This window comes from Perissodus microlepis, chromosome 7 (genome assembly GCF_051167445.1).
Source record: "Perissodus microlepis isolate ML-2025 ecotype Zambia chromosome 7, ASM5116744v1, whole genome shotgun sequence".
Lineage (NCBI taxonomy): Eukaryota > Metazoa > Chordata > Actinopteri > Cichliformes > Cichlidae > Perissodus > Perissodus microlepis.
This window is the reverse complement of record NC_140467.1, coordinates 52635116-52907998: the sequence shown is the minus strand read 5'-3', so window position 1 is coordinate 52907998 and position 272883 is coordinate 52635116. Positions and strand designations below refer to the sequence as shown.

The window sequence follows — 272883 nt, the reverse complement described above, 5'->3', positions numbered from 1 at the left end:
TGCAGCAGATGATAGCTGAGAGGTGATGGTGAACGATTGTGTTGCTCTGTTGGCAGATGAGAATTTGCCATTATATAAGTAATCCACCACATTTCACCTAAATGCAATTTTTTGTATTTGGCTACACTTTGCAAAAAAGTTAAAATGTGGCTACCATTTTTGTGAAAACACTCAAATTTGGTTTTTTGAATCACACTGCATAAAAAAAAAATAATAATAAAAAAAAAATAATAAATAAAATAAAATAAAATAAAATAAAAAAATAATACACACAGTAAAATAAAAACCAAAACGTAACTGCTACATAAAAGTTGATGATGGGTCCATGAGTTTAACATATTTAGACCATATTTAGACCACTTGTCATAAAAACAAAGAAACTGTCATGGGACCGAACAGACTCAAGTGCAGACTCAGAGTTCTTAGAATGAAAGTCAAAAGTTTATTTACAATCACCAGGTGAAATATATACAAAGTGCGGGGGTCGGGGTTGAATTTCAAGAAAATAGGTCGGGGTTCCACGGGAAGGAGGGGGAAGGTCCATACACAAAGTCACTATCACACACGCCATGCTCCTCTCCAATGTATACTCCACAGTCATCTTCTGCGAAAACACACTCTCACTCCACACCACCCTGCCAAACTCAGGAATCAAGGGAAGGTAAACAGGAGCAGGTCCAGGGTACCTATGTACAGGGAAACACACAGTCAGAAACAAGCAAGTGATTCGTACAGAGCCTAGGATTTGCTGGGGCTGCACTGACTCAGGTTACTGAATGATCCAACGGGGAGAAGTACTGAGCCACTGCCTTAAACAGTGGCCAGAAAACCAGGTTAATGAGCGGCAGGTGGTTAATCACTCCAGGTGTGTGGGCCAAAGGCAGGAACCTGTGACGAGTTCCAGCCAGGCAGGAGGTAGGAGAGTGAGATAGAGAGAGCGGAGAAAAACAATAACAACATATGGGCTGACGCTGAGCCAGTCGAAGAGATGCAGGGGTCTTCCGGTTACCCACCAGGCTTGTCAGGATACTGGCGATGAGAGTCCCACAACATTGTCTTATCCAGGACAGCAGCCCGTGGGATCCAGGAGTGCTCTTCAGGGACGTAGCCCTCCCATTCCAACAAATGCTGGAACTCCCTAACCCCACCTAAAGTCCATGATGCAAGTAAAGGAGCAGGTTGGAAGCCTATCCACAACCTGGGTGGGTGGAGGGATCCTGGAATGAGGGCACAACGGACTGGAGAGAATAGACTTCACTTGTGAGACGTGCAAAACATTGTGTATTCCTCATTACCAGAACTGAGACTTCAAAAGATCCAATATAGTTTGAGGTGAGCTTCTTGGATTCTGAACGTACCGGGAAGAAACGTGTGGAGAGCCAAACCTGGCCGACGGAGTATTCCGGTGCGGGAGCTCGGTGCTGGTCTGCAATGCACTTGTTGCGCTCCTTGGTGCGCAGCAGCGCTGCCCGAGTGGCCCACCATACCTGCACAGATGAGACTGAAGAGGCGGAACAGAATACTCACCTTTGATTCTGGGAAAAGCAGTGGTTGAAAACCCAAAAGGCCTCAAATGTGGTTAGAGCGGTGTTATAAGCATACTCAATCCAAGGCAGCTGCTCACTCCAGATGACCTGATTGGATGAGGCGACGCAGGGCAGAGTGGCCTCCAGCTCTTGATTGGCGCGCTCCGTCTGCCTGCTACTTTGTGGATGAAACCTAGATGATAGACTGACCTTGGACTAAGGAGCAGAACTCCTGCCAGACCTGAGAAGTAAACTGCGGTTCCCGGCCCAAAACAATGTCCTTCCATGAAGGCAAAAAAAACATGGGTGGTGAGTAGCTGCGCAGTCTCTAAGGCAGTAGAAAGCTTGCATAGGGCCACAAAATGTGCTGCTTTGGAGAAATGATCAACAATAGTAAGAATTGTGTTGTTACCTGCTGAGAGGAGTAGGCCGGTGACAAAATCCAGGGCAACATGTGACCAGAGCCGGGGAGGTGTTGACAGAGGTTGCAATAATCCCGCGAGTGGCTGATTTGATGGCTTGTTCTGGGCACAGGTTGAACAGGCAGTCATATATTAGTGGGCATCCCGGGACAGTGTAGACCAAAAGAAGTAGCGCTGCAAGAAGGTAGTGGTGCGGTGTACCCCAGGGTGACAGGTGAGGTGGGCTGTGTGAGCACAGTGAGGTACCTGAGACCGGATGGAGACAGGACTGAAAAGCCGCCCCGATGGACCATTTCCAGGGTCCGAGTTGGTTTGCTGGGCTTCCCGATTCTATTTCCCAGGTGACGGCTCAGATTAAGCAAGAGACAGGAAGTACTGGTGCTGGGTTCTGTTTGTTGTCGGTGACGAAAAACTGGTGTGACAAGGCGTCTGGCTTGACTTTGTGAGATCCCGGCCTGTAGGTAATTGAAAAACAGAAACAGGTGAAAAACAGGGCACATCTGGCTTACCGGGCGTTCAGTCGCTTAGCTGACTGCAGGTATGCCAGGTTCTTATGGTCGGTACACACGATGAAAGGTTCAGCTGTGCCCTCCAACCAGTGCCTCCACTCCTCCAGAGCAAGCTTGATGGCAAGCAACTCCCAATCCCCAACGTCATAATTCCACTCTGCAGGGGTAAGATGACGAGAGAAAAGAGTGAAGCTTACCATTCTTTTGCTGAGAGAGTACAGCCCCCACCCCAGAATCAGAGGCGTCCACCTCCACCACAAACTGCAGACTCAGATCTGGCTGGGACAGGATGGGAGCTGAGGCGACAGTTCCTTAAGGTGAGTGAATGTAGTTTGGGCAGACTGATCCCACTGAAACGGAACCTTAGGAGATGTTAGAGGGGTTTGTGGTAAAGCTATCTTTCTGAAATCTCTAATGAAACAGTGGTAAAAGTTTGCAAAACCAAGGAAATGGTGGAGCTGCCGGCAGTCTGTGGGTTCGAGCCAGTCTTTGACATCCTTAACTTTTACTGGGCCTGGTCTCAGATTTCCCTGTTTAATGATGTAGCCAAGAAGCAACACAGTTTGTGCATGAAACCCTTCCCCCTTTTATAAAGAGTCTGTTCTCAAGTAATCGTTGGAGTACCTGTCTGACGTTCAGAGACTGACCTGGAGAAGATCAAGGCGTCGTCTAGGTAGACGAAAACAAAAGGGTTGATGAAATCCCACAGTTTACCAAGGGCTGGAACACGGCTGCCACATTGGTTAATCAAAACAGCATCAACAAAATACTCAAAGTAGCCCAGGTGAGTATTGAAGGCAGTTTTCCACTCATCTCCTTCACGGATGCCTACCAGATGATAGCCCAACTTGCTGAAAACAGTCGCCCCCTGGAGGAGCTCAAAGGCAGAGGAGAGAAGAGGCAGTGGATATTGCGACACAAGGATATCAGATCATCCGTGGATATTTGCTCTTTACAGTTATGTTATTCAATCCTCGGTAATCAATGCATGTCCTAAGAGATTTGTCTTTTTGCTCTACGAAGAAGAAACCAGCTCCTACCGGAGATGAGGAGGGCCGAATAATGCCTGCCACCAGTGAGTCCGTTATGTAGTCCGGTTGGGAGAGACTGTATAGCTGGCTCATGGATAGTGGGGTTTCGGGGAACAAATCAATCGCCCAGTCATATGGCTGCGGGGGTAATGACAATGCCCTATCCTTCTTGAATACCTCATCTAAATCATGATGGAGATGAGATTAGAGGTGAGATTAGATGATTCAGAAGGCAAGGATGGATTAGAGGCAGAATTTAGTGGCAGTGGTGGATCGGAGACAGTTCATATGACACTCCTCCCCCCACCCAGACATGCATGCGTTTCACCTTGGTTTAGCAGGCAACATCAGTCTTGGAGGAGAATTGTTGGTATCTATCTCGCCCACCGGTACTCCTACCATTAGTGATGGGTGCACCCTTTTGCTCATGATGGACAGATGGAAATAAAGTGTCCTTTCCAACCACAATATAGACACTCACCGGAAGCCAGGCGGCAGTGTCATTCAGCGGGCGTGAGTGTCCAACCTGCATAGGTTGCTCACCGTCATTTTTCCCCTCGTGTTCAAGAGAGTGCCGGGATTCAGCCACACCTCTGCCGGAGGCCGGCCATGAGGCTGGGAGCTGTAGTTTTGCATGCTCCGCCATGCTCGTAACCGATCGTTCACTCTTATGCACAGTGACATAAGGGAATCGAGGGAGGCAGGTAACTCCCTCGTGATTAGTTAATCTTTTAATTCATCACAGTCTTTTGGGCCAATCATGTCTGTCTGTCATGTGTTTGTTACTCTTCCCACATCAAGTTGTGTGTTTTGGTCTGCTTCTCACTTTGTTTCCTGCCTTATTTTGACAGTCCCTCATCTCATGTGCATTGTGTTCAGTTTCACTTCCTCTGTCTTGTTATGCCTGATTTGTTCCTCCTGTTATCCCAGCTGTTTCCACTTTCCTGATCACCCTGTTGTGTATATATTGTCCCAGTCTCCCCTTTTCATTTGCTGGAACATCAGTTCATTTCATCTCTAGGTTTGCATGACACTCACACTGAATATGGTGGAACTGTAATCAACACATGATTTGTTATTAGTAAATAAAAATGTTAAAATTGAGATTTTATCACTGATAAAATAACAGAAAAATAATTTCTAGCTTAGAACCACTCACCCACCCACACACACAGACAAGCATACCTTTTTTCCACTTTTCACCTTTTCCCCGTGTTGCTGTCATTGTCCTGGGTCGCTGACCCAGCGTTCTGAGTTTATTGTTATTACTTTCTAGTTTCTTCTGATTTTGTATTAGTTCTTAGGGTTTGGTTCTTCTGTTTAGTGCTTTATTACTCCTACCTGTGTTCTCCCCCTGTGCTCTGTTCGTGTCCCTGAGTTTGTGTTGTAAAACAGTCTGTGAGTTTCCTGTTTTACTTTGAAGGTCTGTGTCTCATTGTGTCTAATTATGTTCAGCTGTGTTCCCCTCTGGTGTGTCATTCCCTTGTTATCTTGTGTGTATTTATAGTGTGTGCCTGTCTGTGTTCGTTGTCGGCTCATCTGTGTAAACCTTGGTAAACCTTTGCGTCTCTCTGCTCTCCATTCTATGTGTCATCTCTGTGTATCTTCCCGTGTCCTCATGCTTTCAGGTTTGTTCATTAGTTTTTCCCAGTCTAGGTTTTAGTTGCTCCCTGTTCCTTATTTCCTGTTTTTGTACTTTGCCATCACTATAAATAAACACTCACTCACACCCCAGCAAGTATCTGCATTTTGGGTCCTTTTCTCACAACACCACACGACTGCTGCCCCAGCCGTAACAGTTGCTGCTCTTTTCTGTCTTTTGTAGAGTGGTGTGGTGGTCTGCTGACTTTATAGCTTGTGGAAATTCTGATAAAACAACAGGGATTTAAGATGACTATGATTTTATGTTGATGATTTATGTATAAAAATGTATGGTTAGCAGTAGAACCTCTACTTTCCCACACTGCCAAGTGGTGGGGAGAGCAACACTCGATCTCTTCTGAATCCTCTGAGCCTGAGCATTGACAGAGCTGCTGGGGAGAAAACATTTTTCACTATGAAATATGCATGGTGTATTCAGCACAAAATATGTCACCGCTATTCCCGTCCAAACTGCTTTCCATGATCTGTCTTTTATGAAAAATGCATGTGTTGTTGTGCCTCAGAACTTCAGTGCAGCCAAACTTGAGTTCGATTAGGGAGAAATCAAAGCACAGATTCTCAGCGAGGAATAATTCATCTTCATTGAGATGCGTTTGCTTTCCCAAAACTTGTGTGATAGTGAATAAAGGGGAGATTCTTCTTCTTTTGCACAAGAATCCTCCCATATCCTCAGGCTTAGCATGAAGATACACAAAAGAGAATAACAGCCTGCAATGAATTCCCTTCTGTGTAGAGTCCCCTCTGCAGCATCAGTCCTGAAAATACACTGGTTAATTATTACCACACATAACCAAGGGATAAAAAGTTTGTAGAAAAGCTTCCTATAAAACAAAACACACTTTAATAAAGGATAGAACTAAGTTTTGAAATGTGGATATTGTGTTTGTCTCTTTCCTTTAAAGGAGTAGATTTATGGACCTGCTGAATTTCTCGTCCTCCACCTCTGACAACTATTAATTACCTACACCTGGATTAGCAATACCTGATCTGCTATAATTAATAACCATAAACCTTTGGGACTTTTAAGTAGCCAGTCACATTTGTTTCTGTGGACACTGATGGACAACCACCTTTAAGGACCGGAACAAGTCAGGCATGTCTAACAAATGGTCAAACACTCCTGTTTTTCCTTGTTTCCTAGCTGCTTTTTTTTTTCTTCACAGAAAGCCATGTGATGTGTGCAGAACTGTAGTGCCTCTTTTTTCCACACACTTAAGGTCTAAGTCTTAATGACCACTTAAGCTAATGTTGTCCAGTAGGCTGCATTTATGGTTTTGAACCTGCAAGTGGTGCTGCAAGCCACTGAACATGTACAAACTATGTTTCTATTCTGCTTCTCCTTCAGCAATCATAGGACAGTGTCTGCAAAACAGAGTAGTACGACAATTAAGACAATGGACGGGACAGAATGAGGCCTTCTGTGTATTCAATTATACTCCCCTCCAGCACACCGACACCCATACACCCACACATGCCTTATTATTCCCTTCAACTGTTTAACCGCCATCCGCTTAAATTAAAGCCCTTCATCTCCTGTCATTTTATGTTTCCCCATCAAAGAAAAAAACAGCTGAAGAAACCTAAAAAAATAACAATTGTAACAAATGTTTTGTCTTTTTGTGAGCAGAAAAATCACTCCGTTACTACAACTGCAAGCTTTGTGAGTTTTTTTTCTTTGTTTTTGCACTCTTATTCTAAAATCTCCCATAAGTGTTCACCTAAGTTAAGCTCAGATGATTATGAAGGCCATAGCAATAGCAAATGAATCACATCCTTTTCACAGAGACCCGCCATGCTCAAATTCTTTTCATGGAAGCAACCATGCAGCAATCAGGGTAGAAATCTTTTATATTCAGATAAAGGCTATCATTCAGAAAAAGTTTGTATTGATTTGCAGTAATTGTTCCCTCTCAGGGGACAGCTGAACTCAAGCTAAGCTCCCTATACCACTGCAAAGCTGCCAGGTGCACTCACTATGGGTTTTAGATTTTTCCTTGAATTTGTCACAAGTCTGCATTGAATCATAGCATTAGTTGATGCAAGACATGAATATCAGCTAATCTAATTGCCAACCCACATCTGATACCCTTCTGTCCTTTCAGATTGTCAAATGTCATTTTAAATGAACTACATGCTCTATCTGACTTAATCAGCGCCGTATCCTACCCACAGAACAGACTGACGTGAGAAAAATGGAAAGATCAGTCTTCTTTTCAATGTTATGTTAAAGATAAAACTGATGTTTACAACTTGAGTGTGCTTGTCATGACAACTAAAGATGGAGGCTGTAGGTCTTCTCCTCCTTTCACTGCTCACACATTACTGGCTGCTCCAGTTGTCTTAATTAATACAGGTCAACTGATATTGACCCATCACAGATGTATTGCTGTTGGCATCTATGAACTCCAGTGTGTACTAATAGTAAAAAATGCATACATTAGGGTAGAAATGGTGTAATCCCATGACATTTGTTCAGCACAAGGGCTCAAATGCCATTACAAGTTTTCTGCACGACTTCTGCAGGTCAAAGTAGCGTCACAAATGAGCAAATGATGGTGATTAAATGGAGAAGTGTCTTCATGCTCTGCTGTTTAGTTGTTTGTAAAATCTGTTTCTGGAAAGTTGCAACATAACTTCAATACACTGCATTCATAAAAGCAAAGAATATCAGCCAACATAACAATCATCCCTCAAAATTTACACTGTCCTAAAGAATTCAGTGCAGGGCAGCTTTTTTTGTCATTTACATGTACAGACAAAATAAACTGGACACTGACATACATTTTTAACATAACAAGCAGGAAAAGTGTAATTTTAAATACTGCAGAGCGTCTTTTTTTTTCTTCTGTTTTTAAAAAAAATGTGAATAATAATTGGTCTTAAAGGTAGGTGTTTGTCTCTTTGTTTTAGAGCAGATCCACCTGAGCTTTCAGGAAAAAACAAGACTTTTGATGATAAAGTGGATGCTATTTACAGATGAACACCTGGAAAATATGGAAATTCAAAATTGACATGTAAGTAGCATTAAGTATTCTATCAGTTGAACACATATGCAGACAAAACACTGCTGAATGTGTGTGTTTGTGTCTGTCTGTCTGTCCGTCCCTGTTTTCTACACATTCATTTGCTGCCAGCAGCCTTAGTGGCAATTACGAATGACCTGGCTTAATGTAGTGAGGAGATCAGTACACCACGGTAAAAATCATCACACCCTCCCCCACACACGTTTATAAACATCTGTGACAGACTTAACAAAGGACCATAGAGCTGAGCATGAAAGCTTGATCATGAACACACTGAGCCAAATCCTACATGTCCATTTAAATCTTAATGTCCGCCATACTCTGTTCCTGTAGGTTTGTCTTTGTGCAGATGAGTCTGGTTCCTATTTTCACCCATTAGGAGCAGCTCTGACTTGATGGTAGGTGACTGATGCTGCTAAAAGAGCCTGGGGCCATGTTCTTGTAAGCATTATAATGTGTGTTTCGTCATGGCAGCACTCACATGAATACTGCAGGCAGAAGGTGGGAACGCAGCAGAATGTGCTGTTGAAAACTGTTGTCATTGCATAAAGCGGGAAGGCACTGGTGGCCCTGTGACCTCAATACAGTGCAAAAACAAACAACCAGATACTGAAATTTAGCTGTTTGCACAGAAAAGGGTGGAACTGCATTACTCAACTAATGGGATTTCCAGGGAACACTGAAATCTTGAGAACAAAATATAACAAATTAACCACTTTTAGCACTGTAAATTCCATCCACTATATTGTGAACTACAAAACCCTCATGTGACATACCAAAATCTAGTCTCTAGAACCTGTATGTCCCATACATATAATCCATAAAAGCTTAAAAGCTTCTCAATGCAGCTTGCAGTTGTTGTATTTGTAGCATAGTTTTTGTATATACTTGCTGCATGTTTGTAGCGCATATCTGTACTTAACTGTGTCTATAAGTTGCTGCTGTGTAGAAATACAAATAAATCCTGGCAATCTTCAAAAGATACTCGCAAGATATTGATATTCTACCGTACAGTGCAACCTTTTGTGAAGCTTTACGATATTGAATTAGGGGATCAAGAGTTCTTTACACAATTCATATCCATTGACATTTTGTGGGCTCACGGGTTGCACATTTGTGCCCCAGTGGAGAAAGCAATCGATGGCCTCAGCATTTCTCTGTGGACCAACGCTATTGTGCAGGACAGGACCGTGTTTGCCACACAAGGCAGCATCCTGTCCCCGTGCAGCCAATGGAAGAGCTGTTGTACAAAACTCTGTAGATGCACACAACGGGAAAAGGTGGTCAAGATGCTGCTTACTCATCTATTCTGCTCACGTTTGGACCAAGAAGGCAGACAGACAACACAGGGAGGGTGGGAGCCTCCTTCACAGCTAAAATCCCCAGATGTCATGGAGGGGGCAACGCATCATTGCCATGGAAACCAACCCTCAGTAATATTTGATTTTGATCAGCAGCAAGGCTTTGATGAGATCCCACTCGCCTGCTTTCTGCTCTCCAGGTGACAGGATTTTCAAAGTTGGGAAGCAACCTGGAACAGATTGTAGTCATTCAGCTCTTGTAGGGACTAGAATTAGATTTAGCTCTGGTGATAATTGAACTGGGGAAAAGATGACTCCATTGTGATGTTTTCTCCTTTCCTTTCCATATGGAGTGCTTCTCAATCAACAGTTGTGCGCATTAACTTGGACACCCCTGTACAAACTGCATATTTAGTTGATTTTTTTTTTTTAAGCAAAGTAAACCACAAAACCAGACAACAAAACTAAACATTGGGTAGGACAAGCTTTCTGGAACCAGTGAAAAAATACATGGTTTCTGCAGCACATTTTGTAATGAATGAATGTGAAAGAGGCAAGATGTTAGTTTGTTTATTTTTTCTGTATTAACTCCCTGTTTTGCAATCAATAAAAAGATTTTCTCACACCCCAAGGTATTTGAAGTGAGTGAACCATGGCCATAATTAAAAAGATTTTGTGTTCAGTGCTCTATATTAATCATCTGTGAAAGGCTTAAAGATATTCACCCATACTTCATCACTCTTCAGTGATAGCCCTCTTATAACGCTTCAGCTTGTTCTTTAAAATAGTTGGTGAATTTTGTGCTGTGCTTTAGGTCATTGTCCTGTTGAATGAGTTAACTTCTGATGAGTTTTATTTTCTTAAGGTGGGCAAATTTTGCTTATTTCCTGTTCCATATTTTTATTCATCAGCTCTGGTATTTGAGTAGCTTTCTATATGACAGCTACTGAAATATGATGAGTAAAATAAATTGCTGTTTATGTTTATGCTGTTTTCATTACGTGAGACTTTGTCCACATTTACTATGAGTAGCACCAGTGTAATAGTGTGTGATGACTAATTGATATTTGCATATATCTTTAGATAGAAATATATATTTCTTGAAATTAAGTGGAAGTGCAATGGATCTTTTATAGTGCCCTTCAAAGAACCCAAGGTACCTTAACACTAAAAATCAAAGGCCAAAAGACTCAGTGAATAAGTGACATTTCAACTGTTTTTGTAAATGCATGAGACAGGACATTGTAGATCTTAGATGGGAGCCTGTTTCAGTGAGTGCTGCCAGTCTGTCCCTAAAAGACTGCAGTCTGCTGTGGGGGATGAAAAGTCCTTGTGGATGGAACACAGAGTCTGGGAGGTATAGAGAAGGAAAAGGCCCAATAAGTACTAGGACCAAGCTCATGTGGAGATTTGTAAGTAAAGAAGAGGATTTCATAGGAGATACAGAATTTAACTGGGAGCGATTGAGCATATATAAGGTTGGGAAGTGAGAACTTTAGCAACTTAGTTTTCAACCTACTATAGCTTGTCTGGACCTCTGGAAAGCAGACCACACAGGACACCATTGTTGTAGTCAAGGCAGAAGATGTTAAAGACCTGAATGATGGTTTGAACTGCAGAATGTTAGAGAGTTATGGCTGAAAGTGGTAAAAGTCAGATTTATAGATGAGAATGATGTGTGACAAGGAGAAGGTAGAGGCCAAAATCATACCCAAGCTGCAGACCTCCGAAGATAGTGAGATAGAGCAGCCACTGACCATTGATATTGAATGTCTGACCTCTGCCTTGATATGTCAAGGCAGAGGTCAGACATTCTTTGGAGAAGCGAGAATGTCTGAGAAGCGAGAATGTGTAACAATGTGTTCTCATCAGAATCCCAGTATGAATGCTCTCTGTGCACAACATGAACCTGGTTTATCCAGGTGTTGTTTTGCAGGCTTCAGGACCTTTGTGATGAGCTTTCAGGTAGGTTTCCAACACTGAAGACTCTCTTAAAACCTGCTTTGTGGATCAGCTTTCACAGTTCCATTTAATTCTCTGATATTTCAGAGAGTGAAAACTGGAAACTGGAAGGTCACTTGGATAAATTTTTAGCCATTTCCTACTTTGTAGGCATGAACCTCACTTCAATATAAGTTCTTCTACCAGTTTCTTAGTAACTAAAAGGTCTGAACATTCAGAGAATTGATTTAAGTCTGAAGTGGTGTGAGCTTACAATGCCTGATAACAATTCTTGACGTACCTTAGGAGGACTAAACAGAAAGTTAAAGCTCATTGAATGTCTCATTAGCACAATGTTGCCCACATTTTGTCACATGGCACAATTAGGTGAGGCAGCTTTTGCATACAACTACGCAGATTTATCCCAGGCACCTCTCAATGCTAAAATACCAGCTCACAATATGTAACATGTACCCAGTACACAGTGAAATACTGTGCAATCACTGCTCAAATGTGGTGCCGAATTACATCATTACCAATAGGCAGAGCTGCAGAAAACAACACACCTGAGTCATGAACAACATAAAGATTACTGTATCTAATACTGTGCACAAGCCCTACTGCCTGCAATATGAACCTTTGTGTCTAGACGCCCATTACCCGCCTGCACCTAAAACAGTGGAATCAATACCATTGCAGGGAGTCATAATGGCCCAATTACTGTTTGTAGGTTTGTCAATGCCACGTCTCTGAGGACGCCTGCGAAAGGCCACACAAGCATGCAGTGTGCAGAGTAATGCCATAAATTTATAATGGTGCGAACATGTTTGTGTGTTGGATTTTAGTTTTTGAACTGCAGCACTGTGACATTTAGAAGAAAAACGTAAGCAAGCTGCTGTGTTAAGGCCTACGCTCATGTTGTGGCACTGGGCTTGAAAAGACAACAGAAACTACTCCTGGTGCACTTGAATGTAAGCTAAGATAATATGTCAAATATAGCTGGAGGATAACATTGCTGACCTCTTCTCCACTTGATTCTATATTAAAGGTTTTTCAGACTAATAAGGTATTTTATTTCAAATTAAAAAGGCAAAAGCAAAACCTTAAGATTTTAGAGTAAACACTTTTTGTTATTGGCTGAACAGACAGACTGTCTCGTAGCATTGCACTTTAAGATCTAGATGCAACTGTGCAAATATGTGCTCTTTAATGTTTGACAACATGTATCTTTTTATCCTGTCAGTAGCCCTTTCATGTGTTTTTACAGATGGTATCTTTAGGAATAGAAATGGACTTTTAGTTTACCGACAAATAGTTATAACTGCAAAAGAATAATAATTTGAATTCTTAGTTTGAGTGGCCGATATCATTTTCACCTTTCTGAGTTCACCTTGTGAGTGTCCTCATTGCAAAATGTGCTACTACACATCTACTGTACAGGTCTTCATATATGAGTATACCAAAGCCTAGTCTGAAGGTGAGTTTGTCACATCTTTATGTATTTGTGACTCTAATATGCCTCTGCCCCACTACTGAAGTTCTCTTTCCACATCTTTATCTTTATTTTATTTATTTATTTTTCCCCATGGTATGTGATCCAATTGTGTTTCTTCTTTATTTGATGAAAGTGTGCAATCAATTTCATCACAGCTCTCGTGGTCCATGATGAGATTTTTTTTAGCTTTATTTTTGTCTTCACCATTAAAAATAGCCCAGCTGTCCATTTTCTTTTTTTTTTTCTTCTTCTTTTTTTTTCAACAGTTTTCATTAAAAGAATTAATACTGTTTACTTACTTATCTGTATTTAAGGGACAGGAAGGTAAAAATCTAACATAAGCCTCCTATCCCCCTGTATGCTGGCCTCTCTCTGGAGGTCTGTGGTTGGGGAATTATAGGCAGGCTGTAAGAGGCATCTTTTTGGGACCATTAGTCAAAGACAGGGACACTATCAAGGCTTTGATTATAGTGGTATGGAATATTCCCCCAGGATCCACTCTTCTTTGTGCCATTCATCAATTACCACCACTGCAGCAGCAACATAGTCGCTATTGTTCATGTGCATTTAAACACAGCAATACAGACACACACACACACACGCACACACATGCATACGAGTGGATGTATACACATTATGCAGAGCATGCACAAGCACTCTCAGACATCCATGCCCATTATCACATACAGGCACTGAGGCATGTGCATGCACACACATGCAAATGGCAGGTGAAATGGTATGTGTGTACCCACCTGGTGTCTTCACACAAATACAAAACTGTTCCAGAGGGTAAGCGTGCTGGAGTTTTCTGTTTATGATTACCAGATCCTGGTACTGTTCAATACCGTGGGAACACTACTGAGCCAAAATAGTTAATCAATAACTAGGTGGCTAAGTAAACACTGAAAAGATATTCATGGATTGCAGAAGATGACTCCTAATGATGCTGGTAATTTTTAGCTAATCAGGTTGAGGCGCCATGGTGGCATGGGGAGGCTTGTATCAGTCAGCATGGGTCTGCTGCCAACAGTAATGACTGCGGCTTATTAAAAAAGCCTCACCTCTGCTAATTTCAGTCAATGAAACTTTGGACCATATGCCGGTATGTTATACTGCATCACTTTTAATAGAGTTGAATAAGTAATGATATACTGATAAAGGATGCAACAACTAACGAGATATGTGTTTGTGTGTTTCTGCCATATGGTTCATAAATGCAACATGCTAACCAAGATTAACTTTACAAGCTTAACTAACTTTACACTTGTGTCAAAAAACAGCAACATGTGCAGTCTGCAAAGCAATGACATAACAGCAAATGTGTCTTTTATATACAGTCTATGGTACAAAAAAGCATTTACTGACCATAGCAAACAGCTGTAAATGAAGATGTATGCAACTGTAACCATGCAAACTATTGTAAAACTGTGCCAAACAAACAAACTTGATTAAATTTCAGTTTTCCAAATTTGGACCAGCTTTTCTGACGGGAACTTTGTGATCAAACAGTAAGTAACCTAACCAGACCCTTTCCTTGTAAGTGCAGCATGCACATTTCAACCTCATGTCCAGCACTGTGTGAAACCTCTCATATTTGATGTGCATTATACCAATATTTAATAGATGGATTCATTTGCAACAGCAAATATAAACGAAGGAATGGTAAGAGACTTTTCTGCGGTAAAGAAAAAAACAGTCAAAGAATCAGAAACGCATTTACATTATTACCATATTTGTGTTTTTGTATAACCCAACAGTTTACAGCACAGCAGGCTAATCTCTCTCATTTGTGTTTGGTACACATGATATCACATGCTCATCCACCACTGGACACCTAAACAAGGATACTCACCTGTACAGTAAATGACTTGGTATAAACATAACAGATACAGTGTGTGATGCAGACCTAGACTTTTCAGAAAAATAAATCTGACCCCCAACCCCCAACCCATACCCCCAAGGCAGAAAAGGCAGCTTCACAGTTCATTTGTCAGTTTACAGATCACTAGCTGCTCTAAAAGACACAAAAGGCCTCAAACCCCACACAGCAGGACACAGCACATGACTGCCTGTAGGTAGTGGAAATGTGTATGCTGAAAGATACATTCCCTAATATCATTGTGTGTTAAGTGTGTGCTTGTGTTAAAGACGCAGGCTATTCAAATAATATGGTCGTATATCTATTGGACACTATACTCAGAAACATATTTTTCCTGGAAGTCACAATTGGTGCTACATTTAACATTTTAGGGTATTTCTTTCAAACATCAACTTCTATATCAGTGTAGCTGTTATAGTGTGTGTGTGTGTGTGTGTGTGTGTGAGTGTGTGTGTATTTTATTGGGAACTGTGCAAAAATAATGCTAATAAAGTCTGGGCAATTAACTGATGAACCAGTTCATGGCCAGGTGAGGCCAATTTCCCTGATAATCCATGACAAACTAATCTGATTAAAGATCTGGAGTGGATTATGTGTCCCTTGGTTTGGACCCAGTGTCTTCAGTTTTGTGGGGTTTTGATTTATTTATGGATTTATGTGATTATTTCTTTAGTTCATCTTTACCTTGTCAAAGTGTTTAGCATTTTTCCCATGTGCCTTCTAGTTTAGTTATATATAGTTCTTAGTTCCATCTTTAATTTAGTCAGTTCCCTTTTATGTACATGGGCCTGTATTTAGTTAGTCTTGTCTTTTTGTCTATTCCCTGTCAGTCTGTGTCCTGTTCCCATCTTTAGATTTCTGTTTTCCTGTGTCTGTCTGGTTACTGTGTCCTGTTCCTCCAGTTTGTCGTGTCTCAGTGTTTGTTTACCTTTTTTTTCCAGTGTCAATTTGTATGTCTTAGTCTGAGTCTTTGTGTCTGTGTATTAGTTCCTGTTTTATGTTGACAGTCCCTTGTCTCATGTGCATCATGTTCAGATTTTCTTCCCATGCCTCATTAGTCATATTCTGCTCAGCCATGTTGAGATGAACCTCTTTGGAGAACATTGTGAAGTTAAATCAGCTTTTACAGTACTATGCAAACATTAAAGGCAATACAATAAAATCGAGAAAATTAAATAAATACAATTTATCAACAAAAGTAATTTAAGGTGCAGTAATAATAAACATAAGTCAAATCAATATTTGCCCAGTACCCTTTCTCCTAGATATACTTGCACGCAGTTTTCAGAGTTTTTGGGAAATAGGCTATTTTTGCTCGGAGTTTAGAGGTTGGAATGCATCCACTACATCAACTGGCATTGTTACAAGTAACAGAACTTTCTCTGATTAAAACAACAAAGGGTGTTGTGAAAGCCTTACAGGTTGAGACTGAAGAAATCACTTGGATGATTGACGAAACGTTTCTCTCACTGAAAACACTACATCCAGATGAACAGAATCAACTTTTCGGGTCTTACAGGCTGACATTTGTATTTTTACCTATCTTTGTATTCTATGTTATGGTAATACTTTTTCAAATGCTGGAAAATAGTTTTCCTGTAATGGTCAGTAGGGGTCACCTACATAAAAGTTTCCATATCCCAAATGTTACAATAACATTTTTATTTTATTCTGACATCTAACTGCTATTCCAGCAATATGTGCCTTTCTTCTCTTGCTCCTACAAATATCAGCTTTGTACCACAGTTGGTGAACCCTGATTGGCTGATTGTGCAGAAAAAGACCTATCCCAGACGCAATATATTTAGCTTAACATGCTCAACAGTTAATTATTCTTATTTATATCACTCTAAAGGGCATATCCTGCTGTCTGCCCTGTTTTTCCATTTACCGTTTCTATTAGTACAACTACATCCAAGCACCCTGCCTGGATGTATAGTTCTCCTGATTGCATGTATTCAATAGAGCCTTTTTCAACCTCCAGTCCTCCATGTCCATCACAGCCTCCCCTCAACCTTTCATCCACTGACTCCTTCATCTTTTCCCGCTGGTGCCTTTTTTGGCCCTCTGCTCTTTGTTTGCTCTCAGAGACATTCAGGTGGGCTGGACCTTGGCAAGCCACAGCCTGCTCTTTGGAGGTTTGTCTGTGGAGCAGAGATAAGGTTTAGGGTCAGAACTAATTTAGAGTAATAACAGAGTCTATCTCTGGAAAAGAGTGACTGCGTGTATATGTGTTTTTAAAGCCAGCAGGTACATGTACATATACAGTATTGTATATCTGCTATATGTTCACTACATTTATGAGGTTTTTTAAATCACAAAAACATCAAGACCAGCCAATGTATTTATGCTACTATCAAGTGTTGTGTATGTACCAAACCCTGAGGTATCGTATTTATCTTTGCCACAGAGCTCTATTGTCCAGTGTTGTTTGTTTGAGTTTAAGCTGACATCACTGTGCCACATCACTAGAGCGGTGAAAATGAATTTATACACTGCTGAAAATAGTCCCCATTAAATTAACCTGCAGCTGCTTGAATAATGTGCTCGAATCCACATTGTTCATATGTTTCTGAAAATTACTGAACTAGAGATTCAAGGTTTTCAGACAGCATTGGTTCTCAGATTAGCATACTGTTTGTTTTTACTTCTTTTTGGTCTTTTCATTGATCGTTGTCTGTTCAAGATCTCACTGATGCTCCATTTCTGATACTATATATTTTATTTTATATCAGTTCCTACCTTATAATATTCCCAAAGTAAAAACGAGAAAACTTTACACTTGATACATTAAACAATTACAGTAGGCAACATCCACTTTTAAAAAAAGCATATTTTTACTTTAATAAACATTTTCAGGGATTTTCACTGCTAACCGACAGTTCAAATAAAATAACATTTTTAAATTTTGCTTTCCATACATAAAATGTAAAATATTTTCCAACTCTGAGCTATGATGGATCAACAACAAAAATAAAAATTAGTTTTTGATCCTGTGCACAATAGAACATGGCAAATATTATGTGCTCAAAGTGTAAACTTCACCATTTTAGGAAAAATATTGTAATATTTTAATAATACTAAGTTAACGGGCTATACCTCTGTTTGTTTTGCAGGATATTGCACAAAAAACAAACAAAAAAAACCCATAACGTTACATCATGTACAGATCCAATATCAGAATTTAAAAAATGAGGACTTCCATGTAAACTTTAAATTTCCAGCATTTCTCTCAACTTAACAAATATCAGCAAATATTTGTTAAGTTGAGAGAAATGCTAAATTTGATATTACCTGCCATTAAAAAAACTTTACTGTCTCCATCCTTGCTCCTCATCTGTAGCTAGCTAGATCCTGAAGTACAGCGACCACAACTTATGGACATCTGTACTTGTTTCAGTGTTCTGGCCAAAAAAAAAAACCCTCCCCCAAAAAACAACCAGCACTGACTATGGGGCAATAGTCAGAATCACAATAACCCATGGTGATTGTTGCACCAATTGTGATTGTTGTCTTTTATGTGTTAATGTTTAGTCTCAAATCAGTTTAATGTTTGAAGGTGTGGAGTGATGTAAATAACTTCCCTCAAATGTCTTAAACTGAAAGTAACAAGCCTGTTTTGAACATGTAAGGTGTACAGATATCTGTTTAAAAATGTTGGGAGTAAAACTAAAGTACAGATACTTGAAAATTCTACTTAAGTACAGTACACCTCTTGAACTAATGCACCCCATACCATGAGAGAGGGAGGTTTTTAAACTGAGCACTGATAATAAGCTGCATGGTCATAGATGTCTACTGTGAACAACAATCATTGAACAGATAACCAATTGTCAGCCATCTACAATGCAGTTTTGAGATCCCTTCCTGGCGCTTCAACCCCAACTCGTCATTTCAGCTGAAACCTCTGGTGGTCATGACCCATGCCTTTTTTCACAACTTGATTTATGTGATGAGGCATGATCATTAGTGGGTCAATGACCACTCCAGTCGCTTTCTTTCCAAGCTCCTTTGAATACAATGACATTGATGACTTTGAACCTACACAGAAACAAGCTGGGCAGTTTTTGCCTCTTCAGTCCTGAGAATGTGGCGTCTTTTCAGAATCTGAATACTTTATTTGGTCACTATGTGGTCATAGTTGCTCCAAGACAGTTAGAACTAAATCATCAGAAAATTTCTGAAGATGGCAGGTCTCTGTGCAGTGGCTGAAGTCTGTGGTGCAGAGGGTGAATAGGAAAGGGGAGTGGATCGTCCACAGAAAGACTTTTAAAAATTCTAACAGTTCTAACAATCTATTTAAATTGAGCTTTGGCTCAGAGAAGATGGATCATGTTCACATGAACATGATCCACGAAGCTTCAGATGAAGCTTCTACTTGACATGATATAGCTCTAACCTGTGTTTGTGAATCTGACAGCAAACTGTTTCGATAGAAAGTCATTTCTGGAACTGTTTCTGAGCACATGAAGTAATTTACATGACAGAATTATGCCTGTTTTTTATGCAGTGCTGCCCGAAGCCCTGAAGCTCATGAGTATCCAGTATTGAATTTCAGCCTTACCACATACATGGAGAGGTTTCTCCAGATTTTTGAACTCTTTTGATGATATTGTCTATACAATTTTATATGTCCAATACTTTTTGAAAATTTCCCCCAGCCTTCTTCAAGTCCATTTCCCAGTGGAGCTGAGGAGTCGCCATCATCATGTCCCACTCACTTGTCTCTTCAAGCTAGTTAATTCCTGGAAATTCCTCCACTCCACTACCTACAGGCCACAAAGAAACCTGTTAACCCCTCCTGGGCCAGATAACCTTCCATTCGCAAGTAAGCCTGACATACTCTTACTCACCATTTGGAACCATAACTTCTTTTCCCTCTGGATCTAACTCTCATCTCCTCTCTCTTAGTGGATCACCCTCCTGAGTCTCAGTTTCTGCCCCGACACCCAGCCACTTCCCTCCAGAGTCTCTCAGTCTGTCTTTTGTGAATCGAAAGTCTCAGCTCAGTTGTGTGTAAGAGTCCACTCATTTATCAGTCAGCACCATCATAAGGTTTTTGACGTGTTGCTGCCATCAAATTCAAAATGAAGTAATATTTTCCATGAAACAGTAAGATGTCACAGTTTAAACATTTGATATGTTTTCTATGTTCTATTATGAATAAAATATGGGTTCATTTACATTATTTACCTCAAGTTTTTTGAAAGTCGGTTGTTCATACTGTATGTACTGTATATGGAAATATTATCATTATTATCACACTGTTCTGGGATGGTGTAAGGTTAAGCAAAGACAGATTTATTGATTCAAAAATAAAAATACCTTACCTGATGTAGGGCATATTCATGCCCCCATCCACCATATTTCACTTTCATGTCACTGATCTAGCTCACAGCTTCACACCGAGTGTCCGATTTTAGGAGCACTGAGGAGGAAGCAATCTTGTCTTTTGTCTTCCTCCTGTCACCTTTGTCTTTGTCCCTGGGGACAAAGACAAGCTGACACCAAAGCCTTGTTTCATCCCTGCTCCTCAAGCTGCAGATGACACTTCACTCAAGTAGAGAATGTGAAGTGAGGGAGCAGGTATGATGTACATGTATTTCATCTGGAGGCAGAGAATGGGGCTCTGCAGAGACAGAAAGATGAAGGTTGGTCGTTGTGAGAACAAAAAACATTTCAAATCTCCACAAATTAGAACACTGTTCCTATGCTTAAATTTTCCCACTGGCTAGTTTATAAATTATTCATGAGCCTTGGGCCAAAATCTAATAAAATGCAAGAATAGCATGAACGCATTAGGTCCCTTTAAACATTCAAAGACATTAAAAAGACAGTAACTAAACATAGTGAAACTGCATGTTATACCTACAATAAACTAGTTTCATAATGTCAGAATTTATTCTGTTTTGAGAACTGAAGCTGTACCGCAAAAGCACATCTTTTACATTATTAGTATTAGTATTAGATGTATTAAAAAATATTAGGTTTTTTTAAATAATGTACTAAAGTATTGCAATATAATTTTAGTTAACAGTACATACTGTATATAAAAGACGGATGTAGCTACCATGATGTCACTTACTGGTGGCTCAAGTGCTTATCAGTCCTTACTACTACTATTTTGTCATATTGTTTTTGGAGGTAGACAGTATTTGGATGAGAATTAAGCTGTTGCTTAATGCTAACAAGGATGAAAGTAGCATCCCTAGACAGGGTAGACCTTACAGATGCTAAATGCTAATGCTGAAAGTTGTAGAACGCACTTTTATTTGACCTTTGCTATATCCCAGATTATTTTAGCACACTAATTTACTGTTACTTGTAGAAAGCCAATGTTAGCTGTTGGCTAGAAAGTTTGCCTTATCAGGGCTCTAGAGTGCGACCAATTTGGTCGCAAATACGACCAAATTTTTCAGTGGTGCGACTAAAAAAAAAAATTTGGTTGCACCTGTGCGACCAACTGTTCGGGTAGCAAAAAAAAAAAAAAAAATCTGCAACCTTCCCTGTGGTCAACAACAGACACACATTTTGCCCCTATCGTGGACTAAACCAATCAGAGATAGTAAGGGGCGGGACCTCTCTGATTGGCCGTGGTCCAGTTGAAAGTGCAGGTGGAAGTGGGAGGTGAGTAGCTTGAATAAAGCGATATCAATTCATTAAATCCTGAATCGACTTTTAAATATAACTGTGTTTTGCCAGAAACGCCAGATTCTCAGATCAAAGCTCACAAAACCATTTCAACAACAACCAAACAGTAAATGAGAGCAGGTACACGGATTCCACACAAAGACGTAAACACGGAGCGGAACCGACGCATCAGAATCAACTTTGTCTTTCTCGGCTTTCTCACCCGACGGCCCGTAGACGGACACGCTGTCGGAGCTTAGCGATTCTGATGCGCTGTGATTACGTCTTTTTGCGCTGATTCTGAGCTGCAGGTTTTGTCTCTCTCCAACCAAAATTCACCGAGCCAGCAGCAAAAGAAGCAGCAAACTGCGCTTCACATTTGATCAATGTCGTCATGAATTTTGCTGTTTTGCTTCCACGACTATTAAAATCACACTCCATGCACAGCTAGCTCTCTCTCTATCTCTCTCTGTACTTCAAGAACAGTTTCCCGTCTCCAATCTCTGTTTTCTGTATTATTCATTCGCTTATTACCCACCAGTCTACCGTTGTTTACAGCGCTGTCGGCTGCTGTCTTTTTCTTTTCTTTTTCTTTTTTTCACTTAAATGACCTCGGACAAGAAAGCCTATTTTTTCTGTTGTTCAATACTGAAGACATTTAAACTTTATATGCAGAACATTGTAGAATATTTTTAAGGTTATCTGCTATAAAAAGCCAGACCAGGAAAATCTCCTTCATGTTTTTCTGTGTTTTATTCTCAGTTACTTTCACACAAAGGCATCTGCTGTGATGTTCACAATTCTGATGGAAGTCAGTTCTGATAAATGATCAGAATTATAATATTTCTGACTGTCTGAGGCTAAGCTGAATCGAATCGGGATGTTGAAAACCGGAATCGAACGGATTATAGAAATCAGTGATGATACCCAGCCCTAGTGAGCAGCTTAGGCACGACAGAAGTGGATGTAGCTGTAATAGGAAAAGAACTATTGCTAACTTTTCTGTTAAGTTAAGGCCTGATCCTTCTCAAAATTCATAGCCAGTGCTCTGACACGGTGTCATCAATCTTTGAATGCTGAAAAAGCACAGTGTATCCAGAAAAACACATTATATTATATAAATTATTATAAAATTTGTGTGCGCCTAACTTTTGTGCCGGTACGCCTAACTTTAAAAAGTTAGGCGTACCGGTATGCCCATGGCAAAAAGTTAGTCTAGAGCCCTGCTTATATGTTAAGGGACTATAATATTTTGTGCAGGGATTTTTTAGAGCAATTGATTAATGAATTTTCACTAACTAATCAGTTTATGATGTCTAATTATATAGCATTAAATGTTTGTGTAAATTAAATGTTTTTCTTTCCTATTTCACCTTTCATTGATTTGCAGCTTCAATATTTGTGATCATTGTTTTTTAAAGAGAGCATCTAGTGGGCTACATAAATGAAATGTGGTTGGCAGCTATTTGTTATGTAAAGCATGCAAAATCCCCCCCCCCCCCCCCCCCCCCAAACTACAAATGAAAAAATTTATTTTCCTTTAATTTAGTTTTTAAAATTGAATATTTTACAGCATGCTACTAGCATATATTACAGCATGCTACTAGCATATTTTGCAGCATGCTACAGCATATTACAGCAATATTACAAATTGCCAAAGTGGCTTCTTGACTGGTTTAATACAAGGCCATACTGTCACAGTGGAAGAGTGATTCAAAGAGCATATGTAAAGGTCAGACTGTACCACTGCTGTAAATGGACATCTGCTAAAAAACATGCATAAAGGTGAATTTCGTTACTCAGAGCAACTCAAAAGGCTGCAGTTTGCATGAGAACTTGATGTGCACTCAAGAGGAAAATTACATTAACAGTTAATTACACAGTCAAACATGAGCACCAATCTTTAAACAGCCCACTAAGTTAGAGATAGCAGATACAGTGTGGTAATGTACATTAATTAACTGCCCCTCACACTTTAATGCAGTTTAAAGGTAATAGATGTCCTCAGGTGAAACGTCTCTGCTTTAACAAAGGCATATAAATGAACTTTAATATATTAATTCATTTTGATTTTTTTTCTTTATCGTAAAATTCACAAGAGGATTATATTACACTGATACATTGGGTGGTAAGGAATTAGAGCAGGAAGGTTGAACATTATCAAGAGGGGCAGTTTTTAAATTCATGCCTCTTCTTTTCATGATGTAATGGGTTTGAAGGAAATATCTCTCAATTCTATTTAACTCTAGGCTTGTTAAGGAGGCGAACAAATGGAAACTATTAATCTTCTGACAATGTGGAAAGAACCACTTAGACATACACTCTGGAGATATTAATTAGCGTTTATAATTAAATACTAATTAATATCGCCATAAATATCAATATAATCTCTCAGAAATTTTATATGCTAACCTCTGAGAACCTTTAAGGAAAGGGACAGACCAGTAATTCATTTCAGTTCAATTTTATTTCTTTAGTGCCAAATCACAACAACTGTTACTTTAAGACATTTTATATTGCAAGGTAAGACCCTGAAACGAGAGAAACAATCATACTCCATTTTGAAAGGAAGAAACTTTTGGCAGAACCAGGCTCAGGGAGGGGCAGCCTTCCACCACAGCTAAAGGGAACAGAGGGAGAGGGGTTATGGTAGTGAGGGAATAAGGAAAGCCAGGGGACTGTGCATATCAGGAAACGAACGCGGTCTAGAGGAAGGAAGAGAGGAAAAGTAGTCCAGGCAGCATTTTCCAGTAATCACTGCAAAGACGTTTTAAACTAGTGAGAGGGAACCTCAGAGTCTGAATGCTTACTTGGAAGTCCAGGGTTATTCAGTCACAGGGGGATGTTGAAACTGCCACGGTCTGGGTTTGTGAGGGAGAAGGAGCTGACAGAGGGTGAACAGGCAGCTGAGTAGCAGTGAAGGTTTGAGAAGGAAGTGCTGCAGAGGAAACTGTTGGGTGAGTATCCAATCCAGGTATGATGAGAGGTCACCAGTGTTCTACGGAGGAAGGCGAGCTTAGCGGGCTCGAACTATTCACATGACCAACAGTGGTATACACTGGAGACAAGGAACAAAGCTGTTGGTTCATGAAGGAAATTTTCACAAAAGGATAACCTAAGAGACTGACACGTTTACAGCACAGAGTTTGCTGATAATCTGGTAAGGTTTGAGCAGCCAAGCTGGTCCATTTGTACTGAAGCTGATTAGAATGACAAGACACAGATGGTCCAGCCAGGGAGAGGAAAAGGTTCAACTCAGTTAAACTTTGATTGTGACATGCGTGAGTACTTCTCACCAGCCCACTTGTGCTGTGCTTTGTTTTGTGCTAAGAGGAAAATAAGGTAAAATGAGATCTTTAAGGCAGCGGTCCCCAACCTTTTTTGCGCCACGGAGCGGTTTATGCCCGACAATATTTTCACTGACCGGCCTTTAAGGTGTCGCGGATAAATACAACAAAATAAAACTAGTACCGGTACTGAAAAAAAGAAGATTTATTCATAACACACGTGAAAAGACTCAGGAAAACCGAGTTAACGATAAAAACGATAACAAAATAACGCTGAAAACCGATAAAAACCCTGAAAACCATACATTTCACACCTGAGCCTCAACTCTCGCGGCCCGGTACCAAACGACTCACGGACCGGTACCAGTCCGAGGCCCGGGGGTTGGGGACCGCTGCTTTAAGGTATAATGAGGCTTGATTATATATTCAATTATGATTTTAACAAGGAGGCAATGAAAAGATGCTAATATGGAAGAAATATCATCTGTCTTTCAAGTTCCAGTTAATACTCTTGCTACAGTGTTCTAGATCAAGAGAAGTTTTTTTGGGGAAGTGTTAGAGTAAAAGTAACTTAAGTTTTGTCTGAATTTAGAAGTATGAAATTATATGCCATTTACGTCTTTATGTCTTTAAGACATCCATGTAGTTTAACACACATCTGGGTTCATAGATAAATAAAGCTGGGTATCATCTATGTAACACTGAAAATGTATGGAGTGTCTTCTGATAATATTATCTATTGGAAACATGTAATATTGGTCCAGGCACATAATCATGTGGAACTCTGTGACTAGCTTTTGGGTGATAAGAAAACCGATTTAAATGCACAAACTGGAATCTGATACACATGATTCAAACCACTGCAGCGGAATTCCTTTAATACCATTTACTACAGACAAACCATGTAATGCCTGTAGCAAAATATTGTGGACAGCAGTATCAAGTCTACACTGAGGTCAAGCATAGAGATGAGTCCACTGTCAGAGGCCTTAAAAAGATCATTCTTAACCTTCACTAGTGGTGTACAATGTACTCTAAATCCTGACTGAAAGTTTTTAAATAAACCTTTTCTCTGAAAATGATCAACACATGCTAACACCCAACAAGCTCATCAAATGTTTCTTACTTGCATAGCCCCAGTAAATTTAATGTTAGGTGGGTTTTACCGTACTGTTAAACATAATGGACATGATGATGATTAACGCTTTTAATAATTGTGTAATGGGTCAGTTTCTATCGATCTTGACTAAATTATTATTAACTGAAGCGTGAATCTATTACTTATAGCTGATTTTGTGTAATTTTAACTCCAGAATATATTTTAATGATTCACTTACTATTTCACTATTTGATCAAATTAGCCATTGTTTTTGGTGTTGGTCGTTGTTAACATAAATAGTATAAAACATGGAATTATGCTTTAAAAAAATGAAGCCAGATTTGATGCTAGGCCAAGAAAGCCTTAATATAAGCCACACGGACTGCCAATCAACAAGCAGTGAGGCATGCTCTGTTGCTAGGAGACTAGAGAGAATACTTGCCCAATGAGATTCTGATTGGTCAGTCATTACAGGCCACTTATATAACTGACACTGAGGTTTTTTGGTGAGAATGATACATTTTTGAATCAAACATGTTATTAATTATGCAAAATAGGTTAAACTTTAAATGCCTAACAGGAGTAATGCTACAAATAACACAAATATATGTATACTGAAAAACCTGAGTAATTGCATCAATTATGTCTGTGTAACACCAGCTTCTCTCTTACTGTGCGTCATTAAAAAGGATTTTTGTTGTGAAGAGCTGGCCTTTCAGGAAACACCTAATTGCTATTGGCTGTTACGTTTGCAGTGACATTTATGAAAACTTTATGGACAACAATCCCTCCAGCTTGTGACATTTTGGATTCCTTTTAAAGCAGTGAATATGGCAGTTTCTGCTTTACGGGCCACAGGACTCAAAATGAAAATGACTTCAGCTCCCAGTTTCACTGGCACAGATCAGAGAGTGATGAGAGAAAAGAGATTGACGGTGTTTTCATCCTGTAAAAAAAGGTCATCAATGTGAAGCATAGAGAGAGACAAAGGGTCTTGTTGGGTTTTTCACAAGTTGTTGAACTGCAGGTAATTGAATTGATTAAGTAGATGTTAAACTCAACATGTAACTGTTACATGTGATAGTGTGGTGCCTTTGGACTGGTGTTTGATTTGGATGTATGAAAAAAAAATCACTTCCAAGGGATTCCCACCTATTGCTCTTTGTGGATGTATGCAATGAATTATCTTGGCTGAATTTCATTTCTTACTCTAATAATATACTGTATACAGTTGGTATAAAGGCGGAACTCAGTAAATTGATCTAAGCATCATCATTTTAAATGCTAATTAGTTTATTACACTTGACACAACCCAGCACGGACCATAAGCACCACATCCACTGTGCACCAGTCCAACACAGTCCTTCGCCACAGTACTGCAAGCTAACCTGTTTATCCTGCACAAAACTGCAGAGTATTTTCATACAACATTTGAATAACACAGTTAGTTAATATACTTAGCTTGTTTTGCAGGATGTTTCACAATATAAAAACACATAATTTATCTAATTAATTTATTAAATAAATCTGCAGTTTGTCAATGAGCAGTCGTTACCTTTAAATGCATCTTCTCTTTTTCTTCTCCTGTCCTGTCTTTCTTACATCTTTCACACTCGTTTCTCTTCCTGGAAATACAGCAGCTGGACCTTTAGCTAACAAAACACTGTGTGACAAACTGTACACAAATAGTTTTTGTTTGCTGATATTTGTTTAGCTGATAAAATTGCATTTGAAATTACCTGACAGCTAAAAAAATGTCACTTCCTTTATCCTCACCCCTCTTCTGTAGCGCTAGCTAAATGCCAAAGTATCTTGGCCACAACTTACAGACACATGTACACATTCCTCCCCACTTTAGTCCCTGGGAATATTTGACACAGCTGAACCAAAGGTAACAAGCCAGTATTGAAAATTTAAGCCAGAAAGTGCAGATATTTGTGTAAAAATATAGGGAGTAAAAGTACAAAATTGTCAGAAAAAGAAATACTCAAGTATAGATACCTGAAAGTTCTACTTGAGTAGAAGGTCTATCTAATAGTCCACCTTGGACTGGGATAGTTACAGTTCAACGAGAGGAGAGCAGGGGATAAAAGTCATAAAATATGGTAAAAGTTCTAGATTTTGTGTTGTGTGATGTAGCAGAGTGCTAGAGGGCAAAGCTGTAAGCAGACAGTGAGGCAGTGTTTTATAGACACTCTTACAAACCAATCTGGGGATATTTAATTTATTTATTTAATATATTTAATTTTTAATTTAATTTTAAAATTAATATGGGTCCTGGCAGATACACATACACAAATCATATTGATAGAATTCATAAAAACAGTTTTATTACAATAGGTAATGAAAATGGGCATTAATTTGCTTTTTTTCCCCTTTTGAATTCTTAATAGCTGATGATATTTTGTGCTGAGGAAAAACATTGCAAACTTAGGACACAGAAGGCAGAGAAAGACTCCAAAATCACTGTCTTTCCACATTTTCATTTCTCAAGTTGATACTGTTCATGTGGACGTAGCATTTTCAGTGGGGGAAAAAGATATATCATCCATCCAGGTGACTTCTTCAGTCTCAGCTGACTGCAGGTGTATGTGGTTAAATGCCAAGAGGACTGCAGTGAATTACACATCTTGAAATTCAGTCAGCCTCTGGTTAGGCAGATGGCACAACACAGAAGAGCTACCTCGTCAGACCGCGACTCCGAAGCCTATTTACACCTATAATCCAGTGGTCACTCTTTCAATGATGAGGAATTTACACATCCTGAAAAGAAAGGAAAGCTGGTTTAAACCTTTATCATTTACGTGAAGAGGGAGTGATCATCTCTGAACAGAGGAAGGGAAGGATGGAGGAAGGAAGTACATATTTCACTATTGTAGCCATTCCCCAGCTCTCTGTGAAAGTTATTGTATTCATGGCCACTGATTAATGATCATAGCCATTGTTAGTCAGTGGTGCTAATTTCAATTATTATGCAAATGCACTGTTTATAACGTTGGAGAAATTCTCTAATCCTGTCAGTCAAAAGCAAAATACAGAAACCCTTCCAAAAAAAATCACAAATGAGGAGTGAATTAACAAAATAGAGAAGAGTAATTTGACACAAAAGAAAAGACAAAGAAATCGCAAAGACTACTAACTAACACACTGTCTTGAAAGCTTGACAGATGAGAAAGGCAAGTCAGCATGGCAACTAACAAGAGTAAATGGGATTGTATAAGGTGAGAAGACAGATGATAACTCAAAAGAGGTGAAACTGACGAGGACGGGACAGACAGTTACAAAGTAGGGATCTTGGCAATGGCACTCTTGACAGGAAGATTTTTAGTCTTGTCATTTTCCTGGGCAAATAATGATGATATGGATCTTTAAACTAGAGGTTTACGTTGAAATGTTGAATTTGTTCAAAATTTTCATCACTCATCCAAGTGACTTCTTCAGTCTCAGCTGACTGCAGGTTCACCAACCTTATAAACTGCAATAATAATTTACTGTTCAGTTGTTCTGACATCCTGCTTCAGTCATAATATTGTGAACAATAGAGATGACCTTTAATCTTTGCATCAAGGCAAGGAAAATGGGTGAAAATGAATGAATCATGAGAAGGTGTTGGACTTGTTGGCTTCATGCTTTCTACTATAGATGGACAACTTCATTCTCAACATTTAGAGCTACTGCAAGGTACCATACGCTGTTTAGTCTTTAGAATTTTGTGGCATGAATTTGTCTCATCATTTTATATAGAAAAACTTTGATATGTTTGTCAATGGGGACAACGGCTCACATAAAATGGAGCATGAGGATATGTCATCACTAAAACATCGTTGTTTGTGTATGTGTTCATGTACATTTAGAGATGTCTACTCTGGTGTCAGACATTACATCTAATTAAATTGGTGTGACAGCCATGGCGCATTAAGCCAGCGGGACTCTAGCTTAAGATATATGTTCCTGCAAAATAATGTAGTTAGTAAGCTAATTTATATACTGAAACAGTGTCACTTTCTGCCATTTTAGTCTATATTAGTGTTTGCTTTAAAGCCTCTAAGGACTGTAATCTGACATCAGATCTGCAGTCGGGTCTTCTTGCTTTGCTGGGCAGGTGGACTGTTTTCTCTGCAGTCACCCCACTGCCTTCATTAACATACTGGATCAGATTATCATTACATTATGTATTCCAAGGACAGGCCTGAGCATGATGGATGATTGGTGCAGTCTAGTAATCTTCACCAAGGTGCTTTGTCCAGCCTTGTATTGCTGCCTCGAAATCTAGCAGCAGTGATCTTAGCACTTCTCTGCTGCTCCAGGGTCAAAGGCTCAGAGATGTCTTCAGCTTACAGAGTCTTAAATATTAAGTAAAGGTATAGATTAAACGTTTTTATAGAGTCTGCACATTTTATACAAACGTGCATGTTTGTTGTTTTCCAAAATAACTGCAATAATTACTTGTACTAAGCTTAGGTGGAAGTATGTAAGTATGGATGCTTGTTTCTGCCACTGGAGATAAATCTTTTGTGGTCCATAAGTCAAAATTTCCGGTCAGTGTCTTGAAAACTTTATATTTCAGAACTGTGATTTGGGTATCTCAACATTTTTGATTTACTGTGTGGCTTGGAATTTCAATATATTCAGTTGAAATTTCAGTTTCTAACTTGAATTTTTTTAAGATGAACTCAGAATTTCTACTTAGCTCTGCCTGGCTTTTTTGTTTGTTTGCTTGTGTTGTTTTTAGTGTTGAAAACAAGTGCTCATTGAAAAATGTTTGTACTCATTTTTTAAAATTTTTTTTTTAAAGGGAAAGAAGATGTTCATGGATCAAATGACTTAAAGAAGCTATATGTAAGAATTTAAGCATATGATAATCAACATTAAGCAGAAATTACCAACAGACTGTTACAGTTTTGACAAGATGTCTATGTATTGTGTTGCAGAGATAGCTACTGAAGTTAACTCTTACCCGCTGGCATGTCTCATAATCCCTATTTACAGGAATTAAAGTGGGATAGAATGGTCCCGAAAGGCGTTCCAGCAACAGCAGCTAATAAATACTTCAAATATGTAAAACTCAAGCAAATTCATTTTTTATATGTTCCAGCCTGGTGGTCCTTACAACCAATACCATGCATGTCGTTAAGCAATCCCTATGTCTGCACACACTGCAGATTCTTATGAGATTTGTTTATGTGTGCAGATGAATATCAAGTAGCAGTCACACTACAAAAGAGTAGCTAGCATAAACAGAGTAACTAGTTGATAACAAACCATTTCTCTTCTGGTTCAATGTGTTTGCTAGCTAAAGTCAAACTGGCTGAATTGTCTGCACAACAAATAAAATGTTTATGTATGATAAGTTGATTCTCAGAGAGGGTAGATGTAACTGAAACTTGATAGACTGGAAATTTAAAGCAGCTTCCATGTAATTCAATTCAATTCAGTTTTATTTATATACCGCCAAATTACAACAACAGTTGCCTCAAGGCGCTTTATATTGTACAGTAGATCCTACAATAATAGATACAGAGAAAAACCCAAATCATATGGCCCCCTATGAGCAAGCAGTTTCGCGACAGTGGGAAGGAAAAACTCCCTTTTAACAGGAAGAAACCTCCGGCAGAACCAGGCTCAGGGAGGGGCGGGGCCATCTGCTGTGACCAGTTGGGGTGAGAGAAGGAAAACAGGATAAAAGACATGCTGTGGAAGAGAGACAGAGGTTAATAACAGATATGATTCAATGCAGAGAGGTCTATTAACACATAGTGAGTGAGAAAGGTGACTGGAAAGGGAAAACTCAATGCATCATGGGAATCCCCGGCAGCCTACGTCTATTGCAGCATAACTAAGGGAGGATTCAGGGTCACCTGGTCCAGCCCTAACTATATGCTTTAGCAAAAAGGAAAGTTTTAAGCCTAATCTTAAAAGTAAAGATAGTGTCTGTCTCGCGAATCCAAACTGGAAGCTGGTTCCACAGAAGAGGGGCCTGAAAACTGAAGGCTCTCCCTCCCATTCTACTTTTAAATACTCTAGAAACAACAAGTAGGCCTGCAGAGCGAGAGCGAAGTGCTCTAATAGGGTGATATGGTACTACAAGGTCATTAAGATAAGATTTATAAGATAAGATAAACAGAATTGGTCCTAGCACTGAACCCTGTGGAACACCATAGTTGACCTTAGTGTGTGAAGAGGACTCTCCATTTACATGCACAAATTGGAGTCTATTAGATAGATATGATACAAACCACTGCAGCACAGTACCTGTAATACCTACAGCATGTTCTAATCGCTCTAATAGGATATTATGGTCAACAGTATCAAACGCTGTACTGAGGTCTAGCAGGACAAGCACTGTCCGAGGCCATAAGAAGATCATTTGTAACCTTCACTAAATCTGTTTCTGTGCTGTGATGGGCTCTGAAACCTGACTGAAACTCTTCAAATAGTGTAATGTAATGTCCTTATTTATGTTGAATCTGTTTATGTGTTGCCTGAGTCGTCTGATTATTTCATATAGCGAAATAGCTTTAAAAAACAATAATTTCATGTTATTCCTAGTACTGCATGACAAGTGCAGGATAAAATGGATAGTTTTCAATGTTGTTGTACAGTGCTGTAATAGAATGTTGCACAATACAGGGCAGAGTGTGGTCTCAGTGGTCACTGCTTATCAGAGAGACATGCGACAGAAAGAATTCTAAGCTGAAATTTACGGGACAATTTTGCAGTTGCCACAATGGTATTAGAGGTATATCGTCCTTTTTGTGAGTTTTTAGGGGACTTTTAGGGGATTTTTTTAATATCAGATTTCACTGAGCGTGGTGTACATGCAGTTGTTATGTCCCATTAGCCATAATTAAAGTTATTTCAGATAACTTTAAGGTAAGATATTCATTATGGCTGCTATACAATAGGACTTCTGGGAGGAGATTTTAGTTTGAATTCAGATTTGGGCGGTTCTTTGGTAACACTTACTAAATTCCACCTTTATACTGGTTGACTGGTTGGAAAGCAGCTATAATGACTACTGTAATATGGGCTTATATGTTGCAGAATGTAGATGGGTAAATGCAGGAAGAGTAGTAAAACACAAAATCAAGAGCAGCATAGGTCAGCTGACCCGCAAAACAATTTTTGCAAAACTTGATTTCATAGAGATTTCAGACCTTGGCTTTTAGTCTTTTGATCCCAATTGCTGAAAAGAAAACCTTAAAATGTTTTCAGTTGTTATTTGTTGTGTATAGAATTTGGCATTAACTTAGCTTGTGATACCACTTGAAAATAATCAATAATAATAAAGATACCACATCTATAAAGCCATTTACAAAAGCAAAACAAAAAAAAAAGAAAAAAAGAGGGTCTCACTGATGATTCAATATTTTTAAATTCCAAGCTGTGATATCATGAGAACTTTTTTTTCTGTCCCCATCACAGATGGATAATACAGAGTCAATAGCTTCACCAGTGTTGCAGCAGGAGTGAAATAACAGGCTGGTTCACACGGGATATGTGTGATTACGTGTGATAAGGTTTATCTGTGGTGCCAGTGACACAGATGGTGTTACAGAAATATGCTGTTGGCTGGTTATAGGATATGTTCTGATTGACACAGGAACAATTTTCTTGTGTTGAGTGGCCGAAAACAAATTGCCTCAAGTTGCAATAAAAGCATCTAGGGCTAAATACACAGAGATACCTCATAAATATATGTGGCTATGCATTGATGCGTGCCTGATGGACAGTCTGTGACTGTGTGACTGATGGCTGTGAGATTTTGGAGATGTAAGTGATGATGTCACAGGAGACTGAGGACAGTTAAAGAAGATAAGCAAGTAATTTTTCAAACAGCCCAAAGTGCAATGAGGCTAATAACAGAAGTCCAAACAGTGAAATTAAACCAGGTGAAACCAGCAAACACAGGACAAACACCAACAGAATAGAGATACAGAGTAATCACACACGAAACTGAAGGTTAATGGTGTACAGGTGAACTCAGTCACACGCTATAAAGGAGGGGAAAATAATAAAGGAAGGAAAAATAGGGAAAGCCCCATGAGGAACTAACAGGAAAGGGAAAAAACATTTAATACACAACAAAGAGATTCAGAATTTACAACAAGGAACCATAAATTATAACAAAAACCACCAACAGGATCTCACTGAAAAAATTGGTAGTCTGTACTAATAGCCTGGTACTGAGTTTTCCTCTCTCTGAGCTTCAAAAGAAAAAACAAACAACCAAACTAAATTCAAGAAGAGGTCAAGTCATTTTTAGATAAGTGGTGGTGTTTTTAGGTGCAAAAAAACAAGCTGTGTGCCGTATTGCATGAATGGCTCTACCTGACTACAGTTTTCCTTGCTTTGCCTTGCTTTTCTGTGGTTACCACTGGAACACGCTCAACTTGGGAGTGACGCCACTCATACCTCTGACATCTGACTCCCGAGGCAAATGAAAAGTATCATTAGGGGTCCATTTGATGTTACACTTCTTTGACAGAGACGGAAAGTGTTCGTGTGACAATCTACCTGCTACTATAGAATCCGTCTTACATTATGGCATCACCACCTGGTTTGAAAACTAGCCAAGTATAAAGGTGACATTTTAAGTATGTGCTGTACTCTGAGTTTGTAGTAATATACTCAGGGCCCCATTCTGTTAGCATAACTGCTAAAGGCATTTCACTCATCCCTGTTTCAGTAAATCTGATAACTGTTTTATTTGTTTGTTTGTTTTTTACACATTTACACATTTCATGCTCCTTTTTTGTGATGTTTGCAATCGTCTTTTTTTTTTCTTTTTATATGCAGGAGTTGGCTGATTTAGGACGAAGTAATAAATTTATTCTTGGCTAATGGTGTAGCAGTCAGCAAGTTATAGTGACAATGACACAGATTATGCCGTTTAGCTTCCTTTTTTTAATACCACCTTCATTTCTAGTTCAGAAATAAAGATTTGTAAGGAGTTAGAAAGAACTCAATGGCTCGTGTATAATCTCCTGTGGACATCCACAAAGAGCAGTAGTGGGCAATCAGCTGATCACAGCATGTGACTTATTTTTAAATGATTCTTTTAAAAATAAGTCTTGGGGGTGGCTGTAGCTCAGGAGGTAGAGCAGGTCACCTACTGATCGGAAGTTTGGTGGTTTGATCCCTGGCTCTTCCAGTCTGCATGCCAAGTATCCTTGGGAAAGATACTAACCCCAAGTTGCTCTCCGATGCATCCATCGGAGTGTGAATGTTGTTAGAAAAGCATTCAGTTTAGAGTCAGTGCTTGGGAGAATGGGTGTGAATGTGGCATGTTGTACACAGCGCTTTGAGTACTCCAGGAGAGTAGAAAAGCGCTATATAAGAATCTGTCCATTTACCATTTATGCTACACCAGATCTGATTGTTGCTCCACCCACTTTAACGCCTGCTGACTATCAAGATTATAATGGGGGTTGGGTTTTTTGGGGTTTTTTTTTATCTTCCTGATGTTTCATGCCCATGCTTGCTGCTGAAAAGACGGAGGAAGTGGAATAACAAAATGAGCATTGCATGACGTTAAACACACAACACAAGTTTGTTTCTTTGTTTATGAGGGGCTTGATATTACTGCAGTGTTGATGAGTAGGTATCATCAGACTACTAAATGAGGATTTATTAAAAAATGATCAAGTTAAAATATTCAAAGTAATTCAGAAAACATTCTCGTTTTCTTTGAATAACAAATGAGAATGAATTCCAGTCCAAAACCACACCGGACCAGAATAAGTTGAAGTTTGTTGAGAAACTTTCACCACATAATCATTAAATTAACTGAAGTCTGAAATGAGCAGATTGGAGGAGCGTTGCTGCCCAGGGAGCTTAAGATCAACGATTAAAAACAAACTGCAATCCAAGTAATCCATTATCTTCTGTGAGTCTCTCTTCACACAAAGATAAATAAAAACTCCTGAAGTCATCTTCTCACACATGTCAATCTATTTTTCTTCTCTGACTTTTCTCAGTTCTATTTTGTCTTTTTTAAATATCTCAATCAATCTCAATAAACAGCTATGAAGATTTTTTAATCTAATAATACACATTATCTAAATGTGTATTTTTACTCTGATCATGCTGATGCCTTATTCTATATTATTTAATTCTTTAAAATTCTTTAAAAACTGTGATTATGTTAAAAGATGCTTTACTACAGCCGCCTGCCTTGGGTCAGGGGCCCAAATAGATGTAAATAATGGAGGGAAGTGCTTCCATGTTTCTTTGGGTTTTTTTGCACATTCAGAAGATAAATAACACTTGTACAAAGAAAGATTCATGGGAGACATACCCGAGATGGCTTGGTAAGCTTTAATATGATGCAAACTAACACTTTATCATCAGGGTATAACACAAAATCTGGTCAACTCAAGGCTTATCAGTCTGTCTAGCTATGAAGCTATGAGCCATTTCACCTGTTATGATCCAAAGGAAAGTGACAATAGGTGCACTGGAGAGACAATAACAAACTAACCGCCCAAAAAGGAAGATTTTTGCAGGTGATGGCCACAGCCCATTGTTCTCTGTTCTCCCCCCTGACTTATTTTTCTCTATTTTTGCCACTGCTAGTGTTCTTGTCACTATTGGTGGCAGAGATAGGTACGATGAGGGAGTTATTACAAGAGGAGATCTGGACAAGGCCATAGAAGGGCATCATCCCCACAGGATGTGTGAGGAGGACCAGGAATGAACAGGAAGAGTACTACTGCTTCACTACTGTTAAATTACTTTGGTCATTTTGTTTATTCTACTTGCACTGCTCTGTCAATACGTTGCTGTGCTAATATGACATAAAGCACTTTAACATTCCATTTGCACATGTACATTTTCAGGTTTTAATTTAAATTTACTTCTTGTTCATAATGTTTTGCACAGTCAATGAGCAGTTCAGGACACATTTCACAGTGTGTTGTATTGTATGGCTATGCATGTGACAAATAATGAATCTTGAATCTACCCTATAAAATGACCTCCATTCTACTCATGTGCGATTTTCTTACCAGACAGACATAGTAAAACAGTTTTTAAACTGCCAGGGGTTAAACTGCCAATGCCCAACACCTATCCATAGCTGAGAGCATGACTAGGCCCAATGGTAGAACCTAATTAACTTTGGTCACTCAAGTACAGGCTTCAAGGTACTTATACTATGTTATGCCACTTCCTACTTCAGCTCCACTGTATTTTGAATCTAAATATTTTACTTTATGCATCATAACTTTTTTTTTTTTTTAAAAAGCTGGGTACTCATTACTTTGTAGTCTTTACTGTATAAATGTAGTGATATATAATATTTTTATGAATTCAGACAAAATAATGTAATTAATATTATTCTACATAATTAGTGCTTTTACTTTAAAATGTTTAATTATTAAAACCTTTTATTATTACATAAATAAGATTAAGGGATCTTATATAATTAATAATAAAAGGGTTTTCTTTCACCACTTTGCAAAATAGTTGTTCAGTGATGCTTAAATGATTGCGTAGCACCGCTTTTCACAAAGTCTGCATCTGAGAGCTTAAATGTATTACATTTATTTTAATTCAATGTGGTATTGGCAGATGGAACAGGAAGTCTTGGTATCTACTGGCTCCACCAGAAGCCTCAAAAAATTGCCCATTGCCCCCAGAAACTATGTCAGCAGGTTGGCTTGGCAGGTGAATGGATAAACCATCTTTCTGTATCCATCCTGGCTGAGTTAAACTAATCAAATAAACAAACCATTTAATGCAATTGGTAAAAGAATACAAAGAATGCAGAATGCAGATTATTTTCTGAAATTTAATGATGAGCTCCTTCGTTTCAATTCAATTTCCTTTTCCTATTAGCTTCGGGATTCATTGTTGGATTAGCTTCATCATATAGCAGTTCTGTGATTTTTTGGTCCCTGGAGAAAAAGCTGTACTAACTACATGTTAGCGCTAACATGAATTACACTAGCATCACTGCATGTAGCGCCAGCTTTTTTTTAGGCTTATGTTTGCTTGTGAATATATAGCATCCCAGCAGTACCAGCTAGCTAGCTAGCATTTTTGGTAAGCTAATGTGCTTGTCACAAATAAAGCTTGAAGCAGTTCAAACTTTTAGAACCACTACCGAGCCCTGTTACATTTATACAGTAAGATCAGTGGCTGCCACCTACAGTGTTTAATATAATGATTAAAATGCTGCTGTACACACGGTCATCAGTCCACATTACCACATAACTTTCTGATTTGGTTCATCGCAGCAGATAGCTGCCCCTCCATGGGCCTGGTTCTGCTGGAGATCTTGTTGGTTTTTGCCCTATATTAAAGTGCCTCGAGGCAACTGTTGTTATGAATTGGTGTTGTTTAATTTAGCATTAAAAGAATTGAGAGGAGGATTATTAAAATGATAGCTGACAGTTCTGCTGTTCCTGTATTTTACGGTTTTCTGTTTTAGCAATCACCTTATGCAGAATTTAACTAAAGCTTTCAGCAGCACCTGTTTAAAAGTTGCAATATTATTTTTTAGCAATACCATGTCTTAGGATAGCTACAAACTAAAAATGGTTTCCAATCTACTTTCCTGATAACGTCAAAATGACACTGACATACTACGGCATCTTATGTTACAAATTGGTATTACACCAAAGTACAACCCAGCTCAACTTAAGTTGGTATCTCTTTAACACAATACATAGATCTTTTGGAAATAAACAGGAGTGTTTCTTTACATTCTGAAGATAGCGATAGTGGCGGATTATAAGCCATTTTTAAAAAAATCAATTTTTCTTTTAAAATACTTTTTTTTTTTTTTTTTTTTTAAATTACAATATGTACCTTAAAAGCAATAATAAACACAAAGACATTTTCCTCTCAAAAATCTAATTTAATTAAAGCAAAGTGTTGATTCATTAACAACTTTATAAAACAGTGATTTAGTTACATAAATAAATCGATCAGTGTATCAAATCTTAGTTTTAACTTCATGAGCATGTTGACATGGTTGTACAATCATTTACCTAATATAATAAATAAAAGGGCACATCATTCATTTCTAAACAAAAGAGCTACTAGTAGACCTCTAAGAGACGACACTGAAGAAGATGAGATGAGCTTTTCAAGCACAGAATACAGAGCCAGTTCAGCTACAAATCAAAGACACTAAAAGGCCATCATCATGGTCAGTTTGCGTATGAAAAGAGTTTGGTAGTTAGAACTCCCATTTGGTTATTTTAAAGCATTAAGACAAGGCAAGAAAGAAGGCTGTTCTTGTGTGAGGAATTCTAGAGACATGAAGTTAAAGAGGAAGAGACAATAACATTACAATTAAATAATTTTTTTAAAAATGAAGTGGAACAGTCAAGACCTGTTGTACAGAGCAACTTTCTGTCCTGCACAAAGTCAAGAAGTGAGAAAATGGACTTATAAAAAAAAAAAGCTTCATTTTGTGAGTGAATCACTGCAGAAGGTGGAATGAGGCAGACTTGACCACAATGAGAGAACAGCAGCAGTTGGCAGCTGTATGTTGCTGCTGCTCTGCCTCCTTCAATGACTTGTAAAACCCCTCGGTACACTTCTGTGCTCTGGATAATACCCACTCTGCACGTCCACTTCCTGCCGGCCACTTTCTGCAGTTCATTTCATGTCTGCAGAGCCCAAACAGGGCCCGTAATGCAATGCCAGGCCAACGTTTAGAAGTCCTTCTGATATGTTTTGTTTTTCGCTTGTTTCCAAAATTACTGCAGCTTCAAGTATTGTGTCTTACATAGAATATTCTGTCATAAATTAGTTAACATATACATTTTTTCAATATTCAGACATATACTTTCATATATACACAGGACAATAAAATGCTTTTGTTCTTTTTTCTGCCTTTTTTTTTTGTTTGTTTGTTTCGGGTTTTTTTTGTTTTGTTTTGTTTTGTGTTTTTGAGAAATCCCTGAGAATATACATAGTTTCCACGAGGATAAGAACTGCGATGGTTTGTCGTCGTGCTATCGTGGCAAATGTGTCCGTCAAATAAGCATACTGAACGTTTGCGACAACACTGCAAAGCCAAAACAACCAGCCTGGAAATGGCAGCGAAATGAATTTTGACGGTGGATTTAGAGCCTTTCTTGAGCAGATGGGTGAGGAGGCCTGGGGGGGGAAGAGTAAAGCTGGATCCTTTAAAAGAGGTACTCGTCACTTCAAATGGTCCATTTGGTTTAAAGCCATTTGTCTTCTCTTTGAGGCTGTGAGCATTAGCCGAGGAAAGCAGGAGCAGTGCAAGGCAGACATTTTGCCACTGGACAATACAGGAAATACTCGGCGTAAAACCCTCTCACGTTTGTATGTAATGGAAAACAAAATCTTCAAACAAAGTGACAGTTTTGCAAACTAAATACATAGTTTTTGGGGGTTTTTTTTTGACACATCAATACCAGGGGCCAGATGTATAAACAGTGTGTACAACACTCCCACAGATAAAGTGATGTTTAAAAAGTCTGGTCTATTAAAGGTACCCTGTGGAGTTTTCTTAGAAATGAAAGCAAGTGTTTCTTCCCCCATACAACATCGCAAAATCATTACACTTTATACATTTATGCTTGTTAGTAAGCAGTCTTATGATTTGCTGCCTTTGAAAGATAACTGCCAAGTTTGTTGGTGTGTTGACACAAAAAATTCTGTGAGCTACATTTAAAAACAAAAAAAAATCTGCTGCATAATGCTAACAGTGGTCAGCGGGGTACCTTCTAAACATCAGAAAGCAGCACAAAATAAATAAATAAAAATGTTTGGTATTGGTGAACAGTCCAAGATTTTCAGTGTCTATACTGTTAAGACACCAAAAAGCAACGGATTTACATTTCATTTGAGCTGCATACTTGGTTTTTATGCCATCATAAACCAGAATCATTTGAAAGAGCTTTAACCTCCTAGGACCTGCCGTCCACATATGTGGACATCACATTTTGGGTTATTTAGACTAAAATATTCAATTTTGCTCTACAAGGGCCTGATATCCACTTACGAGGACAATATACTGCTACTGTTCTATCAAAATTTTAAACGAATATCCTCATATGTGGCTCTTATTTTTCTTAAAAAAAAAAAATCAGGTAAAAAAAAAAAATCTGGTAATTCTTTGTTTTTACATTCATAGGGCCCCAATATGCACAAATATCAAAGACAAATGAAAAATGCATGTCGTGGAAGAGTTCGGGTCTTAGGAGGTTAAGGAAAAGACCATACAACGTTAGAGAAATAACTCTACCATTATCATACACTTGTTGTCAGCGGGAAGGAAGAACTCCCTGAACAGTCTGAACAGGAACTCTAAAATGTAATTCCTGCTTATCTTTTAAACATTTAATAAGAATTATGGTTCGGCGCTACAATATCACAAATTGGTGGAGCGGTACCTATAACTTTGTGATTATATTGCAGTTCAAAGTAATACATTTAATTAAAGATCCAATTACTTAATCTATCCATGGATCAACAGAAAATAATAGTTGGCAACTATTTAAATAATTAAAAAGATTTTCAAAAGAATACTGTCAAATAAGAAAAATTGTTGCTTTTCTGTGTCTCTAATATGGTGATGCCACACTGACTCCAGGATGTGGTGATGAGTGGCCATTAAAGGTAAATTCCTTCCTCTGGTTCTCGAAGGCTAAATATAATCACTAGCAGATAAAGCTTTTGGGCATTGCTCTTGCTGCAGTTATGACTATGGTTGTAGCTACTGCTACTGGGGTAAAGATGATTTACAAGTTACATAATGTATGATTAAAGCCCTGATGGGAACGTCTGTATTTACAGTACTGTCTTGGCCGACACCACAATTGTATGCGTTATAAGAGCAACTATCTTGGAATGAACATAGTCACAGTATAGCCATTAGCTATCCACCAGTAGCAACTAAGTCTACATTCAGAATTATTTATGTGACAAAAGACTCGGTGCATTTGTATATCTATTTATGGTGAAAAAAGCTGGATAAGGACAGAACTGGTATGAAAAGCCTCAAATCTCCCAAACAAAAAAGTGTGTACACTCTGTTTTAGTCTTGGCCCCGGGTGTTGCGCATATGGTTTACAGTCTTTTTTTTTCCCCTCCAAATTTTAAACTTTACTCTAAAACCTTTTGGGCCAGATTCTAGTGTTGGCTACCCAACACTAGAATCTGTGTGTGATCATGCTTGGTAACGTTTTAACGTCACAGTCTTAAATATTTGCCTTGAGGAAATCGTGTTCGTTATCCATCGACCCAGCAGTCCTAAAGCACAGAAATAAGATTCACATGTAAGTTGTTTTAGGTGGATTTTCACTTCAAGTTAGAAAGGATTTAAAAAAAAGGAGACAACAAACAAAACAACAACAAAAATACAATTTGGTCATATGATCGTCTTTTAACCAAATCTCTCTCGAACAAGCATCATGAGCTTCTTCTTGCCCTTGTATATCTGTTTTAGGTTGTCTATGAACTGTGTGAACTGGATGTGTCCGTCGTGTGCCATGAGAAATGTTTCTCTGGCTTTGCTGAGGAACTCGATGAACTCGCTGTAGTGGCGTGGGCTGATGTGCGTCAGCCGAGAGTGCGTTGTGTTGATGTAGGCCCCGATTGTGGCGTCCAGTAGCTGCCTGAGTGGAGTTTTGTCCAGAGACATCAGCTTTCCAGAGTTTCTGCGACTGTGTAGTGCCACCATGCCACCTGGTGTTGTTAGAGTGCACCGGCGTAAAATGTCCGACAAGACAGTGGCACACTTCACACTCTTCACCACTAGAGGGATGACGGCTGCCAGTTCGTTTTTACCCAGGGAGTGGCTGAGAGCACATGCCCAGAGCACATCATTAATGGCCGGGTGTGTGTCTTGGTTGTAGCTTAGGTTCAGGTGAGTCATGGCTAACGTTGCTAGTTTGTATGCCCTTGCTGGATAACCACGGTGCTCCATGTAGCGTGCTATTGTAAACAGCTGTGTGTAGTTCATTCCAGTGGCAGCTGCATCCAGTACAATCTTATAGGCTGTTTCAAAGGCATTGTGGTCCTTTTCACAGAGTGTCAAAGCTGAGAGGGCACAGTTTTGGGGGTCCTTCATGGCACACTGCAGGGCTAAGGTGCGGGCAGAGTTGGCCAGGTTCTCCTGCTGATGGCAGTCCAGATGCAGGCGGACAATAGTGCTGTTGGACATGACAGTGCTAGCAACAACGCTGGTTGCTTCAGTGGGGGTAAAGAGGGTGAACCAGTTCTGCATGATGCTGTCCAGAGCAAACACGCCTAGAAAGACAGAAAAAGAAATCTTAGCTTGATAGTTAAGAGGTTTTTAAAGTGAAGCTTTCAATCGCAAATGTCACTAAGTATGCTCTACATTTACCACATTTCCCAATGAAAGTCTAGTACAGAAAGCGTGTAAAGTGTAAATCATAAGACAGGAGATCTAGTGATGCTGAAAACTGAAACATCATTATTCTTCCATGCAAAAACCTTGAACGAATCCAAGCAGAAATAAAAAGGCAATCTAAAATGACTACAGCAGGGTTCCTCTAATGTGATCAGTGTTTGGAGCTGTTATATTTTGAACCTTTCAAAACCACCGTAAATATTTTATTTAACAAAACATGCAATACAGTTCTGATCTGGCCTTGTAAATGAAAATCATTAATTAAAACGGCTTTTTACATTGTAATTGGACAGTTTGTTGCTAATTCCTCTGACATTATATGATTTGGCCCCCACTCCACACCATGCTGGCATTTTCTCAATGAATCCATTCAAAGTCCGCTCACAGAAACAGGGTCCCCTTGTCACTCCCCTGCAATCACAAGAGATCATCTGGAAGGAGGGTTTTCCTCTGTAGAGCTCCCTCCCTCTGGACTTAGCTTCCTGTCCACTTCAGGGAAATCAGCCACTGGGTTTCAGTATTCAAGGCCAAACATAAGGCCCACTTAATCAGCCAACAGCCCACAATCTCCCATAATTACTGGCCTTCCAGTCATTCCATCTCCCTTGCAGAGAGCTTTCCAAAACCCACTTATGAAGTCTGACCTGCTGTTTTGCAAAAGTCCCTAAATCTCTAAGCATTCACAGGCACAAACATCTTTACAATCTATTTGTAGCTAACTGTTTGCTATTCCCTTCCCACAACAGGGCACAGCAGGCCTGTCGAGCTTTTTCTACACATGTATGAGTAGACTCTGTGGTGCAATAGAAAGACAAACTGAACTGCATTGTACTTTATACAAAATTCAACCACAAGCACAGCAGCAGTGTGAGAACTGAAATAAACAGTGTGTTAAAAAAGCAGTCCGTTTATTGCTGGTTACTCATGATAACAGCATAACATAAATGATACTCTTCTCCAACTTCATGTCTTGGACTCCTGTTTTAAGTCCACGCTTTAAGGCCAATCCTCCCTGAAGCCAACTCTCTTCTAATTGGCTGTTCCTTCCAAACATAATTTTAGTTTAATTATTAGACAGTGTTGACTGTGTTATTGTACGTTAAAGTATTCAGATACAACCTAACCTGTTACTTTTTAAGTTGCATAACCGATTAAATGTTATTGCATGACCAAGATTTGCGCTGATTCTGTCTCATAGATGGCAGGGGAACAAACAACATGGCCTTTACACTGTGCTTTTCGCATTTTTGGGGCTCAACTGATACATTTTTGTCAGCAGCTAAAGGCCATAATTTAAATAGCACCACAACTGCTCCAAAGCAGTTTAGGCAAAGAATGACGCCCATGTTACAACTCTAAACAACCAGCTTTCACAACCCCATTTCCTCTGACGGTATGGGGGTGAATGAGTGGAATTGGCATGTTGCATATATGGAAAAGCACCATCAATGCTGAAAGGTGTATAGAGTTTACAGACTTTTCACCAACTGAAAACATTTGGCCCATCATGAAACAAAAAACGAGACAAAAAAATAAATAAAGAAATAAAAACCAGACTGTTGAGAACCTACAATCTAATATCAGACAAGAAAAGGACAAGATTCCTCTCCTGGAAGTCCAGCAAAAGGGCTGTTAAAAATTGTTAAAAGATAAAGGGGTAAACATGAACCTACACTAATGTTTTTTGAGACATGCTGCCTCCACCAAATTGAAAAACGAAACAATATTTTTCTTAAAATGGTACATGTTACATTTTACGCATGTAATGTTCTCCATGTCATATTGTGTATAAAATACGGGTTTATGAGATTTGCAAATCATTGCATTCTGCCTTTGGGGCTCCATAGTGTCATGATTTATGCATTCACTTGACAAATGAAAATTTGCTGGTCAAATTCCAACTGAAAGAGTATCCAGTGTAAAACTCAACACACACACCAAAGTCAAACATGTGGTGTGTGTGTAGCATAATGTACATTAGGCAGTCAGTGACAAGCTAAATGCAAAGGAGTGTTAAGTTTGTTTACACAAAGGTACTCGATTACTTTTCTCAGTACTTCATACTGTAATGCTAAGGGGCCATTTTTATTGGCAGTAAACTACTTCATGTAAGGGTGAAATTAAGAATTATTTACCTACATTTACTTTCGCTGAAAAAAAAAAAAAAAAAAAGAAAAGAAATACTCTTTTAGTCTCTTATTTAGCACTAGAAGTGCTAATGTATTTTAGTAGTCCAGATGCCTACTGTGACACGGGACAGCCGTGTTTTTTTTTACCAGCTGAGGAACTAAACCAATATCATGCTCCATGCTAATGTTTATCTTATTTTATTTGTTTTATTTGTTAATCTTAACAAATAAAAAAAGTCACGCTAACACTCCCATATGGAAAAGATATATATAAATCTTATAAAGTTTGTATCTGTCTTGTGTGAAACTTGTATGAAAAGCATACAAAAGTGAAAACAGATATAAGATCCCTTGAAAAATTATACAAATGAAACTTGTATGTTTTGGATACTTACTAAAACAATATATGAAAGTAATGAGAAAGTGGCCACTTTCATGAGTAAATCATATAAGCCTTATATGATTCACTATATGAAGTGAGCCACATCTTATGCAAGTCTCTTGTAAGTTTTTACTATTTCTTTTCCATATGGGACTGCTGCAATGTTCTCACTCTTAAACCTGTGCATGGCACATATAAGAGGTTTTATCCCAAAATTTCACCATTAGATGATATTAATATGCAGGTTATAATATGCAGAAACACAATTTCTATAAAAAGACACCATTGACACCACTGACACGATTAGCACTGTAAAGAGGGTGTGTGTCACGATTTCCTCTGGTATGAAAAACTCACCGACTTCAGTAGCACAGGTGACAAGCCAGCGCACCATCTCTCTCCGGCGCCAGTTCAGTGTAGACAGGGTCATCCTCATCACCTTTACAAAACACAAAATTAAAGTCTGCACAGTAGTGTGTGTGTGGGTTCCTGTCTAGCTATCTTTGTGAGGACCGAAATCTGCATTCTACTATACTTGTGAGAACCAACAGTCACTTCTGAGGACACACAACCCAGTCCTCACAAATTTGAAGGCATTTTTGAGGCTCAAAATGTGGTTTTAGTGTCAGGGTTACAATTAGGTTATGGTTAGGTTTAGGGTAAGGGTTAGGGTTAGGCATTCATTTTTAATGGTTAGGGTTAGGATGAGGGGCTAGGAAAAGCAGTATGTCAATGAAGGTCCTCACTAAGATAGTTGAACGGGGGTGTGTGGGGGTGTGTGTGTGTGTGTGTGTTTCTTTACCTGAAGGCCCAGCTCCAGGGAAACCTTGAGCAGCGTGAGGTCAGGCAGGCTGTCCATGAGAGTGGCGATTTTGAAGGCATCCTGGGCCAGTTTAAAGATGTGGGAGGAGGAGTGGATGTTCTTCTGGATCGACTCTAACACAGTTTCTAGCTTGCGAGCATCACCTGGTAACACATCAAACAAAGCAAATGGAGACAATGAGGCAAAGTCACTATCATCTTCTCTATGGAATCTGGTTTATTGGATTCATTTTAAATTGTTACAAAATACGACTTGTTTATATCCACACAAACGTCTGATGTTATGTTACAGAAATAAGCGTATCACAAGAACTAGACAGACCAATTCTGAAAGTGTCTGGAAGTGTGACCCTAATATAAATGTACTTCAGAAAATTACTACTAAGGCAATCTTGTTGTTACCAAAACATAAACATTTTGTGATATATCCCTTTGTCTAGCTAGCCCACCGAATAAAACGTTATTTAAAGGGAATCTATTTTTATTTCCATCCACTCTTTTATATACTCGTTTTAAAAAATTCCATCTATCCCTGCACCCTACGCACTCCGAAACGAGAGGTTTTAGTCTCCGCCCCTTAAGCCAACTTGCTTACTTTCTTCTTTCTGATTGGCTGCCCCTCGTCAATCCCAGGTAGTACTGTTAAACCAAATCCATGTGCCTGATAAGATCATACATATATATATACACAAAATACAGAATGTCACCAGGCAGGCCCTCTAATAATACCTGGGTAGTTTCAATTACCTTCTTCTGCTAAGTACATCCAGTGCCACATCATTATAACTTTCTATATTTCTGGTAACGTTCCTGAACAAACATTTCAACATTCCCACTTCACACAGCAGCTGCTCCGGTGTGCAAAGTTCTTTACTGAATAAATGCCTTCAAGCAAGACTTGCAGTATTTGAACATTTATTGCCTGTTCAACACTATGTTTCTGTTTTTCATGTGCTTTGATCACACATTTCCAAAAGATATTTAAAGTAAAATCTTAATTAATGTAAATGGGTGAACACAGCAGAAAGTGTAACCTGAATTGTGTATTGTTTGCACGCAGCTCAGTTTGACACAATTATCCTCCTAACAACTATTTAGGGTGACAGACTTTTTGCACCTTCTTTCCATGTGGTGCTTTGAAACAGCTAAAAACACTTTCCCTTCAGATGTAATCAGAAACTAAGTTATTTTGAAGGTACTCTAGCTCTTACATGTCCTGGGTACCTGCAGGTTTTTTTCCAAGTTTTTTTTTTCCAAAATAGTTTCTCTCGCTTGCCATAGGTAGCAAATTTTACTTTAGTCTTGTATGTGGTCGCACACGTCAGAAAACATTAAATACCTCTAAACTAAAGGCGAGATTGCTCTGACAGGAGGCTGTTCAGTTTTTTTGAGAAGTCTAAGTTGACACCATCAGCCTGAGAAGATGCAGCATCTCCTCAGCTCACTGTGCCTTCCATCCAATTTCCTGTTTATCCTGGTTGAGGCTGTTCTAATTTAATTCATTTTATCATTGAAAATAATTCCCACATACTGTGGGGAAGTACTGAAATTGGTGATAAGCAGCATAAAGGATATTACCATCAGAGCGATATTAGGGCTGTCACGGTATCAGATTTTCAGTTCACAGTTTATTGTGGAAAAAAAAAGGTTGCCATCGTTTCCATGGTATCAGTTCTTAGATTTTAAACGTTTCATCTTTTTCTTCCCATTCCTTCTGTCTTCTACACAATCATCTTCTTTAGTCTTTATTGTTTCCTGCCTTTGTGTTTAGATGTTTGGTTTGGTTTTGGTTACTTCCTGTTTTACTTTGAAGGCTGGTTGGTCTTTTGTTGCTGTTTTACTTTTGCTTGTGTTCTTTTTCCCCTGTTCTGATTATTGGCCCTGCCCTCAGTGCTTTTCTATGTTTCAGTGTTTTCACCCATCTGATTACCATACCCTCCCTTTGCGCGCACACTTTCTCAAAATCAGACATTTCTTCTCCCTCATTCCATATGCGTCAAGTGGCCCCTTTTGTTTCACTTATTGGTTTGTGTTTAACCTGTATTTGTGTGTTGCATGATGAATAAACATCGCCCCAAAGCCTACAGGTGGATGCTGGGGTGGTGTAGGGGTGTGTTTGATGGAGTCATCTACCTGAACTCTACAATAAATAGTAGTAGTAATTTCCCCTATATTGCAGCACTGTGAAATAAAAGATAATATTTTTCATATGTGCATTACTGACAGTATTGATGTTTCATTTTTAAATTTGATGGTTATCATGAATATCAGGTATTTCTATCTTGCCATCTGATCTGTTTTCTGTATATATAATTCTGTATGATCATAAAACACCTCAAATGCACTTTTCCAATCTTGAGTCAATGTACGTTTGTGTACCTTTAGCAGCAGTGAGCATCGTGGAGGCCAGTTCACACTGTTGAGTCTCTATGTGGCTTAGAGTGAACCAGCGAGGGTATCGGTTGGGAACCACCGACACTATGTGGTGAGGCCGAGACAAGTCACTAGAGGGGTTTGTGGACTCCAGGACCGGCAACCTGAGCGCAGATGGAAAAAAATTGTATTAGTTCTTTATTAGACAGGAAGAGATGTGACCTCTCAGAAGAACACTTCATGGAGATAAACAAGTTATCAGAGTGTAATGTTTCCCTTACAGGATCAATCAATAGTTTTTCAGTGCGTGTCCGCACACCTGAGCTCAGGTGGATCTTTGCCTCAGGCTATGAACACTGAGAAAAGGATGGATTTAAAAATAACTGTTCCTTTTCAGCCAAACCACAGATATGTTCTACCCGGATATAGCTGATGTACTTTTATAATCATCTTTTGTTTTTAGGTCTGGGGGGGGGGAAAGTCTGATCGATTTACATAATATAAAAATCAGAGAAGTTTAATTTAAACAAGACGAAATAAAGGTTCCTGTGGTGGTCTAGAAGCAAACCAACAGTGTGTATTTATTATTCACACATTTTTCTAAAACTCCTCCTCAGCATTCTTGAATTATTCAGTGAATATTCCAGCAAAAGGAGGTTTTATCATTAAACAGTGTCCCAGATAACTCCTCAGTCTGCCTCTCTTCTTTTTCCATCTCTAAATCATGAACCAGTGGAGACTTAAAGCGGGCAGAGAGGCAGGTTATACTAGGAGGTGGTGTTAAAATTCCAGCCTTAATCGGTCTTTATGTAAATGCACATTTTCCTTCTCTCTTTCAGGCATGCAGACTAAAACTGATCCTCTGTAGTGAACGTCTAGAGGATGACTTGGATGATGGACTGTCATCATTAACCCCCCAACTTCCTTCCTTCCAACATGAAGGAAGTCTGAATGAAAATGATTGCCTGAAAATGTTAGCTTAGCTCCACTATTTGCATGTTTTTTTTAAGTTTCTCAGCCATTTCGTCTTGCCTAATCTAGACGTTTATTTTTTACTATGAGTTATAGATAAAAGATTTTTTGTTTAGTTTTTGCTAGCTTCATTTCCTCAAGAGATTTTGCCTTTTGTTGGCCCGTCATTTTAAATAATGTATGATTCAAGTTTCTGCAGTAATTCTGTAGGTAATAACCACAAACCTTTCTAAAGTTACACTTCAACCTGACGTACACTTTCTTATGTGCAGGCACATGCTGCACAAGTATAAATGGTGGCTACTAACGTAGGCTTAATATAGAAATATGAATCATGTATTGTAATTTCTATGACTTCCTCAGTTAAATAAAGGTGCCGTTGACTTACTGCATCAGCCTGTGGTACAAAAATACCATTTTGTACACAAGACAGCCCTTATAACACAACACGCCCTAGTTCAGCTTCAGTTGATATAGCTTCAATACAATACACAGATTTTTTTTTACATTTTTTAAATTTCTTTTAGGTCACTTTGGTGGTTTGTTCACATTCTGTTGACAGCTTCAGGAACTTACTATAAGTTATGATGTTATACAAGATGTTATACAAGTACAAAAGGTACTATATCAGTGGTGGATACTAGTATTCTGTCCTTTTTAAAAATCCTGTTTTCAATGGTTGTTGTACTGCCACTGAAATCACACATGAGTATTTTTCCATACAGGATATTTAGAATTAGGTCCTAAGACGATATAGTTTGGAGGTGGGGAAAAATAAAAGACAGGCGATAAAGGAAATTACCTTGAACTGTCACCTTGTCTATCCATTCAAAAACAAGCAACTGGAAAGTGAAACATCCTGTTTTCAGAATGTTGTTGGTTTTGTTTTTATGTAACTCACCTCATAGCCCTCAGTGCAATTCTATATGCCAGTTCAGCATCGTGAGGTAGCAGGGAGGTGAACAGAAACTTGGCAAAAGTGTGCATGGGGACACTCTCTCTGTAGAGTATTTCCCCCAGACCACTGTAAGGACCAGCTGGAAGAAACAAGAAACACATGGATCAGTTCAGTCTGTACAGAGTCGACGTGAATACAGATGAGTGCAGAGAAGAGCTTCATATATGACTGGGTGGTAACCCTATGTACCGGATTGTTTCCCAGCCTGACGTTAACAAGTTTGATAGTGCTGATTAAACCCACAAAGCAAAGCCGAAGTGTGTGAGTCAGCTCTGTATCAGAGGGTTGATCACTGTGTTGGTGAAACAGAAAGCAGAAACGTTTTGCTTTTAAACTGTGCAAGAGGACATCCTGAAACATGTCAATATGCATGTAGTTCTAAAGAAAATGAAACAGCTTCTAGGAAAAGCTTTCAAGTGCTGGTGTGGTGGCACAAAAAGGGCTTATTTAATATAATTGCTTCTATTAAATTCAATATTGGTTTTCTCTAAGACAATAATTCAGTTAAATTAAAGAAGTTATTGGATTTAATTGAAATGCTGGGGTCATTCTCAATTTTCTCATGCTTTATTTCTTTATGCTTTATAAATAAAAGAGCTAAAATGTGTTAAAAGAAATAAAGATTTACACACTTTGATAATATATATTAAAATGATTATTTCCTTCACTTTTTTAAGCCTTGCAGCTGTTAGTGGATAACTGCCCTGTTCTTTGTGGAATATACAATAAGCATTTTTTTCCACTCACACACTCCAAGCTCACTGGTTTTTACTTCGTATTCAAGTCTCTTTTTAAAAAAGAAAAAGAAAATCACAATTATGTAGTTTCATTTTTAAATTCTCAGATCACCTGGAACAGGTTTTCTACACTAAAATAAATAAACTATTTTTAACTGTAACCGAATATACATTTGGTACTTCAGGCAGATTATGGTTTTTAGTGAAAGTTCAGTTTTCCATTAGAAATTAATCTTTTTAACATCTTAACCTGGAATCTGCAAACAATTCGCATGAAAAGACTAAAAACAACAGTGAGTTAGGTTTGTTCTGCTGTACGTGAGAAGTAAACTAAAACAGACTACAATGTGTGTCCATAGCAAAGAAAGATCATGTCGCACAATACAACAGTGTTGACTCATGGATGTGCTTTTAATATGCTTTTGGAGAACAGCGGAGCTTTCTGGCACAGGAAATGTCAGCTTTTAGTACGCTTTTGCTGACAATAGAATAGAGTAGAATATCACAAGATTATTTTGTGTTAACATTTTTTTCATAATATCAGGACAGCGAATAATTTTACCCAATAAACACAACCATGGTGTGCAAAAGACATATTGGCAGGAAAACTAGAGCCCTAAAAAAACATACACACAGACAAATACACAGCGACAACAGACTGACAATGCAAACAAGTCCACAATTGTAAATACGGGACTCCAAACGAAGTGTAAACGTACATGTACAGCACAGAACCTGCAAAGTACACAGAGTTAACAACCCTGTACACACTGAGTCTGTTCTTTAAGCTGTCTGTGGGTCAGGGTGTGAAATGGAAATTTTCTTCTCACCACCTTTTCATGCACACCATTATGAACTCTTTATGAAATCTTGCCATTTCTTTATTAACATGAGTCCAGGGTCAAAGAATTTGATGCACAATTATTTGGGATTTTCTTCAGTAAAAACAAGGTCATATTTAGGACACTTAATATCCTGGACGAAACCCATTGACCACGAGATTTGAACGAGGAACCTTCTTCTTGAATTTTACACTTTTAAAGATCAATGTTTTGTAGTCATTCAGCCCAACATTGCCAAAACATTCACGAGGAGTGTATCTCAACTTTTAACCTAACGTGTAGGGTTAAAGATGCTAGAGGGTTGCAGGCTAGCTTAGCTTGGCATAGAGGCTGTTTTTGCTTTCCTGGTCCAGTACAAAGGCAACAAAATCTCACTAAGTAGCATTGTGCAATCTAGTAAAAAAATATATATATATCTGCACTCAAAAAAAAAAACCAACTTATTACAGCAATGGCTCACTGTTCGAAAAAGCAGCTTAATGTTGTTAAAGTTGGGTCCTACTCACCCTCTAGCAGTAAGACAGCTTGCTTCCGGAAGATCTTCACCAGCATGTCGTTTAAATCAATTTCTTGAAGCTTGCCCAATAGCTGCTCTTCGTTGCGACACACTTTCTCCTGAGCGTAAAGGCCGTCTGGCATCACTCTCTGCTGCCCCAGTCCAATGAGAGCTGTCTCCACGGCCAACGACAGGAAAGACTCTCCTTCTTCCAAGAAACGCTGCGCTGGGAAAACCGGATGCTCCGTCCATCTGCCTGAACCCAGCGAGCCTGAGGGTAAGAGAGAGAGGTGGGAGGAGGACAGGGTGAGAGATGATTTAGCAAGGACAATGTCCCCTTTGGGGTGCAGATTGAGCTGAGTATTGATAAATCTACTGATCTGTTTGTTCATTCTCGTGTTCCATTTTCCTCACTGTGTACCCTCCTGATGGTAATCATGTGTTTTAATGGTTTAATGATGTCTTGGCAGACCTTACAGTTCATCCCAGGAGAATTAACAGTCCCTAATGAGCGCGCGCACGCGCACACACACACACACACACACACACACACACACACACACACACACACACACACACACACACACACACACACACACACAAATAGCACAGGCTTAATTGAAAACCTTCCCACCAAAAAAAAAGTCCCTTATATTCACTATAAAAAGTTCCTTCACTTCTTGAACTCATGTTGACAATTTTTACCCATCAATCTACACTCAATAAACCTTTACGAAGTAAAGGTCCAAGAGTCTCAATGCAAACCACCACAGCTGAAGTGTGTATGAGCAGTGTATGTATGATACCAAACACTTTGGTATAAAAACAATTTCTCTTTATAGTTGGTGCTTTGATACCATCTAATCTTTTCATAGAGTTCATCATACATCTAAAAAGAGAAGCCCTCTGCAGAGAAAAAAAAACATGCAAACCAACTCAACAGCACTGCACTAGTTAGACCTTTACAGTAAAACAGCTGGATGAAAGTCAGTCTGAGCGAAATATTTATGACTGCTAAGAGCTTAAGAAATTGTATATAAAGGGCTGAGAGAACACGAGGAAAAAAGACAGCTAAGTGAAGGATGGTGGCAGTAGCTCCCTGCTGTGGTGGTGCTTCTAAGAAGGGGAAAGGGTAAGGGAGATCAGTTAGGACTAAGAATAAATGCAGCCAAACAGAATTTCTTGAAGAAAACCCCCTCCAGAGACCAAAGACTGGGACTACAGTTCAGCTTTCAGCGTAACAAGAATCTAAACTGGCAAAGATAATAATGGAATGGTCTCAGGACAAGTCTTTAGGGCTGAAGTTGAGTGTCTCAGCCAACACCCCACAGACTACCTGTGGAAAACTCTGAATACAGCGGTTCAGATGCTTGCCATGCCATCCTGCCAAGCCTGACAAGAGGTAGAAAACAAAATGGGATGAACTGCCCAAATCTAGGTGCTACATCTTGGAGACCTCCACCATCGACAGGAAAAGCCTGTGGAGGCTTTTCCAACATGACACAATTACATAACTGCAGCTAAGGGTACCTCTACAAAGTACTGAATTAAGACTCTGAAAACTTCTTTTAATAAGGAGATTTCAGTTTTCATTAAGAATTCATTGTAGATTGGTGGTGATTAAAATCAGGGTTATGTTTTTAAAATTAAATCTAGAACATAAAAATGAAGGGCCCTGAGCAGTTCCTGAAGAAACTGTTCTTTACAAGCAAAACCGAGTGCTAATGTGACGTCTGTTCTGGCTACAGTACGCTGAAATTCGTCTCGCTGAGCTCCCTGCATAATTAATGCATTTTAATTGGAGTGTTTTTCCTGCTGCATTTCTTATTCATGAGCTGTTATTGGAGGATGACTGGAGGCCAATCAGCATGTCTGTGTCATCTGTGCTGATTGCGACCTGAGGGCCTGCAGCTCTGACAGAGAAGATACAATCACTGCAGTGTAAATGTTGGAGGCACACTCTGGAAAATGTGTGTGTGTGTGTGTGTGTGTGTGTGTGTAACATCTGCAGCAAAGGAAAGCAACCATACATACATAATCACTTGAGTATTTTCATTTTCAGCTACAGTATATTTCTATATCATTGCATTCAGAGGACAATATTGTACTTTCTACTACCACTACATTTCTTTGATTTTGCATCCTATGGTAACACTACAAAATCCAATAAAATGTTAAAGCTCAGTGACTCACCATACTTTTGCCCTATTACCTCTTAAAAATCTGTGCCTTGGAGGGTTCTCTAGGTAATTTCAGCAAACACACATCTTCCATAAATATTATCAACTGTCCCAAAAAAAAAGGACATAGTATGAAAATATCTCACAGAAGAACTAGAGCAAACAAAGGCACCCGTCTTCAGAAAGAATTTTGGCACCAGAGGATGTGAGCGATCTGCACGCACCTGAGAAATCAAGTAGAGTTCCCTCCTCGCTTCCCCTCCCCGTCTCCATGAGGGTGCTGAAAAGAGTGCCGATGGGGTCCAGAGGGTGGCCCACCCATCCTTCCAGGTTGGTGACTGCTGTAATTCCTCTGTTTAGCAGCTCTGCAGTAACACAAAGACACTAAGTATTAGTTTAAAGCATTAGTTTAGGCAGGCTAGGAAGACCATGTCATGATGCTGAATAAGCCTAAAACATCCCTGTATCTCATATAGGGTATATTATTTAACTGACTTAAGCCTGCACACATTTCTGCAAGCCCCTTTGCAACCCAAATCCACCACACATCCTCTTTTCCTGTTGTTTCTATATTGTCTTTTTTTAATATTTCCTGTCACCAGAACAGAGTCGGATATAAATTCCTGCATATGAAATAATCTTTCATGGTCGTAAATGACTGTTGGTGAACTGTTGACACTCTGGTGTTAAACTGATAGAAAGTGTCACAGAAAACTAAATACAGCTTTGTATGCATATCTAAAAAGGGTCTCCAGCAACAGATGGTGTGACCCCCACAGAGCCATGATGTCAGTGTCATTGAAGGAATACATAGATAGGAATATATAGATACAGATACGCAGAGACACTTTAATCTACTCCATAAAGCACAAAAAACAAATAACCTATGGTAAAGGTCTCCAAGATGCAGTTCCACTTAATCCACACATGCAAATTTCTAGGTCTGTATTTTTATTCTACAGCTCTGTTGGCATAATTTTGCATGATTTACAGTTAATAAAAAGCCCCTATTTATGTTAGACCGGTCTTTCATAGAGAACTTTAAGTGAGCCACAGGGCTCCACAAACGCAGTAATTGAGTCCCCCCCATTCTTCACTCAGAATGACTATCTCCCAAATAAATGTTCCCCATGAATGTTCAAGCCCAAATTTGAATTATACAAGCAGATAGCACCAATAACCTTAACAAACAAACAAAAAAAACAAAAACAAGAGCAATCGAACAGATGGCTGTTTGTAAAGATGCGTGAACATTTACACTTTAGTTCAATGCAAAATAATGTTTTTGCATTTGTTGCATACGTGCTTGACTGGCCAAGTTCCTGTAAGAGGGAAACCTAAATAAGAGCAAGCGAGGATGTGTTCTTCACGTGTGAATAGACGTTGTGTATACAGATAACACAGCAGTAAAATGAAAACAGACTTTGGAGAGCACTGATTAAAAGTAGGAAAGCAAAACTAAAGAGCACATTAAAAGAGGGTACACTGACCTTTTTTGTGGGAGCGAAAGAGCTCCAGCTGTTTCTGCTGCTGCCGCCGCAGTGTGTTGACGATGGCGATGGCCAGCCTGAGCGCTTCTTTGGGGTATCCGTGTGATCTCAGGGCATCCACTCGGGCACACGCTGTAGGGACGTGCTCTGTGGGAAGGAGAAGTTATTTCATTTGTATTCCTTCTGCTTTTTTTTTCTACATTTATTTCTTGTTATCTCTAACCACAACTCTTCTCTCTCACCATGCCACAAAGGCCACCCTCGGGTGTCGAAGAGGGACGAGTCGAGGTTCTCATGGTAGCAGTAGTTGGTGTAGTGGTCCTCTGTGATGATGTTTTGCAGGTGGGGGTCCTGCCAGTGCAGGTCGCAGGCCTCGATGGCTCGTGTGAAGACCGTCCGGTGAGGCCGAGACAGCGAGTCTGTGAGAGACGTCAGATGTTTTTAAACGTCAAGCTGCGAGGTAGTGTTGTGGTTTATTTTGTGTGCCTAATTAGATTATTTAATCAACATAGTTTGATGATAAAGGCAAAGCAATTTATTAATTAAATTTCCATTTGAGAAATTTATTTGAAGCCTACATGATACCGGTTCCCTTTGGGTTCCTCCTATGGCACCTGAGGCTGACTCTGAGGTCAAGCGCAAACGTTTTTTTTGATTTGATAAATTTTGGAATGATCAGGGGTTAAAATGACCAGGAGTTAAAAGGCATGTTTACAGCCTAGTACAAAAGTTCTGATGGATGGTTTCATTTTTGTGACACAGTTATATTTCCAGTCTTCGATTTCCCAAAGTGCTAAAAAAGCTGAATACAAAAGTTTAAGATTGCTTGAAAAATGGCAAAGAAAATCATATTTTGTTTGGTTGGATCTTAAGAAGGTTCCAAGTAGAGCTTCAACATGCAACAAAAAGAAATGGCAGTGAGAGAAAACATTTTTTTGAGCATTCAATTTATTGATCGGGAGTGTATATGAAAAAGACAAAGAATAAGAGAGTGACAAGATGTATAATGAATAAGTTGAATAAGTTGAACTGAAAAAAGGTCAGTAACATAACAAGTGCAGCAGTGTTACAGGCAAAAATCTCAGCAGTAATAAAAGGTCCTTTCAACTCATTTGAAACATTTTTATTACTGCCTGAAAGAAACATTAATTTCGCTGGATTTTCTGATTTAGCTAAAGCTGAGGAGAGAATAGAGCCAGAAAAAGCTTCAGGACCTCAAATGTGTTATTAGGATCATTCTATTAGTGAAAAGGTAAAAAGGCTCACAGCCACTGAAATTGAAAGGAGACTTGATTTTTTTTTTTTTTGGGGGGTGGGGGGGTGGGGGGGGGGTGGCAGTGCTGCTATAATGTGATGCAGGAGAGCGTCTGGGAATAAAACAATAGGAAGACATATTTCTGCCTGGTGTCATCTCACCTGGGTTACCAGCAGGGCCCTGGGGCAGAACGTTGGTCAGATTGGTCAGTTCGCTACTATGGTTACCGTCCTCCAAGGGGCAGACGTCCACGCTGTTCCACCTGCGAAGCTGACGCAGCCAGAAAGCCTTCTGCTCAGGTTTGCAGTGGGGGTTCAGCACGATGCACATCCACAGGGCCCCTGCACACACATATCCAGATATATTACACTTACAAACTTTGCTCTCCTCTTCTGAGACTTACAGCAAGAATGAAGAAAAAAAAAAAAGGAATTTAATAACCCATAAAGTTTTGTAGCTTCAAGTTAACTTGTTAAATAATTGAGGGCTGCTGCTAGTCAATACTTTCATTATTGATTAAACTGTTGATTATGCTGGTAATATAGCTTGCTGTGTGATTGAGACCATCAAAGAAGTCTATGCTTCGACCGCTAAGCGCTAATCAGCAGCTATCCATGCCTGTGTGGATGTGTTTGCATATGTTTTAGTTTATCAATTCAGCTTGCTAGCACATGCTTGTCAGCATTAGTTAATAACTAAGTACATCATAGGCTTCTCTAAATATGGTTATTTCTTGCTCTGGAAAAACTAACACCAAAAGCCAAAAGAATAAAGGTGAATCCTACAGATGATTAGGCTCTGTCCATCTTCGATATACAGTCTATAGGCTTGTAACGTCACGTCAAGAATCAGTTTGCTGTCACATTAGATCAATAAAAGCTCAAAAACTGGAACCAAACAAAAAGCTTTTATTAAACAAACAAAAAAAATAACACAGTTGAAAGACAGTTTTGGACCAGTATTTTACATATTATTATCTTTGATGAAAGAACCAAACAGATGGATATATTTTTATGTTATCGACTAAGCAATCAAAGCTGAAACCTGAATTGATAAGACAGCAGGAAATATTCATATTGTTGTTGTAACCAAATTCGAGAAAGTGCCAATTTGTTCTGAACAGTCCAAGCATGTGCTGCTAATATATGATGTTCTGTTTTGTGTGACAAAATGACCACAAAAGGAAAAGACTAAAATCAGTAAGTGATTATGCCAATTCAATTCCTGATGCTGTATTACTGAACTAATTGTTGCAGCTCCATAAACAATTGGGAGATTAATTGCACTGTTGGCTAAAACCATGAAGACAGTAGTGAAAAAAATAACACACACACACACACACACACACACACACACACACACACACACACACACACACACACACACACACACACACACACACACACACACACACACACACACACACACACACACACACACACACACACACACACACACACACACACACACACACACACACACACACACTCTCAAAGAGGCTGAAGAAGGATGAAGGGAATAATGAATGTGTTAGGGCAAAACGAAACTGAAGGGAAAAAAAAGAAGATGTCCAAAAAAAAGAGAAGACAAGTGGTGAGGGGAGGGATGAAGTGAATACAGGAGGGAGGGAGGCTCACAATGAGGGGGAAGGGGAAGGAGGAGACAGGCTTTATCCTCTGTCTCTTTGTTAGGGGTGCACCAAGGACAACACGGAGGAGGGAAAACAGCAGGGCGACGTCACACGTGAGTGACGAAATGCAGAGAAAGAATCTTCAACAGTAACACACAGGGGAAGGAAAGAAAACAGAAGATGGGGAAATAAGTAAAACATTAATATTTACGATTTAAGATTTAATATTAGAATTTCTATAAAAAAAAAGGACTTAAATGTTCATGAAAACAGGATTTTGAGTTTGTTTTTAAGGGAAATCTGAGTTATCTTTGATCACAAGCAAATATGTCAGCTTTACACTTGGGGTCTGGCTGGGTTTTTTTTGTTTTTGGTCTGTTTCTGCAAAAGGAACAGTCACCATCTGGGACAAGCGATTAGAATCAGCCATAGACTGTATATAAAAGATGGGCGAATCCTGATGTCACCTATTAGCAAACTCCTGTTATGAGGCCTCAAATGGACCATCACATCAGTCTTGATTTGATTTTGTTTTTTGTATTTTTGTTTGTTTGGTTTTTTTAAACAGGATGTCACTTGTTTTATCCGGGAGCATAATTTACAAAATTCATATGACACTGTATTCAATAAGACGTAAAACTGTTTACTGAGGTCATAGAGTAGGGGAGACAAAGAGTTATTTTTCTATAGACTTCTACATAGCAATTAGAATTTCCTGTATGTTTGTTAATTTTCTTCAATTCATTAAGAATAAACCAGTAAATAAGCTTATTGCTCACATAAACGTATAAAAACTAGTGGTGGATGAATACAAAGGATTTCACATTCTTTATCTTGCAAGATTTTGAATCTCAGAATTTCAAAATGTATTTCTGTAATAAATGGTAATAACCAATAGGACATCTAAGGGTTAAGAGTATCATAAGAAAAAGACAGCTGGTTGAACTGCACTGTAGCCGCTCACACACTAAAGCTGCCACAAATTGGTTGAAATTCTGTTTGTGTGCCTGTTATCACTGTACCTAGTTCGTCCCACAGCTGCCTGTACTTGTCAGTCATGGCCGTCCCCTGTTGCCTCCACAGCGCCAATCTAGGGTCACCCATGAACTGCTCTGTGATCAGTGTTAACATGCGAGCTCCATTGGAGTCCCTCATCTTCAGCATCTCTCTCACCTGCAGAGACAACGTCACTGTGAGTAAACGGTATATATCACTTTTATTTAATCAGATAATAGGATCAAAATCAAGGTGACAGTTCTGGATTATTTTAATTTCACCAAAGAAATAAAACACTTTTAATGTAAATGATAAAAGACCAAGCATGGATCATTCTGGTACCCCTTAAGGTATTAAATTTGGAAGGTGTTTTGACCATCAGTGCAAATAACTTGTAGAGTATCAGAATAAATATACATAAAATCAACAAAATCACCGTACATATAAGACATGATGTGATTAGTGGGTCAGTACCTTGCTGAACAGTAAGTTGAGCTGCTTTCCTGAGCCATGGTACCCGCCCTGGGAGAGAAAGAGCTTGACCTGTTCCTGGACTTGCTCCTCATCCAGATGCCAACAGTTCTCGTCATCTACACTTGCCCCCGCTGTCGGATCAGGAGCTCCTGCAGTGAATGAAAATGAATAAGTCAGTAACTCTTAACAACAACTAGATGTCCTCATAAAAAAACTGATTTGATGCAGTGCAAAAGAGTATGTAATGTGAAAGCATCAAAAGCACAAGTACTTATATATTCGTATGTCCATTAATGCATATGGTCTTATTATTTTTAAACAATGATTAAACAACTTGCGCTGATTTCCAAACAAGTGTCTTTTCAGGGAAGAGCACAAAATGAATATGCCACCATCAGCATATCTACTAGTTTACCTTTTGCATTAAAGCATTAGTGCTGTGCAAGCTTAAATGCTGATCAATAGTGAAAATACTGCAAAATCTGAAACAATAAGCATTCTACATGAGCAAAGAGTGCATCCTTCATTTCTAACGCTTAACACCCAACTCCAGGGAATATATAATCCATAAGGTTTATGCTAAATATGTTCCACTATATGTACACACTTAGTCATCCTCATATTCTGATAACCACTTATTTAAATCATAATTTAAGCATTCATATACTGTATTGTAAAATACTTAAAAGATTTAATTTGTCAACCTGGGATTCAGAAAGTTAAAATAGACAATTTCACGATGTTCTGAGATTTTACGGGTAAAATGATTCATCAGTACGGGCAACAGTTTCAGCAGTAAAATTAAATCATAGTTAGCTGCAGCACTACTTTAAATTTGTTCTGCTTAGTACAACAATCTACATAAGACCATTAATACTAAAGTAATTCAGAAACACACAGGTACATTTTCAGGCAGCTAATTTGTTCAAGAAGGTAATTTTCAGTTTAATTTTAAGATACTAAAGCTACATATACAAGAGATTCTTTTTAGCATAAGATAATGTATTCAGGCAGACGTTTGCTCAAATACATATGAAATGGGGACTTATGTGTCACAATGTATCACAAATACACACAAAGAAAGTCTCCTTCTTGTATGCTGTAGTACAGGTGCACTTACATACACAGTACATATGGAGATGACAACTGGAAATCCACTGATGGAAGATGATGAAAATCTAATCTAATCCAGGTACCTGGATTTATTTGTGTCTGTTTCTGTGTTTATGCCTGCCTGACAGCCTGGTCTTTGTCTAAAATCACAAACCACCCTTAAAGCAGTGGCTCCACTCACCGTGGACCTGGTTGATCTCTGAGTTCTGTGACAGTATTTCATCTGCCAGCTTCTGTGCTGTCGGCAGCACATCTGTGTGATGCACTGTGATTAGGTACTGAACAAACTTCTGCAGTTGATCTCTGTTCATTTGGAATAGAGTCTCTGAGATGGGCAGGCGCAGTTTGACCTGCTCTGGCTTCCGTACTCGGTACAGTGAGAGTGCCACAACGTGGGCACAGTAAAAAATGTCCTTGTTGCCGCAGCTGCATGTCACTGCTGTGATTTTGCAGCGGTCGAAGCTGATGCTCACATTGCAGACTAGCTCTGGCTCAGAGGGTGTAGCGGGTTCCCTTACTGTGCCACTGAGGTGAAAACCTGCAAAGAGACAGAAATGACTATTAGAAATTAATCGCACCATGTATTTTCATGTACATAATTTCACCATGTACATAATCACAAACCACAGCTTAAAATTTAAATAAGATATACTTTGTTTATTTATAATTTCCAACAAACCTGCATCCAGCATGGAACTCAAACCCACAATTTCGAGATTAAAAGTCTCATGCAATATCTACTGAGCTACCCAGAGCACATTGGTACAATAGACACAAACTGGTATCTTAAACTTTAGGAAGTTAAACAAAATGACTGGCCAACATCTTAAAACAAACAAACAAACAAACAAACAAACAAACATGTTCCTTACAATATACAAAATAATGGAGCACCACACAGATCTGTGCTGGGTCCTTAACTGTTTACACTCTATAGGACTTAAAATATTCTTTTTTTTTTTTTTTACACAAAAGACCAGTTGCCCTTACAATAAAAGGTACCTTAAGACAAATATGTGTTCTAGGACTTTTTAAATAAAACTTAAAGTGAATTGAAGCTTATTGTTGTTATAATTGTATCCAATACAATAATATCATATAATATATGTTTGGTAACATATTATACTATATAATATAATGTAACTACTTTTTGGCATTAAGGAGCTAGTGAGAGTATTCCAAAACAGTCAGTTAAACAATGAGCTGCCAGATTATGGTAATAATTCACTACAAATGTATCCCTTCATACAACTATTTTTATCTTTGGATGTTGTTCAGAATGATCCTATTCTCGTTCTTTGGTTCTACCTTAATTTCACGTGATCGACAAAGTGCTGCCCAGGTGAAAAAAATGGACACAAAAAAGATAAAGGGCACGACTGAGTGCAAAGACCAAAATTTTCTCATTTCCTTTTCATTTCCTTTCCACAACACCTTCAGTGTTTACCTTACCCTAAACAGCACTTAAGCAATGACAGGATCATTCACAGGCACTGAGAACTGTTATTGTATTGTGAACCTATGGCCCTCTCATGGCCAAAATGTACAGACCTCTGTGTGTTTGGGAAAAAAAGAATTAAAAAAACGTATTTTAATGTGAATGTGACCTTGAACTTACTCTTCCCAGCTTAGGGGTTTTGACAGGGAAAAAACATAAATAAAAGCCAAATGTGACAAATACAGATTTAAAAGAACAGCAACACCACGTGGGAGTGAGGTTTAAATATGTGTTGAGTTTTGAGAGCCATAACAGATGGACATGTTTTGGCAGAATATGACAATGCAACAAGTACTTTATGGGTAAAATTCTTCTGTAATTAGAATAAATGGGCAATCTGACTGAGTTAGTGGGTTATCAGTTGATGACAGATGGTTTCATAAACTCAGCCAGAGCTAAACTGATATAAACAATTTCATTTAGTCTGTACTGTTTTAATCTTACTACAGGGAGCACATGCACAACTCATTTTACGATACACAGGCAGAACAGTGGCTTATTTAGACCTCGAATCGCAGGGGCATGATGTACGCCTTGCATCATGTTGTCATTCAAACTGAAAATCATGTAACGTGGCCAACAGGGAGGCTGATAAGCCTCCATGCCAGACAGTGACAGATGACAGACAGCATTATTAGATGGTCGCTTGAGCCAAAGGAAATGGGAAATGCATTAAAGAGCCAACATTCTGTCAGATGCTGTCTATGTTTAAGTAATCGTTTGAAAGCAGACAGAAAGAGATTTAAATCATATCTGTTTAGAAATGAGATGTCTTTAGAAAGTGATGTTAAGATATTCAACCAAGACTAACACACACACACACACACACACGCACTTATATTCCTTATTCTAACTGTATCTGTATGATATCCGGTCATCTCAGGCATATATCTCTGGCTGTGAGGACTGAAGCCCCACATACGAACTTTCTGTTTGTCAAAAGCAGTCAGTCAGTCAGAACAAAGTTGGCTTTAAAATAGAGGGAATGGAGCTAAAACAGCTTCTTTTTTTCCAGACAGAGGATGAACTAATGGGATACACGAGGGAGGAGATCAAGATTATTTCAATTGTGAGTCAGCAATAGAGTCCAAGAATGTTATTATTATCATTATAAGTCTGCTTTAAGCATATTAAAGAGATTCCGATACACTTTCTGTACAGTCAGCAATCATTTAGCTTGTGCAAAGGCTGCATGAGTTGAAAAAGAGCAAGACCAGATGCTAGCTAACTTTAGCTAACATTAGCTATCAGCTTCTGGTCTTTTCAGGCCAAGTAATGGCACACCAACAAAACCAGAGTACAGTAAGTGAGCACGAGTGTTCCACTCCCTGCAAGTTCACTTTTTCTCACCAAATCTCATAGTACAAATTTGTTTACTGTTAAATAAATGCAAAAATGTTTTCAAAGCCTTCCTATATCGAATAACATCATAAATGTAAAATCTGTGGCTCAACTTCTTTGAAACCAGAGATCAAACTAAAAAGAAGAGAGACCAAGAGAGGCGCAAGTGTTTTTATGGACAGCACTAAATCTGTGTCACAGCTATGAGTATTTGCAGCAATATCGCTATGACGCACGTGGTCACATATTTATAGCTATTAATGTTAGTGCTGAATGCAACTTCTGCAGTTGCAACATCAAAATCGGATGTTCCCTTGCTCGGTAAAAGAAGCGAACAAGAGTAGGTGTTTGTCTGCAGATGTGATGGTGCTTTGTGAGAAAAAACAAAAGAGGCGGAAGGACTACAAGACAATATCTGAGAGTGAAACTTGTATAGAAATAGAAAAGAGAAAAAAACTAAGGTGTTTCAGTTCTTTCTGCTTTTCCAGTTGAGCAGACACTCAGTCAACCACACAACCACCAGTCCACATCCTGTCTTTTTTTTTTTTTTTTTATACAGACACACACACACACACACACACACACACGAGATGAAATGTGTGGTGCTCTCCGTTACGCCGCCCTGCCCCAGTCACGCCTGGCCTACAGCTGAACCACTGACGTAACAGAAAGAGAGTGACTCGAGAGGAGGGAGGAGGCCACCACTGTGCTGCTGGAAAAATCGGTATGCCCTCAGCTGAGTGTGTCAGTGAGCACATGCAGGAGTTGCTTGGCGGCGAGCCAAAGCCCTGAGCTCAGCATTCTGTAATGCACTTCCTCGCTCTCTCTGTCTGCTCTTCACAGCTTGCATAATACAGCTCTGTACACCACATAGCAACCATACTTAACTCCTTCCCTCCCAACACATCAGGAAACTAGTCTGGAGCATTTTAAGAACTAAAGCTGTGATGCAGTAGAAATGCAAAGACGTTTTTTATATTTATGTTACCTATACTTCCATTTACTTTATTCCACTTTGACCACTAGAGAAGTGATTGTTACATTTACCCCTAATTCTGCGCTGCTAAATATAAGAGCTCTCCATGAATGAAATCTCAAGGACTGCTATTGGTCTTTGGGGCACTTTGGGAACCCTGGAACTAATGCATACTACCGGTTTGTTTTCTATGTAATGATACTGCAGTTCGCCAGTGTCGAGTTGTAATTTCAAGGTATGGAGGTCTTCTACTGTACAAGTACCTAACAAGCCCTGGACACCACCACTGGTTCATCTTGAGGTTGCTTGGTTGATGAAACTGGTTGCAACTCTTTGCAAGAGAGGTCACAGAGTCAACCACTATTCATTTCCTCACAGTTTTAAGTTGCACCAATGTCGGTGCGTAAGATGTCAATTTATTTCACCAACTACTTGCTAAGTGTTAGTGAAATAAACACTAACCAGAAAGAGAGCGTATTTGTCCTTAAAGTAAAAGCTGCTCCTTTTGAAACATGTTGGTTTCAACAATAAGACAAAACGTTTACTTTGAAGTTCTCCGATTCTGGTTTGCGACACACTTTTTCAAGTTTCACTATAACTCAGTGGTTAGTTAGTGACTGTTTACATACATGTAGACATCTTCTATGAAAACTACAGGCAAACATCACAATCTGCTGGTCCAGCACCCCCTGTGCAACTAATTTCACCCAGCGACAGCGAGGAATCTCAACCACTCGCCAACCAATCGGGAACAAATGTTATTTCTCTAGTGAAATTTGGTTTCTAGGGGGTCACTAACCAGCATCTAGCCTTATGTGAGTGAGGCCTCTGGGGCTTTGTTTCAGGAAGACGATCAAAAGAGCTTGACATTATATTAGAAAAAAAAAAAAAAAAAGGATGACCCAATTAATAAAAGTGTTGAGGTAGACCTTTCTGTCTGAAATCCAGCAAAGATTAAACAGCTTAATCTAACTAATTGTTTTAGAACAATTAGGGAAAAATAATATTTAATACTATATTTACATTTTATTTTGTAATATTTATGTGCAGAAAGAACCAAAAGCAGGACCAAATAATAAAATAGTGGGAGGCTGTTAGCATTATCTGCAATGTACATTCCGCACATAATGCTGGTTTAGTTTTCAATACCAAGCCAACCTCTTTTAGCAAGTACATACTGCGTACGTGCTTGTCATGTTAGTGAAGATGCTTTCTTTATTTGTTTTGGTGCATCTGAATACGCCTAAGTGCATTAAGGGCCATCGTACATGCTGTTTAAAAAGAAACTTGCTTTTAAAAGAAAATTGCTTCTTCAGATATAAAGAGAGCTGCAGATACCCTGAATATACTCGCTTGCAAAATTGAGGTTTAACACTTCACTCCCAGTTAAGCTGTCTCTATAGGATTCACTGAATCCTATAGAGACGGCTTATATAGAGGAGGAAGGGGGCTGTGGTTGAAAACAGGCATAGGATGTTAGCCCATGAAATAGCAGTAGCTCAGCTCTATGTAGAGTTCAGCCTCAGAAGGTATTTGTGCCAGCAACTGTGAGCTTTGTTGCACACTGAAATTGTGGCTGTAAGGGGTAAGTCACCGCAGTGTGGCCAAGCATTTCAGCCAAGGTGGTATCTTGACTTTATCAGTGTGTGCATTGTGTGTTGGTTCTGGTGACAATGGGGAACCTAATCCCTCACCCATAGATACCGAGGTGCCTCTGGGGCTGTAGGAAGGAACAGTAAACAACCAATCGATAGTCACAGTGGACTCATCACCATCTGTCTTTAATTACTGGTTTTAGATCAGCTTGCACTTTCAGGGCTTTATGGTATAGCCACTAATCCTAATCGATTTTTGTGATTAATTATTTCTAGCAGTTGATTGGATCAACAAATTTTTCTAACAAATTCATGATTTCATCTTTTTTTTTTCTTGCGACACAGAATAAAACTGTTAAGGCTAATGAATGGGATGTTGTGTTATTATGCAATTTCCTTGCATTATGAGTGAAAGCCAGTCTGATCTTTTTTCTTACACTTAAGAACTTGCACTGCAGCGCTTATTAACAAGCGCTATAGTGCAATACCATCACAATACCATTTCTTTTTGATGTTTTCCATAAGAATCATAAACAGGTGTGGGTGATGGCTTTTTACTGGTTAATGTAATCCTTATGCTCCACTGCTACAGAACTGGAGATTTAAAACTACTCATAGTTTGAGCATTGGCTTAATCGGCAAGCTACATAACTCAAGCTAAAACAGTTGTAGACAACAAAATTATTAATTGCAGAATTCAAATTAGAGGCATTTTTTACCTTCCTTTTTAAATTTTTTAATATACACTTCCCACCTGTCAATAGCAGTAGCTGTCAGCGATATGTTTATGGTTTATCCCCCTAGACTCATTCTAGTGATCTCAGGAGAAACTTGAAAAAAATGTATTTAAAGATGAACTTGTTTCAGATTGAATTATATGTTAAATACACCACAATATCACACTATAGGTGACAAGACCAAAGGTCAACAATGCTGAGACATATTGTGAAAAAACTATTTTCTGGACTGAAGGGAAAAGAAATACAATCTATGTTAATTCTAGTTCTTATTTTAAAGCAAAGTTAGTATTTAATATGTTACTGTACATGAAAGAGCCACTGTTAATAAGGTCTTCTTTTCTTTTAACAGCTTGATGGTGGTGGCAACCATTAAAGGGAACTCCATAATCAACATTCTTTGTCAAATTTTTTCAGTAAATTTCCTGTACACATGCCTGAAACCTGAGCTATCCCTCTTATAATACTCATACATACTCATACTACATACCCATTTCAACCCTTGCCTAGCCTAGCACTCCCAAATCCTTCTCTCCATCATAACAAACATCTCTTTCCCTTTACCACCACAGCCCTTAGATTTGAAATCCTTTTCCTTCTCGTTAACGGTCTTTGAACATGCCTTTCCCCCTTGTCCTCTTCATTAGTCTGTGGCCAATAGGAGCACAGTTTCCACTGGCACCCCATTGGCCAACAAAACTGGAGGCAGAGGTTGTAAGCCCAGGCCCAGACAATCCAGTATGGAAATCTCATTCTTGAGGATTCATGTTTTTAATTTGGCAAAATCTTTATGCCAGGTGGCCTTCCTAAAGCAATCCTCCCCACTAAGACTGCCGGTGTCACTAAGAGTACACTGCCCCCACCCCCTGTGACTGGGTTAGCCACTGTCAATAAGTTAACCTGCTAGAAAAAGGGGCTTGAAAGGAGCTGATGGAGGCAAACCTGAAATAAGGTCAATGAGGATTTGAGTTAACTAGGTCAATCTGTGTTCCTCTTAAGTGAACACCAAAAGCTCCTTCCTCACACCGTGAACCTCACACGCTAGCCGATAAATGTCATACCTGGTGCCAGTTCTCACAGCCCTACAGTGACTAAAAGTAATTAGGGAAAACAAGACTATAGCCAAAGACAGTGATCTCCTTCCTTGTATCCAATGTCCTGCTTTTGAAACAGAACTCTAGAAATAGCAAACTGCAATGAAATACTACACAGCTGAATGAGTCCTCCTCTGACTGAGCAGACAGAAATTCCTCAGCACTGTCAGAAAAACAAGAGGCCACCTTCACCATGCATGAGAAACTGCATACGGTCTCATCACTCTGAAAAAATAAAAATAAAAATTAGAAAACAACCCAAAAACAACAACTCCAGCAAACACCATGGAAGCCCATTTCACCATGCAATAAAAAGAGGCTGATATTTGAGTTTAACTGCTGTGATTCAGGCTCCAATGAGGCCTGTCTGGCCTGTAGCAAGGATGGGGAAAAAACTCTTATGGTTTTGAAAGAACCACTGCAGTTGGAATTACTTAATCTGGCAGTGAAAGGATAGAGAGACCGGCCTTTTAACACCGACATACCACTCTAATAGCAGCGGCAGCAGATGAATCGATTAAGAACATAACTATCAAAGCACTTAGAGATGCTGCACTCCTTACTGCCTTCATGTAATGCAATTTGAGGACTATGAGAGCAGGTGTCACACATAGCAGTCAAGCATTTTTCCAAGTCTTGAATTGCAAAAGACTATTATTATTATTTTGATTAGAGTGCAAATGATTTCTCTATTATTAAATTAATTGTTTGGACTTTAAAAGATCCAAATACTGAAAAAAAGATACATATTGATATCTAGAATAACTGCAGAATATTGTTTTTTTGTAGATTAAAATCTTTTCAAATCTGATAAATCAAGCACAGTGTTACTTCAGACCAGACTTAGACAAAGATCCAAGAAAATCCTGAGATCAGTAGATCCGATATCGGGTCACATCAGCTGATACTCTTCTGCTTAGCAAACTCACCATCTTAAGTAGAGCGTGCTACTTAAGCTGTTTCAGCCTGTCCATATTTGTTATGCTTCTACAAGCCACTTTGCAGCTGATATGTACAGGGTGGGCCATTTATATGGATACTCCGTAATAACATGGGAATGGTTGGTGATATTAAAGTCCTGTTTGTGGCACATTAGTATATGTGAGGGGGCAAACTCCTCAAGATGGGTGGTGACCATGGTGGCCATTTAGAAGTCGGCCATCTTCGATACAACTTTTGTTTTTTTCAATAGGAAGAGGGTCATGTGACACATCAAACTTATTGGTAATGTCACAAGAAAAACAATGGTGTGCTTAGTTTCAACGTAATTCTTTCATGAGTTATTTACAAGTTTCTCTGTGTTCACAGCCATTGACATGTTGAAGAGGTTAACACGTGAGGAGCGGATCGAAATTGTGTTGATATCTGGTGAACACAGTAACCGGGTCATTGCAGCAGATTTCAATGCAAGATACCCTACGAGACCACCCATCTCCCATGCTACAGTTAGCAAACTGCTTGCTAAGTTTTGTGAAACTGGTTCAGTGTTGGATTTGCCAAAATGTGGACGCAAGAAAACTGTCACTAATGAAGAAAAATCAGTGGCTGTCCTAGCTTCATTCAGCAAGAGCCCACAGCGTAGCACTCGCCGCATGTCACTGGAGAGTGGCATCAGTCGAACATCCCTTCGGCGGATATTAGCTACTCACAAATGGCACCCATACAAACTCCAGCTACTGCAGCATCGCAACGAGGATGACCCAGATCGGCGCACAGAATTTGCAGAATGGGCAAAACAAAAATTGGAACAGGACCCTCAGTTCACGCAGAAGATTTTGTTCAGAGATGAGGGAAACTTTAATGTGAATGGTGAAGTTAACAAACAAAACCACCGCTATTGGTCTGACACTAACCCACATTGGATGGATCCCTCCAAGACTGTTGGAACAACAAAAGTGATGGTTTGGTGTGGTATATGGGGTACAACGATAGTGGGTCCATTCTTCATCAATGGAAACCTCAAGGCCACTGGATATTTGAAATTGCTACATGATTATGTGTTTCCCTCTTTATGCACTGAAGCTGGCACGTTCTCTGAGTTTTTCCAGCAAGATGGTGCACCACCACATTATGGGTGCCAGGTCCGAGCATTCCTAGATGAACAGTTTCCTGGAAAGTGGATTGGTCATCGTGGGCCAGTTGAATGGCCCCCAAGGTCTCCCGATCTGACACCCTTAGACTTTTATCTTTGGGGTCATCTGAAGGCAATTGTCTATGGTGTGAAGATACGAGATGTGCAGCACCTGAAACTACGGATACTGGATGCCTGTGCTGGGATTTCTCCTGCGGTGTTGCTATCAGTGTGTGAAGAGTGGGAGAAGAGGGTTGCACTGACAATCCAACACAATGGGCAGCACATTGAACACATTTTATAAGTGGTCAGAAACTTGTAAATAACTCATGAAAGAATAAAGTTACGTTGAAACCAAGCACACCATTGTTTTTCTTGTGACATTACCAATAAGTTTGATGTGTCACATGGCCCTCTTCCTATTGAAAAAAACAAAAGTTCAATTCAATTCAATTTTATTTATATAGCGCCAAATCACAACAAAAGTTGCCTCAAGGCGCTTTTTGTTGTATCCAAGATGGCTGACTTCTAAATGAGTTTGCCCCCTCACATATACTAATGTGCCACAAACAGGACTTTAATATCACCAACCATTCCCATGTTATTACGGTGTATCCATATAAATGGCCCACCCTGTATTTACCACTTTGTCACATGTGAATTGACAGCACCCTTTCTTCTCAGTGAAACTTGCTTCTCTGCTGTCAAAGTAAAGAAAAGTTTAATTCAGGGCCAACCCATTTTGCGTAGCCAGCAGTTATTTCAGCTGTCGTCACCAAATGTCATTCATTGTCTGTGAACTCAAATCCTAATATTTTAATTAAACTATCTGTAATTGCAACTGACATCATCATTTGCGATCATTCTTTGAGCTAAGGGTAAAATTCGCTTCCCCAGATTGTCATAAATCTACATTTTAAAATGGAATCCCTTTTCAAGCCAGGGCCTCATCAGGTTCTGTCAAACGGCTGCTTGCTAAACTTGTATTGTTGGAGGCCCCTCTGGGGAAGTTACAGGTGCTCAGCCTTGGCTTTACTGAACTGCCGAAAAAAATATTTTTAAAAAAAAAATCAGATACAGAACATAGATTTATAGACACATGGTATTATATAGTACTTGTGTACTAGGAACACATGTTAAATTAAGCAGGACATTTCATATACACATATATACATATATATACATACACATATATACGTGTGTATATATATACACACACACACACACACACACACACACACACATACATATATATACATACATACATACACATACATATACATACACATATACATACACATATATATATATATATTTATTACACGACATCTCAACTTACCCGCAGTCATTAATCCTGAAGTCTAAGCCATCATAGTTGTAAGCCTAACACCATCACTACCCTTATCCTTTATTTTGAACAAAATGACCTTTGATAGATGTTACAAACTAAAAATATTACCATATAGTTACAGTTAATAATCCAAAGGTTCCTAGGTTTCCTTCAAATAGTAATTTTTCAAGGCCTACTTCTAGCCAATCAACTGTGTAATGAGTACCTCTACTTCTGATACTCAAGGCTGATTTTCCTGATAATGCTACAAGTTAAATCTTACACAGTGTTAAATCAATTCGATTAGTTCTGGTGTTTGTTTATTTTAGAGACTCTTCTTACACAGTATAAATGTCTAAAGTCACACAGAGTACAGGGCACATGGTGCTGTGAGTTGAAAATACTTCAGAAAACAACCTCCAGTGTTTCACTCCCTGATTAAACTAGCTCCTCCATGGAGGATCATGGACAGACAAACATGCAGTTTCTCCAGCATTTTAAAAGTAAGTGTGTCTCTGCTAAGATGAAAAATAATGGCCATGAGAGGTTTGAAAACAAGCTTCTAAAGGGACAGAAGAGGATCTTTGCCTCCCCATCTTTCCCCATTTAAAAGCATTTGTTTGAGTGGTGTCTGTTCCCGATGTGCTCTGCAAAAGTCATTTGTTTAGCCTCTGAGGACCATCAGCAAGGCAGCCAGAGCTTCTTCTCTCCAAATCCATTTGTTCCCACCCCTGAGATACTGCACGGTCTCCACAGAGATCCTTGCAGAGCAGCGTTGCTGCCACTAATGAGCTCAGGAATCCCATAAAGACATAAATAAAATCAAATGCAAGCTTTTAGTGTTTGCTTACATGTTGATCTGATTGTAGCTGATCAAATCTTGTTTTCCAAGATGTGATTAGTGAATATTCTGTGAACCGTGTACCTGAGAGGACTTGTTTGACACTTTGGGGCACTGAGAGCTGGGAGCTAGATAAGAAGATCAATACTTCTTTTATGTGTGTATGCTAAATATGAAGAAGAAACCAGGGCATGGGTAGCTGAAACTGGATGCAGTTTAACACAAAGTTGGATTTTTAACATGGCATAAGTACAGGATTATTTCCTGTTTGGACATTTCCTGGCTTATTTCTTTCCGACAAAGTTAACTCTTTCCTAAGTGTATAAGTCATCTATAAAATTAGCTATAAGATAAGGATTTTATGCATTTCTGTAACATATCTTATATAGCTGAGCTGGTATTGTTCAGCAACGCTAAATTTAAAAAGAAGAAGGTAAAACCTAATGTTGCAATAAACAGCACTGCTCCTACTGTAGGTTAAGTTAAAAACAAAAAGGTCTAAGAAATGTGTTTTCAGGCTATTTGTTATATTATTTTTAGCATGACAGCATCCAGTAAGGCTAGCCATTTCCCCCTTGTGTGTTTCATGAACTAGGATCACATTTTTCATCTCACTCTAAAAGTGACTTATATTACAGAATGTTACACTTTCCTTTTAAACATAATGGGGATATTATTATTATCATTATTATTATTAGCCTCCTTTTAGGTTGGCTTCACCGTCTTTGCAGTCTTAATGCCAAGTTAAACATAAAACTGGCAGAAGATCAAATATACATATAGAGATTCAGATGCCACCCCAATACATTAAATGGCTGCAACATATTCATACACATGTGCTGCACTCAAAGGGCTTTACACAACTTGCCTCATTCACCCGTTCATACAAGCACTTTTTGCAATGCTTTTTCTATGTAAGTGCTTTCTGTCTAACATTCACACACATTCATACGCTGATGGGTGCATCGGAGAGCAACTTGGGGTTAGTATCTTGCCCAAGGATATTTGGTATGGAGACAGAAGCAGCCAGGGCTCGAACAACCAGCCTTCCGATTAGCAGATGACCTGCTGTACAGTTACCGAGGAACACTCAGTCCTCTAAAATATTAACATTGTATCTTTGACCACATGCGCCACGGCAATGACCAAAAATAACCAAGAAAAAAAGTCAATGTGGAAAGAGGAGGCAGCTCAGACTGAGCGGATAAAGTTAACTTAGAGTTAAGTTGAATATTTTTTTTGCTCCGGTGGGACTGTGCTGGTGCAACTCCAGCTGTTTCTGCATTTTGATTTCTCTTTAATGTCACCATTTTCCTTAACTGAATCAGTACACACCATCTCCTGAGATTATTGTCTCCGTCACTGCAAAAGAAAATAAAGTGGAAAATAAAGGGGGGGGGAAAGACGACAATACATATACACTACATGTGTAAGCAATGCCTTAGTAATGAAAAAGTGTCTTGTAGAGAGGGGTAGAAGAATAGCAAGATGAAGCATGAAATTTTAGTGCTCTGTTAAAGTACGAGGCTCAGAAGTATATCTAAAAGTTAAAATACTTACATTATTCTTATTTTTCTTACACAGTTGTTAGGAAAATTGTTACATAGAGGACTCAAATTTGGTTGTGATTGGTTTATTTTGGGGGAAAAAATATAGCTCTTTTCCCACGACCTTCAACGGCACTCATGGCGTTCTTCAACCTCAGTTACACAAGCCTAGAGACCTGTCAGGGACCATCTGATAACCACCAGTCACTGAAAGTTGATGTGAAATCAACTTGCTGGTAACCACAGTTCACCAGTAAAATGTGTGTAATCTGGGACCAGCTGGGAAGTGATTGTTGGTGGTTGCTGGAGGTCGGGGGCTGTTACGAGCATGAAATTGTTCGCAAAGAGATATATGGCGCTGTACCAAAGACCTGCTTGTGACTGTTCTGGTCACTAGCAGGTTACCACAGTCCACAGCCAAATAGAAGACACCTACTTGTTTCCAAACAGTCACAAACTATTCACCAAGCAGTAGTGAAACTGTGACAAGTGTGAAAGTGTGATCCAAACTGGAAATGAAGAACATTAGCCTTCAAATTGAAAGTTGCACCTTTTGAAATGTGCTGGTTGCAGCGACTTTTCAAGTTCCACCACGGCCCGGAGAGAAATAACCTTTTGATATCAAAGATTAAACTATCATTTTAGTTCCGACCAAAACCTCTTTGCAACCAATTTCCCATGGCAATAGCCAGCAACCTCCATCAACCACCCACCAAGTGGTTGGGGAATACAAATTTGTCCTAGACCGTTTGATGCTGCCAAGTCGCCAAACGGTGTCCACGCCTGTGTGACTGAGACTGAGGCCTAAGTTGCTGCTTATAAGGTCTTTGGACTTCATGAGAGCTAAGAAAATTCATGAGGTGTTCTAGTTTTACGCTGAACAACTTGTCAACAGCCAGTTGTTTGTCAGTTTTGGAAAAATAATAATAATATGCCCCGTTCCACTTTCCTTTGCCCAAACACAAATAAAGAAAATACTTTTTTTTTTTTTAAAAACCCAAAACACTGGAAACATTGTGTTTTTTTTATATCCAGGAATTTCCCTGCTAGAATGTTGTTAGTACGCTATGATATTGAAACTATCATTACTTCTATTTATAAATAAAGTACTATCACCAGGTGCACCCTACAACCAGCTGAAACGTTTAAAACAAATACAGAATTATCCCTCACATTTCCCACTCAAATAAAGCCAAAAAAAAAAAATCATTTCAAAGCATCATTAGAACAGAAGAAACTGACTCATACAAAAATAATCCTTCTATAAGGAATGCTTGGAAATTAGCACTTTGTGTCACACTTCAGGCGTGCTTATAGAACAGAATGTTGTGGTTTGCGTCACAAGTTAGCGAGGGTGGTCTCTGCCCATGCAGCTACCCTCAGAAAATCCCGAAAACTATTCTAATGGCCATCAAACCACATCTTTATTGATATATGCTGAGGTGTTAAAAGTCATCATTGGGGGAGCAGGGGAGATTGTCGACTGTCATCTTTATATACACCACTACACCAATAATGACTCTTTCTACTCGCTACGGTGAAAATGAAATATGTGGGTGGTGCAAAGCTTTAAAGGGTGAACTAAACCAAAAGTCTAACATGTCCACAAAAAGCCCCAACAAAAAAACCTTAAAGTATATGTGCAAAGTCTAGTCTGCCAGATTCTGCAGCACCAGCAAACAAGGTTTTCTTTTCAGGAAGCACTGTGACCATTGACCTTTGCACTAACACCAGTTGATTCCTTGAGGTTACAAAAAGCCTGACGACAGCAATATAGGCTGTGTGTATGTATGGCAGTAAATTTAAAACAGATCTCGCCTTCTAAAAGAAATTGCATACATTTCTTTTAGAATGTACGCAACTAAGACTCCTTGAGTTTTACTAACATTTGCATCTTGCAAGTCAAAAGAGCATCACTGAAGCGGCATCACATGAACGATATAAGTGACTAAACCAAACCAAATGTGGCTGCGCCAACCCTTTCCAGTAAGCGTATTTTCATATCTCACTTTTCACACACTGTGTTTGCATACATTTCTACCAAAGTAAACCCGGAGACATCAAAAAGAGAGAACTAAAAGGGCACAGTTCCCTTATACTGTGTGTTCAAGTAAATGATGACTCAGAGTTTCTGAATCATTATGACAGTTGTGTTCTTTAAATGCTGTTCAGCTGATGCAGATGTCCTCTGAGTTTGCTTGAACTATTCTCAGTGGAAAAAAAAAAAAAGAAAACACACACACACACACACACACACTTTAGAAGTTTCAAAAAAAAAAAAAAAAAAAAAGGAAAGTCCACTTGAAACATTGCATTGAGACACTGGTATGTAAGCATGCTGTACATCATATATAAGCTCCATGTATACTGTTGAGTTCAATGTTTCAAGCTTTTAAATCTTTCCTTATTGGAGATTCTGATCTGTGTTTTAATATAAGTACACACTGGTGTATGTGTTGTTGTGCAATTTAAAGGCCCGTCAAAAGACAGAATGGCAAACCAGGCTGTGCTCTTAAAGCAGTGGTTCATGCTCTACTTGTTCATATATAAATAAATCAACACTCAATCAAAAACCGATCGAATGCAACATGCGTGTTGAACTGTTAGCCTGACGACATGCCCTGTGCTCGCCTTTGTCTCAGACCAACTGTTTAACTGTCACAGTGTAACGTCACAAACGGCATGCCTCCAGGAGGAAAAGAATGCTTTCCTACAGCGTCACGGCAGAGGAGGGGCCCCTCGCTGTCAAAACAGGATGCGGGTCACACCTTATCATGGCAGCGCATCAAACCAGAGTTACACACCCTCAGCCTCATTTCTGTTTGGGTTAAATACACAATACGGCTTGCTCAACATTTCTGGAGCGAGAATATGTGTGTTCTTAAAGAGCAGGTGTGACAGGACTGTAAAATAAACAACACTATAATCACAACGAGCTACGGTCCAACTGATCACTCTGCAGGTATTTTGGTTTTTGTTGTCTCGCCGTTCCTCTGCTATCTGTCTGAACACCTCTTTCTGCATCTCAGTCACCAGCTGGAGCAGCCTTGCTGCTCACTGGCTGCTTAAACCAGTACTAACTCACTCTCCTTTAACACAATGAAGTGTTTTACATGAGAATGTTTTCTTTTGCAATTCTACTCCACGTCATTTCCTTTTATTCCATTGCTACATCTTTGGTTAGTGGCTATGGTTAGTTAAACAGTTAATTGGAAACAGACTCAAATGGCAAGTGTTTTGGCAAGAACAGAATGGCAGAAATTTGTCATTTCCATGTTCTAAAATCAATCGTTGGGGTTTGGAACAACTGCTTAAAAGAACAAACAAAAAAACAAAAACAACAACAAAAAAACACACACAAATAAAAAACCCCAAGACTTTTAACCAAACTACTGTATCTAAAATTACTCTAATGACTCTAGAGCTAGTAATAAAGTTCTAGAGTGCAATCAAAGAGTGTGTCCAAACCTCACTAATTAATACATTACCTTCTGGTCAATTAAAAAAAAAAAAAAAAAAGACGGGGTTGAAAGAAAGAAGAAAGAAAGGAAAAGATAGATAAGTAAGGGGAAAACACAAGAGCGTGAATTTAGGTAAATAAGCAAATCTTGTAGCACCAAAGAAGTATAAAAGAAGAAGTTTGGTCATCTTCAAATATCAATAACTATCAGAATTAATGATGTAATTTTTCTTCAGGACTGTGAGTGTATTTTGTTGATAATACTTCTGTGCTTTTACTTTAGAGGGAGTTGGAACACTTCTCCGGCGTGCAGTTGCACACATTCATCTAATCAGCCCTCCCTCCCTGCTCTGCCGCCGCTCCCTGCTTTAAACTGCATTAAAGCCCAGTCGATGCGGTTTTCAAGTGCATCCCGTTTCCATCGCAAGTACTGACATTACTCATCTTTAACAGATGAAAACAATGACTCAACTTGTAGACGCATGCCAGGCATACCCAGTTTGTGCAGAAATAAACTGGTTGACTTAGCAGGGCTTGTGAGAACTTGTGTCATCCCTGAGGTGAAGTTGTATAAGCAATTAAAGCAACTGCTAGACAGGTTCATTCAAATTATTACAGTTTCATTATATTGCTATCACTTAAAGGCACGCTCAGGTGTTTCTACACATAAAAGAGCAGTCTCATGTAGAGAACCACTTTAACGGTTGTATGAACACCCAGTCACTCCTTTATAGTTGTCATGTTTGACAGAAAACATACAGTACAAACTGCTTTTCTACAATTTGATGGTCTAACAGAAAGAAAAATATACTATGTAATATTATGGCATGGGTGGACAAAAAGACTCAAGAGTTTCTTTCCTAAATTAAAAAAAAAAAAAAAAAAAAAGTCAAAAAACACAAAAAAGTGACAGTGAAAAATACTACAGACCACCTAAAGCTGGTTTTAGAATCTGCATCTTAAATCAATTCCCTTTTAGCTTCTTAGTCAGTGTTTTTAAATGGCTTTGACTGGCTTCATCTATCATCAGTAGAATATTACTTTGACGAGACAACATAAAAGAGAAAAATGTTATTTCTTTATATAAAATTTATTTTAATGTATTACTGTGAAAGATATAAATGAATGAATGAAGTCATACAAGCTGAAAATAATTGGGTTGTCTTTGATTTAACTGTAACCAATAGTTTAAAAGTCAGTTTATTAAACTATCATAACATACAAGAATATAAAAATGCCAGATACTGTATTAAATGATTTTAACTTAAAAAATTGAAGTAGAAATGGTTTAAAATGTAATGGTATAAAACAAGAAAGAGTTTAGGAAAATACATTTCCTAATTAAGAGAATATGATTTAGTTCTCCCATCCCTAATTCAAGTAACAATAAAAGAACATTTGAAAATGGCAATACAGAAAAATGACTCCCAGTATACAACTCTATGAAAGACACCTGAGAGCGTAAAGAATACGTAAGAGTCTGTATGTTTGAAACTGACATATGAGATATTTCAGCTTCTACTGGTTTCGTTTTTGTTGTATGCTGGTTTTAGAAAACAGCATACAACACATAACAATTTCCTTCAGCACAAAGTACAGAGTTCATATAGCTAGTCTGGTCCAGCGAACACTGCACCATCCAAACAATAGGCAGCCAATCTTCATAATGATTGGTATTTCTGGTTGAAAAGTAAACTGTTCGTTCAATGTTTTTTAATCAAGAAATATTTTCACATTAGATCAACAATAAGCTCAAGTCCTCAGACTAATAGTTTCAGGACGAGCCTTAAAACCTGGTTCTACTTGTCCAAGTTTCAACATGACGTACTTTTAAAGCTCCAAGGCACTCGCATATATGAGTCAGTGAAACTTGGGAGCTGTGATGAAGTTTGGGGAAAAGCCAGAGATGACAGTTGGACCAGGAGAACAAGATCATTTGCTTGTTATTACAGATGCAGACAAAAGTGCCAAGGTGGAGCATGCAAAGAGGCGGAATAATAAACTGAAAGTAGGCGGGAGATCCAGAGCAAAGACAGGAGACAGGAAGTAAATAGTCATGGGTACAGCAGTCATTGGTTTTACGTTATTTCACACACAGTCTGGGTACTTTGCGAATTTGACTAAGCAAACACTTCGACAACTTTTCTCCCGGAGTCAAACATGCACAGACATATAGATAATGAAAGCAGATGGTAGAATCGTTATCTAGCAGAGCAGGTTCAAACGCAGCAAAGACGCACACCGATACTTACATTTGAATCCACCCCGTCATTCCTACATACAGACTACAATGATAATCCAGCTAATCTGCATGCTTTTACATTACACACAGGGCATATTTTGAATATAATTTTGGAAACAAACTGAGCTGAGCGAAACTGAGCTTCAAGATTCCAGGTAGACATTTAACGGCTACTAATGAGAAGAGACCTGCTCTAAATTTCCATAACATTTGTGTATCAAGTGTTTCTAATCACCTTTTTTTGTAGGAGTCTTTCCTCTGAGTTTATTAAACACTGACAGGTATGACACATGTTAGCTGTGCACCAGTGGGATCTACATGTGTGCCACCACCAGTGAACTAGGGTGTTACTTTTATTAAGTCTATTCTGTTTGCTAAAGAGAAAAATACTCACTTAGTAATTTTGTTAATTTCAAGTCAAAGTATTTGCAGTAGTAATTACTCTCATCATTATTAGTTTTATTATTGCGAGGCCATCTCTCTAATCATCCATAATTTACAAAATAAAACGTCATTTTGATATCCTGCACTAAAGATGCTGTGCTTAAATAAAGTAGTGTAACACCTGGAGAGATTAAATGAACAATTACAGCAATTACATAGGAATTTGCTAACTAATTTGACAAATATACAATGAATCCCATCATTTCCCTTTTCAGTACAACTCCAATAGGTTTATACCTTATGCATTAAAAATGAAGCATTAGCAGTCTCTCTGACAGTTGTAGCACCTCCATACACCAACACAGATACTGGGTCAGTTACATTACCTCACCTCCATGTGAACCAGGACATTATTGCTGGGGAATCTTTTACTGCTTAAAAAAATCAAGTCAAATCAAATCAAATGCACATGTCTTTGTCCAGATAAGTACACAAAATAACTCCAAGGCTACAAAAGGATATATTGTATAGGTAGAGGAAAGGAGCATGAGTCTTCATTAAGCATGCTCTGGTTGTGAGCTAAGGTAACGGCCTCTGATTGATGATAGCTTTAAGTTACCATTAAAAGGTAAGCATTGCTCATAAGCAGTCTCTGATCAGCGCTGAGGCTGTGAGAGGTTAGTCGCCTGCTCTACAAAGACAAAAGCTTCTCTTTGGTCTGCAACAGTGATCACGAGCCCCTTGGCGTCCTCTTTATGAGAACAGGAAAGACTGTTTTGCTGTGATGACCTCAGAAAATCCTGAGTTTGAAATGCTCCAAGCACTTCACCTGTTAACTAAAGTGCTCTGTTTGCAGATATGCAGTGAGCCAAAGGGCCATCGTCTTCAGGGACCACTTCACGCTGGTGCCCCATGTTCCCATACAGCTGTAGCAATGGCAGGCTTTGACTTGCTGAGACAGTGTGAGGTTGAATAGCACTCCCCAGACATGCCAAGAAAAGACACCACTACAGACTGTGGAAGGCAGAGGCTGTTCTACAGCTCAAACAATTAGCTAATTGATAATGAAATCTATTTCCCAAGAAAAGAAAAAAGAAAAGAAAAGACAGATTAGCTACTTCTTAACAGTGTGCTGATTTTTTTTGTCTCACATGATAGAACTGCAAATAACAAAAGAATAATCCAGCTAATAATTTTCTTAATCGATTGATTCTTTTGTTTATTAAGAAGACAATTTTTTAATAACAAATAAAATAAAATATCGGAAACCCTTCAGACTCAGTTTAGCTTTGTTTGCTAGACAAAGATAACAAAGCTACACATTTGTGAAGTTTGGCCAAATAAATGTTAATTGAACCTTTTTTCTCTAAATAAATTGATTTGTTAAAAATACATGGTTATAAATATGAATGGGACTAAACATCAATCACTGACACTCTAAATTGGAATAAAATATAACTAAAACTACCGTAATTAAATTTTGAATTTCACAACTGTAGTCAGACAAAAAGGAGGAATATGAAGATGTCGCTTTGGACCCTAGGGGAAAATTGTGATGGGCATTTTTCACTATTTACTGACACTTTATGGAGCGAATGATAAATCACTACAATAATCAGCAGATGAATTCCTAATGAAACACTAGCAGCAGCAGCAGGGGCATGATATGGACAGGTGAACATGTTGGGCTACAAGAATGACAATGAGAACAAAACAGGATTTATTGAGCCAATCGAGTCAGGCGGAGGTAAACTAGTTACTCCCCTCCTCCATCCACTGCTCTTCTCTGCCGCCTCTCCTCTCTGACAAGCTGAAGGTTAATGACAAAGGGATGCGGCAAAGGAATACAGATCAGAAACACTAAACTAGCCATAATAAGAGATTTGCAGAATTACCTACATACCAACATATTTATATTACATACCTACGGACATGGAGTGGTTTTTTTTGTTGACATCAATATCTGTTTTGAAAAGTCCCCCGAAAATCTCTAAAAATTAGCATGTAATTACAGCTTGTTAAGATGCAATGTTGTTCAAAAATCTTAGCAACTATAGGCTGTATATAAAAGATGGTCTCCACCATAAGGTCAAACATTAGCTAAAAAGCTTCCACCGAGTGTCTTGATGTATGCTCAATCATCCAGGTAAGGAAATCCCAGAAAGCTGATTTTGTTCATCTGGATGCTGTGTTTTCAGTGGGAGAAAGGTTTTCGTCTCTCATCCAAGTGACTTCTTCGGTCTTTCTCTCGTCCATATAAACAGAATCGAATTTTCACCACCACCATCTTGTTCTGAATAATAGTTAAGTTTTTACTGACATCAAGGGACTAAATGGCTATTTTCCCTTAGTAAAACTGGGTGTTTTCCTTTTGGAACCAGATGAGTTCCCTCATCTGCTGAAATGCAAGTTTAAGATATTTCCTTGGCTTCATTTTTCAGACTTGGAAGCAAGTCCATCCTTTATATACAGTTTATGAGAGAAACCCAAAGCAAATTCAATCCCATCCAGCTATTCCAAATCTTACTGAAACACCAACTGTACATCTCCAAGAAATGCACTGTTTCCTCCTGTTTCGGTAATGTTAGCTTAAAACTTCCAACACTCCGCTGAGCTACAAATTTGTGATTATTTTCTTTTCTTTTTTTTAAAAGATATAGCTCTTCCGTAGGAAAAAAAAAGAGAAAAAAAAAAAAGATGTGCTTTCTCTTCACTGGCAGTTACTGATAAATGGGAAAAATACAGTACTAAAAGAACAAGCCAAACAAAACTCTGCATCAGCTGAGCCTCTGCCATCCATGTGGAAACAGAAATGACCTGAAAAATACCTGGGCACTACTCCAAGCCTTCAACCAGCAACAACAACCCCACTGAAACCAACTCTACTGTAGGACATCAACACCCACTGCTCGACGCTTTGTTTTTTAATCTCACGCAGGTAGGCTCACTATGCTGTAAAACCATTTTTCAAAATGGCAAGTTTTGCCAATGGCTGCTTTCACAGCATGCGCCCAATGTTGCTCCGATAAAAATTGATCTTGCAGAGAAGAAGCATATTGAGGTCCTATGCACAGACTATTAATGCTGATCAACAAGCTAAAAGGCTGAGTGTGGTCGTCCCTCGGCATACTTACAAGGCTTTGCATCATTCAGTAGGTGTGCCCCAATTCATTGATTCTTCATAAAATTGCAGATGAGATCCAGTAATGAGTGAACACGAGAAAGGCCCGAGGCTTCATGTAAGCATCTGCATATGTGTGTATGTGAAGAAAAAGCAGTGCTGTCATTTATGAGAGCACGTTGGATTTTTAACCTTAAAAATACAAAGGTTAGGAATAGGTTTGGAACCACTGGACTACAGAGGTTCAGGATCTGTACCTAGCTGTATCCACCTCTACCGCCTGATGCATCACTCCACTGATAATAGCTGTGTAATTTCACTTTCAAAAGGGTTCAGAATACAGAAGTGGCTGCAAGATTTCTGCACCTGCTTACAAATGCACAAAGCACAAAAAGAAGAAGCACTGAAATTACAAAAAGGAGGGGGGGAAAGGGGAGAAACAAGAGGCAAGTATATAAAAAGACTATTTCTTTGAACTACTGTGGCTTAGGGGGGTAGTGTGAGCTGCCTGTACTTCGTCTGAAGGACCTGGGCACTTCTATCACCACTGACCATCAGCAGGAAGCTGCACCTCCTCAGAAGACCGCTGAACTAGAACAGGCAAAATTTGGGCTGGACTTCAGCCGGCTCCAGTGATTACAGAAGTGCACCAGTGATAGTCGAGTGTTAATGCTGCCTGCAGACTCAAACCTTACCCAACATCTGAGCTCAGAAACAGAGCTGCCTGAATATCACATGATGAAATGTGAGGAAAACTACACGCGCTCACAAGCCTGGTGGACATGCTGGCAGTCATCACTGCCTATCAACCCTCATGACTATGAAGCAACAAGCCAGTGACAGACTTGAGGGCTGAGTCTCAAATTCTGCACTTCAGTGTACAAAATGATAGTAATGTTGACAGAAATGTCAGGAAATGGTGGAAAATGCCAGTTTTCCAGAAGCCAGGGTGACATCTTCAAAAGTCCAAAACCTAAACGACTTTTGCCATTTTTTGCTTGAAAGATTATTAATCAGTTGTGAGATAAGTTAACTAAGATCCTGTTCTTCTCAACATCAACACTTTTGTATCTCAGTAATAAGTGGAACGTGTCATTTATTATGCAGGAAAAAGTGGTTAACTAAAGATTATTTACAAGCTTCTGCATTATGAAAGTGTACATTAACACGCAGTTCCATCTGCTTGTAGAATGATATTAGCTAGCTCAAACACACAGTATCTAGTGGTTACATTTTATAGCAAGTATTGCATTTTTCTCTCATGTGCATCGTTTGACTTTTTAAATGAACAAAAAACAAAAAATAGCGTGGCACTGTGCAGGACATTTATTTGTTGTTTTCTGACCATGAGCAGCTTAAACATTAATCAGAATCATCTTTATTTATAAAGCTAACTCTCAATTTTCTTTCATTCCAGGCTGAGCAGACAAGCAAGAAGAACAAAGAGGGGGGAGGGATTTGCATTTTCCCATAAACAACAAGTATTGAATACCAACAGCATCGATATTTCAAAGACCTCTGACCCAGTGTAGTTGAAGCAGATGGAAGTAAATCAACAAAGGATGAGGGAAAGAGAGAAGTGCTTCTAAAGTCTAAGTTCAGTGTAAGTTATGAACCTGACCTGAAAAGTTCAAGCAGCTTAAATGCAAGCTAATAACTGGGAAACGCAGGTACCAAATACATTACAGCACATGTTTTCTCGCCATATGTAGAATTTCACATACACATATACATATAGATGTGTCTCCCTGCCCAGGTAAATGTGATGCTGTTCACAGCTGTGATATTTTTTCTACTCCCTAAAATAACCATGCTCAGTGCAGACGCACTGCAGCCTATACTTCAGCTCAAAGCTATACTTCAGCTCAGACTTGCACTCTGTGAACTGATGTCAATAAAATGCTCTACGTCATGTTTACAGCGAAAACCTCAGGGTGCAGGAGGCAGCAGCCATTATTATTATTTAGCAGCCATTATTATTTATACACTTTCATAAATAAGCAATTAGTCCCTTCAATACTGACCACGAGACTGAAATCTTGTCTCCATTTCAACATCAAGGAAGTGTTATTGAGAAATGCTAGCAAGGAGGTTCTACAGATATCAGCAGTTCACAGGTAGAGCCCCAGTGATTTGGTCCCCTGATCCCTCTGTCAGGGTACTCATATTATATTTTTCCCCTATAGGATGATCTATAAATAAATCTGCTGAGCCTTCAACTTGATCTAATACCATCACAAGGTAATCTATTAATTTGGACTTTTAAACCAAATTATTGACTACAAAACCCATGAAAAATACTTTCAGCATTCCTTTATGTTTAGTTCTAATTATAAAACGTTAGCATACAATATCCGCAAGCTCGCTTTACAATGTTGGCATGTAGACACTACTATTGGGGGCATTTTCAGGGCTCCACTTTACAGTGGGTACCTCCGAGCACGAAGAACAACTGGATGTGACAATGCTAACTGGTTAAACTTGAAGAAGACAACAAGTAGCAATAGAATAAGCAGTGTTACCTTCTCAAGCATTGCTATTAGCATCATAAACTTAATCAGCAAAGGCTAACGCAACAACAACAACAGCATTACAGCAGCTGTGGCAGTTCTCGGTTGTTTTGCTGCTTTGGCAACATTCAGTACTGACAATGCAGTTGAAGCTATCACAAAATTATTATATCAACTTGTGAGTCTGATTAATAATACATCAAAACCAATGAAAAGAGAATTGGTGGTCATTAGCAACATCACCCTCCCTCTGAACCCGCTTTGTGTTCCTGGAGAAGGTGCCTACAGCCTCTAACGATGAGAGATTTCACCAATCAAATCAAAGCTAGTACAACAGACCAATGACGGGGTGTAGACTACATATTGGCACAATTTTGGCTGGTTGTGTCGAACAACGGGTATTCACAACGTTTACCCAACAAAACTACTTCTAATGTCTTCTACTTTCTGTTCCCTTTCTGCGTCTATTTTCTTGTTCCGTAACGACTCAAGAAATCTTTGAACAAATTGTAGTTTCTTCACACAGGATGCATTTCTGACTTTTGACCGCAAACTGAATTAGACCCTGACCCTCATAGCCTACTTCTAACAACTAGCCTTCAAACCCTACCTAAACCTACTCAACACTCAAACCTAAACCGTAACCATAAATCTAATCCTAAACAGTAACCCTGAAACATTGACCCTAAACCTAACCCCAACATATCAGAATATCTGATACTTGGTTTTTGAAAAGCCAAATTAGGGGCATTTTTCATCGCTGATAACTTTCACAAAGATAATAATTTAAACTGTAATTTACAATTGGTAACAGAAGATAACTGCGTTGTAGCATAACAGGTCATCTGGAGCAGTTCAATAAAATGACCACAAACTACGATATAGACTACAAAAAGGTAATAAAGCAGTCATCAGGTCTACACCTGAGAAGCTACACTGTCAAGAAAAAGATTTCTAAGTTGATCTTTGCTCAGATTAACAGTGCAGGTCTGTTGTGGAGCGTGAGGCTCCGCAGCGCATGTGTGCCAATTCATTTCCTCAAGGTCTGCTGCAAGAAAACCTTCCTCCTCCGGTGCAGCCCACATGTGGGGAGATTACATCTTTTATTTATCACTTCTTGGCTCTATTTTTCCAGCAAATTCCAAGCTGGGGTGCAATCAGCCAAGAAAGCCTCCCTGTGTGTGTGAGCATTTGGGATGTGCGGACTACTGTTATTCCTCTTTGTAAGAATGCACATCGAGCCCAGATTCAGTTTCATTCCTGCAGAAACATTTCCCAATATCTGGGAACATAGGCCTCTTGTTTTGGCAGGGGAATGTGTTGTGAGTGCGTATTCACAAATACACAATGCCCACATGAACCGCATGCATTTGATGGTGGGGGGCGGGGGGGGGGGGGGGGGGGGGGGGGGGCGAGGGATGGATCATGCAAGCACTCAGATTCCATTACAATTCAAATTAAGCACATGGAGTAATGGGATTACAGCCCTCAGAGATTCGTGAACTCACAGGTAACAAACTGTAGCACGGTCACAGCTTCCCCGCTGACCAAACTGAGGGCTGTCTTCATTAAAGTGAGATCTTCAGATATGCACAAAGACACAACCCAAACTGGCTGCAGACTGGTGTGAATCATGGCCCATTTAAGAAGAATCTGTGCCAGTATACTTTCTCTTTCCAAACCTCTTCTACTTAACAAGGGAGTGAAAAGATGCTTTTGTTTGCTCTTCTTTTGCTGGCAACAGGACGCTTGAAAGACAAATGAACATGTAAATAGGAACAAAGTGCCAAACTCACAATGGAAATGCTGGGCATTTGATATGTGTGCTGGGTAATTAAAATCTCAAAGAACCTCTTCAGAGAGGGGAAAAATGACACTAAATCAAGCACTGATTCATGCTGCTGGTGGACTAAAGTTGTCAAGCACAAGCACACAGGTGTCTGTTCCTGTTTCACTTGCTCTCAGTGGGTTATAAACAAGATCACGTACCGTAATTTTCAGCTTCTTTTCATAAAAAAGAAAAAAATATATATATATACTTTTTTTCTTGCCTTTTAAAAAAACAGAAATCTAAAACCTTCCCGTCATTCCTCTAGATCTAAACATAAGACATCAATAGTGCATACTTGTCTCCTTTCCAGTGCAGCAGGTCGTGTTTATCAGCTTCTCACTGCTACACAATGCTGATCAAACTGTATGCAGGCTGTCAAAGCACAATGCATGCTCAACTATCATTATTATTCAACAGCATATCAATTGTGCCACAAAGAACAACTCATTCAAATGTAATGTGTGTCAGTTGGGACCCAACCCAGCTGAACACTTCCCTTATTACTCAACAGTTTTATGTAATCTTTTAAAACTGATTTTAAAGGTCAGACGGTATTTGAACAGGCTCCTTTCTCATGATATGTGATACAGAAAAAAATAAAGCTCTAACGCAACTAAATGCTTCTTCCCCGAGTCACGTCAACGCAGTCACTAAGTGATCCAAGCCAGCCGGAGGACAGTAAAATCGTTTTATTTGTCATTAATATGACAAAGTTTCGCAGTTCATTCTGGCGCTGCTGAGGTGTGATGTGGGGGGAAAATCCTCTTTTGTTTTATTTTCAGCGTAGTCTGTATTTTAAGGCTTTTTTTCACATTCAAACTAGCCCCGAGCTAAACAGGATTTAAATGCCTCAGTCACACATTCCCATTCATGCACCCAGCAGATTTAAAGCCCCATTGTAGCCTCTCCGCGAGTCTGTCGCCCTTTGTTGTCAAACCCTGTCACTTTACCTCCTCGTGTTAATCGACACATTCTCGCGCACCGACATTAAATCTCTCCTCTTGTTCTTTCTGTTCTCGACTGAAATTGTCCGGTTGTTTCATTTTTGTCCTTAGAGCCCAGTATCGCCACATCACTCACCGACTTGGAGTACGTTGTCCACGCAGCCGCTCTCCAGCAGAGCGATGCCCCGTCGGAAAGGCAGCCGCGTCTCGTCGCCGCTCTCCCCGCTACTTCCGATCTCCTCCCCGCCAGTGTTGAACGACGAATACATGCAGATCTCACGCTCGCTCCTCGGGAAAGACCAGTACACGATCCGTCTCTGGACGGGCTCCGGGATCCGCTCGAAACGCTCCTCTACCCTCTGAAACGGCCACTTCTCAGCGACTTTCCTCGCCGCGATGTCCAGGAGGGTCTCCGGACTCTGGGTTCTGCTCGATTCGCCCTGGGTGGCTCCCGAGCTGCCGCACGGCGCCCCCGCGGCCCGCTGGCCTTGTCTACATGTTGAGCCGTAGCCCGGTCTACAGCAGAGCCGCTTGGCTGGGGGCTGCTGTACGAGCTCCGCCATGATAGCTCCGCTTTAACGGCGACGGAGGAAGTCAACGCACCATATGAACGGAATGGGGAACGGAAAAGGTTACCCACGGTCTGATTGTTGGCCGTGTATGGCCAAATCATCCTTTTATGGCAACATGGGGCAGGGCTTCGGCGAGCTTGTCAAACCCCTTTGTTGACAAATTAAGAGAAGGCGGGGTCTGCGGGGCAAGCTCCGTGCTGAGGACTGCCAGGAGGGCGGAATTCCCGTCCGGCCCTAGTCCTTTGAGAGCCAGATTTCAGCCAGGAATGTTAACTTTGTACAATACAACTACAACGGTGTAGTTGTATTAAGGAGCTACGTCAGACGGTGGTTTTACCGGTTGGCGTTCACATTTACTAGGGACGGAGAGAGGGGGCTTTGTCTTTCGGTGAAGTGGATCAGGCGGATGAAAGCTAGGTGCCAATGGGCGGTTATTCGCCTGTCAACACTCGAGCCTCGTGGTTTGAGGGGGGAGGGGGCAGTGAACGCAGGACCGCCCCGTGTGAGGTTTACGATCCACCTGAATGTGGGGCGTTTAAAGGAAACGTAACTGCTTCGTGAGAGGTATGGAAGTCAATTTTTGACAAAAGAAACACGAAATCTAGTTATGAAAAAATAGTAAGGCTGAGTCACAAAGCCTGATGAAAGAAATCTTTGAGTTATTAACTACTATAATACGATTTTTAAGATGAAAACCTCATTCAATATGTACATTTTGACGTAAAATGTTTACTTTTTTAACACATAACCTCTCATTTTCCTGTTTTAGCATTTTCTTTCTTTCTTTCTTTCTTTCTGGAATTCACCAACTGTACCTTTAGGTGCCACAGACGCTTTACGATGAACTGCACAATGTGTTACGTCATGTTGCATTTGAAATTACCTGCTGATTAAAGAACCACTACTCTGTATATGTTTGCTTCTAATGCTAACTAGATGCTGAGAATTGTGATATCTGTAACATGAATGCATGAGAAGAAAAAGGGGTTGTGGTGATGGTGTAAGTAGGCAATGGGTTGTCATTTATTCATATTGAAAAAGACTGCACCAAAATAAAAAATAAACTAATTTAAAAGTAGTCTGCTTATTAGATGTAACTACTCGTTAATTGATGGTGCCAGAATACTATTTGAGATCATCCCAGCTAATTTTAATACCTGAATGGAATAGTATTATACATTGGCTTCACCAGAGCCTGGACCTCAACTTTACTGAAGCAGTGTGGGATCATCTTGATAGAGAATGGAACAAAGGGCAGCCAACATCTGAAGAAGAGCTTTGGAACAGCTTTTGTCCTTTTTAAAGACTGCAGAACTATTCTTGAAGACTGTTTAATGACATTTCAAGACAATTTGCTCAACACAGCCTAACTGTTTTGAAGAATAAAGATGTTTATATCAAAGATTGACCTTCAAGCTCATTAGAAAAAAAAAAATCAGTAGACTGCTGCATCTGTTTTAATTTTTTTTCAGTTTTGCCAACAAAATATAAAGAAATGAGGGGTGGCTTAAGACCTGTGCACAGTACAATACATAGATAAGATGTGCACTGTGAAAACACATATTTGAGCCCCAGTTATGTACGGGAGTACAAAGACCAGAACCAGCTTCAACAAGTTTTAAAGCTGCAAAAAGAGCAGTTTATGGGTTTTTTGCATTGTGTTTAAAGTATTTAAATAATCATTAAAGCTTGTGCAAATCTTTTAAAATGTAATATCTGTGTTTCTCTATTATTTGTTGCTGCCTTTCTAGGACAGTACAGCAGGTTATACTGAAATGAAAACTCCTGGCAGCCCCATCCAAAGATGTTTGATATCTCCTTTTGATCAGCAACTGGGGAACATTTAAGACACAAATTTAAACAGTTTTACTTGAGCATAAACACACTATTTGTCACTGTAATGGGCTTATCTGTCACTTTTCTCTTCCAGTTACAGTACCACCTGCTGCTCCTGCAGGACAGAGTTATCAGCAGCCTCATTTCAGCACACTTGCTCCATGCTGTGTAAATGATTTAGGCCCCCTGGTTGACAATCTTGAGTATTGTCTCATTTTACCCTGCAGACAGCACAGAAGAAGCACAGTAATGGCTGAGTCTATTCACTCAGCATGGTGGGAACACAGTGGGTGGGCTGGGAAAGAGAGACAGCAGCACAGACCATGGCACACTCTGTTGAATAAGACAGTACAGGCCTCTAGCATTTGACTCTGTGCTCATTTTTCAGGCATTTGATCAAATCTATCTTTCACTGTATTCACTAGATTTAAAGCAAGTACATATATTTCATTATATTTCATTAAATTGTCTTTTCAAGAATCTCTGTTTCTTGAACCATCTTTTTGATGGATACACTGAAATTTGGTTCCAACATTATTGTTCACCTATAGCAGGAGTCTCAAACTTGCAGCCACTTGCGGCCCACATCACCTTTGCTTGTATATCGAGTTGAAGAAATAAAATGCAATATGGCCCTTAAAGTTACTTTTTTTTTTATTAGAGAGGATTTATTTGTTGTTGAGTACAATGTTAAAATAAGTTCTTTAAAAAAGCAAAATATTATTTAATATGAAGGCAATATGAGAAGAGAGTACAAACACGTTGAGGGACTGGCTGTGTTAGTTCAGTGAGAGAGTTATTTGTAGAGAAAACAATTTTCACTAGAAGTCAAAAACTAATGTGTACACTTACAGTGGCTTGCAAAAGTATTCGGCCCCCTTGAACTTTCCCACATTTTGTCACATTACAGCCACAAACATGAATCAATTTTATTGGAATTCCACGTGAAAGACCAATACAAAGTGGTGTACACGTGAGAAGTGGAACAAAAATCAGACATGATTCCAAACATTTTTTACAAATAAATAACTGAAAAGTGGGGTGTGCGTAATTATTCAGCCCCCTTTGGTCTGAGTGCAGTCAGTTGCCCATAGACATTGCCTGATGAGTGCTAATGACTAAATAGAGTGCACCTGTGTGTAATCTAATGTCAGTACAAATATAGCTGCTCTGTGACGGCCTCAGAGGTTGTCTAAGAGAATATTGGGAGCAACAACACCATGAAGTCCAAAGAACACACCAGACAGGTCAGGGATAAAGTTATTGAGAAATTTAAAGCAGGCTTAGGCTACAAAATGATTTCCCAAGCCTTGAACATCCCACGGAGCACTGTTCAAGTGATCATTCAGAAATGGAAGGAGTATGGCACAACTGTAAACCTACCAAGACAAGGACGTCCACCTAAACTCACAGGCAGAACTATGAGAGCGCTGATCAGAAATGCAGCCAAGAGGCCCATGGTGACTCTGGACGAGCTGCAGAGATCTACAGCTCAGGTGGGGGAATCTGTCCATAGGACAACTATTAGTTGTGCACTGCACAAAGTTGGCCTTTATGGAAGAGTGGCAAGAAGAAAGCCATTGTTAACAGAAAACCATAAGAAGTCCCGTTTGCAGTTTGCCACAAGCCATGTGGGGGACACAGCAGACATGTGGAAGAAGGTTCTCTGGTCAGATGAGACCAAAATGGAACTTTTTGGCCAAAATGCAAAACGCTATGTGTGGCGGAAAACTAACACTGCACATCACTCTGAACACACCATCCCCACTGTCAAATATGGTGGTGGCAGCATCATGCTCTGGGGGTGCTTCTCTTCAGCAGGGACAGGGAAGCTGGTCAGATTTGATGGGAAGATGGATGGAGCCAAATACAGGGCAATCCTGGAAGAAAACCTCTTGGAGTCTGCAAAAGACTTGAGACTGGGGCGGAGGTTCACCTTCCAGCAGGACAACGACCCTAAAGATAAAGCCAGGGCAACAATGGAATGGTTTAAAACAAAACATATCCATGTGTTAGAATGGCCCAGTCAAAGTCCAGATCTAAATCCAATCGAGAATCTGTGGCAAGACCTGAAAACTGCTGTTCACAAACGCTGTCCATCTAATCTGACTGAGCTGGCGCTGTTTTGCAAAGAAGAATGGGCAAAGATTTCAGTCTCTAGATGTGGAAAGCTGGTAGAGACATACCCTAAAAGACTGGCAGCTGTAATTGCAGGAAAAGGTGGTTCTACAAAGTATTGACTCAGGGGGCTGAATAATTACGCACACCCCACTTTGCAGTTATTTATTTATAAAAAATGTTTGGAATCATGTCTGATTTTCGTTCCACTTCTCACGTGTACACCACTTTGTATTGGTCTTTCACGTGGAATTCCAATAAAATTGATTCATGTTTGTGGCTGTAATGTGACAAAATGTGGGAAAGTTCAAGGGGGCCGAATACTTTTGCAAGCCACTGTATGTTAGCATTTTTATTTTGTTAAATATGAACAAAATTATAGCAGAAGTGCTGCCACGTGTCAGGCCAGAAAGAGAGTACCAATTTGTTTATTTGCTAGTTCAAGAGTGAGGGAAAAAAAATTGCGTTCACGTTTGCAGTTTTGTCTTGTTATACAATATTGGAAATTTAAAAATACAACAACAAAACACTACATTTTTGGAAATATTTGTGGGTTTGTACTACAAGACCACTAAAGTGGCCCTCCAATGAGATGACAGTGCCAGCAGCGGCCCACAGCTCATTTAAGTTTGGGACCTCTGACCTATAGGATCATAGATACTGTATGTTAGGTGACCTCCATACAGCAACCCACTCGGCTTTGCTGCCTACTCATTATCACTGACACCATTATTCTACTGAAAAAAAAAAACATTTTAGCCCAGAAAACCTTTTTTGTCATAGACCACCATTATAAAAATGTCATCTGTAAAACTGTTGATACAGCATATCAAACTGCGGACATTGTCTACTTTTACACTTTCTAGTATAAAAGATTCATCCATGAAGTTTTCGCATCTGTGAAACATCCAAAAAAATATAGAAAACAGTTTATTTTTGCAATTACACTAATGGTCTGCACCTATTTGCTGATTTGTAACACTTGTGAGCATGTGCAGTGGGCTGCACACAAACCTTAAAACAAAACTAGAAGCTAGAACACTGTTTTGGTTTATGTGCAATTTGCAGCTATTATCAGTGAGATATGCGGCTGTGTGACAAAGTGGCTAGAACGGAATTAATTTGCCAATTGTCACTTGCATATATTGTTATTTTGTGTTCTGTTATTTTACAGTCAGCCATAATGCTTTAGACATTGCTGGTGTAACTTCTCTTAACACACCATATCCCGGGTTTTGTTTGTGGTAGCAGTAGTTACATTCTTTACATCCATGCATGTGTTTTAAAGCAAACACTACTAACCATCAGATCATCCGAATTTTCTTCTGTTTACAGGCACGTCTGGTAAATTATGTTTCTTTATGTTGCTTTGGTTATACTTACCATGGTGTCCATGTTGTGTATTCAGGTCCTATATGTGAGACAGGTGTATGGGAAGGGCCGCCCACTACTTCCTGTTTATATAGGGTCATGAGGTCAATGATTGCATCACTGGGTGTAACCAAATGGAGGGTTTTTCATTTTGTATAGTATTGTTTGTTTTCTTTAAAGTAGCCTTTTGAGTTATATTGTATGCAGTGTTTTACTTTACAAACCATTTAGTTGAGTAAATGAGTTTGTCAGTTTCATGCATGACTTTATTCCTGTTCTTTGTTTAGAATTGTATTATTTGGTTTGACCTATTTTGTTTCAATGGTAGGGACTAACGAGGTCAGGTGTGGGCAAAGTCTTGTATAAAGCCAGTGGGATTTTTGCATGCCTGATTGATTGTTTTATGGTAAAAGGGAGATGCCAGCAATAAAATATGCTTAAAAGAACTTCAATCGTCTGCTAATGCTATTTACTTATCACCTTCCTTGCTGCTTAAGTTTATGCTACATCACAGGCTGCCATTTGTTTCTGTATATCCATGCTCAGAACTCTGGAAACCTCAAAATTTCCAGATAGCTGACTGTATCGGGACAGTCACTTCAGTAAGCAGATTGTGGTCCAGTGTTCATGCCAGGGTTTACTAGGTTTGGGCTGTATGCCCTTGGCCCTATTTGGGCTGAGACTCAGTCACTACAAGTGAAATTAGGCCTCGTTTAGTTTTAATTTGGGCTGATTCAAGGGCATGATTCATTAGCCCAAAACTCATAAGGTAGTACAAAGAAAACATAATCAATTTCTATCAGCCCAAGCTATAGCTAATCTTTATCTGATGCTAAATATCAGAAGTTAGCACCTTAACATACTGAGGACGATCAACATGGTAACCATTATTTCTGGTAAACATGCATATTGCCATATGTGTGAGCATGCTAATTTTCTAAAATTAGTTTCATTTCATGAGGCTAGCTACAGAGTTACCAGGAACATTTTTCATAATCTTGTGCTCAAATCTGTTATGAACTCGGAAAACTACAAATCCAATAATTATATTATAATTGAATATAAAATTCAAGATGGCTGCTTTTATACATAAAAACATGCTGTTTGTGGGGGTTTTGTACAATGGTGTGCAGAAGTCTTGAGCCACAGCCTGAGTTCTTTTAGGCAAGCTTTCTTGTAATTTCTTCAAACATCCTTCAGGAATGCTTCTTGAAGGACAATTCAAAGATTTTCTTTGGATGCTGGCTGCCTTTTGTTCCATTCTCTGTCGAGATGATCCCACACTGCCTTGGGCTCTGGGGAGGCCATTCCATGACTAGTAATGTTCCATGTGTGCTTTTCTATCCAGGTATACTTGTATTACATTTGGCAGTGTATTTGGAATCATTGCTGTGTTCAGAAATGAAGCTGTTGCCAATCAGAAGCTTTCCAGATGGCAGTGCATGGTGGAGCTCACAGTAATTTATTATTCTGCATTCAGGAAAGAATCATTGACATCAGCTAAAAGAAAGTGTTGAAACTAGGCTAAGCTAAGATATGCAACCTAAGATAGAGTTTAAGCATTTTTAATTTAACTTTTTAATACATGTAATTTAAAAATATCATTTAAAAAAAACCTATGTGGAAAAACAATGTAGTTAGTAAATGTTACTGTTGTAATTATATCTTTAACATAATTTAAACTAACTGAAATAACAGAATTTTGTGATGATTACACAATGCAATATAACTCTTTTTAAATATCAGAATGTACAAATACTTTTCTCACAAGTTTTACTGCAGCATTGAATATTTTGGTATTAAATTTGACTGTAATTTTTTAAACAAGTATTGCTATATATGTCATATGTCATATATTTGGCAAAAAAAGCTAGTTGTTGGTACATTTACTGTTTTGATAAGTTACACTATGCCTATTTTATTAACTAAAGCTACTGCTGAAAAGCTGCTTTTTATGTTGTTACTCACGCGCACACACATCCACGGTAAACCTTTAATTTCAATTTTCAGTTTTATTTGTATCTACATGATGTGCATGCCTCCTTGAATTCATTGTACCTCAGTGAATATTTTCCATGCAGATCATTGGAAATATTTATATATTAAATACTATCCAGGTATTCAGCCACAAAGAATGCTTTAAGACTTCCATTAACATGATTTCTATGGGTGGACTCTCCCCGCTCAGCTAAAATGGCTAGTAAGGGTGACAATGACACTCTGGCTCACTCCTGGGGATAATCACACACACACACACACACATACACACACATGCACAATACAAACCATAGTATCTGTTCATGCTGGGCTCATTTGCATTCTCATCAGTATGCATGAAATTTCTCGCTGAACTTTAATACCCTAACTGCTGCATAATACACTTTAATGAGCATAAGAGTGAGCATGACAATTAAAACTCGCATTAATCACTAAATGCTGAGGGGTGGGGATGTGGGGATGAGATGAGAGAGAGTGGAGGCAGGGAGGGAGGATACTGACTGAGGACTGGGGGGACAAAGAGCACTCCAGAGAGGATGGGGTGAGGAAAAGAAAAGAAACTGAAGTGAAAAATGAAGAAAGCATGCAGCCAATGGATGCAAAGAGGATAAAAAAAAAAGTAGGAGGGGGCTGATGAAAAGAAGATGTAAAGGAATAGAGTTTACTGAGTTTCTCATATTAAGCACAGTTGATCTGGTGGGGGCATCTCCACATGAGCAGCAGATGAATGGTGAAGTTTGCAGACAATCGAAACACCCTCCCCTCCCTGTTAGCCGTCCTTATCCTTCACTCGCTCACATTTCCCCACTTTCTCCTTTTGTTCAACGTCCTCTTTAAAGGGTGACAGCGAGTATTGTTCATAAAGGGGATAGTGTTACCTGATAATGAAAACCTTTACCTCCCCCCTTTAAGGTGCTCCCTCCCTTACTTTGATGCTGATGATGAGATAATTTGAAGGTTATGAATATTCATCTAAAAGAAACAAATACAATCTCATTTGGTTGTCTTTTACACCTCTGATCCCCCCCACCCTCAACCCCCTCCAGTCAGAGCAGAGGCATAAATGTTCTTAATACCTCTGTTTGATGGTTTTGTGTTTTGTTTTGTGGGGGCTGCTTTATAGGGTAAGTAATACAAAAAAGATTGTTGCTGTTTACCCATTATCAGTGTGCTTTTCTTTTATTTAGGGGGAATCCACATTTCTACCTGATGATTAATGTTTAAATGTTTTAGGGCTGCACAGCTAATTCTGTCTTGCTGTGAAAACACAAGAAGAAAAATGACATATGCACTCATAAACCAGTAGTGGCTCCTCTTTCAGAGGAGGAAACTATACTTTCAGGCTAAAAGTGAGGCTACAAGTTACTTGCTAGATAAATATTTTATTGTAATATTATGTTTTATATTTAATTTAATATTAGATTTTATATCTATATTATGTTATATTTATATTATATTAAGAAAAATAGAAATGATAGACTAGCAACTGTCCAGGGTACTGCACCTCTCACCCATGTCAGCTTGGATAGACTCTAGTCCCCCTGCAACCCTGAATTCTATAGGCAAAAGAAAATCGATGGATGGATTAAAGCAATAACGTCTGGTCCAAAGATGGTAAATTATCAGACTTTATTAAATGTATTCTATGGGCAGAAATAGGAGGTAATGTATAAAGCTTAATAAAAAATAAAGCAAATGTCAAAGAAAAATAGAGGCCACTCTACTAAACGATCTATATGTATGTGTATAAAATAGTTCAAACTAGCTCTTTTGGAGGCAGCTAGGATGATTAAATGATGTTTACATGTTGATCCATGAGTATTAGCAAAGTAATGTTTTTTATAAATGAATTTATTGTGTTTGTTTCTTTAATAGGTAATGTATCAGGAGATATTTTTTTCTGCAGAAAAAATCAAAGAATGTCCAAACTGTAGAAAAGTCATGGATGGAAACATATACAGACAGGGAAACCTACAGACAACACACTGACCTGATTATGGATAATAGCTATAGGAAATACTTCATAATTTATGGTAAATGTGGGTTACAATTAATAAATACGAAGACGTCTTTATGCACAGACAGATGTGTTTTCATCACTTCAGAAGTGGCAGACACTGACACAACACACTAGAGTGAACATATTATTAATATTACGCATGTTACTTCCACAACATGCGTAATACAAATACACACAGAGGAGATGGGTTTTTTATGCGGAGAGTATTCACTTTTCTTACAGCATTTGACCCTCTTTTGTCCTTCTTTAAGCTGAACACAACGTGTGTGTGTGTGTGTGTGTGTGTGTGTGTGTGTGTGTATCTTGAAGAGGCGTAATAAAAATTCCATCTGCATTTCCATAAATCAGACAGGCAGGTTTGTTGTCACCCAGTTGAGGGGCCTTAGAGCGAGGCCCCAGGGTCTGCTGGGATTAAAGGTTGTGTGTGTGTGTGTGTGTACATACAGTAAAACACATTACACATTCGCAGTAACAGTACCCACAGCTCATCAATGGTTCATCACTGGTGCAGCAGTCCTAATGTTTAAAACATATTTCTGTACGTATTTCCTTCTGTCTGTGCTTCCTTTCCTGTTTCTGTCATCCCCTTTCTTTATGCAGCTCACTGTCCTTTCATCACTAATATATTTCTACAATACGTAGGGCAGACCTGCTCTGAAAAATGATATGAAAATGATTTTTTTAAGAATATAAATTCCTGTGGTAACAGCAAACAACAGGCATGTTTTTATTGAAGTTTAATGCAAACTACACCCAAATTTAAAGAAAATCTGCAAATGTAAATGCAAATTAATACCTACTTCTGTGTCCTATCTATGTGGGTTTTTAAGGTTGGTCTATTGAGATAAACAGCAGATAGTACTTATTCTCCCAGTTAGTGCCTTTAAATTATATGGTTTAAAGGGGACCTTTGATTCCCACTCTATTCTTGTACACTACTAGAGCAGATTTACATTTCTCACATGTCACTGCCTTTTCACTTGATTAAGTCAACTGAATAAGTGTTTTTTTTTCTAAATGTTGTTTCATTTTTATAAGTCAACTTTTCTTTAAATAAAGTTAGTGCCTAATAAACCCCACCCTGTTACAGAGAGTGTTGTAATCGTTGAGAATAGAGTTCAATCCCAGACTGTGGAGACATTGGATTGCTACTGATTCCAGAATCTCATCTCCATATCTCTCTGCGTTGAGATTACCTCCGATGATGACCGTGGTGAAAAAGCCTTGTTTTTACAGTGAGGGAGTTGTCACCACACACCATCACACAGCCTCCACAAAAAGCTGTTAGCCTGTCAGTGAAACAGTCAGCTTAGCATTCTCTGCATTTTCTCCATACTTTGACCCTATGATCTGACTTCCATAGACAGAATCTGGACTCATCGCTGGACATAACATTCCTCCGTATGTTCAGTGTAAAGGTATCTGATGGTGAATGGCACTGATGGCAGGCCTCTTGACAGCCCTATGAGACTGGAGACTGACATGGAACTTGGCCTTTAGTTTGGAGATGGTGCTAGGGCTCATTCAAATTTTTCTGCAACGTGGTTTTGCTAAACAGCTTGAAGTTCTCCAGTATCATAGACGCTATCCAAATCAGTCAAGTATTGCATGCTTGGAGCAGGCACCAACAGATTGTTGTAGCTGGGTCTATGCTCACAGGTGCTGCTAATCACCTGTTAATCAAGCACCAGATTATCAGCACCTGGGTTACCAGCAGCTCAAAACATGAGTAAATAACAGAATGAGTTGGTCGGCACTGACAGAGAACATTTGGCAAGTTTTTAGTGTGCACAACCCACAAGTGCATTTTCCTTACAAATGTGGCACCGTTTAAAGGGAAATAAAATGGCTTTCCAACAGTACGAGTTTTATGGTATGCGCCAACGAAATAATCATTCAAACACAAATTTACTTACTTTTGTTTACTCAAGTTTCTTTGCTACCTAGTTTAAGGTATGGTTAACAATGTGTTTATATATACTGTTTCGTTGTTCATTATTATTATAATTATTATTGTTGTTCTTGTTGTTGTTTGAAACAAACTATTAGTTACTCTTCTTTTAAGCCAACTTTTATCTGATTGGCTGCTCACTTCCAGAGTTGTATGGTTAACCATATTAGAGATCTGTATCTGGAAGTCGCACAGGATCTTACCATGGTCATTCTCGACCACCCTAGGGGGCATCTCCCATTTTGTCCTCGGGACTTCCAGGCCATACATGACACAGATCTTCCATTATACAATCCTGGCAATTTGGTTATAGCATTTCATACATGCCATGTACACTGACTTCATTTAATTTCCCATGTTTAATCACCGCTGTAACAGTATATCACAGAATACTGAAAAGCATAATAGGTCACCTTTAAAAAGAACTATACTCAAAATGCTGCAATCATAAAGGAACTGTTTTTTATTTTTTGTTTGTTTTTTTCTATTAATGTGATGAGAGTGTTTTTATTTACCCAAATACATATCTGATGTTTGGGTGTAATGTTTGATGTCTAGTTCTAGTTGAAAAACAGTTTGAAAATGAAACATCAAGGTGCAATGTACTCTATGAACATTATCTGAAAGTCATTGTTAAGCTTTCAATCAAGAGGAAGCTGTTCAAGAATTGTTGCATGGAAATTGTTGTGCTTTGTCACCCGTTTTATCTCTGCAGATCTCCCATGAAGGAATGGGAGATCTTTTTCTTACTATGTTATTGGTACAGCTACTGTTTTATATCAATATTTTAACAATATGGGCTGAGCTTCCAGAGAAATGTAATGTGTTATTAAGATTAGTTTCAATTCAATTCAGGTTTTTATTTATTGAAAGCTGGTATTTGTCTGATTGTGCTATTCAAGATGAGAATTTGCTAATTAGTGAGCCAACACCACACACCACAATACACATGTGCCAAAGTTATTTTGACAATATAATCTGATAAATGTAGCTATGTGATTGACTAGCATGATTGACATGAACCTAAACCAGAATTGTCAAATTAGTTTTATATCATGGGTCACGTATAGGATACTTTGATCTTAAGTGGGCCGGACTAGTGAAAATTAATAGTAGTGATGTACATACTTCATTAGAATATACTTTAATACACTTTAATATTTCATATATTTTATTAAAATAGCAGCCAATTACCATTATTGATACTATCAGGAATGTGCACATATTATTTAAGCAATACACTTTTAAACAGTCTTGTAATATTATTTGGTAACACCGTTATTTGTTGTTACATGGTTATTAATAATGCTAAAGAGTTGCAGCTTTACAGAAGATGATGCAGATGTTTGTAAGACGCGTAGAAGTACGCAGAATTACTGCTTTGATTGGTGCTGTTTCTCTTGGTTTTATTGGTTTTTAAAGCATTTGGATATGTTGGAAAAATGGTTTGTGTTAAAATACATCAGCTGAGATGTGGCAGGCAGCTGTTCATTTCAAACAGCAATTGTTCCATCATGTCCACGTGATACTGAAAGTTTTCTTTTTTTAAACAGAACGATTTTTCCTACATCTAATCCAAGAGAATGGATTGTATTCACAAAGATAAGACGTGTTGTGGACTTACTCATTCGAAAATGACAATTAGCACTTATTTTTATTGTTGATTGTCCTCATAGGTGGACAAAAGAATGCTAAAGTCCTAAAGATGATTACAGTAACCTCACATATCAGCTCTGAAGGTGTTATTTTGTGATCAGTGATGTATTTCAGTATTACTCCACCCCCACTGCCTTTTGATTTTTGTGAAAAAGCAATAAGTATTTAAGTCCACCAAATTCTTCCATAGCTGTTTTCACGTGCACCGTAGCCCTTAAGTTTTCTCAGTATTACCTTGCGGAGTTGTGTGTGAGAATGAAAAAATGCACATGCCCAACTTACTGGATTTTATTTTATTTATTTAAAGTTAACCTGATGGCCAATGTGAAAATAATGTAGGTAATAGTGTTATGTGTTCTGCCTGTTATGCAGTCTTATGGAAAAAGGCCAGAGAGGGATGAGGAGGAGTCTGTCTGAGGGATGATGCAGAGGCTGACAAAGCAGCATCTTTGCCCTGAGCAGACAAACTGTGTGCATGAGTTACACACATAACCCATGTTAAAATGGGTTATGTGTGTAAAATAAAAAAAAAAAAAAAAGAAATCATCCATCCATTGATCCATCCATCCATCTTCTCCCACTCAGGGTCCTGGTCACAGGGGCAGCAGTCTACACAGACACCAAGACTTCCTTCTCCCCAGCCATCTAATTTATCTTTTTCAGAGGGAACACCAAGCCAGTTGAGAAATGTAATCCCAACGTCCCAACTCTGCCCTGAGGCTTCCTCTTAGTAGGACATGGTCAAAACACTTCAGCTAGGAGGCGCCCGGGAGGCATCCAGGTCAGATGCTGTAACTACTTCAACTGGCTCCTTTTGATGAGGAGAAGCAACTCTACTCTGAAACCCCATTGAAGGACCAAGCTCCTCACCCTGTCCCCTGTCCCGGGCGAGTCAAGACATCTGTTGGATTTTTTTTTTTTTTAACTGTTGATTTATCAGTCAATCTTTGTTGTTATGTCCCTATGATCACAATCTCTGGGTAACTTAAGACTTTAACAATCTAATGGGTGCTGAAATTAAAACTAAAAACTAAAGCTGGAGTCTCTGTCATGACAGCCTAACCTCCAAAAACATCACACATTCACACATTTCTCTTGACTGACTAGTGTAATGGTTGGATATCTTATACAGTTTTATTTTAAACAGGAAAATTGTTGTTGTTGTTGTTGTTGTTGTTGTTGTTGTTGTTGTTGTAACAACTAATGAGCTCTAGATGAAGAATAAAAAGCACAGCTTGATGTTATCTTATTTGACCACAACCTAAAGCAAATATACTACTGTTAGTCTGAGGACATGAATCTGACTCAGCTACATCTTTGGGTTCACCAGCACTGGACTCAAGGCTGCAAAGAAACATCCTCCTGAGATGGTAAATCAACTGGTTCTTTTCTACTGGAACACTCAAAGCTTTTTATACTACGTCTCATTCAACAAGTGCTTTCTAACATTCACACCCATTCATCCTCCGATGGACAAATCAGAGAGCAACTTGGGGTTTAATATCATGCCCAAAGATATTTTGACAATCACAGCATGTGGCATTTGTAATTCAAAGCAGCTGAATGAAAATTAAAGGCTTTTCCCATGCATTAAATTTGAAGGTAAAAGAAGGTGCTGGGTGAAATTAGCCTTACCACTAGTTGCACTTGCAGTCCATTGACCTGTCTCTTTAAGAAAGAACTGAAACTAAAATCTGACAGAGAAATTGGAAAAGATGTCCACAGAAGAGACAGACGAGTCAATGAAAGGCATGGATGTTGCATTTAAATATAGTCCTATTGTATCATTTTACTGTTAAGATGTACTGACACAAATTTGATCCCGATCCTTTTCTCAGATTCTGTCCAACAATCCAAACACCAAAAGGTTTGCAAAAAACACACATAAAATAACATTTAATATAACTTCTTTTGACTTTTAATACCAATTATGTTCAATATTTCATTCTAAAGTTTTATCTTCAGATCTTTTCAGTCCTGTGTTCTTTAGTTAAATAGTACGTAAAACAGGGACAGAGAAGAAGACAGAGGGAGGGGAAAAAAAGAAAAAACTGACCCAGAACCTCTGGGCATGTCACGAAGCCATTAAAATTAATTTGAGACTCAAATACGTCTCCAAGCCCATCATTTAACTCTCATTGCCATTTATGTTCTTTTCAATTACATGAAGGAGTTTTAAACTGTTATTAATCTAGAACCTCTTCTCCTAAAAGTTTTTTTTTCTCTCTTTCAGTGAGAGGAAAGCTCCCCCAGAAGATTTCACCCTCAGAGGGCCGGTACCAAAGATAGCGAGGGCGTTTTTAAGCGTGTACCTCCCATCTGATCTGATCTAGCAGGTTTGCAGTGGTGAAATTGATCCCAGTGGTAGATGCGCTGACAGGCCTGAGGAGCCAGTGTTCAAATGAATTAAGAAAAGGAGAAGAAGATGGCGAAAGGCTTTCTGTTGTTCGTCCTCTAAATAATACAGCGCAATGATAGCCAGCAAACAAAAGCATTTGTGCTGTGAAGGAGCGATACTGGGGATAGGATAGAGGCAGAGGAATGCTTGAATTACAGACGAGAATGGAAACATCTTTTTTTATACGTTTTCTTGTCTGTTAAACATTAATGAGAGAGGATGGCGACAGCGTTCCAGTGTCTGACCATCCAAAAGAAAAGCTAGTGAAAAGACTGGAAGCCACTAGGGTGCGTTCCCAAATGGCCACTTTTTTAATATTTGCAGCATAAAATATATATATTTTTATACTTAATTTTATAGCTTGAGGGTGAACAAAATAAATGAAAGGCGACCGATTGTATCCAAATTCCCTAAAGGTGATTAAACTTAAATGTGTAAAGTCTCGGCAGGGAGATTTAGCCCTAAATAATTAACAATGCCGTATTATATTGCTATAAGAATAATTCTGCCTCGAAAATGCTGCATGTGTTTTTTAACATTCATGCATCTTAAAAATAATTGAAGGGCCTGTGCGCTACTTAATATTTCATCCCCCTCTGCCTTTTTCCAAATTTTCACAGGCTGAACGATGGCTTTTGCACCCCCAAAAAAGAAGGATATGAATTTTTCAGGCTTTTTAAATAATTAAGCTCAAAGTGTTTGGGGGGGCAGCAAAGCCCTGATAAACTAATCTGAGATGGAGGAGCAGGAATAAGGTCTGAGAGGGACATTAGAAATTTATTATTTTATCAGCAGCTATTTATTATTAACATAGAGAGATCCCATTAGCATTCATAGACAAAGGGACTCCTGGGAGGATGCCCTGTGGATTTCAAGGTGATACATTAAAAGAGAAAAGTTTAAGGAGGGGAAAGTGTCTGCTCCAGCCCCTGATCTGCATATTAGCCAACATCTTTCAGTCAGTGAAGTCAGCAGGATTTCTCTGGGTGGATTTTGTGAGTGGATGGCAGATTTAAGATGTGGAAATGAATCGTTCTGACTTCACAAAGTCAGCTACTGAATACTTGATGGTAGAAACTCAGAAGAAGTAAAGAAACAGGGCACAGAGCCCTTTCAGATCACTGCCATCACAGTGTGTACAGATGTTTTTGTTACTATGATGATAAACCTTAAAGACTGTAGTGAATTTACACCACCACTACCAACAGGCCTCCATTTTTCTTGTTAACATTTTAGCATGTATGTATGCTAATGTTCAGAGTAGATCTAGAAGACACATTTCACCTTCTCTTAATCCTATTACACCCAACATTGATTGCAGTTCAACTGGGGTTGCAATAGAGGCCCTCAAGGTATGAATGGAGTCAAATGACTAAAATTATTATTTACGCCTGCATCTAGATGAAAAACCCCTTTCTTTGTCTTTTGCACATATATTATTAATAATATATGCAAATTTCTGATAAAATAACAATTATGTCCTTCAGTTTTTTTCTTACAGGGAAACTGATTTTGCTCATTGCATTAAGCATTTAAGACAGAACACACTAACATGATGGTTCAGATACAATAACTAGATGTTGGAAGCCTGATTAGTTTAATTTAAATATACCTATTGTTTATAATGTTTTGTACAGTCACTGTGCATTGTACTTGTATGACTACGCATCTGACAAAAAAAGAACCTTGGATCTGATTAAATCAAAATACTCATTTTATTGAATACACCTGTTCAACTCCTGATTAACACAAATATCTGTCAGCCAATCAATCAGCCAGGAAAGGTGATTTAAGTGACTTTGAATATGACGTGGTTGTTGGTGCAAGATGAGCTGGTTTGAGTGTGAGCCACTGTGGCTCAAGAGTTGGCAGTTCGCCTTGTAACCAGAAAGTTCAAGCCCCGGCTCTGACAGTCTCGGTCGTTGTGTCCTTGGGCACTTCACCTATTGCCTACTGGTGGTGGTCAGAGGGCCCGGTGGCGCTGGTGTCCGGGAGCCTTTTGCTTCTGTCAGTGCGCCCCAGGGTAGCTGTGGCTGCAATGTAGCTTGCCATCACCAGTGTGTGTGAATGGGTGGATGACTGAATGTAAAATGCTTTGGGGCTATACAAATACAGGCCATTTACCATTGAAGAAACTACTACTACTGATCTAGGATCAAACCTTTAGGAAGGGCTCAGCCTTTAATCATAATATGCATACATTGTCTTGCTATTAATATTAATGGAATATGCTGCTTGCAAACATATTCAGTCCCTTTCACCTTTGCAAACCTAAATTCAACTGGGTACACATTAAAATGTTGCAAATATTCAAAAGCAATCTAATTAGTTGACCTACAGTAGTGTCTAAGAATGTTTCAGAATGAATAATGACAGTTTTCAATATAGCATTAATTTATTAATTTAATTAAAAAATACACACACATACATTGCCACTCCATCTGGACAAAATGCAAACTAGTAATAGAATTTCTTTCACATTAAAGTTTTCTAACACATATAAATCCTCCCTTTAATGTATAGAATTAACACGGCATATCAGATATGCAGATATGGGGTGAAGAATAGATTTGTAGTCTGTCACTTCAACATAATGGAAACTATCCTGTTCAAGTCAATGTATAATGAAATGGATCCTGTTAAATGGTACCGTTCATATCAATTCATATGTTTGGTTTAGAGTGTGAAAATATTACATCTTTATAATTTTGTTGACTTTTATTCCACTCGTACCTGTTTCTTTTTGCTCTCTCTCCTTTTGCTGTCACCCAGCTCTCTTCTAACCTTTTCGATCCTCCTCTTTCAAGCTTTGTGCTGACACCAAAAAGTAAATGTAACAGTGAAACAGAATTTACCACCCAATAAAAGGCTCATTTATAATCACTTCACTAAAAATATTCTTACTGAACTGGACTGCTGCTGGCCACTGACAGGTAACATCACTCTGACTTAATCTCTAGAGCTCTGCTGTAATATAAACAAAAACTGAAGCTCAATTCGAGCAGAACAGGAAGCTAACAAAGTACACCTGCTCCTTGGTTTGCAACTAGTGATATACCAACAGACTTATAACTCAGAAAGCTTAATTAGCTAATAATCTCTAACAATCTGGCCTACATTACATTTTTGGTGCTATTTATATAATAAATATATATAACCAAGACTGGACTTATTTTCATTGTAACCTGCACTGTTTCCAGTGGACAAGTTGGGAAAAGATAATATTAGAAGACAATGTTATTTTTCAGGATGCTATATATTTAATTTTGGGATGATTGAGCACTCACCAATGTCAATTGGGATTTTTCCATACAACCACCTCTATGGTTGACAGACAATGTTTGGTAAAAGAGGAAATATCCATAAGTTCTCTGGGATCTTGTTGATACCAATCATTACAACCAAAGTATCCAGAACAGTATCTGTGAATGCACTACACATCAAAGCTTGACGCAGCAGAAGACTAAATCATCCATTTTTAAACTTAGAATTTACAAAACGGATTCAGTATGACTTGAGATGAGTGGCAAAGCTCATAAACTCAACAGGAAAATCTTTACAGGAGATAGGTGAAGAAGAAAGTGCAGGAAGAGCGGAGTGGGTGGTGACGAGCGTCAGGGGTGACTTGTGAGATAAGGATAGCAGCAAGTGTGAAAGGGAAGGTTTACAAGACGGTAGTCAGACCTGCTATGATGTATGGTTCAGAGATGGTGGCAGTGACAAAAAGACAGGAGGTGGAGCTGAAGATGCTAAGATTTTTGTTTGTACTAATCAGAATGAACATGATTAGAGAGGAGTGTATTAGTGGTACCGCTCAGTTCAAGCTGAAGAAGAAGGTGATAATATTGGCAGGGATGGCAAAAAGTACATTCTTCACTTACACAGAAATATAAATACTGTGTGAAAAATACTCAAGTACTTATTCAGTGAATCAATTTCCTATTCCCGACATTTTAGATGAATGACTTTGCCTCCCTAAACATACAAATGAGCACAGCTAGGTGTTAAAATTGAATTTGTCAGGTGGAATCCAAAGTTTAGCTGCAGTGGGTCAGCCAGGTAAAAAAAATCAATTAGAAATAACTCACAATCATTTCTATTTTGAGCTCCAGCAGCGTTTCTTTGTATGCAGGTCGTCATCAGCTGACATGTGCTGCTACCATTCTGAGATTTACTGCTCTTTTGTGGATTTAGCCAACTGAATTTAACAATCTATAAGCTGGCAATACATGAGCTATATCATGACTGCTTTCCAAACCCTAGTATAAAGCTAGTGCAAAGGTGGAATTCAGTGAGTGACTCTAACCAACATCATCAGCTTACATTCAAATTATATGTCTGCTACTCCTAATGTAAGCTAACATTGATTATGAATACCACATCTTCTCTGTACTAGACCAGCATAATGCAACCAAAGTGCAAAGTACAATGCAGTGCAAACCAACCTGTTTGGCCTGCACTAAACTGCCTAGTATATTCATGCAACCTATGAATAACACAGAGTTCAAATACTTCGATTTGTTTTGCAAAACATTTCACAATATGAAAAAAACCCTTCAGCAACACATCATCACCTTTTAAATCAATTAGGACATGTAAGCTTTAAATTCCTAGTTTATCAAATGTTACTGAAGGGTGTTTACCTTTAAAAATAATTTCCTCTTTTCTTCTCCTCTTCTGTCTTTCTTTATATTTAGAAACCTCGGATTCTTTTTTCTCCCTGGGAAACAACAGCAGCCATAACTTTAGCTAGCAGACATGATGTGTGACAAACTGCACACATTGTGTTTGTGTAGTGTGTTTGCCGAAATTTGCTGATCAATTAGACATTTTGCATTTGAAATTACCTTTCAACTTTAAAAATGTTACTCCCTGTATGCTTGCACTTCTTCTGTAGTGCTATTTAAGTGCTTCTCTGACTATTAGACATAAACTAGTATATATAAAAATACAATTATTTGCTAAGACCTTTACCTTAATAAGGTAAAAAAAAGGTTTTTTGGGGGGGGGGGGGGGGGGGGGGATATTTGTTGCTTTCAAATTACTCATCACCTGGCTTTGCAATAAATTTGCCACAATGTAAACTTTTAAACTTGGAAATACATTTATAATTAAACTTATATTTTCATTTTGTGAGCTTCTGTGGTGGTATTTGGATACTGGAACTCATGGCTTCCTGGCTTCTATAGAATCCTACTAGAGCCCTGTGTGGTCAATTAAGTAAATTCACACTTGTGGAAAAGCCTCTGGCGACTTGTCACAATGTGCAAAGACCAAGTAAAGTCAAGTATAACCAGACAGAGGGGTCTTTTTTAAAAAAAGATACAAAATCTGTGTGTCTGCTTAATGTGTGTGAGAGAGATGGATGGAGAAGTCTTCCCATCCTTTTGAAAATCCTATAAGAGACCAGCTGAGAAAGAAATCCAAGTCCTCCACCTCCAGCTCAGCTTAAACCGGTCCACATATGCCAACACACACAAACACACACACACACACACACACACACACACACACACACGCACGCACACACACACCATACATATGGATGGCCTCTATGAAAATATCCTACAGTCAATCAGGATCTGCAAATTTCATGAGCTGTAGCGGTCCTTCTCCTGAATATCTTAGCAGGTTGTCAAAACAATCAAAGAGCTCTGAGCTCTGAATCAGAAAATCAGCTATTCCAGACTGAAACCGTCTCGTCTCTTCTATCACCAAGCCAATCTGTTCTTATCTCACACCCTCACAGCTGCTGTCCTTATACTGTAACCTTGCTGTGTGCCCAGTCCGAAAAATCTCATTACACTTGAAATTTGAGGGGAAAATGTAGCACCATAGGATTACCTCTTATCATCTGCTACTTGGAGGGAAATCGAAAAAGAGGGGAAGAGAGAGAGAGAGAGTCTACAGCCATGCTAAGTTTTCTGCAAAACTCAAACTCAATATACCTCTGTGCTGAATGCAAATGTTAGTATTAGTGGGGCTGGAATTAAAAATTAATACTATTATGAACTCAGTAACGCAAAACCAAATGCTGAAAAGCATTTAACTTTTGTTATAACCACATACTACTAGAAGGGTGTGCTAAGCGAGACTCAGCTTATTCAAGGGGAAACTGCAAAGCTGAAAGATTAAGCCAAGGCAGAAGTACTGTGAAAAGCTGCAGTTACTCTGGGTGCCACTTGAGGCTGCTTCAAAAGTCAGTCAAACCCAGTAGAGCATCATATTAAAATGCAGTCTATAGTTCAAAAACGGAAGCTCAAAATCCTGTGCGGGATGCTATAACGGCGGTCCAGAGGTCCAGCTCCTGGTCATTATTGACCAATTTAAAGAACACAAAGTGACTATCTGGAGAAACCACCCAGGCCTCAAACCACTGCCTATGCAACAGAGACACAGATTTTGTTATTTAAAAAAAAATAATAATAATAATAGCAGGCCATCTTGTAGATGCTGAGCAATCATTGAGCATGAGCTTAAAGGAAATGGTAACTATGGCAACATGTATGTTCTTCATTGGAGGAAAATATCCAGAAAATTTAATAAAAATAAATAAATAATCAATTCTAATTCTGAGAAGATATCGAGAAACACTGAATGATTTTCTTAAGCTCTTCTGGGCCTGTTCCCAGAAAGACTTACTTTTCTGAATAATTATTTTCAAGGAAAAACAATCTGCAGATAGTAGCAGTGTTGAGTGACCTGGACCTGAGGCCAAGGAGAACTTAGCCTTCGGGGTTTTAAAAAATATTTTATATTTCAGTTTAGTTAGGGTTAGAAAATGACAACAGCTCAGGTTAAAAAAACAACAACAACAACCTTTTAACATAATTAATCATGTCTTACAGAACCTGTCTGATAGAAAGAATTTAAGGCAAACTTCTCCCATGTGCTGCCTGGAGTGGTGTAGCTCCTCTGTGACCAAATACTCATCTCCTCTTTCACCCCGAAAGAACCCATTAATATTCCAAATTAATGCAAATAACCTTAAATGATGAATAATTGCCCCCATATCAAAATTCAATTACTGTTAAACACTGACGAACTGCTGATTGAAAACTATGAATAATTTCTTTGACAGAGTAAGTCTCACACAAATGTGTCTCTCTTGTTAAGAAGGACGGAGTGGTAAAATGTGATAACGAAGGTGAGATTTCATAATAAAAGCACAGTGTAGGTCTTTCTTTTTAAAATACAGTATCTTCAGCTGTTGCAAAACGAAATGCGTTTGTTCCATTTCATTTGTTCATGCGTTTGAGAAATGCCTGGAAAATATGTGAAGTGTGTGGAAGCTGATTTATACAGAAAGCAGTCTGAAATTAAAACTTAAAGGATGTTCATAGAATCAGTGGCGTTAATAAGTGTTAACATGATCTTGATTAGAAATGTAAACTCTTTGTATACTCACTATATAAGGTATACTTGTTCAGCTCCTTGTTAATGCAAATATTAATGAACCAATCATATGAAAGCAACACATTTAGGTATGCAACCATGGTCAAGTTCTAATCAAACAGCAGAATGAGGAAGAATGGTGATTTAAGTGACTCTGAACACAGCATGGCTGATCCACTGGCACAATCTGCAGCAAATGAGTGATGCTATCATGTCAACATGGACCAACATCAGTTGGCCAGCTCTAAAAATAAAAAGCGTATTAGAGTAAAAGAGTATTAGCAAAATGTGCCAAATAAAGTGTCAGTAATATTCAGGTGCTGTGGATACAAATTAGATGTTATAACTATGAAATTTAATGAAAAATGCTATAAGGTGTTATAGGTGCATAAAGGCTAAAGTCGGTCGTTTTAACACCTCTGAAATATATCAAAGGGAAATCACAAAAATTCTTTTGCACACGTGAGTGTAACCTTTACCAATATAGTACTTCCACTATTAAGGTTTAGACTAAAAACCATTTACAGTATAATACAAAATACAATAAATGTTTTTTATATACTGAATAGGATTTTTGTTAGTGATTTAACAGAAATAAAATTATTTAAGCATATACCACTGAACTAAACTCAATAGTAAAAAATCTTGTGACAAAATAATACCACAAAAGCTAAATACAGTCATATTACCAATACCTGTTAGTTTAATGTTTCAACACAGCTAAAAACTGAGTGCAAAAGATTAATTATAAATTTTTAGTATAAAAGAAAAGTTAAACACTGTATTTAGAGTGTGTTATGCAAAATTCTCATGTTGCAATGAGGTAGAATCAGCTGTTTACACAATGCATAAAACCTGGCTTACTGCAACTGTTAGTGTTTTTATGTCCTTCTGTCTAACAAAAAACGACTAAATAAATAAATCCAATATATGTAAATCTAGATTTCAGCAAATTAATTTAGCTCCTTGATTATAAATATTGTATAATTTTGTATTGAAGATATAAAGATAAAGACGTCCTTTTCAGATAAATTGTTTTACAAGAGGACATATTTCTGTGATTTTTAAGCTAATATTTACAGAATATTAAGATTTATGTTCCTTTAAATATGATAGTCTAATTGTTTTAAAAGGTTTAATATAACGAGTTACCCAGTATCCTCCTGTTCTCTCCATTAGCATGGATGACACATTAGATAAACAAGGCTGTACTTGAGGACAGAGTGGCTGCTTCATGCCTCTGCACACCTCGCTGGACTGATTTCCTTTCACATACTTTTTGGCACAGTGATCATAAAAATGAAGAAAAGAAAAAAAAAACATAAGTTTCAGCTTTTACACTTCCCAACCATTAAATTCATCCAGTTTGCTGCAAACTGGCTGTTCTTTAGCTGCATGGTAAAATGTAGGGAGTTTTGCATGAACTTAAAAGTCAGAATCACTAAATGAATGTTTTTCTCTTTTCCCCACATTTCCAACTCACTCCCCCTCTGGACTGAAATCTGACAACATGGTGGTATTATTCATCTCTCTGTTCGCTGCACTTTCATGGAAACACCCGATGTAAGTGTTCACTCTGTGGGTGTATGTCATGTTTTTGCATCAACAAGAAGGATGTCCTCTGGGGGACATTACTCACAAAGCAGAGTGGCTACAAGGCCAAAGGGTCAGTCCAGCCCACACATGATGCAACAGCGCCATCTCCAGGCATGGCATCTGCAGAACATCACTATCAGTCCATTCGTGGAGTCATTTGGAATTTAGCAACGGGTATAATAAACAAGGTATCCTTGCCAGTGTACTGTTTGTTCTCACCATGCATCTCAAAATGATTGTTTGACTGTTCATAACCAGGACAGCGCGGCAGTTGGTACTGTGGACTAAGTAAGAAGTAAGAAGGTCCTGGTTTGACTCCAGGAGCCAGCTGGGGCCTTCCTGTGTAGAGTTTGCATGTTCACCCTCTTCCCTGCATGTTTTTTCGAGCTTCCTCTTACAGTCCAAAGACGTGCACATAGGTGTTAATGGGACTGTGAATGGCTGTCTCCCTATGTCGGGGATAAGTTCACCCGGAGTTGGGTAAGTGGAAAAAGTAGATGGATGTTCATGTCCACTTGGTAGAGCCAAAGCAACATTTTTTTAGAGTGAATATGCAGACTGGTTAGTATCTGTATATATTTGTGGGTGGTTACATGATACAGATCATACTTTATTGGTCACTCCATCTTTAAGTGCATTGTGAAGAAGTATTTCAAATTAGTGTATTAGTGTTACATGATATTATAATAAAAGTCAGTTTTTATTGCAGCCTTTTAATCAATAAATGTATAGTACAGATATAGATTCAGAATTTTGACAGTGTGTATAAAAGTGACAGTTATCTTCAGATGTTTTACAGTAACCATCATACAACAATACATCAATATGTTTCTTTTTTTCTAATTAAAAAAATAGTAATTAATCTTTGTTATAAAAGGTGGTGGCCACTGCTTTTGCAGTTTGAAGCCAGAAATGAGGAGACACTTAAACAGAGAGAAGACATTTAAACAGGTGAATTTAGACATTATTGATTATGTGACACTAAGCGGACTTTACTAGGACACAACTAGAAAACACTCAACACTAAACTCAAAACACCAGAGTCTTCGGCTTTTCCCAAGGGAACTCCTTCCTGCCAAAATGACCGTAGCAGGCAGTGGCCTGGTAAATTGGCCTCTTCAATCCCAGCTCTCTGTAAAAGCGAAGTGCTACACTGTTAATAAAAGAATCTCTTATCTTTATCAGATGCAACTAGGACAAACTGCACATACTTCACAATCACTCCAGGCCTCAGATCAAAGTTCTTCTGTACGATCTGCAGCAGCTCGTCTTCGTCTCTGTTAGATGTGCCGTAGTGAAACACTGAGATGGAGAGTGGATGGCTCACACCAATAGCATAGGAGATCTTAAGAGCATGGCAGAGTGGACACCAATCATCACATGTTAGACACAAAAACAGTGACGCGAATAAACAGTGAAATACTTTCTTTACACGTTGATCCCCTTAATGCCATTCGATTGTCACCTGAACAAGAGCTCTCCTGCACAGTCCAGCCTTGACAAGTGACTTGGCTACCCAACGTGCTGCATAAGCTCCAGACCGATCTACTTTGGAATAGTCCTTTCCAGAGAAAGCCCCTCCTCCGTGCCCACCCCATCCTCCGTAGGTGTCCACTATGATTTTACGTCCTGTGAGTCCCGCATCTCCCTGTTGATGTATAAAAAATGTCAAAGGCATATCATTCATGCCCTCACATTGGATGAAAATCACAATTTCCTCCAAGCTTTAGTCATTCCTAACCTGTGGACCCCCAATAAGGAATTTCCCACTCGGCAGCAGATGGTAGATGGTGTTATCATCCAGGTACTTGGCAGGAATGACAGCCTTCACCACCTTCTCCATTAGGTTACATCTGATCTCCTCCAGGGTGATGTCAGGACTGTGCTGTACTGAGATCACCACAGTGTGGACACGCAGGGGCTCCATGGCTCCCATGTTGTCTCGATACTCCACGGTGACCTACAGAAGAGAAACCAAAAAGCGGAGAGGGTATAGTTTCATCCATAATATTACAGGAAAAACACAAAAAAGATGAAGTGTGCAAGATTTTCCTTGTGAAAAAGCTTACCTGTGATTTGGAGTCTGGCTGTATCCAAGGACACTCTCCATTCCGCGACAGCTCCTTCATCCTGTAGTTTAGCTTATGAGCCAGAAGCAGGGTCAACGGCATGCACTCCTCAGTCTCATCCGTGGCATAGCCAAACATCAAGCCCTTAAGGGTGAAAGGACAGTTACATAAAAGTTTGTATTCAAATCTTTAATTGCAAATATTTACAAATTATGTCTCTGAAAAATATGAAGTGTTTTGCAAATAAGTTGTTGCTTGGTTTGCCACTTGAATATCTCAACAAATAAGCTTACACAGTCATTCCAAGTAAATGAAACCCTGTAGTGAAGGTAATGCCTTGACCCCCTTTTTATTTAGTGCTAAAAATCAAGTTTTTCAAACAGTCCTTCGGTGAATACACCATTTAAAAATTCTAAAGGGAGGCGAGGGAGTAGCGCCAATCATCAGTTTATTCACGATTTCTGAAAAACTGGAAATTCCGTGTGGTTACATGATACACACACACACACACACACACACACACACACACACATTAATCTCTTATGAATATTATAGCAAAAAAATGTAAATAATAATTTACTTGGGAAGAAATAGTTCTACTTCATTAAAGAGATCAGAAACAGTAAGAGTTACACAAAAATATGTATGAAAGTTGTGACGTCATTTCTTATGGGTAGTTTTCAGTATTTGAATGTCAAAAGAGTTACAATCAGAATTATGACTTTTTTTCAATATTTTCATCTTTAAATTACAAAATTGTTGATTTATGAATTTCCTAGGCCTTTGCTGCTGAACCAAAAACATTAAAAAAGGATTAACGTGTTTATTATTCGCCTCCTAATCCTAGCCCCAACTCCAAAATACTTAATCAAACATGGTGGCTGAAAATCAAATACTGAACCTGGTCCCCTGCACCGATATCCTCCTGATCCCTGCCTTCGAACACACAGTCTGAGATCTCCGCACACTGCGGCTCCAGAGCCACTAGTACATTGCAGGTCTTGTAGTCAAAGCCTGCACATCACAGTTGAAAAAATATCAGCAACACTCTTTGACTCTGACTTTCTGTAAAACCACGTAATCAAAAGAATACCAATTTCATCCATAGTTTACCTTTTGAGGAGTCATCATAGCCAATCTTCTTAACGGTGTTTCGCACGACTGTCTGGAGGTCTACCGTGGCTTTGGATGTTACTTCTCCAACTAGTAAAATCATGCCAGTCTTTGCCACACATTCTGTAAAAATTGAAACGAATACTGTGAGCGAGTCTCAGGAAGAGAGGAAGAAGATGGTTTGTTATCTGAAACTGCATTTATTTCGTCATCCAAGAGGCACCCAGAAGAAAAATGCTGACCTGAACTTTGATCTAAAAGGCAAACACTGTTTAATTATTAGTTACCAAATTAGCCTACCTTTGCAGCTACATTCAAAACGAATTGAACTTTATTCACTCTAAAGATCTGTTAGTACTATTACACATCACGATCCATGCTCCAACTGCTTATCTCATCGTTCACATAACAATAGCAGATGATTTGGAATTTCTGTGTTGAATTCCTGACGGAAATCTTACTAAATCTAATAAAACTGGAAACTTACCACAGGCCACTTTAGAGTCAGGGTCTTGACTTAGGTACGCATCAAGCACAGCATCACTAATCTGATCACACATTTTATCTGTGAACACAAAATCAGTATGTAAAAAATTCTAATTGGGCAACAATAAAGTAAAGTGAAATAAAATAAATACATTCTGCAGATTTGTATTCAATTTGAATCCTGATATGTTGTAGAAGGATAATAATATGTAAAATATGATAACAATGTTTATTTTTACTAAGCGATGTATTAAAGAAGTGTGGGTCAAAATTCCTCCACAATGATGAAAAATTAAGTCATAGATTATTTCAAGTCACTGCTAATAAAGGCGATTCTACAAGCTACTTAGTTTGCATCATAATTGTATACTTAATCATACCAAGAAAACCACTTATCATATTTTCTAAAATGCTGAACTTTTCCAATAAATAATTTTTTTTCTCCTCCCACCTTTTGAGATTATCATGCTTTCTTTTCTTTTTTTTTCAAAGATGTTTAAAGTATGTTTAGTATTGAAGCTTCAATCTTGTTTAAATATTAAAACTATTTTAAATAAATTTTTATGTCACATTTTTGGCAATTTGCATATTTAATTTCAATTTTGGTTTAAATTATATTTCACGCTCTAGTGTTAGTTATAAAAAAACATCTTAATTATTTAAGGTTCTCATTTTATTTATATTTTTAAAAAAAATTGAATTTAGGATATAAAATTTAATTATTCTGCCGCAAAAATAAATTTTTGAATATTTTAACATTCATATTCTCATTTAACGGAAATAACCGAAGTGTTAATTGATCATCATTATTTGCCCCCAATATCAGTTTTGAGTAAAATGATCTTCCATACACTTGTGTAGTTTGCTAACATCACGGCTGTGGTAAGTGAGTTACAAGGACAGACAATGTATGTGTGCATGTCCAAACATGTCCAAGTGTCTCTGATACATCCATGTGTGAATGTCCAGCTGGACATTGTTCGTTACACTGTGAGACATGAGTACAGCACATTAGCCTACCGGAGTGTCCTTCTCCAACAGACTCGGACGTGAACAGGAAAGTCTTCCCGCTGCGGGTTCCGCTACCTTGGTTCATCTTCTGCTCGTCGACAGTCGCTGCAGAAAAGTTGAATTCAGCGGGTCAAAATGAAGCAAAGGGCAATCGTACCGATGTAGGTTTGCTTTATAAAGTGAAAGCTGCCTGTGATGTTCGCCGACGCCGATTATATAAAGCAATGATTAACTCTGAAGGTTGAAGATAATTGTGATTTAGAAACTCCAGAAAGCAACTGATAAAACCTTTCATCAGTAGTCGTGCAGGAAAACATGATACATCAGCACACCGTAGAAGTAATTTCCGTTTCAGGATCTGCAAACAGCTGTAATGGCTGAAGAAGGAATGTTTACAAGCTCGGGCAGCCTCAAGATGGCACTGTTGGGACGCATTTTCTTTTTTAGATTGAACTTGTCACTCCCACTCCATGTATCTCACAGCTTTGGGCTAACAAATGAAGACTTTTCTAGAAAACACATTCCCAGCTTCTAAAATTATTTGGAATATATTTAGACTGAGCCACTTAACAGGGCAGGGGCGGATCTACAGGTGCCCACCAGCTGAACCCCCCCCCCTTACACTTTTATGTCCTTAAAAGTTACTTTTAAAAACTAACTGTTTTAACTTACCTACCTAAAAATCGGGTTTGTTTTCTTAGAAGAGATTCTATTAGAATAAATCGTTTTAAAGTATTTTTGTGGATATTTTGTTGACTCCATTTGCATAAAGGGGATTTTTACTACTTCACTGAAGAGACATGTGCGACACTGCCCAGACCTCTTTGCCCCCAATGTAAAGTTTTCTAGAGCCACGTTTTCTAGATTAATTGTTCATTATGTAATAATAAAACTACAGACAAAACGCTGGTTCCATAAAAGCATGCGCTCCAAAGAGAAATACACGGAGGCAATTTACTCAAATCTCTTACTGTGTGTAACTCAACTAATTATGAATACTTGCTTGCATTGTGATTGTAGCTGGATAAGCCTATTAAGACCATGGATACAACGTTTTTAATGCTTCATATTAAAGAAAAGAAACATAATGTTTAGTGATGCAAAGACTTGTAATATTAGTTTCTTCTGTGATTTAGCTGTTCAGTATTCACTCCTTTAGCTCCTCTCCGGTGTTCTCCATCTGTCCACCAGATGCCATCAGACTTTGCTCCTCACCCAGTCACCTGATTCACTTATCTGCACTAACCCATGATCTGTAGCCACACCCATTCACACACCTGCTTCCCTTTACCCCTCAGTTTGCAGTCCTACGCATTACTTCATCTGGCAAGTAAGCAGCCTGTCCTCTCCCTTTCAGTCTAAGGCTACCTTTTTTTGTACCAGTGACTTCAAGCAAGCCAGTATTGATGCACACTTAAAGATTTGTCTTTATTATTTCCACTTCAGTAATCCACAGCTACTGTTAGTATTTGGCAAGCATTCTCCCTCTCAATGATCAGTTCCCACAACTCACACCCAGATCCTCTTTATTAGAGAAGTACATCCTGAGCTCAGTAAATAGAATTAATGGTTGAATGGCTTCAGTATTTATGTGTTATTAATGCTTTATTTTTCTTTGACTGCTACACAATCTTCAGTTATTCCTTGTCCTTTCAGCAGAAAAATGACACACAAATGAACACACATGCACACAAACACTACTGTGTTGCACTGTGGGGGAAGAAAGCTGAAACAGCAAAAAAAAAAAAAAAACTGTAAATGAAGCACAATTTGCTGTGAAAACAAGACATACAAAACCTACACACATAACATATCCAGGCCCCGCAGGCTAACCCACTGTGTTAATCTAACGGTTATATTGTTAAAATAATATTCAACTTGCATCCCATATTGCAGCTCTATTTCTGAATCACCGAAGACGATTTAAAAAGGCAAAGGCCATGCAAAAATGACCAGAAATAGATATGATACATTGATGAGACAGCTTACAGACACAGGTAAATAGTGTGTCTTGTGACCTGTTTTATATAACATATTTTCAAAAGTTTTCTAGTAATTACATAAAAAGGGGCTAACCTGCACTAAACCGACGCTTGAATATGTTAGAATGAAGCATAATTTCACAACAGAACTTTGAAACTGTCATGTGTGGGCTGCTTCACTGGTGAAATAACAAACTGCACAACACAGGATGAGGAAATGAAGTGGAGCAACCGAGTGAATACACCCCTTTATTGCCTTGCAAATATCCCTCTGCCGCAAACACAGAGTACTTTGCCCAGACATATCAGCTCAACACTGGCCTGCATTTACCACTCTGACAGCTGATGGTATGTAAACCACACAGAACTAAAACCAGTAGACACTTATTTACCAGCTTAACTTCAATCTTCTTTGTCTGTAATAACTAAACAGGGTGGCTCTTATGTAGTGATCATATAGCAGCCTAGTTCCTCAAAAGCAGGAAATGAAAGTACTGCATGTTCATGTTCGACTAAATTTAGTTCTCTCTGGTGATGGCGACTTGTTCTGGTAAAACAGTGAGACTTTGATTGAGGCAGCTGTTAGTTAATAAGTAACTGTGAAGAGGTGCAACCTTCAGGAAACGTTTGTCCAGCTTTTGCTGTATGACCCGAAACACAGATCTCTATGTTTGTTTATTAAATTAGTTGGACTGAACTCGTCTGAAGATTTCCTTTTTTTGTTCGAAGCTGGGTTTTGCTGTTTTGACCAGGAAACAGTGTTGCTATGGTAAGTCGATGCTATTTTTAGACTATAACTTCATTTTTGCCTAATATACTGCTCTTCTATTGATGACTGAGGGTGACTTGATGTCAATCTTGACATTATTGAACAATCCCGTATCAAAATTTTGTAAGTAAAATTTACTTTGTGACAATGGTGCTCATCTGGCAGTGACACAGGCCTTGGTAAACTTACCGACACTTGACAGCACTTTTTCCTGTTAGCACAGTTGCAGGAAGTAAGGTTTGGTTCTTAGAAATAACTTATACAGGGACTGTAACACCGCCATTTGCCCGGCAGACCTGTAGTGGCATACACATGGTAGTAAATGTTTGGATAAGGGACCAACAGCACTAAAAGTGAATCAATTTCCACCATTTTTCACAGGCTGACCAACATTCTCAGCCAACTCCCGCTGTTCCGGCCTCTAAGCTTGACCAAGTGCAAGGTCAGGTAAATGAGGTTAAAGTTATTCTGACAGACAACATCAACAAAGTGCTGGAGAGAGGCGACAGATTAGATGATCTGATTGGCAAGACGGATGACCTGCAGGCGTCTGTAAGTATCTAATCGTGGGCGGGGGGGGAAGCTTGAAGCCATTTAATCTTTTATCATATATGAAGAAATTATGTTTAGCTGTGCTACAAAGCATATTTATGCTTTTTGTACATAAAGTAAAGCTTTCAGATACTTTGAGTGATTTCATGATTTTTGGGGATAGTATGGTATGTTTGTAACTAGACGGGTTGAGATTTAAAAAGAAAATCCTGCTCCTGATACATATAGTGATAATAAAATGCCTTATTTGACACTAAAGCAGTTTCCCAACCTTTACAGTTTGTTGTCTGATTAGGGAAACGTCCCTAGCAGTTTCCAGTTCCCCTATAAACCTTTGTTTTCTTTTGCTTTCATTTACAGACCAAATTTGTAAAATAACCCACACATTGCTACCTGTTTCAGCTATTCATCTACATTTCTTTTTTACCGCTCACCCACTTTTAAATGTTTTATTGTTACTTTTAGCTAGGATGTTTAAACAGTTATACACTACTGCGGTCACCCCTTTAGTTTAGTATCTATTTCATCTCAATTATTTATATATGTATGGTAACTTGTTCTCACTAGATACTTAATATTTCAGTATTTCATGCACATTTACATCTTTGCAATACATGTAACCATCCTTGGGCAACAAAGATTCAGTTTGTTCTTCTAATATTTTAGGGTTCCTGTTTTAATTATCCATTCATCATTCTTCATCACTTTGTAATCACTCAATCAGAAACCCTCGTGTTCATCTCTAAAGCTTGCAAATGGTTGATGCTTTATAGGGCTTCTGGAGATTGCTCGTCTTTAAACGACGCATGTGCTTCCTCAAATATCAGGGTTTAATTTGGCAGTTTTTTTTCTTTTCAGGCTGACTCATTCCAGAGAACATCCACGAGGGTGGCCAGAAAATACTGGTGGAAAAATGTTAAAATGATGATCCTAATCGGTGTGATTGTGCTGATCATCATCATCCTCATCATCCTTGCTGCCACAAAAGTTATATAAATTCCACGTTTACCTACTCAAGGCTGAAAGCTACAAACATGGCGCTTACCGGCATTTGAATTACTCTTGCAAGTGATCACTTCAGCTTAAGCAAAGACATGTAAATTTAAAGGGCTAATGATTGTTGATTATGTTATTTTGTGACAACATAATGTGAAAAAGAAATTGAGGGCAGCAGAGATTGAAGTGATATCAAGTTAGCTGAAATACTTTAACACTCCAACAGTCTTACATGTGTGACATAAAACCACTCTATTAATGGAACAGAAATTCAAATGAGTCTTTATTTTTATTTGTCGCATTTCTTCATGTCCAATACACTGTATATATATTGTATGTTTATGACTGTCAAACTCTGTAATAACATATTTAATATATGATTGATGACTATGATAAAGATAATGAATTGTAATAACACATTTTGTATCTTTGCTACCACATTACTGAATATGTGAGTGATTTGTTCCAACCAATGTTACATTTCAGTCATGGAATATATGAAGCAGTTCACAAGTTAGCATTTGGACATAAGTACAAAAAACGAAGGGATGAGGAAAGCAAACTGATCAAACGTTGCAGCAATCCAAATAAATGCATAACAATGAAATACTCAGTAGGTATAGGAGAAAATGTACTGTAGGTCTCGGTGTTCTTCAATTACTGTCTTACAACTAGCTAAGTAATCTTTGCTGGATACCATCATCTCTCTGGCCAACGCTCCAACAGCGCACGGTAGACTTTCATCACTCTGAAACCTATGAAAAACAAACAACAATAAATCAGCTATAGACAAACAAAGAGAGTAAGATTGCAAAACAATAGGAATCCCCTGTGTTTATAATGTCCAATGTAATAAAAAAACTATAAGAAAAAAAACAAACTGATTATTTTAACATATTACATAAAAAGTTAGAAAGTTAAGCTAGAGATCTTGAAGTGCATTAAATTGAAGAAGTCAAAGCCAAAATACTAAATGGAAGAAATGTTCAGATTGGTCAAAAATACACATTAAAGAAAGCATTACATGCAAATTTTCTGGAGATGTAGTGACACTTTGATTCTTCTCATTTTACCAAAGGTTATAAGAGGAAAATTTGTTACAGGAAAATTAACAAAAGGAGGAGCCTTTTCCATCGCTGTGAGTAACACAAAACAGAACAATACATGTACACAAATTAAAGCACTTTATCCCCCAGCACAGTAGAGTCCAAATACGAACCAGGTTTTAGCTCATGGACTACTGGCTACAAGAGCTAAATAAAGAAACAAGCATTTTAATTAAGATTAGGGATGCATATATTAACATTAGGAACTGGAAAGTCCAGAGAAAGCTGTATGTATCCTTTAAAAAACAAAGTTATTTTTTCAGATTTATAATTATTACTTGTGGGGGAGTAAGGGCCTGTAAAAAATGACAATTACATATGTATATTTTACGTTTTACATTACAAACAATTGCAAAGAAATTAAAAAATGGAAAGAAAGATGACAAAGCTGGACGTGTCCCATATTGTTTAGTTTAGAAATGCTGATACAGGATGTTGGAAGACCATACCAAATGGCAGCATTCGAGAGCGTATGCTTCTCATACCCGGTCCGCATTGAGCGGGCCCTGAGAGTATCTGGGAGTCAGCTCATGGCCTGCAAGGAAGCTCCGCTGGCAGGTACAAACAAGGTATGTCAGAGTTAGGAGACAACATACTTCCTTCTGTTTCCTTGCACATCCTTAACTTTGGCATCCATTTACTGTAGTAGCAGTACATTACCTGTTAACTTTACAGTTTAAAAAAAAAAGAGAAGATGCAAAAGAGGCAGCAGAAGCCGGCTGTTAAAATAATCGCCACAAGAGTGTAGCCTCTATGTTACCACTACTGTAAAGCACTTCAGGGTGCTGAGAAAAAGAAATTTATGGAGGAAATTATGCATAATGTTACCAAACATCAAAGTAAATATAAAACTACTTTAAGTTTAAAAGCAAAAAAGTATATATGTACTATTACATACCTATTTCAAGAGGAGGGTTTCCCCTATTAATACGGCTTGTAACTGTTCGTGTGACCACCACGTCGTGGCGACTTGCCATAACCACCAGATTGATCTACACATGTGAACAAAGTGGGAATTTCACAGGTTTGTATTGTTTCAAAAGTAGAAAAAAACTGGCCGTAAAAATATACTCACTGTTGTAGTCACTATAGCCATAATAGTTGTTGTAACCAGAGTAATCATAGCCACCATATCCTCCATAGCCTTGATTACTGTAACCATAGTTGCCATAATTTCCATAGCCTTGATTCCAGTAGTTGCCATAACCCTGGTTCCAATTTTGATTTGGGCCTGAAACAAAAAACAGACACCAAGTTGACATAAACTGACCTGTGTTTCAAACTAAAAATGAAACAGTCAAACCTCATCTTCTATTATTAAATCAGACTGTTAGATTGAGAGCAGACTTAACTGCTAATTTTGTGATTTACATCCCAGAAATGTAAATCAGTTAAGAATTTTGTATGTGTGTGTTTTTAGTTTGTTTGTTTTTTAATTACTGTTTTATCATCACATTTACATAACAAGTCTAACAGAGGAGAAAGATTTGTTATCTTTAAGAACAGAAAACACTTTTTTGCACAGTTTGTACAAGTAAGCTTTATAAATATCTTTACCTGCAAGAAGTTATGCAAAACAGTCTACACTCACCACCTCTTCCCCGAGACCTAGATGAATATCCTCCTCTGCCGCCCCAATACTGCTGCTGTTGGTACTGCTCCTTAGACATCGCCACTTTTATTTCACACTATAAGAAATTACCAGATTAAGTCAAATTAAGGTCCCATAATTCACCACAAATACATACACATACACACATATATACATATACATATATAGATATAGATATATATAGATATAGATAGATATTAGGGGTGCAACGATACACAAAATTCACGGTTCGGTTCGGTTCGATACTTTGGTGTCACGGTTCGATATTTTTTCGATACAAAAAAAATTTTCAAACCTTTTTAATTTGTCATTTATTAAAATTATAAATATATATTTTAACTCAAAAGTACAGTTTTTAAATTTAATGTTGCTGAAACAACAAAGTAATAAAAAAAATAAATATACCTGATTGAGAAATCACTCATCTTTGGAAAAGAGAGTTTATTACAGAGAAATGGCTCTTTCCAAAATAAAAGCTATACTATACGCTTCTTCTGGGGTATACTCTCAGCAGCATATTAAACATATCAGGTCCCCATAAGGAGAATCATGTGCTAACGGCTGTCTAAATGACTCAGGTAAAGTTTGTAGCATGCGTGCTTGTTGTTTTTGTCTGCTTCCACTTGTCTTTGCACTAGGATGATGTCGGAGTAAATGTGCAGTCATATTCGTTGTGTTCCCACTAGTGCTGTCAGCTTTAATCTCATTGAAATGACGTTAAAGCCACAACACGGCAAATCTCCGTTAACGAGCTACCGCGGATCGCCCCGTGCGTGGGGCTGGACGGCGTCAACACGTTAACAAGCTAACTGCGCTAACGCAGTAGTTCCCACCCATGTAATTGAGCATTGCGTGGCACATCCAACATACTGTTTTACTTTTGTCCATGACGCGCTTACCTTCAGGGTCATACTTCACATGAAAACCAAAATAGTTCCAAAGGCCAGATCTGAATTAGGGTGGGGGAGGTTCAATTTGCCATGTTGCAAGGAGAGCTTAACTTCTGTCTCTCTAGCTTGCCCTGCGCTCAGTGAATCTGCGTTCGACTACTCCGCCTAGGCTGCACTGTCGAGCGCAGATCCACTGAGCGCTCAACACAGACAGCATCATCAGAAGGAAAGTTGATAAAATAAATTAAAAATTTTGGATTGTTCGATACATATGCGTACCGAACCGAAAGCACTGTATCGAACGGTTCAATATCGATACGAGTATCGTTGCACCCCTAATATATATATATCCATTTCAATTACGTTCCAATTTCAGTGTCTGTAGCTTTAAATTAAATTAGGATTGGTTGTGCATCCGCCCCTTTAAAGAAGGGTCTGTGAGTGACAGTTAGAAGCAGCCAATAGGAGCAGCCCAGCTCATTTAGACTATACTGCTGTCAAAACAGACCAGAATGAGACACACTGTAGCTTCCAACTTTCTCCCTGCACACCACTCTTACTTTAAAATACAGGCAAATTCTCTGCACGATCTTTGTTTTTTCACATAAATGCAAAGTTTGTCCATCAAAGTGCTGCAGTTACAAAAATCGAAATTTCATTAGTGGAGAGCAGCCTCTTGGTAAACAGCTCTCCGTTAGTAATGGACCACATTAAAGTCAATGTTTCAAAGTAGTTCTCTTGTCTGACAACAGAAACCAAAAAATATACCCATGAGTGCACAGTTATTGTAAATTTGAATGAGTACAGAGATTAGAAAAGAAGCAAACAGATGTAAATGCTAACAGAAAGCCAGATGAGTTTAAGTGCACTGAAGCATATAAAGTAACATCCACACAGTACTTTTTAAAAGGTTACTAATCTGTCTGTAAAAATTCCACAAAGTCACTGTCATTCCTCAGCATTTCTTTTTCCCCAGAGCTTTGACACGCAATCTGTGTATACAGTCAAAGCTAACAATTATGTTAGCCACATTATCTACATCTGAAAAGAACAGGGCTGCTTTAGTTGCTGTCACGTCGCTGCTGTGTGGCTCTGGTGTTTAACACCTTAGTTTGATTCATAATTATCATGTTAAAACACCAAAGTCACATAAACGAACCTTTTGATGCAGCAGTAAAGCAACAGGTTGCTCTGTGATAGAAAATTTATAAGTGGAGTCTGGCTGCTTTGATAAGACAATGAGAGTAGCCTCAGTTCAGGTAAACTAACAGGTTTTTTTTTTTTTTTAATTAATGTATTAATGTTTCATTTATTTATTTGTAGTAGAGACAGAACGGTAGGGAGAGACTAAGTGAGAGAAGACATACAGCTTTTCAACATATGCATCGCAGACTTTTTTCTACATATAAAAAGGGGCGAAATTCTGAAAAATAAAAACACATAATATAGGACCTAAAAGAAAAGGACTGTACCTTGCTTAATCCAATATTGTGGTACTTTTTCTCCATAATCTTCTTTACTGGCTCCTCCTCCTTGAATGTGATGAAACAGAAGCCTCTCCTTTTGTTTGTTTTGTTCTCCATGGGAAGCTCAACGGACTCCACCTGTTCACATTAAGACATAATTTAATGGGCAAATAGGAGCCCTGCAGAGCCACACAGAACAAGTGGGGAAAAAGATCAAACAAAATCTAATTTTCATAAGTCACTCACCTCTCCGAAGGCACCAAAATACTCTCTGACTTTCTCTTCAGGAGTGTCAGGAGAGAGGCCACCAACAAAGATCTTCTTTACTGGCTCCTTGCTCTTCATGGCCTTGGCTTTTTTGGGGTCAATCACCTTCCCATTAAGTTTATGTTCTTTCTGTGAGGCAACCTGTAAAGCAATATAGACAAAAATTGACAAAAATTTCATTGACAAAGTTTCATTGACAAAAATGTACATACGTGAATATTTCATCTTTCATTTTGATTTAGCGGAACGGATGTTTGATTGTTTGGGCATCATTGAGATCAAACTTTATAGGTTGTATTCATAAACCACGCAGTAGTATAGTTACATTCATTCTAATTTAAGTCTATATGACAAAAAAAGGCCAAAAATGAAAATTTTCTGCTAATCATTAAATAAAACTGAAAGAAAAAAAAAAACACCCACACAGACATGAAACTACACAATCACAGCAAGTTCATGTCTGTTAGAAAAGCAAATTCACTGGTAATTAAAAAAAACACACACATCCACTTATGTGAACAGGATAATACCTTATCAACACTTTCAGGTTCTTTGAAGAGCACAAACCCAAAACCCCTTGACCGTCCAGTCATGGGGTCCAGCTTTAACGTGCAGTCTACCACTTCCCCAAACTTTGAAAAGTAATCTTTCAGGTCCTTCTTAGTCGTGTCCCAGCTGAGGCCTCCAACAAACATCTTCCTGTTGACAAATCACACAAAAATAAGCAGGTGGTGTCTATGTGTTGAGACTACTTTATAAGATATCTATGCAAGCTTCTTTAAACAGCTGGGCTGCTCAAAGGTCCCCTCATTTGCTACAAGTAATCTATGTAACTTGCTTAGTAAGTAATTTATCATCAATTTACATCCAGACAATACAATATCAAACACAGCAGATCCTCCATTCATTAGGTGACTAATGAGGACCTGATTTCATCTTTTATGTGCAACCAAAATGTGAACACATACAAGGGTTTTTCCAAGCTCAAAATGGGCCTTCACATATAAACATGTTTTGTCCATATTAAAATAGGGCAAAGAATCTGTTCCCTTTCTTAACAGAAGCCTGTTAACATCTTTCTGTTGTTTGTGACCATTTGATAAAGAGAAATGTATTTATTCTTGAGTAAATTCAACTATAATCATAAAACGTGGGGTAATTGTTTTGTTATTTTAAAGTGATGGTGATTTTTAAATGGTCTAAGTCCGAAACCCCTTTCTATATCAGAATCAGTCAATCAATTTATTGTAAGGAAAACCATGCATATAAATCCACCAGTGAAGTACTGTAGACCTGCAACCAACCAGTGCAGTGTTATTATCAAGAAAGATGGTTTTGTTTACAACTGCAGTGATAAAATGTTAAGATATTCCCTAAATTGAACTTGTTCTAATTCTTTTTAATTAAGGGATTCAGTGACCAGGTTGATATAAAAGCACTGTGACTCACAGCTGATGGCGATATATATATATTTTAAGTCTTGTGACTTTATTTTGGGTTTTATTTCCCACCTTTTCTAAAAAGGGAAACAAAAATCCTGCACTGTAATGTATGCTCTTCATACAATTTTGGAACCATTAGCTCCACTTTTGATTGATATTGCCAACACTTAAACATTTGCTAATTATTAGCCAATATCAATGATTAGTAACCTAATGCAATCTTCTTCTTTTTGCTGCTCCCATTGGGTGGACGGATAATCTGCCTATACTTCACCCTATTCTTTGCATCATTTTCTGTCACACCACAGGACAATAACAAACCAATACTCTGTATATGCATCCGTACTTTGATTTTCTGAACAACAGGCAAAGCTGTTTTTCTAAACAGAAAACTGAAAATAATAACAAACATTCAAAAGTAAATGATATTTGAAAATATCACTTACTTTCGTCTAACATTTCCTTTTAAAACCCAAGCTTTTAAAATAGCAAACCGGTAACACTCAAACACCTCGGAAATCGTTCTAGTGTAATGTTTAGTTTATGAATGCTTGTTAAAATTATCACCCCTCCTAATGAATAAAGTAGTACCCAACAATAACAATGCCAGGTCCTGCAAAAATCCGGTCCTGCAGCTACAGCATCTTTTCGATTATCAACAGTGAACCTGAGTCTATCCACCCTTCATCATCACCATACCCTTCATCCTCCTCGTTTTTACTGGCGTCGATCCTTGATCCTTCGGCCTCGCCCCCCATAAGGCCACAGTCCCCCGCTGCTGACATCGGGTCGTCACTGTTCGCCTCTCCATCCTCCTCCATTCTCATCATGTTCGGGTCGTCGCTTAATTCATAATCATCCGACATGTTTCGGCTTTTTCTGGAACAAGACTTAAACTAAAGCTTCACCCCTAAAGGGCTCTGAAATCAAAGCTACGTCAGATATCTCTGCTGGAGCTAAGCTAACTGTCTGGCTTCTGTCAGCTAACTGATGACAGGCTAGTCGCTGGCTAATATTTTGATATCATATGCTGTTAAATAAAATGTCCGTCGCTAGTTAGAACAAGCTAACTGGTTGGGTTACGTGAATCCAATGTGGGGTTAGTATGAATTTGGAGAAAACAACGCTCGGTATGAAAAAAATTAGGTTGAAGTTACGATAATATTGAGAGGTGACTTATGAGCGTCGCTTTGTTTTCGTCGCCGTCATTTCTTCTTCGTCGGTTGAAAACGGCTGTCAAACCGACGTGAAAGCTAGTCCGCGCCCCCTTCTTTATGTAACAAATAGTACATTTTGGGCTTAATTTCCTCTTTTTTGTAGAGCCGTTTGCAAAAATACAGATGAAAAAAGGAAATAATTGAAGCAAAAAATAAGGAACAGAGCAAACCAAAAAGTAGAATTATGTAAAAGACATTTTTCAGTTAGTAATTTATACTCTGAACAAATCTTTGGTCAATAATACACCAAAGACAAAAAGTAGATTCATCATGATTGATGAATCAAATAACCAACCCACCCATCAGCATGTTAAAGAATATCATAAGATGCAGAATCTAACAGTCCTAAAATTGATTAATTAATTAATGTCATGATTACAGTACTGTGCAAAAGTCTCACCCCTCATTTATTTATATTTTTCTTCCAAGGAGCCAGACTTTTGTCATTTTTTAAGTAATCTTGAGCAAAACTTCAAGGTTTTCTGAAGACGCATGTTTCTGGCGCTTGTTAAAATCACTTACCTATTGTGACGAACCAGTGTTATGTTGACACAAGCTACTTATCAAAGCACCAATTTTAAATTGCACCTTTAAGGGTTTTTTTGTTTTCCTTTCTTTTTTGTGGTTTAGCCATTTGTGATCCTTACTGTTCAATTTGGAAGCACTTTTTAAAAACAGTTTGGACTGAAGAAGAAGAAGAAGAAGAAGAAGTCAGGCTTCTGGGGGAGACAAGGCATTTATTAGAAGTCCATTTCCTGAATAATACCAACAATGTTTCACACAAAGTCTGGCAATGTTTCAGTATTTTCACTTCCCAAGATCAACATTACAAATGAACAACAAGTATGGCACATTTAAATAGACACCATTCACCTGTGAGGGGATTAATTAAGACATTCAAACAAAGTTTCAAATGAAGACTCTCATTCTGCTGAGTGCATCTATACTGTAATTATACTTTCTAAAACGAGACAGTTCACTCACTGCACAGGACTTCATACGTCTGCGACACATTTGTTTGGGTAGAGAGGAAGGAAAATGGTACATGAACATTTACAAAATGGTTAAGAAATACAGTTCACGCATATACATTTGGAGAGTGGCAGTCAAATACAGTTCATCTAAAAGGTAAAAAGCTAGTCTCACATGTCATGTGCAGTTTCCTTCAGGCTTGTAAATGTAAAGCAACAGCTTCCCATTCAATCAAATGGTCCAATGACATTGACGTCCCATTTGTGTTCCTATAATGCTTGGTGCATCCGTTTCTATTGATGAGAAAAGCATCCTGAAAGAACTGGATAGTGAGCCGCCTTTAAAGACTGGAATTTCATGATCAGCCCCATTGATTGCCAGCAGTCCCAGCAGCATCGCCAGTCCCTCGTCACCCATCAATGTGGAAGAAAAAAAACCCCCAAAACAATAAAACACTAGAATTGCAAAAAAGGTGGGGGCAAAAAAAGAGGAGAGGTCATCACGAAGTCATCCGTCTACGCACTTTGTTAAGCATGTCCTGTAAGCTGAAGTTGGCTAAAGGAGGTAATGAGGTTATAATGGCCCCTCTCCTCATCTGTCAGCTCCATGTTTCCAGGTCTGACCACCACCACAACATTAATGCCGGCTTCTTCTGCAGCTTTGGCCTCTGCAATGACAAATGCAGTCACGTTAAAAAAGAAAGTACACAGATTTTTGCCCTTAACAGAATATTATTATCAAGACGTGACAATAAACAGAAGCGGCCAATAGGAGTCTCTTTGAAGACGGATGTCAGACGGATTCAAAACCTCAACACAAAACGACTACTTTGAACATTTCAGTGTTTCACAAAGCCTCACTTTGCCGATCACTGCCTTCGTCCCACCGATCTATTCATCCTGGTAGTCTTTATGTTATCTTACTAGCAGACAAACACCAGACCAAACGGAGAATATTATCATTGCTAACATACTTACCCCGGGTGACGTCTGTCAGGAATGTGATTTCCTCAGGCTGACAGCCAATCCTCTCTGCAATTCTCTCATAGCTCTTTGCGTCCACTTTAGCCCCTATACTGGTGTCAAAGTGACCGTCAAATAACTGAAAAGAAAAAAAAAAATCAAACCATCAGATTAGATAATATCAATAACAAAAACAACAAGAGCTTACAATTTGTTTTAGCCATTAACAGCCCCTCCAATACAAAAATGTTACCTTCTTATAAAAAAAAATAAAATAAAATAAAATAAAATAAAAATAGAAACTATGTGCAAGAAAAGGTTGTGTTTGCACTAAAGTAGGAAAGGGGAACAAACTTCTAGAAGATCTCCTTCAACAGAGTATCCAAATAGAAGTTTCTGTGCCTCCACGCTTCCAGAAGAGTAGATGTAGACTTTCAGGCCACGTGCTCTCCATGTTCTGATAGATGGAACTACATCCTGATAGACCCTGATTTTAAAAAGGGATGGGGGAAAAAAAAAGCAGCTTATTATTATGTTTTTGTGGGGTGGTGGTGGTGGGAGGTTATCTCTACTTCTGACAAACAAACCAAATTATGACCCAAACCTGAGTAAAGCGTATATGAATTTTAAAAGTCAGGAAAATGATCAGTGTACTTACTCGCCTTTGATTCTCCCAGATGCATAAGCTGACCTCCACATATGACCCTGAAACTGTTTGAGCGCTGTGGACTTCCTGTCTGCTGCCATCTGCCACAGAACATTTTCTACTACTTCCCTAATGGCCTTCTCCTCATCTGTGTGAACTGTCTGGTCCACAGTGTGCACAGGACACGCCCGGTTCTGTTTCATGTCCTCTTCAATCTGCCGTGACAGTCAGCCTTTTTGTTAAAAGAGCACTAAGGCATGTTCCCTGGTTTACTTGGTGGATTAAAACAGGTATGTCAATATTCATTAAAAAAAAAAAAGGCAAGCAATTCAGAAAATAAAGGATAGAAGCTGAATATGTAAGAATTCTTCAGTACCCAAATAAAGGTTTTCCCTCCTTTGTTCACTGGCTGCTGATAAATAACAAACTGCATTCCTGCCAGGCTGAGTAACAGCCTGGATTTCATTCTTCCAGTAGGGAATCACACTTAAAAACATGTTTGCTAGCTACCTGTTTCTTTAGTAGATGAACATCTTGTTTGCACTCGTCTTCTTCCCAGTGAGTGGACAGGTAATCCTCAAGATGCTCTTTGATGTACGGAAAAAGGATATCCTAGAAATGAAAATATGGACACGTGACAGCAAACATAAATAAATAAAACATAAAACCCACACTAGAGCCTGAGTGATTTGTCAGCAGACCGATATCACCTATCTGCCAATCTGTATTTATAGCAGCGAATAAATTTTAATTTTAATAACAGAAACTACAGAAGAGATGGGAGAAACATCCTTCAACCAGAGTTGATGTCCATAGTTTGTCCACCAGGGGGCCTTACAAAGACTTACAATGCAACAAACAACAACCAGCTGATCTGAGCAGTCAGGCAGCATACATGAGTAAATAAATAACAACATACAACAAACGTTAGAGAAATATGATTGTTTCCCATGTTGGAAAGCCGATGAACTTGAAAATGGGATTGTTAAATCACCATGTTGTTCTTAGACATCTTATATGGTTAGGCTCTAATTCAGTCTCTCTAGTTGGAAAATACCAACAGAACAATGTTTATTGATTCCTGTTTTAAAAGCCTTTTCCTTCATTTATGGTACAGCTGTTGTGTCTGTTTGCACAGACATTTGCCTACCCAGAGAGGAGTTTTTTTTAACCTACACAAATGTGGTTCAATGTAGTTCTTGAAAAACCCAACAGTGTGTAGCTCAATGTTGATGAGCATTGTGAATGGTGACTGGTAAACCAGTGGGTCAGAACATGGTCAGGAGCAACAGGAGACTTCACCAGGCATGGGAGATGTGTGAAAACACAAAGATTTAAGTGAAGAAGAAAAAAAAAGTCAAATACACTTTATACTGGTTTTAACATTTGGTCTCAACTTCATGCTGAAGGCCCAACAACAGCACAAGCAAGAGTAGCACACAGACTGGTACATACTTTGGACACTACCTCCATTTGACAACACACAGATAGTGTATGGACAGTGGACAGACGGTGTGGACCGTCTGCAGGTAGACGGACTGTCCATACCTGCCCCACTGACTGCCAACACACTGCCACCGCTGAACCATAATAAACTGTCATGTTTCTTCACGCCGTGTGGAATGATCTAGAGCGGGAATTGACCTCTACATCACTGACTTCCAACAGCTGCATACTTCGTGACGCTAAACAGTAATTAGAAAACTGGCCTGACTTCACATGTCCATGTCTATTTCTAACGCACTTCCGTATTCTCTAAGACACAAAGCAAAGAGGCTTCCATAAAAGTAAAAACATTACATGAAACTGCTAATTACAACACTTCTTGTGTGACATGAACGCAGCGTTAGGTGTGTTCGTTGTCAAACGGTATTTTTGGTTATATAAAGCAAATATGGACGAAACAATAAAAGGACAAAAGCAGACAGTTGTAGAAGCAAATCAATAAAATTGCATTATATTCAGGAGACCCTGTAAAGTTTTGTTGGTTTAGATGTGTGCTACCGGTGACAGGCAGCTGTTAGCATAGCCGAACAACCGTGCAGACTTCGTTTGCATTTCACGCTGCTTACCTTCACAAATGTAATCGGTGTGGTGGTGCCTTCAATGTCGAGCAGCAGGGCACTACTGCAGGCAGGAATAGAAACAGTGGCCATTTTTACTGGGTGAGTCTGCAACGGCTCTTGTTAGCTGACGTTAGCTTACTAATTAGCAGCACCGCGGTGGAAGAACCAGGCTGTACCCGGTCCTCGCTGTTTTTACAAGACTAACAGATTGAGCAGACTACAGATTATGCACGCGCTAACAAATTTATCTGGTGGTAAGCCACTAACTAGCAATCACTTCACAGCTAACACACAGGGCAGTAATATGCACACATGGCCAGCTCCGTCAGTTCAGACTCCACGCCAGTAGGCGGCGGTACCTTAATCATGAACAACAAGTAAAACAACAATAAGAATTTGTTTATTTGTTTAAAACGTTATTTAAAATCGATATTCCAACACTCACTTTACTTGTCTGTGCCATTTTATTAAATGAAAGCATGTTTTGTATTTGGTATTATTTATTGGTTAACATTTATGTCAGTATAAAGAAATGTGCGAAAGTGTATGAAAGTGTTTTATTTGTCCTACAACAGCAATACTGAAACTATGCCAGTGCAACACTGTAATGCAGAGGTAGTAGTATAAGGTACACCTGTTAACTGATCATTAACACAAATATCTAATTAGCCAAGTAAGTAAAGTAAAATTTTATTTGTATAGCCCCTTTCACGATAAAAATTACAGGGCTATAAAAGGGCTATCTTAAATAAACCAAACATGAGTGAACAAAGGTGAATAAGTCTGCACAGAGCTGATGAGCTGTTTTTAAGTCTCCATGAAACTTTTCAACTCATATACACTTTCACCAGTCTTATAAATAAATACTATGATGGTGGTCTTGAGTTAATATGTTATTACAGCACATCTCGTTTTTGAAAAGCATCTCCAAACTTAAAGGCTGGACAGGAACAATTCAATTTATTGGTGATACTTACAAGTGCAAGTAAAATTCCATCACCATTAAATGTTTAGAAGTATTCATCTTCAAGATCATGATGAAGGGTCAGAATGTATCTTTACACTTTCTGTGAGGATATTTTAAGTAATAAGTAATATATGATGTAGTGTCTTTTTGTTTCAATTTCACTAACATGAATGTGGAAGTGTAAAGAGTGTGCAGCACAAGAGACTACAAGCTCTCAGTTATTGAAGCACTGCAGGTTAAACCACGGCCACTTTGGCCGCAGACACCCTTATCCATGCACATGTTTAAATTTTCCATGCACCTTTAAAGCTTGGAATGCACTCCAAAGTTACCTATGTAGATCACATGTTGATCAGACATTGCAGAGATCAGTAGATTCCTGGCAGGGTGATTAAAGACAAGCTTTTCATTGCTGATTTCAAAAGAAGGTGGCCAGCTCTCTTTTCTGAGCGTGAGGTATTATTATCATTATATTGTCTTGATTACTCCATTAAAAAACAAACAAACAAAAAATTGTAAAGTGTTCAAATTTTTCATGAATATTCACCCAGAGCTGGAAATTGCAATTTTCAAATTGGATTTGCAGTTAAGAAAGAGCACCACTCCCACTTCTGATTATTTCACATTGTTTTAACTATATCCATCCATCCATCCATCCATTCGCTTCCGCTTATCCTTTTCAGGGTCGCGGGGGGCGCTGGAGCCTATCCCAGCTGTCATAGGGCGAGAGGCAGGGTACACCCTGGACAGGTCGCCAGTCTGTCGCAGGGCCAACACACAGGGACAGACAACCATTCGCACTCACATTCACTCGCACATTCACACCTAGTGGCAATTTGGATTAATCAATTAACCTATCCCCACAAGCTGCATGTCTTTGGACGGTGGGAGGAAGCCGGAGTACCCGGAGGGAACCCACACAAACACGGGGAGAACATGCAAACTCCACACAGAAAGACCCCGGCCTGATGGTGGAATTGAACTCAGGACCTTCTTGCTGTGCGGCAACAGTGCTAACCACCGTGCCACCGTGCACCGTGTTTTAACTATAATGAATCAGAAAATAAAAATGCATTTCATGGATTTCATTGTTGTTATTATTTTCCTACATCATATTGTTGTGGTCCACCAAATACTTTTTTCACATTTTACTGTAATTCTTAAATGTTTGCAGGTGGAAGCAGAGTTTGCCTGTATCACCACTGTCCTACATCCAAATTCATGCAGCAGCTAGAATTCTGTGTGGGCTATTTTTGGGTGCTATAACTTTTGGTGTTTCTTCCTGTTATTCTTTCTATAATAACCCTTTCTCACAAGATTTTTTTACAAAGTAAGTAGATTTGGAAAAATCTCCCTAAAACTAAGATTTAAACTGTTTAAAGTGATACTTTCAGCTGCAGAAACTATTAAAAGTTTTGGGTATTGTGGACTTTTCAGTGATTACTTTTTGTGTTTCTTACTGTAGTTTTTTTTTTTGCTAGTGTTGTTTACTGCACAATACAACAATAATCTTACACATCGCCCTCTTCTTTGCGGCAGTAAGATGCCATTTAAACTAAAAGAGCTTGTGTACTGAAGGTGCTAATTGTTTATCTCAGTGACGACCCAGAAACCCTCATAAAGGAGAACATGATAAGTTTAGTGGCCTCTGCTTTCCACAAATTTGCTTTGTGGAAGCAAAGAGAATGTTTTTGCAGGTTTGTGTTCTGGCTAAAGATTAATTTCTTTTTATTTTGAGAACAACCATTAGGGAATGCACCAGGTCCAGAACCCACAGACAAACTTGAAAATGTTGGGCTAATCATTGAAAGTGTTGAAGTGCTCCATGACCTTGGTAACATTGCAAATCCAGTTGCCATTTTGTTTGGCCTCATTTACTCACTGGTCTTGAGCTACAGTTGAGCTACTTGAGTTCAGACAAGAAATTGCAAGAAAACAGAGGAGCACTGAAAGACTGTTTAGTGTAACCTTGAAATGGAACTGCAGAACACTTGGAACAAGGGTTTTTGTCCGCAACCATCAACAGAACTGGAATGTTTTTGATCCAGACATTGAGCTACTAATGGTCTTTGGAAACTATGTCTGAATATGTTTTAGCAGACTTTCAAATTGTTCATATGAGGTTTTTGTTTTATGTCAGTCAGGGAAGGGGGAAAAATAAAAATGGCGTCATGTCTGGGTGAGTTGCAGTGTTTCTCCAGCAGCTCTAGGTATCCTCCCCCATGTGGAGCCATATTAGCCCAACTATTCTCCACACCTGTTGGCAATTCAGCTGGCGGTATTTAAGACCAGCGCTCTCAGTGAGTCTTCACCAGAATGTCTGCTAACATTAGTTAGTGCTGGGCCTTCAATTTGCGTACTTATCGTTATTTATTCTTGTTGCGTTAACTTATCGTTTCTTGTGTCAAAGTGCCTCTCAGACCATTCACTCATCTGTGCAGTTCCTCACCTACCTTTTCATTGCTGGTCACTCCGTCGTTCAGATAACCTGCTCCACCTGCCTGCCCCCCCCCCGCTGTCACCTCTGGTCTTGGAACACTGTGGAACTCTGGACTCTCTGGATCACAGCCAAACGGACACTCTCCCCGAACCCGCTGGCAGTTTTCCCCCCACGCTTCCTCCGACCTGCTCACAAGTAAGGCAGAAACTTGTTTCCACCTGTTTACTTGTCTTACCTCCTGAAGCCCACCTGATACCTGTCTCCTCTGTTACAGAGCCTCTGACCCCAGCACCTTGTATCCTGATCCCCTTCCTGCGCTGTACCATAATTGACATCACTGGAATCACATATAGCTATTTTTGTAGTTTTGATTTTTATTTTTTTTTTATGAATAAATATTCCGTTTTGGGGAAAATCACTCAGCCTCCACCTCTGTCTGCATTCCAGCCTGTTGTACTGGCTACCCTGCTGTGACAAATGGAGAATGTAACAAAGATTGGCATGAAAGAGGGGGAAATGAGAGATGTCATAAGGGTTGTGTACCATATGTAAGTATTTTCTGTTTCTCCAAAACCTGGTATGTGTAGTTATTTTCTGCTACAGAGTCCATTTGTTGTTGGTTTGCTCTTTAAATAAGATTTGATGATATTAACACAGCATAGAAAATCACCAGTTATAATCTTATTAATGTGAAAGTGAAATGGAGCCACTTTTCCTACTTATTTGCTCTTTAGTGAAAACTGTTAAACATTAAACCCAATAAAGAGGAAGGAAAACTATTACGGTTATACCAGTTAAAGCAAATTAAGTGAAATAAAATCAAGTGATTGCCACACTAATTTAAGTCAAGTTGGAGCTGCAAAGTTCTGTTTGGTTTTTCCTAAATACAGTTAAATGACTTAATAGAACTAAATTCAGTATAATGACATGTTTTTATGCATTAATTAACACATTTAAGCATTTTTAGGAGGGGGTACTTTAATTAGGTCATTGCAGAGTGTACAGCCTGTAAGGGTTTTATAAAGAATGAGTTCTGCTGTGGGCCTCTCATTGCCTGTTTGTGGAAATAGCGTATGATGAACTAAAGCCATGTCTTGACATTTAAATCCTTAATTTATCTGATTATGTCATGATTAACATGGATGACATTTTTATTTCTCATAGCTGAGCTGGTGAGTTCAGTCAGTCTACGTCAGATGGTCGTCACAAATTTGAGGAACCAGCCTTTAAGCAACAGCCATTTGGACTCTATAAACAATCAAATCCTCTCCCTTTACCATGACCTGGTTACGGGGTCCAAGGAGTTTCCTCTTATTGCAGTCAGGGGATTGTTTCACTCAGAGCAGATGACGACAACTTTTACCGCTTTGCTGAAAAGTTAGAGGGAGAACACCACTCCATCTCCTTCTACAAGCTCACCAGCTGGTATGATGGTGCTGCCTGCAGGGTGCCACTTACATTCTCAGATCCTGACTCCTGTACTTCCAGACAAGGTGGATATTTATGCACTGAATACAGACCGGAGGAACTGTGTCCACACCCTGGTGACGGCCTCATCGTCACCAGAGTCATCTCTGCTGTTGATCGCACAGAAGACAGTGAGATGACAAACCACTGGAGAGTCACGGACTACAGCTCAGAGGGCAGAGTTATCATGTCGGAGTTCTGCCAGTTTCTAAAGACGTTTGGACAGGGTGCGAAGAGAGAGGCTACAGAGGAAGAGAGCAGGAGCCCCACTCCACCAAGGAAACTGAAGCCTTCCCTGGAGAACTTATTTTCTCAAGACTCTTTAAGTTTTAAGACTTTGGCATTGATTCAATCAGCTGCATTGGACATATGGCAGGGCTGTGACTGGATGTTGAACCAGGCACATCTATTGTAGAGCCAACTGTAAATCGGTGCAAAATGAAGTAAGGATCCATAAAGACAGTGCCAAGTGTAAGTTGTCCTCTGCTGCATCTTAGACATCAGCAAGAATCAAGAAAGTGGTGAGGAATAAGTAATGTTTAAGGTTGTCTCTAAAATGTCCCAAAAATCTTTCAATTTTAACTTTTATTGTTGCTTTTTGCTTTTAAAAGTCAGAAGAAAAGGGGAAAAATGAGAAACCACACAAAATAATTTCTCTCATTAAATTACGCTGTTTTTGTTTAGTATGTTTTTTGTTTTATTAAAGATGCCGGCTTTTCATTTTTCATTTCCGGTTCTGGTCTCTTCACTGTGCTGTGCTCCACCACTCCTGCAACCTAGAACTGGTCTAGTAACTTGTGTGTCTTACAGTGACATAAGTGCTACATAAGGGCTTTAGCTGTCTAGCTCAAATTTCTCTCTACCATGTAGGGTTTTGATTTTCTCTCCTAAACTGTGATCGTCTGGCAGTCTCCGCCGGTCGATCTGCCTGAGTGTATGTTTTTCTGTTTTGTTTTGGCTCCCCTGCCAGTCCCCTGCCTTCTCCTGTATGTGTGTATTCCAGCGTGCCAGTTTATGGGTGTCATCAGGCCAGAAGGTCTTTCCCACGCTAAAGCCAGCCACACCTGTCTTCCATCTAGATTCCAGGTGCTGCTGATCACTTTCGCAAAGTGGTTACTAAACTGTTTGACTGAGCTTGAGTCAACGCTGGATTGTTGAGTTACCGAGTTAGTTATTTGGGTCCCGTTCTCACCACGCACCTTGACATAAATAATAAAGACTTTGGTTTAGAAACAGCATTTTGTGTTTACTTGTGTTATCATTGTCTAATATTTAAATTTGTTCAATGATCTGAAACACTTTTTTACACCACTGTATGTACGTAGAGGTTCTGTTCAAAAACTATGAAAAGAATCATTCCAACAATGTGAACCTGAAGCTGTCACTGCAACTCTACTAATGCCCAGTTTGTAACAACAGACATGATGCCTCATGCTACAAAACAACCCTAAGAGATGCAGTTAAATGCGGCCTCAAAGTCCAAAAAACCGCACACATATCATACAGTTGGGCAAACTTGTCGACACTGTTCTTCAGAGGATAAAGTGCTGGTGCCGTGTTCCACCACCAAACTTCCAAACAATGTTGCAGAGATGTGCAAACCAGGAAATCACAAGAGCCTTAAGGCCATTTTCAGAACTTTTTTTTAATTGTAATTCTAAGAATCGTTTGGCACATGGTGTTTTGGAAATGTAAATAATGATCAAATGATAACTACAACAGCGGCATTAATAATAATGTTACTAAGAGTTATAGACCTTCATCATTTCTTCTAAATCTGTGTGTAGAACACCAACAGATTCCTTCATTAAAATATAGATGAATCACTAACTTGTGAGACTGTTTCAGTTTCTTTAGTCATATCTCCTCCTGTTTTCTTGCTTTAATGATGCAGGCTTACACTATCATCACTTTCTCCACTTCACCTTGAGGTAAACTTGCTTCTTTGCAAAGAGTAGTAGAAGCATGGCACTATATGGATGATTCAGAGTCACTAACAAACACACAGTGGTATGAACAAAATTTGCACAGGTTTTCTGTAATTCTGTGTGCGCTTGTGTTTTTTGCTCAGGATAACAATGTTTCCATACACATACTGAATGAGGCCCAATGTTTTTCACAGAAAAACTGGATCTACGTAGTTCTGCCTGTATTTTCTTCACATGGCTGCACTGCTACAATTACACAATTTTAATGGTTTAACCAGCTATAGTGGGAATAGTGCCATCCACCTTGGAAGATGATGGCCAATTCAAAGTTTTTATATTTTGTGTTTATTGGTTGTTGGAACATTCAGAGAATCCCCTGACCACATTATTGAGGCTTACAGATACAGTGACATCTGTATGTACACAGCTGTGCTACAGTGCAGTTATGTGGAGCCTCAGCAAAGATGAATACTGTCAGAAACATCAGTTTTATTACTTCACTGTATTTTTTTATTTATGTATTTCATATAACTGAAAATGAATAGGAAACCTATAAAAGATGATAAAACACATTAACACACAGAGTACATAATAACACAAATAATCATACTGGCAATGATTGCTAGTACCAAGTCAATTAAAATCCACCAAGAATGCAGTGTTTAAGGTTTTGTTTCGTTCATTACACTCTCAGATGACATGTGCTTTTCAAACATTACCTTTAAACTGTTTAATGTAGTGGTCATTCCATCCACTCACCTTTTATCTTTAATATTTTTGAGATGTTGGTGTTTGAGACATTGCAGATTTCTGGCATTTTGTGTAAATTTAAGCATTTCACAATTTGATTACAGTATTTCTAATAAACAAAAAGAGTGTGAAACTGAAGTTAGACTTGTGTGTGGAAATAAACCACCCCATGTTGCGTAGCTCTCTGGATTTTACACTTACTGGACTACATACTTATTTAGTATATACAGTACAATAAATCAAAATTTGCATGTTTTTTACGTAACTGAAACGTTTAATTATGTAGGTTAACGAAAATATGTATATTTATATGAAACGTGTGTACTTACTGCATTTGATGTATTACACCCATATATAATGCGTATTACAGAATGTAACGTGTAATTTTGCCACCCCATTTGATTTCACCCTCATGCCACCCTAAGAAAATTTTTCTAGATCCGCCCCTGAAAGAGAGCTGTAACTGAGTAATAAGTATGTACTTGTAAATGCAACATCAGACCTTATACATTAGCCTGTGTACAGCTCACTGAGCAGCTACTTAGGCCCCTCAGAGGTTTCTGAGTGATGGAAGGGATACCCTGGTCTGTCTGTGCACAGAATACTGAAGCTGCTGTGACGAAACTCGATGGCAAAAGTGCTGATGAAGATGAGCAACATCATGACGAGTGCCCACTGGCATCGACTTGCATGCATATGAAGGCCTTGAGACATCAGGGAGAAGTCTGTGTCGATGGAGTTAAGGGTTCAGAGAGTGAAGGTGTGAGCACATGAAAAATGAACATCGCATTATATTGTTACAGTTCTCTACCAGAATTATGTGCTATTCATCTGCTGAGCTGGGTAGAAAATAAACTCCATCCAAACTAAGAGCAGAGAGACGGTCTGAAAGTATTTTTATAGCTCCTTATTAGGTAGAGAATCAGCATGAACCAATTACAGTTTCTACAGATGTTAGACAGTTTGATAAAAAAAACATAAAAGGTTTAAAGACCAAAGCCAAGAGAAAATACAAAATCTATCAAATTAAAACATTAAATTTTAGAATATATGTATATCAGGAAATTCTAAAGATGAAGCATTAACGATACAACCCAAATAAACTGTCATTTCAAATAAACAGAGTGCCCCCCCCCCCCCCTTCTTATTTTTTTGCATATGTGTCACACTTACATGTTTCCGGGCATCAAACAAATATCAGATAAAGTATGTATTATATATTATGATGATATCACTTCTCTTTAGTCTGGAGAGCGTAGTGTCCATGAGACTCAAATTTTGATTCCCCTGACCACAGAACAGTGGACAGTGCCTCGGTCCATTTTAAAGTCTGCAGGGTTTCCGGATCATTCTCACTTATGGCTTCTTCTTTGCACGACAGAGCTTTTACCTGCATTTATGGATGGCACGGCTTTGTCCACAGACAATAACAAACTTCCTGAAAGTGTTTCTGAGGCCATGCATGCGATTATCAATGCAGAATCATGGCTGTTTTTTATGCAGTGCTGCTTAAAGGCATAAAGAGCATGGGTATCCAGTACTGAATTTCAGCCTTTCCTCTTATGCACAGACATTTCTCTAGATTCTTGAAATCTTCTGATAATACATATGTAGATGATGAGATCTCTTGGTGGCGCTGTCACTTGGTGTTCGCTCGCTCTGCGGTAGAGTATCACTTCCTGTTCCTGCTCAAACACAGTGGTGTTTCTGAGTAGCTTATTTGCTTAGCAATTTAATTAACAACTTTTAAATACATTCTTCTTTCATAGTATAATCTTCACGTGCTTCATCCGAAGCACACTTTCTGTGTACTCACTACCTAATTTATAGCCAAAGTATTCACTCACTGTCTCTGTACTGTTTCGCTAGCTTAGCTTAGCTCATAGCCGACTCGTTAGCACCATGGCTACTTCACCTGTCCCTCCTGCACTTTCTTGCTCATTGTGTCAGATGTTTAGTTACTCCTCGGCCTCCTTTAGCAGTAATGATATCTGTAACAAATGTAGCATATTTGCAGCTCTGGAGGCCAGGATTACTGAATTGGAGACTCGGCTTCGCACCCTTCATTCACCCGTAGCTAGCCAGGCCCCTGTATCTGGTGCAGCCGAAGATAGCGTAGGCCCCGCTAGCTGTTCCCCGGCAGACCCCAAGCAGCTGGGGAAAGAGGGCGGCTGGGTCACGGTGAGGAGGAAGCATAGTCCTAAACAGAAGCCCCAGGTACACCACCAACCCGTTCATGTGTCTAACCGTTTTTCCCCACTCGGTGACACACCCGCCGGGGGTCAAACTCTGGTAATTGGTGATTCTGTTCTCAGACATGTGAAGCTAGAGACACCGGCAACCATAGTCAATTGTCTTCCAGGGGCCAGAGCAGGCGACATTGAAGGAAATTTAAAACTGCTGGCTAAGGGTAAACGTAAATTCAGTAAAATCATAATTCACGTCGGCAGTAATGACACCCGGTTACGCCAATCGGAGGTCACTAAAATCAATATTGAATCGATGTGCAACTTTGCTAAAACAATGTCGGACTCTGTAGTTTTCTCTGGTCCCCTCCCCAATCAGACCAGGAGTGACATGTTTAGCCGCATGTTCTCCTTAAATTGCTGGCTGTCTGAGTGGTGTCCCAGAAACGATGTGGGCTTCATAGATAATTGGCAAACCTTCTGGAGGAAACCTGGTCTTGTTAGGAGAGACGGCATCCATCCCACTTTGGATGGAGCAGCTCTCATTTCTAGAAATATGGACAAATTTATTAAACCCCCCCAAAATATGACTATCCAGAGTTGGGACCAGGAAGCAGAGTTGCAGTCTTACACGCCTCTCTGCAGCTTCTCTCCTCCTGCTACCCCCCCAAAAACCCATCTCCATAGAGACTGTGTCAGCTTCCAAAAAGACAAAAAACAAACTAAAAACCAGCAACAAACAACTTAAACATAAACAATCAAAAAGAAAGAACAATACAGTATCCACATCTGAACCAAAGAGTAAAACAGTGAAATGTGGATTATTAAATATTAGGTCTCTCTCCTCCAAGTCTCTGTTAGTACATGACTTAATAATTGATCAACAAATTGATTTACTCTGCCTTACAGAAACCTGGTTGCAGCAGGATGATTATGTTAGTTTAAATGAATCAACACCCCCGAGTCATTCTAACTACCAGAAACCTCGAAGCACAGGCCGAGGGGGCGGTGTGGCAGCAATTTTTCACACCAGCCTATTAATTAATGAAAGACCAAGACAGACTTTTAATTCATTTGAAAGCCTGATGCTTAACATTGTCCACCCCAGCTGTGAAACTCAGAAACCAGTCTTACTTGTTATCATCTATCGTCCACCTGGGCCTTACACAGAGTTTCTGTCTGATTTCTCAGACTTTATATCTAATTTAGTTCTGAGCTCAAATAAAATAATTATTGTGGGTGATTTTAACATCCATGTAGATGCTAAAAATGACAGCCTCAACATGGCATTTAGTCTGTTATTAGACTCAATTGGCTTCTCTCAAAATGTAAAAGAACCCACCCACCACTTTAATCACACTCTAGATCTTGTTTTAACATATGGCATAGAAACTGAACATTTAACAGTGTTTCCTGAAAACCCTCTCCTGTCTGATCATTTCCTGATAACATTTACATTTACAATAATTGATTACACAGCAGTGGAGAGTAGATTTTATCAAAGTAGATGTCTTTCTGAAAGCGCTGTAACTAAGTTTAAGAATATAATCCACCCACTGTTATCATCTTCAATGCCCTGTACCAACACAGAGCAGAGCAGCTATCTGAACGCTACCCCAACAGAGGTTGATTATCTTGTTAATAATTTCACCTCCTCACTACGTACGACTCTGGATACTGTAGCTCCAGTGAAAACTAAGGTCTCTAATCAGAAGTACCTGACTCCGTGGTATAATTCTCAAACACGTACCCTAAAGCAGATGACTCGTAATCTGGAGAGGAAATGGCGTGTCACAAATTTAGAGGATCATCATTTAGCCTGGAGAAATAGTTTGCTGCTTTATAAGAAAGCCCTCCGCAAAGCCAGAACATCTTACTATTCATCACTGATTGAAGAAAATAAGAACAACCCCAGGTTTCTCTTCAGCACTGTAGCCAGGCTGACAAAGAGTCAGAGCTCTGTTGAGCCAACCATCCCTTTAACGTTAACTAGTAATGACTTCATGAACTTCTTCACAAATAAAATTTTTATCATTAGAGAAAAAATTACCAGTAATCATCCCACAGATGTAATATTATCTACAGCTACTCTTAGTACCATTGATGTTAAGTTAGACTCTTTTTCTCCAATTGATCTTTCTGAGTTAACTTCAATAATTACTTCCTCCAAACCATCAACGTGTCTTTTAGACCCCATTCCTACAAAACTGCTCAAAGAAGTCCTGCCATTGATTAATTCTTCGATCTTAAATATGATCAACCTATCTCTAATGGTCGGCTATGTACCACAGGCCTTCAAGCTGGCTGTGGTTAAACCTTTACTCAAAAAGCCATCTCTAGACCCAGCAGTCTTAGCTAATTATAGGCCAATCTCCAACCTTCCTTTCATATCAAAAATCCTTGAAAGAGTAGTTGTCAAACAGCTAACAGATCATCTGCAGAGGAATGGTTTATTTGAAGAGTTTCAGTCAGGTTTCAGAGCTCATCACAGCACAGAAACAGCTTTAGTGAAGGTTACAAATGATCTTCTTATGGCCTCTGACAGTGGACTCATCTCTGTGCTTGTCCTGCTAGACCTCAGTGCAGCGTTCGATACTGTCGACCATAATATCCTATTAGAGCGATTAGAACATGCTGTAGGTATTACAGGTACTGCACTGCAGTGGTTTGTATCATATCTATCTAATAGACTCCAATTTGTGCATGTAAATGGAGAGTCCTCTTCACACGCTGAGGTCAATTATGGAGTTCCACAGGGTTCAGTGCTAGGACCAATTCTGTTTACATTATACATGCTTCCCTTAGGCAGCATCATTAGAAGACATAGCATACATTTTCACTGCTATGCAGATGACACCCAGCTCTATCTGTCCATGAAGCCAGATAACACACACCAATTAGTTAAACTGCAGGAATGTCTTAAAGACATAAAGACCTGGATGGCCGCTAACTTTCTGCTTCTTAATTCAGATAAAACTGAGCTTATTGTACTCGGCCCTGAAAATCTTAGAAATATGGTATCTAACCAGATTCATACTCTGGATGGCATTACCTTGGCCTCCAGTAACGCTGTGAGGAACCTTGGAGTCATTTTTGACCAGGACATGTCCTTCAACGCACATATTAAACAAATATGTAAGACTGCTTTCTTCCATTTGCGCAACATCTCTAAAATTAGAAATATCCTGTCTCAGAGTGACGCTGAAAAACTAGTTCATGCATTTATTACTTCCAGGCTGGACTACTGTAATTCATTATTATTAGGATGTCCAAAAAACTCACTGAAAAGCCTTCAGCTAATCCAAAATGCTGCAGCAAGAGTACTGACAGGGACTAGAAGAAGAGAGCATATTTCTCCTGTTTTGGCTTCCCTTCATTGGCTTCCTGTTAAATCCAGAATTGAATTCAAAATCCTGCTCCTCACATACAAGGTCTTAAATAATCAGGCCCCATCTTATCTTAATGACCTTGTAGTACCATATCACCCTATTAGAGCACTTCGCTCTCGCTCTGCAGGCCTACTTGTTGTTCCTAGAGTATTTAAAAGTAGAATGGGAGGCAGAGCCTTCAGTTTTCAGGCCCCTCTTCTGTGGAACCAGCTTCCAGTTTGGATTCGGGAGACAGAAACTATCTCTACTTTTAAGATTAGGCTTAAAACTTTCCTTTTTGCTAAAGCATATAGTTAGGGCTGGACCAGGTGACCCTGAATCCTCCCTTAGTTATGCTGCAATAGACGTAGGCTGCTGGGGGATTCCCAAGATGCATTGAGTTTTTCCTTTCCAGTCACCTTTCTCACTCACTATGTATTAATAGACCTCTCTGCATTGAATCATATCTGTTATTAACCTCTGTCTCTCTTCCACAGCATGTCTTTTATCCTGTCTTCCTTCTCTCACCTCAACCGGTCGCAGCAGATGGCCGCCCCTCCCTGAGCCTGGTTCTGCCGGAGGTTTCTTGCTGTTAAAAGGGAGTTTTTCCTTCCCACTGTCGCCAAAGTGCTTGCTCATAGGGGGTCATATGATTGTTGGGTTTTTCTCTGTATCTATGAAGCGCCTTGAGGCGACTTTTGTTGTGATTTGGCGCTATATAAATAAAATTGAATTGAATTGAATTGAATCAAAGTCTTTGCAACTTTGTGTTTAGAAATATTATTCTGAAAATACTCCACAACTTTAGACAGTTTTTTCCACAGACTGCTGAACCTCTGCCAGTTTTTACTTCCAAGAATCTCTGCCTCTTACAGTATACCCAGTCATGTTACTGACCTGTTGCCAGTTCACTGTATTAGTTGCAAAATGTTTTTGGAGCTGCTTCTTTTTAGTACCTCTTACTTTTCCAGCCTCTTGTTGCCCTTTTATGGGGACCTGTCGCTGCCATTAAACGTCAAAATGAGCTCATATTTTTCACGTAAAATGCCTCAGCTTAAACACTTGCTATGTTTCTGTGTTCTTCTGTAAATAGAATATGTGTTTCTGAGATTTGCAAATCATTGCATACTGTTTTCATTTACCTTTTACACAAAAGGTGCAAAACTCTGTGGGACCTGGAGTTGTAATTCGTTCTTGAATGCCAGTAAGGGAGCGTTTTTGCTCTTTTGCATTTCATGTGAAAAATGGGCATCTCACTCAAATGAGGGTATTCTTCTCTTTATACCAAGTAAAAGGATACAAAGTATCATGCAAAGAGTGATGGATCCAGACAACAGGAATCGAGCCATGGCAGCCATCTTCCCCTCATTCTTCAGGTTAACTCTCAGGGTGATACAGGACTGCAGCCAGCAGAACAAGGTTCCAAGTCCAAACACCATAAGGGCGCCGACGTTGTGAATGTTTTCCTCAGTGAATAACTAACACAAAAAGAAGTCAGCCAGTAAACCCAGACTTCAGTTATTAAGTCGGAAAATTAACCACCAGATGACGTGGTGTATGTATGAGCGTGTGTATGTTTGTGTGTAACTACCTGAAAATTCCCTACAATGGTCATTCCAAAGGAGCTAATAGAAAAAACCACCAAACTAGAAATGTTCAGCCAAGGTTTGTCAATTTTGCCCTTCAGCTGCAGGTATCTGAAAACGGCAATAAAAAACCCTGAAAACAGGAGAAGAAAAAACCTCTCAGCACACAGCGAGTAGTTTAAAAACAAGATTTCTTTTTCTTTCTTTTTTTAAAATGAGCTGAAAGATGTTCTGAATCAATGAAAACAGCAAACTAATGTACTGTCTATGTATCCAAAGCTTGATATACGTTTTTTCTTATGAGCTCCATCGCTGTCTTTTAATGAAAGCTCTAGAGCAATGTTTCCATTACCTACAAATGCTGCTAGGTTCATGACTTCACTGAAGACACAGCTGGCTGGAGGAAAGTTGCCTGCAATACTGAGACAGGAAGCAGGAGAAAAATCACATTTGCTATTCTTAAATTAAACGTTTTTTATTGTTAATATGATATGAAACGGAGAGCACAGCACACACCTGATGTAGGGGGGATAAAGGGAGCCATTTCTTCTCCTAAAGCAAATGAACAGCATGAATCCAGAGATACATCAAAAGAAATACCTGCAGTGTATAAAATATATGAATTCAAACCTGTATTCTGAACCCAGCGGCGTTATGTTCTTATTGTAAACAGCTATGAAGTACCTGTTTAAAGGCAGCAACACAGAAAGAAACATAATGAATAAAACATTCTGTAGCAAAAGTGGAAGCAATACTGAGGTGTGTGTGTTTGTTTGTTTTTTTAACTAGTCTGGTTTGAAATATTTCGATCATGAACTGCTCGTCTACATACATACTTTCATGTGACGCCAGCGTTCATAGTCTCTTATCATCTGGTTATCATCTTCATTTCCCATTTTTGTTCCCTTTCTTGTAGTCTTTCACTGGTAACCTACTGGTAAACATAACCCACCCTCCCAAGCAGGTTGGGTGTGCACACGCGTGTCATTCTGTCTGGGAACATGATCGCTCAAAACGTTTTGAATGAATCCTGATAAAACTTTGTAGGTGTAGGGTGGGGTGAAAAGTGACAAAAAGCCTTATAACTTCAAAACTATGACTCTTATACGTGTGGTGTCTATTGTCAACATATAGAAAATTTGCCTTTCCTTCAAGTTGAAACCAAAATGCATTTTTATTGCACTACAAACTTCTTCAAGTCCATTTAAAAAGAACAAAGAAAACTAAAATACAAAGCGGTTCTGTTAAAAGTAAATACTCCCCAGAGAGTGAGCTGCCTTGGTGCAGGTTTGGGCTGTCAGAGTGCTTCTTGTTAGTTTCTGATTTGTGTGTCACATGTTTTTCTTATCATTTTTAATCTCTCTTTGGTTAATCTTATTCGTCCCTAATATTTGACTTCCTGTTGCTCATTTTACACATTTCTTTCTAGTCGTTATGTCTCTGTGTTGATATTGTGTTTTTTTTAGTTGCTTATCAGACATAGCTATTTGTGTCAGTGCTGTTTTGTGTTGCAAGTGATCCTTTTTGGTGTCTTCATGGTTTTCTTTTATTGGGTATCTGTATAGTATAAGTGCCTTGAGGGGACTGTTGTTGTGATTTGGCGCTATATAAATAAAATTGAATTTCATTGAATTGAATTGAATTGAATAGTACAGAGTGTACACAGATAATAACCAGTTAATCTGGTTATCTTTGTTGCTTTTTTGGCTCTTTTTAACTGTTCATATACCTCTCTGAGTGTATATATGAGGTTAATGTGGTCCTAAAAAGAACAAAACTTACACCATCAACAGTCCAGCAGCAGTACAAACAGAGTAGATGGGAGGCAGAAGAGCCCACAGGCTGAAATTCACCATCTTGTCCTCTCTCAATCCACAGATGAAGATGCTGTGTTAGTCTGCATGATAACATGTATTTGTTTAATATACTTGAAGCGTAAAGGAGATGGAGATTAATAGACAAATCGTTCAGGTGGAGACAATAGCAGGGTCCAGAAGGGATACAGCAGGAAATACTTTCAAGAACTACTTCTGAGTTACCTCTTGCATTAAATTTTGCGTTTTCTTACTTTAGCTTGTATTACCTGAAAGCTGGAAGAAGCAGCAAAATTACAGATCCAGCCTGGCTAAACAATGCTTTTGTATTAGATTTCCTGAAATGACTTTTTTTGCTAACTCCATTAAGGATCTACAGCTGGACCTTGCCATGTGACCTATTGACCGGAGGTATGTTTATTATTATGTTATGATGGGGTGACACAGGAGGGACAAGGAAAACCGTTAACAGGACGCGTGGGAAATCATGATATGCTGTCATAAATAGCTCTTAAGCTTTTGTGCACTACAAATGCACCCTTTAAAGCGACATACTAGCAAATTTAGCTCCAAACAACATTTTAAAAAAATGCAGTGTTATATTTTTCAAAGCATTTACAAATGTTTAACATCAAAATTAATCTTAAATCTACATAGTAGATCTAAACTTTAAATGTGTGTGACATGTGAGCGAGCGCTGGAAGGAGCACAATTAGATTTCACGAATCCCTGACCCATCCACACACGACTGTTGGGGGGGTTAGGTCATCTTTTTTTGGAAAATCTTATGAGGACAATAACAAGTTATTTGGAATCAGACTTTCAGACACAGTGACTTAAATCCGTAGGATCTCATTTTAATTTCCTTGTAGCAAATGTGCAACTGGTTTGTGACCAGGGTTGTTTGAGACATGTAAAGTATACTTTTATATTCACGAGGAAGGCGATGAAGAAGTCATTTTAACTATTTCTAAATTCTTAAATCTCCATTTTCCTTGCGACGTGTCTCTCAGTGGGAAGACAGAAGAAGAAACACTGTATACGTATTTTAGGGCCATCAGGAAGCGAGTTGTGTAGTACTGTCAGATAGAGTCACAAACATTACAAGCAGATAGCAGGCTGTTCTGATCGGTTAGCGCATATCAAACTGTGGAGCATACCTGTCTCTGTGGCGGATAATCCCCGAAACAGCGCACCGAGGACCGGACTTGATGGTCCCGCAGGTATATCGTGTTCACAGTCCGCTGGCAGTCCCGGGACTGTCCGCCCGCGGTGCTGTCTGTGTGCCCGCAGAGCGCCCTGCTGTCGCATGGGGGCAGTGTGCAAAGTATGTGGTACAACCGGTCTGTGGGCGTCTGTGCTGTTGTTTGTTCGTCAGTGAGCCACAAGAGCCGCGAAGAAAGGAAGAAGGGCGTTACCTAGGCCAGCACAGACTGGTTGTACCACATCCACCGCCCTCTGGTGGATAGGAGTGGTGAAGGACTAAAATAAAAAAGTGCACATCAGCTGCATCTTTCTGCCATTATTAGTTTGTTTCATCATGTTGATTTTGGTCCAAGCGCTCACTCACTTTATTTTTTTTGATAAGTTTAAATTGAATTACTAACTTCATGCTGTTTGTCGTGGTCCTGCAGTCTCTGTGCTCTCAGTTATTGAAGCACTGCGGGTTAAACCACGGCCACTTTGGCCGCAGACACCCTTATCCATGCACATGTTTAAATTTTCCATGCACCTTTAAAGCTTGGAATGCACTCCAAAGTTACCTATGTAGATCACATGTTGATCAGACATTGCAGAGATCAGTAGATTCCTGGCAGGGTGATTAAAGACAAGCTTTTCATTGCTGATTTCAAATGAAGGTGGCCAGCTCTCTTTTCTGAGCGTGAGGTATTATTATCATTATATTGTCTTGATTACTCCATTAAAAAACAAACAAACAAAAAATTGTAAAGTGTTCAAATTTTTCATGAATATTCACCCAGAGCTGGAAATTGCAATTTTCAAATTGGATTTGCAGTTAAGAAAGAGCACCACTCCCACTTCTGATTATTTCACATTGTTTTAACTATATCCATCCATCCATCCATCCATTCGCTTCCGCTTATCCTTTTCAGGGCCGGGGGGGGTGCTGGAGCCTATCCCAGCTGTCATAGGGCGAGAGGCAGGGTACACCCTGGACAGGTCGCCAGTCTGTCGCAGGGCCAACACACAGGGACAGACAACCATTCGCACTCACATTCACTCGCACATTCACACCTAGTGGCAATTTGGATTAATCAATTAACCTATCCCCACAAGCTGCATGTCTTTGGACGGTGGGAGGAAGCCGGAGTACCCGGAGGGAACCCACACAAACACGGGGAGAACATGCAAACTCCACACAGAAAGACCCCGGCCTGATGGTGGAATTGAACTCAGGACCTTCTTGCTGTGCGGCAACAGTGCTAACCACCGTGCCACCGTGCACCGTGTTTTAACTATAATGAATCAGAAAATAAAAATGCATTTCATGGATTTCATTGTTGTTATTATTTTCCTACATCATATTGTTGTGGTCCACCAAATACTTTTTTCACATTTTACTGTAATTCTTAAATGTTTGCAGGTGGAAGCAGAGTTTGCCTGTATCACCACTGTCCTACATCCAAATTCATGCAGCAGCTAGAATTCTGTGTGGGCTATTTTTGGGTGCTATAACTTTTGGTGTTTCTTCCTGTTATTCTTTCTATAATAACCTTTTCTCACAAGATTTTTTTACAAAGTAAGTAGATTTGGAAAAATCTCCCTAAAACTAAGATTTAAACTGTTTAAAGTGATACTTTCAGCTGCAGAAACTATTAAAAGTTTTGGGTATTGTGGACTTTTCAGTGATTACTTTTTGTGTTTCTTACTGTAGTTTTTTTTTTTGCTAGTGTTGTTTACTGCACAATACAACAATAATCTTACACATCGCCCTCTTCTTTGCGGCAGTAAGATGCCATTTAAACTAAAAGAGCTTGTGTACTGAAGGTGCTAATTGTTTATCTCAGTGACGACCCAGAAACCCTCATAAAGGAGAACATGATAAGTTTAGTGGCCTCTGCTTTCCACAAATTTGCTTTGTGGAAGCAAAGAGAATGTTTTTGCAGGTTTGTGTTCTGGCTAAAGATTAATTTCTTTTTATTTTGAGAACAACCATTAGGGAATGCACCAGGTCCAGAACCCACAGACAAACTTGAAAATGTTGGGCTAATCATTGAAAGTGTTGAAGTGCTCCATGACCTTGGTAACATTGCAAATCCAGTTGCCATTTTGTTTGGCCTCATTTACTCACTGGTCTTGAGCTACAGTTGAGCTACTTGAGTTCAGACAAGAAATTGCAAGAAAACAGAGGAGCACTGAAAGACTGTTTAGTGTAACCTTGAAATGGAACTGCAGAACACTTGGAACAAGGGTTTTTGTCCGCAACCATCAACAGAACTGGAATGTTTTTGATCCAGACATTGAGCTACTAATGGTCTTTGGAAACTATGTCTGAATATGTTTTAGCAGACTTTCAAATTGTTCATATGAGGTTTTTGTTTTATGTCAGTCAGGGAAGGGGGAAAAATAAAAATGGCGTCATGTCTGGGTGAGTTGCAGTGTTTCTCCAGCAGCTCTAGGTATCCTCCCCCATGTGGAGCCATATTAGCCCAACTATTCTCCACACCTGTTGGCAATTCAGCTGGCGGTATTTAAGACCAGCGCTCTCAGTGAGTCTTCACCAGAATGTCTGCTAACATTAGTTAGTGCTGGGCCTTCAATTTGCGTACTTATCGTTATTTATTCTTGTTGCGTTAACTTATCGTTTCTTGTGTCAAAGTGCCTCTCAGACCATTCACTCATCTGTGCAGTTCCTCACCTACCTTTTCATTGCTGGTCACTCCGTCGTTCAGATAACCTGCTCCACCTGCCTGCCCCCCGCTGTCACCTCTGGTCTTGGAACACTGTGGAACTCTGGACTCTCTGGATCACAGCCAAACGGACACTCTCCCCGAACCCGCTGGCAGTTTTCCCCCCACGCTTCCTCCGACCTGCTCACAAGTAAGGCAGAAACTTGTTTCCACCTGTTTACTTGTCTTACCTCCTGAAGCCCACCTGATACCTGTCTCCTCTGTTACAGAGCCTCTGACCCCAGCACCTTGTATCCTGATCCCCTTCCTGCGCTGTACCATAATTGACATCACTGGAATCACATATAGCTATTTTTGTAGTTTTGATTTTTATTTTTTTTTATGAATAAATATTCAGTTTTGGGGGAAATCACTCAGCCTCCACCTCTGTCTGCATTCCAGCCTGTTGTACTGGCTACCCTGCTGTGACAAATGGAGAATGTAACAAAGATTGGCATGAAAGAGGGGGAAATGAGAGATGTCATAAGGGTTGTGTACCATATGTAAGTATTTTCTGTTTCTCCAAAACCTGGTATGTGTAGTTATTTTCTGCTACAGAGTCCATTTGTTGTTGGTTTGCTCTTTAAATAAGATTTGATGATATTAACACAGCATAGAAAATCACCAGTTATAATCTTATTAATGTGAAAGTGAAATGGAGCCACTTTTCCTACTTATTTGCTCTTTAGTGAAAACTGTTAAACATTAAACCCAATAAAGAGGAAGGAAAACTATTACGGTTATACCAGTTAAAGCAAATTAAGTGAAATAAAATCAAGTGATTGCCACACTAATTTAAGTCAAGTTGGAGCTGCAAAGTTCTGTTTGGTTTTTCCTAAATACAGTTAAATGACTTAATAGAACTAAATTCAGTATAATGACATGTTTTTATGCATTAATTAACACATTTAAGCATTTTTAGGAGGGGGTACTTTAATTAGGTCATTGCAGAGTGTACAGCCTGTAAGGGTTTTATAAAGAATGAGTTCTGCTGTGGGCCTCTCATTGCCTGTTTGTGGAAATAGCGTATGATGAACTAAAGCCATGTCTTGACATTTAAATCCTTAATTTATCTGATTATGTCATGATTAACATGGATGACATTTTTATTTCTCATAGCTGAGCTGGTGAGTTCAGTCAGTCTACGTCAGATGGTCGTCACAAATTTGAGGAACCAGCCTTTAAGCAACAGCCATTTGGACTCTATAAACAATCAAATCCTCTCCCTTTACCATGACCTGGTTACGGGGTCCAAGGAGTTTCCTCATATTGCAGTCAGGGGATTGTTTCACTCAGAGCAGATGACGACAACTTTTACCGCTTTGCTGAAAAGTTAGAGGGAGAACACCACTCCATCTCCTTCTACAAGCTCACCAGCTGGTATGATGGTGCTGCCTGCAGGGTGCCACTTACATTCTCAGATCCTGACTCCTGTACTTCCAGACAAGGTGGATATTTATGCACTGAATACAGACCGGAGGAACTGTGTCCACACCCTGGTGACGGCCTCATCGTCACCAGAGTCATCTCTGCTGTTGATCGCACAGAAGACAGTGAGATGACAAACCACTGGAGAGTCACGGACTACAGCTCAGAGGGCAGAGTTATCATGTCGGAGTTCTGCCAGTTTCTAAAGACGTTTGGACAGGGTGCGAAGAGAGAGGCTACAGAGGAAGAGAGCAGGAGCCCCACTCCACCAAGGAAACTGAAGCCTTCCCTGGAGAACTTATTTTCTCAAGACTCTTTAAGTTTTAAGACTTTGGCATTGATTCAATCAGCTGCATTGGACATATGGCAGGGCTGTGACTGGATGTTGAACCAGGCACATCTATTGTAGAGCCAACTGTAAATCGGTGCAAAATGAAGTAAGGATCCATAAAGACAGTGCCAAGTGTAAGTTGTCCTCTGCTGCATCTTAGACATCAGCAAGAATCAAGAAAGTGGTGAGGAATAAGTAATGTTTAAGGTTGTCTCTAAAATGTCCCAAAAATCTTTCAATTTTAACTTTTATTGTTGCTTTTTGCTTTTAAAAGTCAGAAGAAAAGGGGAAAAAAGAGAAACCACACAAAATAATTTCTCTCATTAAATTACGCTGTTTTTGTTTAGTATGTTTTTTGTTTTATTAAAGATGCCGGCTTTTCATTTTTCATTTCCGGTTCTGGTCTCTTCACTGTGCTGTGCTCCACCACTCCTGCAACCTAGAACTGGTCTAGTAACTTGTGTGTCTTACAGTGACATAAGTGCTACATAAGGGCTTTAGCTGTCTAGCTCAAATTTCTCTCTACCATGTAGGGTTTTGATTTTCTCTCCTAAACTGTGATCGTCTGGCAGTCTCCGCCGGTCGATCTGCCTGAGTGTATGTTTTTCTGTTTTGTTTTGGCTCCCCTGCCAGTCCCCTGCCTTCTCCTGTATGTGTGTATTCCAGCGTGCCAGTTTATGGGTGTCATCAGGCCAGAAGGTCTTTCCCACGCTAAAGCCAGCCACACCTGTCTTCCATCTAGATTCCAGGTGCTGCTGATCACTTTCGCAAAGTGGTTACTAAACTGTTTGACTGAGCTTGAGTCAACGCTGGATTGTTGAGTTACCGAGTTAGTTATTTGGGTCCCGTTCTCACCACGCACCTTGACATAAACAATAAACACTTTGGTTTAGAAACAGCATTTTGTGTTTACTTGTGTTATCATTGTCTAATATTTAAATTTGTTCAATGATCTGAAACACTTTTTTACACCACTGTATGTACGTAGAAGTTCTGTTCAAAAACTATGAAAAGAATCATTCCAACAATGTGAACCTGAAGCTGTCACTGCAACTCTACTAATGCCCAGTTTGTAACAACAGACATGATGCCTCATGCTACAAAACAACCCTAAGAGATGCAGTTAAATGCGGCCTCAAAGTCCAAAAAACCGCACACATATCATACAGTTGGGCAAACTTGTCGACACTGTTCTTCAGAGGATAAAGTGCTGGTGCCGTGTTCCACCACCAAACTTCCAAACAATGTTGCAGAGATGTGCAAACCAGGAAATCACAAGAGCCTTAAGGCCATTTTCAGAACTTTTTTTTAATTGTAATTCTAAGAATCGTTTGGCACATGGTGTTTTGGAAATGTAAATAATGATCAAATGATAACTACAACAGCGGCATTAATAATAATGTTACTAAGAGTTATAGACCTTCATCATTTCTTCTAAATCTGTGTGTAGAACACCAACAGATTCCTTCATTAAAATATAGATGAATCACTAACTTGTGAGACTGTTTCAGTTTCTTTAGTCATATCTCCTCCTGTTTTCTTGCTTTAATGATGCAGGCTTACACTATCATCACTTTCTCCACTTCACCTTGAGGTAAACTTGCTTCTTTGCAAAGAGTAGTAGAAGCATGGCACTATATGGATGATTCAGAGTCACTAACAAACACACAGTGGTATGAACAAAATTTGCACAGGTTTTCTGTAATTCTGTGTGCGCTTGTGTTTTTTGCTCAGGATAACAATGTTTCCATACACATACTGAATGAGGCCCAATGTTTTTCACAGAAAAACTGGATCTACGTAGTTCTGCCTGTATTTTCTTCACATGGCTGCACTGCTACAATTACACAATTTTAATGGTTTAACCAGCTATAGTGGGAATAGTGCCATCCACCTTGGAAGATGATGGCCAATTCAAAGTTTTTATATTTTGTGTTTATTGGTTGTTGGAACATTCAGAGAATCCCCTGACCACATTATTGAGGCTTACAGATACAGTGACATCTGTATGTACACAGCTGTGCTACAGTGCAGTTATGTGGAGCCTCAGCAAAGATGAATACTGTCAGAAACATCAGTTTTATTACTTCACTGTATTTTTTTATTTATGTATTTCATATAACTGAAAATGAATAGGAAACCTATAAAAGATGATAAAACACATTAACACACAGAGTACATAATAACACAAATAATCATACTGGCAATGATTGCTAGTACCAAGTCAATTAAAATCCACCAAGAATGCAGTGTTTAAGGTTTTGTTTCGTTCATTACACTCTCAGATGACATGTGCTTTTCAAACATTACCTTTAAACTGTTTAATGTAGTGGTCATTCCATCCACTCACCTTTTATCTTTAATATTTTTGAGATGTTGGTGTTTGAGACATTGCAGATTTCTGGCATTTTGTGTAAATTTAAGCATTTCACAATTTGATTACAGTATTTCTAATAAACAAAAAGAGTGTGAAACTGAAGTTAGACTTGTGTGTGGAAATAAACCACCCCATGTTGCGTAGCTCTCTGGATTTTACACTTACTGGACTACATACTTATTTAGTATATACAGTACAATAAATCAAAATTTGCATGTTTTTTACGTAACTGAAACGTTTAATTATGTAGGTTAACGAAAATATGTATATTTATATGAAACGTGTGTACTTACTGCATTTGATGTATTACACCCATATATAATGCGTATTACAGAATGTAACGTGTAATTTTGCCACCCCATTTGATTTCACCCTCATGCCACCCTAACAAAATTTTTCTAGATCCGCCCCTGAAAGAGAGCTGTAACTGAGTAATAAGTATGTACTTGTAAATGCAACATCAGACCTTATACATTAGCCTGTGTACAGCTCACTGAGCAGCTACTTAGGCCCCTCAGAGGTTTCTGAGTGATGGAAGGGATACCCTGGTCTGTCTGTGCACAGAATACTGAAGCTGCTGTGACGAAACTCGATGGCAAAAGTGCTGATGAAGATGAGCAACATCATGACGAGTGCCCACTGGCATTGACTTGCATGCATATGAAGGCCTTGAGACATCAGGGAGAAGTCTGTGTCGATGGAGTTAAGGGTTCAGAGAGTGAAGGTGTGAGCACATGAAAAATGAACATCGCATTATATTGTTACAGTTCTCTACCAGAATTATGTGCTATTCATCTGCTGAGCTGGGTAGAAAATAAACTCCATCCAAACTAAGAGCAGAGAGACGGTCTGAAAGTATTTTTATAGCTCCTTATTAGGTAGAGAATCAGCATGAACCAATTACAGTTTCTACAGATGTTAGACAGTTTGATAAAAAAAACATAAAAGGTTTAAAGACCAAAGCCAAGAGAAAATACAAAATCTATCAAATTAAAACATTAAATTTTAGAATATATGTATATCAGGAAATTCTAAAGATGAAGCATTAACGATACAACCCAAATAAACTGTCATTTCAAATAAACAGAGTGCCCCCCCCCCTTCTTATTTTTTTGCACATGTGTCACACTTACATGTTTCCGGGCATCAAACAAATATCAGATAAAGTATGTATTATATATTATGATGATATCACTTCTCTTTAGTCTGGAGAGCGTAGTGTCCATGAGACTCAAATTTCGATTCCCCTGACCACAGAACAGTGGACAGTGCCTCGGTCCATTTTAAAGTCTGCAGGGTTTCCGGATCATTCTCACTTATGGCTTCTTCTTTGCACGACAGAGCTTTTACCTGCATTTATGGATGGCACGGCTTTGTCCACAGACAATAACAAACTTCCTGAAAGTGTTTCTGAGGCCATGCATGCGATTATCAATGCAGAATCATGGCCGTTTTTTATGCAGTGCTGCTTAAAGGCATAAAGAGCATGGGTATCCAGTACTGAATTTCAGCCTTTCCTCTTATGCACAGACATTTCTCTAGATTCTTGAAATCTTCTGATAATACATATGTAGATGATGAGATCTCTTGGTGGCGTTGTCACTTGGTGTTCGCTCGCTCTGCGGTAGAGTATCACTTCCTGTTCCTGCTCAAACACAGTGGTGTTTCTGAGTAGCTTATTTGCTTAGCAATTTAATTAACAACTTTTAAATACATTCTTCTTTCATAGTATAATCTTCACGTGCTTCATCCGAAGCACACTTTCTGTGTACTCACTACCTAATTTATAGCCAAAGTATTCACTCACTGTCTCTGTACTGTTTCGCTAGCTTAGCTTAGCTCATAGCCGACTCGTTAGCACCATGGCTACTTCACCTGTCCCTCCTGCACTTTCTTGCTCATTGTGTCAGATGTTTAGTTACTCCTCGGCCTCCTTTAGCAGTAATGATATCTGTAACAAATGTAGCATATTTGCAGCTCTGGAGGCCAGGATTACTGAATTGGAGACTCGGCTTCGCACCCTTCATTCACCCGAAGCTAGCCAGGCCCCTGTAGCTGGTGCAGCCGAAGATAGCGTAGGCCCCGCTAGCTGTTCCCCGGCAGACCCCAAGCAGCTGGGGAAAGAGGGCGGCTGGGTCACGGTGAGGAGGAAGCATAGTCCTAAACAGAAGCCCCAGGTACACCACCAACCCGTTCATGTGTCTAACCGTTTTTCCCCACTCGGTGACACACCCGCCGGGGGTCAAACTCTGGTAATTGGTGATTCTGTTCTCAGACATGTGAAGCTAGAGACACCGGCAACCATAGTCAATTGTCTTCCAGGGGCCAGAGCAGGCGACATTGAAGGAAATTTAAAACTGCTGGCTAAGGGTAAACGTAAATTCAGTAAAATCATAATTCACGTCGGCAGTAATGACACCCGGTTACGCCAATCGGAGGTCACTAAAATCAATATTGAATCGATGTGCAACTTTGCTAAAACAATGTCGGACTCTGTAGTTTTCTCTGGTCCCCTCCCCAATCAGACCAGGAGTGACATGTTTAGCCGCATGTTCTCCTTAAATTGCTGGCTGTCTGAGTGGTGTCCCAGAAACGATGTGGGCTCCATAGATAATTGGCAAACCTTCTGGAGGAAACCTGGTCTTGTTAGGAGAGACGGCATCCATCCCACTTTGGATGGAGCAGCTCTCATTTCTAGAAATATGGACAAATTTATTAAACCCCCCAAAATATGACTATCCAGAGTTGGGACCAGGAAGCAGAGTTGCAGTCTTACACGCCTCTCTGCAGCTTCTCTCCTCCTGCTACCCCCCCCCAAAACCCATCTCCATAGAGACTGTGTCAGCTTCCAAAAAGACAAAAAACAAACTAAAAACCAGCAACAAACAACTTAAACATAAACAATCAAAAAGAAAGAACAATACAGTATCCACATCTGAACCAAAGAGTAAAACAGTGAAATGTGGATTATTAAATATTAGGTCTCTCTCCTCCAAGTCTCTGTTAGTACATGACTTAATAATTGATCAACAAATTGATTTACTCTGCCTTACAGAAACCTGGTTGCAGCAGGATGATTATGTTAGTTTAAATGAATCAACACCCCCGAGTCATTCTAACTACCAGAAACCTCGAAGCACAGGCCGAGGGGGCGGTGTGGCAGCAATTTTTCACACCAGCCTATTAATTAATGAAAGACCACGACAGACTTTTAATTCATTTGAAAGCCTGATGCTTAGCCTTGTCCACCCCAGCTGTGAAACTCAGAAACCAGTCTTACTTGTTATCATCTATCGTCCACCTGGGCCTTACACAGAGTTTCTGTCTGATTTCTCAGACTTTATATCGAATTTAGTTCTGAGCTCAAATAAAATATTTATTGTGGGTGATTTTAACATCCATGTAGATGCTAAAAATGACAGCCTCAACATGGCATTTAGTCTGTTATTAGACTCAATTGGCTTCTCTCAAAATGTAAAAGAACCCACCCACCACTTTAATCACACTCTAGATCTTGTTTTAACATATGGCATAGAAACTGAACATTTAACAGTGTTTCCTGAAAACCCTCTCCTGTCTGATCATTTCCTGATAACATTTACATTTACAATAATTGATTACACAGCAGTGGAGAGTAGATTTTATCAAAGTAGATGTCTTTCTGAAAGCGCTGTAACTAAGTTTAAGAATATAATCCACCCACTGTTATCATCTTCAATGCCCTGTACCAACACAGAGCAGAGCAGCTATCTGAACGCTACCCCAACAGAGGTTGATTATCTTGTTAATAATTTCACCTCCTCACTACGTACGACTCTGGATACTGTAGCTCCAGTGAAAACTAAGGTCTCTAATCAGAAGTACCTGACTCCGTGGTATAATTCTCAAACACGTACCCTAAAGCAGATGACTCGTAATCTGGAGAGGAAATGGCGTGTCACAAATTTAGAGGATCATCATTTAGCCTGGAGAAATAGTTTGCTGCTTTATAAGAAAGCCCTCCGCAAAGCCAGAACATCTTACTATTCATCACTGATTGAAGAAAATAAGAACAACCCCAGGTTTCTCTTCAGCACTGTAGCCAGGCTGACAAAGAGTCAGAGCTCTGTTGAGCCAACCATCCCTTTAACGTTAACTAGTAATGACTTCATGAACTTCTTCACAAATAAAATTTTTATCATTAGAGAAAAAATTACCAGTAATCATCCCACAGATGTAATATTATCTACAGCTACTCTTAGTACCATTGATGTTAAGTTAGACTCTTTTTCTCCAATTGATCTTTCTGAGTTAACTTCAATAATTACTTCCTCCAAACCATCAACGTGTCTTTTAGACCCCATTCCTACAAAACTGCTCAAAGAAGTCCTGCCATTGATTAATTCTTCGATCTTAAATATGATCAACCTATCTCTAATGGTCGGCTATGTACCACAGGCCTTCAAGCTGGCTGTGGTTAAACCTTTACTCAAAAAGCCATCTCTAGACCCAGCAGTCTTAGCTAATTATAGGCCAATCTCCAACCTTCCTTTCATATCAAAAATCCTTGAAAGAGTAGTTGTCAAACAGCTAACAGATCATCTGCAGAGGAATGGTTTATTTGAAGAGTTTCAGTCAGGTTTCAGAGCTCATCACAGCACAGAAACAGCTTTAGTGAAGGTTACAAATGATCTTCTTATGGCCTCTGACAGTGGACTCATCTCTGTGCTTGTCCTGCTAGACCTCAGTGCAGCGTTCGATACTGTCGACCATAATATCCTATTAGAGCGATTAGAACATGCTGTAGGTATTACAGGTACTGCACTGCAGTGGTTTGTATCATATCTATCTAATAGACTCCAATTTGTGCATGTAAATGGAGAGTCCTCTTCACACACTGAGGTCAATTATGGAGTTCCACAGGGTTCAGTGCTAGGACCAATTCTGTTTACATTATACATGCTTCCCTTAGGCAGCATCATTAGAAGACATAGCATACATTTTCACTGCTATGCAGATGACACCCAGCTCTATCTGTCCATGAAGCCAGATAACACACACCAATTAGTTAAACTGCAGGAATGTCTTAAAGACATAAAGACCTGGATGGCCGCTAACTTTCTGCTTCTTAATTCAGATAAAACTGAGGTTATTGTACTCGGCCCTGAAAATCTTAGAAATATGGTATCTAACCAGATTCATACTCTGGATGGCATTACCTTGGCCTCCAGTAACGCTGTGAGGAACCTTGGAGTCATTTTTGACCAGGACATGTCCTTCAACGCACATATTAAACAAATATGTAAGACTGCTTTCTTCCATTTGCGCAACATCTCTAAAATTAGAAATATCCTGTCTCAGAGTGACGCTGAAAAACTAGTTCATGCATTTATTACTTCCAGGCTGGACTACTGCAATTCATTATTATTAGGATGTCCAAAAAACTCACTGAAAAGCCTTCAGCTAATCCAAAATGCTGCAGCAAGAGTACTGACAGGGACTAGAAGGAGAGAGCATATTTCTCCTGTTTTGGCTTCCCTTCATTGGCTTCCTGTTAAATCCAGAATTGAATTCAAAATCCTGCTCCTCACATACAAGGTCTTAAATAATCAGGCCCCATCTTATCTTAATGACCTTGTAGTACCATATCACCCTATTAGAGCACTTCGCTCTCGCTCTGCAGGCCTACTTGTTGTTCCTAGAGTATTTAAAAGTAGAATGGGAGGCAGAGCCTTCAGTTTTCAGGCCCCTCTTCTGTGGAACCAGCTTCCAGTTTGGATTCGGGAGACAGAAACTATCTCTACTTTTAAGATTAGGCTTAAAACTTTCCTTTTTGCTAAAGCATATAGTTAGGGCTGGACCAGGTGACCCTGAATCCTCCCTTAGTTATGCTGCAATAGACGTAGGCTGCCGGGGGATTCCCAAGATGCATTGAGTTTTTCCTTTCCAGTCACCTTTCTCACTCACTATGTATTAATAGACCTCTCTGCATTGAATCATATCTGTTATTAACCTCTGTCTCTCTTCCACAGCATGTCTTTTATCCTGTCTTCCTTCTCTCACCCCAACCGGTCGCAGCAGATGGCCGCCCCTCCCTGAGCCTGGTTCTGCCGGAGGTTTCTTCCTGTTAAAAGGGAGTTTTTCCTTCCCACTGTCGCCAAAGTGCTTGCTCATAGGGGGTCATATGATTGTTGGGTTTTTCTCTGTATCTATGAAGCGCCTTGAGGCGACTTTTGTTGTGATTTGGCGCTATATAAATAAAATTGAATTGAATTGAATTGAATCAAAGTCTTTGCAACTTTGTGTTTAGAAATATTATTCTGAAAATACTCCACAACTTTAGACAGTTTTTTCCACAGACTGCTGAACCTCTGCCAGTTTTTACTTCCAAGAATCTCTGCCTCTTACAGTATACCCAGTCATGTTACTGACCTGTTGCCAGTTCACTGTATTAGTTGCAAAATGTTTTTGGAGCTGCTTCTTTTTAGTACCTCTTACTTTTCCAGCCTCTTGTTGCCCTTTTATGGGGACCTGTCGCTGCCATTAAACGTCAAAATGAGCTCATATTTTTCACGTAAAATGCCTCAGCTTAAACACTTGCTATGTTTCTGTGTTCTTCTGTAAATAGAATATGTGTTTCTGAGATTTGCAAATCATTGCATACTGTTTTCATTTACCTTTTACACAAAAGGTGCAAAACTCTGTGGGACCTGGAGTTGTAATTCGTTCTTGAATGCCAGTAAGGGAGCGTTTTTGCTCTTTTGCATTTCATGTGAAAAATGGGCATCTCACTCAAATGAGGGTATTCTTCTCTTTATACCAAGTAAAAGGATACAAAGTATCATGCAAAGAGTGATGGATCCAGACAACAGGAATCGAGCGATGGCAGCCATCTTCCCCTCATTCTTCAGGTTAACTCTCAGGGTGATACAGGACTGCAGCCAGCAGAACAAGGTTCCAAGTCCAAACACCATAAGGGCGCCGACGTTGTGAATGTTTTCCTCAGTGAATAACTAACACAAAAAGAAGTCAGCCAGTAAACCCAGACTTCAGTTATTAAGTCGGAAAATTAACCACCAGATGACGTGGTGTATGTATGAGCGTGTGTATGTTTGTGTGTAACTACCTGAAAATTCCCTACAATGGTCATTCCAAAGGAGCTAATAGAAAAAACCACCAAACTAGAAATGTTCAGCCAAGGTTTGTCAATTTTGCCCTTCAGCTGCAGGTATCTGAAAACGGCAATAAAAAACCCTGAAAACAGGAGAAGAAAAAACCTCTCAGCACACAGCGAGTAGTTTAAAAACAAGATTTCTTTTTCTTTCTTTTTTTAAAATGAGCTGAAAGATGTTCTGAATCAATGAAAACAGCAAACTAATGTACTGTCTATGTATCCAAAGCTTGATATACGTTTTTTCTTATGAGCTCCATCGCTGTCTTTTAATGAAAGCTCTAGAGCAATGTTTCCATTACCTACAAATGCTGCTAGGTTCATGACTTCACTGAAGACACAGCTGGCTGGAGGAAAGTTGCCTGCAATACTGAGACAGGAAGCAGGAGAAAAATCACATTTGCTATTCTTAAATTAAACGTTTTTTATTGTTAATATGATATGAAACGGAGAGCACAGCACACACCTGATGTAGGGGGGATAAAGGGGGCCATTTCTTCTCCTAAAGCAAATGAACAGCATGAATCCAGAGATACATCAAAAGAAATACCTGCAGTGTATAAAATATATGAATTCAAACCTGTATTCTGAACCCAGCGGCGTTATGTTCTTATTGTAAACAGCTATGAAGTACCTGTTTAAAGGCAGCAACACAGAAAGAAACATAATGAATAAAACATTCTGTAGCAAAAGTGGAAGCAATACTGAGGTGTGTGTGTTTGTTTGTTTTTTTAACTAGTCTGGTTTGAAATATTTCGATCATGAACTGCTCGTCTACATACATACTTTCATGTGACGCCAGCGTTCATAGTCTCTTATCATCTGGTTATCATCTTCATTTCCCATTTTTGTTCCCTTTCTTGTAGTCTTTCACTGGTAACCTACTGGTAAACATAACCCACCCTCCCAAGCAGGTTGGGTGTGCACACGCGTGTCATTCTGTCTGGGAACATGATCGCTCAAAACGTTTTGAATGAATCCTGATAAAACTTTGTAGGTGTAGGGTGGGGTGAAAAGTGACAAAAAGCCTTATAACTTCAAAACTATGACTCTTATACGTGTGGTGTCTATTGTCAACATATAGAAAATTTGCCTTTCCTTCAAGTTGAAACCAAAATGCATTTTTATTGCACTACAAACTTCTTCAAGTCCATTTAAAAAGAACAAAGAAAACTAAAATACAAAGCGGTTCTGTTAAAAGTAAATACTCCCCAGAGAGTGAGCTGCCTTGGTGCAGGTTTGGGCTGTCAGAGTGCTTCTTGTTAGTTTCTGATTTGTGTGTCACATGTTTTTCTTATCATTTTTAATCTCTCTTTGGTTAATCTTATTCGTCCCTAATATTTGACTTCCTGTTGCTCATTTTACACATTTCTTTCTAGTCGTTATGTCTCTGTGTTGATATTGTGTTTTTTTTAGTTGCTTATCAGACATAGATATTTGTGTCAGTGCTGTTTTGTGTTGCAAGTGATCCTTTTTGGTGTCTTCATGGTTTTCTTTTATTGGGTATCTGTATAGTATAAGTGCCTTGAGGGGACTGTTGTTGTGATTTGGCGCTATATAAATAAAATTGAATTTCATTGAATTGAATTGAATTGAATAGTACAGAGTGTACACAGATAATAACCAGTTAATCTGGTTATCTTTGTTGCTTTTTTGGCTCTTTTTAACTGTTCATATACCTCTCTGAGTGTATATATGAGGTTAATGTGTTCCTAAAAAGAACAAAACTTACACCATCAACAGTCCAGCAGCAGTACAAACAGAGTAGATGGGAGGCAGAAGAGCCCACAGGCTGAAATTCACCATCTTGTCCTCTCTCAATCCACAGATGAAGATGCTGTGTTAGTCTGCATGATAACATGTATTTGTTTAATATATTTGAAGCGTAAAGGAGATGGAGATTAATAGACAAATCGTTCAGGTGGAGACAATAGCAGGGTCCAGAAGGGATACAGCAGGAAATACTTTCAAGAACTACTTCTGAGTTACCTCTTGCATTAAATTTTGCGTTTTCTTACTTTAGCTTGTATTACCTGAAAGCTGGAAGAAGCAGCAAAATTACAGATCCAGCCTGGCTAAACAATGCTTTTGTATTAGATTTCCTGAAATGACTTTTTTTGCTAACTCCATTAAGGATCTACAGCTGGACCTTGCCATGTGACCTATTGACCGGAGGTATGTTTATTATTATGTTATGATGGGGTGACACAGGAGGGACAAGGAAAACCGTTAACAGGACGCGTGGGAAATCATGATATGCTGTCATAAATAGCTCTTAAGCTTTTGTGCACTACAAATGCACCCTTTAAAGCGACATACTAGCAAATTTAGCTCCAAACAACATTTTTAAAAAATGCAGTGTTATATTTTTCAAAGCATTTACAAATGTTTAACATCAAAATTAATCTTAAATCTACATAGTAGATCTAAACTTTAAATGTGTGTGACATGTGAGCGAGCGCTGGAAGGAGCACAATTAGATTTCACGAATCCCTGACCCATCCACACACGACTGTTGGGGGGGTTAGGTCATCTTTTTTTGGAAAATCTTATGAGGACAATAACAAGTTATTTGGAATCAGACTTTCAGACACAGTGACTTAAATCCGTAGGATCTCATTTTAATTTCCTTGTAGCAAATGTGCAACTGGTTTGTGACCAGGGTTGTTTGAGACATGTAAAGTATACTTTTATATTCACGAGGAAGGCGATGAAGAAGTCATTTTAACTATTTCTAAATTCTTAAATCTCCCTTTTCCTTGCGACGTGTCTCTCAGTGGGAAGACAGAAGAAGAAACACTGTATACGTATTTTAGGGCCATCAGGAAGCGAGTTGTGTAGTACTGTCAGATAGAGTCACAAACATTACAAGCAGATAGCAGGCTGTTCTGATCGGTTAGCGCATATCAAACTGTGGAGCATACCTGTCTCTGTGGCGGATAATCCCCGAAACAGCGCACCGAGGACCGGACTTGATGGTCCCGCAAGTATATCGTGTTCACAGTCCGCTGGCAGTCCCGGGACTGTCCGCCCGCGGTGCTGTCTGTGTGCCCGCAGAGCGCCCTGCTGTCGCATGGGGGCAGTGTGCAAAGTATGTGGTACAACCGGTCTGTGGGCGTCTGTGCTGTTGTTTGTTCGTCAGTGAGCCACAAGAGCCGCGAAGAAAGGAAGAAGGGCGTTACCTAGGCCAGCACAGACTGGTTGTACCACATCCACCGCCCTCTGGTGGATAGGAGTGGTGAAGGACTAAAATAAAAAAGTGCACATCAGCTGCATCTTTCTGCCATTATTAGTTTGTTTCATTATGTTGATTTTGGTCCAAGCGCTCACTCACTTTATTTTTTTTGATAAGTTTAAATTGAATTACTAACTTCATGCTGTTTGTCGTGGTCCTGCAGTCTCTGTGCTCTCAGTTATTGAAGCACTGCAGGTTAAACCACGGCCACTTTGGCCGCAGACACCCTTATCCATGCACATGTTTAAATTTTCCATGCACCTTTAAAGCTTGGAATGCACTCCAAAGTTACCTATGTAGATCACATGTTGATCAGACATTGCAGAGATCAGTAGATTCCTGGCAGGGTGATTAAAGACAAGCTTTTCATTGCTGATTTCAAAAGAAGGTGGCCAGCTCTCTTTTCTGAGCGTGAGGTATTATTATCATTATATTGTCTTGATTACTCCATTAAAAAACAAACAAACAAAAAATTGTAAAGTGTTCAAATTTTTCATGAATATTCACCCAGAGCTGGAAATTGCAATTTTCAAATTGGATTTGCAGTTAAGAAAGAGCACCACTCCCACTTCTGATTATTTCACATTGTTTTAACTATATCCATCCATTCGCTTCCGCTTATCCTTTTCAGGGTCGCAGGGGGCGCTGGAGCCTATCCCAGCTGTCATAGGGCGAGAGGCAGGGTACACCCTGGACAGGTCGCCAGTCTGTCGCAGGGCCAACACACAGGGACAGACAACCATTCGCACTCACATTCACTCGCACATTCACACCTAGTGGCAATTTGGATTAATCAATTAACCTATCCCCACAAGCTGCATGTCTTTGGACGGTGGGAGGAAGCCGGAGTACCCGGAGGGAACCCACACAAACACGGGGAGAACATGCAAACTCCACACAGAAAGACCCCGGCCTGATGGTGGAATTGAACTCAGGACCTTCTTGCTGTGCGGCAACAGTGCTAACCACCGTGCCACCGTGCACCGTGTTTTAACTATAATGAATCAGAAAATAAAAATGCATTTCATGGATTTCATTGTTGTTATTATTTTCCTACATCATATTGTTGTGGTCCACCAAATACTTTTTTCACATTTTACTGTAATTCTTAAATGTTTGCAGGTGGAAGCAGAGTTTGCCTGTATCACCACTGTCCTACATCCAAATTCATGCAGCAGCTAGAATTCTGTGTGGGCTATTTTTGGGTGCTATAACTTTTGGTGTTTCTTCCTGTTATTCTTTCTATAATAACCTTTTCTCACAAGATTTTTTTACAAAGTAAGTAGATTTGGAAAAATCTCCCTAAAACTAAGATTTAAACTGTTTAAAGTGATACTTTCAGCTGCAGAAACTATTAAAAGTTTTGGGTATTGTGGACTTTTCAGTGATTACTTTTTGTGTTTCTTACTGTAGTTTTTTTTTTTGCTAGTGTTGTTTACTGCACAATACAACAATAATCTTACACATCGCCCTCTTCTTTGCGGCAGTAAGATGCCATTTAAACTAAAAGAGCTTGTGTACTGAAGGTGCTAATTGTTTATCTCAGTGACGACCCAGAAACCCTCATAAAGGAGAACATGATAAGTTTAGTGGCCTCTGCTTTCCACAAATTTGCTTTGTGGAAGCAAAGAGAATGTTTTTGCAGGTTTGTGTTCTGGCTAAAGATTAATTTCTTTTTATTTTGAGAACAACCATTAGGGAATGCACCAGGTCCAGAACCCACAGACAAACTTGAAAATGTTGGGCTAATCATTGAAAGTGTTGAAGTGCTCCATGACCTTGGTAACATTGCAAATCCAGTTGCCATTTTGTTTGGCCTCATTTACTCACTGGTCTTGAGCTACAGTTGAGCTACTTGAGTTCAGACAAGAAATTGCAAGAAAACAGAGGAGCACTGAAAGACTGTTTAGTGTAACCTTGAAATGGAACTGCAGAACACTTGGAACAAGGGTTTTTGTCCGCAACCATCAACAGAACTGGAATGTTTTTGATCCAGACATTGAGCTACTAATGGTCTTTGGAAACTATGTCTGAATATGTTTTAGCAGACTTTCAAATTGTTCATATGAGGTTTTTGTTTTATGTCAGTCAGGGAAGGGGGAAAAATAAAAATGGCGTCATGTCTGGGTGAGTTGCAGTGTTTCTCCAGCAGCTCTAGGTATCCTCCCCCATGTGGAGCCATATTAGCCCAACTATTCTCCACACCTGTTGGCAATTCAGCTGGCGGTATTTAAGACCAGCGCTCTCAGTGAGTCTTCACCAGAATGTCTGCTAACATTAGTTAGTGCTGGGCCTTCAATTTGCGTACTTATCGTTATTTATTCTTGTTGCGTTAACTTATCGTTTCTTGTGTCAAAGTGCCTCTCAGACCATTCACTCATCTGTGCAGTTCCTCACCTACCTTTTCATTGCTGGTCACTCCGTCGTTCAGATAACCTGCTCCACCTGCCTGCCCCCCGCTGTCACCTCTGGTCTTGGAACACTGTGGAACTCTGGACTCTCTGGATCACAGCCAAACGGACACTCTCCCCGAACCCGCTGGCAGTTTTCCCCCCACGCTTCCTCCGACCTGCTCACAAGTAAGGCAGAAACTTGTTTCCACCTGTTTACTTGTCTTACCTCCTGAAGCCCACCTGATACCTGTCTCCTCTGTTACAGAGCCTCTGACCCCAGCACCTTGTATCCTGATCCCCTTCCTGCGCTGTACCATAATTGACATCACTGGAATCACATATAGCTATTTTTGTAGTTTTGATTTTTATTTTTTTTTTATGAATAAATATTCCGTTTTGGGGAAAATCACTCAGCCTCCACCTCTGTCTGCATTCCAGCCTGTTGTACTGGCTACCCTGCTGTGACAAATGGAGAATGTAACAAAGATTGGCATGAAAGAGGGGGAAATGAGAGATGTCATAAGGGTTGTGTACCATATGTAAGTATTTTCTGTTTCTCCAAAACCTGGTATGTGTAGTTATTTTCTGCTACAGAGTCCATTTGTTGTTGGTTTGCTCTTTAAATAAGATTTGATGATATTAACACAGCATAGAAAATCACCAGTTATAATCTTATTAATGTGAAAGTGAAATGGAGCCACTTTTCCTACTTATTTGCTCTTTAGTGAAAACTGTTAAACATTAAACCCAATAAAGAGGAAGGAAAACTATTACGGTTATACCAGTTAAAGCAAATTAAGTGAAATAAAATCAAGTGATTGCCACACTAATTTAAGTCAAGTTGGAGCTGCAAAGTTCTGTTTGGTTTTTCCTAAATACAGTTAAATGACTTAATAGAACTAAATTCAGTATAATGACATGTTTTTATGCATTAATTAACACATTTAAGCATTTTTAGGAGGGGGTACTTTAATTAGGTCATTGCAGAGTGTACAGCCTGTAAGGGTTTTATAAAGAATGAGTTCTGCTGTGGGCCTCTCATTGCCTGTTTGTGGAAATAGCGTATGATGAACTAAAGCCATGTCTTGACATTTAAATCCTTAATTTATCTGATTATGTCATGATTAACATGGATGACATTTTTATTTCTCATAGCTGAGCTGGTGAGTTCAGTCAGTCTACGTCAGATGGTCGTCACAAATTTGAGGAACCAGCCTTTAAGCAACAGCCATTTGGACTCTATAAACAATCAAATCCTCTCCCTTTACCATGACCTGGTTACGGGGTCCAAGGAGTTTCCTCATATTGCAGTCAGGGGATTGTTTCACTCAGAGCAGATGACGACAACTTTTACCGCTTTGCTGAAAAGTTAGAGGGAGAACACCACTCCATCTCCTTCTACAAGCTCACCAGCTGGTATGATGGTGCTGCCTGCAGGGTGCCACTTACATTCTCAGATCCTGACTCCTGTACTTCCAGACAAGGTGGATATTTATGCACTGAATACAGACCGGAGGAACTGTGTCCACACCCTGGTGACGGCCTCATCGTCACCAGAGTCATCTCTGCTGTTGATCGCACAGAAGACAGTGAGATGACAAACCACTGGAGAGTCACGGACTACAGCTCAGAGGGCAGAGTTATCATGTCGGAGTTCTGCCAGTTTCTAAAGACGTTTGGACAGGGTGCGAAGAGAGAGGCTACAGAGGAAGAGAGCAGGAGCCCCACTCCACCAAGGAAACTGAAGCCTTCCCTGGAGAACTTATTTTCTCAAGACTCTTTAAGTTTTAAGACTTTGGCATTGATTCAATCAGCTGCATTGGACATATGGCAGGGCTGTGACTGGATGTTGAACCAGGCACATCTATTGTAGAGCCAACTGTAAATCGGTGCAAAATGAAGTAAGGATCCATAAAGACAGTGCCAAGTGTAAGTTGTCCTCTGCTGCATCTTAGACATCAGCAAGAATCAAGAAAGTGGTGAGGAATAAGTAATCACCACGCACCTTGACATAAATAATAAACACTTTGGTTTAGAAACAGCATTTTGTGTTTACTTGTGTTATCATTGTCTAATATTTAAATTTGTTCAATGATCTGAAACACTTTTTTACACCACTGTATGTACGTAGAAGTTCTGTTCAAAAACTATGAAAAGAATCATTCCAACAATGTGAACCTGAAGCTGTCACTGCAACTCTACTAATGCCCAGTTTGTAACAACAGACATGATGCCTCATGCTACAAAACAACCCTAAGAGATGCAGTTAAATGCGGCCTCAAAGTCCAAAAAACCGCACACATATCATACAGTTGGGCAAACTTGTCGACACTGTTCTTCAGAGGATAAAGTGCTGGTGCCGTGTTCCACCACCAAACTTCCAAACAATGTTGCAGAGATGTGCAAACCAGGAAATCACAAGAGCCTTAAGGCCATTTTCAGAACTTTTTTTTAATTGTAATTCTAAGAATCGTTTGGCACATGGTGTTTTGGAAATGTAAATAATGATCAAATGATAACTACAACAGCGGCATTAATAATAATGTTACTAAGAGTTATAGACCTTCATCATTTCTTCTAAATCTGTGTGTAGAACACCAACAGATTCGTTCATTAAAATATAGATGAATCACTAACTTGTGAGACTGTTTCAGTTTCTTTAGTCATATCTCCTCCTGTTTTCTTGCTTTAATGATGCAGGCTTACACTATCATCACTTTCTCCACTTCACCTTGAGGTAAACTTGCTTCTTTGCAAAGAGTAGTAGAAGCATGGCACTATATGGATGATTCAGAGTCACTAACGAACACACAGTGGTATGAACAAAATTTGCACAGGTTTTCTGTAATTCTGTGTGCGCTTGTGTTTTTTGCTCAGGATAACAATGTTTCCATACACATACTGAATGAGGCCCAATGTTTTTCACAGAAAAACTGGATCTACGTAGTTCTGCCTGTATTTTCTTCACATGGCTGCACTGCTACAATTACACAATTTTAATGGTTTAACCAGCTATAGTGGGAATAGTGCCATCCACCTTGGAAGATGATGGCCAATTCAAAGTTTTTATATTTTGTGTTTATTGGTTGTTGGAACATTCAGAGAATCCCCTGACCACATTATTGAGGCTTACAGATACAGTGACATCTGTATGTACACAGCTGTGCTACAGTGCAGTTATGTGGAGCCTCAGCAAAGATGAATACTGTCAGAAACATCAGTTTTATTACTTCACTGTATTTTTTTATTTATGTATTTCATATAACTGAAAATGAATAGGAAACCTATAAAAGATGATAAAACACATTAACACACAGAGTACATAATAACACAAATAATCATACTGGCAATGATTGCTAGTACCAAGTCAATTAAAATCCACCAAGAATGCAGTGTTTAAGGTTTTGTTTCGTTCATTACACTCTCAGATGACATGTGCTTTTCAAACATTACCTTTAAACTGTTTAATGTAGTGGTCATTCCATCCACTCACCTTTTATCTTTAATATTTTTGAGATGTTGGTGTTTGAGACATTGCAGATTTCTGGCATTTTGTGTAAATTTAAGCATTTCACAATTTGATTACAGTATTTCTAATAAACAAAAAGAGTGTGAAACTGAAGTTAGACTTGTGTGTGGAAATAAACCACCCCATGTTGCGTAGCTCTCTGGATTTTACACTTACTGGACTACATACTTATTTAGTATATACAGTACAATAAATCAAAATTTGCATGTTTTTTACGTAACTGAAACGTTTAATTATGTAGGTTAACGAAAATATGTATATTTATATGAAACGTGTGTACTTACTGCATTTGATGTATTACACCCATATATAATGCGTATTACAGAATGTAACGTGTAATTTTGCCACCCCATTTGATTTCACCCTCATGCCACCCTAAGAAAATTTTTCTAGATCCGCCCCTGAAAGAGAGCTGTAACTGAGTAATAAGTATGTACTTGTAAATGCAACATCAGACCTTATACATTAGCCTGTGTACAGCTCACTGAGCAGCTACTTAGGCCCCTCAGAGGTTTCTGAGTGATGGAAGGGATACCCTGGTCTGTCTGTGCACAGAATACTGAAGCTGCTGTGACGAAACTCGATGGCAAAAGTGCTGATGAAGATGAGCAACATCATGACGAGTGCCCACTGGCATCGACTTGCATGCATATGAAGGCCTTGAGACATCAGGTAGAAGTCTGTGTCGATGGAGTTAAGGGTTCAGAGAGTGAAGGTGTGAGCACATGAAAAATGAACATCGCATTATATTGTTACAGTTCTCTACCAGAATTATGTGCTATTCATCTGCTGAGCTGGGTAGAAAATAAACTCCATCCAAACTAAGAGCAGAGAGACGGTCTGAAAGTATTTTTATAGCTCCTTATTAGGTAGAGAATCAGCATGAACCAATTACAGTTTCTACAGATGTTAGACAGTTTGATAAAAAAAACATAAAAGGTTTAAAGACCAAAGCCAAGAGAAAATACAAAATCTATCAAATTAAAACATTAAATTTTAGAATATATGTATATCAGGAAATTCTAAAGATGAAGCATTAACGATACAACCCAAATAAACTGTCATTTCAAATAAACAGAGTGCCCCCCCCCCCCCCCCCCCTTCTTATTTTTTTGCATATGTGTCACACTTACATGTTTCCGGGCATCAAACAAATATCAGATAAAGTATGTATTATATATTATGATGATATCACTTCTCTTTAGTCTGGAGAGCGTAGTGTCCATGAGACTCAAATTTCGATTCCCCTGACCACAGAACAGTGGACAGTGCCTCGGTCCATTTTAAAGTCTGCAGGGTTTCCGGATCATTCTCACTTATGGCTTCTTCTTTGCACGACAGAGCTTTTACCTGCATTTATGGATGGCACGGCTTTGTCCACAGACAATAACAAACTTCCTGAAAGTGTTTCTGAGGCCATGCATGCGATTATCAATGCAGAATCATGGCTGTTTTTTATGCAGTGCTGCTTAAAGGCATAAAGAGCATGGGTATCCAGTACTGAATTTCAGCCTTTCCTCTTATGCACAGACATTTCTCTAGATTCTTGAAATCTTCTGATAATACATATGTAGATGATGAGATCAAAGTCTTTGCAACTTTGTGTTTAGAAATATTATTCTGAAAATACTCCACAACTTTAGACAGTTTTTTCCACAGACTGCTGAACCTCTGCCAGTTTTTACTTCCAAGAATCTCTGCCTCTTACAGTATACCCAGTCATGTTACTGACCTGTTGCCAGTTCACTGTATTAGTTGCAAAATGTTTTTGGAGCTGCTTCTTTTTAGTACCTCTTACTTTTCCAGCCTCTTGTTGCCCTTTTATGGGGACCTGTCGCTGCCATTAAACGTCAAAATGAGCTCATATTTTTCACGTAAAATGCCTCAGCTTAAACACTTGCTATGTTTCTGTGTTCTTCTGTAAATAGAATATGTGTTTCTGAGATTTGCAAATCATTGCATACTGTTTTCATTTACCTTTTACACAAAAGGTGCAAAACTCTGTGGGACCTGGAGTTGTAATTCGTTCTTGAATGCTAGTAAGGGAGCGTTTTTGCTCTTTTGCATTTCATGTGAAAAATGGGCATCTCACTCAAATGAGTGTATTCTTCTCTTTATACCAAGTAAAAGGATACAAAGTATCATGCAAAGAGTGATGGATCCAGACAACAGGAATCGAGCGATGGCAGCCATCTTCCCCTCATTCTTCAGGTTAACTCTCAGGGTGATACAGGACTGCAGCCAGCAGAACAAGGTTCCAAGTCCAAACACCATATGGGCGCCGACGTTGTTAATGTTTTCCTCAGTGAATAACTAACACAAAAAGAAGTCAGCCAGTAAACCCAGACTTCAGTTATTAAGTCGGAAAATTAACCACCAGATGACGTGGTGTATGTATGAGCGTGTGTATGTTTGTGTGTAACTACCTGAAAATTCCCTACAATGGTCATTCCAAAGGAGCTAATAGAAAAAACCACCAAACTAGAAATGTTCAGCCAAGGTTTGTCAATTTTGCCCTTCAGCTGCAGGTATCTGAAAACGGCAATAAAAAACCCTGAAAACAGGAGAAGAAAAAACCTCTCAGCACACAGCGAGTAGTTTAAAAACAAGATTTCTTTTTCTTTCTTTTTTTAAAATGAGCTGAAAGATGTTCTGAATCAATGAAAACAGCAAACTAATGTACTGTCTATGTATCCAAAGCTTGATATACGTTTTTTCTTATGAGCTCCATCGCTGTCTTTTAATGAAAGCTCTAGAGCAATGTTTCCATTACCTACAAATGCTGCTAGGTTCATGACTTCACTGAAGACACAGCTGGCTGGAGGAAAGTTGCCTGCAATACTGAGACAGGAAGCAGGAGAAAAATCACATTTGCTATTCTTAAATTAAACGTTTTTTATTGTTAATATGATATGAAACGGAGAGCACAGCACACACCTGATGTAGGGGGGATAAGGGGGGCTGTTCATTCTAAAGCAAATGAACAGCATGAATCCAGAGATACATCAAAAGAAATACCTGCAGTGTATAAAATATATGAATTCAAACCTGTATTCTGAACCCAGCAGCGTTATGTTCTTATTGTAAACAGCTATGAAGTACCTGTTTAAAGGCAGCAACACAGAAAGAAACATAATGAATAAAACATTCTGTAGCAAAAGTGGAAGCAATACTGAGGTGTGTGTGTTTGTTTGTTTTTTTAACTAGTCTGGTTTGAAATATTTCGATCATGAACTGCTCGTCTACATACATACTTTCATGTGACGCCAGCGTTCATAGTCTCTTATCATCTGGTTATCATCTTCATTTCCCATTTTTGTTCCCTTTCTTGTAGTCTTTCACTGGTAACCTACTGGTAAACATAACCCACCCTCCCAAGCAGGTTGGGTGTGCACACGCGTGTCATTCTGTCTGGGAACATGATCGCTCAAAACGTTTTGAATGAATCCTGATAAAACTTTGTAGGTGTAGGGTGGGGTGAAAAGTGACAAAAAGCCTTATAACTTCAAAACTATGACTCTTATACGTGTGGTGTCTATTGTCAACATATAGAAAATTTGCCTTTCCTTCAAGTTGAAACCAAAATGCATTTTTATTGCACTACAAACTTCTTCAAGTCCATTTAAAAAGAACAAAGAAAACTAAAATACAAAGCGGTTCTGTTAAAAGTAAATACTCCCCAGAGAGTGAGCTGCCTTGGTGCAGGTTTGGGCTGTCAGAGTGCTTCTTGTTAGTTTCTGATTTGTGTGTCACATGTTTTTCTTATCATTTTTAATCTCTCTTTGGTTAATCTTATTCGTCCCTAATATTTGACTTCCTGTTGCTCATTTTACACATTTCTTTCTAGTCGTTATGTCTCTGTGTTGATATTGTGTTTTTTTTAGTTGCTTATCAGACATAGATATTTGTGTCAGTGCTGTTTTGTGTTGCAAGTGATCCTTTTTGGTGTCTTCATGGTTTTCTTTTATTGGGTATCTGTATAGTATAAGTGCCTTGAGGGGACTGTTGTTGTGATTTGGCGCTATATAAATAAAATTGAATTTCATTGAATTGAATTGAATTGAATAGTACAGAGTGTACACAGATAATAACCAGTTAATCTGGTTATCTTTGTTGCTTTTTTGGCTCTTTTTAACTGTTCATATACCTCTCTGAGTGTATATATGAGGTTAATGTGTTCCTAAAAAGAACAAAACTTACACCATCAACAGTCCAGCAGCAGTACAAACAGAGTAGATGGGAGGCAGAAGAGCCCACAGGCTGAAATTCACCATCTTGTCCTCTCTCAATCCACAGATGAAGATGCTGTGTTAGTCTGCATGATAACATGTATTTGTTTAATATATTTGAAGCGTAAAGGAGATGGAGATTAATAGACAAATCGTTCAGGTGGAGACAATAGCAGGGTCCAGAAGGGATACAGCAGGAAATACTTTCAAGAACTACTTCTGAGTTACCTCTTGCATTAAATTTTGCGTTTTCTTACTTTAGCTTGTATTACCTGAAAGCTGGAAGAAGCAGCAAAATTACAGATCCAGCCTGGCTAAACAATGCTTTTGTATTAGATTTCCTGAAATGACTTTTTTTGCTAACTCCATTAAGGATCTACAGCTGGACCTTGCCATGTGACCTATTGACCGGAGGTATGTTTATTATTATGTTATGATGGGGTGACACAGGAGGGACAAGGAAAACCGTTAACAGGACGCGTGGGAAATCATGATATGCTGTCATAAATAGCTCTTAAGCTTTTGTGCACTACAAATGCACCCTTTAAAGCGACATACTAGCAAATTTAGCTCCAAACAACATTTTTAAAAAATGCAGTGTTATATTTTTCAAAGCATTTACAAATGTTTAACATCAAAATTAATCTTAAATCTACATAGTAGATCTAAACTTTAAATGTGTGTGACATGTGAGCGAGCGCTGGAAGGAGCACAATTAGATTTCACGAATCCCTGACCCATCCACACACGACTGTTGGGGGGGTTAGGTCATCTTTTTTTGGAAAATCTTATGAGGACAATAACAAGTTATTTGGAATCAGACTTTCAGACACAGTGACTTAAATCCGTAGGATCTCATTTTAATTTCCTTGTAGCAAATGTGCAACTGGTTTGTGACCAGGGTTGTTTGAGACATGTAAAGTATACTTTTATATTCACGAGGAAGGCGATGAAGAAGTCATTTTAACTATTTCTAAATTCTTAAATCTCCATTTTCCTTGCGACGTGTCTCTCAGTGGGAAGACAGAAGAAGAAACACTGTATACGTATTTTAGGGCCATCAGGAAGCGAGTTGTGTAGTACTGTCAGATAGAGTCACAAACATTACAAGCAGATAGCAGGCTGTTCTGATCGGTTAGCGCATATCAAACTGTGGAGCATACCTGTCTCTGTGGCGGATAATCCCCGAAACAGCGCACCGAGGACCGGACTTGATGGTCCCGCAGGTATATCGTGTTCACAGTCCGCTGGCAGTCCCGCGACTGTCCGCCCGCGGTGCTGTCTGTGTGCCCGCAGAGCGCCCTGCTGTCGCATGGGGGCAGTGTGCAAAGTATGTGGTACAACCGGTCTGTGGGCGTCTGTGCTGTTGTTTGTTCGTCAGTGAGCCACAAGAGCCGCGAAGAAAGGAAGAAGGGCGTTACCTAGGCCAGCACAGACTGGTTGTACCACATCCACCGCCCTCTGGTGGATAGGAGTGGTGAAGGACTAAAATAAAAAAGTGCACATCAGCTGCATCTTTCTGCCATTATTAGTTTGTTTCATCATGTTGATTTTGGTCCAAGCGCTCACTCACTTTATTTTTTTTGATAAGTTTAAATTGAATTACTAACTTCATGCTGTTTGTCGTGGTCCTGCAGTCTCTGTGCTGCTCACTCTGTCCCTGCCTCCTCTTCATTTTCCTTCCAGCTTCCCCTGTGTGTGTGTGTGTGGGGGGGGTTAACCACACCTTCTGTTGCAGAGGTGGGTCCTTGCTCCGTTTCCTGCTTCTGCTGTCAGCACACCTGGCGATGACAAACTTACCTGTTGGAAATGATCTGAGCTACTTGCTATTTAAGCTGATGGAATTCCCTCATTTAACGCCTAATCGTTTATCATTTAAGTATTGCATGCTCTGGCTTTAAATGAATGTAAACAGTGTGTGAACAATAACGTGTTCTTTATTACCCTGTTGGAGAGACAAGAGAGTTTTCTTATTGATTGTAATTGTGTCAGTTTGTACAGCTAAAATTTCACTCAGCAGTGTTATTTTTTTTATTTGAGCTCTTATTGTTTTTTTTGGACTGGATAAGCCTTTTGTGAATAAATAAATAAAGTTTGGTGTATTATCATGAATGTCTTTTGTACATTGTATGGAGGACATTTAAGAATAACCTGTGTTCTGCAGCTTGTCTTAAACTGTTTGAGATGATTTGAGCTTTGTGACGTAGCGCTGGCAGTATAATGTAAAGATCAGTACACTGTGGGCTGTGATGTTTAAAAGATAGTCAGTTGGTAATAAGGGGCCCAAAGTGTGCCAAAAAACAACTGCATTAACAATAAGTTGCATGTGTAACAGTTGATTGTGTTATAAACACAAACACATATAAATGACCAAAATTTCTGCAACTGTTTCACCAATGATCTTTCATTTCACAAACAAAATAAAAAACAATGCAAACTGTAAATAAATACTATTTATTGAAAATATTGCATGTCGTCAATCAAAAACAAAGACTTGTTTTCGTTTTATCAACAACATAAACGTGAGCTTGACCACTCAGACTTCAGCCCTCATCAAAATTGGAATGAAAATCAAGTACAAGTCTCCTTCCAGTTTCGTTTGAGGTCTGATTAATTAGCAGATAATTAATTCCAATGTCAGGGAAGGCGATTGCTAGCATTTGTTTACGCATGCATACTTAAAAACTCAATAAAAGCACAGCCTGTTTTTGAAAGGTCCATTGCACTCTGCTGAGCTTTATTATTACACTGAAAAACAAACAAACAAAAGAAGTAAAACATCAATGTCCTCAACACTTGGGATTACACTGCTCTGCACTGAAATATCCCACACACTGACTGTATCTTGGTCCAATGTGTTGTATGTAGTAACACTAGTGGTGAAAGTAAGTCAGTGAAAGCAGAAAAAAGGGTTTAAAGTTTAAACAAAAGTCATAGTAGATGCATTAAAAATAACTGGCATTTGATACGCACTGATTTTACTCTAAATACATGTGACACGTAGTATTGCTTTAACCCTAACTGTCACTATAATGCCATGTTTTTAACAAATTCATGTTCTATCTGGTAAAATGAGTGATTATATCTGCAATCTTATTTGCAGGTCAACTGCAAAATGCATGCAAGTAATGATGCATTTGTATGTACAACTAAAGTGTTACTTTGTACTTTTGAGAAAAATTTAGATATATTTATGAATGAAAGGTATATATGCATTAGTGTAGTGCACAAAAGTTCAAAGACTTTAAAGATGAACAGGCCGATACAGCTGCATAAATTTTGAGCCAACAGCATGCATCAGGAGTCTGCCATTAATACACGATTCACTGATTATCAACAGACAGGAATGCCCTTAAAATTCATTATCTTTATTTTGCTTTATCCAGTTTTTATTCCTGATTCATATCTTTCACATTTGTGTATTAATTGTTGACTGATTTAAAAATAAATGCTTAGTGTCTGCTTGTCAGCCAGTCAATAGGTAGCCCCTTAACTGGCTCAGAATTTACTTTCACCACTGAGTGCAACTGACAGCATGGCTTCTGTTTGACAAACGTGAATGGCACAAAGAAGAATTTAACAGTATTTTCATACATAATTCTTCATTGCTTGCATTGAACAAGCTTCCCGTGAAACTATTTTTTAATACTCAGATCAACCCATGTCCGGCCTCTCTCCACCTGTGGTCCAGCACTCAAATGAGCTGCTGGCACTTTCAGCCTCATCAGATCCCGAGTTTGTTGGCTTGCGTCAGCACCACCTTGAGTACAGGCATGAACGCTGAAGTCTCGCTGAAGTTGCTGTTGCTCACTATGTGGGTGTGGATGTTGATGCCCTCTGTGTAGGATCGGGACTCTATGCTCCTGGCTATGTTGTGCAGTCCTCCTACAATGGCAGGGGAGAGCTGCACAGAGGAACAGCAGAGTTATGTCAGTAGAATGGCCAACTGTAGCAAATCAATGCAAAACACCAATTGGGAAACAGCCATTATAAGGCAGTTGATGGCATGAATTTTTGACTGAGACTACATTTGATAATATGTTTATTTCTTTAAACATGAAACACCTCTTTTTAGAAGGAGCTTCTCATGTGAAAATCTGCTGAGTTGTTTAAATTCCGGAGGTCAAATTTCTTCATGTTTTGACTATTGGTCAAAACATCAGAATTTACTTTCACCACTAAGTGGTTCTCATTATGTTTCTAGTCTGCTTAGAGACAATGTGCACATTGTAAATTCACAGCATATCAAGGCACTTGCAGATGTGTGCATGGAGTATCACACTAACCCTATGATGACTAAATTTAAATACAGAAAATGATTTTAGGCTGTGAGAAATTTTTCACTATTTTCTTTACATTTTACAGATCAAACAACCATTTCACACTCTTGTTAAAGGCAAGATTCACTGTTGACCTCTGCAGTGGTGTACTGGATACTCACTGTCTGCTCTCTGAGTTTGTCATAGAGTGCCTCCAAACGTTTGTTCGCGTCATCAAGCTTCCTCTTAGTTTGCTGTGAAAAGATCAAAGAACACTCAGTTACTCATCTAAGGGCTCACTTTGTTGAACTGCACTGTTAATTTCATTACATAGACTCACAGGGTCAGTAGCTACAGCCAAGCATTTCTGGATCAGCCCCTCGAATGTGGTCTTTAGGACGAGGTGCTCGTCAGGTATGGGTTTCTTCATGATCTTCTCAGCAGGGATGGACTGCAGAGGCTGAAGGATAAGGTAAGAGTCGTGTCAATTAGTATTTACCAAAAATATAAAACGTGAATCATTCATCATTAAAAGAATAAATTTCAAAAAATTATTCACAAAAATGATTTAATATGAAGGCAACAGGCAGAGTGTTACAGGAATCGCCCTAAAGAATGTAGCCTCATGGGCAGTGTAGTCCGTGCTGCAGGGAGAAAAGTAAGAGATGTCACCCACCAGAAACGGGAGATAGAAGCATGTAAATATATAATATATATATAGAAAGTTGACCCAGACAACAAAGTAAAGCTAGTTTTCGGCTACGAGCCCGACACGGAGCCCGACGTATTAACCAGAGGTCCCTTTACGGTTTTATGCCTTTACGGTTCGGAGCCGCGGACCTGTCTAATACATGCACGGAAGATCGCTGAAATAAGTGCAGCCTTACCTAATGTCCACCCTACTGTTACTCATTTTATATTAAGATTTAAAAATCTAGTTGCTATTGGTATGGCGAATAACCTTCAGTAAAAGTAATAAATCACACAACAATAGTACATTCATGTAGTTGTAAAAAGCATGATAATATATTAAGTAATCCAAAGTATTCAGAATACGTTACTCTCATTGAGTAACGTAACGGAATACGTTACAAATACATTTTTGTATACATGTATAATGTAATACAGTTGATTCTAAGGTATGTCTCTTGGTGCAATGAAAATCTGGTAAGAAGCAGCAGTGCTAGACAATTAAAAACAAACACACAGATATATCTTTTCCTCCAGACAGCCATCTGCAGCATATCATATACAATCTATGGTTTAACATTTAGTTAAACCTGAGAGGTATTTACCTGGATCACATCTCCAGTGGGTGCTCCTGGTGCACCCTCCATGCTGGTCTTTGGCATTGCAGGGTTCATAGGTGGAGGGGAGAGCTGCTGCTGCTGCATGCCTGAGTAGGGGACCTGGACACCGGGTTGGCCCTGCATCATGGCCAGAGGAGCCCCAGAGGACATTGGCTGTGCCTGAGGGTCAGTGCCCAGCGGGGTCATTATGGGAGCAGTGATGGGGATAGGAGGGGTGTAGCTCTGTGGAACCTGCTGAATAGAAGTAAGCACAGTTTGTTTAAACTCTGTCATGGCTGTCTGTCTGTAACTTAAACGCAGACATAGATGTAAACTTTACAGATGTGGAATTCCTTACTGTCCAGAAATCCATCTTCAATTCTCAAACTGTTCTAGTAGTTAGCTAGTCAAATGTTGTACCCACTCCATGTTTAAAGTATAATTATTTTGTAGTTGTTGCAGTTTTATAATTAGAACTGACAGCATCGGACATATTTCATACTTTCACTGTCCTACTTGTGTAAATGCAAATACAGATCAGCACGTGTGAGCTTGTTCATCAGCAGCTAATGCTGCCTAAATGATATAAAAACTCTGCCTGTCTTATTGTTGTTTTGGACAAAGCAAATTCAGCACACCAAAACATCAGCTTGTACTATTATCCATAATGAACTCTAAAGAAGCTTGGCATAAGCCAGAAAAGAGGGAGTTTGAAATGTGTTGGTTTCATTCAAATGATTTCTTTGATAAAGACTCATTTTCTGTTACTGACTTTACTTCAGTACTAGGTCTGTTGTCATAACAATAATTCTCCATACAAGGCCAGTCGTCATAGGTAAAATAAATAATGAATCTTATTATGCATTAACAGAAAATAAAGAGCCAAACAATACAATGATAGCACATACTTCAAAATAGCTAATTGTCAAAGATCTTTTATGTGTTAAAACACACACACACACACACACACACACACACACACACACACACACACACACACACACACACACACACACACACACACACACACACACACACACATATATATACATATATATAACTTGAGTTACCTCAAAATGTTTCATATTACCATAAAAACTAAAACTGTCTCAGTTTCCAGCTTGCATTGCGCTTTTTCATTTTTCATTCTATATTTGAGATAATGGTACCTTTGTCCAGAGGAACAACGACAGGCAAAATGTTCACATTATTTAGGCAGAATCAGGTGTAAACAGACCACAAAACGGCATTTCTCATCCAACAATTTCAATAACTACAAATAAATCAATTTACCTCCTCAAACTGCCTGTCGAACAGCAGCAGCAGAGTAATATAAATGTGTCTGAATTCTAAAATGTGTCACTCAAACTCTGATTAATGAAACCTACCTTCTTTTTAGGGGCTCGGGTCAGGGCCGGAGGATCATTCCAGCCGTTCTGAGGCCCTATAATGGAAAACAAATCTGTCTCATGTTTTGAATTTTTATTACAAGTCCCCCTATTAGCATTTATAAGAAGTTTAAAAAATATAACCACATTAATTGGTTATTGATAACAGACTATGATATATCTCTAAGGAGCTATAAAGATTTTTTAGTTCTTTATTAATGCGCAGCATTTGTCGTTAATTCTTTTTTTCAGCCATGAAAACAATCACTTATCACTGCTTTACGGTGCCGTTCCTTATATGTTTAAACAGCTGCCACCTATTATGACATTGTTCAATAAAATGTAACTTTTATCATTTAAAAGTGACATTATTTGGTGTTACATATCATGAATTAAACTGCTTATAAATGCTAAACAGGTGCAAAAATACATTGTTAACCAAACTTTGATTTGTATAATCATTAGATTCTGTTATGTTTAAAAGAGTAAGTATTCACTGTGGTTTTCATTAATTATTGTGAATGTTAAAGATGATTGCATCGTATCGACAAAAAAGTTGTGTAAATTTCTTCCAGAATAGATGGATTTTATTACACGTGTGATTGTAAGCAGGTCACAATTATACCCGTGATTTTCTCATACTCTGTGGAGCCATGCAAGTGTAAAAAGTATGATTACCTGGCTGTGTCCATAACAACTCTGTCATCTGAGCATTTAGCATTTCTCTCAGCTTCAGTTGGAAATGTTTTCAGCCATAGGACAACAGTGTGATTTTTACAGTTTAAACTGTATGATTACTATCATCTATGAAAAAAAAAGTAGTCTGGTTTGTTTACATGTTCATAGTTGGTGAATTCTCCCAACAAATCAGAAAAGGAAAGTCTCGATTATCACTGTCTTGCTGAAAACCTGTGACATTGTTGCTTTTTGCAGTCTTTTAGAGCAGGACACTATTGATTCACACTTGAACTGCTATCTGAATAAAATATCATCTGGTTGTGCTATGTCACTGGAATAAGTATAGGCGTAATATTAGCTTAATGCAGAAAACATATTCAATTTCAATTGTAGTATTATTTAATTGATTTTTGTGCATACCTTCCTGCCATATATACTAAGATGACACAGGTAAATAGAAGCAAATTGAAAATCATTGCTAAATATGAAACCTACCGATAATTGTATGGGACATGTAAGTATTGTAAGATTTACATTTACAACATAAACATCTGCCATTTAGGGTTTAAAGTTACTGTCTATGTGGATAATACATTCTGAGTGCTTTTATTGTGAGAAATGACCTTCAGACACCCAATATGTTCCCTTTTTGTAAACAGTAACAGAAAACATATTTACTATTGTATAACCAGCGCACCATTTAAATGCAAATTGCTTTGATAATTAAGATTTAATTTAATAGTGACCAGAAAAAGTCTGTTATTATTCACATTATAGCAGGTAAGATTTAATAACCTGCACTGCAGGTTAACACTAATGAAATGAATTCATTTAGTAACTAGATATGATATTAACTGTTAGTGCAGGTAAACAAAGGAAACTGGAATCCTACTAGTTTTAAAGGCTGAGAGAATTTGTAAGGAGCACAGTGACAGTGAGGGTGATTAGAGGCATGCAGACCTGTTCTCTGAGAGGCGGGGATCAGCTTGTTGTCTATCTTTGTACCTGAGACTCCGCTCGGTGGAGGAGGCATGTACGACACAGGAGATCCTGGCCCGCCATGCTGGAAAGAAACTCCAGAGGACGGAGGAGTGGAGTAGGAAGAAGAGCTAGGAAAGAAAAGAGGCTGGGAAGGAGGAGAGGAGGACAGGCACTGGTTGATGGGAGGCTGTCCAGGATAGACTGAAGATATTGGCTGAGACTGGACGGGCTGTGTGTACTCAGAGAGAAAGCCAGGGGGCTGAGGAGGGGAGGATGGCTCTACTGAAGGAGGTGGATGAGGAGGAACAGAGGAGTACTGAAGAGGCTGAAAGAGAGGCACGCCACCAGCTCCATGCTGGTACTGGTTGACCTGGGGGTAAGCTGGGAGTCACACAGAGGATGTTCTGTTAGTGAAAAAACTGTTGCATGTTAAACCAAGTGCACCATGCAACAGGATGGTTACAGTGCAGAGCATGCTGAAGTACTTAATGTTTTGCTGGTAGATTATAAAACACTCAACGGACAAAGAGATATACAAACTGAACATTCTCACTTCCTGTTAGTAACTAAGATTAAGTATGACAGCACAGAAGAGATCCGACATTAGTGTTAAACAGCAAAATACTTGTTAGTGTTTCAAAGAATACACAAATAGATTAATTGGTGGAATCCTGTCTCCTTTATACAACATTTAGATACTGTTGGTTCATTTTCCCATACATCACTGCAGCCTGAAGGAGGAGCGCATGCTCCACCTAACCTCGTTCACAAGTACAGCACTTCAACACCAGTTTTTTTTTTCTTGTAAGCGCAGCTTTAAAATATGCCAAAAATGATCAAACCTGCACAGCTCAAACTTGTGTGTTCATTATGTTGGTCTGATTTGGTTCAATGAAATTAGCTCAGTGTGCATCATCAATGAATAATAGCTTCTGTAGCCAGAAATCACAGACAAGACACAGACAATAAAAGCAACTTTTATATAATCATCACGTTTTGAAGTTTTCCTCATGGTTTCAGTAACCCAGAGATAACTGTCTGTACACTGATGATTACACTGCAGGCCGGAACTGCAGATAGATGACTCGGGGGCTTTTAAAGATAAATAGTAATTCGATTTCTAGTATCTGGAGTTGAAAACTGGTATTACATTGAGCCCATTTGATGAGCTTTTATCAACAAATATAATTTCGTAGCCCATGATCATCTAACTGGATCATATTGTAGGAATATTCCTGTTTGTTAGGTCAAAAAAAAAAAACTTGACTAAAACTGTATCAAATGTGTTTGAAATGTGCAAGCTGGTAAACTGTTTCTTACTGAAACCACCAAATGAAGCACAAACTGTGCATTGTATTGTCAAGGGTATTTGTGTGTATTAATGTAGTAATACAGAAAAAAAAAATATATATATATATATATATATATACATATTAATAAATTTGGGCCTAATGTGCAAGACAAGGTTGTTTTACTAAAATGAAATCTATTTTTTTCGTAAGCCAATGCCCCTCATGATAGACAGCTAAGTTCTGGAAGTGAAAACACTTACGCTGGTACTGATGAGAATACATGTAGGCAGGAGGGGAGGAGACCGGAGGAGCTGCAGCCGTGCCGGAGGCTGGAATCCCGTACATCGGGTTTGAAGGCTCCACCTGAAAAAGCAGGGACAACAAATCTGAACTCTTCCTCCTCTGACGACTGAGAATCAACACTGTGCTCTACAAAAGCAAGTTATGTAGTGATTATAATAAAGCTTAGTTTTGCTAGAGGGCAGAATAGTCTTATGTTAAAAGAGCTTTCACAGATAAAAGTGATGCAATAACCGCACTTCAGTGAAGCTTAATTTGTGCAGAAGGGCATGCATTTTGTTTTAAACCATAAAGAGTAAGCTATAAATCATGCAATGATTCACATTAATTATGAGGCGGCAGCAGAAACAGACTGAATGAAGCTTTTGAATGCACTGTAGCCACGGAAGTACTAACAGGAAGTTCAGTGATGGTAGCTAGCAATGAGGGTTGGAAGCCATGGGAAGGTTTGGGATGTGGACCTTTGGCCTGCTCAGTGAAGCTTTTTAATTTGCAAAAAGAAGTGTGTGTCAAGGTTGAATGGGCGGTAATGCTCAGTATACCTTCTGGTCAGAAGCGCTGCCTACTTGAAGAGGAGGAGGGACATTGGGGAGGGCTGTGGGAGTTTGGTTACTCCAGGAGGTGACAGTGGAGGCTGCCCTCATCTGAAGCACACAGAAACACACGGCACATACCAATGATGGCCGCAGCATGGGAGGGGAGCACACACCAAACAACGCCACAATGCACAAACATTGGACGGGTGGACATAAGAGAGGACTTTATACGAGCCAAGGTTCAAATTACAAGAACACAACATCCTGAAAGAAAGTTTAGACACAATAACAAAATTGCCCAGATGCTGATAAAAGTACCCACAGCTTGTCATTTAAACCCTGGCAAGAATGGACTGGCAAATGATGAAATGACTACAACACATCAGGAAATTAAAATGAGCACTTTGTCAGGTAGTTAGTAAGTGTGGAGATGTCAAATTTAGAGGAAGAACAGGAAATAGACCAGTCTGCCCTCAGGTCTGATATAAACTTAAATCAAGATTCAACATGAACACATCAAAGAACAGATTAATCCACACACATGAACTGGAATTGTAAATTAAGGCTAAGAGAGAGAGATCGTCTCATTTCCTAGATTTAAAGACAGATATTGTTGAATAAACAAAACTCCCAAGAAAAGAAACTATATTAACTATATTCTATGAAATTGTATTATATTGTATGAAAATGGTTATACACTTAGAGAAAATCTGTTTTCATTAATGTGGAAAAATGTGGCGATCACGTACTTGCAATATCTCTTTTTTAAATCCAATTTTTTATTACAGTGTAGTTAAGACGATGCATCTGTGTATGTTTATGCGGGATTTCAGAATCTTATTCTTGGGTTGTTTATACATTTGTATAAAAAATTTGTCAATAAAATCATAACAAATGCAAATCAGAGTAAATGATAGAGAGATAAGAACCAAGAAAATCAGATCTGTGTGTAAACACTGTTATGAGATGTAGTGGCAGCTCTGTGGAACATACTGGCTGGTAATACTGTGGCTGTGCTGGGGCGGAGGCGGATGTAGGCATGGGTACTGGTGCTGCTGGGGTGGGCTGAGGCACCATGGTGGGATGGACCTGGGTGTAAGGATGCCGAAGCTGAGCCCGAGGGGCAGGCAGCTGAGATGGAGCTCTCTGGGTTTGCACTGAAGCTCCAGGAGCCAACCCCTGCTGCCCAAGAGCCCGAGTGAGACGGTCACGAAGCTGCTGAATGGCAGCCTGGATGGAGCAAAAGACCTGGGTTAGATCCTGTCATTCTTGATCAGGATTACATTGCATATTAAATGATAATAAATGATTTCAAAAAACACCAGTAACAGCAATACTTCTCAACTGATCACTTCATTTTTTCAGAGAGCAGGTGCAACAAACAGCAGCTGTGTACATACCTGGTTGCTGTTGTCAGGCAGATAGGTGATGGCAGTGGCCAAACTGCCCTGGGAGGCCAGCAGGTTGGCATACTGGCTCATCTTCTCAGCTAGCAGGATGCCGATAGCAGCGGGGCCAGAGCGCTGGGTCTGCTCTACTGCACGCCGCAGCACCACCACTTTCTCCACCAGGTCCTGAGGCACAGAGGCACAATATATGAGCACGACGACGTCATTAATTAAATATGTCAATGGTCACTTCGAGAAATATTGGCTTATTACCAACTATAAACAGTTCATAATCTACAAGCTCCCTGTTTACTTAACCAGCAACTTTATCTACTTTAATTTGGCTTCATGTTTAGGACGTGCTTTCTATTTTTGTCTCCAGAAAACTGTCTCTTTAGCTGCTAAATACTTCACAGTCTTCACCAGCCAGTTGCTACTTGTGTCTGTGTGCTCTTTGGTGCTGGAGTGGTAGCATATAGTTTTGTCCTGGAATGGAAATGCAGGGACACTGCAGGGTTAGGTGAAGATTTTCTTCAGAATTTCTTTGCAATGACTTATCATTTGAGCCATTACTAATACAAAAAATATTGGTTAGCACAGATTTAAAGTAAAATGAATATTTTTTTTCATAATATAACGCAAAATGACGAAATGAAAGGTAGTGACTGTCCTAAGCTCAAAATAGGATTGTTTTGGTTCATTCCCACTGTAAAAGCTCTAATAAGCCACTGTTTAATTCCTGCTAATCAACAAAGAGCAGAAAGACACAGCTGGAGAGAGCTAGTGAACATAGAGGAGTGTTTAGCAGCTAAAAAGCCAGACATATTCCTGGAAGAAACAAAACTGAAAGATAAAAGACAAATTTGTTCAATCAAAGGAAAAGCATTAATAAGCTTGTTTCTGCCACCTACAAAGCAGCTAAACATATGCCACTACACATTTAAAAAACAAAACATGAGCAGCAGAGCTTCTATACCTGCAGTGAGAGAGGAAAGTGTCCGTTCTGCACTCTGGTCCAGCAAGAGACAAGTTTCTCCACATTGCCAGCACAGATGTAGCACAAACAGGCTTGGGATTGTAGGTTAGCGTCTTCTGATGCCTCCAGTCTGTCCCCGAGAAGGTCTTAAAAAAATTGAAAATCAGGATGGACTGAATGTAAGTAAAAAAAATAGATTTATTTATATAGAATTTACAAAATGCCTGGATAGAGAAGAAAATCTAAATACTAAATTCAAACAGTAGGCCTTCACCTTAAAAAAGGTGATCGACCCCCTGATATCCAGCAACAAAATACATGTGAACAAACCGCAGAGGGAAGAGAACTCCTCAGGCTGAGCGTAGGTCATGACGGCTGCCAGAGCCTCCTTCCAGTTCTGAAGGTCACACGTCTTCAGGATGTCGTGCCAGTCTTTCATTACCACTGCATTGATCAGCTGCAGGACAAATACACAGTTACAACACCAGTAACACGTTCTTAATCAAAAAACACTCAAGGAAGTTTCCCCCAGTTGTCACCTTGGTTATCTTGCTGTGTGATTTTGTAAAATACTTCTTCTGGGTTTTTTCTAAAAGTTCTGGCCCTCCAGCAATGGCCAATATGATGCTGTCCGCCAATCGGTTGTCATGGAGACAAAGCTCCACAGCTCCCTCAAAGTCTCCAGTCAGCAGAGCTTGTGTGATGAGCCCATCCACATCTGGCAAGAAATTAAAAAAAAACCATTATGTTTAGGAAAAAACCCAGTGGCAGGTGTGAGCTTCATAAATGTGACATCTTCATGTCCAACAAACAAAGCCCTCCTTGAATGGCTTCTGTTTTACTGGTGTGAGACCTTCAACCAATTTATAATCATATAACAGCTGTCTGCTTTGAATGTATGTCTGAGCTTTTCTTTTATAAAGAGCTGCTTTTTCTTTCGCCTACTGAAAGAAAAGTAAATCCTCAAAAGCAGCAGAATTAGCTGTTAAAAGTTCAGACATCTCTAACTAGATTACTTTAATACTGAAGAAAATACTAGTAATAATGAGTCAGAAGAGTATAAGTTTCCACTTAAATCCACCTCCTAGTGGATTTCTTTTTCAACTCTCTGGTGCCTTACTATACACATCTTTGGATTTATCCTGCCACATATCCATACCCATTACAATTTGATGATGGTTAAAATCCCAGGGCAAACAACAAATTACTGAGTTAATGTGTTGAAACACTGATAGTGCTGTTACCTTGACTAATGCTGAGATTGACCCCTCCTGCTGGTGTTGGAGCTGGAGCTCGGACCTCAATAGGGGCTAATGTCTCAGCAGGAATGGGCTCCTCATCAACTGATGCTGTCATCTCCTGTAACAACAGAAACATGTAATGATGCTTCAATCTTTTCTCCAGCCTTCAAGTGTTCCAGGATACTAAAGATTTTCTAACATAATGAAAGGCCCTGAGGCTAAACTTAGTAACAGTACAGTTTCATAATCATAATTTAGCAGGTTACCATGCCAACACTTGCTCACTAGCATTATAAAGTGCAGCTGAGACTCACTGAAATGTCCTTAGTTTTGTAAATTTCAGAAATGTAAGATTATGCAAAGTCATGGGATCAACAACTTCATGACAGGCCACCCCAAAGATGCTGAGATATTTCATTTAAAACAACAACTGCCAGTCTCATGATAACTTTAGTGAGCCCTCCACCTTCCTGGGGTAACAACTGCCTCTTGGCACAGTGGATACCTGTGCCAAATTTTTGCTATTTCAATCAAGTAAATGTATAAAGCTTGATGCCAAATGAAAAGTTGCCATAGCAACAAGGGTATACGTACCAAACTTTATAACAATTCATACAGTTTTTTCTGAGATATTTCAGTTTGGACTAACCCCTTGAGCATGCCTAAAACCAACCCAGAATCCATCTATTCCTGCATGAAGAGTCAAACAGTGTTAGTAATCAGATTACATGGTTCATTAATTATAAAAAAAATATGCACACCCAGACAGGTGTTTTCAGGTTTCCGTAGTGTTCAATCAGTTTCCAATAGGTTGTTTTAATATTTAAGGTGACAGCTCCACATTACAGCCAAAATGATTTTGGATTACTTTTTGTTTATTGAGTTTTCTCTATTATAAATTTAAACAATGTATTATCTTAATCACATTTTATTACTAATTCATGGACAGCTGTGGAAATAACGCTGAATTGATTCTCCTCAAATTATCTGAAGTTCATTACTGAAAACAGCTAAAAAGTTTGCACTCCTGTAACTTTGCTGCTCAGCTCTTTTTAATGGGGTTAACAAAGGTGTACCTGATCTAAGGGGATCTCTTCCTCCTCTTCCTCCTCATTCTCATCCACCTCCAACTCTGGGAGAACCTGATCCAAATTTGCATATGGCTCACTGCGAAGAGCATCTTCTGGATCTGCTGCTGGTGCTGCTGTATCCTCATCCTCTGCTTCAGGAGTGGAATTGAGATCAAGCATGGCTGCAGGCTGAAGGTTTACAGCAGCAATCATGTCAAATGCTGCCTCTGGAGTGTCAGCAGGCGGCATGAAGCTGAGGTCTGCTAATGGCTGCAGCGTGGCTGGAGCAGGCACATCCACCTGAACAGAAGAGGCGGAGATGGATTCAGAGTCAACTGCATAATATGATCTGCCACATCAGGCTGAGGCTGGGATGTGTGCATCACCAGAAACAGTATGGATTCAGCTTACTAGGGCAGCCAGGACAGGCATATATTATTTGATTGGTTTCAGCTAAAAAAAAAAAAAAAAAAAAAAAAGTGTATTTAAATCAACATTTAGGGAAATGTAAATTTCAAACTGGGATCAGAACCTAAGTCAGACCAATATTATTTTCCATATTTCAGAGAATGAAGACAAATGTAAAATCACTAGATTTAGCACTGGAGTAAAGCTCTTATTTGAGGTCACTGGTGGAAGCAGATGCATAAACACGGCAATACATTTATACAGAAAGTGAGCAGTGCATACAAGCGCGTGTGACAGAGTGCTTTCCTAAAGTGTGCGGCACTGCAGACTCAAGAATTTCCACTTTTTTGCTGTGATTGTGACTTTTAAACGTCGAGCTTCCTCTGAGTAATGTCAAAAAGCGAAGTTGAATTTATAGCATTGAAACACGACTTTGTTGCTTACAACACTTCCCATATTGCAAAACATAAGACAGAGACAAACACTTTACATCTTTTCCGCCGTGAACTGAGGCTTTGACAAGCTGTAATTACTGCCAGCAGCAATCAGTCAGACTTTTTTATTCTTCTGTCAGTGAACAAATGCGAACAGATCAGAACAGGCTGAGCTGAATGGAGACCAATGTGGGGTGAAATATGGACTGCATAGCATAGCAGTGTTGTGAAAATACACGTGAGGAGCAAATAAAAAGTTTACATCAATGTAAAACTTTGCTCATTTAAGAAATGGTCTTGGAATGGAAAGACAAACATTTCAAGACCATAGGAAGTTTTTTAGAAGGTAACAGCTACATCCATTTAAAGAGGCAGGCTGACCCTTGTAGCAGCTTTTCATTATGTTTAATGTTGCATGTAGTGTTGCATTTGTGTGCACCTGATAAATGTGAGCGTGATGGGACATGGTCTTTCAGTTCAGTTTTTGGAGTCCAACAAAACCTGAAGGAAATGTTACATTATTGAGCTGCTAAGTCTTCCTGCTATGAAACTGGTGACACTGTGTGTGTAGTCCTTGTCTGGAAACCTGAACAGCGGTTTAGTGATACATTTTCCAGTATAAAACTGCTACTATTCATCATTAGACTGCAAACATTATGTTTAATGGGTTATCTGTACAAATTGTTATTAACTTCACTGACTGAGATATAATTTTGCTGCTTTACCCACAGAATGAAATGTCAGATGAGCCAGAATCATGTCAATAATGTTTTGATATCCATATTTCTTTCTTGCTACTAGGAAAAGCCTGGAAAGGTAAGCCTGGCTGTATCCCAATATTAGTTTCATTCCAAAGTTGAAAAAGCAGGAGTTCTTGTTGGATTAGGGTTTGACTTTTTTGAGTTGCTTTTGTTTGTGAGGATTGAGGGGGAAAATATCTTTCAGTAACTTTTTGGTGATTTCCTGCCTCTTTGGAGCAAACAGATGAGATATAATTGGAAAGGCCAGGATGTCCTATTTCAAGCACACTGGGACTTAAGTCAAAAGATATAGACCAAAAACAATGTCCATTACAGAGGACATAAATGAATAAGCTGAGTCTCAGGAGAGACTTAAAAATTACAAATCTCCATGATGCTTGTTTAAATAAAAAAATTTGATGTGGCAAGCCAATAGTCCTTTTCCAGCAATTTTACACCAAAGGAAAACTTCAAACTTGGGGTGCTCAGAAAGCAGGGACATAAAAATATCTGAAGGAGGATGCTAGCTGGCTAGTTAGTGTGTTTCCCACTAGTTTCCTGTGCATGCAGTACTGTGCAAAAGTCTCTCATTGGCTTTCCAATGAGTGGTCTTGAGAAGTACTTCTCCGGGCTTCTCTATGTCTTTGGACATTGGCTGTTTTTTCACACATTATCAGTCCTTGTACCAGAAAAACGTTTTTCTTCCTTTTCATTCAGGGTGTTGTCTACATGCATATGCACTTTGTTACTAGCAGCCCATCGCAAAAAACATATAATTTGTTCCCATTTCATATTTAAGTTAAATCTATGAAAAATGTCAAAGATATTACAGTTTGACAAGAATAAAACAGTATTTTTTACACAGGTTGTGTGTAGTGTATCCTTTAAAAGACTGAGGAAACTGAAGAGTGGAGGACAAAAGAAGAAGATCTAAAAAAAACAAAAAAACTTCAGCAGATAAACAGTATTGGAAAGTCACATTATTAAGAATTAGAAATAAATCCAGCAAAGACCTGACATAGGTCCTGAGAGACACATCTGGCCCTTCAGTTAATCCGTCTACTGTTTGACAAAGCTTCATCAGAAATGTTCTCAAGAAGGCGGGGAAACAGGGAGAAAAGGCTGAGGTATGCCAAATTACACAAGAACTGAATTTAAAATCTTTGGCTCACATCATTATCAATTTGTACAGAGGAGGTTAGGAGAGAGTGTCTACAGCCCTTGTAAAACATGGAGGAGGATATGTTATGGTTTAGACCTGCATTTCACTGAGTGGTGCTGGGGATTTTGTCAAAACTGATGGAATTATGAACACAGAAAAGTACTGTCAGATTCTGATTCACCATGCAATACCACCTGGAAAGCATCTGATTTGCACCAGCTTTATTTTTCACCATAACAATGATCCCAAACACACTGCCAGTGCGGTAAAAGCAAACCTGGATAGAAAAACACTATCAGTATCAGTGTTGTTTGGCATTCCTAGAACCTAGATCTCAACATTATTGGCGGAGTGTGGGATCATCTTAACTAAGAACGGAAAAAAACTACTAAGAGCAGTTAAAGAAATGACAAGAAAGCTTGCTAACAAACTTCAGGCTATGTTAAAGGATAAAGGTGATCACACTAAGTATTGACTTTCACATTCATCTTTATTCATTTTTAAAGGACACACATCAGAGTGGCATCCTTTATCTCTGATACCCCATAAAGAGATTTAATGCTGAGATACTCCTTTAAAATTCACAATATAAGATTAGCTGCTTTGACAAGCTTACCTTCAGGGGATTGGCAGACTGCTCCTCTAGTGCTGCTGAAATCTGACAACAAATGGATAAATTAATCACAAGTTCAACTGAAAAACATGTGTAGCATCATATTTCACATAGAGATGAACAGATAACATGTCTCACCTTTAAAGCCAGCTCCTCTTTGTTGTACCCCAGAAGTTCCAGGTACTTGCTACGGATGTCACTTTCAAAATTAACCTTAAAACACATAACATCCACATTACCATTATCCACAAAAATTTCAGCAAAAACATTATTGATTAAACATTGTGTTTTTTAATGCTTCCTCATACCTTAAGGAAAGACCAAACAGTTTTTTCAAACTCATTTTCAGCCACGTCGATCTTTTCCTGGCAGAAGTCCACGAAGTTACCTGAACTCAGAGTGGCCTGCAGCTGGTCGGAGCGCTTCAGAAAAGCTGTTTCTGTAACAACCTGGCTCATGTGCACAACGTGAGAAGTGGGCTGCTGAGGCTGCTGGGGGTTTGGTTTTGTATTCTCCAAAGATATCAGCTTCCCACCAAACTAAAAGGAAACAAATCAAAAAAGATTTCAAGTGTGCTTAAAAAAATAAAAGCAGTCTCACCGTATTTTTGATCAGAGCTTAAAGAAACAGAACTCACTGCAAACGAGGCTCCCACAGGTCGGCGAATCCACTTGGGTGGCTTCTTCAGGGGGTTGACTGCAGCTGGAGTAGCTGGAGTCTGAGGCAGCTGCAGGGGAGGCAATGTTTGCCCTGTCCCAAATGGATCCATGTTCCCAAACGAGTTGCTAATCTGTAAGAAACACACAGAGCCGAGGTAGACAAATGAATATGAACAAAAATAAATAATTCACAGCTCTGAAAAAAGAGAGAAAGGATAAGTGTGGTTAATTTCAAGCTGACATTAGACTGAAAGTTTGCTCTGGACTATTTAAAATCCCCCTGGTGGTGTACAAAGGCAAAACTACTATAAAAAACTGTCATTTTCCAAATATTCAGGGACCCAACTGTAAGTCTAATATAAATGATGCTACTCTTATAGTTGGTTTAAATTTTTAAATGTTGTTTTTAAAACAATACTTTAACAGTCGTCGGTTTAGTTCAGTCTGGGAGCTTTTGAGTCTGACTTGCAGCCTTTTGCTGCGTGTCTTCCCCACTCTCCCGCCCTCTCCGCTTCCCTGTCTATCTTCACTATTCACTCCCAGCCCACTGTTCTTTCAGTGGGCTGGTTTCAGTCATTATGCAAATGTACTGTTTATAAGACTGGGGAAACCTGCAGTCAGCTAAGACTGAAGAAGTCACTTGGATGAGTGACGAAACGTTTCTCCCACTGAAAACGCTACCTCCAGATGAACACAATCAACTTTTGGAGATATCTTCACTACTGCTATCCAATAAAGGCGAAATGCCAAAAAAAACCCCAAACAATACTTTTATTTCAGGAAACTTAATCTTACCTGGTCAGCGTGCCTCTGGCTCTGTGCCTGGCTGCTCCCTCCCATGATGGAGTAGATGTCGATGTGTCCGTCGAAGCCCGCGGCTGACAACACAGCAGGGTTTCTGGGACACCACTGGATGTCAAAACACCACTGGCTGCTGGTGGGCAACTCGTACAAAACCTGAGGATTCAAGAAAATGACTTTCCAACCTCAGTGGCAATCATGAAATGATAACTGTCTGTTCACAAACATACACACACACACACACACACACACACACACACACACACACACACACACACACACACACAGAATTTTCACCTCTGCTGTGTTTGGATTCCAGCACAAAATCCTGCTATCCTTCCCACAGCTCAGAAGCAGCTCAGGATCTGCTAAGCTCCAGGCAATGGCCAGGATACCCCTGTCAAATGAACGGTCAGATGAAAAAGAGCACAGTTACAATCTTTTTTTTCACATTATCAACACTATTTAAAGGTCTAATGGTTCTTACTTAGGTACAGCTGAATTTTGAAAAAAGAAATCTAAAAAATTATTTGAACTGCACTGGGCACTGCAGGTTTTCGCAAACATAGCTCAGACAGGAGGAAACAGTGTATTTTATGGACTAGTCAGCAGCAGTTTAACAATGATGCTACATTGAGTATTCCAGCAGCAAGAAAGAGTAAGTGGGCTCAAGTGTTTGTTATATCTTAGAATTATATTAGCTTATGGATCAAAGGAATATGATATATCGGGCTCTGGATACGCAGATAAAGCTTGTTAGAAAGATACATTTAGTCTGCTTTGGTCTTTAGGGAGACTTGTTATCAGTAAGCAAAAGTATAAAACAGATTAGATTTAGACTGATTTATCAGTGCTTACCTTGAGTGATGCTCTAGAATCTTGAGAGGAGAGGTAGCAAATCGTAAGTCCCACATCTGGATGACGGGCATCCTGTCGTCCTCCGAAGCCAAGACCAACTGAGTGGCCACCTCTGGGTTCCAAGCCAAGCCAGAACAATGCATCTGGAAAGAAACACGCAACAGTGATCTTCGACTGTTTAAGTTGAGTAGACAGAGCCAAAGGACTGGGAGAAAATGCAGCATGTTGAGGGTTTCTCTGACAACGTACTCTGTTGCTGTGGTCGCTAACTTTGATAATGAGGTCATTTTTGCGGAGGTCCCACACTGAAGCTCGACCCCCCGGGCTGGCTGAGGCCAAGATGTGTTGGACCTGTTTGTTCCAAGCCACACAGCTGATGTCTTCCATTGGCTTTAAGAGAAAAACATAAAACATTCATATGGACTGTTCATTCATTAGTGTCATATACAAATGTTAATTAGAAACATGAATTGAGAAAAACTGTGCCCAACATAAAACTGACAACTAAAATATTTGAAAGATGATGATATAATAGCAGAGTAATACCAAAAAAGCACTAAATAATAATAATGGATTGGATTTATATAGCGCTTTTCAAGGCACCCAAAGCGCTTTACAATTCCACTATTCATTCACTCTCACATTCACACACTGGCAGAGGCAAGCTACAGTTGTAGCCACAGCTGCCCTGGGGCAGACTGACAGAAGCGAGGCTGCCATATCGCGCCATCGGCCCCTCTGGCCAACACCAGTAGGCGGTAGGGTAAAGTGTCTTGCCCAAGGACACAACGACCAGGACAGAGAGCCCAGGGATCGAACCGGAGACCTTCCGGTTACAGATACGCTTCCCAACCCCCTGAGCCACGGTCACCCATAAATGGTACTTTTAAGTATACGAAATGTACAAATGACAATGGAAAGGTACTGTGTAGTCCTTACAACAAAAAAGCATCCAAATTAATGCTGATTCTAGTTATGGATATATCACTAACTGTAGTAATTATCCCAAAATGTTCAGCCTCACATTTAGTATAGTGAAAATTAGCCATGGCATGTGGTAAACAAACTGACATTTAAAGAGTTAAAGTTCTGAAAAGGAAAAAATTTTAGTCATATTTGATCATTAGAAGACCGACATTGGTTAAAAATGCAACTGGGTGAAAATGGAAAATGCCATTAGTAGATATTTATTTTGTTGTTATGTAATGGCCCTTTTCCACTAATACCTACTCGGCTCAACTCAGTTTTGGTTGTTTTCTAAAACAACTGAGTACCACGGTGTTGGTTTTTGTGTAGCCATTTCCCTCATTAGAAGGTTTTAAAAAATGGCAGTTTTGATTGTTGTGAAGGAGTCATTCTTATGACTCATCGAGTGATGCCCCTGACTGGCCAATCAGTGGCGTGCAATCTGTTGACGTTACACTTTCGGACTGATTCAGATCGCTTCAGACCCCGGCCGAGTAGGTGCTAAAAAAGCACTTAGTAAGAGATACTACCACCTATCAAAAAACCCTAAAAACCAAGTTCAGCTGAGCCGAGTCAAGCTGAGTAAGTTCTAGACTAAAAGGGATAAAATTCTTCATACCTGTGTTTTAGGTCCTGGTGTCATTGGAGAGCCAAAGTTATTCATGTCCCAGATATAGATTTCAGACTCATTTCCACCTGATGCAACAAGGTTTGTCTGCAGGAAAAAAATACACAAAACACCAAATGAGTCACTGCCTGGGGTTTAAACCCAGCTTCAAGCTGAAATCCTTTGCACAAGGTGAAAAGCACCATACTTGGAAAGGGTTGACATCCAGAGCTCTCACTGGCCCTGTATGCTTGTCGCTCTCAGCGATGATGACATCGCTCTCTCCGCTCATTATCTTTGCAGTGTCGTACAGGATAACATTGCCATTCTCCCCACCTGCGATGAGAACACCAGAGGGATGACCCTGGGAGTCCATACCATATGGACCCCACACCAACTTGTGGTATCTGTGAGGAGGAAGAAGAAGAAGCCCTGATTAACAGCAGGACGGAAAATAGAAAATCAGTAATATTACTGTGGAGAGTTCTTTATTCTACCTGTGACTGGAGGAAAGGCTGCCACATGATTTCATATCCAGAGATGGCTCAGCCAAATCCAGCTCAAAAAACTCCAAGGAGGCGTTGGTACTGAAGGAGGCATCCAGCTGCTGAGCTGATGTTCCTGCAGGAACACAGGTATCAAACATCAACAATAAATAAAGCAACAGAAAATCTATATGCAGCTATGTTTATAGATTAAGCCATTTTTCCAACGCATAATCCAAACAATTTACAATCTTTCGTTTGCTGTAAAAATCTGCATTTTTTCTTGTCCTACATTGAAGTTAGAAGAATATCACATAAAAATAAAAACAATAAAGCCTTTAAGTCCCATTTTTTTATTAAAAATTGTTATGGATATTTGTCACTGCTTTCTGATCTTCAACAATAGCTGCACCACTGGATGAATATATCCACTATCACTCAATATTTGTGAAGGGGATTGTTATTGTGATCATTTAGCATTCTTCCTCTTTTTACTTCCCTAATAATGAACTCACAAAGCACAGAACTGAACAAGCCTGTTGGATGAGAGATGAAACATCTTCACAAAACTTTAAGTGCAGTTGTCTTGTTTTTTCAAACTCTTATACTATGTAGAAAGGTTTTTTGCAGTAGTGAGGAAATCTCCATTCCTGTGTCTCATAGCTTTCTGAGAACCCATGCTTAGGTAAGCAAGTTAGCTTTTCACTTGTTTTTTATTTTTTTGTTTTCTTGTTTATTTTTCGACCGTTCATTTTCATCTGTAGGGGAATATTATAACAAATGGATTCTAAAGTCAAAATGTATGTAAGAAATTAGATGTGAAAGGTAACAGAAACTATGCTTGTTCAGCATGTAGATAAAATTCAGCCTAACTGTAACACTAATACTAAGTGGTTTACCAGACGTGCTGGCTTTTACCAGATTTATTTGTAGGGATTGAGGCGTTCCTAATCTCACTGTGTACTTAAGGTCACTAAACAAGCCGATTCCTTGCCATCTGAATCAGACTTTCAGAAGTGGACTTTGTGGTATGTTTTAGATAATTGTCCTGCTGCATAACCCGGTTGATAAAGGCCAGGTAGGTTTGGATAACGTTTTTGTATCATTTAAAAACTGCATTTTGTATTTACTTGAGTTATCTTTATCTAATATTAAAACCTGTTTGATGATCTGAAACATCATCAAGTGTGAAAAATAATATGCAAACAAGGAAACAAAACAAGCTGTTAAGATAAATGCTCTATTTATATCATCAGTCCAGAGCATTTTATCCCTCATACAACTGATTCTTGGGGATGTGCAGCATCATTTATTTGGCAAATTTTGCCTTTCTAGTATCCATCCATTCTTAAACTGTGATATTACATATCTGCATGGTACTGCTCATTATTTGAGGAAAAAAATCCTTCCAGCTATTTCTGCAAAAATAAGTTCAATAAATTCTTTTAAAGTGTATTTTACTAGTAAGAACAGCTCATATGATCAATTACTATCTAATACATTTACTATATCATGTCAAATATGTAAAGCAGGGATTAAACAACAGTATGATGGCTAAAATGGAAACAGAAGAAAACCCAGCTGAAATGGGACAGAACATTTTCTGTTGGTGTACATTCAAAAAAACCTGAAGAGAGCTGCGGAGCATTTTAAAGACCATGGAGATGGATGGTGAGAGACTGCATTAGTTCATGTGCCTTACAGTCCTGACAATAGAAAACATGGTAGCATCACATTAAGTGTAAATTACAGATAAAATACTCTATTCATTAACCCCAACTACAGTTTGTACAGTCACACCATAACAACTCTGTCTCCAGAGGTGCAGAGTTGACTTATCATTCATTCTTATTTAGTGAATATGAGTTAAAAGTTCACTGATAGCACCCACTTTTACAAATATTTGCCCTGGCCTCCTGCTATTTTCATAATAAGGACAACTTCATAGAGAATTCTGAAGCTTGCATCGTCCTCACATGATTAAATGTCCCACATGCTTGCAGCCCTAAATATACAACATTAAACATGTCATTTTCCACTTAAAGAGGCTGTGAAAATGGCTGAAGTAACTGACATAAATTATGTAATTTCATGTCAAAGTGACAGACGGCAGCAGATGCACGCCTGTGCTGATGCTCTCTGCATGCTCATACCTGTTGCCAGGTAGATGGGGTGGTGCTGTGCAGGACTCCAGCTCTGGATGGCTGTGCGGTTGATCTCTTTAAGTTTCATCCTTGAGAAATAAGGGCATAGTTTGAACGACTGTGCAGTGATTATTACAATTTATTTATGACACTTTTCTCTCACTTTAGCGTTCAGAATAACCAGATATTGAATCCTTTCATGTAGTTTAGTTTCTATGACAATAAAAAAGAGCTTAAACGATCAGTTTCAAATTAAGTGGCTAAATACAATGCTTTTTAATGGTAGCTTTATAAAGGTTAACATGTGCAGTTTTTCTTAGCGTTTCCCCAAGGTGCTGGTTTGGTTGTATGATCACTTTAGAGGTTCCAGCTGAATCTTACTGAATTATTTATTTGAGTTATAGCATCGTTTATCACATTGTAAACACTGTTAAGTGTTCATTAGACACTTATGACAGGCTGGATATATAAGCAGAAATCTGCTGTGGAAACAAAAATCAATATTGATAACTTTTTATGGTGACTATTATGGCCGTTTTTATGTGTTGACTTTTCTATCAGTTCAACCACAACACAACACCTTCATGGAGTTGCATTTATTGCAGGACTGCTATGGATTATTTTCCGTTAAGTGTGCTAACAATATCATAGAATTTTAATACCATATTAATAACGACTTTCAAAAGTGTGAATCTGTCTCTTTTGCATCGAGGGGAGCGGACCGCTTAATAAACAAGTAGTTACAGTTTTACACACGCTTTCCCATTCATATTGCTGCTGTAATAAATACACTAGTTACAGAGTAACAAAGGCCTGCTCTGACTGGCACTAATTATCACACGCTTCATGTAGCTCGGGGCTGTGTCGGGAAAGGACATTAGAAATGCTACATTTAGCTTTAAAAGAAGCTCCGAGAAGTTTTGCAGTCGTTTGGTTAAAATTACAAAATAAAAGTCCTTGGTAGCAGCAAGCTAACAGCTGATGGACCAATTAAAAGCCACACAGCCGTGTCGTTTATGAGCCTCGAATAATACGAGGAATGCGCGTAAATTTATTGTCACTTCTTGTACATGTTTACTACGACATAGTTCAGCTTGGACTAATGCAGCTGCAATGAGATATTGCGTTTAGAAGCCTGCTAGCTACCTGCAGGAACATATGAGAGAAGAAACAGTTACACACTCACACAAACCCGCACACAGATCTTATTACTTCACTAAAGCAGCTTACCTTCTCTTCTTCTCTTCTTTTCACATGAACGCACACATTAAAAAAACAGTAGGCAAACACTAACTGTCTCCGCCCGTACAGGTTCCCCTTTCGATTCTGCTCAGGGATTTACAGCTGTAGAAACAGAAGAAGAGGCTACCGGGTCCCGGCTGCGGACTCGAGACAGATTTCCACGTCCCCACTGGTCTCCATCAACGTGGCACTAAGCAACAGCCTCCTCCTGCCACGAAGAAGAACGACTTCCGGGGGAGCTTCTCCCTGTTTGCTAACATATGCTAATGTTAAGATTTTTATAATAAACGCTAAAAATATTAGTAATAACTATTTTATGTGAGCATTTATCATTTTAAAGTGTTTCTTTATTAAGGAGTAGGAATCGTAACTAACCGGTCTTTATATAATTTAAAGTATTTCAGTATTTCATTTACAGTAATATGCAAAAATCTTTAGCCACCCCTCATTCATTTATATTTTGCTCCCAATGACTCGAGCTGTAGTTTTCTCGGCATTCTTGCTGTTCTTTTAGGGTTTTATTTTTTCAGTCACATTCAGTTCTTGTACGGCACCATTTTGAAAGGAGTGAGTCCTTTTTTGTTTGTTTAAGCCACTTGACACTCATAAAAAGGGCACCTAAGCGATAGGAATAAATAACAGGTGTATCTGTTGCGATTTTGGTGCTATATACATAAAAACTACATGGAATTTAATTTTTTGCACATAACATACAAAATAGAAAAGAACACATTTTAAATTCTATCTTTAGAAACTTGGTTACTAACAGAGTGACTATTAAGAAAAAGGTCCAAATTTGCTGAGTCTACAAAAGAAGTCTCACAGGCCAAAAATAACATTTTATAAAATATTTTTGCCTGTTTTGACTCAAATTGTCATTAAATCTTGTTCAGTTACCTACTTAACAACTGTTCAAATATCTTGGGGAGGGATTAATCCAATTTTTTTTTTAACAAATTAGCACCAAATAGCGATAAAGCAGTAGGACAAAATCATAACTATAGAACTAGAGTAACTATAGTTTATCTACGACATTAGCCGTCTGACTCTGTCAATGCTAACAGTAAAGAGAATCAGAGGCAATGTATTTTTCTGCATTGTTTTAATATATGTACTAAAAAAGTAGCAACAGCCAATGAATGTCACAAAACAAAACTTTCTTGACAAGTTGATTTTATTTGACAACAAATTTAAAGTAACATGAAGGCAAAGCAGTCAGGTCATTATGCATCTATATCAATACATCACCTGAACTCGGGGAAACATTTCAGCAGTTTAACCCTGTAAAAACAATCGGAGTAATAAAATAAACTGTTAAATTTAACAGCAGAGGTGCACTTTAGTTAAGAAAATATAAGATAACACCCTCATTTGAAAGCATGTGTATAATCTTCCCCAGACATATGAATGGGTCAGATGGGTAGTGATTGGTATAATCATTGGGAAGGATATTTATTTCACAATATGTTGTTGGGCATGAAGACATACATACATGCAAGTCACATCCACACGTGGCTCACTTCAAGGGAACTTCTTTTCTGCAGCTAACCTGTGAAAACAAAATCAATTAGTTTCTATATAAACCAGCACACGAATCAGAACAGAAGTTGCATGCAAAATACGATTATCGTACAGTTGTTTTGCAAAAAAAAAAAAAAAAAAAAAATTGAATTAGAATTATAGGATGTGCGCCGATTTTTTTAAGCGTTTACTCCAATTTCAGAAAATGTTGGCTTATTTTGCTGGCGGCGACTCTTGATCAACATTTTACTTTTTCACCAAACCAGCAAAGTTTGCAACCTAGTCTCTCTCCACACGTGCAGAGGGGTTAGTTGGGCTAACGTTCAATGCCACACCTCGTTTCAAATCACGTTCAGAAGTGAACTAGCTCCCTAAACCGTCTACACATTTAACCTAGAGGAATGGTGTAGATAATGCAATTTAAGGTACATATAACAATTCGCATTTCAGAAACTAATTTTCTCTGAGAGCCTTATTTTCCCAGCCATGATACTGACCGCCAACACCAACACTCATGGTTCTCCTTCTGCTTCTTTTTCTTCTTTGTGTGTCTTCTTCTTGCTGTTCTTCTTCTTCGACGGTCAAACAACGAAGTGGTGGATTGCCACCACCAATGACTGTCGCCACCAAGTGGTACAGAAAATCAACATAAAGAAATACAACTTGATAACCCACGTTGCTTTATATTTGTAATAGACCCAGTTAAAACCTTCTTTCTTTCTGCCTCACACATCCGACACGTTGCACTGTTTTATCTCAGTAATCGCACCTGCATGTACCATGTCTACCTAATAATAAGACTTTTAGCTTTAATTCAGTGACTTGTAAAACAATTTTCTGCTAACTTTTTAGGAATTACAAATATTTCTATGCAAGGTTACCTATTTTTATATGTTCAAAGGTTATTGGACAAATTGACATCATTTCAAATTTAAGGACTCTTTAGTTGCATGAAGATCTTTTGCAGTCAACAACTGCCTGAAGTCTAGAAGTAATTGACATTTCTTCTTTTCTTTTTCTTAAAAAACACAGCACACAGTAACAACTCTCTGCCTTCCCCTTTTTCTTCAGTAACCTGTATGATCAGACGACTGACCTATCCTTTGAAGGACAGCCCATTTCTTTGCAAAGAAATTATCCATTTACACTGTGAAACACCATCCGGTCAGTTTTGGCTGAGTCTGAGTAGAGAGTGAGGAATTCTTCTATCTGCAGTCACATAATCAATATACACCAGTGACTTAGTTCCAATGGCAGGTATACAGAGATGCCATAGCAATGCTTCCACCTCCAGCATGTTTGGCAGATGCTGTAGCATGCTTTGGTTAATGAGCCTTCTTCAGCAGACTGAAGCCTGAAGTGATTACTTGAATGTATGCTGACAGATATATCATGTCTGTATATGAGTGTGTACATGAGAGAAATAATGAAAAATAATAGAACTAGCAGGTCTGTAATGGTGCTCAAAGGCAGAACAAGAAAGAGAAAACAATATAAGAGAAATATGATCTCTTTTACTGTTAGCATACTTGATGTAGTGTTTTGGATCAGCTGAATGCTTTTTAAATGGGTTTTACAACACTTATGTTTCTCAGAGTGTCCTGTATTTTAATTGGTTTGTGTCATCTGGCTTCATTGACAGTACTGGGACAGTGTTCCCGTGGAACTCCGTGAATAACTTTTGTTTGAAGTTTATAACCTAAATACAAAAAAAACAAACAAACATAAAAACCATTTGGCCACATTTGTTTACTTAAAAGCACAACAAGCAGTTCTTCTAGCCCTTGTTCACAAGTCTCAGCTTTACAGCTTAGGCCAGACTAAAACTGAGACATTAGAGGGTCTAAAGGTACACAGGTGTGGACAGGGCTGGAAAACACTAACACTCAGGCTATCGTGTCCAGATATCTGAAAGAACACCAAAAAAGTCACGTGGGTGTAATTGGTCTTTAATGTACAGTAAGCATGTAACTAAGAAAACAAAACAGCACCAGGAAAAATGTGAACCTCTGTCAGTGTAACCAAGTTACAACTATTCTGTACTGTGTGTGTATGCATTCATCTCACATTTGGATTTAGGATAAAACCAAAGATTGCATCTACTCATTTCTCATTAAAACAATTTAGCCTAGCCTTGGTTAATAATTAACATGTTGTAGCATTTGAAGCCACACAATATTAGCGCTGACAATGATTACAAATACCTGTGAAAATAAATATCAAAAGATACATATTCTTTTTTTGTCTACTGAAAGCACAAATATACGGATTACATAAAATTACAGGCATTTTTTTTTAAACCTCAAAACAAACCTAAAAAAAAAAAAAACAGAGTGAAATGGAAGAGCAAATGTGAAGGAAACATTTGATAGAGGTTTGGAAGGGAAATTTGGGGAAAAAAGAAAATCAAGTGAAAGAACATTTGTATTCCTGTTCAGTCATTTGTGTGCATCACACTCAGGTGGACAAGTATGGTAACGTCTTCAAAGCCAGTCCATTTCTCCTTCTGTTAGCATAGGTGAACAGTGCAAACAACTGCTCCATGTTTTTTATTATTCCAGCTGGCCTCAGCTTGGCTAAGGCAGGGGGGTGGGGGTGGGATCTGCCTGCCTTCAGTTCATTGTTCTGCCTTTTGATGAAGGAGACAACCTGTTTCCCTGCAGGCCAGAAACCCTGGGGTCTAGGACAGAGTGCAAAAAGTAATCCATGCTCTTAGCCTCCACAGCTGGTAGGAGGGTTAGAGGGTGGAGAGCCTTTACAGGCCTCGGCCTAGCAGTTGATGGAGGCACAGTCTGATTTGGCTTTCCCTGCCGAGCTGATTATCCTCATGAGGCAGTGTCCAAACTCCTCCAGAATCATCCTCTCTGCCTCAACTTGAGGCTGGTGAGTCTGTTCTGCTTTTTTGGCCTGCTCCAGCAGACACTCGCATGTTGCTTCAAGCACTTCCTTTGTTACAAACGTATACGGGAGCCTGGGGGGAAAGCAAAATAAAAGTCTGAGTATTGACAACAAAGCCATCATTATCTGGTCTCAGCAGTAGTAAGCAGATGGATCGTGGAGACTCCATGTCAATCAGACACAAGTGAGTTTTAATGACCCCCTCCATAGCTTCATATAGATGTGCTGACACTCCTGCAGCTTGTACAGGAAACACACACATTTTGCACCGTTTCTGAAAGCGCGTACGTCTCTACTTAAAGTTTTAAAGTTTAGGTAGTTTAGGTCAAATTTGATGTTGCATTGCAGATAACAGAGATTCTGAGTGTCTTCTTCTATACAGCTTATTAATTTAACACTGGTATTGGTTTGGTGCCCAGGGTGCATGCCTAGACATAAGTTGGTCCTTGCAAGAAAAGAAGACTTCCTTACAATGTATCTGGGATGTAGCCATAATTGTTGAAATAAAATAAAAGATAAGTGCTTTATTCACTCATCTCTCCTGAGTATCAGGATCCAGATTCACCCAAACCTCCCTCTTCCTGGACACCTCTTGCAGGGTGACATAAAGGCCTTCATAAGCCATCAAAAGATGAGACTCCAGTCCCTCCCAAATGACTGAGCTCCTCACCCTCTCTCTAAAGGAGTGTCCAGCCACCCTTCACTGGAAGATCATTTCTAATTCTTGCGGTACTGTGTCCGCATCACTGCAGATCCTGTATCAATCTGTCAGTCAATCTCCTGCAGTATGGGCTCAAAATGTGGTCATAAATATTTTGTACTTGTAAAAAAGATTTGTGTGCGTAAAAAAGATTTGTGTGTGCGTAAAAAAGATTTGTGTGTGCGTAAAAAAGATTTGTGTGTGCGTAAAAAAGATTTGTGTGTGGACTTAGAAAAAAAACCCTGCAAGTTACAAGTATGAATTTTGACCCTATTTTTCTTCCTTTCATCTGATTGGTCAATGTCATGTCAATCACAAATGTAACAATCCAATCAGAGAACAGATGGGTTTGGCTGTCGGAGGGGCGCTTTTTTTGAACTGCAGGTCTTTGAAGGGAATAAATGCCCTTTTACATGCCAACCCAGCGTTTTCCTTCATCACCACGAAGGAAAACAGTCTGTGGTCGTCCGAGTTTGGTGATTTTTGTGTCACAGGTCTACGTGTTTAATATAGGGACTTCCACAGCCTTTTCAACAGCGCTGCGGACCGCGGGGTGGGGGCGGGCAGTGTTTTGGAAATGACAGTCTTCATTACAAAGCTTTCTTCGTTATGAATTAGCATACATGTTTTTATTGAACATTTGAAGAACCAGCAAAAAAAACAGAAACTCTTGTAGAGGACATAAAGTCAGAGATAGAAAAGACAAGGAGCAGGTGCATCTAGTACAGGTAGAGCTGCTGCAAAAACCCACAGAGCCCAGCAGCCAGCACAACAAATTCTGGATCCTTTGCTTTTAGTTAGCAGTTAGCATTAGCAGCACATCCTGCGTCTGATGTGAAAGAACTTTTATGCTGCGCACTGTGACTCACAGCAATGGTCCTGGGTCAGCCCTGACTTTGTGTTAAACTAATCCTAAAGTAATAATGGTATTTCTAACCACTGATATACCACAACTTTTTCCTTTCAACAGCTACTGAAAGTTAGGGGACCTAGCTGCTATCGGATATTTATATAGAGATCCTCCAGCTTCAAACTGTATCACCCTTCAAGGACCTGCAGTTCAAAAAAGCGCCCCTCCGACAGCCAAACCCATCTGTTCTCTGATTGGATTGTTACATTTGTGATTGACATGACATTGACCAATCAGATGAAAGGAAGAAAAATAGGGTCAAAATTCGTACTTGTAACTTGCAGGGGTTTTTTTTCTAAGTCCACACACAAATCTTTTTTACGCACACACAAATCTTTTTTACACATACAAATCTTTTTTACAAGTACAAATCTTTTTTACAAGTACAAAATATTTATGACCACATTTTGAGCCCATACTGCAGCCCTTACTTGTGCAACACTTTAGCTAAAGCTAAAGATTCTACAAAAAGTACATATCAGATGCTTACTGTAAAAGAAGCTCTTTGCAGATTTGATTTTATGTTGAAAAATGTGTGAACTGTGTTTCAGGTACCTGCCACTTCCACTTGAAATCACAGGCGTCGTCCGCATGAGCAAATCTGAGATCTGTGAGGATAGTTTGGTCTTGGCTGCCGTTTGCTGCTGAACTCTCACTTCTGCTGCATCTGCCAAATGCATTAGCGTCTTCCTCTCCGGGCTCTCCTCAAAGTTTTTGCAGCCGATGCATTTACAAATGGACGAACACATGATCTTCGCCTGTGAAGAGAAACAAAAATGAAGGAAATAAATGCCAATAAGAGAAGAATGAATGGAGGTGACGCCATCTGTAAAAAAAGAAAACTGGAGAGCTTACCTCGTAGCACTCGCAGTAGTTCTTCAGGCAGCCTGAGCGTTTGCAGTTGCAGCCCTTGCTGTGTCGACGGTCCGACTCTCCCTCCTTGCCTTTACCAATTTTAGGTTTAAAGGCCTCTGGATTTCGGTCCAGACAAGTCTGTGAAAACATGTTTGTGCAGCAATTTATGAGTCAAACAGGATGCAGTTCAGCCCAAAATTCTCAGAATTCAGAAAGTGGACTTCTGCCTCACCTTTATAGCTTTGAGACGTTCAGTTTCATGTTCCAGGTTATTGAAGCAGTTATTGCAGTTACAGTTATTGCAGAACTCTCCATTTGCAAAACAGTCACAGTAGCTATAGGAAGGCAAACAAAAAACCCACCATTTAATAAAACCATGTCAACTGTAATTTGATTCAGCAACATTAAGTCTCTCAGTGCTTCCTAAACTCTGATAAAAAAGGAAAAATGGTTTCCACCGCAAAATAATACTGTATTAGGATTTTTTTAAACTAGCCATTACCAGCTAAGCAGGTCAGCTAATTGGAAGTTCGTTTGTTAAATCTCTTGCTGCTCCAGTCTGCATGCCAAAGTATCCTTAGGCAAGATACTGAACCCCAAGTTATGCTCCAGGTGTTAATAAGAAACACATCAGAGAGCACTTAGGTGTAGAAAGAAGTGCTTGTGTGAAAGGGTGAATTAGGCATGTTGTATAAAGCACTTAAAAAAAACCATAAATACCAGTCCATTTATCATTTACCATGGCGATTTCATAGCAAAGTTGCTCTTTGACCTCCTGGAAATAAAGGTCATGAATTTAGAGTTTTACCCAGGCATTTGTGTATGAGATTAATATGACTGAAAGCTGCTAGATTAGTGCAAACATAATAATACTGATTACTGTTATCTATATTATTAACAATGATTATTCCTTAAAGTAAACATAATAAAGTCACTGAACTGAGATCTTATTTAACTTTAAATACAATGAGGGTTAAAAACACCATGGGATGTTTATGACCATAAATCTCATTTTGCAAAGGCACACGTGATTCCCTGCCAGCCTTTGGCCTCCACTGTAAGACGGCTGTTGGTGCAGGTAGGGACACAGCTAGCCACAAGTGGCAGTGGGCTTGTGAGCCTCAGGAGACCTACACAACAGCTGGAAGCAGACAACAGAGAGCCAACGCAGAAAGCCAACTGTCACAAATACTGAAAGCATACCAGGTTAGAGAACCTGAGCAATCTGGAGACAAAGGCAGCTGCAGGCAACTGATAATCCTTCTACAGGTTCATGAATAAAAACCCAGCCCTACTTTGACCAACAAATCAAATTAAGCTCAAATCCACTGAACTTTTGTCTTAATGTTTTTTAAAAAAGAGACTTGTCCCTCTGCCAGATGAGCAAAAAAATATTTACAATATTAAAAATATGCATCAATATTTAAGGAGCGTAAACAGGAACTTGAATGGTTTCTTCTTTCTGACTCACAGACCAAAAGCTAAAATATAATGTCACAGATGACTTTACAAAATATTCAGCTGAAATTACAAACATATAGTTTGTATACAAACATGTATTCATTATTGAGCTACACCTGGACAGATTTATCCAATGGATAAACATTATTATCAGTGACAGTTACACTTACAGTTTGAGGCACTGTGACTTGGTACAGTTACATGGTTTTCTTGGTCTTGAGGTTGTTTCTGCTGCTGACAAACTGAACCAATGAACATTAATTAGATTAAACTATAGACAGTCACGAGAACAAATGAAGAAAATCACTTTAATATTTTGGTAAACATCTTTTTAAATAGAACAGATATCATTTAGTTGGTCTTTCAATGCAATATATATAAAAACAAAAGTCATAGTAAGATGGCTTCTACCATTTCTTACCCATTAAGAGGCAATCTGGCCTGAGTCTGGATACCAGTGGATGCAGAAAAACTAGAGCTGCTGGCAAGCGTCACAAATGGTGGCTGCTGGATCTATGAGAAAAGCAGAAACACGATATTGAAACTCACTCAGGAAAAGGAAATCCATCTTTTAAAAACAAAGAAACAAAAAAAAAAACAACAACCCCAAAACAAAAAAAACAATTCAAACCAAAAAGCACACAAAGATAATTCGCTAACCTGTGTGACATATTGTGCTGGCACAACCGCGTAACCCACATTCCCTCCTCCTGGAGCTGGTGTCAGGACGGTGCCTGGAGGGAGGTTGGTGAAGTTGGGCTGGATTTGGGGTAGTGGAGTTGCAGGCATGATCAAACGTTGCTGAGTCTGAGTGGTGGTTACTACTTGTGGTCCTGATGTTAAGGGCTTAGGTGCCACCTACGGGGAATAAAAACCACGAATGCAGCTCAAGGGACATTTCAGAGAAAGTTCTCTTTGAATGAACTTGGATACCCAGGTTACCTGTTTCATGGTCTGTGCTGGGACAACTGGGACAGACATCCTGACCGCTGCTGTACTGACCACCATAGGTTTAGCTGTGGGATAAGCACCATCACGAGTTGGTACAGCGCAATTACTAAGTGCTGCCTGTATTTGTTAGCAGAGGAAACAAAACAAGTTTATAGGTCACCTGTCTGTATAGAGCTGGTACTGGGACCACTGGGCTGTCCTGTGCTGCTCGCTGTCGTTGCTGTGACGAGGCGAACGTAGTGGAACCTGCTGCCAGGCACCTGGATCTGCTGCACGTTGGGCTGGGTGGCCAGGGGTATGATTGTTTTAAACTGGGAACCTCCCACTCCTCCAACAGCCACAGGTTTAATGTTCTGAAAACATTCACATCAAACGGAGAAACAGACTGAAGCCAGTAATAGAAGAGAAAATTAAAAAAAAAAACCCAAAAACAACAACAACAAAACCTAAAGAACCTCATCCTGACAGCAGTTTGTTAAGAGCTGCCCGTTTTACTGGCAATACAATCTTCAAAGTGTACTTCAGTTTCTTTTTTGCAGGCCAGGATTAAGCTCCCCAAATGCTGATCCATTGTTATACATGTAAAATGCATAAAAACAATCTTATATCATAGTTGGGGCATGTGGTCACATGAAAACATTTAATTGTTTTGAGTATTAATTATCTTTCTATCTGCTTGGAAACAATCTTACACAACCATTTTATTTCTGGCAAAAATGTATATTGCTATGGAGGTAAAATTTACATGCGAAGTAAGTCATCATCATTGGTGCCCCCATAGTGCACTGAGATAAACATGACATGTCTGTCCTGCCTTTTCTGCATCAGATGGCCATGGCTTTAGCAATGCAGTCAGTTGAACAAAAACAACTGCACAACTTATTGTTTTATATACAAAGAAGAAAATTCAGTTTCTCTAGAAATTGCAGTGGGAAAAACCGGGATCGTCCACCAGGAAAAACTCCAATGTACAGGCGCTCGCCCTCGGGCACCCTCCTCGGTTTCACTCATAGGGGTTTTTGAATTGCCCGTTGTCTGGTCCCTCACCCAGGACCAATTTGCCTTGGGAGATCCTGCCAGGGGGCGAAAGACCACCCAATAACATAGCTGCTGGGATCCCTGGGCCACGCGAATCCTCTACCGTGATAAGGTGGTGATTCACAGATGGAACTTTATTACCAGAAAAAGTGAAATATTTCCAGAATGGTACAAATTTGAGAGAAAATAAATAAATCAAAGCATGCAGTGCACAACTGAGCCAGTCATTTTGAGTAATGAACAGTCTGTTTACTACAAACTGTGTCAGACTATAAACAACAATCCCACCAACTGCAGATGTATCAATCTGATATTTGGAACGGATTTCCTCCATTTTGACCCAAAAAGGTTGGATCGGATATAAGTGATTAAATCTATTCACTTCCTTTCTGTGTTCACTACACAGCAGCAATTATTATTTCAAGAGCTAACATAGCACAGAAGAAGCCATTTCACTCTATTTTTATCTTTCCACAGCTTTTAACTGCATGTTTGCTCCATGTTTGTTTTCATTCATCAGTGTAATGCTTATTTGGAAGTTTGGGGTTTTTTTGTTCTGTTTTTTTAAAACTGCACTTGCAGTAACAGTGAGTTGTCTCCCACTTCACCTGCTTCCTGTCAGCTCAATTCTAAATGCGGCCTGTTTGTGTGTAGCAGTAAAATGAGGTGCACTCAAGAGCAAGAAAGAAGAGAGGAGGAAAATAGCATGACTGCACATCACAGCAGTATGCTGCAACTCCTTGACTCTCATACGGAGCTGAAATGACACTTATGCACAAACAAGGTGAATACTTTTTTTTTTTTTTAAATTCCTTTTTCCCCCTCAGATCAGATGGCATCAACTACAACTGACTGTTCTGTGCTTTCATGTTACCTGTGTTGTTGACTGGCTAGTGGCCACCTTGACTGGAGATACAGATGTTGACTGCTGGACTGTCAGGATCTGCTGGCCAAGTGCTACATTCACAGGCAGTGCTACAGACTTCTGAGAAGCACCGGAGGTCGGGGAAGCCACAGACACCACAGTCACCTGGCAGGAACAGACAAGCGGCATGAGCTGTGAAAATTTCACCTGATTAAACAAAGACCCTAGTTGGATGGCAATATAGCTGCCATTACGTATGGTAACAGGAATGTCACATAAACCAACATTCTATAACAAGGCAATTGCAAACACTATGTATACATATTCATTAATTAGTAGGAGTGAAAGAAATATCTAATATAATTAGTGCTGTCAGTGTTAATCTCATGAATCGCTCTGTGCGTGGTGCTACACAGCATCAACGCGTTAGCACAGTTAGCTCATTAACGCCGTCCAGCCCCACGCGATTCGCGATAACTCGTCATTTTAACGAGATTAACGCTGACAGCACTAAACATAATACAATATAATATAATATAATATAATATAATATAAACTCCTGTCTGCAAATACGATGATGATTACTAGTGCCAGAGGCTGATGTTTATGTACTGTGACACATCAATCCGTTGTGGGCTGTCTAAATATTCAAAGAGTGTGAATACATCTACTGCATTTTTAATAACTACATTTCCAAAAAACAAAGACAATCAAATTGTTATTTTAAACAACAGTATCGGCCCAACCACCAACGCTACCGCTCAGCTTCCTAGCAGACACACCTATGGGATCAATTTCAAAATTCTACGTAATTTTATTCTCCAGTTTACGCAGTCACAAGATTTTCATAAAACTTCACCTTTGACCTTAAGGTCAAAGTCACTGAGATTCAAACTCTTCTGAGATTTTTAGTACATACACCTATAGTATTAACTTGAAGCGTCTACGTTATCCCATTCACAAATGTAGGTGTCCATGCCACCCCCCTGCCCAGTAGGGTGCCGATAATACCCCAGGGCTCTAGACTAACTTTTCGCCATGGTTGCATTGGTGCGCCTGTGCATCAACACAAAAGTTAGGTTCACAAAAACTGGGCGCACGTGACATCATTACTGTATGTGGAGTTTACGTTCAAGCCATTTTTCTTGTGAAGAATTATTTCGGACTTCAACTTAGAGAATGGAAATTCTTCTTTGCAATATTGTAGGCACTGTTAAACTTAATCATCATTTGGCCTCCTCTGATGACCTGTTTGCTGCTGCCTGCCGCTGAAAGGCAGTGGAGAGAGGGGACACTTGGGCAGTGCATTTATATTGTGTCATATAATGTGTTTTCTAGATACACTGTGCTTTTTCAGTGTTTCAATTCGAAATGTATTTGCACCAGTCACAAATGCAGTATTGCCGGGCATGGTCTTTCTACACGCACGACAGTAAATGCAGTGCATAATGTTGGCAGCTTTACTGTATCTTAGCCAGGGAAACTGGTCAAGCCACTCTCTTCGAAATGTATGCACTTTCCACCTTTTACTTTCAGTGTGCTCTGGCTCAGAGGTCGATGCAGTCTCTGGACCAGTGTTAGACGTAACCTGAGAGGTTGTCAGAGCACTGGCTATGAATTTCAACAGATCAGGCCTTAACTTAACGAAAAAGTTATCTTTTCTCATTACCCACAGCTACATCCACTATCAGGCCTAGGCTACGCACCTCTCTCTATCTGCCTGCACTTTCAAACGTAGGCCTACAGGAATATCTGGACCACGGCCAATCAGAGAGGTCCCGCCTCTAACTGAGTATCTCTCTCTCTAATTGGTTTAGACCACGATATGGGCATAACATGTCTGTTGTTGACCACACGAAGGCTTTCAGAGTTGCAAAGACTTTCTTTCTCTCTTCCCCCTTCTCTGATCAAAGTACCATTATTATGTCATTGTGATTCCAAACATTTTTGAGTAAACATTGCAGGGGGTTTCGAGGTGATTTATTACACTCGTGCTTTACCTGCAGTAACAGGTTGTAATTATGTGACAATTAAACTATAGACTTATTAGTTTTAGTCTCTAGCCACTTGACCATATTCAGTTAAAGTAAATACAGAAAAATATAATATCACCTTGCTGGGAGTCTTGAGAGGGGAAATGGCAATCTTTTTGCCAGGGATACTTTGTAAATTAGTGTTGTGGGGCTCAGAGAGAGTAATGGTCCTCGGGGGCATCACTGGTGAACTCTGGGTCAGAACCCGTCCTATGAACAGACAGTGCAAGGTTTAATGACAAAGCTAATTACAACATAACTAGAAAACAAACAGCAATAAACTATGTGGTTTGATAATTATTTAAAAACTGAAACAACAAAATAGCCTCAAAAAGTTATTACTTAGACTCACCTGTGATCACAGGAGGCATTGATGCCTGGGCACTTATACCTTTGCTGTTAACAGTTTTTGTGATGATAAACTTGATCGGTGCAGCTGAGGATGCTGGTGTCTTCTTGGCAATCTGAAAAGACAATTAGCCAGAAATGTTTAAACGTATTCATTCAATATCCAAACATTGCCTCTGTCTGCAGATGACGACTACTGGCGTGTCCTACCTTGGTCAGTTCTGCTGCATTTTCATTTACTGATACTGATGTTGATACCTGAGCTCTAGTTGTACAACTTAATTGATACTGGATTTATGAGGGTGATAACTGAATTTATATTCGTAGGGGAAAAGGTCATCAGTGATATTGTAAGATTACATACTGAGCTGGTCAATGTGCTGTATTAAGACAATTCTTTGTCAGTGCTCTGATATAGCAACTGTGAAATTATGACACTTTTTTTTTTTCTTCAATGTACACACAATATCAGCACTTCTGCAACATGACTTTATGCAGCCAGACAGGCCAGCTGAGGTATTCATTTCACAGCAACACTGGTGGCTTTTAAAAAAAACAAAACATATTTAAATCTGAATATCTTACCGGGGGTAAATTATTGCAATCATTCTCCTACATGTAGGATAAAAAGAGGATATACCTTTCCTTCTCTTCTGAACTATGATTTTAGACAAAAATATTATTTTTATGCTTGTTAAGATGATCTGACTTCAGTTCTTAAATAAATAGCGCACTAATAATGTTCATCTAAACCCTGAGAGTGAGTGTGCTTGTTTCCCTACAAATTTTTTAATTATTTAAGATGATAAAAACTCCCAAACAAACATGCCCGAGTGTATATGCTTGCTCTACCCCTTATACACAGAGTGAAGCAGTCACTGGTAACAATTTTTAATCCAAATATGAGAACTGCTCATTTAAACAACGTCCAGACAGGCGAAGAACAGTTGAATGGGGAGATTTACCAATTTGTTTGTAACCTGTAATGTAAACCTGTTACGTCTGTACTTTATGAGTCAGACAAATCCCACCCCCTCCCAAGAGGTTTTAACCAGATCCTAACAAAAAATTCCCTGGAATTACAAATCTAAACACCAAGGAATCTTTACATTCCACATTCAAACTACATGGATGAACCTCTTAATCTTCACCAAAGTGGTTCTCTCTCTATGCTCCTTTTTTTTTTTTTAACCTTCTCTTCCCTTCATCTCCCAACCAGTCAAAGCCCATGTTAGGCTTTCCATGAGCCTGGTTCTACCAGCAGGTTCTTTCTATTCAGAAAAAGACTTTCTACTTTACCATCGTCATGTGCTAAGTGATCATCATGTCATCAGGATTCTCTCACTAATGCTGTAGAAGCCTTTAACTTGCAATAGAAAGTCCCTTGAGGTGACTGGAATTGTATAAATAACATTTAATTGAGCTCTGCGCGTTATAGTTCCACACTAGATTACTAGTGGTTCTAGTGGTTACTGAGACACAGTCCCACTCCATCTTCTCTGAAACACCAAACTGTACTTAGTCAGTACACTGTTGTTAGCTTACATTTACTGGCAGCCTAGATCAAGGTCAAAGCAGATCTTATCTAATAACTTGAAAAACTTTGTACACAGTATGTTCAATTGATATTGAAGCAATCATTTACAGTAGTAATTATGTTTAATTTAACAGTAACATGTGGAACATGACAAGCAATATTTTTGTAAAAATGTATTAATAATACAAAAGGTTATTGTTACCTGGACAGTCTTCAGCTGCTGGGTCTGTAATGTGGTCACCTGGTTGCCCACCACTGGCTTCAGGTCTGACCTCCCACCTATAGTCACCACTTTAAACTGCGGAGCTTGAGACTTGGTGTCTCCGGCAGTCTGTGAAATGCCAGGCTTGCTGCCTGTGTGGGGTAACTGAAGCACTATAGGCTGCCCCGATTTTCCTATAGCTGTAACCAAAAGTTTCTGTCCATCCTGCTTGATGACCTGGGGTGGATTACCTGCAGACTTTGCTGCTTCTGAGGCTTGAGAAGCCACCTTATTGAGAATAATCTGGCGATTTGCAGGAGAGATTGTAAATGGAGTTGTGAGCTTCTGTAATCCACTTGTAGTCACACTAGTTCCAGTAACACTGTCTGTGGTTTTGGTTGTGGCTGTCGAAGTAGCCAAGGCTGGTTTGATGGTAAGAAGAGGAGACGATGTGCTGGAATTGGAGACAGGAGGCGGACTTCTGGAGCTGGCACTAAGCATGGAGTCTGTGGCCGTGGAGGTGGTCATAGCCTTAGTGGGTTCGGTTAAAGCGGCATCTGAACAGAGGCTCACGTTCTCTGAAGCCACGGGTGTATCAGTTTCCATTGGGACCGATGCATCATCACTGGGCTCTGAGTGGACTGCAGTGGTGCCAGGTTGAGAGTGAGGAACATCCTCTATATCCTCAGTATCCATTATCTCATCTGGGAGGAGGCTGTTGAGCTCTGGTGACACTACATCCATGCTTGCAAACTCTCAGCTTTCTGTTAATCCTGAAAAACCAATACAGTTTAATTGTCATTGCAAAATACATCACGAACACTAGTAAGCCACAACATTAACACCACTGTCAGTTTAACTTATAATACAGGCACACATGTTCAAACTCCAGCAGGTCAAATCTGTTTTTCTGGCTATTATATTAGGCAGGAGGGTTTTCTGTTGTATTTGATCACTTTTATATTATTTGAAAGACCTAGAAGCTTACATTTACTGCACTAGATGCACCATGAACAGGGAGAGACAGACAAAGATAATACAATTTTAAAATTCTGAGGATATACATTCATCATTTTAGAGAGCTGTTGCATTTAATTGCAGTCAGTGTTTGCAATTCATTAAAAAAATGTATTCCTCTACTCATTTATACAATATACATAACTGGATTATAATACAGACAGACAGCTAAAAGCTGTGCTGAGAATATAGAGCAAGATAGTTCAAGCTAGCGAGCTAGCCATGAAGGTGCAGTAGAAGTGCCAGATTGTCATAACTTTACCTGTAAATGACTTCAGTAATTACGTGAGATGTAATAAATAAAGAGGTGGGAATGAGTAACGTTTGACTTGTGCTGATTTTGACTGAAGCAGACAGCTGATGCTAGGCCGCAACGATCATCTCTGCCGTATCTTTGTCCTGCTGCACTCTACTCAACATTAATCCACCGAAACGCACATATGAACCCTACCCACTCCATACCACATTCACACGCAGAGCTGACTGAGCTGAATCTCTTCACGTCCCCAGGTGAAAGCCATCAAAAGAAAACTGTGCTGAGTTGCACTCGTTTATTTTAAAAATGCCCAGAAGTGGTCCTGACTGGGGCAAAGAGCGAGAAAAAAAAAGCGACAAGCTGTTTTGCTGGCTGCGTTACTATTTCAGGCCGGGGTTGGATTTCGAAAGATCCGCCATTTTTACCTCGTCATCAGCTTAGTTAGCTGCCCGGCTAACGCTAAGCTATGCTGAGGGGAAGCGTTTATAAATATTGGTAACAAGCAGAGACACTTACACTGACAGTTCACTGCAAAACAAGCATAACTAAACAATCGCTGGAGATAAGACTTTATGTTAACAGGGTGCTGCTAGCGAGTAAAAGAAAAAAACAACCCCACAAATAACAACAACAAAACTCTGCAGACTCTGACAACGTAAACAATGCTTGCTTTCAATAATTTCTCCTGTCACTTGACATAGGAGGAAATACAACATTTTAATTCCACAATGCAATTATTGCGCTTGCTATTATAGATCTCCTTAACAGCATTTACAGTCTGTGTTTTAGGGCTGGAGTTAGCGTGGCCTAACCACTTCAAAATGATGTTTTAGTTTAACCTCAAGAAAGTCATATTTTGACTGAGTTATAGTCTGAGAATGAACCAGAAAAGCGTAAATTCCAAGAATGTTACAGGATCAACAGCTAAAGTAATATGAAACCAACTAACAGCAAATGCAACTGCTGACTTGTGCCTTCTAATATTTTACATACACATAAAAATATCTATGATCCTTTAGACGTTTCGCCAGTATGTCAAAACAACTCGATGTGCAGCTAACTTAGCTTTTACTTTTTATTTGCCGTTGCAGTAAGTAAACTTAGCGGCCGGCTCACATGATATTTACACCATGTTATTAAAGTCCCTGTTTTGTGCACGAGAAACTTTCCTTCAGCGCTGAAAATACTCTGCCAATCCAAATCCTGGGAATATTATGCTGCTTTTTCACCAGAGTGTATCCTTAAATATCGTTATCATCAAAGACAGCAAAGACAGCAACATCAGTCTCATCTAGACAGCCCAGCGGGCAGAACAACTGTACTAGCAAACTTGCTGAGCTTGCTAACCCGAGCTAGCTAGCACAACATTATATCTCAACATTGAATACATTCTTTAATGTGAGTCTTTATGTTGAATATAGTGTGTTAAATCCTAGAAAGGGCCATTGCATAGTCATGCTTACCCCAATTTTTTAAGCTAAGCAGCGTTTCCAGATAAAAGGGAGGAAAGGAAAAGACGATTGTTCAAAATACCGCGCCGAGCGCCATTCCTCCCTGACATTTCACAGGCCGGCCACGCCCTCCATGCGATACGAAACACTGACGTAACACTTAAAGCTACAGCACAATTGCATTATCAAAGTTATGACTGTTTCTACAAAACTATTTAATGCTTTTTTTTCTTCTTCTTCTTCTTTTTTTTTTTACAAAATATTTTTTTGAAAATAAAAACTATTATTATTAAAACAAACAACACAGTCAGCCTTGGAGCTCGTGTGCTGGATATTTACCGAAATCTGACAGAGCACTACCCAGTAGCCTCACTAAGTGCCCAGTCTCACGTACCACTGTCAGGTAGTCAGTAAATAATAAGATAGTGGACATGTTTACTTACATGTCCTGTAGTTTCTCTTACTATAAGAGTGGTAAAACACATGAAATGCACTTCAGAAAAACAGACAAGATAAACTTCAACCTGCAGTTTTTACTGCCAAGATGGGAGTAAAATGTCTTCACCAGGGAGAGTACTGCATGATTCACTCCCAGATTTGAGCTGCTTGCATACTACAGAGTGTCAAGAGATGTTTTTGCCTAAGGTCTTAGGTAGGCCAGCGTAGTCTCTCCAGTACATTCATCATAAGTGACATGAGGTCCAATTGATAGTCATTGAGCTCTTATGGTGCTGACTTTTTCTTGTACAAAAGTCGATACATCAGACATTTCTTTATGTATTTTGCATATACTTATATACTTTTTGACTGATGTTGAATATAGATATTTAGTTTTTAACTGATACCACTTGTATATAACTTGACCTCTGGTGTTGTATCTATTTTATTACTATTACTATTATTCAACATTATTTAGTTAGGCTATATATTTTAGTTATATTTTACTTAAACTTTACACATACTTTTGACTGGTTTGATAAAAATGTCAGCTCAATTCAATTTTATTTACATAGCATTTAAAAAGTAATAAAAAGAAAACCCAGACAGTCAAATTAATCCCTAAGAACAAACACTTGGAAACAGTGGAAAGGAAAAACTCCTTTTTAACAGGAAGAACGTGCCAGAGGGTACAGGGGCAGCCATCCACTACAACTGGTTTGGAGTGTGTTGAAAGAGAAGAGAGCAGAGAGAGAGACAAGGCAAAAGGCATGCTGTGGAAGTCCACCAGAGATTGGCTGTAACTAATGATTATATGTAAAGTGGTGTATAAATGCACAGAAAGTAAGAAGAAGTAAGTGATGAAGAAATGCTATTCATAAAAGTAGAGATGGTGTCTGTCTCCTGAATGCAATCTGGTAGCTGGTTTCTCAGAAGAGGGGCCTGAAAGCTGAAGGCTCTGCTTTCCATTTTACTTATAAATGCTCTAGGAAACACAAGTAAGCCAGCAACTCGTGCGCGAAATTCTTTGTTAGGGTGATATGGTATTATGAGGTCTTTAAGATAAGATAGGGCCTGATTATTCAAGACCTTGTATGTGAGGTGTAGAATTTAAATGGGATTCTGGATTTAACAGGGAGCCAGTGAAGGAGAAAAGGCCTTTCTAGTCCCCGTCAGTACTGTTACTGTAGCATTCTGGATCAATTGAAGGCTTTTCGGGGAGCTTTTAGAACAACCTGATAATAATGCTTTACAACAGCCCAGCCTAGATGCATTAAATACAGAATCTAGTTGTTCAGCATGTCTGTGAGACAGGATATTTTATTGCGCAAAAACAAGAAAGCCCTTCATATTTCAGATGATACTAGTGTTAACAATAGATTGACCCTTTTTTAGGTTAATTACAAAATTAGTAGAAAAAATGCAACCAAATATAGCTATGATTGTTTTCAGGAAAGGGATGGATAGTTTATAATACTCACCAAGTTTTGTTTAAAAACATATATTAATACATAAAATGAAAACAATAAACAAGCAATACAATAGTTCAACATTTAAGCCTGGCCTAAAATAATTATAATCATTCTTTTCCCTCTTCCGCTCCCATTGCTGGCTGCGTCACTTCCTGGCCGAGCTCTGCGCTCTGACTGCAGACGGAAGGCTCTCCCCTGTCTCGGCAGAGGAAACCGGTGTTGACACTTCGACGCAGGCTACAATGGCGACCGAAGTGAGGCAGGAGCTTACACAACTGATGAACTCAAGTGGATCTCATAAAGATCTTGCTGCCAAGTATGTAACGTTAGTTACGGAGAACATCACTCGTTAAAAACTGCAACAGAAACTGCTAGCTAGCAGCTGGTCTGCACAAAGCTAAGCTAATGTTAGCTGCATTAGCCATACATTCAGATAGAAATGCAATCAGTCTGTCAATGTTTGCTTTTAGGTTTTATCCAAAGTGCAAGGAACATAAAAGGAGTGACTACCCACATTAATTGTTGGTAAAATAATTATGAGAACTGTATATTTTATCACCCAAGCTAACTAGCTAACTTGCTGCTCTTTAGCTACATATTTGGTGCAGAGCACAACATAGCTTTAATACAGTTTGAACAAAGTGATACTTGACTAGAAAACTGCCAGGACACCCTTTGCGTACGTTCTTACCATCCTATAAACAACCATTTTATTAGGAACACCTGTGCATTTTATTAAGTACAACTGTACTGTAAAGTCTACTTTTGCAATTTCAGTTTTCGTCAGCATTGTCCAAAAGGTGATAAATCTATTTAAAAATCTTTTAGGTCCTGTTATATACGTGTTTGTATAAGAAGAAATTGTTTACTGTATCCACAGTATATGCTGATGGTTAATTAAAGTGAAAATATTTAAATAGCTGTTTAATAAAGGGAGGTTTAATTCACTCAAGCTTAAATACACTTGTTTTTCACAGAAGTCACAATCAAATGCATCAACTTCTCTTAAGTAAGGGACCACAGACTGATTGCTGTAATTATATGTGAACTGGTGTGTGCATAGTTCTGTTATGTTCACAGCACTTTAGTGACATGTTGATTACAGATTTATTTATGAAATGATATTTACTGAATGGATTGGGTACTTTTCCCTCAATTTTGGTACTTTTTTGGTACTCATTTCAAAATAATAAATTCAAAATTTCCTCTCACAGAATAAGTCCATACTTCTCAGTTTGTACATTTTGTTATTTATTTACAACATTTTAGTTGTGTCACAGTGTCATCATAGTGTCTGTGATGTTCTGTCATAGTGTTCTACAATATTAAATATTAATTGTAGACTATTATAGGTTGTGACACAACATCTGTTACATGGTGCAGTTGACAAATGACTGTTCAGTCTTTTACAACCAAGCAGTCAGGGTTTTTTTTATTATTATTTTTTAAATTCATAATTATATATGATGTTTGTTATATCATAAGGGAATACAGTATACATGGGATTATGCAATTTCTCCCACAGATTTACAATCTGTTTTTGGTGAGGGAGGGTTTTAGATGTGCTTTAACAATAAATAATTGATGAATATAAATATTATTGGCTGCTTCATCAGTGAGTCTCTTATACTGCAAATGACATTTAGTTACGTCATCCTGGAGATTATTTGGGTGTCAGCAGGCCTTGTTCTGCTCTGTAGCCTTAGTGAGCTCATTGTAGCATCACATGGGCAGCCATTAATATACCTTGCCCAAGTAAAGTTAATCTGTGGGAAAAACACTGGGTTTCATCCAATAAGTTAAAATGTATTTGTGTTTCATATTTAAGTTTTAATTCTTCGATTTTCTATGTAAACATTTTAAACTTACCAGCAAAATTGGAAGGTTTCTGACCGGTGAAATCTTTTGCAGATATCGACAAATTCTGGAAAAGGCCATTCAGTTTACAGATGCTGATCAACTGGAATCCTTGAAGGCCTTTGTAGAAGCAAGTATGGTGTGCCTGTATTCTTCTGTAATATCTGCTTATTCTAAGTCCTTGGTTCATTTTTCAGGAGCATGTCTTACTATTATATTTTACATTCTTGCAGTGGTCAATGAAAATGTCAGTCTCGTCATTTCAAGACAGCTGCTCACTGATTTCTGCACACATCTGCCCAACCTGCCTGACGCCACAGCAAAAGCAGTGTATCACTTCACCTTGGAAAAGATCCAGCCGAGGGTCATTTCCTTCGAGGAACAGGTAAATTTGCTCCAGTTCTCTGACGCAGTGTAAATGGAGGTAACCATTCAGGCAGTTAAGCTTGAGTATTGTCACTGCAGCGCTTAACTGAGTAATGTTCCTCCATCGCCTTAGGTAGCCTCAATCAGACAGCACTTAGCGACCATTTATGAAAAGGAGGGAGACTGGAGAAATGCTGCCCAAGTTTTAGTTGGCATTCCCCTCGAAACAGGACAGAAGTAAGTAAACCATTGTCACACGCAAGTCTTGATGGTAATTGTGTCTTTAAATCCCTGTTTCTTTTGTTTGTTTTTTAAAATATCCCCTTCAGGCAATATAATGTTGACTATAAGTTGGATACATATCTGAAAATTGCCCGACTTTACTTAGAAGATGATGATCCGGTTCAGGCAGAGGCCTACATCAACAGAGCCTCATTGCTTCAGAATGAGTCCTCTAATGAACAGCTACAGATACACTATAAGGTACATGATCTCTTAGTGATTTCATAGTTACATAGTCTTATCTGTTGTTTCAGTGAAGCTGTGTGGATAAGTGCTTATGCTGCTCTCATTAGGTGTGCTATGCCAGAGTACTAGACTTCAGAAGGAAGTTTATTGAAGCTGCACAAAGATACAACGAGCTGTCTTATAAGTCAATTGTTCATGAAAGTGAACGCCTGGAGGCACTGAAGCATGCTCTGAACTGCACCATATTGGCCTCTGCAGGTATAAGCAGGTGTTACATTTTCAGAAATAATGTAATGAGAACTAATGGAAAACATATAAAGGCATACTACTGATTTGCGGTTTTCACACTCTTAACCAAAAATGGTGCAATTTTTTTTAGGACAGCAACGTTCCCGTATGTTGGCTACTCTCTTTAAGGATGAGCGCTGTCAGCAGCTGGCTGCTTATGGTATCCTGGAGAAGATGTACCTGGACCGCATCATTAGAGGTAACCAACTGCAGGAGTTTGCTGCCATGCTGATGCCTCACCAGAAAGCCACCACAGCAGATGGTAAGCTGAGATACTGGGTTTTACACACTGAGAGAAATCCTTATTTTCTCCACCCTCATTAAATAAGTTGGTGAATCAGCTGATATTCTTTCTGGTTTTGTGCTCCCTTCATACTGTGAAACATATTTCTAGACACACTCTTAACTGCAGCTATAATGTCAAAGGTGTAGTTGACTTGGTCATTGCTCATGATAACTGAGGTCAGCACAGGGCTGTAACCATTTATGCTGGTGCTTGAGGGGCACTCTACACTTGAACGATAGGTATAGTGACACAACACCTATCCTTTCTTAACTTTGATCTGTTTTAGGCTCCAGCATCCTTGACAGAGCTGTGATTGAACACAACCTCCTATCTGCCAGTAAACTCTACAACAACATCACTTTTGAAGAGCTAGGAGCATTGCTGGAAATCCCCCCTGCAAAGGTGAGATATGAATTGGATTAATGCTAAACTTGTATAAGAGCCACATTAGTTTTATGCTTCATTGGGAAGTTATTGAACTACTGTTGATAATAAGTGCCTGTTTTCCATAGTGGTACACACAAACTCTAGTTTCTGCTTTGTGTCTGTAGGCTGAAAAGATTGCTTCTCAGATGATCACTGAGGGACGTATGAATGGTTTCATTGACCAGATTGATGGCATTGTACATTTTGAAAGTAAGTGATGAAATTGTTTATTTGCATGTTTTACAAATTTTATACAGGTTTAGATAGGTATAAGGATTTGGCCGTGAGATTTTTAGGAACCAAAACAATTGATAAAAGTAATTTAAAGTTGAAATGTATAATTATTTATATATTAACTCATTCTTTAGTCATTGTAAATCAAAATTACAGATTAACAGATTTTATAAACAGAAGATATGGATAAAATTGCTGTAAAATTATTCCAGAACAATTTGTGTCAGTCTGTGTGTTTTTTACAATTGAAAGCTAATCCTTAGCCACAGCAGGGCAGGCTTTCATGTAATACCAATATCTACCTCAGGATGGTATGGTGAGTCAATGTACTGCCCAACATCAGAGGAAGAAGTGGAAGCAATCAGTTTGTTGTTTGTTTGTTTTTTTTTTGCTATGTGCCAACTGTCTAACATTGCTTATTGTGGAGAGCTGTGGCCGGAAAAGGTGTTGCTGTGGCAGGAAGATGGTGCACTTAATTAATGTAGCACTAGCTACATTAATCCCTGTGACATTATTTTGCAGCATTTACAGAATAAGGACACTGGTTTAGGTAGCTGCCCCACAGCTCTGTGCAGACACAATGGGTTAGAGAGAAAGAGATTCTAACTCTAGCCAAAATGAACTGAATCACTGTTATCTGTATTCACAAACAATAAATGACTTGGATATAATAAATTGCGTACATAAGTGGACAGAAATTAGTGTAAGTTTTAAGTAAAGGTAAGTAAAACACTTTTAAGTATGTTTCTGGTGAATTAATTACTACTTATTTAAACAGGAGGAATAAAACACAGACTAGTTGGCTAGTCTAAACCTAAGGGCACACAGTGGGAGTGGTTAAAATTGAGCTCACTAACATTAAATACACAGACACATTTTAAGAACAAGGATAATGTGCAGAGGTGTAGCAACCATAGAGACATAAAGTTAAAGAGCCATGTCATGAAGCTATGGGAAAGAGTTTCTGAAGCAAGGTTAAGGAGCGGGGTGACGATCAGTGAGCAGCAGTATTGCTTCATGTTCAGAAATGGCATTATAGAAGCTTTGACAGTGTGATTGAGAAGTATAGAGAACGAGTTGCACTGTATTTGTGTGGATCTAGAAAAGTCTGTGACGGGATTCAAGGGAGGAACAGTGGTATAAGGAACTCAGGAGTGGCAGAGCAGTACATGAGGGTGATGCTAGACATGTGTGGGGACAGCGAGACAGTGGTGAGGTAGTAGGAGTGGGAGTTACAGATGGGTTCAGATAGTGAAGATGGATGAGTTTAAATACCATGGGTCAATTATTCAGAGCAATGGACAGTGCCGAAGAGAGTGTAGGCTGATGGGTGTGAGGAATGAATGTTTACAAGATGGTAGTGAGACACTGCCATGATATGTTGTATGTTGGAATAGCAGTTTAACGGCAGCTGAGAGGAAGAGGTTGGATGAGGTTGGTGGGAGACAGAAGGACTCTGGCCAAAATAACATCTCTGATGGAGTCTCCCACCCCATGCATGTAAGTGTTGCTGAACTGCAGAGCTCCTTCAGTGGCAGACTGCTGCATCCTAGATGCATGAAGGAGCGTTTCCGCAGGTCCTTCCTCCCTGCAGCTGTCAGACTGTACAATCAAAACTGCTCCCAACAAACATAGATGTTTACATCAGCACTGTAATTTGCACTAATTGACCAAACAACTGTTATAACTTGCACATTACTTTTCTCAGTTTATATATAAAAAAACCTATACTTTAATCTTAATAACTTTACAGTACTCTGTTTTTGTAACTATTGTTGATGTAAATATTTTTTTCTGTAAAAATTGTGTGTGTTTCTGTTCTGTGTCCTGTTCGGTTTGAATATGTGCTTTTATTCTGCTGCTTTTACAACCAAATTTCCCCTTTTTGGACAATTAAAGGATTATTCTATTCTATGCTATTCTATTATATTCTCTGTAGGGGTTTGTGACAGTGGCACTAACAAAAAGATAGTTGGCCTGTGGCCAAAGGGGAACACGCATTGTGGTTTTCACCATGGTTCACATGCAAATAGTTTTTGTTTTGAAAGGAAAATGCACCTTCTAATTTTTTTCCTGTGTCTCTGGCAGCCCGTGAACCCCTTCCTACCTGGGATAAACAGATCCAGTCTTTATGTTTCCAAGTCAACAACCTGCTAGAGAAGATCCGTCAGGCTGCTCCAGAGTGGGCCGCACAGGCTATGGAAACCCAGATGACCCAGTAGTATTCCTAATAGGATCCGTCAGCCCACCCTGAAAGTTTTGTCTTGCTTCTCCCCAAAAAGACATTAAAAAAACACCTGCAGTTTAAGTAGTAAAAGCACTGTGGAGATCCTTCTGGTACCAGCATGACTTGTTTGAGATGTGGCATCCATGTATTTATAGGGCTGTACTGTACATTCAGGTGTAATTTCATGTTGTTTACATGTTAAAAATTTGGATATTATATTCAGATTGTTGACATGTTATAGAGTCAAAAATAAGATGCGCACAACAAACGCATTCTGTTTTTATCTTGATAATACAGCTATATCTGTCAAGTACTTCTTGATTTATCACTTGGCCCACACTGAATGAATTTCAGCAGAGTATTAAACTTGGAGCTGAAAGAAACTGCTCAGGATCATCGTTTGATTCAAGGTCGCTGTCTGACTCAGCAGATTTTCTTTTTTAACATTGACAGTTTAAATATGAAGAACAAATTGATGAAATGCTCTTTGAGTTCACTTTTCAGCATCTGTACCAATTTTCTACTCAGGATACATGTTCTGGAAGCATTTTAACAAAAGTTTAGGAGTAGATATCACTGTACTGAATGATACAGACAGTTTATGAGTCAAAAATGTTTTATGGTGGTTCAATGGTATAGTGGTTACCACATTTGAAAGATCCCTGGTTCAACAGGAGGAGATATAAATCCAGCTTGTGGGAGAAATGAGCTAGTGTACTCATGCTGGCCCCAAGCAGCATGGGGCCACCGCCTCTGTTCAAAGATGGTTATTCACAGTGGACATAGATGGCTTCTTTCACTCCTCTTTGAAGCCATCTGTCCTCTCTTTCTAAAATGTGAACATTGGCATTCTGGAACGAATGACAAAGGTGGTGAACAGAGGCTGTGGCTTACGACACCAACCGTCTGCCATCTATAATCCAGTTTTGAGATCCATTAACGCCCACTCACATTTGACCTCAGTAAATTACATGATAGGGTGGGGCTAGATTTCACAATGGGTTCACCCGAAACCCTGGGTGATCGTGACCTACACCCGTTTTCAAACCTTGGCTCGTGTGATTAGGTAGGGATCAATAGGGGGTCCCTGACCCTCTTGGGGTTTAAAATCTGGGACTCCTAACCTATTGCTCTTAGAACTGAAGAAGCTTTTCAGATGAGAAGTGAAACATCTTCAAGAAACCTAAAGAAGTCCAGACACTTTTCTTTCCAAGCTCCTTAGACTACGTTGACCTGGACGACTGAGAACCTTAAGACATATTTTCAAGATGCTACTGATGATAAATCGACTTTGGGAAGTCGTATTTTTAAAGCACAAGTCTTGGTTTTTAAATCTAGCCGTTACAAAGAGTCAGATGATACTGCACACCCACATGGTAGGCCTGTCCTAAAGCTTACTCTGCTTTATTGTTTTTTTTTCCCCCGACACGGTGCCGTTAAAAAAAATCTCACCTTGCAGATTACTGACATCATAGACAAAATAAGTCATTTTCTATGGGGATTTTCCCCCCTAGAAAATTGCTAGTTTCACCTTTTATAAACTCGATAAAGCAGATCAAATATTGTACACATTGTTGTGTGAGTATAATTTTTTAATTTTTCTGTGGAAACTGTCCTACATCTGAGCCACATGAAACAAAATTTACAACAGGTTTGAAAATACTGTAAAGAAAGGTCTTATTTCATTATTCATTATGATTGGGGATATTCATTATGATTTCCTTTGGTATGGGATGATGTCAAAGAGTCTGATCTCAGTCTTGATAAAACAGAATCCATCCAGTTATTTTCTTCTGGTTATCCGTGGCTGGGCAGCCTAAGCAGAAAAGCTCAGACCACCCTCACTCTAGCCATCTCCTCTAGGTTATCTGGGGGAGCACCAAGGCGTTCCCAGGCCAGACGAGATATAATCTTTCCAGCGTGTCTTGGTGTGGCCTCAGATGAACTACAAAATGGCTTATTGTACCGTGTCATTGTTAATTTAACAAAAATTAAGCTAAAATGCAGAAGCAGTGTGTGGTGAAAACCTTCGTGCACTCTCACTGTTTTCTTAGGGTAAGTAGCAGCCAGGTTCTGCTTAACAAATGTATCTGATAAACTGATCATCACTCAGTTTGACCACCTGTATAAAAGCAGAAGCTTGCTGGTTTGGTACGTTAAGGTGTGTATTCTATATCTCAGTCTCCATAGGCACATTGAATGCTAAAGTTCATGACAGTACTATTAAACAAAAAGACTGAATACATATGACGTGTTTGGGAGTGTTGTCAGGAGAAAGACTCTTCTATCTAAAAAGAACATGACTGCAAAATTACTTGCTGACTTCTTGAACAATGTTTTTTGGACAGAGGAGAAAAAAGTAGAAATGTTTGACCATAACGCATAGCACCATGTTTGCTAAAAACCAAACACAGCATATCAGCACAAACACTTCAAACCAACTGTCAAGCACAGTGGTGGAGAGATGATGATGATTTGGGCTTGTTTTACAGCCAAAGGACCGGGGAACCTTGCAATCAGTACTCCGATCATGAACTCTTAAATGCAAACATATTCTAGAATCAAATGTGAGGCCATCTGTCCAACAGCTAAAGCTTGGATGAAGTTAGGTCATGTAACACGTAACACTACAATGATTCCAAGCACAGCAGTGAATCTACAACACAGTGCCTAAAACAAAAAAATGCAATGTGTTGCAATGTGCCAATGAAAGTTCACATCTCAACCTAATTAAAATAGCAGCTGTGGTAGAGCCTTAAGAGAGCAACGCTCAATGAAGTGAAGCAACACTGAACACACTGAACACAGAATTCAAGTTACTGCTGTTAAAAGTGTTTCTATTAGCTACTGAATTATGGGGTGTACTTGAATACATATACTTCTGCTTTACTATGAATGTATGTAAATATTTGAGTGAATATATGACTGAAATTACTTGAAACAGCAACATTTTGTTTGACATCTTTCTAAATGATCAAGATCTGCTTAACCAGATACAGCTAGTATAACAAGTCTTAACTGTTTGATTCGTGATTCATTGTCTTTCTGCTTTTTTGAACTTGTTGTCTGGAACAGGCTCCACTAACAGCAGACTTAATCGAATAGAAATGAAACTGGATATGAAGTGTACAAATACATTCATAAAAATAGATGGAAAAAAGAAAAAGAAAACCAAACAGCACCGTTCAAAATGTAAACAATTTTATTAAAACAGTACAAATTCTGAAGGAACAGTAGTGATAAAAGAAATGCTGTGCTGCAGCTGACTAATGATTAACTGACTAGAAGAGGTTAATGTGATTTTCCCTGTGACTAGGGCAGCTGATACACAGGAGGGTAATCATTTTACAACAAACAGCACTGAGGTGTGCACCATACTTTTCAAAGTATTCAACATTTTTATTGAAAAGGGATGGGTTAATGCTTCACCAGCACTTTATCTGGAGTATATAGAGATAACAGTAGCTTTTCCATCAGAACATCAATGTCATTAATATTTTGTAAAATATATTTTAGAGCTTTTAGAAGACTGTTACTCTTTCAGAAAATGCCCTGCTCCTTGCGCCGGTTGATATCTCTCTTCAGCTGGCAGGTGGTGCAGAGGGGGCAGCACATGGCCATCATATAATCGTTACACATGGAGCCCTGGAAACACACGCAGTAACTCTTAGAAGGTGCAGCCTCAACATCAGTGAAGGGAAGGGAGTTAGGCTAATGACACGACCAGAATTTCTTTATATGAAAAACCGGGGTTGGATTACAGACTTAATCAAAATGTAAGTGTACACATGCTATCATGCTGTGTTTGCATCAAGCAGAAAGTTGAATAAGTATACAAGCAATGGAAAATTTATCAATGTGCTAAATTATATGACATTCCTGCTTCAGAGCCTATATCAGAAGCATCAAACTCAAGACCCAGGGGCCAAAATTGAAACAGCAAAGACTCCAATCTGGCAAAAATGTTGGACTTTTAACTGTGTTTTCACAACTTTTCCTGCTAATAAAGATCTCCCACATGACAATTTATACAACACCAAAGGGTTAGAGTTAACCCTAAACATCCTATTTTCACTGCTATGCACTACTAGAAATTTCTGTGCTTATTCCAGTGTGTGTGTTTTTTTTTAATTAGGACATTTTCTATTACAGTCTTAAGATAAATGTGAGATGTCTGTGGCCCACAATGTACAGTGAGTTTGACATCCATGACCTAAATGAATCTACATTGCAATACTATGGCTTAAACAGGGAAGGAAAAAAAAACATAATTGGACAGAACCACATTATTGTTTTTAACCTTTGTTTCTCTTAATCTTCGAATATATTTTGATTAATCTTGGGTAACATGTTAAAAGTACTTATACTTTTTACATGATCATTTTCAGACATTTAGTAATTTGACTCTGACAGCATTTTCAGTTTTTCTCTTTTTATAATATAGGAGGAACATATTTGACTTACAACATGATGGTAACAACTTAATTATTAGTTACATACAGCAGGAAATAGGCTGTTTTCACTGACAGTGAAACAGGTAACTAAAAGACCACTTCTTTGGTTCTAAAAAGGCCTCAAATAGACTTAAATTGGCGAATCCTGCAGAAAGCTTGGCTACTGTTCCTGTTGTCCACTGAAAACTTACCTTGATGTTGTATTTGGTCCTGTAGACGCTACGGATGGGCATGCCCAGACCACACAGGCAACACTCGCCCATGTCACTGGCAATGGAACTGCCGAGGCAGCAGTAGCACCAATAGCCAAAGCAGCCTAAGGCAGGGAGAAAGTGTGTTAAAGGAAGCACTTACAACTTAAATCCATTATTATTATTATTATTATTATTATTATTATTATAAGTATAGCTCCTCTTCATACATTCCATTAAAATATCCATTCCCAGTTAATTTTTAATATAACTGATAAGGGAAACAGATCCACAGTCCTTATTTTACATGAGAAAATGCATTCAAGTTTAACCAAGTTTCAGTAGTTTGTTATCCATTTCTTGTCAGTTCCTTGACAGCCCTGAAACCTACATTCATACATTCAGATAGACATTTGAACATAATATATTTACTTAAAATAAGGACTGAGGGTTTGTTTCCACCACATGTAGATGGAGCATTACAAAGGCCAGTATGAACAGAAAGAAAACCTGCTTTAACTGTTCTTTTCTTAGGTTTGAAAAAATGGGTATCCAATTATATCTTGCTGCAAATGCTGTCTCAACTTTGTGCATATTTTGAGCTAGAGAACCAGTAAAGAAGGTTACTCACAAATTCCAATGTCATCACAGCAATCTAACACGCCTGTCTGGAATTCAGAAGTTTCATATTTGCCTGGTTGGTTGACCACAGCCATGATCACGTTAAAATCTTCTTTCTGTGGGATGAAAAGGGGTTATAGTTATTGTTTGAATACTGTATGTGAGGAAGAGGAACACTACACAGTAGTGTTCCTACTGGTTCATATTTCTCTTTATTATTCTCGGTGCTTCCATATATGTTTTGGCTTTACTACTTCCACATACTTCACATACAAATACTTCAAACAACATTCAAACTCTAAAATGCTCTCAAATTATTGGGATATTACTATAATTTAGCTTTTTCATCTTGACCATTTTCATAAAATCCCTGTTTAACTTTTATCGCATTATGATGATTCTTTTAGAAAATACATGTGGTGCTATGTACAGTGTACCACTCTAGCTTTTTGAATCTGTTCCTCATGTAAATGGCCTGTATTTGTATAGCGCTTTACTTAGTCCCTAAGGACCCCAAAGCGCTACATTCAGTCATCCACCCATTCACACACTGGTGATGGCAAGCTACATTGTAGCTACATTGTAAATGGTAAATGGCCTGTATTTGTACAGCGCTTTTACTAGTCCCTCCTAGGGACCCCAAAGCGCTTTACACACCCAGTCATCCACCCATTCACACACACATTCACACACTGGTGGAGGCAAGCTACAGTTGTAGCCACAGCTGCCCAATGTAGCTACTACAATTGTAGCTACATTGTAGCTACAAGACACTGGCGCCACTGGGCCCTCTGACCACCACCAGTAGGCAACGGGTGAAGTGTCTTGCCCAAGGACACAACGACCGAGACTGTCCAAGCCAGGGCTCGAACTAGCAACCTTCCGATTACAAGACGAACTGCCAACTCTTGAGCCACGATCGCCCACCTGGTCTGAACAGATTCTTCTTACTGGCTCGATTTTCAGTCTTCCCACACATATTATATATCAAAACAATGGATTTTGTATTTGGATTCAGAAAATGTGACAGAAGCCTACAGACAGAAGCATGTAGTCGATAGCCTACATGGCTTCTGAGTTACAAAATGTTTGAGAGCAAGTCAAGGCAGTTTTCCTTTCTCAGCTATTTAGTTGCCGTACTTCACAAGTCATATATCTTTAATAATTCATTTTTTAACTATACACTGTCAACACTCAGAGTCCCTTCTCTGTTCTGATCAAAATTAAATAGCCTGAGAAAGCATACACAGGCTGCCTCTGATGGTAGATTAAAACTGAACAGATTTAGCCCAATGACTGTATAGAAGGCACAGACTGTGACTGCCGCAGAAACACAGAGGCCACGCTCTCACAATCGCTGTTCACTCCATGCTGTGTGAGTGTGTGTCCAAATTTGTAAAAATTGTTAGGTATGCACTTTTTATCTTAGTTTTGTGCTGCTTTAGTTTGTCTACAGGCTGTTCTTTCTTGCTTTTCTAAATTTTCTGCCAATTTTTCACACTTGGACAACAAGTAGTTTTGAGATAACTTCAGCTTGTTCAGCTGTTTTCAGCTGACAGTTTTGCTTTTTCAATATTTTTGCTAAATTAGTTTCTGCTAAGTTATTACAATTCAGCAAATTTTCTAATATTGACTTTAGCTTCTCCAGCTGAATATTTTAGCTACACAGCATTCACACTGCATTTTTGCAGGAAATGCAAATTTTTCTAGTTACTTTTTTCATTCCTCATGGATTTGTTTTAAGGAGATTAATCTTACCAGCTGGTTGGACAGTTGAAGGATTCTGACCAAGAAGGTTTGTCCAGACCATGAAGCAGCTTGAGCCTTTATAACATATAAGAGCAGGTGACTCAATCACCTTTGCTGCTGTGACGAGATAACAACAGCCACAAATCAGCCCTATATCTTTATGTCCGGTTATGGTAATAAAACTTAACTGCACTGCGTGGTTAAGTCAAAGTCATAGACAAGTGGGATGTCCCACGTGGATCATATAATAAATTTAAAATGTAATCTTTTTTATAGTTTGCTTTTTTTAAATTTCAGGATGAACATTTAGAAAATTTCATTTAATAAAAAATCATTCAGAACAATATATTTACAGGCTCTGAAACTGTATTAATATTATCTTTTGAATAATTTGTGAATGAAAATATGTTTTAAGGGCTTTATTTTTATCATCTTTTCTCCAGTAGCCTTTTAACGAGTAGCCATATCTTTGGCCGGATAACAGTTAAGCATGAAGATATTTAGTGCACGGAATAAAGACTTATCTCACCTGACCTTGTTTCTGTGTTAACAATACATCATATCAGTGTTGTTAAGCTCAATTATATCGTTACCACCAACTAAAGAGTAAACAACATATAGTAGTGCCTATTTCCTGTACTTTGCTTTGGTTCAATTCTGTAGAATTATATTTGTACTCTTCCAGAGTATTAAAACCATATGCTACTTTATACTTTCATTTTTTCTTTTGTTTAGCAGCCGTATTTTTTACTTTTCAGATTTCAAAAGCCAATAATGAAAACGTCTGTGATTTTCTTGCGTGTAAAAAATATGTTGGCTCCCACCAAAGAGGTTTTCGGCTTTCAGTCAAGAGACTGTGATATATATATATTTTTTAAAGGGAGGTTTGTTGTATTCATAACATACACTTTTGTTTCTCAAATAGACAGAAGGAAAAAGGAAAATCTCCAGAGCTACTCTTAAATTAGGCTACACAGTTGCCACGTATTTGTTTTCAATTTATTAAGTATAAGTCTGTGTAAAGGATTTAAAGGAATATTGTTGTATTTTCTTTTACAGTACTTATATTGTATATGCAGTCAGTAATATTACTGTTTAGTCTGTTTATTATCGTTGTTACGGCTGTTAATGGTGGGAAAAAATCTAATGAAACAAAACAGAACTCTTCTATGCATTATTTTTAATACTCATACTAGCTGAACAAATAGGGAGATCTATGCAATGTATGCTGCCATCTCCCAACCTCACAAAGCACTGCATACATATAAGCAAAGAAAATCCTGTGTGTGCTTCCAACACACATCATTGCAGATACATGCATGTCAGTGTCAGAAAAGTTCACCAAGAATTAAGTAGATTCATAAGCATCTATGAGCCTAAATGTTTTTAGTTGTCTTTTAAAATCATGTTAATATATTTACTAGGCAAATTTTCTGCCCACTGCAAAACAGAAATGGTGTCAGCAGAAACCTCTAAGAAGTTCACTTCTCCCTAGTGAGTAATTTTTTTAGGAGGCAGAGGAATATCTTATACTTGTCCATTTAACTGTTTAATTTGGCTAACTTGGTTGAGGTTAACTTACTGTTTGACCAACTCAAAAAAGGAGCCAAACTCACACCAAAAGTTTAAAACTTAAAAGAGAGACAGATTATTTATTTATTTATTTATTTAAAAAAAAAAAAGCTTTTTAAAAATAAAAGTAATTAAATACTAGTAAAGAAGACCTTTTACACACCGCCCATGCAAATGCTAATTTCCTCCCTCTTTAAATTCGCCAAGATCTCTTGGGGTACTTATGAATTTTTCATTGTTTCATATAACGCTACAATTATATTTTATTGATATTTAACAAAAATTTGTTATACATAAACAATATTAAGGAAATCATATTGCTAAGTGTTCAGTATTAGCTAACCATTACTAGCTAACCACTGTTAGCTAACAGCCTACTAGCACCGATAGCTAATACTGTAACTAATGTATAACAAAATACAACGTTTTTACAAGCAAATCAACTTATATAGAAGTAAAAATGATTTATACAGGCCTTTTGTTGAGCTAAAGTAAGATCTTTTCTGGAAAAATGATCTTCTGCCCCTTGCTGCTTCCAGCAAATGTTTGAGAAAAAAAAAAAACCAGTAAAAAGTTCCAAGAAGCTCTTTTCCTATTTGTCAGTTTTTTTGTGGTTGGGATCAGAGGCGCTGTATGTAATGGTTTCCTCAAGGTCTCTGGTTGGGATGAATGCTCTAAATGACCATAAAGTCCATTGCTTTTTACTTTAACCTAATGCAAACAGATCTTTCTATAAAATGCTGTACAGACTTAAATCAGTCAAACACTACCATATCATTTTTTCTCCCTCCTTCTTTCCCCATATTCTTGTTATTATTATTATTTAAGTTTTGTTGATTGTAGCTGTTTTTATTAGCTGATTTTTCTATCTTTATGGAAGTTGCTTTTCTGTCTCTTGGTGAACAAACCTTAGTAATGGTGTACTCACATTTGGACTGTGTCAACAGGCTTTGGATACAACTTGTTTGTGGATACAATTTAAATTTTGTCCAAGAAATAAATGTTTAAATGTTCTTGTTCAATGTTACTACATTCAAAAATAAGTGATTATTTGGAAAAAAAAAATATAGGGTGGAGAAAATTATTTTAGATGTGGTCTCTCAGGTGTTTAGCCATATTTTAATTTCCATCCATTTCCGGTAATGCTTTTCAAGTTCGAGGTAATGAGGGATTGGTGGTGTGACTAAAGCCTATCTCATTTGTCATGGGGGGGAAAGGTAGGGTGCAACCTGGGCAGGGTAGTAGTTTATGGTGGGCAGGAACTGATTATTAATGCAGAAAAAGAATGTTTTTCATTACTTAACAACACTGAGCAAAGGTCAGTAGTGGTCACGACATTTTTATTGGGCACTAGGTAACATTCATGAAACACCCAAATAACTAGAAAAAGGGCTGAAATCAATTAACATTTGAAGCTAATTAATCTCCTAGGACAGGAACAGCTGTAAGTAAAGATACAAGATACATTTTCTTTTTATTTCTATGAAGATAAAAATATTTTGCCAGACTCCAAGTGAACAAAAAGCCAGCACTTGAGCATGTCTGATAAGATCCAGTGACACGAAGACATGTACATGGGTTAAAAAGTTGCCTTATAAAATAAAAAAAAAATAAAAAAAATTGAAAGTGTTTACCTCACCTTTCAGAAAGAAAGAGCTGCCTAACCTTAACAGACTGCTGGAAATGATGAGTTTTATAATAAGTGTAATAAATCTTTGGACAGAGTGACAAATAGTATTCAGTAGCTTGAGTGCCACAGCCAGTGTATGTATATATAAAACAAAGAAGATCTTGAACTATTGGACTATCAAGCTGGTGGCAAAGGCTTTTTGTTTTTTTGTTTTTTTATAATGCATTATATATATTAAAAATTAACCTACTTGATTTAGTTGTATGAGCTTTAGTGTGCCACAAAAACACTGGTCTCAAATAAGAGTAGAGGCCTTGCAACAGATTTAGCTACTAGCTCATTTTCACTTGCAGTCCCTGGGCAGGTATGCACACAATATTAAATAAACTGTAAACTGGAAATAAACTACAAGATACAGATGAAGTAGCAGAATCAAATATATATGCAAAGCCAAAGAAAAGCCCTTCAGCCCTACCCACAAAACACATTGCAAACCCTTTCTGAGTATATGCTTTTGCCATTCAATAACCAGTCATTTCAAATGTGTAACCATACAAATATGACTAATAAAGCATAAAAAAAATATGCTGGATTAGGTCAAGTTGATGTTATTGTTTCCTGTTTTTTTCCTCCCAATGATGAGAAAAGAAATTCAAAGCAAGTGTCAGAATCAGAAAGAAAAGTGATTTAAAGGTGACTTTGCATGTGGCATGTAATTCTAGACAGACTGGCTGGTCTAGCTCAGAAACTGCTGATCTAGTAAGGTTTTCTTCATAGCCATATCTTGGGTTTACGGAGCATGTTACGGAAATGTGCAAATATCCAGTGAGCTGCAGTTCTGTGAGTGAAAATGTCGTTCTGATGTCAGCAATCAGAGGAGGAGTGGCCAGACTGCTTCAAGCTGATAGGAAGGCAACAGTAATTCAAATAAACATTTGTTACAACCAAGGTATGCAGAAGGGCATCTCTGAACACACAACATGTTGAACATGTTGGGCTACTGCAGCAGATGACCACACCAGGTCCTGTCAGCTATAAGATAAGGCTGAGGCTGCAATTTGCATGGTCTGAGACAATGCAAGATTAGAAAAAGATTACCTGGTATGATAAGTCTTTATTTGCACATTAGGATGGTTGGGCCAGAATTTGGTGTAAACAATGTAAAAACATGGATCCATCCAAACTTGTACTAGATCACACTTGTGGTGAAGTGGAGTTGTGAGGGAAATTTTCTTAGTAGACTTGTTGATACCAAGGATGGTTTTAACCCCACAGCCTACCTGAGTAGTGTTGCTGACCATGCCCATCCTTTTATGACCACAGTGTACCCATCTTTCAACAGCTGCTTTCCAACACTGTAATATCTTCTTTCTCAGGAGACTGAAAAGATTTGGCATGAGCCCCCGCATCCTCAGGACCTTTTATCACTGTGCCATTGAGAGCATCCTCACTGGATGCATCACCACCTGGTATGGCAACAGCACCGCTTACAACCGCAAAGCTCTCCAGAGAGTAGTGCGGTGCTCTGAACGGATAATTGGAGGTGAGCTTCCCTCCCTCCAGGACATGTACAGGAAGCGGTGCCTGAGGAAAGCAGGAAGGATCATCAAGGACTCCAGTCACCCCAGCCATAAACTGTTCAGACTGCTTCCATCAGGAAGGAGGTTCTGCAGCATCCGGTCCCGAACCAGCAGACTGAGAGACAGCTTTTTCCACCAGGCCATCAGACTGCTGAACACGTCATAGACACCTCACCTTCACTACTGGAACTTTAACATTATGCACTACATACTGTACAGTATTGCCACTGTTTTGCACATGTCTCAACCAACTCTGTATATTTTATATATTTTATTTTATTGTTTACTCTATTTAATTTGTAAAATATGTATACACACACACACACACACACACACACACACACACACACACGTAGAAAAAACATATTTAGTATACACATCCAGTAATGTATTATACTATTATATATTGTACATATATTTATTAGTCTCAAATTTAGCCATTCTTATATTTTGCTTGTTTTACTTTATTGTATTTTTGCACAACTCTGTTGCTTGTGAAGCTTGCACACAAGAATTTCACTCGCATGTACTGTACCAATGTACCTGCACACGTGATGTGACAATAAAAGTGATTTGATTTGATTTGATTTGATATGCCATATCACAAAGCTCAGATCATCTCAAAATGGTTTCTTGACCGTGACAATGACTGTGGTTGAATGTCCTCCACAATCATCAGACCTCAGTCCAATGAAGCACCTTTTGGATGTGGTGAAACCAAAGATTTGAATCATGGATGGACAAACCTACAGCAACTGTGTGATGATATTACGTCAGTGTGGAGCAAAATGTCTGAGGAATGTTTCCATTGCTCACAAGCTTGTTGAATCGGTGCCTTGAAGAATTAAGGCAATTCTGAATATTAAAAAAGAGTTCAATTGAAGTGTACCTAACTAAGTATCCAGTGCATCTAAGTGGCAGCTGGCAATACAATAAAGTGTAGTAGAAAAGGGAAACTTACTGTCAAGGTGAACTGATTTTATAATTTCCATCTTTTCTCTTGAAAAATATAGGCGCAAGCTTTAAAACTTCAGGGAGAAAAATCCCTGTGAAGACTGCCAAGTCAAAGAAAATTATAACATTTTAAGTGGACTCATATAGTTTTTAACCAGATTCCTAAAAGAAAAAGAAAAACATAAAAACAGCCGACTCTATAACAAGTGTAGTGTAAGTGTAAAACAACAATGGCAGGGCCATGTCTCACTGCATTCTCTGCAAATGTGTAATACTTTAATAAATACATATATTTAAAACGGTGATGGTACACTCCACAAATAATTTTGGTCAACTGGCAACAAATCTGTAGCATAATCAGGGGGTTCAGACTGTTAAACAGTGTGTGCATAAACAGTTAAATAAAAAATAAATTATTTGCAATTAAATTCCACGAAGTAATCTACCTGACAGGTCCACGCCGGCATGAATGCCTTTCACTTTACACTTTCCAACCTGCCTTGGTCTTTTCAACACACGATGGCGCTACTCCCCAAAAAACAGAATAACACCGACTCCATCTGCGAATGAGGGCATGTAATGACGACCTGACTGTAATGATACATGCTCGTACATAATGAGCAGCTGCAACTGAAACTCTGGAAGAGGCATGATTTCCAATTTCCGACAGGCTAAAGATAGACGCGGTCGTAATTACAACAAAGCTCACAGGATACTATTAACCTGCACAGAAGACCCTAAAAAAATACCAAACAGACCACATCCTCTGATTCAGACATTAAATTCTATGATGTCTTACAAACTGCTGAGTGTAATCTGAGGAGGAATACACAGCAAACTACAGGGTTAACACAGGCAAAGCCAGAGAATCGTGTTTATTTGATTAATTCTTTGTTCAAAGTTAATGCGAAATGTTAAAGTGTGCATATTCATTGTTTTTGAATTATGGGCTATCAATGAATCGACTTTTAATAGTTTCCTTGTTTTTTACTTAAAGAAAGTAATTGAATACTTTGGCTTCTTGCCCCAAAGAGCCCCACTGGTCCTCTAAAAATATGCTGTCTGTAATGTATCATATTATCATGAGTGTTTGATGTAATATCATAATCTGACAGGGGTGTCAAACTAAATCTACTGGAGTAAAAAGTATTTCAAAGAGGCTTTGGTGTACAATAACATGGAAATATATATGCATGTGCTTGTTTTTTCTACGACAATTGCAGGGACGACATTTCCTGTTTGAAAGTTTGATTCATAATTCTGTATCCTCTTACCTGAAGTTCATAATGAAAACATTAAGTATTCAGTTAATAATGAACAGAATACTTTAAAATGGGTTGTCCTCCACACGTTTGATCTTTAATGATAATTTTGTGTGCTTTGTGTGACAGCTAGTTATAGCTGTGAAGTAATGCAGTGGAACAGAGTTGGTTAATAAAACAGGTGACTTTAACGTGTGGAAATTGAAGGCGGCTCTGTAAATTCGCTGTTTCAGTGATGGACATGCGCACACTGATGGGATGGAAGAGAGGCACCTCTGCACTGACGTCACCCCCCCCCCCCCCCCCCCCTTCAAAAAAAAAAAAAAAAAAAAAAAAGCTAATTTCAAGCTGTCCGGAGCTGGGACATACCCGGTTTCTCTGCAGTGTAGTAGTGAGGAGGAGCAGCTCCAGAATTGTAAGCCAACTTTTTCTGGTGTTTGCATGGATGCACAGCTTCTCTAAACTTTTTTTTAAAAACATATTTAAGGTTTTAAGAGCGACCACAATGAACACAAACTTTATTTTATAAAGATAGACTGAACATATAAAACCTTCTGCGGAAGGAAATCCAAAACTTGGAAAAGCTGCTTTTTTGTGTGTGCAGACAGAGTCTTGGGCTGGGATACCACCGCTGCTGCTGCTGCTCGGGTGTCTGGGCTGAAGGGGAGAATCTCAGTGAGGCTTCACAGGATGGCAGAGTTCAAAAGGAGATGAAAAGAGGAGAGCAAAGGAGGTCTGTGTGCGGAACTTGAGAGCTGCAGAAGTGATTTGGTCCTGGGCTCTGTCTGCACACTCGGACTGGAGCTGACAATGAAGATGAACATGGTAAATGGGCTCAAATCTACTCTGTCAAGAGAATAAGACTATATGTTTTTCTACTTTTTCTCTTTAAAATAATCGGAGATGATTCGTGTGAACATTTCAAATGTTAAAATAGCTATTTTACCACTAAGAGCTGAGAGAGAGTTTAAGGGGGGGGGGGGTCGTTGCGTGGAAAAGGCGTACTTTAGGCAGCATTTACGCACGGTAAGTTCGCAGCGTTACAGGTCCACATCTGCAAAAGTTTGCCTATCCGGCTGCTGAAAACAAACCAACCAAACTTCCCCTGAGCAACAAAAGCTGCGGTCTATTTTGACTTGCAGACGCTCCTTGAGGGTTGCGTTTGCGGTACCGGTGTAATGCATGCGGGCTGGCTGCCAACTGTCTGGGTCAGAGTGGCCAAGTAGGTAGCGTTGTCTGTCTGTCTGGACCGCAGGAGCGCTACAGCTAAAGAAACATTTGCGAAAAGCCCTCCTTTCCAAAAAGGCTACCACCCGTGTTTGGAGTCCGGTCTCTTCCTCGGATCGTCACCTGGATCCGCTTGTGTGCTGCAGTTTGTAGTTTGCACATGCTGCTTTCAAGCGCGTCAGTGAGTAAAACTAATCTGCAGAAATATCAGCTTGCACAGCTGACATGTATGCGTCCGTTCCAGCGCGGGTTTTACACGTCATTTGTATTGTATTGCCACGTTTTTGTCACGGCGTATCAGCCATTAAACGGCCATCCGTGTATTTAAAGAGGTACTGGCACAAATGGAACCGACACCAGTGCTCCTCGTGGAAATCTGTAATATGGGGTGTTCAGCGTTGCCTTACGTTTTCATTCATTGATTACAAACCACAGATGGAGTCAAAGCTTGCCATCAAGCCTGCTATAGTTAGTTGCTCAGTATAAGCAAAGGAAAAGAATGAGAGCCAACCTTTCCTCTGTTCCTACAACAGAAATGTGAGATTATAGTTCTAATGCTTGGTGTTGGTCTACAGTATGTCACTGTAAGCTTAACATCTTTGTGGTTTTGTTAGTCAGATATAGCTTTGGGTAAGCAAAATGATTAGCTTGGACCAATCAGATTGGTCACTATGAAAGTATTCACTTTTTTTTAAAAAAAATATATCATCGTTTTGACTGAAAAATATAACAAAGAATACTCAGATTATATTAGATGAAAATCTCCAGTGGTCTTAAAAATGGCTCCAACTAGCTGTCAAAAATGCAGATATTAAATAAGTACAAAGTTTTAGAATAGTCAGTAGCCAACTGATCTAGCACTTGACGACCAATAAATCAGCTAACAGAGTGGGCTATCGTTGGGTAATCGCTGCTTAATTTTCTCCACAGCAGTGCAGATGGATTGGTCAAGACAAAGATACAGAGCTTCCTGTTTGCGTCTGATGGATTACAGTGTTTTGTATGAGCTGCTGACATGAATTCAGAGGCTGGTGAGATGTGGGAGTGCTCATCTTCAGGAGAAATCTGAGACCTGAATGAGCCGTCAAGCACGGTGAGAGCATTTTAATTGAAGGAGGCGCACCATGGACTTGTTGTGGTCTGCCATCAGACCCATTATGTCCTTTTAACCCATTTGTAGCACCCTCTACCCCTACCCCATGTCACATCTTTCCCTGAATTATGGAAATTTTGTGGAAGACGCTGACTTGGACACTGAGCCTGGTGGTGATGACTGCTTCTGAATTTCAAAGTATCAACAAACTCTCACACAACTCCCAAGGTATGCTGGTGACACATGGACAAAAAAAATTCTGCTGTACTCAACAGCTTATTTTCATAACATCTTCTCATTTCTGTTCCATTCTCTTCTTTTCCTGGTAAAAGAGGAGTTCCTGTCCTACCTGCAGCACTACCAGTTGACTGTCCCGGTGCGGGTGGATGAGAATGGAGAATTCCTGAGCTACACTGTGAAGCACCACCGGCCAGGCCGACGGAGACGGGGGGCGGTGGATCCGATGATGGGAGCCCAGCCCGCGTTAGACCCACTGGAGCCCCGAATGTTCTACAGACTGTCAGCCTATGGAAAGCACTTTCACTTAAACCTGACTCTCAACCCCCACTTGGTGTCAAAACATTTTACAGTGGAGTACTGGGGTAAAGAAGGGCTGGAGTGGCGGCATAATATGGTAGATAACTGTCACTATATTGGATTCTTGCAAAATCAGCACAGTACAACTAGAGTGGCACTCAGCAACTGCAAAGGCCTGGTGAGTACAAAGTGCTACAAGGTTCACAGCTCTTACGAACACATTGAGATCACATTTCTTAAGCAGATCCTTGTGTGATCTTTAAATGATATGCCTATAAATGTGCAGGTTTCAGTTCAAAAACAAAACTGAGCAGCTCTAATAAGGCATCTAATTATCCTGTCTAAGCACAGACTGTGTGACTGTTCAGTACCTCTTAACTAATCACGGAATTGTGCCAAATTTTAAAAGCTGTTATCCCTCCATGCTCGAGAGTAACTCTAAAGAAGTTAAAAAAAAAAAGAAAAAGGCCCTGCTTCTTATTGGCAAATGTAATCATGTGGGGGAAATGCTTAGCCAAATGTGTTGGCAAGACATAGCACTGAGTATCATAAACTGAATTAGTGTTTGCCCTTTTTTTCTTACATCACCAAAAATGGACAAAACTGTGTCTGTACTTTAATGTAATCAGCTGTCTGGACATTTTGAGATCTTGACATCACACACTATTAAAACCCTACATCAAAAATGTTTCTGTAGGCTAGTGTGATATGTGGTTAATTGCTTTTATTGTGGGTTTTACAGAGCCAAGCCAGTGTTTCCTATAAACCCACTCTGAAGGACTTCTCCTAGTTTATGCTCCAGAGGGGGCATTGACAGGGGGAGAAGAATGTTTTAATGCTGGTCTGGATGTAACTGATTGTTTGGGGTTCTTAAATTTTACTGCAGATTAGTGACTAATGCATTGTATATGTGAAAACATGTCCCTAATGAGAAGCAAGAGGTCACATAAGGGGATGTATTAGTTGTTTAAAGGGACACTCCAAAATGACTATCTTGTTGGTTTTTTTTTTTTTTTTTTTTAAATTAGCTGCCCAAATTCTGGATTGTACTTTTTTACAACTTGCTACAAAGCAAAATCTTTTTTCACATGTTCCCCACCTGACAAGTGCCCAGTATTTTCAGACTTTAAAAATTAGGGTTTGGAACACCTGCTATCCAGATTCAAACTGACGTGACTTTGTTATGATGTCAGCATGACAATCCGTCAGTCAGAAGTGGAAAACAATAGGGCTGTTGGAGGTGTGTAGGCTTTAGTTGCGATATGGCTTCCAATAATCATTGTGTTCAAACTGTCCACTGTAAATAAAAGATGGAATCAGGCACTATGACATCAGTGTCAAGCTTGAGTGTTGGCGTTTTAGCTGCTGTGTTCGTTCTTTGTAGTCAGAAACGGCCAAATTTGGATGACTGGGTGGAGGTCCAAGTTATGAGCTAATGCTAGCTAGCTTGATTATCTATCTCCATTCATAACTGAAGCCCAAACATCTTGGACAGTGTGCACCTCACAGCAAGCTTTATTGTTTATCAGATAATTACAATATAATTTCATCATTAAAATTTCCCAAAAGCCACCAACACAGAACCTCCAAAGGTCCAATTCAGTGACTTCTCTTAAAAGAAGTAAGGCCTACAAAAGAGTGACGGGATATAGCAACCTAGACACTTGTCAATTAAGGTGGCCATGCCCATAATTCCATTACCAAGAGTGATTAATTTATATTACAAAATGTCCCACCATAGACTTATTATGGTGGGAAACTATTCACAAAACCAAACCATTTTATGCATGTCACTTTTTGAGCCAGCCTCAAGTGGTCATTAGATGAAAAGCAGTTTTTGGCATTTAGTTGAGTTTTCCCTTGAGACATGGCTGCTTGGTTCAAACTATCTCCCTTGGATTTCAGAACTCACCAATAACTCTAATATAGCTTGAATGTTTGTTCTTTTTTTCATATATATTCATAAAAGCAGATTTTGAAAATGTTCACCTGTTGAAACAAAGGATGCCCGAGTTTCCTTCATGTCCACCTGTCTGAGCACAGACAAGAGTAACAAGTGTCTAAACTAGGATTGCTCCTTTAATAAAATGATTATGAAATACAGTGCTTTTTCTTAAGACTGTACTTTTAGTACCAATGTTTCCTGTTTTTTAACCTGCTTTTTTTCATTGATTTTCTTCCCCAACAAGCACGGTGTTATTACAACAGAGGAAGAACAGTATTTAATAGAGCCTTTAAAGAACATATCCTCAACCACCTCTGGTGAATGGAACCTGGAAGAAGCACAGCAGCATGTTATTTATAAAATGTCTGCCATTCCCTCACCACAAGAGCATAGCCAGGAGTTCAGCTGTGGCATTTCAGGTTGGTGAACCTCCATCTGGGTTGGACTCTGTGTGGGTGGAACTGACGTAAAGGAATAACTATACATAGCAAGTTAGAGGAAGTGCTGGTTTGGTTCTAGGCCCAGGTTCTGTTAGACATGACCGGGCCTCTTGTGTGCTATAGTTGCTCCTGGCCTGGACACCTTTCAACCTGTGACAGAAAGTCTTGCTCCAGCTTTCATATAACGCCCTTCAGTGCATAAAGAAGACTTTACAGAAGAACAAATTCTATTTATAGGACCAATTATCATCTTGAGAATTAAAAATTCTCAGTTTCACCAATGCTCTGTTTGCTGAGATACGTTGAGTTAGAACCAAAAATAACCAGGTGGATATTTAGGTATTCGGCCAGGGTCTTATGAGAAAGAGCAAAGACTGTCATCACCAGGAAGCCAGCATGCCCTAACATGCAGCATCTTATAGCTTTTTCCCAGAGCATCTGCTGGGCCATAAAACAAAGACTTTAGCTGCTAGGTTCAAAGTGGCAGATTCCATATCTGCACCTATCACACACAAACCAGCTCTCTCTCAAACAGATAATGTGTCACGCTTCTGATTGTTACCTCACTCTTACCTGTCTTTGTCTCCCTGTCATTCACAGACCTCATTAAAACCAGTGCACCTTGCCAGCTTAGCACGCCTTCGCCCCAAAACTACAGCAAGCTGTCAAACAGCACCCACAGACAGAAGCGATCCATCAGCACTGAGCGCTTTGTGGAGACGCTTGTGGTCGCTGATAAAATGATGGTCGGTTACCACGGACGCAAAGACATTGAGCACTACATCCTGTCCGTAATGAATATTGTAAGTTTGAGCCTACTTTTTCGGTCAAGTCTACACTCATGATTTCTCCATTGTTGCTCATGTTATTCGTGGACAGGCAGAGTAGTGTGGCACAGTTGTCTGACTTTGTGTCTTTTCTTCTTTTCTGGAGGTCAGGTTGCCAAACTTTACCGTGATGCCAGCCTAGGAAATGTTGTGAACATTATTGTGACCCGTCTGATTGTTCTGACTGAAGATCAGGTAAGAGAAAGTCTCTTTTTTTCTGTTTTAAGCCACTTCTTCTAGTATCTATATCCTCACCTGTATTGAGTGTATAACTGTATAACGCAACTTCTGTGTAGAAAGGGTAGAGAGTAGAAAGACTCTTCACCATATGGACACCACTTCACATGAAAGCTGTGCTCAGGTATCTTCCCTCAGGGAGCTTCTATTGAGCATTTGTACATGTACTATACATGTGCATGTATGTGTGATGAGAGAAACAGAGGGTCTTCCTACCATCTGTTTTTCTGAAAGGGTCTAGCAACTCTTTTTGTAGCATCAGTTCCAAAAATGATGTCAAGTGGAATCAAACTTTAAATTATATGAAGCAGCACTAGTATATCAGTCATTATGAAAATTCACATTGTATTCAGAATGTTTTCTAATTATTTGGTGGGTAAGCTGATATCAGCACAGTTTAATTACCCTTTGCATGGAAGTAGAAGCATTTACCAAACTCCACTATAACGTCCCCAGTTGTCCTTCTACATTAGCTACTTTTCCTCCCTGTTTTCCAATAGTGCGAGTCCTCTGCTCCTTCTATGACTCATCTTTTTCTTCCTGCTGTAAATGGTTTTACCTTTACTACAACTGCATCGTCTCCTAAATCAAAGACAAAACCCATGTCTTCTGCAAAATCTGGTCCTCTAACATCCCTCTGATCCCCTAACAGTACTCCTCCAATAATTCATTCAGATAATCATTCTACTTTGGCTCAGTGTTTAGAGCTGTCAATGCATGACAATAAATTCAGTGCCCTTTTTTTGTTTTGAGCTTTTTTTTTTACATTTTTGTTTTGCATCAATGCTATTTTTTGGACAGCAGGCAATAGGCCTCCAGGTTTCTGGGTATAAAGTCATGTGAAAAGAAAGTTTTTCACTGTCAAATCTCCATTGTGTTTGACACCCAGTGATGGATTGTGCATTATGGTCAAATGTCTCAGATTTGGGCTCATCTGTCCAAAGGACTGAGACCTGTAGAGTCTGAAATGTAGCTCTTGGGTTTTTTACAATTTCTCTGAGCATTGCACAATCTGATCTTAGGGTGAATTAGCTGGGATATCCACTGGGCCCATTGTGGTGTTATGTTAACATACAACAAAATACTCCAGGCCAGTAAACTGCCAATTGCCTCTATAGAGGTGCTCACACTTGCCGATGATCAATTAACCTGCATTTAAACAGCAGGATGTAGGTGCTAATCAATCGTAAATCAAATGGAGAAGTGCCTTAAACCTCCGTTCTTTTAAGCAACTAAAAGGGGGCAATAACTGTGGTTTCAAAAAAACTTGCATTCCTATAAAATTCTAAGTTAAACCTGCCCTTGGACCTGACCTTGTTAAAAACCTTGTTGATGTATATATGGGCTCAGTCACTCATTTTGAGTCATGCTGAGTAAAACATTGAGTTGTAAATTTAGCTTATTCTTTGTTTCAGAAAGGAGGATTATCCAAAGTATGCTCATTGGCTAACGACTTGTGATTAAAAAGTCATTGGCCAACGAGGAAGCAATTTTACTTCTGCTGATCACATTACTCATTTTAAAACAGGAAGTCGATGAAGGCAAAATTGCTCATCTTGACATAATAAACCAATGGATGAGTTCATGGTAGCTGCATCCATCCTTTATAATGTCTATGGCCACAACACGACATGGGAAAAACATCATGATACATTAAAGGTATCTCTTGTAAAGTCCTTTATTTAAAAGTAGTATAAAACCTTCCAAAGTGGAATATGAAGAAAGATGCTTGACATCTGTGTTTGTGATGAAGAGATGTCAACTTAAGTTAAAAGTAGGAGCTGGCTGTACTTTTGTAAGGTACCAGTTTGTGCCATGAGATGGTGCAGTGAGTGAACCTCAGCTTTAAGTCGTTAATAACACATTCTTACCTGCAAAAAAAGCAAAGCCTGTTGAGAAAATGAATGTAGGGCTTAAATGAAATATCAAAATTTGAAAGAACTTTTTGAACATGCCTGCTGGTAAAATACTGCCCACTATGGTAAATATTTTAGTTCAAATTTGCAGAGGATAATTACGAACCGCACGTATCTAGCATCACCCAATATTTTTTGGTGCTGATGGAAATTGCGTTTTCTTCTATCACTTTGTTTTTCATGTCTGTTTTTTGCAGCCAAATCTGGAAATTAATCATCATGCTGACAAGTCTCTGGACAGTTTCTGTAAGTGGCAGAAGTCCATCCTGTCTCATCACAGCGATGGAAACAGTATTCCAGAGAATGGGATGGCTCATCATGACAATGCTGTCCTAATCACCCGGTAAGAGTTGGCTAACAGTTACAGAACAGGACAACATGTTGCTCACACACCATTATAATAGTCCAGTGTTGAAATACAATTTTTCAGTTCTTACTTTATTTGTAATTTTCTCATCTTGAGCAAATACAGGTTATTTTCTGTGGTGTGCCTTCAGCAAATGCCGACAGCTACAGCACTGGAAAATCCAAAAGTCCAGGTCTTGTGTGCACACTTTACCTGTAATAGCTCACGGGAATAAATGCCATTGTTTTGAAGTAAAATGTACTGTTACGGACGTAATGTACCTGTCATCCCGCAATTTATGTCATAAAATAATAAAACTCTGTCATTACCTGGAATAGACTTTATTGTTGCCAGAACTGTTTTGGCTACTTTACCTGGCAACTGATGTGTATACTCCTCCAGCTGCTTCTATCTAGAAGCAGGATGGGGTTCTGTGATTGACATTGCCAAAGGCAAAGTTTTTGATTCTCTAGTTTGCATAAAACAGCCTTTTTATCATTAGTGCTAGCGTGTTGTCTGCCAGTTGATATCCTCCAGCTTCTTTGGTTGTTGGTTTTATTATTGGTTTTACCTTCACTTTGCACAAACAGCAAAGGCTGCTTAATAGAGCCTGCCTGCAGTGGTCATGGAGTTTGCCTTTTTGGCCTTCCCTTTTTAACATTGGTCTACAAATCTATCATCTGTCACAGTTTGTTCACAGCAAAATCCAAGTAATAAATACGATATCCACATTGTTTTTCTTGGGGATTAGAATATTATATCCATCCATCCATCGATTCATCCATTCTCTATATTATAATATAGAGAATAGATGAATCGATATATTTACAATACCACTATTCATTCACTCTCACATTCATACACTGGTGAAGGCAAGCTACAGTTGTAGCCACAGCTGCCCTGGGGCAGACTGACAGAGGCGAGGCTGCCATATCGCACCATCGGCCCCTCTGGCCATCACCAGTAGGCGGTAGGTGAAGTGTCTTGCCCAAGGACACAACGACCGAGACTCTCCGAGCCGGGGCTTGAACCGGCAACCTTCCAATTACAAGACGAACACCCAACTCTTGAGCCACGATCGCCCATTGAGCGTGTTGCGCGCTTAACCTATTGACAACCAGGTTCTCGTGCCCACCTGAAATCACTTGCTGAATGGGAAAAAAATTTAGTGCAATCAGTGGATATGCATTGACTTGACAACCCAAGCTAGTATATGATATTGTTAGGAGTAACACTTGAAGCTCTTTTCTGGACTGAGCAGTTTCAGTCATATTTAGGGCTGCTTATAAAACAAAATCACTGGGTGTATAACAGAAGTTAGTGAGGGTCTCTGCTTATGCAGCTATGTTTGGAAAAACCCAGAAGCTATTCTAATAGTCAACAAACATATACTGAGGGTCAAAACTAGCCATTAGGGTACAGGGGAGGTCTTTACAGGGGAAAGATTTAAAGGTGACATTATACCTGACCAGACTGTGATTAAACATAAACAGTTTGAGTATTCTGACCTCCTTCTTCTTCTTCTTCTTCTTCTTCTTCTTCTTGCCTGTTCTTAGGTATGACATCTGCACCTACAAGAACAAACCTTGTGGTACCTTAGGTGAGTGAAAAAGGCTGATTAAATTTCATATATGTTAAATTAGGTTTCCTTTGTAATCTTATGTGATGCTGACTACATTAAATGTCTAGTTTTGGAGTTTATCCTTTCTTGCTCTTTGGAGAGGTTTTTATTTTCCCATTCAACGTGTCCTCAAAAAAACCTTATTTAGCAGCCTTCGCAATCTTGTGTAGAAGAACACAAATCCGACAAATCCGGTGAGACATAATGAGAAGGATATTTTCCATTGTGTTATTATAGCTCCTCAGTGGCTTCTCCTCTGTTTGTTGAGGCCAGGAGCCCTGAACCTGGACAGCTGTGGTCACCTCTAGTTTATAAATCTCCTCTGTCTCTGTCCTCTGCCTCCAACCTCAGTTTGTTTAAAGTGTTTACACTTCCACTGGGGGTTGAAAGGGGGAAAGGAAGTGCAGGAAAGTTAAGAAGAGCAAAGACTTAAAAGGGGGGAGGAGAAATGTGGGATGAAGAAGAGACGAGATTAGTGGCAGATGGGGGAGATGGAGAACAAGAAGAGGAGGGGTTGAAAGGAAAATGGAAATGGAAAAGGACAATTATAGGGGGTGTTAGAGTATGCAGGAGGGAGATGGAGTGGGTGATATGCACGCTCTGGTGTTACTGGGGGTGGAAAAAGGACAGCAAGTGGTGGCAGATCACCCCCCCCTCCCCCCCCCCCCCCCAAAAAAAAAAAAAAAAAATAAATTCTGTCTCAAGTCGTTTAGTTCCACCTCAAACCTTCCTACCCACCCAGCTCATTCTTTCCCCACCTTATCTTTTTTGGAGCCTGCAGGCACCACAGTATATCTTGGAGGTAATATCGTGACTTCAGGGGTGGTTTGACAGATTGACCGCATTCGTCACATTCCCTGGTCTTTTTAATTGCCCTGGCATCTGCTTGGCTTCCTCGTTGTCTCACCCCCACCTCCCTCTCTGCTCCTTCTACTTTTCCTCCCAGGGATCATGCTCTCGGGTCAGACTGCTGGCATTTAGGGTCGCAGAGTAATCATGGGCGTGGAGATAATGCACAGTCCACCCTGGAGTTAAGAAAACAGCTTACACTCCATGTTTACCCCCCACCCGAACACACACACACACACACACACACACACACACACACACACACACACACACACACACACACACACACACACACACACACACACACACACACACACCCTTCTTCTTTTCCCTCCCTCTTCTCCTTTTCTCTTCACCTTCAGGCTCCCTCTTTTCCTGCAGTAATGGTTTCAGTGGCCTCCTGATTTGCGAGTCTATTCTTGTTTAGCCTCTTAGTAAAGAGGACACAAAGGCCATGCCACTTTTAGCAGGCAAGCGAGGAGTCCATGCATGCGCTACAGGAAGATGTGAAGCTGCATTGGTTGCCAAACGACATGTTATGTAGCTAATGAACAGTGTAAAAAGAGGTGTGCAAAGTTTATCATTAGAACATTTTGCAAAAATTTCTACTGCAAGTTGGAAAACCGACCTGGTGCATGCGAGCTGAATAAAAAGAAACATATTTTCTTGCTCACGTTCGTTGCATGAAGCCATTCAGACATTTAGTTTTGGTTTGATTTGTCTAAGTTCAGAGGTAACTGCTTATTCGCAAGAGAAAGAAAATTGAAAGCTGTTGACAGTAACTGTGCTCCTATCTACATGATTTATGCACATGTTAAGCGCTTGAAAAATTCTTGAATGAAAGTCCAAACAAATCCCCACAACTATATTGCAAGATGTTTTTGTATCAATTGCTAAAAAAATATACAGGGAATGTACAGTACAGTAAACAGTAATGTACTGTCTTTTGTAAATACAGTTTGGTACTTTAAATGCTAATACCGTTCAGGAAAAAATATTGATTCATATCAATATATAAATATTAATACCCTATTTTCTCATTTGTAGTTAAGTCAGACTTGAGTCTCACTGTGATGCTTTAGTACGCCCACAACTTAACTCTTAAACACACATAGTCAAAATAAAGAAATTAAAAAGAGAGTAGCGACGTGAGTTGAAATTGTAGCAACCCAAGGTGGTGGTAGCTTGGGTTATTTACACAGTGGCAAGTTCAAAGACTCATGGGAATGTACATGCTTAGGCTCAAATCATTAATTATGTAGTGCTGTGATGTTTATTTTAGCTATTTTGCATTTAGACTTTAATTATTGTGGGTGTGTGATGTGGTTTCCAGCTTGTGTGTGGCTAAGTGTAATGTTAAGGTTTAACTAGCAGTGGACCACCATGATGACCAAGATTGCTGACTAAATCAAAGATGGACTCAGCCACTGTGATGTCACCCATTGATTTGGGGTTATTTGAACCCTCACTGTTAGTGTTTTGGCCGTCACATTGTTATTGAGAGGAAAGGGTGGCCTGCTAAATTATCAGCTAATGCTTACAAGCTACATTTATAAACTGTAAGGCACAGACAAACACAGTATCGGTTAATTAGTGTTGCATAACAGACTAATAAAGTAGAATGTCACTCCTCAAAGCTAAGGCACAACTTCCTTGGACATATAACTTGATCCAAAATGCACCAACAGCACGAACATGGCAGAAAGATCCAGTGAAGGGACAATATTTAGCAGAGGTAAGACTCAGAAGACACCAGTGGGTACAGCTCCAGCTGCCATCTATGTGGATGACTGGATGGCACACCCCTTCACCACCCTTCATAGCAACCCCAAGTTGCTATTAAGATATGAACTATCAATAAGGCCAAAACTGCTATGTATTCGGCTATAAAAAAATGTGCTTTGTGTTGTAAAGTTGGGTATTTTCATTTTTGGGACTCTGTGGAGCCTGACTTGCTTTTGGAGCCAGGCCCAAGTTGCCAATACACAACTGCAGTTTTTGGCACTTACACACCAGCCTCACTTTTCAGCCTTTGACGTTCTTCCTTGGAAGTGATGAGTCATGTCCATTCAGCGTGTATCTTCAGGGTGTTAAATACAGGAGCTTTTGGATAACCGTGTGGTGAATAAAGAGAGTGAAAATTTAAAGAAACTGATTTCAGGGTACATTGGTGAGGGTACAGAGACATTTTCCATTTTTATGGTGATTACAGAATGTACATTAAACATTATAATGGCAACCAAACAAGTGACTTTGTTTGTAAAATCTATATTATGCAGCACAGTAGTGTCATATTTTTTACTATATGAAAGTGTTGTTTTACATTTCAGTAGGTACACTGTAAAATAATGTAAAATATCAACAGCTTGCACACTGTGGAGCGTCAATATAGTGTATTTATTACTCTATGCAAACTGTAATGCTGCTCTCCATCAGTATGGGGTGATGTGTATTTGCTTTTCTGTATTTTATTGTCATTTATCATCCTAAAGCGGAATCCAACTAGCTTTACTGTCATTTAAAAAGTGTCCTTTTTAAATGACAGTAATGATAAGTGGAAAAGATGTGATGGTAAAAAAAGTAATTTCTCTAAATTGCAATGGAAATACCTGAGCTGTTGTAAACTAATGAGGAAGCTTAAAGCATATCATATTTCTATAACTGGTGCACTTTTAATTTTTCATCTTGTTGCACCCTCTCCTGCCATTGTTGAACAGCATTTAATTGGAGAATACTTCCAATCAACTGTTTGTCTTTTTTTTTTTTTTTCTTTTTTTTCAAATTTACTTAAAATGTCAAGTAAAACTTAACAGAAATGACTGAGATTATCCAGAGTGACAGGATTCCCCTTAATTTATTCTCAGATATATGAAAACCTGGGAAAAACTCCTCAACCCAACATGAAATGAATAGAAAGTACTTCTCTCTCTCTCTCTCACACACACGCACGCACACACAGGCGCACACACACCTGCTTTGCAGTGTCATATGATCCGCTCTCCAGTCACCTGTAGATGTAATCTGTGAAGGATCGCCAGCAGTCTCCCTATCTGACCTGTCAGGCTTTAGGAGAAAAAGAACCTGCGACACCTGGATTGTGGAGCGTTTTTAACTTGAAACGCCCTCTCCTCTCCCTTTTCCCTCTTTTCTCTCTGCCTCTTTCTCCAAGTCTTGCTTTTGGAATGAGAAAAAACAACTCTATTTTCTGTCAGTTTTTTGTCAGAATACTAGTTACATGAAATCCAGTGTATAAACCTAAATCCCCGTTTAAGTAAAAAACAACAAACATTTAGGAGCAATTGCTAAACTTGACTTGTCCTGGTGAATCTATAGCCATGACTAGCTGACTCTCAGCACTGCTGCAAACAGTAGCTTATGTATGGAATCCCAGTTTTATGACAGCGAGTCCTAAGAATGCTTTGCCTCAACCTTGTGTTTGTATGTTTGTCTGGCATGTGTGTTTATGTGTGTATGTCTAGGTCTGGCCTCAGTGGCTGGAATGTGTGAGCCAGAGAGGAGCTGCAGCATCAATGAAGACATCGGCCTCGGTTCTGCTTTCACCATTGCACACGAGATTGGCCACAAGTGAGTTTTAAGAGTTTCTAGGATCCTAATATAAAATATAAAACTTGACATTACTCCCTGATGCGTATTGCAGAGGTGGTGGGACCAAGTCAGAGGGCCTTAAATGGCTTGGTTTTGAAGGCACACATTTAAATTACTTAACAGAACTTGTCTCATTAATTTAAAGTGGTGCAGCTCTGTCTACTTTGACTTGAGAATTATTATCCCTTAGTTAATCCTTATCATGGCTTGTAAAAGTTTTCCTTTTAAGTCTTTATACTTTTTCATGATTATAGCATAATTTGGCGTGGCACCTTACGCACATCCACAATGAACTTACACCCCGACAATATTTATTCATGGATCCTTTTGACGACCTCATGACTGAAAAGACCTTTTTTAATTCAGAACTTAAACTTCTCTGGTGGCATAAAATCCCTCAATATGAGTATTGGCACTGCTGATATCAGCAGGACTTGAAGTTCTTCCTTTTACATTTTTGGGAATGAAACTTTCCACAAATTTAGCACCTTTTATAGCAGTTTTAGGTGTCTGGTGGTCTTTTTACTTAAGGTCGTCTTCAAACCTTTTATCACTTTCACGACCTGTTCTTAAACAAACATTACTTACTGCCTGGTTTTGCCGGACTTGCATATAGTCTTTTTTTTCCCCCTTGCAGACTGTAACTGCACATATTTCCTCATGCAAATGTCAGTGTCCGCATACCTCGGCCTCTTTCTTCCTGAATATAAAGCAAAATAATGATGATGTATTAGTCTGTGTATTCCTCTCTCGAGAGTTAGGCAAGATGGCGATTTCCTTTATTATGTCTCATGTCTGCTTCTGTTGTGGGGCAGTTGTAAAAATAGTCTCTGCTTCTAGAGGATGTATAAAAAAACACACTACAGCGGGGTTTCGACTGGCCTGATTTATTTCCCGAGTAGGGTAAAATGTCATAAACGCCAGCCTTAGAAAAACAGGTTCAGTCTGTGCAATGTGGTTGGGTTTGTTATATACATTAGACCTGATTCGTGCCACTAGACTGTGAGGGAAAGTTAAGCTTTGATATCCTGCTGTAATGAGAAACTTTTCTCTCAAATGATCTCCTGACAGATGAAGTTTTTCTGAAAATGAATTGTTGCAACCATTGATAGCCAACATGAATTCAGTGTGAAAGAAACTATTTCGTAGCTTTCAGAACAGTGTTCAAAGTTTGGAGCTGCTCATTGTAATGATCTAAAGGGTCTTGACTCCTCGCTCCAGTCTGTGCTGACTTTCCTTCCCTGGCTTGCTCAGACCTGCAGGCAGTGATTGACAGACAGGCATCTGAGTGGTGATTAGAATTTCTTCTTTCCTGCAGAGCCCCAGACAGGGTTTGACCCTTGACCCCTCCACACAGCTGTTTCAGAGCCAATGAGCTCAATCTTTACAGCCACAGAGGTTGACATCCACAATCCAGCAGCCTTAACTGTCCAGCAAGATCCCATCTAAACTGTGCAATTAACTACCACTTTCAGACCAGATGGTCATTTCTCCCAGCTGCATTAATTCCTCTTCTTGTTTATTTTTTTCTGTTTTAGTTTTGGGATGAACCATGATGGGATTGGGAATTCTTGCGGTACCAAAGGACACGAGACAGCCAAACTGATGGCTGCTCATATAACAGCCAACACCAACCCTTTCTCCTGGTCTGCCTGCAGCAAAGACTACATCACCAGCTTTCTCGAGTAAGTGGGTGATATGGGTGGTGGTTGTTCCCCGTGGGTCTGTGTATGTGTGTGTGTGTGCGTGCAATAGAGAAAAAGGTGCATTCCTGTTTTCCTTTTTTACTCACAGCTGTCTCTCTTTACAACCCGCTGCCACTGGCTGGTCCATGTGGCTGGACCCGCTAGGCTGCTTTGTACACGAGGCCTTCCCCTACTTATTCACATCCACTTCATCACTGAGACTTTTGCCAGACCTCCTTGTGGCTGCGTATGATAACTGAGTGCTTTCCACCCCTGCATCCTTGCACCACAAGGCGGGTGATGTTAGAGCTCATGTGGTTCTCGGTGGTGATGTGTAGGCCAGCTGCCTTAAACCACTGCTCTGCTGTTTTATATATTGGCCAAAGGAGGCAAAAAAGGAGAAAGAATTGGAGCACATAAATAAACGAGGCAGTGATATTTGAGTCTTGCCAGCCTGGCATAGTAGAGGACACACCAATGTTTCTTTTCCAGAGGCTAGACAAAACATCTGGAGTAACAGAACAAACAGATAATCGTTACAATGACAGACTTCTACACCTATTTCTGCACAGCATGATTTAGAGAAGGCGTGTCAATTTGAAGCCTTACTTGAAATTCTGGCCCTTTGCCAGCTCCATGCATTGTCATAATGCATTTTCATGATCTAACATCAGTGCACTATAACTATAGTCATGATCTTTTTTGCTCCACAAATTCTTTTTCCATATTTAAGCCTATAGCAGCACAGAGCAACTCAGCCGGCAGCAGACTTCTGTCAGAAATCCAGCTGTGTTATACTAGTAACGGCTATTGTAGCATGGAGCTGCTAATGCCTTTTTAATGATCATAGAATGAGGTCAAGGACCCCCTTAACTTTGTAGCATTTGTGGGATTGATAAGATTCCCGTGTAGCTTTATTGCTGCACAAAAAAATTGCGAAACTCAAAGTGCTTGTTTGCAAAAATGGAATAGTGCTGACCGTGCAGAGCTAGTAGCACAAGACCACCACGGAAACAGGAAAGAAACTGACAACAATGGAGGAAAGTATAAAATGGGCCAAAGGTTATGAATGATTTCTAATCTAATCTGATGTGTTGCTTTGCTGTTTATGTTGTTTTATCTTATACTCCTATCAACAAGTAGTCGACAGGGTTTATTCTGATGGATATTTATTGATATACCTTTATTAGTCCCACAAGGGGAAATTTCATAAGGCTGCCGACCTATTGCACGCAATGGCGGCGCCATCTTACCCTCCGACCATACATACATTGCACAAAACATCACATGGGGAAGACAGGTCAGAGAGGTATAACAATGGAAAATGCACCACATAGATTCATACAGCAGCATTTTATTCATTTATAATCCTTCTCAGGTACAAGATGTAGAAAATCAGGATCCATTATAAACACCTTATTGTATTGTGTTATCTCAATAGACCACTTTCTTCTCAGAGTGCAGGCTTAATTGTAGTTATAAGCATTTCCAAAAGTAGAATGGGTGGTGACTATCAGGCCACTGTCTTGTGGAACCAGCTACCAGTTTGGATTCAGCAGACGTACACCTTCTCTACATTTAAGATTATTTATTTATTTTTTAAAAGCTACTACCTTTAGAACAGGTGACCCTAAATTATCCCTTAGTTATACCTCTGTTGGCTAAAACTGCAGTGGAACTCACAACACCCTGAGCATTTCTTCTTCATTGACTTCTTTTCACTTCCCATGCCACTAACCTTTGTTTGCTGTCCCCCATAGTCTGTTTTGTCCTGACTGTTTGTGGTGTCTCATTTCTCCTCTTTCCTCTTTTGTCTTTTCCCCTCTGTGCCCCTCCCTGAACCTAAGTAAGTCTATACCTTACAATATAAACTACCTTGTCCATAAACGGAAAGCTGGTAACATTATCTCTGCAATGTCACCTGCCTTAGACAGCAAGCAAGAGGTCAGGGTATATTTTTACCTTTTAGTTCTAACACTAAGAAACTTTGTATCTGGTGCTTCTGCTGTCTGGTTTATTGTGCATGTTCAAATTCATTTTTATGCTGATTTTTTTTCTGACTTGAGATAACAACACAGAAAAACATTAAAACATTAGTATGTTTTTTTTTTTTTTTTTAGTTTACCCTCGATAATAGAGATAATTTTTGAAAAATGGGCCTGTTATGCTCATTTTCAACTCCTTATTTTTATTCTTTAGATACTTTTCAGGTTTAAGTAATCCTTATTTATCTCATATTAGCCCGGGGTGTTGCCCTTTAGTTTATGTACTCTCTGAAAAAAGCTTTTGTAGTTACATTCCCTTTAAGCTATACTTCTTTTGATTGGTTGCCGTTTGTAAACAGTTTTGTATATTTCAACTCAATTCAATTCAGTTTTATTTACACAACACCAAATCACAACAACAGTCATCTCAAGGCGCTTTACATTGTAAGGTAGACCCTACAATAATACATACAGAGTAAAACCAACAATCATATGACCCCCTATGAGCAAGCACTTTGGCGACAGTGGGAAGGAAAAACTCCCTTTTAACAGGAAGAAACCTCCAGCAGAGCCAGGCTCAGGGAGGGGTGGGGCCATCTGCTGCGACCGGTTGGGGAGAGGGGAGGAAGACAGGATAGAAGACATGCTGTGGAAGAGAGACAGATAAGAGCCAGACAAGTATGATTCAATGCAGAGAGGTCTATTAACACATAGTGAGTGAGAAAGGTGACTGAAGAAGAAATACTCAATGCATCATGGGAATCTCCCAGCAGCCTACACTACTGCAGCTTAACTAAGGGAGAATTCAAGGTCACCTGATCCAGCCCGAACTGTATGCTTTAGCAAAAAGGAAAGTTTTAAGCCTAATTCCACAGAAGAGGGGCCTGAAAACTGAAGGCTCTGATTCCCATTCTACTACTTAAATACTCTAGGAACAACAAGTAAGCCTGCAGTGTGAGAGCGAAGTACTCTAATGGGGTGATATGGTACTATAAGGTCATTAAGATAAGATGGGGCCTGATTATTCAAGGCCTTGTATGTGAGGAGCAGGATTTTGAATTCAATTCTGGATTTAATAGGGAGCCACTGAAGGGAAGCAAATATAGGAGAAATATAGCCTAGAAGAAGCCTAGAAGTAATAAATGCATGAATTAGTTTTTCAGCGTCACTCTGTGACAGGATATTTCTTATTTTAGAGATATTGCACAAATGTAAGAAAGCAGTCCCACATATTTGTTTAATATGTACATTGAAGGACATATCCTGATCAAAAATGACTCCAAGGTTCCTCACAGTGTTACTGGATGCCAAGGTATTGCACAAGTACAATAACCTCAGTTTTATCTGAGTTTAGAAGCAGAAAATTAGAGGCCATCCAGGTCTTTATGTCTTTATTGTTGTATATTTGAGATAATCATATTGGATATATCCTGTCTTTATGATGCTGCTTAATTGCACAAACATGCTGACCTTGTTGACTGAAGTTTCAGCAATGTTTCAGATGCAAATCTGTTATTGTTACAGTATTCAGTACTGTGCAAGTGTCTTGAGTCACTTGTCATTTCTTTGTCTTTTGCTTCCATTTGTGAGTTGTCTTGAGCAGTCATTCTCCAGCTTTTCTTTGGACGCTGGCTGCTTTTTCACTTGTAACTAGTCCATGTAACTGACTGACACGTAAAAGACTTGACACAGGACCTAAGAGATGCATCTGACCCCTCTAGTGTTTGCTGAAATGGTTTTAATGGAAGGGTGGCTGTCCAGAAGATGTTCATAAGAAAACACACTCTCTCAGGCAAACTCCTAAGAGAGACTTATAAACTTTTAGTTTTTTCCTAAATACTATATTTAATTTGTGTTTGCAATTGTTTTCAATAAATTACTTCACCTATTCCCCATTTTACTAGCAAAATATGAAGAAAGGAGATGTGACTCAAGACTTTTGCATAGTACTGTACATTTGACAGAAATTAAGGTCCATGTGAAGATTAAAAGTCCATTTTAAGTCTGTTCCTGTAATGAAACCAAAGGGGCCGTAAATGTTTCAGTACTAACAGCTTTTCTTTGCAGTCATAGACACCACACATTTTTTTTTCTCTGCAGTTCAGCTTCATTTCTCAGTATTAAGACCATGAGAGCAAATTCATAACTGCAACCTTGTGGTGAAGTATTGGTTACAAGTCTGCGGTGTGTCTGTGTGTTCCTCTGTTTGTGTATTCATGTTTAGTTAGCGAGGCCCTCCAAGAAAGCGGATAATAGCTGCTGTGGTTGTCAGATGATGTTTCCGGCTGAAAGCTGTTAGAGGAGGGTAGTGAACAGCACTTGTGACAGAGATGACAGTATTAAATGCCAGCTTCCAAATGGGACACAAAGAGCTGCTTCTACTCTGCGCTGCCGGGTTCCTGACGATTTCTGGCTCATGTATCCGAGAATCACTATTTAAAAAAAAAAAAAAGAAGTACCCAAAAGAGACAAAGCTTTTTTTTACTTCACCTTTGAGCAGAAGAGACTATTGCTTAACTTATATTATATGCATATTTGTATCAATCTGTGTTTTAGGTTTTAGTTTTATTGCCTTTTTGCTTTTACAAAAGTGTTTTGTCTGTAAACTCAAATTATCCTCCCTTTCTCCCCCTCAATCAGAATTTTGGATATTGCACATGCATCTCCCTGCCAAGTAAACAACTTTGGCTGTGGTATTGGCCTAGATTCACCATCTTGCTCGAGCAATATGTGGTGCTTTGTTTGGGTTTTTTACGAATGGTTTATGAATGCGCTCACAGTTCAGTCATAGTTTATTCTCCAGAGTTTGCGTGCCAGTTTGTTCTAAATGTTAAAAGGAAAGCAGTTTGGCTTCATTAAACTCTCCGAGACCACATACTGCAATGAATTTCATATTAAACTTGTACCTTTTGTTAATAATTGTTAGGTTATACTGATTTAAACATACTGCTGCCTCACAACTTATTGGATGCACTCAGCAGGCTTAATATCTTCGTGAATGACTAGTCCCAGAGTACAGGGATAGCTGAAGTTCCTGCTTGCTAGAAGACGTTTCCGCTCAGCATAATGAATTTGGCTAAATCCACTGGACAGGAAGCCTTTGCGACGATGTCAAATAATAGTCTCTATGTTTAAACTTTGACTATTTTGTCTCTCTCCAAACTAATAAATACTGAGGCTTGCCCTTAGTACACAGGGTGTCTGGGGGCCTCATAGTCTGGCTTTTCTGCCTCTGCCTGTGATGAGAGGGTGCTCCGAGGGACAAGAGTAAAGAAAAAACATTATTCCTTTCAGTAACAGAGAATAGAGCATTAAAAATGCAAGAAAGGGAAGAGAAAGATAAAAAAGATTAGAAAAAAGAAAAGAAGGATGACTTGCTCTTCTTGGTCTTCAGCGCTGAAAAAGTTGAAAAGTTCTATTTGGTATGTAAACAAAGATTATATATAATCTATTTTGTTTATGCATTCTTGTTCAAGCACCAGGAGTCTGTTTGTGAGTTCAGACAGGTAGTTACAATGTGAAAGTCAATTAAATGAGTTTTTATGATGATTTTTACATAAAGTCAAAATGCTGTCTACAAAAATAACTGGAGAGATTTAATCTTGAAAACCAAATTACCATCTGAAATGATAAATTTTGTGTTATGCTAATCATATCCGGGTATTTAATTTATCTTAATATTATTGTTGACTCTTCCCCTCTTCCCCTCATTTTCATTCTGGGCCCAAGTTGTAGTTTGATCAGTTATAATGTGTAGCACTTACATTGTTGTTGTCACCAAGCCCACTTTGCCTTTAAAGGGATGAGAAGCATTCCATTGCATGCTACAGCTGCCACATCTGGAAGGAACACATAGTTCTTATAGTAAACAGTCATGGTAATACTTTGCCTCGAGATAATCCTCTGACTCAGGGAAGACCAGTGGATGTAGTCTCTCATTAAAAAAAAAAAAATCAGTTATAACCTCATGGCAGCAAGTGTCTGTGCTGGTAAAAGTATTTTCATTGTTTTAACTCCTAGAATACGAAATTGCAGTGTGTGTGTATGTGTGTGTGTCTGGTTTTGGTGGTGTACATGTTGTACATATTTTTATTTGACAAAACAGACTAAACAATCCTAGGTCTGGACATAAGATCCAAATCTAACTCCAGATTTCTTTCTTTATTTTCCTCAACTGTCATTTAATTGGCAGTCGGTGGGCTCAGTCTAAGGAGTCATACACACAATAGTGGAGCACGTAGCCATATAATCAGGGAGGGCTGGCCATTCTAGGCTGACAGCCTGCACCCTATTGCCTTGGGTAAAATGTCTGCTTGTGCTTCAACACTTCATATGATGAAGAGGCGTTGATGTCTAATATCAGCATTAATTACATGACTTTTCAGATCTTTGTCAAAGCGTCCTATAACAGTAGTTTGGTACTAAAATTAAAGGAGTCACAGAAAACTAGCAAAGGTCTCAGAGGGGATTGACTCTAATTGTTCTGGTCTTGGCATCTCTAACTCGGCTATTATGCAAGTGTAGAAAGGTTTCTTTGTGTAAGAAACAATCCTATTGTAGGTTTGTTTTTTTGACAGCTCAGGTCGGGGGACGTGTCTGGACAATGAACCTCTGAAACGAGACTTCCTGTACCCAACAGTGGCCCCGGGGCAGGTGTATGATGCAGATGAGCAGTGTCGCTTCCAGTATGGAACCTCTTCACGCCAGTGCAAGTATGGGGTAAGAAACCAGCATCTTTCAGACTACTCTCCTCCTGATTCTTCCTCTTTACACTGAGAAAATGGGATCTCTCTCCTATATTATGTCTAGGGCAGTTAAAATAAAATTTTCTAGTTCACAAGCGCAAGTTTTGGAACACAGAGTTCACAGTGAAATATATATCACAGTAGGTACAATACCCAAACATTGCTAGACTTTACTTTCAAAGTGGAATAAGGATATAAACAACCCCTTGAATATTTGCAGTAATTAGAAACAGGCACAGTAATTTATTAAATGTGCAAACATACATAGAAATGTAATATAAGGTAAAAACACAGTTTGTAGAATTCTAATGAGCTAGAAAGTCGATATTTGCTATAACCACCTTTTTCTGAATTTATAATTCTAACAATGTTGACAAGAAATAATAAACATAATTCCCTGAAATGTACACCCAGACCATGACAGAGCCTCCATCGGGTTTTAACATAGCAGCAGACTGCTGTATCTCTCTCCTAAGTTTTCTGTTATGTGTAGACACAGCAACTGTTCATCTCTTGAATCAGGAGGCTGTTTATGCTTGAATGATTCAAAAATGAGTGAAAAAGCAACCAATGTCTAAATGAAGAAAAAAAGGACACTGGAAGACAACTGAAGAATTATTGCTCAAGACCTTTTTAAAAAATATTACAAGCCAGTCGGCTCCTTGGAAGGAAAATAGAAGAAATAAAGAAGGGAAACAAAGAAAGAAGAAAAAAGAAACAGAAGAAATAAAGATGGGTGACTCAAGACGTTTTGCTTAGTATTGTACATAGAAATATTATGCATACATTGGTGTGATGTTAGGATCTTCAGTGTACATTAAGAATGAATATACATAATCAATGGATAATCATTGGAATCATTAAAATTGCTCTGTGATAGTAAACCTGAGCATCTTCACACTATGATGCAAAGCATATGGGGTCTTATAGCTAGCAGTCTCATTGTTGTCTCGTCAGCTCTGATCCTCTGATTTGATCTGGAATTGTGTAGATTTATAGACACATTTTCATGTCATTTGCCTTCTTTTCTCTTGTTCTCACAGCTGTTAGACAACACCAAGAAAAACACTCAAAGAAAAACCAGCAAAGAGCAACTGATAAATCATTTTTGCCTCTATTTAACAAATCCACCCTCAGCCTGCTGAATTAATTTATTCTGACCAACTTGCTTTTGCCCTCTTTCCTAGGATGTGCCTTAGCAAAAGCAAATGTTGTGTAACTAACAGTACGTGACTGCTCTGTCATAGTAAACCTGAGCATCTTCAGATTTTAGACTCTTAAGGGATCACTTAAAGTTAAAGATTTTGTAGAACAAGAAAGTTAAAAAATTTGTAGAACAAGTAATTAAAGATAACTAAGAAAAAAGTCCTTCAGAATTTAATGTTGTGTAATTATCTTTGTTAAAACCTTTTACGTGGCTACAGTGCGAACAGGAAGTGCTAGTATCTACTGTAACATGTCTTTCCATGTTGGCGATTTGTCAAAATGGACCTGTGATGTCAATAACTTTCCATCAGGTCTGTAGAATTGTACTGCACATTTGTTATCTGACCTTATAGCCCCCATATTATATCCTCATCTGGAAAGGGCTGAGCTGTCTGAAAAGTAAATGCAGAAATGCCAATCTCTTTAGCACTCTTTAGTTTTCTTGACATCTTGATTTCTTTTAACTGCAATATAAAAAAACATGCAATATATCCCTACACACTCTCTTATTTTTAATAACTATCTAATTTATCTGGACACTGAAACTACCAAGTAACCAAATTACACTTTCACAAGGAAATAAAAAAGTTGTTTGAGACGGTTGGTCATTTTCATTGGACCAAATGAGTCCACTGACATACTCCGGACTCCAGTGCATTAGGTGGTTGTAATGCAGAAGATTTTGCAGCAAAGATTGCGCTATGTAAAGCAAATGACAGACAACTGCAACAACAGTTAGCACGGGTGGGTTTTCAGTCCCTCCTGCAGAGGGTTAAATGAGTGTGTGAAAATGTACAAATGTACTTCATCATCCCAGT

The 272883-nt window shown here is 39.1% G+C and overlaps 13 protein-coding genes and 3 long non-coding RNA genes across 38 annotated transcripts in view; 6 read left to right on the top strand and 10 right to left on the bottom strand.

Annotated features, from left to right (window-relative positions):
• Positions 1-39509: 39509 nt before the first annotated feature.
• Positions 39510-90193, bottom strand: LOC146384112 (zinc finger SWIM domain-containing protein 6-like). The gene is made up of 14 exons (XM_084935894.1): positions 89678-90193; positions 62201-62557; positions 60907-61055; positions 60459-60609; positions 57968-58147; positions 56794-56970; positions 56552-56698; positions 55286-55426; positions 52892-53152; positions 50750-50885; positions 48883-49040; positions 46484-46647; positions 46039-46120; positions 39510-43046 (listed from the first exon to the last, which is right to left on the bottom strand). The coding sequence occupies exons 1-14, from the start codon at positions 90102-90104 to the stop codon at positions 42181-42183; spliced, it is 3396 nt and encodes a 1131-aa protein (XP_084792020.1). The 5' UTR covers positions 90105-90193; the 3' UTR covers positions 39510-42180.
• A 24952-nt stretch (positions 90194-115145) lies between these two features.
• mat2al (methionine adenosyltransferase II, alpha-like) lies at positions 115146-119551 on the bottom strand. The gene is made up of 10 exons (XM_084935886.1): positions 119420-119551; positions 119141-119236; positions 118122-118199; positions 117635-117757; positions 117423-117535; positions 116522-116665; positions 116194-116412; positions 115918-116100; positions 115664-115797; positions 115146-115584 (listed from the first exon to the last, which is right to left on the bottom strand). The coding sequence occupies exons 1-10, from the start codon at positions 119424-119426 to the stop codon at positions 115482-115484; spliced, it is 1200 nt and encodes a 399-aa protein (XP_084792012.1). The 5' UTR covers positions 119427-119551; the 3' UTR covers positions 115146-115481.
• Positions 119552-121341: 1790 nt separating this feature from the next.
• LOC146384110 (vesicle-associated membrane protein 8) lies at positions 121342-124310 on the top strand. Of its 3 annotated transcripts, none has more exons than XM_084935892.1 (4): positions 121342-121461; positions 121843-121882; positions 122264-122434; positions 123293-124310. In XM_084935892.1, exons 2-4 carry the CDS (start codon positions 121880-121882, stop codon positions 123428-123430), a joined length of 312 nt encoding a protein of 103 aa, XP_084792018.1. In that variant the 5' UTR covers positions 121342-121461; positions 121843-121879; the 3' UTR covers positions 123431-124310. The 3 variants fall into 3 exon arrangements, with proteins under 3 accessions (XP_084792018.1, XP_084792017.1, XP_084792019.1); XM_084935891.1 differs by having other exon boundaries at positions 121353-121461; positions 121801-121882; XM_084935893.1 differs by lacking the exon at positions 121843-121882 and having other exon boundaries at positions 121353-121461.
• On the bottom strand, positions 123697-131465 carry hnrnpd (heterogeneous nuclear ribonucleoprotein D). 4 transcript variants are annotated; one of them, XR_014800810.1, is made up of 8 exons: positions 130913-131465; positions 129302-129470; positions 128751-128912; positions 128511-128642; positions 126128-126224; positions 125612-125767; positions 124986-125528; positions 123697-124185 (listed from the first exon to the last, which is right to left on the bottom strand). XR_014800810.1 is itself a non-coding variant. In XM_084935888.1 (8 exons), the coding sequence occupies exons 1-7, from the start codon at positions 131077-131079 to the stop codon at positions 125461-125463; spliced, it is 951 nt and encodes a 316-aa protein (XP_084792014.1). In that variant the 5' UTR covers positions 131080-131465; the 3' UTR covers positions 123697-125087; positions 125435-125460. The 4 variants fall into 4 exon arrangements, 3 of the variants coding, with proteins under 3 accessions (XP_084792014.1, XP_084792016.1, XP_084792013.1); XM_084935888.1 differs by having other exon boundaries at positions 123697-125087; positions 125435-125528; XM_084935890.1 differs by having other exon boundaries at positions 125435-125528.
• A 682-nt stretch (positions 131466-132147) lies between these two features.
• On the bottom strand, positions 132148-136424 carry enoph1 (enolase-phosphatase 1). Its single transcript, XM_084935885.1, has 6 exons — positions 136083-136424; positions 134521-134622; positions 134023-134225; positions 133719-133851; positions 133380-133503; positions 132148-133069 (listed from the first exon to the last, which is right to left on the bottom strand). The coding sequence occupies exons 1-6, from the start codon at positions 136164-136166 to the stop codon at positions 132930-132932; spliced, it is 786 nt and encodes a 261-aa protein (XP_084792011.1). The 5' UTR covers positions 136167-136424; the 3' UTR covers positions 132148-132929.
• A 2012-nt stretch (positions 136425-138436) lies between these two features.
• LOC146384107 (uncharacterized) lies at positions 138437-142250 on the top strand. The gene is made up of 3 exons (XR_014800807.1): positions 138437-139678; positions 139758-140031; positions 140648-142250. It is a non-coding gene; the product is annotated as an uncharacterized LOC146384107 (long non-coding RNA).
• A 1115-nt stretch (positions 142251-143365) lies between these two features.
• On the bottom strand, positions 143366-153957 carry LOC146384106 (transmembrane protein 150C-like). 3 transcript variants are annotated; one of them, XM_084935877.1, is made up of 8 exons: positions 153743-153957; positions 152551-152665; positions 151399-151452; positions 151285-151320; positions 151121-151188; positions 150774-150901; positions 150483-150660; positions 143366-144353 (listed from the first exon to the last, which is right to left on the bottom strand). In XM_084935877.1, the coding sequence occupies exons 2-8, from the start codon at positions 152622-152624 to the stop codon at positions 144166-144168; spliced, it is 726 nt and encodes a 241-aa protein (XP_084792003.1). In that variant the 5' UTR covers positions 152625-152665; positions 153743-153957; the 3' UTR covers positions 143366-144165. The 3 variants fall into 3 exon arrangements, with proteins under 3 accessions (XP_084792003.1, XP_084792005.1, XP_084792006.1); XM_084935879.1 differs by lacking the exon at positions 151285-151320; XM_084935880.1 differs by lacking the exons at positions 151399-151452; positions 153743-153957 and having other exon boundaries at positions 151285-151368; positions 152551-152662.
• Positions 153958-154103: 146 nt separating this feature from the next.
• Positions 154104-160013, top strand: LOC146384105 (uncharacterized). Its single transcript, XR_014800809.1, has 3 exons — positions 154104-156644; positions 156724-156996; positions 157613-160013. It is a non-coding gene; the product is annotated as an uncharacterized LOC146384105 (long non-coding RNA).
• A 317-nt stretch (positions 160014-160330) lies between these two features.
• Positions 160331-170917, bottom strand: LOC146384104 (transmembrane protein 150C-like). Of its 5 annotated transcripts, none has more exons than XM_084935871.1 (8): positions 170704-170917; positions 169512-169626; positions 168360-168413; positions 168246-168281; positions 168082-168149; positions 167735-167862; positions 167444-167621; positions 160331-161318 (listed from the first exon to the last, which is right to left on the bottom strand). In XM_084935871.1, the coding sequence occupies exons 2-8, from the start codon at positions 169583-169585 to the stop codon at positions 161131-161133; spliced, it is 726 nt and encodes a 241-aa protein (XP_084791997.1). In that variant the 5' UTR covers positions 169586-169626; positions 170704-170917; the 3' UTR covers positions 160331-161130. The 5 variants fall into 5 exon arrangements, with proteins under 5 accessions (XP_084791997.1, XP_084791999.1, XP_084792000.1 ...); XM_084935873.1 differs by having other exon boundaries at positions 168246-168278; XM_084935874.1 differs by having other exon boundaries at positions 168246-168275.
• Positions 170918-171031: 114 nt separating this feature from the next.
• On the top strand, positions 171032-175381 carry LOC146384103 (uncharacterized). Its single transcript, XR_014800808.1, has 3 exons — positions 171032-173593; positions 173673-173946; positions 174563-175381. It is a non-coding gene; the product is annotated as an uncharacterized LOC146384103 (long non-coding RNA).
• Positions 175382-176628: 1247 nt separating this feature from the next.
• On the bottom strand, positions 176629-182594 carry LOC146384102 (transmembrane protein 150C-like). 4 transcript variants are annotated; one of them, XM_084935881.1, is made up of 8 exons: positions 182329-182594; positions 181137-181251; positions 179985-180038; positions 179874-179906; positions 179710-179777; positions 179363-179490; positions 179072-179249; positions 176629-177616 (listed from the first exon to the last, which is right to left on the bottom strand). In XM_084935881.1, the coding sequence occupies exons 2-8, from the start codon at positions 181208-181210 to the stop codon at positions 177429-177431; spliced, it is 723 nt and encodes a 240-aa protein (XP_084792007.1). In that variant the 5' UTR covers positions 181211-181251; positions 182329-182594; the 3' UTR covers positions 176629-177428. The 4 variants fall into 4 exon arrangements, with proteins under 4 accessions (XP_084792007.1, XP_084792008.1, XP_084792010.1 ...); XM_084935882.1 differs by lacking the exon at positions 179874-179906; XM_084935884.1 differs by lacking the exons at positions 179985-180038; positions 181137-181251 and having other exon boundaries at positions 179874-179954.
• Positions 182595-183603: 1009 nt separating this feature from the next.
• On the bottom strand, positions 183604-207911 carry sec31a (SEC31 homolog A, COPII coat complex component). 6 transcript variants are annotated; one of them, XM_084935865.1, is made up of 28 exons: positions 207671-207911; positions 206450-206529; positions 204309-204432; positions 204020-204218; positions 203824-203919; positions 202488-202628; positions 202239-202381; positions 201678-201777; positions 201375-201536; positions 200558-200710; positions 200229-200459; positions 200059-200133; positions 199924-199965; positions 196570-196863; positions 195497-195611; positions 194792-194970; positions 194583-194709; positions 194253-194398; positions 193289-193462; positions 192882-193118; positions 191895-191996; positions 191313-191415; positions 189785-190141; positions 188102-188157; positions 186720-186968; positions 185765-185884; positions 185607-185678; positions 183604-185069 (listed from the first exon to the last, which is right to left on the bottom strand). In XM_084935865.1, exons 2-28 carry the CDS (start codon positions 206526-206528, stop codon positions 184890-184892), a joined length of 4056 nt encoding a protein of 1351 aa, XP_084791991.1. In that variant the 5' UTR covers position 206529; positions 207671-207911; the 3' UTR covers positions 183604-184889. The 6 variants fall into 6 exon arrangements, with proteins under 6 accessions (XP_084791991.1, XP_084791992.1, XP_084791994.1 ...); XM_084935866.1 differs by having other exon boundaries at positions 186720-186965; XM_084935868.1 differs by lacking the exon at positions 189785-190141.
• Positions 207912-211823: 3912 nt separating this feature from the next.
• On the bottom strand, positions 211824-225848 carry lin54 (lin-54 DREAM MuvB core complex component). The gene is made up of 14 exons (XM_084935864.1): positions 225738-225848; positions 223002-223774; positions 221267-221378; positions 220994-221124; positions 218891-219046; positions 217139-217331; positions 216970-217043; positions 216688-216885; positions 216449-216540; positions 216198-216269; positions 214799-214901; positions 214567-214704; positions 214267-214469; positions 211824-212174 (listed from the first exon to the last, which is right to left on the bottom strand). Exons 2-14 carry the CDS (start codon positions 223743-223745, stop codon positions 211973-211975), a joined length of 2418 nt encoding a protein of 805 aa, XP_084791990.1. The 5' UTR covers positions 223746-223774; positions 225738-225848; the 3' UTR covers positions 211824-211972.
• Positions 225849-227785: 1937 nt separating this feature from the next.
• Positions 227786-234170, top strand: cops4 (COP9 constitutive photomorphogenic homolog subunit 4 (Arabidopsis)). The gene is made up of 10 exons (XM_084935862.1): positions 227786-227951; positions 229547-229626; positions 229726-229877; positions 229992-230095; positions 230188-230341; positions 230434-230584; positions 230706-230876; positions 231187-231302; positions 231452-231536; positions 233649-234170. The coding sequence occupies exons 1-10, from the start codon at positions 227878-227880 to the stop codon at positions 233780-233782; spliced, it is 1221 nt and encodes a 406-aa protein (XP_084791988.1). The 5' UTR covers positions 227786-227877; the 3' UTR covers positions 233783-234170.
• A 2840-nt stretch (positions 234171-237010) lies between these two features.
• Positions 237011-242977, bottom strand: LOC146384098 (placenta-specific gene 8 protein-like). Of its 2 annotated transcripts, none has more exons than XM_084932609.1 (4): positions 242850-242977; positions 239064-239169; positions 238433-238557; positions 237011-237432 (listed from the first exon to the last, which is right to left on the bottom strand). In XM_084932609.1, the coding sequence occupies exons 2-4, from the start codon at positions 239146-239148 to the stop codon at positions 237328-237330; spliced, it is 315 nt and encodes a 104-aa protein (XP_084788735.1). In that variant the 5' UTR covers positions 239149-239169; positions 242850-242977; the 3' UTR covers positions 237011-237327. The 2 variants fall into 2 exon arrangements, with proteins under 2 accessions (XP_084788735.1, XP_084788736.1); XM_084932610.1 differs by lacking the exon at positions 242850-242977 and adding an exon at positions 240812-240923.
• Positions 242978-248153: 5176 nt separating this feature from the next.
• The window catches only part of adamts6 (ADAM metallopeptidase with thrombospondin type 1 motif, 6), a 75865-nt gene continuing 51135 nt past the window's right edge, over positions 248154-272883 (top strand). The window contains exons 1-12 of one of the 3 annotated variants that reach the window (XM_084935859.1): positions 248154-248215; positions 248405-248625; positions 249958-250348; positions 250453-250835; positions 252847-253021; positions 253643-253845; positions 253981-254064; positions 256220-256365; positions 257925-257968; positions 262318-262423; positions 263983-264129; positions 270692-270833. In XM_084935859.1, the coding sequence (XP_084791985.1) occupies positions 250249-250348; positions 250453-250835; positions 252847-253021; positions 253643-253845; positions 253981-254064; positions 256220-256365; positions 257925-257968; positions 262318-262423; positions 263983-264129; positions 270692-270833 (1530 nt within the window). In that variant the 5' untranslated portion in view covers positions 248154-248215; positions 248405-248625; positions 249958-250248. Of the gene's footprint in view, positions 248626-248854; positions 249209-249957; positions 250349-250452; positions 250836-252846; positions 253022-253642; positions 253846-253980; positions 254065-256219; positions 256366-257924; positions 257969-262317; positions 262424-263982; positions 264130-270691; positions 270834-272883 lie in introns of those variants that run through there. The other 2 variants (XM_084935860.1, XM_084935861.1) reach the window with 2 other exon arrangements.

Coding starts and splice junctions, on each gene's coding strand:
- LOC146384112 (XM_084935894.1), bottom strand. CDS start 90,104: ATGGCGGAGCTCGTACAGCAGCCCCCAGCCAAGCGGCTCTGCTGTAGA. Junction 62,558..89,677: donor GGACAACGTACTCCAAGTCG/GTGAGTGATGTG, acceptor GTCTCTTTGCAG/GTTTTCACCTCAGTGGCACA. Junction 58,148..60,458: donor GCAGCTGTGGGACGAACTAG/GTACAGTGATAA, acceptor ATGTGTGTGCAG/GGGCCCTGTGGATGTGCATC.
- mat2al (XM_084935886.1), bottom strand. Junction 118,200..119,140: donor TGTTGGAGAAGGACACTCCG/GTAGGCTAATGT, acceptor TTGTGTTCACAG/ATAAAATGTGTGATCAGATT. Junction 116,101..116,193: donor TCCTTATTGGGGGTCCACAG/GTTAGGAATGAC, acceptor ATACATCAACAG/GGAGATGCGGGACTCACAGG.
- LOC146384110 (XM_084935892.1), top strand. Junction 122,435..123,292: donor CGGATGACCTGCAGGCGTCT/GTAAGTATCTAA, acceptor TTTTCTTTTCAG/GCTGACTCATTCCAGAGAAC.
- hnrnpd (XM_084935887.1), bottom strand. CDS start 131,079: ATGTCGGATGATTATGAATTAAGCGACGACCCGAACATGATGAGAATG. Junction 128,913..129,301: donor AACCTGAAAGTGTTGATAAG/GTATTATCCTGT, acceptor ATTGCTTTACAG/GTTGCCTCACAGAAAGAACA. Junction 126,225..128,510: donor ACAATATTGGATTAAGCAAG/GTACAGTCCTTT, acceptor AATTTCTTATAG/TGTGAAATAAAAGTGGCGAT.
- enoph1 (XM_084935885.1), bottom strand. CDS start 136,166: ATGGCCACTGTTTCTATTCCTGCCTGCAGTAGTGCCCTGCTGCTCGAC. Junction 134,623..136,082: donor CACCGATTACATTTGTGAAG/GTAAGCAGCGTG, acceptor TTTCATTTCTAG/GATATCCTTTTTCCGTACAT. Junction 134,226..134,520: donor TTCATCTACTAAAGAAACAG/GTAGCTAGCAAA, acceptor CTGTCACGGCAG/ATTGAAGAGGACATGAAACA.
- LOC146384106 (XM_084935877.1), bottom strand. CDS start 152,624: ATGGTGAATTTCAGCCTGTGGGCTCTTCTGCCTCCCATCTACTCTGTT. Junction 150,902..151,120: donor GAACCTAGCAGCATTTGTAG/GTAATGGAAACA, acceptor TCCTGTTTTCAG/GGTTTTTTATTGCCGTTTTC. Junction 150,661..150,773: donor CCATTGTAGGGAATTTTCAG/GTAGTTACACAC, acceptor TTTTTGTGTTAG/TTATTCACTGAGGAAAACAT.
- LOC146384104 (XM_084935871.1), bottom strand. CDS start 169,585: ATGGTGAATTTCAGCCTGTGGGCTCTTCTGCCTCCCATCTACTCTGTT. Junction 168,282..168,359: donor CCGCTGGGTTCAGAATACAG/GTTTGAATTCAT, acceptor CATTTGCTTTAG/GAGAAGAAATGGCCCCCTTT. Junction 167,622..167,734: donor CCATTGTAGGGAATTTTCAG/GTAGTTACACAC, acceptor TTTTTGTGTTAG/TTATTCACTGAGGAAAACAT.
- LOC146384102 (XM_084935881.1), bottom strand. CDS start 181,210: ATGGTGAATTTCAGCCTGTGGGCTCTTCTGCCTCCCATCTACTCTGTT. Junction 180,039..181,136: donor GCTGCTGGACTGTTGATGGT/GTAAGTTTTGTT, acceptor GCCTTTAAACAG/GTACTTCATAGCTGTTTACA. Junction 179,491..179,709: donor GAACCTAGCAGCATTTGTAG/GTAATGGAAACA, acceptor TCCTGTTTTCAG/GGTTTTTTATTGCCGTTTTC.
- sec31a (XM_084935865.1), bottom strand. CDS start 206,528: ATGAAACTTAAAGAGATCAACCGCACAGCCATCCAGAGCTGGAGTCCT. Junction 202,382..202,487: donor TTAGCGACCACAGCAACAGA/GTACGTTGTCAG, acceptor GTTTCTTTCCAG/ATGCATTGTTCTGGCTTGGC. Junction 200,460..200,557: donor CTGTGGGAGCCTCGTTTGCA/GTGAGTTCTGTT, acceptor GTTTCCTTTTAG/TTTGGTGGGAAGCTGATATC.
- lin54 (XM_084935864.1), bottom strand. CDS start 223,745: ATGGATGTAGTGTCACCAGAGCTCAACAGCCTCCTCCCAGATGAGATA. Junction 221,125..221,266: donor AATGCCTCCTGTGATCACAG/GTGAGTCTAAGT, acceptor GTCTGTTCATAG/GACGGGTTCTGACCCAGAGT. Junction 216,270..216,448: donor GCCAGATTGCCTCTTAATGG/GTAAGAAATGGT, acceptor TCATTGGTTCAG/TTTGTCAGCAGCAGAAACAA.
- cops4 (XM_084935862.1), top strand. CDS start 227,878: ATGGCGACCGAAGTGAGGCAGGAGCTTACACAACTGATGAACTCAAGT. Junction 227,952..229,546: donor CATAAAGATCTTGCTGCCAA/GTATGTAACGTT, acceptor AATCTTTTGCAG/ATATCGACAAATTCTGGAAA. Junction 230,096..230,187: donor CCCCTCGAAACAGGACAGAA/GTAAGTAAACCA, acceptor TATCCCCTTCAG/GCAATATAATGTTGACTATA.
- LOC146384098 (XM_084932609.1), bottom strand. CDS start 239,148: ATGGCTGTGGTCAACCAACCAGGCAAATATGAAACTTCTGAATTCCAG. Junction 238,558..239,063: donor CTGTGATGACATTGGAATTT/GTGAGTAACCTT, acceptor TCCCTGCCTTAG/GCTGCTTTGGCTATTGGTGC. Junction 237,433..238,432: donor GGACCAAATACAACATCAAG/GTAAGTTTTCAG, acceptor GTGTGTTTCCAG/GGCTCCATGTGTAACGATTA.